Source organism: Mustelus asterias, chromosome 10 (assembly GCF_964213995.1).
Source record: "Mustelus asterias chromosome 10, sMusAst1.hap1.1, whole genome shotgun sequence".
NCBI lineage: Eukaryota > Metazoa > Chordata > Chondrichthyes > Carcharhiniformes > Triakidae > Mustelus > Mustelus asterias.
In genome coordinates this window covers 29666837-29955194 of record NC_135810.1, presented here as the reverse complement: position 1 = coordinate 29955194, position 288358 = coordinate 29666837, and the positions used below count along the sequence as shown (strand labels likewise).

At 45.5% G+C, this 288358-nt stretch overlaps 1 non-coding gene across 1 annotated transcript; it reads right to left on the bottom strand.

Annotated features, from left to right (window-relative positions):
* Positions 1-55111: 55111 nt before the first annotated feature.
* On the bottom strand, positions 55112-55310 carry LOC144500165 (U2 spliceosomal RNA). Its single transcript, XR_013498945.1, has one exon. It is a non-coding gene; the product is annotated as a U2 spliceosomal RNA (small nuclear RNA).
* Positions 55311-288358: the final 233048 nt, after the last annotated feature.

Below are 288358 nucleotides of genomic sequence, written 5' to 3'. Positions count from 1 at the left end.
AACATTCTGCAGCTACTCAGTGACATACTTGACCTCTGGTACCAGCAGGGCAACAGATCATCTTGGATTCACGTTTATAGAACCTCTTATAACTATCTTCCTCCTGCTCACCTGTACAGTTGAGCTATTCATGGTGCCGTGGATTTAGTTGTGGTTGTACTCTTCAGAGAAAACATCAACTCTCATCAATATTTAGAACTGAATATTGGCTGGATAACAACATGCACTTAAGGGACCTTCTGCACCACCTGTTTGTTCCTCACTGACTGCCTGGCAGTCACCCATTCTTTCTCTCTGCCTGCATGCCCTTAAGTTGCGAGGAAGCCACATCCAGAAATGTGCTTTCCATGTCGTTCTAACGCTCATTGATATGTCACAGTGATACAGCAGCTGCTCAAGCTTTGAAATCCCAAACTTGAGCTTCTCCAGCTAATAACATTCCCTGCACGTATGATTGTCTAGGACACTAGAAGAGTCCAGGAGTTCTCAAATGGAACAGAACGTGCACTTCACAGCATTGATGTGCCCTCTTCTGCCTCTATTTATTAGTCATGATGTGGAGATGCCGGCGTTGGACTGGGGTAAATAGTCCAAGAAGTCCAACTTTAACCTGGTGTTGTTAAACTTCTTACTCTATTAGACCAGCTAAACTGAACAGAAATAAACTAAAGAGTTATCAAAAACCTATATATAACAACTCACCAGCTAATCAGCACCTTCCCTTGTACTGATGTTTCTTTTAGCTTTAGTTTATCTTTCTTTTTGGTGATTGCATTCAATCTGATCTTCTGCTCTGTCCCCAGACTCCTTTAGGTAACATTTTTTACCTCTGGACAACCAGTCACCTTCCTGCTGTCTTATGATGTCACTCCTTGATCTTTTCTTGTGATTTGTTCTTACAATGTTTCGCTTGACACTCCACCACTGCTTATACCTGTTGGTCTCTGGTATGGTTGCCCCTCAGGGTCACTTTCTCTGACTCAGTAGACTTTGTCTCGGGGCTGACAGAAATTAGTGCTTTCGGCAAATTATTGGATGTTGGTATCTTGTTTCCAGATTAGGTGAGAGCCGAAGAGCACATTCAGGAGGCTTCTTTCTTCTGGACAGTAGCTTATCTGTAATTTCTACATAATCCACCCATATTATTTCGCATGTGGAAGGAAGAAAGCAGGATCAGACTGCAGATAAATGACTAGTACAAGCCAGGGTTCAGTGGCTGAGAGTGAAAGGCAGCTTCCATCCTGAAGATATGTATAACATCTCAGTCTTCTGGTCCTCAGGTGGCCTCTAGATGCAATTGTAAATAGCAATGGGAAATGTAGAAAAAATATAATTGTACAGTTCAAGCTTTTGGTGCATATTTTAATTTTTTTGGTAAATCTTTTGCTTCCAGTCTGAGAAAGGTGCTGAACGATAACATGCAGGTAAATAGAAACAAAGCTGAAAGAATATAATTTCATCACCTTGACTGACAGTAATCAGGACTGTTATATAAATGCTTCATAAAAAATGGCAAATTTACATGGTTAGGTTAAATAAAGTTCCAGGACTAATTTAGTTCCTTTATGTTCACTGACAAAAGGTTTTAAGTTTATGCAAATTCTAACCTCTTGAACAATGAAATGCAGGTATTTATCAGAGACCATTTTTTTGACAGATGACAGCTGTGTGAATATTTTATTGAGACATTGTGTATACATGTCCATTTGACTTCAACAAGAAAGATTTTTTGACAGTTTCATTGAAACAACCATTATAGAAAATTTTGTGTATGAAAATTGAATCTTTTGAGCTGCCTGGAAAAGATTTTTAATTGAAACTTTGGATTGGATTTGCATGTCTAGCACCACCAATAAGTCACCACTCTAAAAACACACTGAAATTATCATAGATTTATGTTGATATAATTTAAATGGTTGACTGACTTACTCACTAACTCCACATTGCTCTTCAGAATAATATCAATGGTAAATTGAAATTTATTAAGAAAGATGCTCACTTCCCATTTTTCCTATTGGTGAACCATTGACTTGTTTAAGCAAAAGCTGTCACTACCCAAGGTACAAATAGTTCATGGGATGAAGGAGGCAGCACACCATAGTTATTGATGAGGGAAAGCAATGCCAGCAACAAGTTCAGCAGGGATGGTTTCAGGCAATATATAAGTTTTGTAACAGATTTGTCCTATTTTAGTAAATACACTTGGTACAGAATCTCAACTATTGAAATAAACAATTCCCGACAATGAAATTAATTCACCCCCACAAAGCCCAACCAGATTCCCAAAATCAGAATTTACCCTCATCAGAAATTTAACCTTTCACTTAACACTCAACTTTAGCCAACCTTAATCCTCAATCTGACTTTAACAATAAAACAATAGGATTTTACTCTGGGACAGATTCTTAGTCACACCAAATAATATTGGAGGAAAGCCAACAAAGCTTTTGGAAGCAACAAAGTCAAGGAAAGTGGCAAATTGTCAATGGAGGTGGCAACAAAACATCTTTTAAGAGTTGTAATCACTTGTAATCATTGTATTCTCAGATGAGATGTGTTGACACTATAGGATTAATCAGGGATTTGCATATCTTATTGGTGAGGGTTCTGCATACTCATTGTCTACAACACTCCAACAATGCTATTAATACCATACAATGTTTGAAGATATTTCATAAATAGGTTTTTTAATTCATTCATGGGATGTGGATATCATTGAATCAATATATTGCCCATCCCTAATTGTCCTTAAGAAGGTGGTAGTAAGCTGCCTTCTTGAACTGTAGCAGTCTATATGTTGTAGAAACACCCACTTTGTTGTTAGATATTTCCAGGATGACTCGGCGACAGTGAAGGAACAATTATATAGTTGAAGTCAGGATTGTGTATGACTTGGAGGGGAACTTGAAGGAACAGTATTCCCATGCTGCCCTTGTCCTACCGGCTGCCAATCAAGCGGGCTGCTTTGTGTTGGAGCTGAACTCATTCAGGCAAGTGGAGAGTATTCCATTTAATTCCTGACTTGTGCTTTGTCTTGGTGAGTCAGGAGGTGAATTTCTTGTTGCAGAATTCCCAGCCTCTGAATGCTTTTCTAGCCACAGTATTTATATGGCTGGTTCAAATCAGTTTCTGGTCAATGGTAACCCCCAGGATGTTGATAATAGAGGATTCAGTGATGGTCATTCCCTTCAATGTCAAGGGGAGGGGGTTAGATTCTCTCTTGTCAGTGGTCAGAGATGGTCATTGCCTGGCACTTGTGTGGCAAAATTGTTACTTGCCACTTATTAGCCCAAGCTGAATATTGTCCAGGTCTTGCTGCATATTGACATGGACTGCTTCAGCAAGTGAAAAGTTGTGAATGGTAATGAACATTTTGCAATCATCAGTGAACATTCCCACTTCTGGCCTTATGATGAAGGGAAGATAATTAATGAATCAGTTGATGATGGTGGTCCAAGGTACCACCTTGAGGAGCTCAGTCCTGGGATTGAGATGATTGACCTCCCACAACCACATACATCTTCGTTTGAGCCAGGTATGACTCCAACCAGTGGCATGTTTTCTCCCCAATTTCCATTGACTTCAGTTTTGCTTGGGCTCCTCGATGCTGAGCATCTGTGGAGAGATAAACAAAGTTGAAATTCTGAGTCTAAGCTGACTCTTCTTTGGCACTTCAGAACTCTGTTTCCCTCTTTACAGATGCTTACTGAGATGCTGAGGTTTTCCAACACTTTCTCTTTTGATTTCAGATTTCAAGCCTTCGCGGTAGTTTGGCTTTATTGTAGGGCTACAATGCATGTATGTAAATGCACAAATGTGGTGAGCAAGATTGGTGAACTACAAGCACAAATACCAATGTGGAAATATGATGCAATGGCAATAAAGGAATTGATAAAAAAGGTGAGGACAGAATTCTTAATATGGGAGGATATAAAAGACAGCAATGACAGAAAAGGTAAAAGGGGAGATGGGTGGCAGTAATCATTAGAATAGAATGCATTCTTTCTGGTTGTATCACAGCTTGGTCTCGCTCCTGCTCTGTCCAAGACCACAAGAAACTACAAAGGGTCATGAATGAAGCCCAGTCCATCATGCAAACCAACCTCCTCCCCCCCAGACGTACTCTCTTTCACCCTCTTCTGTCGGGAAAAAGATACAGAAGTCTGAGATCACGTACCAACCGACACAAAAATAGCTTCTGTGCTGCCATCAGACTTTTGAACAGACCTACCTCATTGATCTTCCTCTACACCCTAGCTATGACTGCAACACTACATTCAGCACCCTCCCCTTTCCTTCTCTATATATGGTATGCTTTGTCTATACAGCGAGCAAGAAACAATACTTTTCACTGTATACTAATACATGCGACAATAATAAATCAAATCAAGTCAAATCATTAGGGAAGACATTGCTGTATTGAAAAGAAAGGATTTCCCTAAGGATGCAAGAGTCTACTTGGTGAAAGCTGAGAAGAAAAAAAAGGCAAAATCATGCAACCTGGGATTTTCTGGAAGTTTGCAAATAATGAGGGAGAGATAGAGGAACAAATCTGCAGGCAAATCACAGAGATGTGCGAACAATCTAATATAGAACTGCTAAATTGGAAAAGGGCGATCTTCAATGTGATGAGAAGGGATCTTGCCAGGAACAAGAGACTGACAGAAAAAACTGTATCAGAACAATGTGTGATCTTTAAGGAAGAGATGCTTCAAGTACGGGCTAAGTACATTCCAAAAAAAGATGAAAGGTTAGGGAGCCAAAAAACAGATCTCCTTTGATGATGGGAGAGATAGTGGTGATGATGACACAAAAAAGGAGGTTGTAAGGTGAGTTCTTCAAATGAAAACCAGGTCAACTACAATAGATTAATAGGGGAGGTGAAGAGAAAAAGAAGACTGACAGAGTATGAGAACAAATTGGCAGTTAACATAAAAGAGAACTCAAGATTCTTCTGACACATAAATAGTATGTGGTTATTAAGAGGTGAAGTGGGTTCTATTTGGGACAGAGAGGGTCATAGGTACTTAGAGATGCAAGGCAAGGCTAGAGTATGTAATGAGTTCTGTGTTTACTAAGAAAGAGAAATCTCACAAAGTATTGGTAGAAGCAGAGATAAATGGAAACAATGGATCGTGTGAACATTAATAGTGGAGAATTGGAAAGGCTGGCAATGCTTTGGGTAGATAAGTCACCTGGTCCAGATAGCTTGCATCCCAGCTGGCTGAAGGAAGTGGGGATGGAGACATCCATAGATATGGGGCAAGTGCCAGACAGTTGAAAAGTGGCAAATATGATAACCTTATTCAAGGAATCATGCAAGGACAATTCTAGCAAATATAGACAAGTTAGTTTAACATTAATGGTAGGTAAGGTTTTGAAATCCTTAATCATGGAAAAAATAAACTGGCAGTTGGAGAGGTTTCAGTTAATTAAGGAGAGCCAGCAGAGATTTTTTAAAATGGAAGATTGCGCTAATCAAATTGAATTTTTGGATGAAATAACAAAGAATGTTGATGAAGGGAATGTGGTGAATGTTGACTATATGAATTTTAAGTGACAGCGCCAGGGCCCTGGGTTTGATTCCAGATTTGGGTGACTGTGTGGAGTTCGCATATTCTCCTGTGTCAGTGTGGGTTTCCTCTAGGTGCTCCAGGTTAGGTGGATTGGCTATCCTAAATTGCCCCTTAGCGTCCAAAGATTTGTAGGCTATGCGGATTAGCCATGGTAAATGCGTGGGATTACGGGGATAGGGTGGAGGATGGGCCCAGGGTGGAGTGTTTTTTGGCACAGACTCAGTGGGCTGAATGGCTTCCTTCTGCACTGTAGGGATTCTATGGTACTATGAACAGATTATACCTGGGCAGGACCGGGACAGATATCTTAAAGGGAGTATTTGCTAGAGTGGTTCGGGAAGGTTTAAATTAAAATGGCAGGGGGGTGGAAAACTTTTCAAGAAGTTACAGGAGGGGAATCAAGGACAAGAACAAAAGATAGTAAGGGAAATAAGAAAAGTGATAGGCAGAGTGTGACGATATTGTGCCTTTAAGAAATGCATTTCAGTCATGTTTCTGTGCTGAATGTGTTTACTAGTCCTTTCCATTTTATCAGAGCCATTTTGGCGGGACCCAGAAGAACTGTATTGTTACTGCAGCAAAATAATTGATCTTAATTGCACCAATGTTTGTTTAACCTGAACTAACGCAGTGTCCTGTTGTTTTGTGTTTTCCATTGGGATATTGCAGACTAGTGCTTGATTAGGTTGATGACGGGTAAGATCATATGATTGGGTACAGCTAGGCTTTCACAGAGAACTCAAAGCAATCTGCTTTTGGGTTTTTTAGAGAGAGGTTGCTTTCTCTTGCTCTGCTTGAAGTGGAGACAGGAATCTGCCAAGAAATAAGCCTTTTTCTCTGAGGTTCGACTGGGGGTAAAGCTTTTCTGGAGGTTGCTGCGTCAGATTTGGAATATAAGTGTCTGTTTGGATCACTGTCCAGAGTATCAAAAGGCTGGAAATCTAGACCTAAATAAGCATTTATGGTTCCTGTGTTAACTGGTTCTAAAGAAGGGATTCCTGTCTGCTAAATTGGAACAATAGAAATAGCTAGCTTTTAAGAATTATACTTTGCCGTGTTTAAGTATTTTAAATGGTAAAAGTTATGCTAATTCTTTTTGTTATATTCTAACTGTGTTCTTAAATAAAGTTTGTTTTAACAAAAGCTTCCTAGTGAGTAACTTGAATCATACCTGGAGTGAACATCTTGTACTCACTCTCATGCCAAAATCAAATGTAAAAGTTAGGGTCTACGCAAACTTCATAAAGTACCCAGTTTCTGATCTGATCCTTAACAGAGAAATCAAGGGCCAGAATCAAGCAAGGCCACAGTGAAAAATAATGGGAACGGGACAAGTAATATTAAAAAGACAAACCCGAAGGCTTTGTGCCTCAACGCGGAGAGCATTTGCAATAAAGTGGATGAATTAATCACACAAATAGATGTAAACAGGTAAAATGTAGTCGGGATTATGGAGACATGGCTGCAGGGTGACCAGGGATGGGAAATGACCTACATATGCAACTTAATAACAACAGACAAAAAGGAAAAGATGGCAGAGTTGTATTGCTGGTTAAAGAGGAAATTAGCACAGTAGTGCAGAAAGGTATTAGCTCTGACAATATGGATTTTGCATGCGTAGAGCTGAGAAACACTAAGGGGAACAAAACATTAGTGGGGGTTGTATATAGATCTCAAAACTATAGTAGTGATGTTGGAAATGGCATTAAACAGGAAATTAGAGATGCATGCAATAAAGGAACATCTGAAATTATGGGTAACTTTAATCTGCATATAGATTAGGCAAATCAAATAACATAGTCACAATAGTCACAATAATAGTCACAATAACATAGAGAAGGAATTCCAGGTGTGTATATGGGATGGTTTTCTGGACCAACATGTTGAGGAAGAAACTAGTGAACAGGCCATCTTTGACTGGGTATTGTCTAATGAGAAAGGAATAAATGGCAATCTAGGGAGTGATTTGCCCAAAAGTGCTGAATTGGTGGGAAAACTGTTCTAGATCACAACTGTTTTTTCAGTGCAGTTTCACACTCGAATCTCCCCACTCTGTGCACTGCAGAGGTCACAATCGGGAATCTCATTAAAAACCTGGGGGGCGAGGCCTATTCGCACCGGAGTCTGACAGTTCTGAACTCTGCACATGTGCAGTGGCCCCGATCTGGCAGTCTCCCTGTTTGGCCAGCTCAGTTGCTGGCCAGCCCGGGACCCTTGCAGTGCTGCCCCTCCAGCCCCCCCAATGGCCCGATTGCGGCCCCCACAACAATTCCCATGCCAGCCCTGACTCCCCCGCCCCGGTGCACCCCAAAGTCCAGCCCACCCCCTCCCCAGCAGAGGCGATCCCCCCACCTCCCCTCCCCTCACTCCGGCAGATCCCCCCCCCCCCCCGATAACTCCCCCTGGGGTCAGAACCCCCGGGAGGCAGATCCCCCAGCCTGGGAGGCAGGCCCCACCCCGGCAGACCACTGCCCCCCCAGGCCGCCCCGATTGCTGGCCTCACTCCGGTCCAGGCCAATCCCCATGCAGAGTGGCAGCGGGATCCCCTACCCCCACTGATCACCCCTAGACCCTGCCCACAATCGGCCCCACCCCCTTGGCACTGTCCGATGCCTGGTGGGCAGTGCCAAAGTGCCTGCTGGACATGGGCATTTTGCCCCTTGGGCAGTGCCAGGGGATACAGGCTGGCGCTGCCAGGGTGCCCATGCCCAGGGGACACCACTCCCCTGCTGCCCAACCCCTTGGGGGGCCCCGATTGCCCCCCTCTTCTTTCCGACGGGGTCTCCTGCTAGTTCCCCAAACATGGGGAGCTACTCTAAACCCCGCCAGAATGAAGTATTCCTGGCGGGGTGGGAGATTCTATCAGGACCGGTAAGTTCCCGATAATGACATGCAAAACATATTTAAACTACAATAAAAAAGGATTCAAATGCCTTACCTGTCTTCCCGCTGGTTTCCAGTGTGGTCTGGACTCCAACTGTTGTCCGGCTCTGGGAGACGTGCACGCGTTCCCGGTGCATGGGCAAATCCCGGACAAAGGCCGACGATGCAATTCTCCTGACTGGATCCGCCAGAAAAGTTGCAGGTTGCGATGGGAGAATCGGGCCCCTAGTTCAGTGAGACCTTTTGGGGATGAGCAACCGTAGTATGATAAAACTCTTCATCAAAATGGAGAGTGACATAGCTGATTCTGAGATTACCGTCCTGAATCTCAATAAAGGAAATTTTGATGGTATGAGGTTGGCTATGATGAATTGGAAATTATTACTCAAAGGGATGATGGTGGGTAGGCAATGGCAATAATTCAAAGAACACATGGGTGATCTGCAGCAATTGTTTATTCCTGTTTGGTGCAAAACTAAAACAGGAAAGATGGCCAAACCATGGCTTACAAGGGAAATTAGAGATAGTGTTAGATCCAAGGAAGAGATACAAATTGGTCAGAAAAAAAGTCCTGAGGATTGGGAGCAGTTAAGAATTCAACAAAGAAGGACTAAGGGATTGATTAAGATGGGGAAAATAGAGTACAAGAGTAAATTGGTGGGGAACATAAAAACTGTAAAAGTTTCTATCGGTATTTGAAGAGAAAAAGATTGGTGAAGAGAAATGTCGGTCGCTTACAGTCAGAAGGAATTTATAATGGGGAACCAAAAAATGGCTGATCAACTTAGCACATAGTTTGTATCTGTCTTCACAAAAGAGAACACAAACAAAGTACCAGAAATGTTGGTGAACACAGGGTTCAGTGAGAGGGAGAATATTAGTACAGGAATAGTGTTGGGAAAATTGATGGGATTGAAGGCTGATAAAAAAATCCTGGGCCTGATAATCTACATTCCAGAATATCTAAGGCAATAGTCCTAGAAATAATGGATGCATAGGGGTTCATCTTCCAAGATTCTATAGGCTCTGGAAAAGTTTCTACAGATTGGGTGTACAAGTCCACAGATCCTTAAAGGCGGCAGCACAGGTGGAGAGGGTGGTGAAGAAGGCATATGGCATGCATGCCTTTATTGGATGGGGCATAGAATATAAAAGTTGGCATATGATGTTGCAGCTGTACAGAACATTTGGAATACTGCGTCCAGTTCTGGTCGCCACACTACCAGAAGGACGTGGAGGCTTTGGAGAGAGTACAGAGAAGGTTTACCAGGATGTTGCCTGGTATGGAGGGTCTTAGCTATGAGGAGAGATTGGGTAAACTGGGGTTGTTCTCCCTGGAAAGACGGAGGATGAGGGGCGACCTAATAGAGGTGTATAAAATTATGAAGGGCATAGATAGAGTGAACAGTGGGAAGCTTTTTCCCAGGTCGGAGGTGACGAACACAAGGGGTCACTGGTTCAAGGTGAGGGGGGCAAGGTTCAACATAGATGTCAGGGGGACGTATTTTACACAGAGGGTGGTGGGGGCCTGGAATGCACTGCCAAGCAAGGTGATTGAGGCGGACACGCTGGGATCGTTTAAGACTTATCTAGATAACCACATGAACAGACTGCGAATAGAGGGATACAAAAGAACGGTCTAGTGGGCACATGAGTGGCGCAGGCTTGGAGAGCCGAAGGGCCTGTTCCTGTGCTGTATTGTTCTTTGTTCTTTATGATATATCCATTGCAGACTCTCAAAGCAGGATTTTCAAAGGCCAATGAGGGAAGGACCGGATACAGTCCTTGGAATTTTGCACTGCTTGTTAATCTGATAGTTTGCTGGTATCATCCTGCCTCTGAAACATTTTTGAGAAGGCCAGGTAGGGGTCAGGTAATTAAGTAGCCTATTAAGATCCCTGTCCCACAACCAACTGGAAAACTCCAATCAGCAGGATATGGCAAAAGCACGGTAAATGACAGGAGGCAGCTCCAGATGGAAAATGCTAGGGGACCCTGTATTGCCCTCTGGTCATAGCTCTGCCTGCTGGCCATCCAGTGGGAGGGTTGCCTATCCAATTTTCTGGCCTGGCAGCTGTGGCTATTATAAATATTTTTTTTAAAATCTGGTCTTCCTCTCTGCCTATAGGCATCGGCAGCTTGCACCTTAGTTTTATCACTGGAGGGCAGATTGGAAGGCCTTCAGCCATGGGAACCTGCCCACCATCCTTAATAGGACTGCATCAATTGGCTCAACGTGTCCTGCTGAGAACTGAGGCTTCTTTGCCTCACATTGGCAGAAAGGTGAGAAAGTCAGACCAGTAGTACACAAAAATCTTGGGTAATGTGTGCATGAATTTCATTAATAATAATCAGGTAGCACTGATACTTTGAACCAATACATTCCTTAATAATAACTGTTCTTCATCACATTGCACTTGTCGTTATACACAATCTAATTTTCCAGCAAGACTTACCTGATGAAAGATTCCACATCATTATGCTCTCTCTGCCGTTAAGCGATGACCGCACTCAGGTTTAGTGGCATGGGGTCACCCGTTGGCAGCCATGAGGCATGTATGTAATATCAGCCAATGTACAGGACAGGCACACATTCATTAGATGACTGAGTATAATGAGAAATTTCAGTGCTAGAAGACTAAGATGAGGGATAAACGATGTGTTCACTGATTGGTGACATGCAGTAAGTAATCTGCCCACGAATATGAAGCTTCAGATTTCAGACAGACAATTTTTCCACTGCAGCTGAAGTCCTGTCATGAGGGCTAAAAGTGGAAGGTGGCCCAATTTTGGCCAGTGGCAGGGCTAGGCAAGGCATATACCCAAGGGTGTCAATGAAGTGACTGGTTCCAGGGCTGCCCACTCCCAAGATCTGCAAACACAATCAGAGGCCTGGCAGTTCAGCAATGCCACTGCTACTGCTGATCATTTCTGAGGCTGTGGCATCCTAGAAGAGAGTTAAGTGGGGTGAAGGGAAGTTGCGGCCCAGAAGGGAGGCCTGGCGAATTGGAGGGGGTGTTTTCATGGTCCACAAGTGGCACCGTAGCCGTGAAGGCGGACATTGGAAACTTAGAGAACCTCTTGTTGCCATGGAATGCCCAAAAAGGAGGGCCATACCTCAGAGCCTGCTGGTAGGCTATCAGCTTCACTGGACAATCAACTCACACAGTTGCATGCCCTTTGTGATCTTGACAAAATTCTTGTTGAGGCAAGAAGTATCCTGTAATTGGCCACTTAAGTGGCTTAATTGGGTATTGGATGAGTGGCCGATCTGCCTCTGCAATGAAGACAGGTTGTATAAATTTGGCTTGCATTCACCTGCAATTGGAAGTTTGAAGTTTTATCCAATTAAGGGTTATAAAAATATAAAGGAACTAATTTTAAAATAGTTATGGAAAGGGACAAAATTGGTGCACAGGTGCAAGTTTTAAATTGGGGCAAGGTGAATTTTGATGGAATTAGGCAGAAACTTGCAAGGGTTGACTTGAGGACAAAGGGACCTCCGGCAAGTGGGAGGCCTTAAAAGTGAAATAGCTAGAGTTCAGGCTTTACAAGTTCCTGTTAGGTTGAATGGCAAGCCTGGCAGGAGTAGGGAACCCTGGATGACAAAACGTATTGAGGTTTTGGCCAGGAAAAAGGAGGAGGCATGGCTCAGGTACAAGCAGCTGGAATGAAGGGATTCCCTGGAGGTGTACAGGTGATACAGAAGTATACTCAACAAGGAAATTAGAAGGGCAAAAAGGGGGCATGAGGTAGCTTTGGTTGAGAGGATTAAGGTGAATCCAAAGGGATTCTTTAAGTATATTAAAGGAAAAAGAGCTAGAAAGAAAATAGGACCGAAGTGGACACGCATGTGTGAAACCGCAGGAGATGGGCAAGGTTCTCAGTGAATATTTCTCTTCTGTGTTTACTGTGGAGAAAGACATGAAGACCTGGGAAAGTTAGTGGTGATATATTGGGGAAGTTCGCATTACAGTAGAGGAGGTGATGGATGTATTAAAATGTATGAAGGTGGATATATCTCCTGGCCTTGACCAGGGGGTACATCCAAGAACACTGTGAGGCTAGAGGAGAAATTGCGGGAGCCCTGGCTGAGATATTTGCATAATCGTTAGTGACGGGTGATGTACCAGATGACTGGAGGGTAGCAAATGTTGTGCCCTTATTTAAGAAGGGCTGCAAAGAAAAACCTGGGAATTATAGACTAGTAAGCCTAACATCTGGTGGTTACTAGAGAGGATTCTGAGGGGTAAGATATATAGGCATTTGGAAAGACAGAGTTTGATTAGGAGTAGTCAGCACGGCTTTGTGCATGGGAGATCATGCCTTACAAATTTGTTGGAGTTCTTTGATGAAATGACCAGGAAGGTGGTTGAGGGCAGGGTGGTAAATGTAGGCTATATGGACTTCAGTAAGGCCTTTGATAAAGTTCCACATGGTAGGCTGCTCTGGAAGGTTAGCTCACATGGAACCCAGGAGAGCTGGCAAATTGGAAATACAATTAGCTTGATGGTAGGAAGCAGAGGTTAATAGTGGAAGGATGCTTGTCAGACTGGAGGCCTGTGACTAGTGGTGTGCCTCAGGGGTCAGTGCTGCGCCCATTGCTGTGTTTTATCTATATCAATGATTTGAATGAGAATGTACAAGGCATGATCAATAAGTTTGCTGATGACATTAAAATAGGTGATATTATAGACAGTGAGGAAAGTTACCAAAAATTGCAGCAGGATTTTGATTAGCTGGGGAAGTGGGCCAAGAAATGGCAAATGGAGTTCAATACAAATAAGTGTGAGGTGTTGCATTTTGGAAAGTCAAATCAAGGTAGGACTTTCATGGTGAATGGTAGGACCATAGGGAGTATCATGGAACAGAGGGACCTTGGAGTCCAGGTACACAGTTCTCTAAAAGTGGAGTCACAGGTAGATAGGGCAGTGAAGAAGGCTTGCTGGCCTTCATCAGTCAGGGCATTGAGTAGAGAAGTTGGGAAGTTATGTTGCAGTTGTACGGTATGTTGGTGAGGCCGCATCTGGAGTATTGTGTTCATTTTTGGTTGCCTTGCTATAGGAAAGATGTTATTAAACTGGACAGAGTGCAGAAGATATTTACAAGGATGTTGCCAGGACTCAAGGGACTGAGTTTATAGGGAGAGATTGGACAGCTAGAACTTTTTCATTTGGCCCATAGGAGATTGAGGGGTGATCTTATAGAGATGTAAAAGATCATGAGAGGCATGGATAGGATGAATGCACTTGGTCTTTTTCCCAGGGTTGGGGAATTGAGAACTAGAGGGCATAGGTTTAAGTTAAGAGGGGAAAGGATTAATGGGAACCTGAGGAGCAACGTTTTTACAGAGTGGTACATATGTGGAATGAGCTGCCAGAGGAAGTGGTTGAGGTAGGGACATTGACAACATTTAAAAGGCATTTGGACAGATACATAGATTGGAAAAGTTTAGAGGGATATGAGCCAAATGCAGGCAAATGAGGTTAGCTTACGTGGGGTTTTTGGTTGGCATGGACTAGTTTGGGCCAAAGGGCCTGTCTCCGTGCCGTACACATTCTATGATTTTATGAAAAGGGTACATAATAGGATTAGATTCATAGGATATACAGCAGAGAAACAGGCCATTGGGTTGAACCAGTCTATGTCAGTGTTTATGCTCCTCATGAGCCACCTCCCATCTTTCTTCATATAAATCAATCATCGTCAACCTCTATTCCCTTCTTCGCATATGCTTGTCTACCTTCCCCTTAATGCACCCTTCTGCGCTGGCAAAATGGCATGGCAGTGGGAATATGTTGGGTGCACCACCTGCATAATTTTGCCAGCTTTCACGCTCCCACCATACACCCAAGGTTCCAGTAAAATTCCGGCTAGTGATTGAGCAAAACCGGGGCTAATGACATTCAAAGTGGGGAAATGTTAGATCAGCCACTATGGTTTTGAGAATAACAAATTAGAACAGTTTTCTGTTGTGAGAGGCCAGGAGCTGCAGAGAAGCAAAATAATTTACACAAATCATTGTGAGCTGGTGCTTGGATACAAAGAGTAACCAAACAGGTTAATAAAATGTTTTTTTTTTTATGGGAACTGAAATTTAAAAGTGAGGTAGTAATGTCGCAGTTATGCAGAACTTTGATAAGATTATATCTAGAATACTGCATTTAATTTTAGGCAGTGAACCTCAGGAAAGATTTATTGGCCTTGTAAGAAGTACATCGTTGATTCACCAGAATGATATTGGAACAAAAGAGGTGCAATTTTGAGGACAGATTATATAAACTTGGATTTGTATTCATCTGGGTGTGGAAGTTTTAAGGTTGATCTAATCGAGGTTTTTAAAAAGATAAAGGGATTCAAATACCTACATAGGGTTAGCTACATAGGATATATGGGAGAAACAAAACAGAGCAGTCGGCCGACACCCACGACGACCTTCCTAACTACCCTTTGGACTGTTCTCCCGACACCCGACTACTCACCTGGACACCCAAATACCCAATTACTCCCTACCTCTCATACTCTGCTCCCAATCCCCCGACTACCAACCCAACACTCCGACTACCAACCCAACACTCCAACTACCCACCTGACCCCCTGACTATCCCTCTGATCCCAACTACCCTCTTGCACCTCCAACTACACTCCAGAACTCCTGAATACACCCGACTACTCCCTGCCTTCTCGATACCCTTCACCTTTATTGACTACCTCCCCGACCCCCCCTGATTACCCCAATCCCCGACTTGCACCCCTTACTACTTTCCCGACATCCAACTACTCCCCCCAACACACTGACTACTGTCCTGACGACCCCCCCCCCCCGACACACCAATGCCCCCCTTGACACACTGACTAGCTTCCTAAACCCCCAGCACCCTGACTACCCTCCCACCCCCTCTAACCAACTCCTTACCCCCTCCAACCCTGATCACCCTCCAAAACCCTGGCCAGGATTTTATGCTCATGATTGAGCTAGGCGTCATTGCAGGCGCAAGAGCAAAATTTCATGAGAAGGCCTGAAATGAGATTTCCAATGACGTAAAATGAGGAAGCAATTGTGCACTTCTGCATCAATGACAGGCAGCTTTTCCTGCCACCCCACATCATGAATGTTATTACCATACATTTGCATCTCATTATGACACCTCCTCATCATCCCTCCAAATTGAATTCAAATCCCACTTCGGCGTGCAATTAGAAAAATGTGTTTCACAACAGGATTTAAACAGCAAGTAGTTGCCAATCTGCATTTCATTCAGGACTCCAAGATTAGTTTGCACACCTTGCATTATGCAAAACTTGTGGGGGTCAGTGCAAGCCTGCATAGGATGCTCCGCTTTAGATTTCGGGGGTTTTCTCAGTCAAACCTCCACAGTTACCAGACCAATGTTAAGGCAGGAGTGGATTTTATTGTGCTGCAAGACAAAAGGCTCCACTGGGGATGGGCAAGCCAGGGTTGAGTGAAGGGAAAAGGCCAAGGTACAATGGCTCCATTGGGGAAAGGGTAAACCAGGAATGAGTGAAAGGAAGGGGTTGCGAGACAAGTGCTCCATTGTGTCTGATGTATAGGAAAGGTTGCATAGAAACACATGACTAGGGGGTGATGTGGTTCTAAATGGACACCCAACTGAAAAGTGACGTCCAAAATGAGGCCACTGCCACAGCTGGGACAGGTTAGCAGCAGCTCAATTGACATGCATGGAGTCAGGCAAGTGAAGTAATTATGCCCATTCAAGCACCACTGATTCCTCAAAGTGATAATGATTGCTCCTCTAGTTTTAATCCCTTATGTACCAGTTGACTCTATGGCGTAGTTGGTTAAACTGTTTGTCTTGTAAACAGGTGTTTTCAGGTTCAAATCCCACCAGAGTTTTATTCTGTTTGATCTGCTCTGTGCAGTGTAAAATCTGTGCAAATGCATCAGTCTTATCAAACTATAGAACTATGGGGTGACTGGACAAGCTTGAGGAGCCATGAGGAAATTTGGCCATGGAACACTCACAGAAGAGAATTTTCTATTTGTAATGCAGACATTCATGATCTGTCCAAACCTGATGCAGGTGCCTGAACAGAAAGCAGAGTATCCAGTCAACTGGCTGAAGCTGTCAGCAGTCGGTCATGGAGGGGGAGTGGAGAATTGTTGTAGGGTGAAGGAGTGGGTAGTGGTGAAAGTTCACGCGTATCTCGCACTGGGCATCATTTCGGGAGCCAGGACACTCTGACATGTGTAAAGAGCCCTTGACGCCACAATCGCAATAGATTCCTTGACCAAAAGTGGACTTTTGGATACAAATGCTGAATCTTTTGTCTCCCTCATTAATACTGCAGTAAGAAGATCATTAGGAAGATGGTAGCTGGTGTTATTGCTGCCTGCATTAATGCTTATGGGCAGGAGAGAAGAAGGAGATGAAGGCACTTAGCTTGCTGAGAGAAGGAGCTGAACCTTCAAGACCAACAAGCAACAGGGCATCCTCCAGATACAGAAGATGGTGCCCTGAGAGCTGTCATTTGTGGGTATCTTGCTGGAGCAAGGGTGTACAAATGTCACATGTTCTACCTGCAGATGAGTGAGAACCAGTGTTGCCGACACCAGCTCATGCCAAGCGATCTGGTCACTCACATATGCCATCTGCTACAGAATTCTGTGTCTCGGGGACTTGGAGGGCATTTACTGCCAGTCGCAGGAAAAGTCACCATCATACTCAACAGTGACTTCTTCCAGGACTCCATTGGGGACATCTGCATCTGCAGAATTTGGCAAACCTTCACCCACAAATACATCTAGGAGATCACAGGGGCTATTTTTGCCCACAATTTTGTCAATGTCAACAGAGATCAGGCAAGCCAGGCACTGGGCTTTTTCTGAGATTTCTGGATTTCCACAGTTGCAGGGTGCCACCGACTATACCCACATGGCTCTAAAAGCTCCCCGGCAACAAACAGCTCAGTACATCAATCACAAAGACTTTCACTTGCTCAAGGTTCAGTGAGCGTCTGGCGATAACAAATGTATCATGCAGGTTTGTGCCAGATACCCCAGAAGCATCAATGACTCATACATCCTCAGTCGGTCTCAGATCCTTGACATCTTCCAGAGGCCACACAGGATGCAAGGCTGACTCCTCAGTGACAAGAGTTATCTGCAAAAAGGATTTGGCTATGGTAACATCCATGTGGTGGCCTCTGACACTTGCTGAGAGGAGGTATGACAAGGCTAATGCCACAACTCAGACACACCATAGGGATCCTGAAAATGCAATTACAATGTCTGGACAGATCTGGCGGAGCACTCCAGTACGCTCACCAGATGGTATGACCATCATTGTGGCTTGTTGCGTTCTACACAATCTGATGCTACAAAGGTGGGATGACCTGGCAGATGAGGAGTTGGGGGTGCTGCATGTCTCCTGCAAAGACTTCTTGATGGTAATGATTCCTGGAAGTCAAGAAGGCAGGTAAAGAGGCCATTACACAGTCCAGATGAAACTGGCATATTTGTGAGGCACTCATTGCCAGCAGATTCAAGGAGGAGGGTGACAAGATGCACTGAAGACCCTCCTGGACAAGTCTCCTCCATCAAGGGACAGCATGAACATGATCATTGCTACTCCTTGAATTTCTGCCATGTGCTTCCAGATGACACTGCATTATATCACAGCTCACTCATATTGCCCTGACCCTTTGAATAATGAGGATGCCTCAAGGGCATATGTCCATCCTAACATGAGGTGCTGCTACCTCAAGGAGGTCATCCCAGCATCAGACATTAGAAAGTCCTGCATCCTCACACATTCATCCAGCATCCCAGTTGCAATAGCACTCTATAACATCACCCTACAATACGCATAGCCATTTGTACAATCATGAGTGGGACATTGACTACAAGCCCTCCATCTGGAAAGACTCCTTAATGAGATCCATTGTGACCAGGCAGCCACGCACAATGTGTTACATCAATGGTGAAACTTAAACATTATACTTGGGACAAAGGAGCCAATGAAATGTTGATGTGACTGCCCTTAAATATGACTCAGTCGTCTGCGGCACACGCTATGAAATACCACTTACATCCAGCAGTTTCAGATGGGTTCTTGAAATACCTTAATCCCAACTCTACAATGGAGGTGGGACACCTAAGAATGATATGGCCAGACACTTGGATGCATGTGTCCTCTGACACACAACTAGTATGTCCTCACGGTTAGTCCTTGCCCTGTGAGCTACAAGATGATCAGACAATGTGAAGCCCTCTAGGGCATCGGTCTTTGCTAATGAGGAGCCCTATTCTGGTTCATCACATACTCGCTCCTATCATATTGCTCCATGGCGCATTGTGAAAAGACAATGTGCAATTCCAGTGCATATTTAAAGGCTGTTGTGGCCGTCAGGAATCACCATTTGGAACCTACACCACTAACCTGTTGAAGAGTCAAGGCGGTGGGAAGAACATCACTGTCCACCAAATTTAGTGAAGAGACCTTCTCCTGCAATAGTCACAACTTTAGTGTTGCAGACGCTCAAGGTTGGATGTCTCAATGCCTGCATATGAGTGTACCATTGTTTCATCAACTTGAGGTGACAAAGTGCTTCAACTTTAGCTGAGATCAGCATATGGCTCCTGTGAACGTTGGCACCTGTCTAGCTGAGGGCAGCACACACAAGTTCTTTGACAAGGCTCATATCATCGAAGCATTGCTGAGAGACAGCAGGCAGATGAGAGTACATGAGCCTTTTGCAAGCATGATCATCTCTTTCCTTAAACATTGCACCACCTCCTCTCAAAATTGCAGATATGATAGGGGGATACCTTGGCCTCAATGGCATGGGCCAATAAAGCATACAGGAATCTGTGATGCATGTGTTTGTTTCTTGCAGCAAAAACACTTCATATGAAGGAGCAGGCATTACTGAAGTGGAGAGTGACGTGGAAATGGGACATTCACTGTGGCCAGATGGTAACTCACTGCACAGAAGAGGGGCCCAGGACACAGGCAATTTCCATTAGTTTGTGTAGGTTGAAGCAAGGTTCACACCTGATTGACTTTAACACAGCTCATCATAAGAAGGAGACATAGACAAAGACACATGAAATGATTGCAAATGTATTTACATTTGTGAACAGCATATACGACCAGTTAACACCCGTACCTAGGTGTGCAACAATATCTTCTTCACTTTTACCCGGCGACTCTGTCTTGGTGCCTCCAATGCATCCACAGCAGAGGTGGAGGTAGCCTTTGGCTGCGACACTCTGTTGTCTGTGATGGCATTGACAGGCGTCCTCTGGAGGGCTGAGACCTGGAGGGCCCCGGCCTACTTTGGGTGCCCTGCTGTGGGGCTGTGGAGCTGGAACTGATGGGATCACAGGAAGAGGGGTTTGTATTGGCTGGGCACTCCCAGATCCACCGAGGTGGATGTCCTCGGGGTGTCAAGCTGCTGGTCCTCCTCCCTATGGGTGCCTGAGGATCCCTGGCTGACTGCTTGTGAAGGACGGGCAACTGGAGTGAGATCGAGATGCCTCACAGCCCTCTTGCATTGACATTTATGGATGCCAGCAAGTTCCTCAGTGAAGGAGCAGTGGAGAACCAATGTCCTGGACCAAGTTCTCCATGGCAGCACCACATGGCCAGAGTTGATCTCGGTGCAATGGCATGTTGGCATGATCACTTTGGACTGAATGCAGACAGACTCCTCCATTGTGCCTTGCAATCTGAGAAGTGCAGCTGACATCCCTTTTGGATCTTCCCGTATCTTTGGAGCTCCAACATTTAGGACCAAGTCCAGAGGTCCATTATCTGACTCGATTCAGCAGTTTCCCAACCTGCAGTAATCCTCCGAGTGCCAGCAACCTGGAATGTCCCTGTTTTCACCTGCTGTGGATCAGATTGTGTGCTGCATTCATCAGATTGTGAGCCTGGTGCCACACTATCAGTAGATCCCACCGAGGTGTGCACATCTCTGTATTGGTGGAGCATATGTTGAGTGCTGTGATGAGTCTTCAATGTTGCTTTTCTTAGAATCCTAATCTGAGGTCTTGTTGGGACTGGAGTCAATGGCCTGGCTCCTGGCTGATCTCAGAAGATTTCCTGAGGTGCCTGTGAAAGAAAGGATAGATAATTAGTGCATGGCAGGGGACTGTGAAGCAGAAGAAATCACTCACAGTTTAAGAACATAAGAACATAAGAAATAGGAGCAGGAGTAGGCCATCTAGCCCCTCAAGCCTGCTCCGCCATTCAATAGGATCATGGCTGATCTGATCGTGGGTTCAGTTCCACTTACCCGCCCGCTCCCCATAACCCTTAATTCCCTTAATGGTTAAAAATCTATCTATCTGTGACTTAAACACATTTAACGAGGTAGCCTCTACTGCTTCATTGGGCAGAGAATTCCAAAGATTCACTACCCTCTGGGGGAAGAAGTTCCTCCTCAACTCTGTTCTAAATTGACTTCCCTGTATGGAGCCTGGTGGAGTTCTTCGAAAATGTGACTAAACACATTGACGAAGGGAAAGTGGTAGATGTGGTTTATATGGATTTTAGCAAGGCGTTCGATAAGGTCCCCCATGCAAGGCTTCTAGAAAAAGTGAGAGGGCATGGGATCCAAGGGGCTGCTGCCCTGTGGATCCAGAACTGGCTTGCCCAAAGGAGGCAGAGAGTGGGTATAGATGGGTCTTTTTCTAAATGGAGGTCGGTCACCAGTGGTGTGCCCCAAGGATCTGTTCTGGGACCCTTGCTGTTTGTCATTTTCATAAATGACCTGGATGAAGAAGTGGAGGGATGGGTTGGTAAGTTTGCCGACGACACGAAGGTTGGTGGGGTTCTGGATAGTCTGGAGGGATGTTAGAAGTTACAGAGGGACATAGAAAGGATGCAAGACAGGGCGGACAAGTGGCAGATGGACTTCAACCCAGATAAGTGCGCAGTGGTCCATTTTGGCAGGTCAAATGGGATGAAGGAATACAATATAAAGGGAAAGATTCTTAGTACTGTCAAGGATCAGAAGGACCTTGGGTTCCGGATCCATAGAACTTTAAAATCGGCCCCGCAGGTGGAGGAGGTGGTTAAGAAGGCGTATGGTGTGCTGGCCTTTATCAATCGAGGGATTGAGTTTAGGAGTCCAGGGATAATGATGCAGCTATATATGTCCCTCGTCAGACCCCACTTGGAGTACTGTGCTCAGTTCTGGTCACCTCATTACAGGAAGGATGTGGAAAAGATTGAAAGGGTGCAGAGGAGATTTACAAGGATGTTGCCTGGATTGAGTGGCATGCCTTATGAGGATAGGCTGATGGAGCTCGGTCTTTTCTCCTTGGAGAGATGTAGGATGAGAGGAGACCTAATAGAGGTATATAAGATGTTGAGAGGCATAGATCGGGTGGACTCTCAGAGGCTTTTTCCCAGGGTGGAAATGGCTGCTACGAGAGGACACAGGTTTAAGGTGCTGGGGGGTAGGTACAGGGGAAATGTTAGGGGGAAGTTTTTCACACAGAGGGTGGTGGGCAAGTGGAATCGGCTGCCGTCAGTGGTGGTGGAGGCAAACTCAATAGGGTATTTTAAGAGACTCCTGGATGAGTACATGGGACTTAATAGGATGGAGGGTTATAGGTAGGCCTAAAAGGTCGGGATATGTTCGGCACAACTTGTGGGGCCGAAGGGCCTGTTTTGTGCTGTAGTTTTTCTATGTTTCTATTTTGAGGCTATGGCCCCTAGTTCTTGTTTCCATTGTAAGTGGAAACAACCTCGCTGCTTCTATCCTGTCTAGCCCCTTCGTTATCTTATATGATTCTATAAGCTCTCCCCTCAACCTTCTAAACCCCAATGAGTACAGGCCCAGTCTACTCAATCTCTCATAAGCTAACCCCCTCATCTCTGGAATCAACCTGGTGAACCTTCTCTGTACCCCCTCCAAAGCTAATATATCAGTTCTTAAATAAGGGGACCAAAATTGTACACAGTCCTCTAGCTGTGGCCTCCACAGTATCCTGTACAGTTGCAGCATGACCTCCCTGCTTTTATACTCCATCCCTCTCACGATAAAGGCCAACATTCCATTTGCCTTCTTGATTACCTGCTGCACCTGCAAACTGAGTTTTTGTGATTCATGCACAAGGACCCCCAGGTCCCTCTGCACAGTAGCATGTTGTAATTTTTCACCGTTTAAATAATAGTCCATTTTACTATTATTCCTTCCAAAGTGGATAACCTCACACTTACCAACGTTATACTCCATCTGCCAGATCCTTGCCCACTCACTTAGCCTATCCAAGTCTCTCTGCAGACTCTCTGTGTCCTCCACGCAATTTGCTTTCCCACTCATCTTTGTGTCATCCGCAAACTTTGTTACCCTACACTCGGTCCCTTCCTCCAGATCGTCTATGTATATGGTAAATAGTTGAGGCCCCAGCACCGATCCCTGCGCCACGCCACTAGTCACTGATTGCCAACTGGAAAAGCACCCATTTATTCCGACTCTCTGCTTTCTGTTAGATAGCCAATCCTCAATCCACGCTAACACTTTACCCCCAACTCCGTGTACCTTTATCTTATGCAGCAACCTTTTGTGAGACACCTTATCGAATGCCTTCTGGAAATCTAAATACACCACATCCACCGGTTCCCCTCTGTCAACCGCACTCGTTATATCCTCAAAAAATTCCAGTAAATTAGTCAAACATGACTTTCCCTTCATGAATCCATGCTGCGTCTGCTTGATCAAACCATTCTTTTCCAGGTGTCCTGCTATTTCTTCCTTAATGATAGATTCCAGCATTTTCCCAACTACGGATGTTAAGCTAACCGGCCTGTAGTTACCTGCCTTTTGTCTACCTCCTTTTTTAAACAGTGGCGTTACATTAGCTGTTTTCCAATCAGCTGGCACCTCCCCAGAGTCCAGTGAATTTTGATAAATTACAACTAATGCATTTGCTATTTCTTCTGCCGTTTCTTTTAGCACCCCGGGATGCATTCCATCTGGACCAGGGGATTTGTCTACCTTTCGTCCCATTCACCTACCCAGCACTACCTCTTTAGTAATAGTGATCGTTTTAAGGTCCTCACCCCCTACAGTCCCAGTTTGGTTGTCTGATGGATGTTGTAGTGCGTCATCGATTGTGTTTGCGTCATCGACCTGACTGTCAGCACAGGCACAGTCCATGTTCACATCCAGTAGGATGGTTCTGTTTTCAAAGTCTGACAGAACCCTGACCGAGGCAAATCCTACACCAGTATGGATCTTCTCTTTCTTATTGTGAGTCAGCTTGTCCTGCATGAAGTCAGATGGAGAGAGTGTAAGATACATGCAAATGCACAGATGTGAGTGGTGTCATCAACAGGATAAGAAGGCAAGCTGCAGAGAAGCATATGGAGATGTGAGGGAATGTGTGAGAGTGAGTGGTGATATCCCTTGAGGTGGTAGAAAGTGAGATCCTTGAGAATAGTGACTCCTGCGTGTGTGAGTTGGAAGTGCTCAGATGGTTAACTTACCCTGATGGAACAGAGATCATTCATTCTCTTCCTGCTTTGGGTGGCTGACCTTTTTTGCAGGGTGTTGGCACTGATCAGTGTTGCGACCACCTCCCAAGCTGGATTGGTGACTTTAATGGAACTCCTACAGCCAGAGCAAGGAAGAGGACATTGCAATGGGCCTCCACTGTGTCCAACAGGTGCTTCAGTGAGGTGTCGCCAAATGTAGGTGCTGCATGCCAATTTGTTACGTGGAGCTTTCTGAAGCTGAGAGAATGCTAAGAGTGTGCCTGGAGTTGAGGAGCTCTGAGATCACGGCGGGGCGGGTGAATCAGGTCACCTGCCCATAATAAGACATGAACCCCATGGATAAATAATTAATGACGTCTGAATCACATTTGGCGTTCAACCCGCCATTGAGACTGGCAGGCTGAACACCAATCTTTTACACCGATACAGCACTTTGACATTTTCAGGGAAAATTATGAACCCTCTCTACCCCCAACCTCTAATTTCCACCCTCGACCACCATCTTGATACCCGACTACTCTCTCAACACCCTGACCCCCTTCTGACACCCTGGCTACCCTCCTGACACACTAACTACCTTTCCAAAACACCAGTGACCCAACTGACACCCAGCTACACTCCCAACTCCCTGATCCTCCTCCCGACACCCTGCTTACCTTCCTAACACACAGACAACCTTCACAACACACCAACTACCTGCCTGACAACTGACTACACTCCCAACAACCTGCCTCCCCATCCAAAACCCTGACTACCCTCCTGACACATCGGCTTCCCTCCTGAACCACCTACACCCCGAATACTCTCCCACCCACTTTGAATGTCTCGCTACTCAGCGACCACCCTCCCAAACCCCCGACACCCTGACTACCCTCTGCCTGACCACCCCACCAACCTCCCCTGATCACTCGATTGCCCCTGATATCCCCTGACCACCTAACACTTACCTTCTCTCTGGCTTCTCAATGTGGCTCGGTCCTTTAAACTTACCTGGTTTACGGCTGCTAGTGCCTTAAAAAGGGGATGTGCGACTGCTGTGCACTGGAAGGACCCGGGAACCAGGTATTCTGCACATTTCTCATCAGGCTTGGATCAGATGTCTGATTGTGAAATCTGTAGCTGCAGACTGAGGTAAAAATAAAGTACCAGAGTGGCAATCTGACAGTGATTGCCAGCCCATGGAAGTTCTGGTCCAATTCTGTCTGCATCCACACTCTGAAATCCTTCAGTAATTAAAACAAAACCTCTATTAGGTTATCTCTCAGGCTTCTTCTTTCAAGAAAAAAAACTCGAGCCTGTCAACCTTTTCTTGATATGTATACCCACATATTTTACGAGCATCTTTGTAAATCTTCCCTGCATCCACTCCAGTGCCTCTAGACCCTTTTTATAATATGGGGTCCAGGATGGTATACAGTATTCTGTGTAGTCGAACAAAGGTTTAATACAGGTTAAACATCTCTATGTTTTAATTCAACTCGTTTAGAATGTAGCCTCGTTATTGGTTTGTTTTTTTGTGGCCTTGCTATGTGGGGCAACTTTTATTGACTTCTGTATTTGTATTGCGAGATCACTTTGTTCGTCAATCCCATTTAGACTTGCACTTTCCAAGTAATAAGTGACCTTCCTACCAAAATGTACTAATTCACATTTATCTGTGTTCAAATTAATTTGCCAATTACTTGCCCATTCTGTACATTTAATAACAGAACAAAGAACAGTACTGCACAGGAAACAGGCCCTTCTGCCCTCCAAGCCTGTGCCGCTCATTGGTCCAACGAGACCATTCGTTTGTATCCCTCCATTCCCAGAATGCTCATGTGACTATCCAGGTAAGTCTTAAACGATGCCAGCATGTCTGCCTCCACCACCCTACTTGGCAGCACATTCCAGGCCCCCACCACTCTCTGTGTAAAAAACGTCCCTCTGATATCTGAGTTATACCTTGCCCCTCTCACCTTGAGCCCGTGACCCCTTGTGATCGTCACCTCCAATCTGGGAAAAAGCTTCCCACTGTTCACCCTATCTATACCCTTCATAATTTTGTACACCTCTATTAGGTCTCCCCTCATTCTCCGTCTTTCCAGGGAGAACAAGCCCAGTTTACCCAATCTCTCCTCATAGCTCAGACCCTCCATACCAGGCAACATCCTGGTAAATCTTCTCTGCACTCTCTCTAAAGCCTCCACGTCCTTCTGGTAGTGCGGCAACCAGAACTGGACGCAGTACTCCAAATGTGGCCTAACCAGCGTTCTATACAGCTGCAACATCAGACTCCAGCTTTTATACTCTATACCCCATCCTATAAAAGCAAGCATACCATATGCCTTCTTCACCACCTTCTCCAGCTGTGCTGCCATCTTCAAGGATTTATGGACTTGCACTCCTAGGTCCCTCTGTGTTTCTATACTCTTGATGGCTCTGCCATTTATTGTATAACTCCTCCCTACATTAGTTCTTCCAAAATGCATCACTTCGCATTTATCTGGATTAAATTCCATCTGCCATTTCTCCGCCCAATTTTCCAGCCTATCTATATCCTGCTGTATTGTCCGACAATGTTCATCGCTATCCGCAAGTCCAGCCAACTTTGTGTCATCCGCAAACTTGCTGATAACACCAGTTACACCTTCTTCCAAATCATTTATATATATCACAAATAGCAGAGGTCCCAGTACAGAGCCCTGCGGAACACCACTGGTGTGGAGATGCCGGCGTTGGACTGGGGTGAACACAGTAAGAAGTCTCACAACACCAGGTTAAAGTCCAACAGGTTTATTTGGTAGCAATACCATAAGCTTTCGGAGCGCTGCTCCTTCGTCAGATGGAGTGGAAATGTGCTCTCAAACAGTGCACAGAGACACAACATCAAGTTACAGAATACTGATTAGAATGCGAATCCCTAAAGCCAGCCAGGTCTTAAAGGTACAGACAATGTGGGTGGAGGGAGCATTAAACACAGGTTAAAGAGATGTGTATTGTCTCCAGACAGAACAGCCTGTTTGTCTTGCCCTCAACTAGTCTCGGCTCGATTGATAGTGCATCAATTTTTCTGTCTGGAGACAATACACATCTCTTTAACCTGTGTTTAATGCTCCCTCTACCCACATTGTCTGTACCTTTAAGACCTGGCTGGCTTTAGGGATTCGCATTCTAATCAGTATTCTGTAACTTGATGTTGTGTCTCTGTGCACTGTTTGAGAGCACATTTCCACTCCATCTGACGAAGGAGCAGCGCTCCGAAAGCTTATGGTATTTGCTACCAAATAAACCTGTTGGACTTTAACCTGGTGTTGTGAGACTTCTTACTGTGAACACCACTGGTCACAGACCTCCAGCCGGAAAAAGACCCTTCGACTGCTACCCTCTGTCTCCTATGGCCAAGCCAGTTCTCTACCCATCTCGCCACCTCTCCTTGTATTCCATGAGCCTTAACCTTCTTAACCAACCTGCCATGAGGGACTTTGTCAAATGCCTTACTGAAATCCATATAGACGACATCCACGGCCCTTCCTTCTTCAACCATTTTTGTCACTTCCTCAAAAAACTCCACCAAATTTGTAAGTCATGACCTCCCTTTTACAAAACCATGCTGTCTGCCACTAATGAGATGGTTCCGTTCTAAATGCGCATACATCCTGTCTCTAAGAATCCTCTCCAACAACTTCCCTACCACGGACGTCAAGCTCACTGGCCTATAATTACCCGGGTTATCCCTGCTACCCTTCTTAAATAACGGTACCACATTCGCTATCCTCCAATCCTCAGGGACCTCACCTGTGTCCAATGAAGAGACAAAGATTTCCGTCAGAGGCCCAGCAATTACATCTCTTGTCTCCCTGAGCAGTCTAGGATAGATGCCATCAGGCCCTGGGGATTTGTCAGTTTTAATGTTACCTAAAATTCCTCACACTTTCTCCCTTGTAATGGAGATTCTCTCTAACCGGTCAACACCTCCCTCTGAGACACTCCCAGTCAACAAGTCCCTCTCCTTTGTGAATACTGATGCAAAGTATTCATTTAGGATCTCCCCTATTCCCTTGGGTTCTAAGCATAATTCCCCTCCTTTGTCCCTGAGAGGTCCGACTTTTTCCCTGACAACTCTTTTGTTCCTGACATATGAATAAAATGCCTTAGGATTCTCCTTAATCCTGTCTGCCAAGAACATTTTGTGACCTCTTTTTGCCCTTCTAACTCCCCGTTTGAGTTCTTTCCAACTCTCTCTGTATTCTTCCAGAGCTGCATCTGTTTTCAGTTGCCTGGACCTAACATATGCCTCTCTTTTCTTTTTGATCAGATCCTCAATTTCCCTGGTTATCCACGGCTCTTGAATCCTACCTTTCCTATCCTTCCTTTTTACAGGCACATGCCTGTCCTGCAGCCTTATCAACTGTTCCTTAAAAGACTCCCACATGCCAGACGTGAGCTTACCCCCGAACAGCCTCTCCCAATCAACGGCCACCAATTCCTGCCTAATTCGGTTATGGTTAGCCTTCCCCCAATTTAGCACCCTACCCTTAGGACAACACTCGTCCTTGTCCATTACTATCCTAAAGTTAACAGAGTTGTGGTTACTATTTGCCACATGTTCCCCTACCGAAACTTTGATGACCTGACCGGGCTCATTTCCCAGAACTAGATCCAGTATAGCCCCCTCTCTAGTTGGACTATCTACCTACTGTTCCAAAGAACCTTCCAGTACGCATTTTACAAATTCCTCCTCGTCCAGACCCCCAGCCCTAAGCACTTTCCAGTCTATACCAGGGAAATTGAAGTCTCCCAGTACAACAACCCTATTTTTTCTGTACATATCCAGAATCTCCTGACATATCTGTTCCTCCACTTCCCGTGGGCTGTTGGGTGGCCTGTATTATACCCTCAGCATAGTGATTGCACCTTTCCTGTTTCTGAGCTCCACCCACAGCGACTCATTACATGACCCCTCTAAATTGTCCACCCTCTGCACCACTGTAATATGCTCCCTAACTAATATCGCTACTCTCCCACCTTTTTTAGCCCCTCCTCTGTCTCGCCTAAATCACTTACACCCTGGAATATTCAGCTGCCAGTCTGTCCTTCTTTTAACCATGTCTCCGTCACTGCAACCACATCCGAATTCCACGTAAGCATTAAGGCCCTAAGTTCGTCTGTCTTACCCGTTACGCTCCTCGCATTGAAGCAGATGCACTCCAGACCTCCAGGCCCACTCAGGTCATCCTGCTCCAGAATGCTCTTCTTCTTATCTAGCCTTGCCCAGGCCCCCAGCTCGACCCCAGCCTCAGTACTTATTGACCTACTGTTTTGATCCCCACCCCCCTGCCACACTAGTTTAAACCCTGCCGAAACACTCTAGCAAAACTCCCAGCCAGGATATTTGTGCCCTTCCAGTTAAGGTGTAACCCATCCTTTCCGTACAGGTGCCATCCTCTCTTGAAGACTTCCCAATGATCTATGAATTTGAAACCCTCCCTCTTGCACCAGTCCTTTAGCCACGTGTTCAATTGTAGAATCTCCCTGTTCCTGGCCTCACTAGCACTAGGCACCGGGAGCAGTCCAGAGATTGCTACCCTAGAGGCCTTATTTTTTAGCCTAGCACCCATCTCCCTGAATTGCTCTCGTATGACCCCCCTGCTCTTTCTACCGACCTAATGTCCTCTTGTAATTTGTTGCAGTCTTTCTCATTATTGATCAGCCCCCAAGTTGGTGTCATTTGAAATCTTAGAAACTGTGTTTTTGATTCCAAAGTCCAAATTGTAAATGTAAATTGTGAACAGTTGTGATCCCATCGCTGATTCTCGTGTAACACCACTCACCACCTTCCCTTTACTCCCACTATCTACTTTCCATCTTGAAACAAGTTAGAAAACTATTCTGTGACTTGTCCCCTGACTCCACATTGTCTGAACTTGTTAATTAATCTATTAAGGGCCACCTTAATGAAAGTCTTTTTGAAAAGATAAGTTACTTCAACTGTATGACCATTGTCTGTACTCTATGACCGCCTCAAAAAACTCAAGAAGGTCGGCCAATAAGATGTTACCTTTTGAAATCCTGATTATTTATTATCATATTTTTATTTTTCAGATATACTTCTATTATTTCCTTTGGTTGGGGATTCTATTATTGAAATCACACATTTTAAAATGACTATTCTATAAATACTTGTGCATTTTCTGTCCCATTTTAAACTCCAGGAATTACATTAGCTATCCACTAGCCCTTTGGCACTACACCCTTTTCTAATGAATTATTACATATATGTAGCAATGCCTCTGCTATCTAGTTTGTTTAGGTTATTCATGGAATCATGGAATTTTACAGCACAGAAGGAAGCCATTCGGCCCATTATGTCTGCACCAGCTCCTGAAAGAGCTATCAAGCTCGTCCCATTCTCCAGCCCTATCTCCATAGCTCTCTAAATTTCAAATATGTATCCAACTCACTTTTGAAACCTCCTATGGTATCTGCCTCCACCACTCTCCCCAGCAGCGCATTCCAGATCCCAACAATTCTCTGAGTAAAGAAGTTTATCCTGATCTCATTCCTAGCTCTCCTGTTGACCATCTTGAAATTGTGAACCCCTAGTCACTGACATACCAGAATGTATTCTTTACCCTGTCAAAAATGTTTGTAATTTTGAACGCATCAAAGAGTCACCTGTTAATCTTCTCTGCATGTTTGCGTATAGTCTGTTATAGGTTGACCTGAGTGGGTTCGTGATCCAGAGTCCTTTCGGTATCTTGTCTGCTTTCTTGCATGTTTGTAGAAACTTGATGTCTATGTCGATACACGCACTTCAGCGGTCACGGGCATTCAACCTCTGATCTTCGGGTAAGCGTTCTCCAAAGCGGTCTTCATGACACACGACAGCGCAGAGTCGCTGAGCAGAAACTGATAGCCAAGTTCCGCACACATGAGGACGGCCTAAACCGGGATGTTGGGTTTATGTCACACTATCAGTAACCCCCACAGCTTGCCTCCTGGACTTGCAGAATCTCACTGGCTGTCCTGTCTGGAGACAATACACATCTCTTTAACCTGTGCTTAATGCTCCCTCCACTCACATTGTCTGTATCTTTAAGACTGGTTGGCTGTAGAGATTCGCATTCTAATCAGTATTAAAGAACAAAGAACAAAGAACAATACAGCACAGGAACAGGCCCTTCGGCCCTCCAAGCCCGCGCCGCTCCCTGGTCCAAACTAGACCATTCTTTTGTATCCCTCCATTCCCATTCCGTTCATGTGGCAATCTAGATAAGTCTTAAACGTTCCCAGTGTGTCCGCCTCCACCACCTTGCCCGGCAGCGCATTCCAGGCCCCCACCACCCTCTGTGTAAAATACGCCCTTCTGATATCCGTGTTAAACCTCCCCCTGCCCTCACCTTGAACCTATGACCCCTCGTGAACGTCACCACCGACCTGGGAAAAAGCTTCCCACCGTTCACCCTATCTATGCCTTTCATAGAACATAGAACAGTACAGCACAGAACAGGCCCTTCGGCCCACGATGTTGTGCTGAGCTTTATCTGAAACCAAGATCAAGCTATCCCACTCCCTATCATCCTGGTGTGCTCCATGTGCCTATCCAATAACCGCTTAAATGTTCCTAAAGTGTCTGACTCCACTATCGCTGCAGGCAGTCCATTCCACACCCCAACCACTCTCTGCGTAAAGAACCTTACCTCTGATATCCTTCCTATATCTCCCACCATGAACCCTATAGTTATGCCCCCTTGGAATAGCTCCATCCACCCGAGGAAATAGTCTTTGAACGTTCACTCTATCTATCCCCTTCATCATTTTATAAACCTCTATTAAGTCTCCCCTCAGCCTCCTCCGCTCCAGAGAGAACAGCCCTAGCTCCCTCAACCTTTACTCATAAGACCTACCCTCCAAACCAGGCAGCATCCTGGTAAATCTCCTCTGCACTCTTTCCAGCGCTTCCACATTCTTCTTATAGTGAGGTGACCAGAACTGAACACAATATTCCAAATGTGGTCTCACCAAGGTCCTGTACAGTTGCAGCATAACCCCACGGCTCTTAAACTCCAACCCCCTGTTAATAAAAGCTAACACACTATAGGCCTTCTTCACAGCTCTATCCACTTGAGTGGCAACCTTTAGAGATCTGTGGATATGGACCCCAAGATCTCTCTGTTCCTCCACAGTCTTCAGAATTTTATACACCTCTATTAGGTCACCCCTCATCCTCCGTCTTTCCAGTGAGAACAACCCCAGTTTACCCAATTCTGTAACTTGATTTTGTGTCTCTGTGCCCTGTTTGAGAGCGGATTTCCATTCCATCTGACGAAGGAGCAGTGCTCCGAAAGCTAATGGCATTTGCTACCAAATAAACCTGTTGGACTTTAACCTGGTGTTGTTAAAACTCTTACAATATTCTCTACTCCAGGGAGAGCAAGCCCTATTCCTCTAATCTTTCCTTGTATTTAAAATTCCTCATTCCTGATATCATTCTAATAAATCTCCTTTGCACTCTCTCTCGGGCTTTAACATCCTTCCCATAAAAGATGCCCAGAACTGAACACAATACTCCTAATGTGGTCTGACCAATAATTTGTAGAGATGTGACATCACATCCTTGCTTTTGTATTCTATGCTTCTTATTTATAAACCCAAGGATCCTATAAGCCTTCTTAACAACTGTTTCAACTTGCCTGGCCACCTTCAGAGAATTATGCACTTAAACTCCAGTGTCCCTCTGCTCTTGTACGTCCCTCAGAGTTGTACCATTGAGCCTGTATTGTCTCCCCATGTTTTGTCTGCCAAAATGCATTGTCTCACATTTCGCTGCATTGAATTTCATCTGCTAGGTATCTGCCCATTTGGCCAACTTGTCAATTTCCCTCTGAAGTCGCTGAGGATCATCTTCACAATTCACTATTCTCCCTAGCCCAGCATCATCTGTAAATTTAGAGATTTTGCCCTCAACATCCAGCTCTAAATCATTTGTATCAATCAGAAAAAACAAGGGTCCCAACACTGATCCCTGGGGAACACCACTTTCAACTTGTCTCCAGTCTGAGAAATGCCCATCTATATTTAACTTCTGTTTCCTACCTCTTAGCCAACTTTTAATCCATGCTGCCAAAGACCCATCAATCCCATACATTTTTAATTTGCTAACCAACCTGCCGTGTGGCACCATATCAAATTTTTTCTGCAAGTGCAAATATAAGGAGGCACAGGTTTAAGGGGGAAAGTTTAAGGGAGATGAATGTGGTGGGTGCCTGGAACGCGCTGCCAGAGGAGGTGGTGGAAGCAGGCACATTAGCAACATTTAAGAGGCATCTGGAAAGGTACATGAATAGTGAGAGAATAGAGGGATATGGACTGAGTAAGGGTAGAAGGTTCTTCTTAGTTTAGTTATGGCATCAATATTCACACAGTCTTGGAGGGCTGAAGTGCCTGTTCCTGTGCTGTACTTTTCTTTATTATTTGTTCTTTGCTTTCTTGGAAGGGGAATTCCACTGACTCACAACCCTCTGAGATAAAACAAAATCTCCTCATCTCTATCTTAAAAGGGAGACATCTTATTCTTGAACTTTGACCTCTCACTCCAGTCTCTTCCTCCCAAGCAAAGGGAGTCAAGGATGAGAATTTTAGAACTGAGGTGTGACTGGACAATGTAGTAGGTCATTGAGAGCACACGGGCAAATACATGAATGCAAATTTCCACGCGAGTTAACACTCAGGAAGAGATCCATTTGGAATTACCTTTATTGATTTTAGCTCCTTGGGATGTTAATTCCTGCTGTGCGTGTGAAACCTTATCTGAAACAATAGCTGAGAGATGTATAGTCAACTGCAAATGAGGTGGAAGTCCCTTGGCTTTTCTATGCTTCACTGAGAGGTTATAACAGTCTGGACTGACTGAGGGCTCTGTCGCTCTTCACACTCGACAGCAGAAAATTCAGGTGACTACCTGATAAAGATGAAGGTGTTCGATATAGTTTTTGTGGGCAAGATTTTTGATTTGATTTGATTTTTGATTTGATTTATTATTGTCACATGTATTAGAATACAGTGAAAAGTGACATTCTCTGTTCCACCTTCTTCCATCGGGAAAAAGATACACAAGTCCGAAGTCACGTACCAACTGACTCAAAAACAGCTTCTTTCCTGCTGCCATCAGACTTTTGAATGGACCTACCTTGCATTAAGTTGTTCTTTCTCTACATCCTAGCTATGACTGTAACACCACATTCTGCACCCTCTCCTTTCCGCGGCACGGTAGCACAGTGGTTAGCACTGCTGCTTCACAGCTCCAGAGACCTGGGTTCGGTTCCCGGCTTGGGTAACTGTCAAGTTTGCGCGTTCTCCTCGTGTCTGCGTGGGTTTCCTCCGGGTGCTCCGGTTTCCTCCCGCATTCCAGGGATGTGCAGGTTGGGTTGGTTGGCCATGCTTAAATTGCCCCTTAGTGTCCTGAGATGTGTAGGTTTAGAGGGATTAGTGGGTAAAATAAGTAGGGATATGGGGGTAGGGCCTGGGTGGGATTGTGGTCGGTGCAGACTCGATGGGCCGAATGGCCTCTTTCTGTACTGTAGGGATTCTATGATTCTATGATTCTATACAACATCCATGGCACTATCCTCAACCACTGCCTGAGTCACCTTGCCGAAGAACTCACTAAAATTTGTCAGACATGACCTACCATTGACAAAGCCATGTTGACTGCCTAGTATTAATTTATTTTTTTCTAAGTTTACATTTATCTTATCCCAGGTTGTGGCCTTCATCAAGCTGCCAGGTCTGTAGTTTCCTGGGTTATCCTTTGCTCCACATACTGCCGATCCGGAGATTCTGCCCAGAAAGTCTGTGATAGAGTGGAAGATTGGGTAAATTAAATAAGAAAAGAGTTGGTGCAGCAGGGCTAATGGAAGGAGTAATGGGTCAATTAACGAAACTAAATATGGGTCTAGAGATGGTATGAATAGCAGAATAATGAATTGCTGTTGTCTAAAAACAACACATGAAAAGAAGAGAAAACAAAATGGAGAAACAATGGTTTCAAATTGTTGAACTTAATGCTGGGCAGGATTTTCTGGCCATTCCTGTCAGCGAGATCTTCCGGTCCCACTGACAGTGAACCCTGCTGCGGGTTCTCTGGCGACAGAGGGTGCGAACAATGGGAAACCTCGTTGACTGTGGCAGGACTGGAAGATCCTGCCACTAGCCAATGATGGGTTACCTCACTGGAAATTTCCTCCTGTTGAGTCAAAAATGCCTAATCGAAAGAGTGATGCTGTTTCTTGAGCTCGTGTTGAGTTCCACTGAAGCACTGCAGCAAGCCAAGGACAGCGATGTTTGCTTAAGAGCAAGATGGAGAATTAAATGGCAGGCTACTGGAAGCTCAGAATCATGTGGGACATGCTTCTCACATGAATGAAAGTGTTCTGCAGAGCAGTCAACCAATCTGCTTTTGGTCTCTCCAATATAGAGGAAATTGCATTGTGACCAGTGAATATAGTATGCTAAATTCAAAATACAAGTAAATCACTGCTTCACCTGGGAGGAGGTGAAGAAGTGGCAGCTTGATGAAGGCCACAACCCGGGATAAGATAAATATAAACTTAGAAAAAAATAAATTAACACTAGGCAGTCAACATGGCTTTATCAATAGTAGGTCATGTCTGACAAATTTAACTGAGTTCTTTGACAAGGTGACTCAGGCAGTGGATGAGGGTAATGCCATGCATGTTGTATATTTGCACTTTCACAAAACATTTCATATGGTGCCACACGGCAGGTTGGTTAGCAAATTAAAAATGTATGGGATTGATGGGTCTTTGGCAACATGTATTAGAAGTTGGCTAAGAAGTAGGAAACAGAAGTTAAATGTAGATGGGCATTTCTCAGACTGGAGACAAGTTGAAAGTGGTGTTCCTCAGGGATCAGCGTTGGGACCCTTGTTTTTTCTGATTGATATAAATGATTTAGAGGTGGATGTCGAGATTGTTGAGATCAAAAAGGAGGAGGTATTGGGGTTCTTGAGAAACATGAAGGTAGACAAGTCCCCAGGGCCGGATGGGATATACCCCAGAATACTGAGAGAGGCAAGGGAGGAAAATGCTCGGGCCTTGAGAGAAATCTTTGTATCCTCACTGGCTACAGGGGAAGTTCAGTAAGAAGTCTCACAACACCAGGTTAAAGTCCAACAGGTTTATTTGGTAGCAAATACCATAAGCTTTCGGAGCACTGCTCCTTCGTCAGATGGAGTGGAAATGTGCTCTCAAACAGTGCAAACAGACAAAATCCAGTTGCAGAATACTGATTAGGATGCGAATCCTACAGCCAGCCAGGTCTTAAAGGTACAGACAATGTGGGTGGAGGGAACATTAAACACAGGTTAAAGAGATGTGTATTGTCTCCAGACAGAACAGCTAGTGAGATTCTGCAAGCCCAGGAGGCAAGCTGTGGGGGTTACTGATAATGTGACATAAATCCAACATCCCGGTTTAGGCCATCCTCATGTGTGCGGAACTTGGCTATCAGTTTCTGCTCAGCGACTCTGCGCTGTTGTGTGTCGTGAAGGCCGCCTTGGAGAACGCTTACCTGAAGATCCAAGGCTGAATGCCCCTTCTGCAGGAAAGGATGTCCCGAGGCATGGTACATTGGGGAAACCATGCAGACGCTATGACAACGGATGAATGAACACCGCTCGACAATCACCAGGCAAGACTGTTCTCTTCCTGTGGGGGAGCACTTCAGCAGTCACGGGCATTCAGCCTTGGATCTTCAGGTAAGCGTTCTCCAAGGTGGCCTTCACGACACACGACAGCGCAGAGTCGCTGAGCAGAAACTGATTGCCAAGTTCCGCACACATGAGGATGGCCTAAACCGGGATGTTGGATTTATGTCACATTATCAGTAACCCCCACAGCTTGCCTCCTGGGCTTGCAGAATCTCACTAGCTGTTCTGTCTGGAGACAATACACATCTCTTTAACCTGTGTTTAATGTTCCCTCCACCCACATTGTCTGTACCTTTAAGACCTGGCTGGCTGTAGGATTCGCATTCTAATCAGTATTCTGCAACTTGATTTTGTCTGTTTGCACTGTTTGAGAGCACATTTCCACTCCATCTGACGAAGGAGCAGTGCTCCGAAAGCTTATGGTATTTGCTACCAAATAAACCTGTTGGACTTTAACCTGGTGTTGTGAGACTTCTTACTGTGTTCACCCCAGTCCAACGCCGGCTTCTCCACATCATACAGGGGAAGTCCCAGAGGATTGGAAAATAGCCAATGTTGTTCCTTTGTTTAAGAAGGGTAGCAAGAATAATCCAGATAATTACAGGCCGGTGAGCCTTACATCAGTGGTAGGGAAATTATTGGAGAGGATTCTTCGAGACAGGATTTATTCCCACTTGGATATAAATGGACCTATTAGTGAGAGGCAACATAGTTTTGTGAAGGGGAGGTCGTGTCTTATGAATTTGATTGGGTTTTTCGAGGAAGTGACGAAGATGATTGATGAGGGTAGGGCAGTGGATGTTGTCTACATGGACTTCAGTAAGGCCTTTGACAAGGTCCCTCTTGGCAGACTGGTGCAGAAGGTGAAGTCACATAGGATCAGAGGTGAGCTGGCAAGGTGGATACAAAACTGGCTCGGTCAAAGAAGACAGACGGTAGCAGTGAAAGGGTGTGTTTCTGAATGGAGGGCGGTGACAAGTGGCGTTCCTCAGGGATCAGTGCTGGGTCCTTTGCTGTTTGTAATATATATAAATGATTTGGAGGAAAATGTAACTGGCTTGATTAGTAAGTTTGCGGATGACAAAGGTTGGTGGATTTGCGGATAGCGATGAAGAGCATCAGAGGATACAGCAGGATATAGATCAGCTGGAGACTTGGACGGAGAGATGGCAGATAGAGTTTAATCCGGACAAATATGAGGTAATGCATTTTGGAAGGTCTAATACAGATAGGAAATATACAGTAAATGGCAGAACCCTTAAGAGTATTGATAGGCAAAAGGATCTGGGTGTACAGGTACACAGGTCACTGAAAGTGGCAATGCAGGTGGAGAAGGTAGCCAAGAAGGCATACGGCATGCTTGCCTTCATCGGTCAGGGCATTGAGTTTAAAAATTGGCAAGTCATGTTGCAGCTTTATAGAACCTTAGTTAGGCCGCACTTGAAATATAGTGTTCAATTCTGGTCGCCACACTGCCAGAAGGATGTGGATGCTTTGGAGAGGGTACAGAAAAGATTTACCAGGATGTTGCCTGGTACGGAGGGCATTAGCTATGAGGAGAGGTTGGAGAAACTTGGTTTGTTCTCACTGGAACGACAGAGGTTGAGAGGCGACCTGATGGAAGTCTACAAGATTATGAGAGGCATGGACAGAGTGGATAGTCAGAAGCTTTTTCCCAGGGTGGAAGAGTCAATTACTAGGGGGCACAGGTTTAAGGTGCGAGGGGCAAGGTTTAAAGGAGATGTACGAGACCGATTTTTTACACAGATGGTGGTGGGTGCCTGGAACTCGTTGTCGGGGGAGGTAGTGGAAGCGGATACGGTAGTGAGTTTTAAGGGGCATCTTGACAAATATATGAATAGGATGGGAATAGAGGGATATGGTCCTCGGAAGGGTAGGGGATTTTAGTTAAGTTGGGCAGCATGGTCGGTGCAGGCTTGGAGGGCCGAAGGGCCTGTTCCTGTGCTGTAATTTTCTTTGTTCTCTTTGTTCTTTGAGTGTTTTTGGGCCCTTGGATGGATAGGTGAAAGGGCATCTAATACACCCCATAGAATCACAGAATCCCTACAGTGCAGAAGGAGGCCATTTGGCCCATCGAGCATGCATCAACCAATAATCCCACCCAACCCCATCCCTGAAACCCCGGCTAATCCGTTGACATGAAGGGGCAATTTAGCCTGGCCAATCCACCTAACCTGCACATCTTTGGACTGTGGGAGGAAACCCGAGTATCCGGAGGAAACCCACGTGGACATGGGGGAATGTGCAAACTCCACATAAACAGTGACCGAGGCTGGAATTGAACCCAGGTTCCTGGTGCTGTGAGGCAGCAGTGCTAACCACGGTGCCAGCGTGCCGCCTTGCATTGAAAGGTGCTGTGGGAAGGCGACAGGATATTCTGCAGGGATTCAGTGTGATCGAGTGATTCCAATGGCAGTCTCAGCTACCTATTTTCACTTTACTTTGGGAAATATCTTCTTACTTGATTAGACAAATGAAGTACTCATTTAGTACCTCAGCCATGCCCTCTGCCTGCATGCATACATCCCTTTCAGGTCCATAATAGGCCTCGCCCTTTCTTTATCACCGTTTTCCCATGTATATGACTATAAGAGACTTTTGGATTTCCTTTTATTTTAGGTGCCATTCACATCTCATATTCTCTCTGTTTTTCTTACTTGTTTTTTTCACTCCCCTGATTCAACATTATCCAACTGATATTCGTCATATGCATCCTTTTTCTGTTTCAATTTACTGTCTTTTGTCATTCATGTAGCACTGGACTTATTTTCCCTATCTTTCCCCCTCATGGAAAGGTACATTGACTGTACATGAACAATCTCCTCTTTCAAGGCTTATTGTTCAATTACAATTTTGCTTGCCAATCTTTGATTCTATTTCACCTGGACCGGATTGGTTCTCACTTCATTGAAGCTGTTCTTTCCCCAAGTTAATCCCTCTTATCCTGGTTTGCTCCTTGACATTTTCCATAACCAACCTAAACCTTATATAATGGCCATCAACTGAGACATGTTCCCTAATGGCATTTGATCCATCTTACCCACATCATTCCCTCGAACGCGATCCAGCAATGCCTCCTTCTTCATTGGACTGGAAACATACTGATGCAGAAAATTCTCCTGAATACCCTGTGGTAACTCTTGCCCCTCTCTGCCTTTTACACTATTACTATGACAGTCTATATGAGGATAATTAAAATCCTCTATTATAACTACTCAATGGCCAGAATATCAGTCTCAGAGCATGCGCGGAGTCGATCTACACGATGTTGAGTGAGCATCCCGATGTCATCATTTCATTGCGCCATATTATGTTCAGCGAGTGCACACAGGAGTTGAAAACATGCCCACTGACAATTAAAAGGGCAATTCAGCCCATTAAAAAAGGATTTGTCTTGAATTTTATATGGCTCATGTAAATTTTACATGGATTTTGCGGTTGACACATGGGACACATGGGCAGGGGGTCATCCTGTTTTTAATTCAAATTCAATCCAGGGAGGGATAAAAGTCAACCAAAGCTGTGGCATTATGGGTTGATTAGGAGTTTAGATGAGAATTGTTTGCAAGTGGTTTTCTGATAGATCACTGCATTTCCTGTTTTCAGGAAGACTCTGGCTTGCAAGCTTTCTTAGAGACTTTCTGCTAAATTCTGTGATTCTGTAAGTGCTGACAAGTGGGATTAAGTGGGCAGGACAGGACATTTTGTGCGTCGGTGCAGACTTGATGGGCTGAAGGGCCTCTTCTGCACTGTATTCCAGCAAATGGGGATTGTCTACTCTGCTGGAGGGACCTCCTCTGAAGAGGAGGCGAGGGCCAGAAGGGAGAGGAGGGATGATGTTTGCACGCAGCATCCCAGAGAGTGACGTGTGGGAAGAGAGGTGGAGCCAGGGGGCCAGCAGGAACTGCAAGGCAGAATGATCCATAGAAGATGCCATTATCCTGCAGGCATTGTTTACAAGCAGCACTCTAACTACCTCAATATGTCTGAGGTCCAGTACCGAAGGAGATACTGTCTCTCTAGTGACACTATGACCTCCATATGGCAGATGGAGGCCCAGAGATCGTCTCAAACTGTGCAGGTGGCATACAATGCCTGAGGCCCTTAAGATTACAGTGGCCCTGAACTTTTATGTCTCCGGTTATTTCCAAAGGTAAATGGGAGATCTATGTGGTGTTTCCCAGTCTACTGCCCACAGGTGCATCAAGCTGGTCACTGACACACTATTCAGAAGGGTCATGAACTTTATTCATTTCTGGCTAATGATGCCAGCAAGGCTGAACAAGCCAGAGGCTTCACTGCAATTGTTGGGTTTCCTCACATCCTGCGTGCCAGAAATGTTACACATTTGGCGCTGGTGCTGGTACACAAATGGTGCTGGCAGGTGAGCTAGGTGCTTTCGTCAACAGAAATGGGTTCCACTCCATGAATATCCAGATTGTTTGCGTATACAAAACACAGATTTTTCAGATCTGTGACAGAGATCCTGGCAGCCCTCATGATGTGTACATCCTGTGACTCTCCCAGGTGCCAAAGCTTTTAATCACTCCAGCTCAATACGATGATTGGCTCCTGGGTGACAAAGGCTACCCACTGAAAAGGTGGCTCATGACACTACTTTGGCATCCAAGGACAAAGCAGAGAAGAGGTACAATAAAAGGCATCCCTCTACAAGGGCAATAATTGAGGGGACCATTAGGCTGCTCAAGACAAGGTTCTGCTGCCTGGACCAATCAGGATCAGCACTGCAACATCCTCCAGAGAGTGTTTCACTTTTGTTGTTGTGCTTAGCACTCTGCACATTCTGGCTCTGTCAAGGGGGGGACGCATTGGAGTACGATGACAGTGAAGCAGCTCTGTAGGCCACAGAGGACGACTCAAGTGATGGGTCTGATGAGGACCCAGAGGAGCCCCAGAGTGAGGACATGGATGCAGAAGTGAGGAACCTTCTGGGTGGCAAATTAACCAGGGATTCTCCATTCCTACAGCCAAGTATCCAAGGCATGGCTTGAAGGTGAGGGCAAGGGTGATGCCTCTTTAATGATTGCTCCTGATGAGGCTACCCTGTGAGCTTATGTCAAGTTACTACCTCTGAAGTAAAATTTGCAATGTTTTCCATATGTCACAAGCCACTCCAATGCCCAGCACCTATGAAAACCATGAAGCACATTCAGGCCATGACACATGGTGGGTGGGATTTTCTGGCCGTGCTTACCCTGAAACCAGAAAATCCTGTCCAAGGTCAACGGACCTCTCCATGATCTGCCTCTTGCTCACCACGATTCCCATGACAAGTAGATCAGGACAATTCACCCCAATGTCTTTAAATGATGGTCATAACATATTTTGAATATAGAACATATCAACTAAAGTTATATCACCAGTGAAGACCACTGTGTTTACAGTGCCTACAGTTCTGCTAACGAGTGATGCGTCTTGGTGTGCCCAACGCCGCTGCCACCGCCCCCCATTCACTGGCAGAAGCATTGGAGTAATGACCTTGGTGGATGTTGTCTAGCCAGCACAGCCTGTGCAGGCACTGCCTGGTAAGGGGTGTCCAGCGCTATGGCTGGGTACCTCTCAGTCTTTGAAGCTTATCAGATGCCACGGGCACTGACAGAGTGGCAGAAGAGCTGCTGCCTTCATTTGGATCAGCATGAGTAATGTGAAGCTCATCCACCAACATTACCTACTAAGATCACTGCCAATGTGTGAACTTGCAGCTCTGAGTGCAGCTCCAGAAAGCTATGATTTTGTTCCTGGAGCTGCCTCTCCATGACAGTCTCCACTCTCTCAATGGAAGAGGTAGTGTGCTTGGAGCTCTGAGTCAAAGCAATGTTTACGCTGCGCATGGACTCCTCCAAGACAGAGACCATGACATGCAGACCCTCAGGAGTCACTGCCGATCTTCATGCACATCCCGCTGTATCTGCTGCCTGATGTACAACGCCGAGGCTTCATCGCCAGTCTTGGATTTAGCATGGTCCTGGTCTCCAGCAGTCTTCTGACTGCTGGAACCCTTGGCACTTTCTGCCTCTGTCAGCTCCTCATTTCAGTGTACTGTGCCCTTACCACTGTACACTACCAACTGAGGTGACCCGCTATTGCCCATCAATGTGCCTGTATGGTTGTTTGAAGAGAGAGGATTTGACATGGGTGTACCAGTTAGCGACTCCTTCTCAGGATCAAGAGGGATCCTCGGGTGTGTGGTGCACTGTAAGGATGGCGCATCTGAGGGAGGAATAGAATATGTCAGTTGCAAGCATCATTATCAAATGACTGTGCATACACAATGGTTGCTTATTACAAAGGACAACTGCTCTCTGATGCATTGTGATTGGACCATCAATGGGTACTTGGGATTTTAACTTCTTATTGGCGATGCCACAACCCTACATTTCTTGCACACTCCCTCAATCTCTTATCTGTCCACTGGACTCTTACCATCCTCTCGACCCCTGCTTCTCCATGACCTGTGGAATTTGCTCCTTGCTCACATTCCATGTCCTGGGCATCTATCTCAACCCTGGAGAGGATTAGGATGTTGGTGTTTGTGTGTGCGCCAACACATTATGGCTGTTCTTCTCCTGTGCATTCATTAGTCCAGCCTCTACATGCAACACCGTACCAGACTTGCCTCCCCACTGACCATTTCCTCCTTCCCCCCCCACCAAGCCACAGGTCAGCCAGCTTGAGGAGCCAGTCAAATTGGCACACCTTACCCTTCTATACACCCAAAGAAAGCGGATACATCTTCCAACCTTGGATGGCACAGGAATATGTGCCATTTGGCACACTTCATCTCACAGCCCGAGTGCCACGATGAAATGCTACCCTCCAAGGCATCTATACACAATTCCATGCAAAGTCGGTACTCACCCTTGCAGATTGCAGAAGATGATTGAACCTTTCACAGCGCTGGATCCATGTGTGATACACTGCATCATGCCCACTCACCTGGGCAGCCAGCTCAATCCAGGCTTTCTTCATCTGGTGGAGTGGCCTCCTCTTGCCATCCTGCAGGATAAGAATATCATGTTCGGACTCATGGCCTCCTCAAGAATGTGCAGGCACTCATCAGAGAATCATGGGGCAGAGTGCCCCTCCTGCTTGACCCGCCCAGCAGGTGCTGAGGCCATATCTGCTGCTAGATTTTAGACTCTCTACTGGACAGCTCCCAGAGACTTCTCAACAACTCCTGGCAGGCTTCAGGGAGCTGCCTGTGCAGTTTTTAAACCTGTCCCCTCTCCCCCTTCGGGTCCCCATTACACCCAGCATCTACCATGCTCCCACCCGCATTGGCAGTGCTGCGCCAATGCCAATGTCCAGGTGCGTTTCACGTTGACCATGCCTTAATTGGTCAGCCAACATGAAATCGCATGTCAGTTGCAATCGTGTGCGGGTCTGCCAATTGCACACACACAGCGTGTGCAAAATTCTGACCGATAATCTTTGCAACTCCCTGTAATTTCCAAGGAAATCTGTTTCTCTGTATCTTTCCCATAGGTGGTGGCCTAAAGAATACACCTGACAATGTAATAGTATGTTTATTGTTTCTTAGCTCGAACTAAATTGATTCTGTCCTTGACCTTCCTGGGACATCCTCTCTTCTTAATCAATACCACTCTTCCTCCTCCTCCTTTCTTTCCTTCCTTATATTTTATGAACAACTTAGGTGGCATCTTCTATTCTGGATATTAGGTTTGGTGGCAGAAATGAGTGAATTGCGCTGGGGGCAGGACGGTTGGCCATGCATGATCTTGTGTTGTTCATATACATTACATATGCATGCATGAGAAGCTTGGTGAATCTTGCAGTGGGGCAGGCATGAAGTTGCTGTCTCCATCTTTACCTCAGGTGGTTTAATATCCTGCCACCAAATTTAAAGGGCTATTGTACAGCCGTTCACTCACTGCAAGACAGGAGCTCTAGATTATTCATCTAGAATTCCCAGAGCAGACAACACATGGCCCCATGGTTCAGTGATGCTTCCCTGCAGATTCTCCTCCAGGCTGTCCAGGAAGATTGGGAGGTTCTGTTTCTCAGAGATGGCAGAAGGAGATCCTCCATCTGAGTATGGCAGCTTGGACTGAAATTGCAGTGCAGGTTAGCGCCCATGTGGGTCCACAAAACAACCACACAGCAGTAAGAGTATGAATGATCTGCTGCCCTCCACCATGGTAAGTGAAGTCTACTCACTTCAAAGTGATACTAATTAGGTCATCAGGCAGTGTAAATGTGCAAATACAGGGGATTGTCAGAAAGGAGTTTAGATTGCAAGACTCAGCAGCATGTGCACTGAATGTGTGGCAGCCACTTCATTCCCTCAATGTTTTATCAGTTGCAGGGCATCTGCTTGTAAATCATTTACCGGGGAGGGCTCAGGAGCTGACATTGGTATGTATGTTCCGAACTGGTCATGTACCGATTAGGTTGGCACTCAATCCTTCTGTCTGGCTGCAGGACAAGCGAATTCACAACAGCGGAGGGGCCAAGACTTCAGATTTCTCACCACGTTTGAAGAGGAAGCCGCTGGACTAGGCCGGGATGACTATGACCTTGTGGATGCTGAAGGCAAGACTGGAATCCACCCCCAAAACACCCCTCCTACCACTCCTCCCACCAGAAAGTCACTGGGGCTGCCTCCAGTCTGCAGTTGTCAGATGCGTTGGCATTGAGATATTGTTTTAATAAGGGAACCTGTTTAAGCATCCATTCATTATTTCTCTTCTCCACTCCAGGTGTATATATTACTGATTTAGATGAGGCGACTAAATGTAATACAGTGGAGCCCCGTTGTAACGCGATGGTTGGGGTCCATAAAATGTTATCGCGAATGTTATCGGGGTAGCGCTAAATTGGGGTCGCGCTAAATCACTAAACTGGAAAGAGCAAAAAAAAGGGTCCAATGATTCATCGCATCATATACGATTTCGCGCTAAATCGGATATGATGCGTTACAACCCGGCTCCACTGTATCTCCAAATTTGCAGGTGGCACAAAGTTGGGTGGGAGGGTGAGGAGGATGCAGAGATCCTTCACTGTGATTTGGACAAATTGAGTGAGTGGACAAATGATTGACAGACACAGCATAATTTGAAAAAATGTGAGGTTATCCACTTTGGTAGCAAAAATGGGAAGGCAGATTACTATCTGAATGGCCACAAATTAGGCAAGGGAAACGTGCAGTGAGACCTGGGTCATCTCGTTCATCAGTCACTGAAAGTAAGTACGCAGGTGCAGCAGGCAGTACATAGAACAGAGATAGAACATAGAACAGTACAGCACAGAACAGGCCCTTCGGCCCATGATGTTGTGCCGAGCTTTATCTGAAACCAAGATCAAGCTATCCCACTCCCTATCATCCTGGTGTGCTCCATGTGCCTATCCAATAACCGCTTAAATGTTCCTAAAGTGTCTGACTCCACTATCACTGCAGGCAGTCCATTCCACACCCCAACCACTCTCTGCGTAAAGAACCTACCTCTGATATCCTTCCTGTATCTCCCAACACGAACCCTATAGTTATGCCCCCTTGTAATAGCTCCATCCACCTGAGGAAATAGTCTTTGAACGTTCACTCTATCTATCCCCTTCATCATTTTATAAACCTCTATTAAGTCTCCCCTCAGCCTCCTCCGCTCCAGAGAGAACAGCCCTCGCTCCCGCAACCTTTCCTCATAAGACCTACCCTCCAAACCAGGCAGCATCCTGGTACATCTCCTCTGCACTCTTTCCAGCGCTTCCACATCCTTCTTATAGTGAGGTGACCAGAACTGCACACAACATTCCAAATGTGGTCTCACCAAGGTCCTGTACAGTTGCAGCATAACCCCACGGCTCTTAAACTCCAACCCCCTGTTAATAAAAGCTAACACACTATAGGCCTTCTTCACAGCTCTATCTACTTGAGTGGCAACCTTTAGTGATCTGTGGATATGAACCCCAAGATCTCTCTGTTCCTCCACAGTCTTCAGAACCCTACCTTTGACCCTGTAATCCACATTTAAATTAGTCCTACCAAAATGAATCACCTCACATTTATCAGGGTTAAACTCCATTTGCCATTTTTCAGCCCAGCTTTGCATCCTATCTCTGTCTCTTTGCAGCCTACAACAGCCCTCCACCTCATCCACTACTCCACCAATCTTGGTGTCATCAGCAAATTTACTGATACACCCTTCAGCCCCCTCCTCTAAGTCATTAATAAAAATCACAAAGAGCAGAGGACCAAGCACTGATCCCTGCGGCACTCCGCCAGCAACCTGCCTCCAATCCGAAAATTTTCCATCGACCACCACCCTCTGTCTTCGATCAGACAGCCAGTTACCTATCCGATTGGCCAACTTTCCCTCTATCCCACACCTCCTCACTTTCATCATAAGCCGACCATGGGGTACCTTATCAAACGCCTTACTAAAATCCATGTATATGACATCAACTGCCCTACCTTCATCAACACACTTAGTTACCTCCTCAAAAAATTCTATCAAATTTGTGAGGCACGACTTGCCCTTCACGAATCCGTGCTGACTATCCCGGATTAATCCGCATCTTTCTCAATGGTGGTAAATCCCATCTCTAAGGACCTTTTCCATCAATTTACCAACCACCGAAGTAAGACTAACCGGTCTATAATTACCAGGGTCATTTCTATTCCCTTTCTTAAACAGAGGAACAACATTCGCCATTCTCCAGTCCTCTGGCACCATCCCCGTGGACAGCAAGGACCCAAAGATCAAAGCCAAAGGCTCTGCAATCTCATCCCTTGCCTTCCAAAGAATCCTAGGATACATTTCATCAGGCCCAGGGGACTTATCGACCTTCAGTTTATTCAAAACTGCCAGGACATCCTCCCTCCGAACATCTATTTCCTCCAGCCTATTAGCCTGTAACACCTTCTCTTCCTCAAAAACATGGCCCCTCTCCTTGGTGAACACTGAAGAAAAGTATTCATTCATCACCTCGCCTATCTCTACTGACTCCATACACAAGTTCCCACTACTGTCCTTGAATGGCCCTAACCTCACCCTGGTCATTCTTTTATTCCTCACATAAGAGTAAAAAGCCTTGGGGTTTTCCTTGATCCGACCCGCCAAGGACTTCTCGTGTCCCCTCCTAGCTCTCCTAAGCCCCTTTTTCAGCTCATTCCTTGCTAACTTATAACCCTCAATTGAGCCATCTGAACCTTGTTTCCTCATCCCTACATAAGCTTCCCTCTTCCTTTTCACAAGACATTCCACCTCTTTCGTGAACCATGGTTCCCTCACTCGGCCATTTCCTCCCTGCCTGACAGGGACATACCTATCAAGGACATCCAGTATTTGTTCCTTGAAAAAGTTCCACTCTTCATTAGTTCCTTTCCCTGACAGTTTCTGTTCCCAACTTATGCCCCCTAATTCTTGCCTAATCGCATCATAATTACCTCTCCCCCAATTGTAAACCTTGCCCTGCCGTACGGCCCTATCCCTCTCCATTGCAATAACAAAAGACACCGAATTGTGGTCACTATCTCCAAAGTGCTCTCCCACAACCAAATCTAACACTTGGCCCGGTTCATTTCCCAGTACCAAATCCAATGTGGCCTCACCTCTTGTCGGCCTATCCACATATTGTGTCAGGAAACCCTCCTGCACACACTGCACAAAAACTGCCCCAACTGAACTATTTGACCTACAAAGGTTCCAATCAATATTTGGAAAGTTAAAGTCCCCCATGACAACTACCCTGTGACCCCTACACATATCCATAATCTGCTTAGCAATTTCTTCCTCCACATCTCTATTACTATTTGGGGGCCTATAGTAAACTCCTAACAACGTGACCGCTCCTTTCCTATTTCTAACCTCAGCCCATATTACCTCAGTGTGCAGATCCCCCTCGAAGTGCCTTTCCGCAGCCGTTAAACTATCCTTGATTAACAATGCCACTCCTCCACCTCTTTTACCAGCTTCCCTACACTTAGTGAAACATCTATACCTCGGAACGTCCAACAACCATTCCTGTCCTTGTTCTACCCACGTCTCCGTAATGGCCACAACATCGTAGTCCCAAGTACCAATCCACGCCCCAAGTTCATCTACCTTGTTCCGGATGCTCCTTGCATTGAAGTAGACACACTTCAACCCACCTTCCTGTCTACCGGTACCCACCCTTGACTCTGATACCTTCCCCAATACCTCACCACCCTCACTGACTTCTGGACTACAACTCCTTTTCCCACTCCCCTGACAAATTAGTTTAAACCCCCCTGAAGAGCCGTAACAAATTTCCCTCCTAGGATATTGGTGCCCCTCTGGTTCAGGTGCACCCCGTCCTGTTTGTACAGGTCCCACCTTCCCCAGAATGTGTTCCAATTATCCACGTATCTGAAACCCTCCCTCCTACACCATCCCTGCAACCACATGTTTAACTGCACTCTCTCCCTGTTCCTCAACTCGCTATCACGTGGCACCGGCAACGTACCAGAGATGACCACATGTTTCGTCTTGGCTCTCAGCTTCCAGCCCAGCTCCAGAAATTCCTGCTTTAAATCCCCGTCCCTTCTCTTACCTATGTCATTGGTACCAATGTGTACCACGACTTGTGACTGTTACCCCTCCCCCTTCAGAATCCGGAAAACACGGTCTGAGACGTCATGGACCTTGGCATCCGGTAGGCAACATACCATCCGTGAGTCTCTTTTGCTGCCACAGAACCTCCTATCTATCCCTCTAACTAACGAGTCCCCAATAACTATTGCCCTCCCGCGCTGCCCCTTACCCTCCCGAGCCACAGAGACGGACACAGTGCTGGAGATCCTCTCACTGCGGCTCACCACTGGTATGTCATCCCCCTCAACCATATCCAAAGCGGAATACTTGTTGCTAAGGGGAACGACCACCGGGGATCCCTGCACGGACTGCTTCCTCCCAGCCCCTCTCACCGTCACCCATCTGTTTTCATTCCTCGGAGTAACTGTATCCCTAAAGCTTCTGTCTATGGCCACCTCTGCGTCCCTAATGATCCTAAGTTCATCCAACTCCAGCTCCAGTTCCCTAACACGGTTTTGGAGGAGCTGCAGATGGGGGCACTTCCCACATATGTAATCAGCAGGGACACTGTCGTCGTCCCTCACCTCAAACATCGTGCAAGAGGAACATAGCAGTGCCTGCACACCCATCCCCTCTAGATACCTTGCCAGTACCAGGTAGAAACAGCAAGAATGAATTAAACTCACCCCTGCCTCGCCCTTTCTGCCTAAGCCCTGTGAGCCAAAGCCTTATAGCTCACACTCTGCTTCCCACACACTACACTGCCCGCTCCCAACGCTGCCCGCTGTATACTGCAGCCTACCTTTTATACTTCACGCGCTTAAAAAACCCTTCCCAGACTCCTTAGCAGCCCACTTCCAGTTTTCACTTTAAACTTAAAATACAACTGCAAAAGTAAAGGCCAAAAAAAAAACACACACTAGCTGACTAATTAAATAAATAAACAATTCAATTAATCTCTCACCAGTACTGTTGCCTCCAATCACTCCCTCTCAGCTTGCTCCAGTGGAACAATGAGTAAAAAAGTCAAATGGTATGTTGGCCTTCATAGCAAGAGGATTCAAGTACAGGGTTATGCAGGGCCTGGGTGAGGCCAGACCTGGAATATTGTGTGCAGTTTTGGTCTCCTTATCTGCGGCAGGATGTTCTTGCTCGAGAGGGATTGCACAAAAGGTTTACCAGACTGATTCCTGGGATGGCAGAACTGATGTATGACGAGAGATTGAATCAGTTACGATTGTATTCGCTGAAGTTCAGAAGAATGAGAGGGGATCTCATAGAAGCCTATAAAATTCTAACAGGACTAGACAGGGTAGATGCAAGGAGGACATTCCCGATGGTGGAGGTGTCCAGAACCAGGGGTCACAGTCTGAGGATAATGGGTAGACAGTTTAGATGTGGAGATGCCGGCGTTGGACTGGGGTAAGCACAGTAAGAAGTCTCACAACACCAGGTTAAAGTCCAACAGGTTTATTTGGTAGCAAATACCATAAGCTTTCGGAGCACAGCTCCTTCGTCAGATGGGGATATCTGTAGCACAGTGGTTAGCACTGCTGCTTCACAGCTCCAGGGTCCTGGGTTCGATTCCCGGCTCGGATCACTGTCTGTGTGGAGTTTGCACATTCTCCTCGTGTTTGCGTGGGTTTCCTCCGGGTGCTCCGGTTGGCCAGGTTAAAAATTGCCCCTTAGAGTCCTGAGATGCGTAGGTTAGAGGGATTAGCGGGTAAAATATGTGGGGGTAGGGCCAGGGTGGGATTGTGGTCGATGCAGACTCGATGGGCCGAATGGCCTCCTTCTGCACTGTAGGGATTCTATGATTCTCCCTCAAACAGTATTTAGATACCCTCCAAACCTCTTGACACTTTTGATAAACTCTGCGCTTGGTATTGGAGACGTAACATTCACCCCCTTCTCCGCCATTATTATCTATCCACGTGCCTCTAGATTCTAACTGGCACATTGGGAACATCCATCACCCGGGACCTGTGGAGCTCCACTTTCCTCTGTCACTGTGAATGTCCCTGCCTCAGTCAACAGGAGATGGCCTTCCACTCAAACTCCATCACTGCTCCAGACTTCCCTGGAATGATGCTGCAATGAGACCCATGAGTTATGGAGGAATGCAGCTGTCTTGGGGCTTTGACCATAGAGATGAGAACACACCTAAGCATGGTTCTGTACCAAGTTCACTAGTGGTTATCAGGGCGCTCCTTTAGTTGGCAGACTAAGTATACCAGTAACTCTACCCATTGCTGAAGACACTCGTCCCACTGAGTCCTGGCCCTCACCGTGGGACTGCATTGTGACATAGCAAGTAAAACAGTGATGTGCATCTTATATTGGTGAAGATCCAGCCCCTTCTACCCACCCCCTCACCCAAAAAGCTCCCATCATCTTCCTCACCAACACCTTCATATTCTCCTTTTCACCTTGCATCTTCCTCTGTTACCCTTGACCTTACATTGCTTTAATCTCTGCTCTCCCCACTGAGCCCTTAACCATCCAAGAGCAGATGCCCATTCTGACTCTGACCTCTCCTGTCCCTGAAGCCCCCGTTAATCTGACTTTCCTTGACTGACCCCATGATACCATATGGTACCTGACCATGAGCCTGCCACTGCCACCTTCCCAGATCCACCTCTCCCCCTGTCACCATCACCGTCACCTTACCCTCGGCTTCCAAGTACCCTAATCTTAACCCTCAGAACCCAAACCTCGACATTCACGGCATCATACTTTTGATGTTTTCTCTGCCTCTATCACCACCCAGGCAGTTCCTTCCACAACTAAAAGCATGACCAACACCCACTTCAGTAGATTAGCCTGCCTCTTTTGACAATAGACAGCCTGCACTATCTCTCTGCAGACAGCCTCACCAACCTTGTCTGTCTTATCCGTCCACTGCTCCACCCTTCTCTGCTATTCCTTTCACCTGGTCCGGCCACTGTTCCACCAATCCTGTTAAGTCTGCCTGCCTTCTTTCCTCCCTTGGTCATCCCCACACAATTTGTACTACCACCACCTGGTCTCAAGCATAGGCTGATATTTACAGATGCTAGCCAAAGAGGACAATGCAATGGCTACTCACCGGTAATCATGAAAAGTCTACCTCGCGCAAGTGCATACCACTTATACGTAGTCATAAATGTAAACATTTGAATTTCTTGCTGGCAGAGAACTTAGCTTGGATGTGAGCTAGCCTTTTAACGTGCATGCATAACATACAAATACATGCAGTAGGGCTTACCGACATTGGTCATTGGGAAGCTTGACCTGTTTTAAAGTCCCAAGAATGTAAGGCGCGAATTACTGGCTTGTGCGCTAGTAGATCAGCATGACATGCCTGGAAGAATGTGTGCAAGGCCAAAAGTGCAATTCACGATAGAAGCGAACCGGTTTCGCATCTTCCCAGATTGGTTTTGCCGGTGAGAATGGCTGCGTACTCAGAAAGGGTGCAAAGTCTATTCGCATCCAATTGCCTTAATATAAATGTATTTTACGCATTTGGGATGGCTGCTTCCACCCTCATGGCTGCTTTCCTCCTTGCTGGCAAGACTTTGTACCAAAGAAAATAAGTGGTGACCAGGTGCTATGGCCACACTTGGGGATCGGAGGCCATTCAAGCCCCTGGGTGATCGAGGACATGGCTGGGCAGTGCCCATCGGGCAGTCAACCTGGCAGTGCCTGGCTGGCATCCTGAAAGTGCCTGGTTGGGCATCATTAAGTGCGCTGGGGCAGTGCCAAAGGTGTGGGGCCTGGGTTGGGGTGTGGCCGGAGTGGGGATGGAGCTATGATAGTTGGGGGGGGTCTTATGCAGAAGGGAGCTCTGCAAGTGTGGGGGGGGGGGGGGGGGGCGCGGATCGGCAGGGAGGTTTGTGACGGGGGGACATATCATGGGTCTGCCAGGAGGCTCAACGGGAGGGTCCCAATATGCCGGTGCTGGCAACCAGTGGGGGTGACACTGTCACCAACGATGAGGGTGGGCAGTGGGGTCGGGGGTCTAATGTCCATGAGGGGGTGGGGACAGGTGGGACGAAGTCTTCTAGTTCACTAGTGATCAGGGCGCCTTATGCAATGGTGCCCGAGCACTCTGCTGTCGGCTTCCCTGGCGTACATATATTCCACCCACCACCTGCGGTGCATAGCTCCCAGTGTGAGATGATTGCAGTGCTGAACCTGCCCAAAAATCAGTGTGGAACAGTCCTGTTTTCAGATTTTTATGGCACTTCGAGTGTGATCGTACTGGCTCACCGCGTTGGTCGATTGACGCAGCAAGCCGGTAAGATTGCGTGAGAAGCCAAAAATTGGATTCACGCCCAATTTTCCACCTCATGCAGTTGTACTGGCTGTTTTGCCATCACTATTTAAATATTAATAGCATGTTTAGCATGTCATTAGCGAGTCCTAGACGACATCGGGAGGGAGAAGGGGGAGCTCTGCAGGGGCGGGGAGCTCTGCAGGATTGGGGGAGCTCAGCAGGTGGGAAGCAAGGGTGGGGGGGGGGCTGTGCAGGGTGGGAGGCAAGGGGGGGTGGGAGGCCAGGGAGGTAGCACTGAAAAGGTGGGGAGGGAGCTCTGCATTTGAGGGAGGCAAGGAGGGAGCGCCACAGGGGTGTGTGGGCTTTGTAAGGTGGGGGGGAGGGTGCAATGGGGGAGCTCTACAGGGGAGAGGGCAACTCTGCAGGTGGGGGAGGGAAAGGGGAGCTCTGCAGGGGGGAGGCAAGAGAGGAGTTCTGTTGTGGGAGTTCTGGAGGGGGGAGTTTTGCAAGGGTGAGAAGGAAGCTCTGCAAGTGGGGAAGAAAAGAGGGGACCACTGCAAGGGAGGTGAGCTCTGCAGAAGGGGGTGAGAGAATGGGGGTGGGCATGCACAGGGGGATGATTAGTAGGAGTCTTGGGGGGATGATCAGCAGGAGGGGAGTTAAACTGGCACAGAGAGTGATTAGCAGGGGAGACCAGCGCAAGGAGTTATCGCCATTGGAGTGGGGGAAGGAGACTGGCAGGGAGTGGGGGCCATGATGTGGAGATGCCGGCGTTGGACTGGGGTGAACACAGTAAGAAGTCTCACAACACCAGGTTAAAGTCCAACAGGTTTATTTGGTAGCAAATACCGTAAGCTTTCGGAGCGCTGCTCCTTCGTCAGATGGAGTGGAAATGTGCTCTCAAACAGTGCACAGAGACACAAAATCAAGTTACAGAATACTGATTAGAATGCGAATCCCTGCAACCAGCCAGGTCTTAAAGATACAGACAATGTGGGTGGAGGGAGCATTAAGCACAGGTTAAAGAGATGTGTATTGTCTCCAGACAGTTCAGCCTGCAAGTCCAGGAGGCAAGCTGTGGGGGTTACTGATAATGTGACATAAATCCAACATCCCAGTTTAGGCCGTCCTCATGTGTGTGGAACTTGGCTATCAGTTTCTGCTCAGCGACTCTGCATGCAGGGCGGGCTGATGAGGAGGTCGTAATGGGGTACCCATCAGCAGGGTTCCAATAACGCTCTGTTGGCGACCTATATTGCCATAGGGGGTTACACAGCTGCAAATGATGAGGTGGGGTGAAGTCCATGAGGAGGGGATGGGGTGGTTGGGAGTGGCAGTTCTCCCAGTGCAGCCAGTTTCACTGGTGGGCTAAGCTCCGCCCCCTGGTGAGAATCGCACTTTTGTCTAAAAAAGTATCAGTGTTATAAGATTACATTTTTAAACTCGCCCAAAAAACAGGTCTGAAACTCTCCCGTTTTCTCATTCATTCGGTCTTTTGTAAGATCGCACGCTTAGAATTTCTTTTTGTATTTTTATTCCAATTCAATCAAATCAGGTCCAATTCAGAGTCCCAACAAGTTGAGACATTCCCGATCCAAGCTGACAAGACAGGGCTCTCACCTCCTGTCTTGGGCTTGATCTACATGATCCAAGCTGACTGGAGTAGGAATAGCTCCTCCTCCAAGGCTTGATCTCATTTGCATCTTAGCCAAAAGGCCGAGATGCCGCTTTTAAAAATTGCTTCAAATGAAGCTAAAATGTAACCTAATGACTTCAACCAAGCACAGCATGTTGATACTACACTTGATCTTAGCCAAAAGGCCGAGAAGGAAAAATTCCTTCCTTAATTGCAAAAGCTCATCCCGCTGTTGGGAAACTGATTTTTGGCCTCCTGTTGAATTAGGTTCTCCTGCGTTCCGAGTTTCCTGCTGCAGGAGGGCCTGGAAGATTCCAGCTCTTGTCTCTTGGAATATTTGGTATCCAGTCCTGACCTTTGATGCAGGTTCCTGTTATCACTCCAATATCATATTTCCATTTGAGTATCTGCGCCTGTGGCTCACTCACCTTATTTACCACACACCATGCATAAACACACATGCACAGGAACCGTATTTTAAACCTTACAACATTCGTAATTTGAATTGTGGACAATAAGGAGGAAAGTTTAACCTGGAAAAGAGTGGGTTTTGGGAGCTGGTTGCTGGTTAAATGAGCTGGAATTGACAGCTTGTCAGGAAGCCTGCAGCAACCCATCGATGTCTACCTTTAAGGTCAGTATTTTTGGCTGTGTGTGGGAAACTCTCATGGGAGAAGCGGGTTTCTAATTGTAACATGTCAAGTGATCACAAAGGGCTGTTTTATCGGATTTGAACCTTAACTGTGTGCACACACCGATTTTCAGCCTTCATGGAACTCACCAACAAGATCAAGAAAGTGGGAATGAGGGGGCTGAACAAATGACAGGCAAAACATTATTTAAGTTATTTTTCCTTGCTCAGGTGAAAGACCTTTGCTTGAAGGATTTCTTCTGAATATGTGCTTTCTCTACTTGGAAGGTGCATGCCATTACTTTGGAGGTCATCTTTACATCTTCCGAGTTGAGTACATCTCATTTTCACTTTTTGTCAAACATCAGTTCAGCATGGGTGCTGCTTATGTCACTTTATTTTGGATTTCAGACAAGGAATAGGATTAGCAGCAACAGTAACAGTCTGCATGCAGTTCAAGATAGCAGCTCACCACCACCCCCTCAAGGTCAATCAGGAATGGGCAATTAATGCTGCCCTTGTCAGCAACGCTCACATCTCTAGAATGAATGCAAAAAATAGAAATAAATTGTGTTGGGATGCCTCGAGATGAGAGTAATTGGTGGAGGATTGGCCAGCATTTGGTTCTGGTTGTGAAAACAGTGAAATAAGACATTATTAGCAATAATTTTATCATAATAGATAGATAGGGACATAAAGTCAGATTTCTAAACAAAGATTCAAAGGTTAGGACACATTGTTGTAAACAGAGCTACTTTATTATGGAATGTTGATTAATCTGTACTAATGAATTAGACAAGTTATACTGATTGAACTAATCCCAATCCCAACTATTGCTCCATCCATTCACTTGCAGTAAAATGAAGCTGTGTAATAATTAATAACTGACCTCGTCTTATCAAATATTTTCTCAGTCTACCTTCAAGAGATTATAGAGGTGTTTATGGAACATGTAAGAAATACACAAGTATCTAACATAGATCATTGAGATATTATTACAATCCTGTGTTATGCTATTGTCTGGCTAGATATTGGTTTACATGAGCATACCCAAAAAGATGCTCAGACCTCTTACTGGAGTGTACCAGTGTACCCAAGAGAACACCTAAGGCAAGACTGTGATTATACCTGAAAAAGAATAGTAAACTTGTCGTTGTGGAATAAATTGTAAATTAAGAACAGACAGCTTGATTGGAGGATTTGAACTCAGTGTTTTAATTTCAATTACAATTGACTGTACTCCTGTGGATCCATTATTGCTTAATTTGTTTTTCATTAACAGCTGGGCACAAATGTCAGTTGGCCAAGATAGGCAGTAAAACAATAAAAATGTTTCAACTACATTCATGCATTTTCTTATGGCAGCTTTGTTTTAACACATATGTTTAATATTACTGCTGGAAATCATGGTGTCTGCAAAGTTTTGAAATACTAACCTTAAAAAGATTTTTTAAAAACGTCACAAATGAGGAATATGTGGGTGTGCATTTATGTGTAAAGATATTGGTAATGCCAAGTATAATTACTGATTATTGGTGAAAATATAATGCCATGTTCCATTTCTCCCTAACCCAGACAACATTTTCAAAAAAGAATCTTGTACAGAGAATTCTCATGGGCTTATTATCAGTTCTCACTGTGGCTGATTTCAATGGGGTAAGCATTTTACCTTTATTACTTATGTAAAATGTTGAGCAAAAAAAAGATCAAAAAGGTTCATACTGGTCTTTAAGGTCTACTTGAGCCTCCTTTCACCTCCTCCAATGTAATTAGCATTACTTTTATTTATTTCTCCCTCGTGTTTACCTAACTTCCGCTTAATGCATCTATGTTAGTCACTTTACTATTCCTTGTAGTAACATGTTCTACATTCTAATCACTCTTTAATGTAAAGACATTTCTCCTTGAATTCCCTATTGGATTTATTTGATCTTGCTTATACAGCCCCTAGTTTTGTTTGCCTTCAGAAGTGGAAACATCTCTCTTAAAGACCTTTATGAGGTCCTCCCTAAGTCTTTTTTTATATGTAGTGAATCCTTCCAACCTACACTAATGGCAGATGGTTAAGAATTGGAGACATTCCTGGTCAGCCATATGATGGATAGAAAATTGGAGCCTCTGCTATCAGTATACACAGCTCCAGTCTACAACATGAATGTAGAAATTCATGTTGCCACAACAGCTCGGGCTGCTTGGACGGCTGGTTGACTCAGTTGGCGGGACAGTTGGTGTGGATCAGATTTATGTCAACCATTAAATCCAAAGATTCCAAAGATGTGTGTATTAGGTTGATTGGCCATGCTAAATTGACCCTAATGTCAGGGGGATTAACAAAAGGTCGTGAATGTAGCCCAATCCATCACGCAAACCAGCCTCCCATCCATTGACTCTGACTAACTACACTTCCCGCTGCCTCGGCAAAGCACCCAGCATAATTGAGGACCCCATGCATCCCGGACATACTGTCTTCCACCTTCTTCTGCCGGGAGAAAGATACAAAAGTCTGAGGTCACGTACCAACCGACTCAAGAACAGCTTCTTCCCTGCTGCCATCAGACTTTTGAATGGACCTACCTCGCATTAAGTTGATCTTCTCTACATCCTAGCTATGACAGAATGTAATACTACATTCTGCACTCTCTCGTTTCCTTCTCTATGAACGGTGTACTTTGTGTAGCACGCAAGAAACAATACTTTTCACTGTATGCTAATACATGTGACAATAATAAAATCAAATGAAATCAAATCAGGGTAAATATGTGGGATTATGGGAATAGGGCCTGGGTGGGATTCTGGTCGGTGCAGACTTGATGGGCCGAATGGCTCCTTCTGCACGGCAGGGATTCTATGATTCTATAATTAGGTTCGAACCTTATTCAGATCAGGCGGCACGGTGACACAATGGTTAGCACTGCTGCCTCACAGCGTCAGGGTCCCATGTTCAATTCTGGCCTTGGGTCACTGTCTGTGTGGAGTTTGCACATTCTCCCCGTGTCTGCGTGGGTTTCCTCCAGGTGCTCCGGTTTCCTCCCACAGTCCAAAGATGTGTGGGTTAGGTTGATTGATCATGTTAAATTGATCCTAGTGTCAGGGGATTAGCAGGGTAAATATGTGGGGTCACATGAATAGGGTCTGGGTGGGACTGTGATCGGTACAGACTTGATGGACCGAATGGCCTCCTCCTGTACTGTAGGGATTCTATGATTCTGGCATGTGGTGGATTCAGATCCTGCCTCCTTGCCTGACCCATGGTGGAGGTCGTGGCACTGTAGGACACACCTGCCTTCAGCCAGAGAACTGAAGAAGGTATAACCTCTCAGTTCCAATATCATCCTTGTTGATCTTTTTTGCATTTTCCCCAATGTCGCTATTCTTTTTATAAACCAGAACTGTACATTGTACTTTAAATGCAGTCTGACCAAGGTTCAATGTAAATTTAAAATAACTTCTCTTTACAACTCTATCCCTCTAGAACTAAATCCCAGTGCTTGGTTTGCTTTAAATGGTCTTGTTGTTGTTGTTACTTTTACTGATTTGTACCCTCAGAGCCCTTTGACTCTCTATCCCATTTAGACTCTTAATTTATAAGTGATATGTTACTTCCCTATTTTATGTACCGAAATGCACCATCCCCAATTTACCTAAACAGAAATTGAACTGAAAATTACACACCTATTTTGTAAATTTATTAACATCCTCTTAAATTTTCTCACAGTCTTCATCAGTATAAACTATACCATCTATTTGGTGTTACCGCCAGAACAACAGCAATCATTGGCCGAATACAATGTGCCAGATTTCCCAATCTCTCCTTTCTTGCTTGCCTTATGTGCGGATTGTTCTGTTTTGATTGTGCATTGTGGCAGTGGGTTCTTTCTTCAGACTTGGTTGAACAACGTAAAGCACCTGCCGCATGTGTCCACAATTCACACTTGGCCAAACTTCCCAAATTCCTCTCACTTGACGGGACCCTTCCCAACCTCCTGTCACTTGATGGTGGCCATTCCTGACCTCTTCCCTTGATTTTGCTACTTGTTCCACATGCTCTAACTTTAGGTTGAAGTCTACTGTGTGGTACCTTATCAAATAACTTTTGAAAATCCGAAATATATTAGAGACAACACTTCAGTCTAATCTTTCTGTCACTTCTTCAAAAAATAAAGTTGATCAATCATGAAATTTTGAAAATATGCCGTTCTTTATTATATTTTCTCGATACTTTTTGTTATCTGTGAGTAGATCTTTTATGATCTTTCTTGCCACTGTTTGAATCATACATACTGCTGTAAAAAATGTAATCTTTGTTACTATGCAATTTGATTTTAGTTATATCTTGGGACCAAAATGGTAAATACATTTTGCTCAACTGATGTCAAAATTGAAAAAACAGTATTTTCTTATTACCTGCTGACATCAATAGTTGATAGTGTTCAACGAGTGATACTATAGATGATGAATCAAAATGCTATCTGTTTAATCTTGTCCAAAACAGGTGAATTGTTTCCCAGTTTAAATATAACTTCAGCTCAACCTAGAATCAAAATATATTGATAATAGCATCTAATTGGCAGTGGTCACCATGCACATTCAATGATTCACTGAGTATTAAAAGATGCATATTTTACATTTCATTATCATTCAATGCTGGTGCCGTATATCTAAAATACAGTATATACAGTGCCTTTTCTTTTGAAATGTGTTAAATTCTATTAATTTGCAAAGCCTTCACAAAATGTCTATTTGTACATTGATAATCCTAGAGAAATGTTAATCGTGTTCCATGAATGCAATTAATTTTACATTAAGATTGTTATTAACCAACTTGACATTTTCATTCGCTTGGTTGAAATGTACACTTTTATGTTTACGTTCCTTCAATGTTGTGGCAGTGCCTTAAAAAAAGGCGGGCACGTGTAAATGTGTTTTTTTTTGGGGGGGGGGGAGGGGGAGGGTTGAGAGCACGAGGGCAACCAGCGTTTTTTTAAAAGTTACCGCCAGTAAATTTACCCTAGTTACCCTTAAGCGCTCATGGGCGATTGTTGAACTTTTATTTGAGTTAACCGAAAATGTATCTGAGGTTAAAAGATAAAAGCGCAAACAGCCGGCAACAAGAGTTTTTGTCCCCCAATTAATCTGATCGATTTGCGATTTCTCATGGAATGGGTCCGAATCAATAAACTGGATTAATTAATGATTGTTGACCGTCGCTGCCGATTCAGAGGGAGGGAGAAATTTAAGGCAGGAATATAAATAGGTTGAAATAAATTAAAGTTAGTTTGGAGTTGGTTGGAGCTACTTGCAGGCAGGCAGATAGTTTTTTTTTGCGGGGTTGGCATAGCAGCGGCTGTGATTGACACTCGGCACATGCTAATGAGCCTGTGTGTAGTATATTTACGTTGAAGCGGGAACCGCCCTTCATTCACCCACATGGTGCTGCATTCGCGCCACTTTCGAGAAATCGCAGCAGTTTCAACCGTCTCCGCGCTCCGGCTCCCTCGAGGAGCTCACCGTGAGCAGCGGGGCCCGGGAGGGACTCACCTCTCCTCGCTACTCTCCGTGGACCAGAGACCATCCGGCTGCTTTCCTCCTCTCTCTCTCTCTCTTCCCCCTCCTCTTCTTCTTCCACCACCCCCCCCCTCCTCCCCGCCCCCGGAGCCGAGCTGCAGCGCCGGGTCGTCGGCCGCACCGAGTGTGAGTGAAGGAAGGGCTTGCGTGCGGTGGGCCCGTCCTGTCGGTTGGGGGTTCGTTTTTCTTTTTCCCCCTCCCCGTTCTAGCTGCCTCCTCTCTCTGTCTCTCTCTCGCTTTCGGCTTTCTCTCCTTTCGCGGGCTGCTGCTCCTCTCCAGGTTTTCCTTGCAGCCCGGGGCCTGCTGTTCGTCTGTGCGTCGGTTACTGGCGCGTGTGTTTTTCCGCCCCCTCCCTCAAGTTGGGTGCCGCCGTTAACTATAGTGGCGTGTCCCGCTGGCATTTAAAAAAAATATATTCGCTTGCAGTTAGGTTTCTGCCCGATTTGTGGGAGGGGAGACGGCGGTCGGTGCGGAGTTCGCGCGATGGGGGTCGGGCCGCCTCCATGAACTGGGTCACAAAAGCCTGGGAGGGGGGGAGGGGAGGGTCTCTGGACTTCTCTCTCGGAGCGGATGGCTCGGTTGCTGCATTTTCTTCACGCTGCCTCGGTCGGTGTCTCATTTCGGGCTGCCCCCTGGGTTGGGCGGTTGATTTTTAAAAAAAAATCCCAACCCTACCCTCCCCTCCTGAATTGCTCAGAACAAAAAGCCACATGTTTGAGTGGGCCTAGGCCGCGCAGCTCCGGAGGCGGAGCAGCGGGAGTGGTGTAAGTGTTCCCCTCCGTCCGGTGTACTGAGAGGGGTGCGCGCTACCTTCCCTCCCTCCCACCCCAAGTCCGCCTCGCGGGGTTCGCCTGGCTCCCGGCCGCGTGCTGGGGGTTCTAAAAATTTGAATCTGAACGGTTGGAGCGGCAGGCGCGTGTGCGGCGCGCGCAGCTCTGCAGGGGGAGGGGAGTTGAGCGGGGGTCGCTCTGTCGTGCTCTTGGGGCCGAGATAATCGGCGGTGGCCAGGTGAGCGCGGCTTGGGTTTTTGAGGGCACCCCGCCGTCTTTCAGTCCTTTATCATTTTTTTTTTAAAAAAAGGGTTTCCAGCCTCAGCGGCGCCATGTTGTGCAGGGAGGAGGGGGGGAGGGAGGGAGGAGTATATACGCATGCGCCGTGCACCATGCGTGTAGGCCTCCGGCCTTTCCGTTCGGAGCGGGGTTTTTTTTTGTCGGGCCTCGCGGGTCGGGGGTCTCCATTTTTTTTTCCCGCGGCTCTTCAAATGATTTGATGCCGCTATTCTGTTACGTTTTCTCCGGCACCAGTGGTCGTCCGGCATTTTTCATCAAGCTGCCGCGATGAAAATGTGCTCGAGGTTAGGCGAATGCGTCATTTCTGACCGACCGTTGACCCGCGACGTCGAGTGGCGGCTCCTGCGAAATGTGGCGGCAGCGTGGGGCAGCGGCGACATAGCCTCCCCTCACCTACCTCCCCCCCTCCCTCCCAGTCCAAAAGCGTGGGGCACAGCCTCCCTCTCCCCACCCTTGCTCGGCGGTGTGGGGGCAGCTGCCGCACATCCTGTCCTCTGCTGCATGGGGTACAGCCTGTTCCGTGCCCGGCAGCGTGGGGCACAGGCGGCACATCCCACCCCGGTCCGGCAGCGTGGAGCAGAGGCGGCGAGAGTAGAGGTTGTGTGTCCTCCCATGCCTGGCGGCATAGAGCAGAGACAGTACAATCTCCCCCCACAGCATGTGGTCGAGAACATGTAACTTGGTCCGTGGTGTACTTGGTTATTTGAGGTATATCGGACTGCTGTATGTCTATCTTTCACTTGCATTTGTTGCACCACTACAGTATAAACGCCACTGCTTTACTTTTGTACTGCTTACTGATGGTTTCATTCTAACCCTGTACTTAAAGGCATCTATCTATTTTACCAGCTTCACCCACTTCATTTTGTAGTTTCAAGTTCTCACCACTAAGCAAGTATTAGTGCATGGAAATTCCATGTTAAATCTAAATAACTTCAGTTTATCTGCTCTACACATAGGTTTTTTACTTGCATCAGCTAACTACATCCTGCCTGTCTTTATGTCAAACCTGTGTAGAATGAACAATCTTTCTTTCAATCCATTTATAATGGAAGAAATTGGCAGGTTTGAGTTGCCCCTTTAATTAGCCTTCTAATCATTAGATGAATTTTCTCACCATCTTGTGCTGTACTCAATTGTGTTATGGTCTTGTGTAAGGACATGATAAACTTCTGTGATTCTTTCATTTACACTTAGCCTGGTTTACTACTAGCATTTCAATAAAACATTATAAAATGCAGATGTTTCATTGGCTAAATTGTGTCCAACCAGCTTGGATGATATGGGACTTGCAAATCTAAATGCAGCAAAAATGGTGACTTATCCTGATGGTGAAACTGGTTACACTACAAGTCATGCAGTAGAATTGTGTACATCGGAGCAATTTGATTGGGGGGGGGGAATGATCTCTAACAAATTTCAGATCAAGATTCAATTTGTACTGTAATTCCCTGTTCCCCACTTAAGGATGCAAAACCTGGGCTTGACTTGATTCCCTTTGAGATTGTTTAATCTCAAAAAGCCCTCTATAAAATTTGTTTTTGTACTACATGGGTAGAATTCCAAAACGGTGTATGAATGCTTCATTCAAATTAGCTGACTCCTACCTCAGTGCCCTGTTGGTATGAATACCAGTGCAGCCCATGTATTTGAGAAAATTAAGTTAAACTTTTTGTAATGGTTTTGCAGCCAACTAACTTGTTGTTTTTTTACAGGTGTGAAATGGCTGAAAGAACCCGGAATTATTTGCTGCTGTGGCCGAGGTCAGAAGTAATGTCAAAGTGCTTACAGTGCAGGTAGTGTCTAAAATCTACTGCAGTGGAGGCACTTCAAGCATTATATTGACAGTAACCACTCCTTGAACCTGGCATTCTCAGAATATTTTTGCTTGCTACTTTGTCCTTAGTAAAGTCTCTTGTGTTAAGGTGCATCTAGTGCAGATAGTGAAGTAGAGTAGAATCTACTGCCCTAAGTGCTCCTTCTGGCATAAGTAACTCTGATCAGCTTGGGTGTACCAATTTTTTTTCTTGAATCTTTAGTATTGCAGTTCTCGACCAGTTTTGCATGGTTGCACCACAAGAAGAAATTAGTTGTGCAAATCTATGCAAAACTGATGGTGGACTGGGTTGGCTGTTAAGTGGTCTGAATCCTTGCTGTTTGAGGCTTAAAGCTTGAAGTATTAAAGTGCTTATAGTGCAGGTAGTGTTGTAGTAATCTACTGCAATAGAAGCACTTGAGTACTACTAGCTAACAGACTACAGCTATATAAATTTTAACCATGGAAAGCTTCTCTAGTTAGTTTTGCAGGTTTGCATCCAGCTGTTAATAAATATTGCTGTGCAAATCCATGCAAAACTGACTATAGAAGTAAAATACAACTAGTGTTCACATATCCTCTCTACATGCAACCCTGTCCTGCATAGGTTGGGATTTATTGCAATGCTGACAAATGCACTTGGTATTGCACTTGTCCCGGCCTGTTGAGGATGGTGGGCATAGTTGGAAGTAGCAGCAAGAATCTGGAAGCAAGAAGACCACCTAAGTACAACTTCCATGTCGAATAGCTGAATCTAAAGTGTTTGCTGTCCCATTACATCTCAATTGAAGGGCATGTAAAGGCTATTTTTCCTTGGGTAAGTTGCCCAATCTTTGATTATTTAGGGATTATAGATAGCATGTTGCCCAATGATGGGGAGCTGCTTGAATTAATGCTATTGTCTTGACGCTGCTCTCACTTCTAGATGTGACTTGTGGGTGGTCCCATTACTTTGCTGCTCTTAACCTTTAGTGGAGGTCATGGGACTTGTGTGATGTTGGAGTTTGGTGTATCATCTGGCACTACATATACTGTTTAGGAAGGGGTATTCTGATAACCAAGCAGACTGCTATCCTGGCTGATCTGATACTTGGAGCAGCAATCATCTCATCTTTCTATGCTTGTGGATGGAGGGATTTGTAGAAATTAGTTTATGATTTTGGCCTGCAGGACATAATCAGTTGCATCTCAAATATGGCATTCACACTTTAAGAGTAGAGAATCTCATTGTAAATGTGCTTTCCAATTCAATTGTTACTTGGATGCAAGCATTTGAGGTGCTAACTGGGGTGTGAAGTTGCCCTGTTCCACTGGCAAATCTGCAAAGTGAATGTTTTGGGTTGATAAGTAGTGGGAATGCATGAGTTTTCCTTCATTTGTGAGCTTTATGACCATGATTGCTGAATCTCCTACTTCCTAGTTGGCTTGTTTGAATTCCACAGGTGAATAACTACACACTACTCAATCCACGTGAATGAAACTTGACTGATGCAGTGTTGGGCCACTTTGAAGGCAACATTCTTTGCCTTTTTGCAACATTCTTTGCCTTTTCTACTCTCCTGTCTATTGCCCATGCTGGGATGAATCTCAAAGGTAATAGTTCATTCAGAATTAAAAAAATTGTAAAACTGATGTGCTTGCTGCTTTTGGCCACATTTGGTGGATGTTGTCTGAATTCGGAGCCAAAATCTTAACGGCTGGCTTTATATCCATTTAATGCAATTGTATATTTGTAGACTACTCGGGCTAAAATTTGCAGTAATGATGCTGTATATTCTAAGTTGTGTAATTTATTTAACTGACTAGGTATGGTAATTTATTTAACTGACGAGGTATGGTTGACAGCTTTTTGTACAAAAATTCTTTATCATTACTTGCTGTGATGAACATGTCTTAACACAAGGTATGGTTGGATACAATAGGTCTACATCAGTTTTTGTAGACGCCTGACTTTGAATTCAAAGTGTATTGTGTATTGAAGAAATATAAGATGCTGGGAAGGCTTAATATCAGATTATTAAAATACACCTCCCTCAACTTAATGTGAAATACCTGGGCATTCCTACTTGATCAGTGTCATTCATTTGGACTTGGTTCTCATTGACATGTATGCCCTTCTGACTAAATATAATAAAATGATGCTATCACTATCTACTTGTGTAATTGTGTATTTGTTTAGCATTAAGTGGGCAAGATTGTAATTTAATACTGCTGAAGTCCAGTAAGACCATTAGCATGCAAGTTTTGAAAAAGTCAGAAATTAAAAGACCCACCATTTACAAGACTAGTTCTAGAGAACTGGTGTCCTTCATTTATAAATGGCTCTTTCAGTCATGCAATATATTGGGAGATGCCATGCTGTTTAAAAGACACAATTATGGATTTCTGTGCAACACTTTTACTGGTGTTCATAAGTACATAAGCATTTGATTATCAATTTTAATTGTTCAAAAGTAGTTGCATTTAATGAGGTTGCTAACCGATATTTATTATGAGGTCACACATTTAAAATCCTTGTATTCATCTTTGCATTTTGACAGTTAACTCCTCTGAATGGGCTTGATTTAGGAGTTGTGCAATGCTTATGAGCTACATGTGGTTCGAGAGCTGTAGATTGGCATACAAGTTTCAAAAGAGGCTAGATCCAAAATTTAAGACAAAATAAACCTCAAGAACATTGGGAGAATGCAATTACACCATATCTTTCAATAGACTTTTAGCTGCACTCTTTATTTGGGTACATTTAAAATGCCTTTTGAACATAGTGTCTTGAGGAAAGATAAATTGGACTGGCACAAGATTTGGGCAGAGTTTAAATAAGTTTTGGGACTGCAATGCTGTAGAATAGGAAGATGTGCTCTTGATCAATTTTGCTAAATAGGAAGGACTAAATGTTTGGGCAACTTGTTTTGAGATAGCTCAGATCCAAGATTTCTAAGCAGATGTTAGTTAAATTCAACAGCATAATTTTTACTGTACAAGGCTATTGCCTTACCTGAGTCTTTTTACATTGTCCACTGCCCTTTTCTAGCTTTTGTTTCCATTCATATCTGGTGGTTTGGAGAGTTTTTGTTTTTTCAATTTGTGCCATCCAGATATTTTGCCAGGTAGTGGTGACCAAACCTGAGATTGCTAAATACATTAAAATGAGATCCTATACTGTCACTGAACTGAAAAGAACTCTAGCAAAAATGAGTTAAGAAATGTAACAACAAAAAATTATTCTGGGAAATGAGCCAAGGGAGCATCTTTGCAATAGAACAGTGTCTCTCTTTACCCTGAAGGCCAGTGATAGATTGTAAAACATTTGAAGAATGGGAAGAAATGAAAGAAAATCCAGAGGTATCACATCTTTGCACTCCATCTATGTCATGGATAAGCAAAAAGAAAGGTATACTCAGTATGTACATTTAAGGAAGCATTTATATAGAATTAAAAAATTGAGTTATCAAAAGAGCTGACATGAAGGTACTTGGGCTATTAATACAGGTGCCCAAACTGTTTTGGCTGCTCAAACTGATGTTTGGATTGATTGAGTTAGCTCCATAGGTGTCTGGAAATAGACTGGGATTTTGAGGTTGAAACTGAACAGATCTTGGATCAGTTTGTGCGGAGTGAAGCTAATGTTGCAAAAGTCTCTAGTCAATATAAATTAGATTAGAAGCTCCAATCTTTCCAACAGAAAGCAAAGGTTGTAAAGTAGCAAATAGCCAGGGAGAGGGAATGAAAGCCATTTGAAGTTTTCTGCTTGAATGAGGACGATATAACTACGAGTGAAGTAAATTTGAAAAGAAGCACTAGAAATTTCATTGCAAGTTTTTAGGTTATCTCACCTGGTAGCAGTTTGTGTTGGGCTTGGTGAGGATATGTCTGAGGAACCACTTAACTCCAGGAAGTTGCAATTTGACAAAAGTTTTTTTTTTTGAATGTGAATTTTGGGATAAGTAGCCCACTAAATTTGCATTCAGGTAGGATGTGACAGCCCAAGTGGTTATACTGGATTGCATTAATGAGCCAGATTTGTATGACCAAATTTAACATGGCACTGAAGTAAAAAATGTAGATTTGCACATTAGGTCACAGATCAACCAGGGTCTTAGTCACAGGTTCAAAGTTAAATGGCAGACTATTTGCAGCAGAAACTTCCTTTTAATGTCCTACATTTTAACTAGTGAATTGGAAGGACCAGTGACCACCAGTTGGTATATAACAAAGTAATGGTTTGCAAGCAGCGAAGACTTGCTGTGTTCACACTTCCAACTCTAGAATCTACTCTGGCTGCAAATACCAATGCTTGTTCTTAATTGGGTCACATTACTACTTGTGTATGCCCTAATATCCTCCAGTATGAAGAGACTAATTTCCATCAAAACCTGTGCTAGACAAAATCTTGGAAATATGCAGTGGATGAATTATTTCGGGGCAGGACTGTCAAATTGCAAATGCTGCAGAAGGTGTCAAGTCTTCAGTGGAGAAACAAGTTGAGGGCTGCTTTGTGTTGCCTTAGTTCAAGAAGCCACTTCAACAAAAATCCTGAACAGATCTCATTTACAAAATCTATTTAACTATGTCCCAGGGAAAAAACCCTAAAAATTACACCAAGGACAATCAACGGTATGGTATATTTTACCTTTCTGGACTCCCAACTCATTTCTATTGCACATGAGTGAATGATTACACAAGGGTAGAATTTTGTTCTTTGATTAAGTGATTAATGAATTTGGTCTGCCTGACTTAAGAGCCAGTTGAGGGTCTTGCAGCTCATAGTTTTTATTTATTGTCATGTGTATTAGCATACAGTGAAAGTATTTGTGCACTATACAAACAAAATATTCTTAGAGAATGCAGGATGTATTGTCATAGCTGGGGTATAGACAAAGATTAACATAATACAAGGTAGGTCCATCCAAAAGTGGTGGTAGTGATCTGTGATACAACCAGAGAATGCTTTCAATGGTACATCTGTAAACATTGAGTTGTAGCAGACATACTGAATTTCCTTGGCCTCCTGAGAAAGTAGAGGCATTGATGGGCTTTCTTTAACTGTAGTGTCAGCAGGGAGGGACCAGGGTAAGTTGGTGATCTGGACATCTAAACTTGAAGCTTTTGACTATTTTCTACTTGACCCTGACATTCTGATTTGGGAACAGCATAACTGAAGAAAAAAGTTAAATAGAGGCGAACAATATTGCTCCTTCTCACCTGGTCATAATAGAATTGAGTAATTTGAGGGAGGGGGTTGAGTGATGTTGGAGTTAACTTCAGGTTTTTGGAGCAGGAGGCACCAGCCACCTATATGAAAGGTACAAGTTGCACTTCAACCTGGCTGGGACTGATATTCTGCCATGGTTCACTTATCAGGATGGAAACTAAATTTGTGGTGGAGGAGGAATGGGTGACAAAATATTGTAGAAAAAAAGTAAATTTGTTTATTAGCCACATGTAGGCTTACACTAAAATTGCAATGGAGTTACTGTGAAAACTCCCTAGTTATCACCTTTCCAGTACCTGTTTGGGTATGCTGAGGGAGAATAATTCAGAGGTTTACAGCATGGAAACGGGCCTTTCGGCCCAACTTGTCCATGCTGCCCTTTTTAAACCCCTACGCTAATTCCAATTGCCTGCATTTGGCCCATATCCCTCTATACCCATGTAACTAAGCGCTGTTTTAAAAGACAAAATTTGTACCCGCCTCTACTATCTCTGGCAGCTTGTTCCAGACACCACCCTCTGTGGAAAAAGTTGCCCCTCTGGACCCTTTTGTATCTTTCCCCTCTTGTTAAACCTATGCCCTCTAGTTTTAGACTCCCCTACCTTTGGGAAAAGCTATTGACGAGCTGATCTGTGCCCTTCATTATTTTGTAGACCTCTTAAGATCACCCCTCAGCCTCCTACGCTCCAGAGAAAAAAGTCCCAGTCTATCCAGCCTCTTATAACTCAATCCATCAAGTCCCGGTAGCACCCTAGTAAATCTTTTCTGCACTCTTTCTAGTTTTATAATATCCTTTCTATAATAGGGTGACCAGAACTGTACACGGTATTCCAAGTGTGGCCTTACGAATGTCTTCAACGTCCTGTATTCAATGTTCTGACTGATGAAACCAAGCATGCTGAATGCCTTCACCACTCTGTCCACCTGTGGCTCCACTTTCAAGGAGTTATGAACCTATACCCCTAGATCTTTGTTCTGTAACTCTCCCCGACGCCCTACCATTAACTGAGTAAGTCCTGCCCTGGTTCAATCCACCAAAATGCATTACCTCACATTGATGTAAATAAAACTCCATCTGCGATTTGTCAGCTCACAGGCCCAATTGACCAAGATCCCGTTGCAATCTGAGGTGACCTTCATTGTCCACTATGCCACCAATCTTGGTGTCATCTGCAAACTTACTAACCATGCCTCCCTATATTCTCATCTAAATCGTTAATATAAATGACAAATAACAGTGGACCCAGCACCAATCCCTGAGGCACACTACTTGTCACAGGCCTCCAGTTTGAAAAACAACTCTTTACAACCACCCTCTGTCTTCTGTCATCAAGCCAATTTTGTATCCGTTTAGCTACCTCAGCCTGCGTCCCATGAGATTGAATCTTACTCAACAACCTACCATGAGGTACCTTGTCAAAGGTCTTGCTAAAGTCCATGTAGACAACATTAACTGCACTGCCCTCATCTACCTCCTTGGTTACCCTTTCAAAAAACTCAAATCAAATTTGTGAGACATGATTTTCCACTCGCAAAGCCATGCTGACTGTTCCTAATCAGTCCTTGCATGTCTAAATGCCTGTAGATCTTGTCTCTCCAAATACCTCCCAACAACTGACCCACCATAGATGTGAGGCTCTCAGGCCTGTAGCTCCCAGGCTTTTCCCTGCAGCCCTTTTTAAACAAAGGCACAACATTTGCCACCCTCCAATCTTCAGGCACCTCACGTGATTATCAATGATGCAAATATCTCTGCTAGGGGACCCACAATTTCCTCCCTAACCTCCCACATTGTCCTGCGATACACTTCATCAGGGAATTTATCTACCTTGATGCACTTAGACTTCCAGCACTACCTTCTCAGTTATATGTACACTCCTCAAGACATCACTATTTATTTCCCCAAGTTCCCTAACATCCATACTTTTCTCAACAGTGAATACTGATGAGAAATATTCATTTAGGATCTCCCCAACTCTTGTGGATCGGCACATAGATGACCTTGTTGATCCTTAAGACACAACACCTCCTAGTTACTCTTTTGTAGAAGCTTGTCAAATTTAGCATCGCCACTGCACATAACCAGCATATCTTTTGAATGGGGAGGAAACCAAACTACCCCAAGGAAACCCATGCAGGCACAGGGTGAACATGCAAACTACATGGTGACCCAAGCCAGGAATCAAACCTGGGTCCTGTGCGATGATGCAGCAGCGCTGGCCACTGCTGCCCAGGGTTAAGAAATGGTACTAAGGATTTGACAGTAGAGTAGGTGAGACTCCCAAGGAATACAGCCAGATTTAGAATGTGTCTGTAAACTATGCTGAAAAAAGGATGGTTACCTACAAGCAAAAATAGCAATGTGGCAATAATGGAAAATAACTTCATAATGGTGGTGAATTAAGTGCTTAATGTTCATGAATACAAAATTAAAAGGGAAAGAAAAATATAAGCCAGGTGCCTATGATTTAAAGGGAGTAGTTTTGTTGGAAAGGGTATTTCTGAGAAGCGATGGCACTTGTTTAGAATTAGAAAGAAGGATGTGATCATGCTACTGGAGTAATTTCTAGTGGGCAATGGAGCAAATCTGCAGGAAAATCACATGCAAGAAGAAATGGGGACGGCAGGGAGAAACTTATGTATGAGGGTAAGGAGGGGATCAATGTACTCAGCAGAACTTCCTTGACCAGTATCTTTCACAAAAATATTTGTAAAATAGCTGGAAGAACATGCAAATATTTAGTGACTCACTACAATAATCAGGTATTCTACATACAGCATGTTGCACTGCGGTTCTTCAATACAGTCAAGAGTCCACACTCTGCAGTGTGCAGATGGAGACTGGGCATGTAGGAAGGATTTGACAAGAAGTGCCTTTTTTACCAATGCCTCTACTTTCTCTGAGGAAATTTAGCATGTCAGCTATGACTCACCAACTTTTACAGATGCACCATAGAAAGCATTCTTTCTGGTTGTATCACAGCTTGGTATGGCTCCTGCTCTGCCCAAGACCGCAAGGAACTACAAAAGGTCATGAATGTGGCCCAATCCATCACGCAAACCAACCTCCCATCCATTGACTCTGTCTACACTTCCTGGTACCTTGGCAAAGCAGCCAGCATAATTAAGGACCCCATGCACCCTGGACATTCATTCTTCCATCGGGGGAAAAAAATATGATTTTTAAAATTTGATTTATAGCCACATGTATTAATATATGGTGAAAAGTATCATTTCTTGCCTGCTCTGCAGACAACGCATACCATTCATAAAGAAGGAAATGAGAGAGCAGAATGTAGTGTTACAGTCATAGCTAGGGTATAGAGAAAGATCAACTTAATACAAGGTAAGTCCATTCAAAAGTCTGAGGTCACATACCAACTGACACAAGAACAGCTTCTTCCCTGCTGCCATCAGACTTTTGAATGGACCGACCTTGCATTAAGTTGATCTTTCTCTACACCTTAGCTGTGCCTGTAACACTACATTCTGCACACTCGTTTCCTTCTCTATGAATGGTATGTTTTGTTTCTCACGCTACACAGACAATGCTTTTCACTGTATGCTAATACATGTGACTAAATCAAATCAAAATCAGCACATAGGGGCACTTGGTGTGTGTGTACTAATCTAAACATGGCTTGATGGCAGCCACACACAGTCGGCTATCTGTGTTGGGCACATTTGCCTTTATTCAAAGGTTTGTAAATCACCTTCCTTTGAACACCGCCCATTTTTGACCCCCCCAAATGGCTTAGGTGATTGCCACAGCATAACTACCATCCTCTTTGAAATTCTCCTCATTTGAAGAGTCCGAAGATGTGCAGGTTAGGTTGATTGGCCATGCTAAATCCCCCCTTTTAGTATCAGGGTACAGACATGGGGTTACGGGAATAGAGCCTGGGAGGATTGTTGTTGGTGCAGATGCAATGGGCTGAATGCCCTCTTTCTACACTGTAGGGATTCTATGTGCAGTTCCTCCATATAGTCTTCAGGCAAGTCCTGTTCTTCTCTCTTCCCCCCCCCCCCCCCCCCCCCGCCCCCCACCTTTGCCGTACCAGGTTGTGTAGCACACAGCAAACCACAATGATCCGTGGCACCCTCTGGGGAGTATTGGAGTGCTTGGCAAATTCTGTCCCGGTATTGAAATCGCATCTTCAGCATCCCTATGGTATTCTTGCTCAATACCCAGGCAGCAGCATAACCTTGTTGTACCTCCTCTCTGAGGATGTCTGAATCCACTGCAGATATTGTCAATCATGTTCTTTGCGGGTACCTTTTGCCCTTGAGGGGCCAGCCCTGGATTTTGTATGGTCCCTCAAAGATTTCCAGGATCTGTGATTTATTCAAGATATGAGTTGTGGACACTTCCTGGATATCTGGTGCAAACCTGCAGGATTTGTTTGTTTTGGTCGCACACCATTGACTAGTGTCATAAACACTCAGGAAGCCTCTCCTGTTTATGTATTGAGGGGCCTGCTCCCAGGGAGCTTTGCTAGCCACTTTGATAGTCAGTGGCACCTAGCACCTGTCGAAACCTGGAAATCTCAGCAAAGGTCAGTGCTTTGGTTTCCTGGGGTGCTTCATCTCTGTCGAAGTAGATGTAATTGTGGGCCTTGGAAAAAAGGACGTTGGTGCTTTTGCATGTGGATGCCTGAGAGATTCTGCAGACGTCCCCAGCTGAACACTGGAAGGAGCCAGTGGTATAAACGTTGAATGTGGCTGTGACTTTCACAGCCACTGCCCAAGCATGAGGTGTCCAGGCATAATGTTTCTGTCTACCTAAACCTCTATGCCTATAAGGGGCACTGCTGGGCTTCAGGGTTTTACTCCTGCCTTTGGCGAACCAGCCTCCTCCTTTGCAATTGTCTCTTTTTTCTCTCCTTTCTGTCTGCAATAATGCAGGCTCCATCTACCTGGTGGCCTCCTCTCTGTAGTAGTATAAATGATAAACACATGGGAGTCAGAACTTGCCTGCAATATTTTTGTCAATAACTCATAAACAACTGTGGATTAAATGTCCTGGTTTCCATGTTGCCAACTACTTGCCACATAAACGATCTACCTACACTGTGGCGTGCATAACCAGGTGATTTCCCCCTCCCCAAATCAAGAGCTTCTGAGATGAGGTTAATTTGGCCCATGCCTGAATGTGCTGCTTTCAGTCCAGGCGTTGGCATCCTGCCAGTGGATGGAATATACAGGAGTGTCAATTTGTACGCAATCAATGCACGATGTGAAGCATGGTCTGAGTCTTGTGTTCTTGGAACCATCTATCAAATGCCACTAATGCAATATCAAAAGCTTATGTTTCAAAACCTGCAGGAAGTGCACCCAATTCCAGTTCCTTGAAGACAGTGTTAGGGAGCTGGAACTGGATGAACTCAGGATCATTCGGGAGGCATAGACAGTTATAGTTAAAAGCTACAGGGAGGTAGTTACTCCTAGAAATGAAGATACTTGGGTGACTGTTAGAAGGGGTGAGAAGCAGCCAATGCAGCGATCCCCTGTGGCCGTTCCTCTGTATAACAAGTATACCGTTTTGGATACTTTTGGGGGGGGGGTGGGGGTGGGGGACTTACCAGGGGTAAGCCATGGGGTACAGATCTTTGGCACAGATTCTGCTCCTGTTGCTCAGAAGGGAAGGGGGGAGAGGAGTAGAGCATTAGTCATTGGGGACTCCAGAGTTAGGGGGACAGATAGGAGATTCTGTGGGAACGAGAGAGACTCGCGGTTGGTGTGTTGCCTCCCAGGTGTCGGGGTCTGTGATGTCTCGGATCATGTTTTCGGGATCCTTAAGGGGGAGGGGGACCAGCCCCAAGACGTGGTCCACATAGGCACCAAAGGCATAGGTAGGAAAAGGGATGGGGATGTAAGGCAGAAATTCAGGGAGTTAGGGTGGAAGCTTAGAGCTAGAACAAATAGAGTTATCTCTGGTTTGTTACCCGTGCCACATGCTAGCGAGGAGAGGAATAGGGAGAGAGAGCAGTTGAACACGTGGCTACAGGGATGGTGCAGGAGGGAGGGATTCAGATACCTGGATAATTGGGGCTCATTCTGGGGTAGGTGGGACCTCTACAAACGGGATGGTCTACACCTGAACCAGAGGGGTACCAATATCCTGGGGGGGGGGGGGATTTGCTAATGCTCTTCGGGAGGGTTTAAACTAATTCAGTAGGGGGATGGGAACCTGAATTGTAGCTCCAGTGTACAGGAGGTTGAGAGTAGTGAGGTCATGAATAAGGTTTCAAAGTTGCAGGAGTATACTGGCAGGCAGGAAGGTGGTTTGAAGTGTGTCTACTTCAACGCCAGGAGCATCCGGAATAAGGTGGGTGAACTTGCAGCATGGGTTGGTACCTGGGACTTCGATGTTGTGGCCATTTCGGAGACATGGATAGAGCGGGGACAGGAATGGTTGTTGCAGGTTCCGGGGTTTAGATGTTTCAGTAAGATCAGGGAAGGTGGTAAAAAAGAGGGAGGTGTGGCATTGTTAGTCAAGGACAGTATTACGGTGGCAGAAAGGACGTTTGATGAGGACTCGTCTACTGAGGTAGTATGGGCTGAGGTTAGAAACAGGAAAGGAGGTCACCCTGTTGGGAGTTTTCTATAGGCCTCTGAAAAGTTCCAGAGATGTAGAGGAAAGGATTGCAAAGATGATTCTGGATAGGAGCGAAAGTAACAGGGTAGTTGTTATGGGGGACTTTAACTTTACAAATATTGACTGGAAAAGCTACAGTTCGAGGACTTTAGATGTGTCAGTTTTTGTCCAATGTGTGCAGGAGGGTTTCCTGACAGTGTGTAGATAGGCCAACAAGAGGCGAAGCCACATTGGATTTGGTACTGGGTAATGAACCAGGCCAGGTGTTAGATTTGGAGGTAGGTGAACACTTTGGTGATAGTGACCACAATTCGGTTACGTTTACTTTAGCGATGGAAAGGGACAGGTATATACCACAGGGCAAGAGTTATAGCTCGGGGAAAGGAAATTATGATGCGATTAGACGAGATTTAGGATGCATAGGATGGGGAAGGAAACTGCAGGGGATGGACACAATTGAAATGTGGAGCTTGTTCAAGGAACAGCTACTGCGTGTCCTTGATAAGTATGTACCTGTCAGGCAGAGAGGAAGTGGTCGAGCGAGGGAACCGTGGTTTACTAAAGAAGTTGAATCTCTTGTGAAGAGGAAGAAGGAGACTTATGTAAAGATGAGATGTGAAGGCTCAGTTAGGGCACTTGAGAGTTACAAGTTAGCCAGGAAGGACCTAAAGAGAGAGCTAAGAAGAGCCAGGAGGGAGGGGACATGAGAAGTCTTTGGCAGGTAGGATCAAGGAAAACCCTAAAGCTTTCTATAGGTATGTCAGGAATAAAAGAATTACTAGGGTAAGATTAGGGCCAGTCAAGGACAGTAGTGGGAAGTTGTGTGTGAAGTCCGAAGAGAGAGGAGAGGCGCTAAATGAATATTTTTCGTCAGTATTCGCACAGGAAAAAGACAATGTTGTCGAGGAGAATACTGAGATACAGGCTATTAGACTAGATGGGATTGAGGTTCATAAGGAGGAGGTGTTAGCAATTCTGGAAAGTGTGAAAATAGATAAATCCCCTGGGCCGGATGGGATTTATCCTAGGATTCTCTGGGAGGCTAGGGAGGAGATTGCAGAGCCTTTGGCTTTGATCGTTATGTCGTCATTGTCTACAGGAATAGTGCCAGAAGACTGGAGGATAGCAAATGCTGTCCCCTTGTTCAAGAAGGGGAGTAGAGACAACCCTGGTAATTATAGACCAGTGAGCTTTACTTCAGTTGTGGGCAAAGTTTTGGAAAGGATTATAAGAGATAGGATTTATAATCATTTAGAAAGTAATAATTTGATTAGGGATAGTCAACACGGTTTTGTGAAGGGTCGGTCGTGCCTCACAAACCTTATTGAGTTCTTTGAGAAGGTGACCAAAGAGGTGGATAAGGGTAAAGCAGTTGATGTGGTATATAAGGATATCAGTAAAGCGTTTGATAAGGTTCCCCATGGTAAGCTATTGCAGAAGATACAGAGGCATGGGATTGAGGGTGATTTAGTGGTTTGGATCAGAAATTGGCTAGCTGTAAGAAGACAGAGGGTGGTGGTTGATGGGAAATGTTCATCCTGGAGTTCAATTACTAGTGGTGTACCGCAAGGATCTGTTTTGGGGCCACTGCTGTTTGTCATTTTTATAAATGACCTGGATGAGGGCGTAGAAGGATGGGTTAGTAAATTTGCGGATGACACTAAAGTCGGTGGAGTTGTGGACAGTGCGGAAGGATGTTGCAGGTTACAGAGGGACATAGATAAGCTGCAGAGCTGGGCTGAGAGGTGGCAAATGGAGTTTAATGCGGAAAAGTGTGAGGTGATTCACTTTGGAAGGTGTAACAGGAATACAGAGTACTGGGCTAATGGTAAGATACTTGGTAGTGTGGATGAGCAGAGAGATCTCGGTGTCCATGTGCATAGATCTGTGAAAGTTGGCACCCAGGTTGATAGGGTTGTTAAGAAGGCGTATGGTGTGTTAGCTTTTATTGGTAGAGGGATTGAGTTTCGGAGCCATGAGATCATGTTGCAGCTGTACAAAACTCTGGTGCGGCTGCACTTGGAGCATTGCGTACAGTTCTGGTCACCGCATTATAGGAAGGATGTGGAAGTATTGGAAAGGGTGCAGAGGAGATTTACTAGGATGTTGCCTGGTATGGTGGGAAGGTCTTATGAGGAAAGGCTGAGGGACTTGAGGCTGTTTTCGTTAGAGAGAAGGTTAAGAGGTGACTTAATAGAGGCATACAAGATGATCAGAGGATTAGATAGGGTGGACAGTGAGAGCCTTTTTCCTTGGATGGTGATGGCCAGCATGAGGGGACATAGCTTTAAATTGAGGGGTGATATAGGACAGATGTCAGAGGTAGGTTCTTTACTCAGAGAGTAGTAAGGGCGTGGAATGCCCTGCCTGCAACAGTAGTGGACTGGCCAACATTGAGGGCATTTAAATGGTCATTGGATAAGCATATGGATGATATTGGAATAGTGTAGGTTAGATGGGCTTTAGATTGGTTTCACTGGTCGGCGCAACATCGAGGGCCGAAGGGCCTGTACTGCGCTGTAATGTTCTATTACGTGGGTGCTCAATTCCACTTAACCTCCATATTGTTGTGGGAAAGTACCACGCTGTTGGCAAGGGGTTAAACTCAGGAGATCACTTAGTGCCACTTCACAGGCTCCAATCTTAATTTCCTGCAATGTCACAGAGACCAGTAACATCTCAGCTGTGCCTGTTTGCTCATGTAGGAATGCACAGTTTCGCTGGATGGCATTTTAATTGCACCTCCACCCATTCAAGTCAACTGGCATCCAAGGCACCTGCAGTGTTGCCAGCAGCATGGTTTTGGTCCCGTGATACTTCTCATGAGCACAATCACAGTCGATGGCAAAATGGTGGTGGTGGTTAGCTCTCAATGCCAGATCAGCTTGCACCCACCCAATGCGAGAATGGAACCTGACTTTGTCACCAAGGAAATGAACATTTAAGATTACCCTCTCTCATAGACCTCTCACTCCTTCTCCTGTATCCTTGATCGCATTTCTCTTGTAGTGCTTATCTGTCAGTTAGTACATAGGCATTCTGAGGTGGTGTGGCCTATCCCCTATTTCCACTTCACCCCTCAATATTGTGAGGCCGCTTAAACTGTTAAACATGTGTGCGCCCCCCCCCCCCCCCCCCATGGCACCCTAGCATTTCCCCTTCCCTTTGCCAAGCCTGTCCTCACCCTGACACCTCAGACGTTGCATGGTGGCTGAACATCAGTTGTGCATTTTTTGAGTTCCCAAGTTGATTGCTGTAAATTGGAAAAAAGCTTCTTTAATATGGTTAATATTTGGTAACAAATAATTATTTGTTGTACAAATGAAAATATTTCCTCCCTTCACCAAGCCTGTCTTCGCCCTAAAGCCTCCGAACTTGTATGAGACATCTTCTCCACTCATCAAGCCTACCCTTGTCCTGGGCTGCTGAGAAGACATCTCTGCCTTACTGCTGGCCTGGTAGGATCAGACTTTTGACATATCCTTACCAACAAAGCCTGACACTGAATTCCATGCGCGCTGCCCAAGACATGGAGGAGGGAAGTGCAGGCCGCCAGATGCACATCACTTATGTACCTTTGTGAAACACATCGGCGTGACTACACGCTGACTTGGCGTCATCCAGCATGGTGGGATGATTCCTGCAAGCAGTGATTATAATTACATGCAAATTAATGGAAATTATGATCCCGATGTTCAGGAGTGGGAAATAAGACTTGCCAACAGCAGGAGGAGCTGACGAGCGTGAACTATTTTCATGCCGATGTAAACCCGATTTTTGAGATCACTTGGAACTCTCTGCTCTCACCTGCCATGACGTCCGCCTTAAACGGGAACAGAAAATCCCTGGATAAATATTGAGGCAAACAAGGTGGGCATGGTATTAGGAGGGAACAATACATTTTAAGATAAAAGTAGGGGGTGGGGGTGTGGCGTGGATAAAGTAAGTGTACTAGTCCAGTGCCTTGCATTCTGGTGGCTTGCATTCATGTATGCCAACAGAAGCTGGGAAGATATAGTAAAGCCATTATTATTATATACTTCAAAAAATTTAAGGGAATAGAACTGGCAAGCAGCTAGCATGATTTATATATTTAATGTAACAAGTCCTGAGAGCTATCGGTCCATTTCAAGCTGTAATGAGCAAAGCTCAAAGACAAGCCAGCATGGATTACAGAGGGAAGGGCCATGCTTGATCAACCTTATTGAGTTCTTGGAAGTAATAGTAGACAAAGACAATCCAGTCTTTAGATCTTGAAGTCTTTTGATAAGGTACCACTTGATGGGGTCATGACTTCAGTCAGGTTATGGAGTCAGGGCAAGTAGCAGGATTGATGAGCTGGATACAACAACAGTTCAGAGTATTTAACTTAGACTGGCAAAAGGTAGGAAATGCTGTTCCACCGAGCTTGGTGCTGGGACCATTGTTCACCATTTACACAAATAATTTGTACTCTAATCAAACAACTGGAAAATTTGTAAGTGGTGTCAAATTCAGTGTTGTTAATACTGAGAATCACTGATCATACAGAAATAATCAACTTGGAAATGGGCACATAATTGGCAAATGGATTTCAATAGTAACAATTTGAGTCTATATACACATTGACAATAACAAAATAAAAGTTATTTTAAACTTATACCAGATCTTTGTTAGACCACACTTGGTGTATTGTGCACAATTCTGGTCTCCATATTGCAAAAAGGATATAGAGGCACTGGGGAATGTGCAAATTGAGGTTTAAAGATCTTAAGATTTGATACAGAGATGTTTCCACAAATAGAAAGTCCAAAACTAAGGATTATAAGTAATGAATCCAGTAGGAAATTAAGAAGGAATTAACCATTAAGAGTGATTAATACATCTTACTTGCTACCATGAGGAGTAGTTGAGGTGGATAGCATAAATGCATTTATGAAGAAGCTACATAATCATCAGAAAGAAAGGAATAGAAGGTTATGTTGACAAAGCTAGATAAAGAAGGTGGGAAGAGGCTTGTTGGGGCATAGTTGGATTGAATGATCTGTTTGTACTGCACATTCTCAATTGCACAACTTGATTGAGTTTGAAACTAGGATGCAAATTTTATTGTGAGGCTAACCAATGTTAGAAGATTAGACTTATTTCCAACTTTCAGATGAGCAGTCCTAACCAACACTTTTTTTGGTACAGTAAGTCCCCATTTTAAGATACCTCAGTTTAAGTTGATTTGCTATAAAGTGGTTGTTTTAGGCCCCATTTCCCCATTATAAATCTTGATTTTCGGTATAAAGTTTTTTCTCACATCATTGCTTTTCATGCATCATCGCACAGCATGTGTCATTGTCGCCCATGGTGCAATCTCATTTCACACATCATCATGTGGTGCATGTCAGCTCCCTCCATGCATCATCAGGTCCTGCTGGGTCAGTGCCATTGTTAGTAGTGTGGTATTTAAGGCAACATCAATCTACTTTTTTTAAAAAAACAGAAGCATTTGGAGCCAGACTTTATTAAATTTTAAGTCATCATCGACACTGCCTAAGAAGAATAATTAAACTTTGGAGTTTTATCATGGGTGAGACTTTTAAATCACTTTTAAACATGAGCAAGAAACACCCAGTAAGTGGTTGTAGCGTGCCTGATGCTGCAAAAAAAAAAGTAATCAGTCTACCAGTTGAAATTGAATGTTTTAAAATATCTTGAGGCTGAAGAATGAGCAGTTGATATGGCTAGAGTGCTTGGGCTACCTTCTATGGTGCAATAGCCAGGTCTTCCCCCAAGCCAACATGCAGAGCATCGAGGCTTTAAATTACTCAAAGTCACCTCTTTTGAAAATCTTTAGGGGTGTCCTCAAAGCATCTCTGAAGAAATAAAACGTCTCCCCAACACATCAAGCCAGAGTGGGAGCAAGTCACCCACAAACCCAAGGGACTTGTCTAAGAGAGAGAGAGACTGGTGTGTGTTACCTAATTTGAAATTTTACAGGATTTATTTTGTATTTAATGATTTACTTTATTTTGCAAGTTATTTCAGCTAGGAATGTGCACCACACGTATGTTATAGTATTTCAACTTTTCCAGTGTTTTTTCCAGGCAAGAAATGTCTGATGGATGGGAAACCACGATTCACATAAAGTCGATTCACTTAAAGTTGCAATTATCAGGGACACAAACACAACTTATAGTGAGAACTTACTTTATTTGTTCATGCAATACAAGTGTCGTCCTCAAGACCAGCATTTGCAGCACATCCCTAATTGCCCTTGAACATGGTGGTGAGTTGCCTTATTGAACTGTTGCAGTCTGCTTATATAGGCACACCCGAGTTCTATTAGGGAGGGAGTTCCAGGGTTTTGACCGATGAAAATGAAGTATGGCAATATATTTCCAAGTTAGGATGGTATGTTACATGGAGAGGGACTTGTAGGTGATGGTTCCTATGCATCTGCTGCCCTTTTTTTCTAGCTGGTAGAAGACATGTTGAAGTAGCCTTGGTGAGTTGCTGCAGTGCATCTTGTCGGTGGTATAGACTGCTGCTGCTATACACTGGTTTTTTTGGATGATGTTGAGTTCCTTGGGTGTTGGAGGAGCTACATTCATTCAGGTAATTGGAGTCAATAGTCCTCACTTGTGCCTTTACAGATGATGGTGGACAGGCTTTAGAGAGTTACTCACTGCAGAATTCCCGGCCTCTCTGACCTGTCCTTATAATAACAGGATTTATTTGACTGATTCAGTTTCTGGTCAAAATTAAGTCCACAAAATGTTGATGCAATGATTGTGAACCTTAGATGATTAGATTACACAAGATGGTCTTTGCCTAAAGCTTGTGTGACTTACATTACTTGTCACTTATCAGTCCAGACATGAATGGTTCCAGGAATGCAATTATTAGCAAACATCACATTATTGACCTTATGACTGAAGGAAGGTCATAGAAGCAGCTGAAGGCGGTTGTATCTGGGACATTTTCTGGAGTAACGCTTGCAGCAATGCCCTGGGACTGAAATGATTGGCCTCAACAACTACAATCACCTTCCTTTGTACTAGGTATTACTTTAACGGGTGGAGGGTCTCTCACTGATTCCCATTGATATCAATTTTACCAGAGCTCCTTGATGCCACGCTGGATCAGATACTGCCTGATGTCAAAGACAGACACTTTTGTCTCACTTCTTGAGTTCAGCTCTTTTGTCTATGTTTTGACCAAGAGGTCTGGAGCAGAGTAGCATGGTGGAAATCATGAAACATTGGTGAGCAGGTTTTTGTTTTGCAAGTGCTGATAGATAATGGTACCTCCCATCATTTTGCTGGTTGAGCGTAGACTAATTGTGATGATTATTGGCCAGATTGGATTAGAATCATAGAATCCCTACAATACAGAAGGAGGCCATTTGGTTCATCAAGTCTGTGCTGACCACAATCCCCCTGACACTAGGTTCAATTTAGCATGGCCAATCAACCTAACCTGCACATCTATGGAGTGTGGAAGGAAGCCGGAGCACCCAGAGGAAACCCACCCAGACACGGGGAGGAAGTGCAAACTCCACACAGACAGTCACCCGAGGCTGGAATCGAACCCGGGTCCCTTGCGCTGTGAGGCAGTAGTGCTAACCACTGTGCCACCGTGCTACCCTTTAGCCCTGGTTGCTCAAAGGACTGGTTAGTTCTTTTTGTGGACAGGACATACCTTGACATTTTCGACATTGGCTACAGTGCAAATATCTGGCAGACATACTGGAACAGTTTGTATGGGGGAACAACTCTTTCAGAAATGGTATTACAGCCAGGATGTTGTCAAAGCAAATAACCCTTTATCTATGCAGTGTCTTCAGTTTCTTGAAATCATGTGGAGTGAATCAAATTGGCTGAAGACTGCTTTCTGTGATGGCACCCTCGGAGGAGACTGTATTGGTTCAACAATTTGACTCTGGCTGAAGTTGGTTGCAAATGCTTCAATCTTGTATTTGGCACTGATGTGCTGCCTCATAATTATGTATGGGGATGTTTGTGGAGACTCATACTCTGGTTAGTTGTTTAATTGTTCACCATTCATGACTGTATGTGGTAGCATTACAGAACTTTAACATATGTTAGTTGTAGGATTGCTTTGCTCTATTAAATGCTGCTTCTACTGTTTAGCATGCAAATAGTTCTGCGTTGTAACTTCACCAGATTGGCATATTTTATGATCAGATGAGGAGGGGTTGAATGGCTATCCTCTTTCCCCACTCCTCATTTGACCACAACAGGTTTTGAAAAAAAGGATGTGCTTATCAATTCAGTGAGTGTTTACCCATGTCCACTCTGTGACTACAACAGACACATGCAGGTAGGTTTCCTTTGTGTTCTTAAAAAGAAAAAGAGAATAGCATTTATTGTACTTAACCCGGTTGAAGTGAAATAGAGGCACTGTGATTATCTCTCACACAAAAATATACACACAGAAATAGATTAGAGTGGGAAGATAGACTAAGTAATTTAGAGTCCAAGAGGTTATTGAAGTTTGTGACTTGTCTGGCTTCAGGCTGAACTTGGTTCTTTTGGGTCGGCGTAAAGGCAATTTAAAGATGAAGATGCATGATTTATTTATTCTTCCGAATATAAGAGTTGCAGGGCTGAGTTCTTTTTGAAAATCTCTGGAGCACATGGATAGTCAAAATTAGCAGACATGGTTCCAAACTTGCAAGTTGGCTGGAGAGAGAGGGAGGGTGAACCTGCTTGCTCCTTCAAGATCTTATGCTCACCTGCAGAAAAAACAGACACTTGAACACACAAAGGGTTTGCTTGTCATGTGACCCTCTCTCAATGACTGTCCCATGACCCAAATATGGTTATGTCTAGTGTATTCCAGTTGTAACTTGATTAAATCATGGGTGGGCATTCCCATCTTAGCTAGGGCCCATTGTCCAATTGATTTATATCTAATGGTTTGTCTTCAACCAATTGAGTAACGAGGTGATTGTAAATGGCCTCCATTTATAATCCTTCAAGGCAGTTGTTCCTAGTGAGGCTTTGCAGACAAGTTTATTCCATATAATGGCTTTGGAATGTAAAAGATAGTGATGCTATTGTGCAGTCATCATTGACTGTGATCTCAAGTACTTGAAATGTGGCTTTAGTCTTTCGAACAACTCAGGAATTTCTAGCCAGTACGTTCATAGCTGTTTTCCATTAAGCATGGTTTCACAATACATCTCATTTTTTTTCAAAAAGGCCTGGTGCTGCTTTTGATTACGATCCTACATTTCTCATTGAACCAGGATTGGTCCCCGATTAAATAGTCATGTTAGATATGAGGGATATGCTGGGCCATGAGATTAGATCTGATGGCCCACAGTGTCTCTCAGATGCCCAGTTTTTAGCTGCTAGATTGTTTGTTTGTTCTGAATCCCATTTAGCTCAGTGGTTGTGCCACGTAAGACAACAGAGAATGTTCTCAGTGTGAAGATGGGACCATTTCCACATGAACTGCATTGTGGTCACTCCTACTCATGCACAGATGCATTTGCAACGGGGAGACTGGTCAAATAAGTTTTTTTTTCTCTTGGGCCTGCTGCAGGAGAACCAATCTGGCAGATATTTATTTCATTCCTTTCCGGATTCAGCCAGATCAGTCAATAGTAGTTAGTGAACCACACCTAGTGATGGATATTGAAGTATTCTGCCCACAGTACATTCTGTGTCCTTTGTTCAACGTCAAGGAGCACTGATGCATTAGCTGAGATTGGTGTTAGGGTGGTAATCATGTTTATCATGATGCCTTGGGACTTCATGGGGTCTAGAGTCATTGTTGAGGACTTCCAATGTCACTCCCTCCCAAAGATATACCACCTGACCATTCCCTCTGGTAGGTCTGTACTGCTGGTGGTAAAGGATTTTCCATGGAGAGCGATGAATGAGTCTGAGACATTGGCTGTTAAGGTATGATTCAATGAGGATGATTACGTCTGGCTATTCATTAGCTAGTCTGTGGGACAGATGTGGGTGGCACAGTAGCACAGTGGTTAGCACTGCTGCCTTACAGCGCCTGGGACCCAGCCAGATTTGATTCCCAGCTTGGGTCACTGTCTGTGTGGAGTTTGCACGTTTTCGCCGTGTCAGCGTGGGTTTCCTCTGGGTGCTGCAGTTTCCTTCCACAGTCTGAAAGACGTGCTGGCTAGGTGCATTGACCTGAACAGGTGCCTGAGTGTGGCAACTAGGGGAATTTCACAGTAACTTCATTGCAGTGTTAATGTAAGCCTCATTTGTGACTAATAAATAAACTTTAAAGATATCCCAATTTTAGCACAAGCCCCCAGATATTAGCAAGGGTTGACCCAGTGGGGTGTGCAGTTGAAATTTCAGTGGAAATCTGCTGTCTTGTTTTAATTCTTGTTCCACTATTATGGAGCAGTTTGATATAACTGAATGGTTTGCATGGTATTTGAAATGGACAGTGAAGAGGAACCACATTGGTGTGGATCTGGAGTAACATAGACCAGGCTGAGTAAGGACATCAGATTTTCTTTTCTAAAGGATATTGTAATTCCCAGTGGTTCACTAATCAGGTAATTTTGTGATCATCACTGAGACTAGTTAATCAGCTATGGTTCTGAAGAAAAAAATGACTATTTGAATTTTAAACTACAAATAATTTATGATTTTGCTCTTGAATGACCTAGTTCTAAAGATTACAGCCACAATCAGCAATGCAATTAAGCAACAGATCAGTTTTAATATAATCGTTTGAGATGTGCATCTTGGTCACGACATGGAGAATTACTCTGCTGCTCTTCATGAGATCTTTTAATCACTTTCAAAGGCAGATGGGGCTCTTGTTTAATATTTTATCTCGAACAATGTAGCACTCCCTCAGTAATAAATTTAAGCGTCAGTTTAGACCATTTAAGGCCAGATCGCTAGAGCTGCATAGACAATCGGGGGCTGGATCAGGTGCTGTTTCAAGGAGTTAGTGCAGATTCAATGGGCTGAATGGCCTCCTTCTGCACTGTAGAGATTCTATGAATTCTTTGGTTCTTCAAAATAGTGCCAGCGAATATATTACACTCATACAAGAGGTCAGCCAAAGCCTCAGTTTAATGTCTCATTCCAAAGAATGATGTCTCTGACATTCCAGCATTCCCTCAGTGCTGCATATCCATGCCAACCTGGATTATATTTTCAGTCTCTTGAGTGGGCCTTGAACCTCTCCATTCTTCTGAAGGCAGTGCTATCACTGAACCACAGCTGGGACCTGCTCGTTATCCACTGACTTAATTTGGCTGTCTCTGCTGCATCCCCTACCTTTACTTCTTTTCTCCCAAACGCCTCCCAAAAAAGGAGTCTGTGTCGACTAATCTCTCCTCGTACCTCCTCCAAGCTCACTTCATCGCTGCGTCCACTTTCGACATCCTAATCCCCCATGCTATTGAACATTCTCAAGGACTGTCACCACCCCTCAAAAAAGCTGACCTCAACCTCTCTATTCATATAAATCACTAACTCCTTTCCCATACCAAAAATAGATCAGAGTATTTTCTAAATGGTGAAGTTAGGATCTATAAATGAGCAGCGATCTAGGGGTCCAAATGCAAATATCACCAAGAATACATACAAAAATTAATTTTAAAAGGTTAATGGATTTTTGTCTTTTAGATAGAGTCATAGAACCATGCAGCGCAGAAGAGGCCCTTCAGCCTATTCAGTACGCACTGACAATTAGAAAAACCTGAAGTCCCACCTAATCACATCTGCCAGCACTTGGTCCATAGCTCTGAATGTTATGATGTGCCAAGTGTTCATCCAGATACTTTTTAAAGGATGTGAGGCAACCTGCCTCTACCACTCTCCCAGGCAGCGCATTCCAGACCGTCATCACCCTCTGTGTAAAAAGGTTTTTCCTCGCATTCCCCCGAAACCTCCCGCCCCTCACCTTGAACCTATGTCCCCTTGTGACTAACCGTTCAACTGAGGGGAACAGCTGTTCTTTATCCACTTTGTCCATGTCTCTCATAATCTTATACACCTCAATCAGGTTGGCCCTCAGTCTTCTCTGCTCCAACGAAAACAAGATGTGGAGATGCCGGCGTTGGACTGGGGTAAACACAGTAAGAAGTTTAACAACACCAGGTTAAAGGCCAACAGGTTTATTTGGTAGCAAAAGCCACACAAGCTTTCGGAGCCCCAAGCCCCTTCTTCAGGTGAGTGGGAATCACCTGAAGAAGGGGCTTGGGGCTCCGAAAGCTTGTGTGGCTTTTGCTACCAAATAAACCTGTTGGACTTTAACCTGGTGTTGTTAAACTTCCAACGAAAACAACCCAAGCTTACGCAACCTCTCTTCACAACTTAAATTTTCCATTCCATGCAGCATCCTGGTGAATCTCCTCTGCACCCCCTCCAGTGCAATCACATCCTTCCGATAATGTGGCAACCAGAACTGCACACAGTATTCCAGCTGTGTCCTCACCAAAGTTCTGTACAACTCCAACATGACTCCCCTGCTTTTGTAATCTATGCCTCGATTGATAAAGGCAAGTGTCCCAAATGCCTTTTTCACCACCCGACTAACATTCCCTTCTACCTTCGGAGATCTGTGGACAAACACGCCAAGGTCCCTTTGTTTCACATAATTTCTTAGTGTTCTCCATTCATTGAGTACTTTCTTGTCAAATTACTCCTTCCAAAATGTATCACCTCACACTTTTCAGGGTTAAATTCCATCTGCCACTTATCTGCCCATTTGACCATTCCGTCTACATGTTCTTGTAGCCCAAGACTCACTGTTAACCACTGATAAAGGAGACTGGAAGTCGTTATCTGCTCTGATTATCTGATTAGACCCTATCTGAAGTACTGTATTTAGCTTTGAGCACTTCACCTCCGGGAAGGCTATCCGGTCTTCTCAATTCATAATGCGAGTTAGTGGAACCAGGGGGCGGATTCTCCCAACCCGACGCGCAGGTTTTTTAGGGGGAATTGTTCGTCGGCCATTTTGCTGGATTCGCACATGCGTTCCCGACACATGCGCGTCTCCCAAAGCCAGAGAACAGGCGCAGTCGGAACCACGCTGGAAACCAGTGCGAAGAGAGGTAAGTCATTTAAGTCTGTTTTTAATATATTTTAAATGTGATTATCGGGCCCGGCACGGAATTCTTCACTCTGCCGGAGTGAACGGGGGGGCAATCGGGGGCCCCACATGGGGTTGGGCAGTGGGGGAGCGGAGCTTATTGTGGGTGGGGGCAATGGGGTGAAGCCTATTGCGCGCGAGGTCCAGGGGGCGAGTGGTGGGGGGGGGGGTCCCGCTGCCACTCTGCATTGGGATTGGTCAGGGCTGGCGGGAGGCTAGTAATCAGAGCGGTCTGGGGGGCTGGTGGCCTGCCAGGGGTGGTCTTCCTCCTGTGGGGGGTCTCCTCCCGTGGGTTCTGCCGGGGATGGGGTTGGGGGCTCGCCAGTGCTGGATGGGCGGGGGGTGGATGGAGATTGGGGCGCTCCGGGACGGGCTGTCGGATATGGCCCAGGAATGCTTGTGCGGGCCACGATCAAGCCGTGGGGGGAGGTGGAGGGGCAGCACATCGGGGGTCCTGGGCTGGCCAGTGATTGGGCTGGCCAGCAAATGGGAGGGCTGACAGTTTGGGGCCACTGCGCATGTGCAGAATTCCGGAACTGTCAGACTCTGGCATGAATAGGCCCCAAGCTTTTAATGAGATTCATGATTGTGACCTCTACATTGCATTGCACAGAGTGTGGGAGATTCAGGTCTGAAGTTGAACTGAAAAGAAGTCACGAGTTCAACCAGTTTTCTCGCCAATTCAGCAATTTTGGGAGAATTGGGCCCTGGATTTCTGGTTTGGTCTCCTTGGAGAAAACACACCTGAGTTTGTATGGAATGTGCAATTTGATCTGGTTTACTGCATAACTTAAGATCTCTCCAATTTGATCCGACTCCTTTGGTAGTGCCTTGGGTACAATAATGACTTGCTTTCACTCTGATTTGTTGGGTTCTGTGATGGCTGATAGGTTGCAGCCTCTGTCTTAAACATTGCAGGTGGTGCTTGAAGGGTTGAGATGATGAGTTGTTTGCAGGTTTATGCGTACTTTCTGACAATTTGATTTTGTCTCTGTGTTCTTCAAGATAGTCTTTCCATGTTCTGTTCATTTCTAAATGAACCTTTTTCATTTTTGGTCGATCACAGACCAAGGACTCACTTGGGTTGGTAAAGATGTCTGACCTCTTCAGAGATTCTTTGAAGAAATCCCTGAAGCATTTCCACTGTCTTACTGGGACTCTTTTCCCATGACTGAGTTCTGACGAGAGCAGTTGCTTTGAGAGTCTGGTGCCCTGGTCCCAGGCGCAGTTGGAAACTGGCGGGAAGAGAGGTAAGTCATTTAAATCTGTTTTTAATATATTTTAAATGTGATTATTGACCCGGCACAGAATTTTCTGGGCCTGATAACATCTCCTACCCCGCTGGAGTGAAGGGGGGCGCAATCGGGGCGTCCCTTCAGGGGGACGGGCGTCGGGGAGTGGCGCAAATGACGGGGATGATTTTCCCCCCAAAAATCAAAGTGTTGGGTCAACTGAGATTCATGAATTTACAGCACTCTGTGATGCACGTCAATCGAGCACAAGACCCAAGGCTTCAGTAACTGAAGGCTTTTATTGCCTAACAATGGAACTATTAGAACATAAGTACACCACTCCAGACTGACGAGGTCCCGCCCGAGCAGGGGGTCTTATACCTCTCCCAGGAGGCGGGGCCCGACTGGGATGTGCCACAACAGCAACAACCACAGGTGTATTAATCCCAGAGTGTAAGCACCCTAGCCCAACAACAACATTAGAACAATCCCACAGTGTGAACACCCTAGCCCAACAACAACATTAGAACAACCCCACAGTGGGAACCAACGATGGTTCACCACATTCACCCCTCCTTTGAGAACAAAGGCCGGCGGGGTGCGAAAACAGACTATATGAAAAAAAGTCAACAATCTACAAGTCCAGACGGTCTGGAGGACCGCACCGTCGTTGTGACCTCCTCAATACCGGCGGTGACACCGGAGCAGGTGCTTGCGGTGGCGTTCTCTCCAAAACAGCGTCTGGCTGTCCTCTCGCGGACTCACGGGCCGGTTGACCCTGATGAAGCGGTAGGGGAGGGGATCCCGGTACATTCTGCGATGGCGCCGATCTCCGAGTCTCAGGCAAGCTGTACAGTGGAGTATAACTGTTATGCACTGGTCCCGGTGCTGACCGCGCCACGTCCGGGGGAGAAATAAGAGATAAGGGATTCGTGACTGGGGGTATGGGAGCGACAGGAGTTGCTACGTCCCCTGCGGGCGCCAGGTCTCGGATCGAGACTGTGTCCTCTCGCCCGTCAGGATATGCCACATAGGCATACTGAGGGTTGGCGTGGAGGAGGTGGACCGGTTCGACCAAGGGGTCGGACTTGCGGGCCCTTACATGTCGCCGCAGAAGGACGGGTCCTGGGTACGTCAACCAGGCTGGTAAAGATATCCCCGAGGACGACTTCCGAGGGAATGAGAACATCCTCTCGTGGGGAGTAGCATTGGTTGCCGTACACAGGAGGGAGCGAATGGAGTGAAGCGCATTTGGGAGGACCTCCTGCCAATGGGAGACTGGAAGGCCTTTGGACTTCAGCGCCAATAGGACAGCCTTCCAGACTGTAGCATTCTCTCTTTCCACCTGTCCATTGCCCCTAGGGTTGTAACTCGTGGTCCTACTAGAGGCAATCCCGTATGAGAGCAGGAATTGCCTCAAGTCATTACTCATGAACGACGAGCCCCTGTCGCTATGTATATAGCTGGGGTACCCGAACAGAGTAAAAAGATCACGGAATGCTTTGATCACCGTGGCAGTCGACGTGTCCGCACAGGGGACAACAAACGGGAACCGGGAGTACTCGTCTATGATGTTAAGAAAGTACACGTTCCGATCTGTTGAGGGAAGGGGGCCCTTAAAATCCACACTCAGCCTCTCGAAGGGGCGAGTGGCCTTGACCAAATGTGCCCGGTCAGGTCGGTAAAAGTGCGGTTTGCATTCCGCGCAAATCCGACAGCTCCTTGTCACTGACCTGACGTCCTCCACCGAGTAAGGCAGGTTGCGGGCTTTGATGAAGTGGTAGAGCCGAGTGACCCCAGGATGGCACAGGTCATTATGGAGGGCGTTCAAGCGGTCCTCCTGCATAGTAGCGTATGTTCCGCGCGAGAGGGCATCCGAGGGCTCATTGAGTTTCCCTGGACGATACATGATATCGTAATTATAGGTGGAGAGCTCAATTCTCCACTGCAAGATCTTGTCGTTCTTGATCTTGCCCCTCTGCGTGTTATTGAACATAAACGCCACGGACCGCTGGTCCGTGATCAGGGTGAACCGCTTCCCCGCCAGGTAATGGTGCCAGTGTCTGACGGCCTCCACAATGGCCTGGGCCTCCTTTTCCACCGCTGAATACCGAATTTCGGGACCTTGGAGGGTGCGGGAAAAAAACGCGACGGGCCTGCCTGCCTGGTTTAGTGTGGCGGCCAGGGCGAAATCAGATGCATCACTTTCCACCTGAAAAGGGATGGATTCGTCCACCGCATGCATCGTGGCTTTCGCAATGTCGTGTTTCAATGCCTTGAAGGCCAATTGGGCCTCTGGCGTGAGTGGAAAAGTCGTGGACTTAATAAGCGGACGGGCTTTGTCCGCGTAGTTGGGGACCCACTGCGCATAATAGGAGAAGAAGCCTAGGCATCTCCTCAGTGCTTTTGCGCTAGCGGGCAAAGGAAGTTCAGCAAGGGGGCGCATACGGTCGGGATCAGGGCCAATGACCCCGTTTTCCACGACGTATTTCAGGATGGCTAACCGGCGCGTACGGAATACACACTTCTCCCTGTTGTAGGTCAGATTCAGGCGAGATGCAGTGCGCAAAAAGTTCTGGAGATTTGTGTCATGGCCCTGCTGATCACGGCCGCAGATGGTGACATTATCCAGGTACGGGAAGGTAGCCCGCAGCCCGTTCTGGTCCACCATTCGGTCCATAGCATGCTGGAAGACCGAGACCCCATTGGTGACACCAAATGGAACCCTAAGAAACTGATACAGACGACCATCCGCCTCAAAAGCCGTGTAATGTCGGTCCTCTGGGCGGATGGGGAGTTGGTGGTAGGCGGACTTAAGGTCTATGGTGGAGAACACCCGGTACTGCGCAATCTGATTGACCATATCAGATATGCGCAGGAGAGGATACGCATCCAGCTGCGTATATCGATTAATGGTCTGACTGTAATCAATGACCATCCGGGGTTTGTTTCCGCTCTTAACCACCACGACCTGTGCTCTCCACGGACTAACACTGGGCTGTATGATCCCTTCTTTGAGGAGCCGCTGAACCTCAGATCTGATGAAGATCCGATCTTCAGCGCTGTAACGCCTACTTTTAGTAGCGATGGGCTTGCAGCCTGGTACCAGATTCTTAAATAAAGAGGGTGTGGTGATCTTTAATGTGGAAAGATTGCATGCGGGGCGCTTTGGACAATTTGGAGGCTGCAGCTGGTCCCCTACTGTCAGCGAAGGGAGTGGCCCACCGTACTGTAGGATCACACGCTACATGTGGACCATAAAGTTTAGTCCGAGGAGAATTGGTGCGCAAAGATGCGGCAACACAAGGAGCCTGTATCGCTCGTAAATTGTGCCCTGCACTTTCAGAGTTACCACACAACGTCCTTGAACCGGTACAGATCGGGACCGTGATGCCATAGAAATTGTCTGTTTGGCAGGTAGAACCTGGAGTCCACACCTCTTTACAGTGTCAGGGTGAATAAAGCTCTCAGTGCTCCCGCTGTCAAACAGACAATAAACGGTACGACCATTTACCTTAATGTTCATCATTGAACAGTCAAGCCTGTGGTGCTTAGCCTGGTTCAGGGTGATCGACGCCACCGTTGGCCCTTGGACGTCACTGCAGGCAGCTGAGGTCGATGCTGAGGACCCCTGCTGGTCGCTCCTGGTCGTCGTCGACCAAAATGGCCGCCCCCATGAATCGCACATGGTTGAGGGCGCCAAGCGTAGCGACTCCTGGTGGTCATCCTCCTCCGACTCCGCCGACCACAATGGCGTCGTCCTGGACTCGCACGTGGACGGACCCCGTGGGTACTTCGACGTCGATGGTGATGATCCCCTTTCTGGAGGGTCACAGGCTGCACTGCCGTTCTTGGGCTTCGATCTGCAGACCTTCGCGTAGTGCCCCTTTTTACTGCATTGATTACAGACCACCGCTTTAGCAGGACACTTTTGTCGTGGATGCTTGGCTCCTCCGCAGAAGTAGTACCGCGGGCCGCCTGGGGCTGCCGCCGTCGTCGGGTCTATATGGGAGCACGCCATAATACTGCACTTCGAGCCCGTGGGGCGAGGAGGGATTTGTGACTGCTCCTGCCACGTTGTCTCCACGTGGTCCTCCGGATACAGGACCAAGCTCTTCGAAGCCGCCTCAAGCATTTCAGCCGTCTCCATAGCTTGGGTCAGGTTGAGATTCCCCTTTTCCAGCAGCTTGAGACGGATGTACGAAGACCCTACCCCTGCCACAAACGCATCTCGGGCGAGGTCGTACATGTACTGCTCAGCCGACACAGCTTTGCAGTCGCAGCCCCTGGCAAGCTGCAAGAGCTCATTGGCGTAATCCTCCATGGTTTCGCCCGACTGCCGACGTCGTGTAGCGAGGAGGTAACGAGCGTGGATCTCGTTGGGAGGTCTCGTGTAGCGCTTTTTAAAAAGCTCGAGGGCCCTCGGGTAAGTGGTGGCCGCACGGATCGCGAGGTAGACAGTGTCGCTTACCCTCGCATGGAGGACCCGGAGTCTGTCGTCATCTGTGATGACCGCTGCAGAGGCTGCCAGGTCGTCCTCGAAACACTTCAGCCAGTGGTCGAAGGTGTTAGAGGCGCCGACCGCACGTGGATCCAGCGTCAGACGCTCTGGCTTTAGTATTTGTTCCATACTCTCCTTTCCGTCGAGAGCTTAGTGTTAGGCAATAAAATTGATGCACGTCAATCGAGCACAAGACACAAGGCTTCGGTAACTGAAGGCTTTTATTGCCTAACAATGGAACTATTAGAACATAAGTACACCACTCCAGACTGACGAGGTCCCGCCCGAGCAGGGGGTCTTATACCTCTCCCAGGAGGCGGGGCCCGATTGGGATGTGCCACAACAGCAACAACCACAGGTGTATTAATCCCACAGTGTAAACACCCTAGCCCAACAACAACATTAGAACAATCCCACAGTGTGAACACCCTAGCCCAACAACAACATTAGAACAACCCCACAGTGGGAACCAACGATGGTTCACCACACTCTGTGCAATACAGAGGCCATCAGGTGATTCACGCCAATAACAGGGGGAGGGAGGGGGGCGGGTGTGGTGGGGGGGGGCGGTTGGCAGAGCCTAAATCCCACGGAGAGGCCAGCAGCACAGTCCTCAGAGGGCCATCGGGCATACATACTGGGAGATCGGTTGACATTCCCCCCACCCCAATCGCAGGCCTCCTGTTGGCCAGCGCTAGCACCAGCCCCCACCCCGATGCAGAGTTCCCCCTTTCCCTTCCTGTCTGCCTCCGCCCCAGTGAGCCCATGTCCCATCAGGCCCTATCCTTTGGCAGTGCCAGGGTGCCCAATGGGCAATGCCAGGGACCCAGGCTGACACAGCCCAAGAGCCACTGCCATCTTGCCCCCACCTTCTCGGAGACCTCAATGGCCTCTGGCCCTATCAGCGAGGCCATCACATCTGGTCCCTATTGCTGGGGGCCAGCTGTGATCCCTGCTGGTGGGAACATTCACTGGCAAGGTGAGAGAGCCAGCTGAGGCTGGACAATGCTGTCCGAAGCTCGCTAAAATGATTTAAATTAAGGTATGAATATTTAAATCAGCCCCGTGCTATTCCCTGGCACAAGGCTGATTACACAAAAAAAAAATAGCCCGGGAGATTTGTGACCAGCTGGCTGCTGGTTGCCAGGTGAGAATTCGAGTTTTCTGACTCCTGCTTATATTTCCCGTCCTGGTACGTTGCTCAACCAGTGCAGTGGGGCAGGAAAATCACGCCCGACATGTTTTTCTCAAATGAACTGGTTTTGAGTAATTAGCACCTTGATGCTAGGCATGCTGGCTTAGGAGAAAAGGGAGCTGTTGGGCTGCCTATCTTGCTACTGGATATTGCCTCCATCTCTTCAATGGTTTTGAGATGCCTGCTGTAAGATGTCCGTGTCTCCAAAGCAGATACGAGTGCAGGGGTTACTGCTGCCTGGTAGACTATTCCTTAGTCTCAGATTTGAGATCCATGTCCTCAAAATCTCTTTGTTTTCTCAAGTTGGACGAAGGCTGAGTTGACACGTTGGAAGTGATGATGAATGCTACCAATTTCTGCTTTCATTGTGAGGAGGCTTCCACGATATGGGAAATGGTCTTCATTTTTCAGAATCTCATTTTTGACCTTATTCTTCATTGATGGTGGAAGGTATTCTGCTGTGGGAACTGGTTGAAAGAGGATCTTAGTTTTCCAGGTGTTGTGAAAAGCCCATTTTCTCATATTTCTCAATTTATTCAAAGCTGAGTTAGATAGATTTTTGATATTCAAGGAATTCAAGAATTTGAGGAGCAGACAGGAAGTGGAGTTGAGATCACAATCCGATCAATCATCTTATTGAATGGCGGAGCAGGCTTGATAGGCTGAATGGCCTACTCCTGTTGAGTCCTCTGTTCTATCTGCATATTTAAACAGTTTTCCATCTGTTCTGTAAATTATCTCCATGCCTGCAGGTAATTTGCTGGAGTGTTGCTGCAAGGAAGATGCAGAAGAGGATTGGTGTGATAATATAGCTCTGTTTGACCCCAGTCTGTGGTTCTATTAGTGAGGATCATGACTTGCATGCCATCAAGGAGTAGGCAGAAGATGGCGGCAAATTTCAAAGGATAGCAAAACTTGAGGAGGATACTCATTATGACTCTGGCTGACAGAGGCCAATGGGGCTGTTCTTTGCATTTTTCTTGGATTGGCCAAAGATTGAATAGGCGGCATGGTGGCGCAGCGGTTAATACTGCTGCCTCACAGTGGCAGGTACCCTGGTTCAATTCCAGCTTTAGGTGTCAGTCTGTGTGGAATTTGCACGTTCTCCCCATGTCTACGTCAGTTTCCTCTTATTGTCCAAAGATGTGCAGGGTAGGTGGAATGGCCATGGTAAATTGCCCCGAGGTGTTCAAGGATGTGTAGGTTAGCTGGATTAGCCATGGTAAATGTGTGAGGTTACGGGGATGGGGGGGATGGGCCTAGGTAAGATGCTCTTTCAGACAGTTGGTGCAGACGCGATGGGCAGAATAGCCTCTTTCTGCACTGCAGGGATTCTATTATTCTATGGGTGGGATTTTCCACCCTCGCTCGCCCCAAAACCGGAAAAGCCCACCTGAGGTCAATGGATCTTTGCATGATCCAGTCCTGCCCGCTACGATTCCCGTGGTAAGCAGTACAGGAAAACTTCGCCCTATGTCTCTGGTGCCTTTTGTTAGATGAAAACTGCACCGCAACTCTGGAAGGAGCTCTTCAGCTACCAGGAGGAGAAAATTGAGGAAGATCCTTTTAATAATCTTTCCTATAGCAGACTAGCTTTAGTCTGCTGCTGATAGAATATTCAGAAGAGAAGGTGATTCAGTATCAGGTTGACCAGTCTGCTGCTCTGATTCTACAGTATGCTTGAGGAAGGTGTTCTAATGGAAGATAGTTAGCTTTGAAGGTCCTTTATCTTAGGTTCTGCAATAGTAATTTGCTTTCCCTGATTACTTTATACTCTAGTGGGTTAGTTAGTTTGGAATATTATGCTTTTTGTTTCATTTGGAGGTCAAAAATTCATTTATACAGGATCAAGGACCCAAGGTCAAGGCTACAACTTTAAAGGAGAAACATTTTACTTAAACTCAACTAGTTGGCACAAATGATCTTTCTAGTCCAGCATGTGGTATGGCCTTCCATTATCTGCTGTTATAGCCTAACTTCACATCCACTTTCTTCCATTATCTGACCTGCAGGAAGGATTTGACTAAGTCAAACATCCTGTGCAAACTCCAATATGTTCACATGAAGAAGCCTTCTGCATTGTGGAATGAACATAGTTGGCTACAGACCCAGAGTCGGGTGAGAAAACAGGTTTTCTGCTGTGTAGCATAACATATCTGCTAGCTGTTCCTCTCCACTGGTTTGAACTAACAGACCTGGAGCAGGCAGCATTCAGTTCCTGGCTCAGTTGGTTTTGAAGTCTAGGTGCACGTGTGATCGATTAAGTGCATATGCATAATCCAGAAACAGCCTTCAGACTTCCTCCAGTGAGTCACAGAATTGTTACAGCATAAAAGGAGGCCATTTGGCCTGTTGTGTCTGTGCTAGCTCTCTGAATGAGCAATGCATCTAATGCCATTCCTCTACCTTCTCCTTGTAACCCTGGACATTCTTCTTTTTAGATAATAATCCAATTTCCTCTTGAATGCCTCAAATGGAATTTGCCTCCTACAAGTTCGGGCAGTGCATTCCAGATCTTAGTCACTCATGAAAAAGTTTCTCCTCTGTGTCCATTTCTTGATTTGTCAATTTGCATGATCTGAAATCCATGCCCTCTTATTCTCCATCCTTCCATTATGCTTCCATCAGTGTGAACAATTTTCCCCTATTCTGTCCACATTCCTCATGTCTGAATAATTCTATCAAATCTCTCAACCGTTTCTTCTCCAAGGAGAACAATCCCAAGTTATTCAGTTTTGACAAAGGGTCATCTGGACTCGAAACAGTTCTTTTCTCTTCTTACAGATGTTGCCAGACCTGCTTTGGTTGCAGATTCCAGCATCCGCAGTAATTTGCTTTTATCCAAGTTATTCAATCTATCTACATAACTGACGTTCATTATCCCTGGAACCATTCTTGTGAAACTTTTCTGCACCCTTTCTTTAGAATGGTACTGAAACCTGGACACAATACTCCAGTTGTGGCTGAACCAATGTTTTATACAAGTTTAACCTTACCCCCTTGCTCTATACTCCATGCTCCTATTAATAAACCTGAGGATATTATATCTTCTCTCAATCTGTTCTTCCACCTTCACTGCTTTGCATCCCCTTTAGAATTCTTTCCTTTATATTATATTGCCCCCCCATGTTCTTCCTACCGAAACAAACCACTTCACACTTTTCTGCATTGAAGTTCATCTGCTACTTGTCTACTCATTCTGCTGATTGGATATGTCCTTTGGAAATTTTACACTATCCTCCTCCCAGTTCACTGTATTTCAAAGTAGAATACATGTACATGAGGATTGATGTGCTTTGCAATAATCACTGTAGAGCATTTATATTTTTTTTAAGAAGGATTTAATCAGTTTAAATGGAGGTGCTGTTTCTATGTTCCCCTCCAGATCTTGAACAGACTTGGGGGAAGAAAACAATGTCTTCCTCCAGGGTTGGCATTAGGGTAATTGCATATCTTGGATTGACAGGGAAGAATTTCATAGTTTGCAAATAAAATAAAACTTGGAAATGTAATAAAGGGAATCATAGTAACTCACTTCAGGAACACTTAGACAGACTGGTGAAATGGACAGACACGTGTCAGATAAAATTTAATGGAGAGAACTGATTTAATGAAGCTTGAGCAGAGACAATATAAGCTAAAGAGTGCAATTTTAAAGGAGGTTCAGGAACAGCAACCTGGGGGGTTAATGTAAATGTTTTTGAAAGAAGGAGGACATGGTAATTTTTTTTTAAAAAATTGGTTCCTTTGACTTTATAAAACAAAATAAAGGCACATATACAAAAACAGAGTTGTGTGGAAACTTTTATCAAGCACTGGTTAATCTTCAGCTGGAGTATACTATCCAATTCTGTGTGCTACACTTCAGAAAAAAAGAATGTCAAGACCTTGGGTAAAGAAGAGGTTTATTAGATTGGTGCCAGAGATGAGGGACTTCAAGTTGTATGGAGAGACTGGAAAAGCTGGGATTGTTCATGGAATAGAGCACAAATTTATGAAAGGTATTTACAGATGGCGGAAACAGTTTCCTCTGACAGGAACATCAGTCACAAGAAGGTGTATTTAAGTTAATGATAACAGTAGAATCATAGAATCATAGAACTATACAGCACAGAAGAGGCCCTTCGGCCCATTGAGTCCGCACCAACACATTCGAAACACCTGAAGTCCCACCTAATCCCATCTGCCAGCACTTGACTCATAGCCTTGAATGTTATGATGTGCCAAGTGTGCATCCAGATACTTTTTAAAGAATGTGAGGCAACCTGCCTCTACCACTCTCCCAGGCAGCGCATTTCGGACCATCACCACCCTCTGGGCAAAAAGGTTTTTCCGCACATCCCCCCAAACCTCCCGCCCCTCACCTTGAACCTATGTCCCCTTGTGACTAACCGTTCAACTAAGGGAAACAGCTGTTCCTTATCCACTTTGTCCATGTCTCTCATAATCTTATACACCTCAATCAGGTTGCCCTTCTGTCTTCGCTGTTCCAATGAAAACAGTCAAGCATACGCAACTTCTCTTCATAACTTAAATTTTCCATCCCAGGCAGCATCCTAGTAATTTCCTCTGCACCCCCTCCAGTCAAATCCTTCCGATAATGTGACAACCAGAACTGCACACTGTACTCCAACTGTGTCCTCACCAAAGTTCTATACGACTCCACCATGACTTCCCTGCTTTTGTAATCTATGCCTCGATTGATAAAGGCAAGTGTCCCATATGCCTTTTTCACCGCCCTTCTACCTTCAGAGATCTGTGGACAAACATGTCAAGGTCCCTTTGTTGCACAGAATTTCCTAGTGCCCTACTGTTCATTGAGTACTTCCTTGTCAAATTACTCCTTCCAAAGTGTATCATCTCACACTTTTCAGGGTTAAATTCCATCTGCCACTTATCTGCCCATTTGACCATTCTGTCTATATCTTCTTGTGGCCCATGACGCTCTGCCTCACTGTTAGCCACCCGTCCTATCTTTGTGTCATCTGCAAACTTACTAATCCTACCCCACACATAGTCATCAATGTCATTTATATAAATGATGAATAATAGGAGGCCCAACACAAATCCCTGTGGTACACCACGGAGGGGAGTACCTGAGGGGAGATGGAGAGAATTTTTTTAATGCAAGTTGCTTTCTGGAATATACTGCTTGAATGGATGGTGATTCTTCTGAATATTATGATTGTGTTGTTATTTCACAAATCTATGCCCATTTTTCTTGCAGCTCTATGTTTATATCTCTTCAATCATGTTTCTTCCATTACCAGAGCATATGGTAATTAAAGTCACAAAATACATTTTCCATGATTATGACCTGGATACACAATTCTTCCTATTCTTTGACATCTCTGCGACCTTTGTTGCAGTTGACTGTGCCTTCCTCCTCTTACTTCAACACTTCCTTTGTCCAGCCTTGGAACATACCTCAGTTGCACCATTTTTGTCTCGGTAATGGTAAGCAGACTATCTCTAATATGACTTCTCTTCCAGTGTTTGTGTTCCCCAAGTATCTATTCTTTGCCTCCTTTTCTACTAATCACAAATCCCAATTTTTATGCTTTGAGTTAGGATGTTGAATTTTACTTGAGGTCAGAGTAATTTTTTAAAGTCATGCAAAGAGCTCTTGGGTTGTTCTAGCGGAATAGACATTTATTATAAATGATGGTTCTTTAGGACGTTGACTGAAATTACCAATCATTCATAAAGTAAACATTCTGTCCATGTTATCAATAAGTTTAATATATTTAGATATAAAGATCATGAGTCATATGGATAATTTAAATTTATATTACTCAGTAATATGTATAATGCCTTCAAAATTAAATTGATTGTGGAAGAAAGTTTCGAAAGGGGAAGCTAAATCTTAAGCACAAACTTTGGTGCTCATGAATTTATGTGCTGATTATAAGCATACAAAAATGACAGATAGGAAATGATTAACTGGACTACCAAGCAGACCTCACACATGCAATACATAACAGAAAACTTGAGTCTGCAGCAAGAGAACTTCTACTTAGTAGAGAACCACTACCTAGCAGCAATTGGGTACATCTCACAGCATTAAATAGAAATGTGTTGTCGGATTGTCCGGAATGTAGTTACCCAAAACGTGGAGTTAGACACTCTGGGCAATATACAAAGGGAGAAGTGGGTGACTATGTCCATGAGCAGTAAAGGAAGAACTTTGGCTAAAGGAATTCCTGAGTTGCTGAAATTATCCCACACATGCATTTAATGATGAACAACTGATGTAAATAACTCAGAGGAAGTTGGTCTGGATGACATGCTGGCATGACTTAAAATGATAAGAGGCAGGATTAGAAGAGTGCCAGTTGCGGGAGATTCCATATCAAGGGTATATATACCCTTTTTGCTATCTTGACTGAGTCCTAAGTGGTATGTTCTCTGCCTGAGAATTTGATAAAGTACTTCAGAGAATGGATACATAAATATATGAAAGAAACTGAGATCAGCAAAAAGACATTGTCTGTATTGGTGATATGGACAAATATAATGATTTGCAGATGGAGTTTAAGCAATTACATAAGAACATAAGAACATAAGAAATAGGAGCAGGAGTAGGCCATCTAGCCCCTCGAGCCTGCCCCGCCATTCAATAAGATCATGGCTGATCTGACGTGGATCAGAACCACTTACCCGCCTGATCCCCATAACCCTTAATTCCCTTACCGATCAGGAATCCATCCATCCGCGCTTTAAACATATTCAGCGAGGTAGCCTCCACCACCTCAGTGGGCAGAGAATTCCAGAGATTCACCACCCTCTGGGAGAAGAAGTTCCTCCTCAACTCTGTCTTAAACCGACCCCCCTTTATTTTGAGGCTGTGTCCTCTAGTTTTAACTTCCTTACTAAGTGGAAAGAATCTCTCCGCCTCCACCCTATCCAGCCCCCGCATTATCTTATAAGTCTCCATAAGATCCCCCCTCATCCTTCTAAACTCCAACGAGTACAAACCCAATCTCCTCAGCCTCTCCTCATAATCCAAACCCCTCATCTCCGGTATCAACCTGGTGAACCTTCTCTGCACTCCCTCCAATGCCAATATATCCTTCCTCATATAAGGGGACCAATACTGCACACAGTATTCCAGCTGCGGCCTCACCAATGCCCTGTACAGGTGCATCAAGACATCCCTGCTTTTATATTCTATCCCCCTCGCAATATAGGCCAACATCCCATTTGCCTTCTTGATCACCTGTTGTACCTGCAGACTGGGCTTTTGCGTCTCATGCACAAGGACCCCCAGGTCCCTTTGCACGGTAGCATGTTTTAATTTGTTTCCATTGAGATAGTAATCCCATTTGTTATTATTTCCTCCAAAGTGTATAACCTCGCATTTCTCAACGTTATACTCCATTTGCCATATACTCGCCCACTCACTCAGCCTGTCCAAATCTCTCTGCAGATCTTCTCCGTCCTCCACACGATTCACTTTTCCATTTACACACTTGTAAATGCTGGTCCAAATGCCCGGATGAAATAGTCACCAAACAAATTAAAATTCAAGCAGATTTTGGAATAGACAAACTGATTCTCACATTTAATGAAGTTTATGATATAGGAGAAATTCCAGATGACTTGAGTAAACCAATATTTATTATGCACCCTAAAATGCCAAGAGCAATTGCCTATCAGTCTGAGTCATATTGCTATGATCCTTTTTTAAGTATTGATAAATAGGGCCAGGAGCAAAATAAAGTTAGAAATTTCAGCTTTTCAGCGTTGTTTTGTAAAGATAGAGAAATGAGAAATACTATCTCTATGGAATTCATGTTATCAGAAACATAGAAACATAGAACGTACCTCAGAAAGAGCCATAAAGGTGAAAAAATATATATTCTAATGCTTTACTGGTTTATAGTAAGGCAGAACTGATGAGCATGTTAGAGCCTCTTGACATTGATAGAAACATTTTTGAATAATAAGAATCCTTTATTGGGAACAAACTGTAGCCATAAAAGTTGAATGAGCTAATAGATTTTGTGAAATTATAAGATTTATTCAATTAGTAGAGTGTTATGAATTTAATTCATTGTGTTCCTGAGTGTTAAATTAGCAGTCTGTGGAGAGAGTGGCCTTTAAGGTACAGGATGTCCCAATCTTTATTGCATTGGTTCAATCGTAGTAACAAGGGTGGGGCACTCTGGGAATGTTTTGATAGGCCCCTAGATCAGTTCAAAGCTCAGTGAACAACTCTACTTGACATAGTCAATTTGAGACAGTCTGTCAGCCAACAAGTGTCGCAAAGACAAACGGGACAGAAACAGGTCCCAGTTAGGTTGAAAGTTAAGTTACTTAAAGTCTGCTGCCAGGGCCATTGGGGCAAAGGTACTCCTTTGGAGTACTGATGTTCTACATGGCCCAGCTATAGAACTGAAAGTGTGAATGTGAGCTAGTATTTGAGTGCACTTAGGAAACCAGGGAGAAGGAATCTTAGAAGGCAAAATTGAAACGCTGTGAGGTGGGCCATTGTTAAAGCTGTCTGAGTGGGAGTGACCTTTGGAGAGAATTTCTATGGGAGATCTTTGAAGGTGAAGTTCGGAATCCCTCATGAGACTTTCAGCGAGATTGTCTTGGTATTTACTGATATCGAGGTGGGTTCTTGAGAAATCCATGGATTCTGTCATTTACTCTGTCTTGGCTGCATCAATCATTTATTGTATAATGTGGTACATTTGTCCACGTTCATAGAATCTTAGAATCCCTACAGTGCAGAAATAGACATTCGGCTCATTGAGCCTACACTGACAACAATCCCACCCACGCCCTATCCCTTTGACCCCACGTATTTATTCTGCTAATCTCTCAGTTAACGAGGTTGGAATTGAACCTGGGTCCTGGGTGCTGTGAGGCAGCAGTGTTAACCACTGTGCCCTTGTTTGTTAATTCACATGTACCTCATACCTAACCTGAATGATAGAGCATATTATAAATTGTTTTAATTTTCTGAACTTGTATAGTTAAGTTTGTTTTTGTCTGTTCAAAACCAATGGAATTTGTAGCTTTATTCCAAAAGCAGATGACTTGAATTTCAACCGTTATTGTAACATAAATTGGGAGTCTTTGCAGGATCTCAGATCCACAGACAAATATGAGTGCTGATACTTGCTGAGGTTAAAGTTTGTAAGATTTCCACAATGATTTTACTGCACTGATTGAAAAGCAGAATGGCTGTCTCACTTTCTAAGACTTTAGATTTACCCCTGAATAATTTGCAACAACTAACCAAGGCTAGGTTAATAGCATTAGAAGAAAGGTTAGAGTTAGAATTAAAGGCAATGCCTAAGAGGGCAGAAATAATTGAGGTAACAGCATAGCATTCTAAATTCCAGCGAGTACAAGCCCAAGGGCGGCACGATGGCATAGTGATTAGCAAGCACTGCTGTCTCACAGCACCAGGGACCCGGGTTTGATTCCCAGCTTGGATCACTGTCTGTGCGGAGTCTGCAAGTTCTCTCTGTGTCTGCATGGCTTTCCTCCGGGTCCTCCGGTTTCCTCCCACAATCCAAAGATGTTAGGTTAGGTGGATTGGCGATGCTAAATTGCCCTTAGTGTCAGGGGGACTAGCTAGGGTAAATACATGGGATAGGGCCTGGGTGGGATTGTGGTCTATGCAGACTCAATGGGCTGAATGGCCTCCTTCTGTACTGTAGGATTCTAGGATTCTATGAACCTGTTTAATCTCTCCTCATACATCAACCCCTTCGTTCCCGGAATCAATCTGGTGAACCTCCTCTGAACTGCCTCCAATGCCACCACAATCCTTCCTCAAGTAAGACGACCAAAACTGGACACAGTACTCCAGATGTACTCTCATCAGCGCCCTATACAATTGCAACAACATTTCACTACTTTTATACCCCAGTCCTTTTGCATAAATGCCAACATCCCATTTGCCTTTTTACTATGTGCTGCACCTACATACTGACTTTCTGCGAATCATGAACATTCTACCTGAATCTACTTTCCATTTAGGTAATAATTTGCCTTTCTATTTTTCCTACCAAAATGGATAACCTTACACTTAGCCACATATCATCGACTTCCGGAAGTGTAAAGGAGAACATGCCCCTGTCTACATCAATGGGGACGAAGTAGAAAGGGTCGAGAGCTTCAGGTTTTAGATCAGCAATAACCTGTCCTGGTCCCCTCATGCCGACATTATAGTTAAGAAAACCAACCCACCTACTTTCTCAGAAGACTAAGGAAATTTGGCATGTCAGCTACGACTCTCACCAACCTTTACAGATGCATCATAGAAAGCATTCTTTCTGGTTGTATCACAGCTCCTGCTTTGCCCAAGACCGCAAGAAACAATAAATGTAATGAATGTTGTGAATGTAGCCCAAACCAGCCTCCCATCCATTGACTGTCTGCACTTCCCACTGCCTCAGCAAAGCAGCCAGCATAATTAAGGACCCCATGCACCCCAGACATTCTCTCTTCCACCTTCTTCCTTCGGGGAAGTCTGAGGTCACGTACCAACCGACTCAAGAACAGTTTCTTCCCTGCTGCTGTCAGACTTTTGAATGGAGTTACCTTGCATTAAATTGATCTTTCTCTGCACCCTAACTATGACTGTAACACTACATTCTGCACTCTCTCATTTCCTTCTCTATGAACGGTATGTTTTCTCTGTATAGCACGCAAGAAACAATACTTTTCACTGTATGTTAATGCATGTGACAATAATAAATCAAACCAAATCAAATCAAATCAAATAAACTGCATCTGCCAAATTTTGGTCCATTCTCCTAGCCTTTCTATATCCATCTGTAGAATCTTGAGTTCCTCTTCACTGCCTGTTTTTCCATCTATTTTAGATTCGTCCGCAAATTTTGCTATGTTGCACTCTGTCCCTGTTTGCAGATCATTTAAATAGATTGTAAACTGTTGAGGTCCAAGGACTGACCCCTGCGGCACCCCGCTAGTTACATTTCACCAGGACCCATTTATCCCAACCCTCCGCTTTCTGTCAGTCAGCCAATCCTCAATCCAATCTAGTACTCTACCCTCAATCCCCTGCAATCTCACCTTCTGGATCAGTCTTTTACGCAGCACCTTGTCAAATGCCTTCTGGAAGTATAGTTAAACCTCATCCATAGGCTCCCAACTTGCTGGTTGCACCCTCAAAGAACTCAAGCAAGTTTGTCAAGCATGACTTTCCCTTCATAAAACCATACCAAAAATGGTGGATTGAGCTTTGTCTTTCCAAATGCTCAGTCATCAATGATAGATTTCAGCAACTTCCCCACCTCAGAGGTCAAGCTAACTGGCCTATAGTTACTTACTTTTTGCCTCTCTCTCTTTTTGAACAGGGGTGTCACATTAGCGAGTTTCCAATCCACAGGGACCTGATCAGGATCCAAGGAATTTTGAAATATCGCCACTAGTGTATCCACTACCTTTGTTGCTACCTTCTTTCATGCCCTCGGGCGCAGGTCATCAGGTCCCGAAGACTTATCTGCCTTTAATCCCATTAGTTAATCAAAACCCTCTCCCCAGTGATGGTTGTTGCACCAATTTGCTCTGCATTAACTACAGTTTTTGGAAAATCTTCATTATTGTCTACCATCTCTGTGTTCCCTATTAATGTAAGAAGTCTCACAACACCCGGTAAAGTCCAACAGATTTATTATGTAGCACAAGCTTTTGGAGTGTCACTCCTTCTTCAGGTGAGTGAAGAGTTGTGTTCACAAACAGGGTACATAGATACAGACTCAATTTACAAAATAACGGTTGGAATGCGAGTCTTTATAGGTAATCAAGTCTTAAAGGTACAGATAATGTGAGTGGAGAGTGGGTTAAGCACAGGTTAAAGAGGTGTGTATCATCTCCAGCCAGGACAGTTAGTGAGATTTTGCAAGCCCAGGCAAGGCGTGGGGGTTACAGATAGTGTGACATGAACCCAAGATCCCGGTTGAGGCCATCCTCATGTGTGTGGAACTTGGCTATCAGTTTTTGCTCGGCGATTCTGCGTTGTCGTGTGTCGTGAAGGCCGCCTTGGAGAATGCTTTCCCGAAGATCAGAGGCTGAATGCCCGTGACTATTGAAGTGTTCCCCGACAGGAAGAGAACACTCCTGCCTGGTGATTGTCGAGCGGTGTTCATTCATCCGTTGTCGTAGCATCTGCATGGCCTCACCAATGTACCATGCCTCGGGACATCCTTTCCTGTAGCGTATCAGATAGACAACGTTCGCTGAGTTGCAAGAGTATGTACCGTGTATCTGGTGGATGGTGTTCTCATGTGAGATGATGGCATCCGTGTCGATGATCCAGCACGTCTTACAGAGGTTGCTGTGGTGGGGTTGTGTGACGTGGTCACTGGTCACAACGGATGAATGAACACCTCTCGACAATCACCAGGCAGGAGTGTTCTCTTCCTGTTGGGGAACACTTCAGCAGTCACGAGCATTCAGCCTCTGATCTTCGGGTAAGCGTTCTCCAAGGCGGCCTTCACGACATACAACAACGCAGAATCGCCGAGCAAAAACTGATAGCCAAGTTCCGCACACATGAGGATGGCCTCAACCGGGATCTTGGGTTCATGTCACACTATCTGTAACTCCCACGACTTGCCTGGACTTGCAAAATCTCACTAACTGTCCTGGCTGGAGACGATACAGATCCCTTTAACCTGAGCTTAACCCTCTCTCCACTCACATTGTCTGTACCTTTAAGACTTGATTACCTATAAAGACTCGCATTCCAACCATTATCTTGTAAATTGAGTCTGTATCTATGTATGTCCTGTTTGTGGACAGAACCCTTCAATCACCTGAAGAAGGAGCGACACTCCGAAAGCTTGCGCTACCAAATAAACCTGTTGGACTTTAACCTGGTGTTGTGAGTCTTCTTACTGTGCTTACCCCAGTCCAACACTGGCATCTCCACATCATGGCTTCCCTGTTAATACCTCACGAGTATCATCCTCTAAAAGGCCAAATTTTGCCTTAACTATTCTCTTCCTCTTTATATACTTGTAGAAGCTTTTGGTATCTGTGTTTATGTTTTCTGCTAGTTTCTTTTCATAATTCATCTTTTGATTCTATTTTTATTTTTAATATCCTTTTGCTGAACTTTAAAGTTTTCCTAATCCTCCAGCTTGCCACTAGCTTTTGCAGTTTGGTATGCCTTAGTTTTTGCCTTTATGTCCTCTTTGACTTCCTTGTCTAGCCATGGAACGTTTTTCTTCCTTTTACAATTCCTCTTCCTCTCAGGAATATACTTGAATTGTGAGGGATTCAATATCTCCCTGAACATCCCCCATTGTTCTTCAACTGTCCTGCCCTCAATTATTTGTGCCCAGTTTATTTGGGCCAACTCTTTCCTCAGGTCTATATACTTACCTCTATCCAACGCTAAAACTCTGGTAAGGCACTCTGTCTTCTCTCCTTCAATCTGGATCTGAAATTTTAGCATGCTGTGATCACTCTTTCTAAGAGGATCTTTGACAACAAGATTATTTATCAACCCTCCTTCATTACATAGTACTAAATCTAAAATAGCTTGCTCTCAGGTTGGTTCCATAATATATTGCTCTAAGAAACAATCCCTCTAGCACAATATGAAATCTCCCTCAAGACTACCTTTGCCAATTTGACTAATGCAGTCAATTTGCATGTTAAAGTCACCCATGATTACCGATGTGCTCTTCTCTGAAGCCCTCATTATTTCTTGGTTTATACTATGTCCCACTTCGAAAGTATTGCTCGGGGACCTGTAAATTACATCTACTGAGATATTTTTTCCTTTGTTTTTTATTTCCACCCAGATTGATTCAACATGTTGGCTCTTAGTACCAATGTTATTTCTTAATGCAGCCTTGATGTCATCTTTAACCAATAAAGCAACTCCACCTCCCGTACCATCTTGTCTATTCTTTCGGAATACTGAGTGCAGGTGGACAGTGCCTGATGGGTGCCATCCAGCCATGCTCCCGACCACTCGGTGGCTTCAGTGGCCTCCAAGTGCCCCAGTATGACCGTTTGGCTGTGATTCTCACCGTTATTGTGCTGCTCCCCAAGGTCGGTGAATTCTGTGCACTGGGATTTGATGTGGAGATGCCGGCGTTGGACTGGGGTAAACACAGTAAGAAGTCTCACAACACCAGGTTAAAGTCCAACAGGTTTATTTGGTAGCAAAAGCCACTATCTTTCGGAGCGCTGCTCCTTCATCAGGTGAGTGGGATTTCAGTTCACAAACAGGGCATATAAAGACACAAACTCAATTTACAAAATAATGATTGGAATGCGAGCCTTTACAGGTAATCAAGTCTTAAAGGTACAGACAATGTGAGTGGAGAGAGCGTTAAGCACAGGTTAAAGAGATGTGTATTGTCTCCAGACAGGACAGTTAGTGGGATTTTGCAAGTCCAGGTAAGTTGTGGGGGTTACAGATAGTGTGACATGAACCCAAGATCCCAGTTGAGGCTGTCCTCATGTGACTGGGATTTGAACAGGCTATGCAGATTTAAATGCTACTTTAAGTATGCTAATAGGCCTCGTGCTCTTTCTGGGCATGATCCAGTTTGTGCCATGAGGAAGGGGCCTGTTTGGCACTGAGTGTAAAATGGACTTTCAGGCCCATACGCTATTCTCTGGAACTGGTGTGATCTACTAATGGCATGGTGAGGTTTGAGAATTGCCCCGATAGACTCCAATTGAGCAAAACATTTCATTTTTGTATTCTAGTCTTTCTGAAAAACAATTTTCAGATTATGAGATAGCTATAGCTCCAGTACTTAATGCTTATGAGTTTGTCCCTGAAGCATGCCTGTTGAAATTTTGGGCTTTCAAGAAAAGATCGAACAAAGCGCTTGCCGAATTTGCTAGAGAAAGAGAAATGTTCTGGGACTGATAATTTCAATCACTAAAGTTTGTGCAAAATTTTGAGACTGTCAGGGATCCAATGATTCTTTTAACTTTAAAATAGCATCCCAATCACTGTTCTGTCACACCTGGAATCCCGTAAGGTTTCTAAGGTTCGGCAAGAAGCATTTCTGAGAAGTGGGTATGATATATCACATAGGTGGCTAGGGGGCAGCAGATCTCCATCTGGAAACCAACAAGGAATCTGGAGGAAGATGAATGGGTCCAGCTTTATGGAAGAGACAGAATATATCCCAGTGAAGAAAATTGATAGTGGAAAGAATAAAAGGGGTGACGATGAACCAGCATGCTTCTATTGCCATAAGACAGGGCATCTCAAAGCTCATTACTGAATGCCGAAAGATAAAACCATGGCAGTGGTAAGAATGCCTTAAAAATCCTTAGAAAAGGCCTTACGAGAAGAGGAAATGGATACTAAAAATCTATGGTACAGGTGAAACGTGTTCCGTTGGAACAGACTAGAGAGGATGATATGGCCCTGTATAGTTATGAGAATTCTTCCTTGGCTACTGCCAAAGTAAGTCAGGCTATTAGTGTTCTAAATATTTTATCTCAAGGAGAGGTGTTCCCTTAGCCCTCCAAAAATATAAGTAAACCAATTAACATTTTGAGAGATCCTGGGCAGATCAGTCATTGATGGTGGCTGATGATACAATTTGTGTTCCAGGTGGTTTTATGAAGGAAAAGGTATTGATAGGAGACATTCATGGAATTTATGAACCTGTTCCCTTGTGTAAGTCATGATGTGGAGATGCCGGCGTTGGACTGGGGTGAACATAGTAAGAAGTCTCACAACACCAGGTTAAAGTCCAACAGGTTCATTTGGTAGCAAATACCATAACTTTCGGAGCACTGCTCCTTCATCAGATGGAGTGGAAATGTGGAAATTTCCACTCCATCTAACGAAGGAGCAGTGCTCCGAAAGCTTATGGTATTTGCTACCAAATAAACCTGTTCTCTTGTGTAAGCACAGTAAGAGTTTTAACAATACCAGGTTAAAGTCCAACAGATTTATTTGGTAGCAAATGCCATTAGCTTTCGGAGCCCTGTGGCATTTGCTACCAAACTCATAATGGCATTTGCTACCAAATAAACCTGTTGGACTTTAACCTGGTGTGGTTAAAACTCTTACTGTGTTCACCCCAGTCCAACACCAGCATCTCCACATCATGACTACCCTTGTGTAAGGCCAATTTGTGAAATGACCGAGTAAACAGAATTGTTATGAAGGGAATTTATCTGAGGTTATCGATAGAATTGGTAGATTTTAAATTGGTGAATGAGCTAGAGATAGAGATAGTAACGCAGCTATCACTACTGCAGCAGGCATTTGATCATGCTGATCTGACCAGCTCCTTAAAAATTACAGTGGCCAGCCACAAAAAGCTTTGTGTCGATAACAAGTATAGTAGGGCAAACCCAGGGAGTGTGGGCTGCAGCAGGCGAGGAATGAATGGAAAGAGTTAAACAGACAGCCTGACTATAGTATTCACACTCACTGTGAGCAAACATGACAAATTACCATATCCTAGACAGCACGAATCCAGTCACACCCTAGGTGAGATCTTTCCGAGGTTACAGCAACAATAAGAGAATCGATATCTTATCGAGGCTCCACAATGTCGCGAGTAGCCATTGTGCCTCTGGAAAACTAATCAAGTGTCAGGGAGATGGGATAATTAACACACCATTGAAATTGGTTTGACAAACACAACACTTTGACAGGTAGACAGGATGTCCAGAAAATGATTAAAGCTAAAGCACACACTAGGACAATTGATCCATATAATGTGATCAAAAACAAAACTGTAACCAATTCAAAGTAACAATCTGATGACCTAATTGAAATGTAGCACTTTGTAACGTGAAAACGTATAAGAATGTGTAAGAACCAATGATTAGTGGAGTAGCTTGGAAGCAAGCTGGAATTACAGCCACGAGTTCTGCTCTCCCTCCTACATGTTGAATGAAGCCATTTTTGTTGAAGTCTCTGAAGACTCAGTTTGTTCATTCCCTCCAACAACAAGCAATTGAAGGAAAAACTGCTCAGTGTACACCTCCAAATCTCATATGTCAACGATGAATTTGCTGGTGAAAAATGAAAACTGGTAGGAACATTGAAGTGTCAGTCACAGGAAATAAAACATTTGAATGAGGACTTGAAATATCTAGATGATAACCTCATTGAAGCAAATTAAACAAAGGCAGGTATTTGGTTTAAACTTGATGAATTTCAAGCATCAGAAGTCTTTCATGTCTTGAATGTAAAAAGAAATTGCTGATGAATCAGAACAGTTGGTTGAATGATAAATTAAAAACCAAAACTGATGAACCGTTAGAGCTTCGTCATGAAAAGAATAATGAGCTTAGAGCTAATGAAAAGGACAATTGTACTATAGACTGTAGCAAAACATACTTTTTTTTTATTTTTAAAAATACTTTTCCAATTCAATCAAATCAAATCCAATTCAGAGTCTCAACAAGTTGAGACATTTCAGATCCAGGCTGACAAGACAGGGCGAGCGACCAAACCACCCTGTCCTGGGCCTGATCTACATGAGCCAAGCTGATTGGAGAAGGGGGAGGTTCCTCCTCCAAGACTTGAGCTCATTTGCATCTTAGCCAAAAGGCCGAGATGCCGCTTTAAAAAATTGCTTCATATGAAACATATGAAGCCTCAGCGTAACCTAATGACCTCAACCAAGTGCGGCCGACCATGGGCTGCCGTCCATACACTTGATCTTAGCCAAAAGGCCGAGAAGCTCAGTTAAAGGCTGAGAATAAGAGGGAGATGAAACATAAGCATTGAGTTATTATAATTCTGTGATGTTTAAATCCTACCAATACTACCTGTACCTGTATTGACTTTTGCTTGGTTACATTTTTGTAACTTTATCAAATAATATGTATAGTTGTGAAACAAGATAAAAACTTTAGAGGCGATCTTACCAAAAAAATTCTAAATCCAGGCAGGGTGGAAAACGGGAGAGCTTCTCACCCGATTTTTGGGCAAGTTCAAATCCAGAATTTTATGCACTCAGTGGATGAAAAAATGGGCTAAACCATTCCTCACCTGAAGGGGAAGGGGGCGAGGCTTAATCATCAGTCAGCAAGCCTGCTGTAGCAGCAGAGGGCACTATTGCACACGTGCAGACCTCTGTGTCAGCACTATTGCTCATGTGCAGACCTCTGTGGCTGCACATGCGCAATGGCAACCAGCTGAGTCCTGACAGGGTTGAGAGACAGATCTATCAGGCCTCTGCTACTGCAGCCCTCTCCACCCGGAAATATCACCCCCGTTTCCCCCTTCCCGCTGCCCAGACCGATTGCTTGCAGAATGGCAGTGGGACCCCCCTTCTTCCCCTACCGATCACTTATGGAGTGGCAGCGGAGCCCCCCCCCTCCCTTCTCCATCAATCGCAACTGCAGTGTACAGCGGTCCCCGCACCACCTCTGACCGGCCCCCAGAAGGCCATGCCTCCAGAAGGCCCTGCTCCTCAGGCCCCGTCCCTTGGCACTGCCTGTTGCCCTGTGGGCAATGCCACTGTGCCCGGTGGGCAATGTAAAAGTGCCAGGCTGGGGCCTCCCCAAGCGCCTCAATGGCCTCTGGCTCTACTGAGAAAGTAGTGAGAGTTTTAACAACACCAGGTTAAAGTCCAACAGGTTTATTTGGTAGCAAATACCATTAGCTTTCGGAGCGCTGCTCCTTCATCAGATGGAGTGGAAATGTGCTCTCAAACAGGGCACAGAGACACAAAATCAAGTTACAGAATACAGATTAGAATGAAAATCCCTACAGCCAACCAGATCTTCAAGATACAGACAATGTGAGTGGAGGGAGCATTAAGCACAGGTTAAAGAGATGGGTATTGTCTCCAGCCAGGACAGTCAGCAAGTCCAGGAGGCAAGCTGTGGGGGTTACTGATAATGTGACATAAATCCAATATCCCGGTTTAGGCCGTCCTCATGTGTGCGGAACTTGGCTATCAGTTTCTGCTCAGCGACTCTGCGCTGTTGTGTGTCGTGAAGGCCGCCTTGGAGAACACTTACCCGAAGATCAGAGGCTGAATGCCCATGACCGCTGAAGTGCTCCCCCACAGGAAGAGAACAGTCTTGCCTGGTGATTGTCGAGCGATGTTCATTCATCCGTTGTCGTAGCGTCTGCATGGTTTCCCCAATGTACCATGCCTCAGGACATCCTTTCCTGCAGCGTATCAGGTAGACAACGTTGGCCGAGTTGCAAGAGTAGGTACCGTGTATACACTAGATACATCGATGACATTTTCTTCCTTTGGAGTCATGGTGAGCAATCACTGAAACAACTATATGATGACATCAACAAGTTCCATCCCACCATCAGACTCACCATGGACTACTCTCCGGAATCGGTTGCATTCTTGCACACACGCATCTCCATTAAGGACGGTCACCTCAGCACCTCACTGTACCGCAAGCCCACGGATAACCTCACGATGCTCTACTTCTCCAGCTTCCACCCTAAACACATTAAAGAAGCCATCCCCTACGGACAAGCCCTCCGTATATACAGGATCTGCTCAGATGAGGAGGATCGCAATAGACACCTCCAGACGCTGAAAGATGCCCTCATAAGAACAGGATATGGCACTCGACTCATCGATCAACAGTTCCGACGCGCCACAGCGAAAAACCGCACCGACCTCCTCAGAAGACAAACACGGGACACGGTGGATAGAGTACCCTTCGTCGTCCAGTACTTCCCCGGAGCGGAGAAGCTACGACATCTCCTCCGGAGCCTTCAACATGTCATTGATGAAGACGAACATCTCGCCATGGCCATCCCCACACCCCCACTTCTTGTCTTCAAACAACCGCGCAACCTCAAACAGACAATTGTCTGAAGCAAACTACCCAGCCTTCAGGAGAACAGTGACCACGACACCACATAACCCTGCCACAGCAACCACTGCAAGACGTGCTGGATCATCGACACGGATGCCATCATCCCACGTGAGAACACCATCTACCAGGTACACGGTACCTACTCTTGCAACTCGGCCAACGTTGTCTACCTGATACGCTGCAGGAAAGGATGTCCCGAGGCATGGTACATTGGGGAAACCATGCAGACGCTACGACAACGGATGAATGAACACCACTCGACAATCACCAGGCAAGACTGTTCTCTTCCTGTGGGGGAGCACTTCAGCGGTCACGGGCATTCAGCCTCTGATCTTCGGGTAAGCGTTCTCCAAGGAGGCCTTCACGACACACAACAGCGCAGAGTCGCTGAGCAGAAACTGATAGCCAAGTTCTGCACACATGAGGATGGCCTAAACCGGGATGTTGGATTTATGTCACATTATCAGTAACCTCCACAGCTTGCCTCCTGGAATTGCTGGCTGTCCTGTCTGGAGACAATACACATCTCTTTCACCTGTGCTTAATGCTCCCTCCACTCACATTGTCTGTATCTTGAAGATCTGGTTGGCTGTAGGGATTTGCATTCTAATCAGTATTCTGTAACTTGATTTTGTGTCTCTGTGCCCTGTTTGAGAGCAGATTTCCACTCCATCTGACGAAGGAGCAGCGCTCCGAAAGCGAATGGTATTTGCTACCAAATAAACCTGTTGGACTTTAACCTGGTGTTGTTAAAACTCTTACTGTGTTCACCTCAGTCCAACGCCGGCATCTCCACATCATGTCTACTGAGAAAACAATTACAACTGGTCCCCATTTGTGGGGACCAGCTGTTTTCCTCACCAGAAAGAACCTCTCCTGGTGAGGCCACAGCAGCAAGTGAGCTCAGAAAATTGAGTCCTGTGCTCGCTCATTCCATGTAAATTATATTTAAGTTCGATTTAAATAATTTACTCAGCCTCATGCCAGAAATGGGCTGGATATCCGCTACCGGCAAGATCGCAAGAGGTGGGAAAGGGGAAAGGGGTGCTTTTTCATTTTTCTCCTCGCTTTCTAACTTTTAAATCTTCAGAATGGTCTTGCTCTGCTGCAGGAGTAGAGGACACAAGGGAGAGAGCTGACTGGTAAGTAGCGCAGCTGGGAGGATATAAATAGCATGAGAAACGGGCGGCACGGTAGCACAGTGGTTAGCACTGCTGCTTCACAGCTCCAGGGACCTGGGTTCGATTCCCGGCTTGGGTCACTGTCTGTGTGGAGTTTGCACATTCCCCTCGTGTCTGCGTGGGTTTCCTCCGGGTGCTCCGGTTTCCTCCCACAGTCCAAAGATGTGCGGGTTAGGTTGATTGGCCATGCTAAAAATTGCCCTTAGTGTCCTGAGATGCGTAGGTTGGAGGGATTAGTGGGTAGATATGGAGGTAGGGCTTGGCTGGGATTGTGGTCAGTGCAGACTCGATGTGCTGAATGGCCTCTTTCTGTACTGTAGGGTTTCTATGATTTCTATGATTTCTATGAAACAGCAAGACTGAGAGCAGATAGAAGAGTGCCGTTGGTGAGAAGTCACTGAGGAGCATCTGGGAAAACCTGGCTGGGTCACCATAACCACGGAAAGGGTTGCAGAGGACCTGATGCTCAACCGGTGGAGGAGCATTAAACAAATGACAATTTAGAAAATAATGTGGAATCACCCAAAGCAGCTCATTGGTGAGTATGTCCTGGTGAGTATTTTCAACCTATTAAAGTAATTCGTTGCTAAATCATAGAATGATGCAGAAGAGATCCTTTAGTCCACTGAGTCTGCCCGACACATTAGAAACACCTGAACTCCCACCTAATCCTATCTACCTGCACTTGGCCCATAGCCCTGAATGTTATGATGTGCCAAGTGCTCATCCAGGTAACTTTTAAAGGATATGAGGCAACTCACCTCTACCACCCTCTCAAGCAGCACATTCCAGACCCTCACCATCCGCTGGGTAAAAAGGTTTTCCTCACATCCCCCCAAACCTCCTTCCCCTCACCTTGAACCTATGCCCCTCATGACTGACTCTTCAACTAAAGAGAACAGCTGCTCTTTATCGACTCTGTCCATGTCCCTCATAATCTTGTAAACCTCGATCAGGTTGCCCCCCGAGTTTTCTCTGCTCCAACGAAAATAACCCAAGCCTATCCAACCTCTTTTCATAACTTAAATGTTCCATCCCAGGCAGCATCCTGGTGAATCTCCTCTGCACTCCTTCCAGTGTAATCACATCCTCCCTATAATGTGTTGACCAGAACTGCACACAGTACTCTTGATGTGGCCTCACCAAAGTTCCTTACAACTCCAACATGACTTCCATGAGTTCAAATGCGGCTTCTAGCTAACCGGACTTCAGAGTTGGTGTTGCGTGTAGAATCACTGTAGAGAATCCGCGATGCTGAGCAAGTTGTGGATAGCACGTTTAGTATTGTGGTCACACCGCAGGTGAGGAATGCACAGGCAGAAAGAGCCTGGGTGACCATCAGGAACAGCAAAAGACCCCAGAAGATAGTGCAGGAATCCCTGTGGTCATCCCCCTCTCAAACGGATATCCATGATATGGAGATGCCAGTGTTGGATTGGGGTGGGCACAGTAAGAATTCTCAGAACGCCAGGTTAAATTCCAACAGGTTTATTTGGAATCACGAGCCTTTGGAGCACCGCTTCTTCATCAGGTGAGTGGAGGTTAGTCCACAAACATGGCATATATCAGCAAAGACACAATTGCAAGATAATTACAGATTGGAATGTGAGAAATGATTGGAATGCGAGTCTTTACAGGTAATCAAATCTTCACAGGTACGAACAATGTGCGTGGATAGAGGGATAACCACAAGTTAAAGAGATGTGAATTGTCTCAAGCCAGGACAGTTAGTAGGATTTTGCAAACCCAGGCAGTATGGTGGGGATTACAAGTAGTGTGACATGAACCCAAGATCCTGGTTGAGGCCGTCCTCAAGCTTGCAGAACTTGGTGATCAGTTTCTGCTCAGCGATTCTGCGTTGTCGTGTGTCTTGAAGGCCGCTTTGGAGAACACTTACCTGAAGATCGGGGGCTGAATGCCTTGACTGCTGAAGTTCTCCCCGACTGGACGGGAACTCTCCTGCTTGGCAATTGTTGCTCGGTGTCCGTTCATCCGTTGTCGTAGTGTCTGAATGGTCTCTGACGTATAACACCTTGGGACATCCTTTCCTGCAGCTTATGAGGTAGACAACGTTGGCCGAGTGACATGAGTATGTACCATGTACCTGATGGGTGGTGTTCTCATGTCTGATGATGATATCCATGTCGATGATACAGCACGTCTTGCAGAGGTTGCGTGGCAGGGTTGTGTGGTGTCGTGGTTCTCCTGAAGGCTGGGTAGTTTGCTGCGGACCATGGTCTGTTTGAGGTTGTACGGTTGTTTGAAGGCAAGAAGTGGGGATGTGGGGATGGCCTTGGCGACATGTTCGTCTTCATCGATGACATGTTGAAGGCTCTGAAGAAGATGTCATAGTTTCTTCACTCTGGGGAAGTACAGGACGACGAAGGGTACTTTGTTGGTCATGTCATGTGTTTGTCTTCTGAAGAGGTCAGTGCGGTTTTTCGCTGTGGCGTGTTGGAACTGTTGATCGATGAGTCGGACGCCATATCCCATTCTTACGAAGGCATCTTTCAGTCCAAATATATGCAAGTTAGGTGAATTGGTCATGCTAAATTGCCCCTTAGTGTCCCAGGATGTGTAGATTAGGGGGATTAGAAGAGTAAATAAATGGGGTTACGGGCATAGGGTGCTTGGTGAGCCTGGATAAGATCCTCTGTCAGAGAGTCAGTGCAGACTCAATGGGCCAAATGGCCTCCTTCTGTACTGTAGGGATTCTATGATTCTACTGACCCCCATGGGGGGAATTTTACCAAAAAAATTCTAAGTCCAGGATGAGCGTGAATACGGGAGAGTTTCGGACAGAAAACCAAACTGACATTTACGCTGGTGGGATTTCTCATTGAAATGATGCCTGCCCCACGCCAGGGAGGTGGTGGCGTACTGGTATTGTCACTTGACTAAATATTTTGAAGTGTTTTTTCTAAGTGTTGAAAATGCAGTGGGAAAACCCAGCAAGGCAGCTGGCAGGCTGTTCTCTGTTTCTCCTGTTACAGGCAACACTTCGAAAAAAAAACCCAAAATTCCGCTGGAATCTTGCTAATGTTTAAGTTTGTATAAGTGCCAGGTATATATTTCAACATGTGCATATGTCCATTGAAATTGTTATCTATGTAATTCATGTACTTTTGCTGCTGCATAAAAAATAAAGAAATGAACATGTCCTGTCAAATGGATTTTAATTAAGAGAATACTCCAAACACAAGGGGGGGAATTTTACCATTTTGAGTCTAAGTGCCGGATCTGGGCGTGAAATAGATCCGCGCCTGGAATCCTCGTTCCAGCGCGCCCATACGCGTTTTGCCGGCTCCGGCCCGATCCGCGCTGTGTGCGGGGCTTAGCGCTGGCAGACCGATCGGAGCTCTGAACTGCGCATGCGCAGTTTGAAAAAAATCTGACAGCGCGCCCGGGCACAAAGAAAAAGTAGAAACCTGAGAGAGCGGCTCGCTGACGTTCGTCCTCTGGTCGTGGGAAGGGGGGGGGGGGGGGGGTGGGGGACTTGGGAGGGGGTGTGACCGATCATCCCCTGGGGGTTGGGGGGGGGGAGGAGAGTGAGTGTGACGTATCATCCCCTGCGGGGGGAGGAGAGGGAATGTGACGTCTCATCCTTTTGGGGGGGGGGCGGGGTGGGTGGGGGGGGGGGTGGGGAGAGGGGGTGTGATGTCTTATCCTCTGCCTGTCTGTGGCCGATCCCTCCTGGTACCATCACTGGTACACTATACCAGCCACAGCCATCTCTCCCGCTCTCTCGCACCTGAAGGGATGAGTAATCTGTGGCTGGTAGTGTACCAGTGATGGTGCCAGGAGGGATCAGCCGCAGACAGGCAGCGCGGAACCCCCCCGACCAGAGGGTGAGACGTCACACCCCCTCTCCGCCCCCCCCCCCCCCCCCCCCCCCCCCCCAGGGGATGATCGGTCATTGCCCCTCCCCTCCCACCTCCCCACCCAGGGGATGAGACGTCACACCCTCTCCTCCTCCCACCCCCCTCCCCCACCGACCAGAGGATGAGCTGGGTCAGAGAGCTGTTGCAGTCTCTGACCCCGCTCTTCGGAGGCTGCAGCGGCGACTTCAGACTTTTATTTTGCAGGTCGGTAACAGCGCGGACGCAGATCGGGCCGGAAGACGGTAAAGTGGGATTTGGCGGTAGAGTTGGGCGCGCAAAAGTGCATTAATTGTTCATTAAGTCGATTTAAATGTGTGCAAATGCATTTAAGTCATCGGGCCGCCCGATTCGGGCACGGGCCGGACCCACGCCCGAATCGGGTGTCAATAAAGCCGCAATCTGCTCAGAATCGGGTGCAGGTCGCGCTATAGGCCCGACGCCCAACTTTACCGCAATTTAGGCGCGAAGGTTTGGTAAAATCAGGCCCAAGGAGTGACAATATAAAATAAAGTTGAGGGGGAGATAGAGGGGGGTGACTGAGGGAGAGAGTGAGATGACGGTGGGGGAGGGGTTGTTGGGTGGTTGGTGAAAGAGAGAGAGAGCTGGAAGGACAAGAGCGAGAGAACTTTTCATGGGCGAACTTAGTAAAATGGAGAACAGGTGAACTGGTTCAAAATAAAGTTGACTGAAAAGTAACTGGGAGTCCCAACTGGATTTCTGATCATTCCAGTAGACTTACCAGTTACGTGGACACCTCCAGTAGAATCCAGCTGAGACTTAACCAAAACAAATTTCTTCCAGTTCAGGCCAGTTCGATGGTGAACGGAGCATTGAACTGGTCTGAACAGATTTTTTTCTTCTGGCGGTAAAATAAACAAGGCCACGATTCTCCCATCCCACTATGGGGATATGGGAGAACCCCATGTCGGCTGATTCGCGGGGTTTGTGTGCACGTTCACACCCTGCCCCAGAAATTGTTTGGGATAATCGGAAAAGATTTAAATATTATATCCATGTAATTTAGGTGAGATTAGCGGGCTAAGGACTGGAGTCTACCGGCCCGATAGAATCTCCAGCCCCACCAGAGTGTTTCACTTCAGCAAGGATTACACTAGTTCCCCACTCAGGACCTCCAGGGGGTTGGGCGGCAGGGCGTTGGTGCCCCCAGGGCATGGGCACCTTGGCAGTGCTGGCCTGTGCCCCTGACACTGTCCAAAGGGCACCTTGGCACTGCTCATTGGGCATGGGTCAGTGCCAAGGGGGTGGGTCTGTGAGCGGTGGACCTTGGGGGCAGAGCCTAGGAGGCGATTGGTGGGTTGGCGGGGGTCCCGCTGCCACTCTGCCAAGGGATCGGTAGAGGAAGAAGAGAGACCAGCGATTGGGACAGGCTGGGGGTGGGGTAAGCTGGGGGAATGGGACAACCTGCTGGGGAGGTCAGCACTGCAGGGAGGGGTTGGGACTGCAGGTGGGATTACAGTTACTGTTGGGTGGAGGGGCTGCAGATTGCAGTGGGGAGGGGAGGGTCAGTGTTGGGCCCGGGAATGATTGGGCGGCCAGCGATTGGGCTGTGGGGGTGGAGAGCCACCGTTGTGGGGCCGTGGGACTGGCTGGTGGTCGAGCTGGCCGGCAATCGGCGAAGCTGTGTGGGGCTCCTGCGCATGCGCCGATCTCGGCACTGGCAGATTGGCGCATGCGCAGTGGCCCACTCATCATGCTGATGTCAGCTGGAATAGGCCCCCTGAAATTTAATGATATTCAGGCTGGTGGCCTCTGCAGTGCACAGGGTGTGGGACGTTCTTGTCTGAACTCCCAGTGAAAAAAAAACAGCGTGAATTACTCCAGTTTTTACATGAATTCGACACTTAGAATTTTTTGGGGAGAATTCTGCTCCAAGATTTTGCTTTTGTGAAAGCAATAATGGAGAAATGCCTCTCAAACAGCAATTTAGGATATTTGAGTTTAACAGCACACCTGTCCCTCACCTGAAATTTTGGTGCCATTTACTCATAATTAATGGCAAGTGCCATTAGCCTCACTGCTATTTTGACAGCAATAGAATAGAATCCCTACAGTGCAGAAGGAGGCCATTCAGCCCATTGAGTCTGCACTGACCACAATCCCACCTCTATTCCCATAACCACACATATTTACCCTGCTAATCCCCTGACACTAGGGTCAATTTAGCATGGCCAGTCAAACTAACCTGCACATCTTTAGAGTGTGGGAGGAAACTGGAGCACCCGGTGGAAACCCACGCAGACACGAGGAAAATATGCAAACTCCACATAGAGAGTGACCCGAGGCCAGAATTGAACCTGGGTCCCTGGCGCTGCGAGGCAGCAGCGCTAACCACTGTGCCACTGTGCTACCTGATGTTCTGGTCCATCATAAATACAGACATTGGAATTTGACAGAGAATAAGAAATGTAACAATAAGATGTCTTCAAACGTGGAGCGTGCACAGTGATGATAAGATGAATAGTATTATTTGGTCTCTGATATTGCGAAACGGGTGATCAGAACCAACTTGATTTCTTTTCAAGTCAAGCAAGATTAGAATGTGGAAACTAATGGTGACAAAGTGGAGGGGATGCAGGAATTGATGGCAGTCCTGGGACAGAGGGAGTAGGGTGAAGAGATGGAATGAAGCATTGAAGGGATAGTAAGGGTGAGGGACAAAGGGAGAGCCCGAAGAGAAATTTGAATTGAAGCATGGACAGCTGGTGGGGCTTTGTGGGAAAGGATTGGCATTCAATAGATGCATTAAAACTGAATCAGCAGCCATTAGGGAAGGTGTGATTGTTGGCCCAAAACTTCTTTCATGGGGAGAGGCTTAGAGGGATGCCGGGTAGTGGGAACATGAAATTGCACAGACGAGATTTACACCGCACCCGGGTATCCGGTTTCCAAGATTAGGCTCTGGCAACTGCGGGCAGTGTCTCTTCTAACCAATCTTATTGTTCGATAGCTCTCCAGAGAGGGACATCCTCCCAACCAAGGGGCGTAAGTGCTGCCTTATGCCAACCAGTGCACGTTAGAATGTAAAATGCCAGTGAGACTCTCAGAGTCTGATTCTTCTGATGGCTAAGCTCCCGCCATCTAAAACGCCTTGGTCATCATAATGAGGGAGAAGGAAGTTAGGGTTAAAATAATACTAATTAGGAGTTGATTGATCACTGAAAATTAACTTGTTGGGGTGGAGGAGTTAGGCCTGAAATATTTCAGGTGGATTGAGGATTTATGTACAGAAATCTTTCTTAGAGACACGTTTGGATTTTGTGTGAAAAAAAAATAGACATGCAGTTTAATCCAGTATTGTGAGACATTATTAGGCATACCAACAATATATAAACTGTTTAGTAGTGTATTCATCCATGCAATATAAAGGAAGAGGTTTTCATCCTCAATTCAGCAGATGGTGAGATTGTCAACCCTGCTAGGTTGTCTGTGACTGGCTAAAAAGCATTTTTTTATCAGTTAAAAGGATAACCAATATCTTTACATTACGACACAAAAGAATTAACCGAAGGTGCTTCGTGTCTCTATGCATATCACTCATCAACAGATGGAAACCTGAGCCTGTTTTATTTCTGGTTCCCTGTTATAGAGAGGGATGAGAAAGAATTGAAACCCCTGTTCCCTTAATGTTGTAATCAGTGTCATTTTTGAAAAAGAGGGGGTGCGTGTTTTTTAACCCCTGAGCATGTGGACAATTTGAATAACCACAGCAAGCTTTTCTGGGGTTTATTTATTCATGTGTTCTTCCTAAAATCTAAAACCACATCACTCACGCACTCATTCATAGGAATAATGCATTTTAAAACTTATAAGCAAAGAATAGTTTGCAATTCAAATGATCCTCTTCACTTGAAAAGCATTTGTTACTGGTCCAAGGAGTAAGACATTTTCATTCCTGAAAATAGGCTGTAATACTCTGGAATAAAAACAGAAGACTTGCTGCCAGTTGGAAACCCGGAGTCTTTCCCGCTGATGCTGGCAGTGCTGCAGAAGCCCAATTCAACATATTTAAATAGGCCATCCCTCTCCATGTGAATCACACTGTTCCCGACTTCTCGGGCAAGTGATTCGCTGAAATCGGGAGTCAACTGTGAGCCCCTAACAAGCAGGAGCACCCTTTAAATGCTCCCCACAGCACTGTCTTGTCACTGCAGGCAACAAGATGGCAGCAAGGAAGTCAGCCTCTAGTTCTCTGGAAGATGAATGACCTCCTTAGAGCTGCAAGGGTGAGTATCCACATGTCTGTTCCTGGCATCACTTCTGGCCCTGAACCCTAGCGTCTCATTAACCTCTTCCATGCCATCTAACAGCTATCCCACATTCCCACCAACCAGCTCAGAACCCACCTCAGAACCACCATTCCCCACCCACCACACCCCCTCATAACACCTCTTTGCTGGGCACCAAGCCCACACAAGTACCACCTGATGTTAACATCCCCCCCACCCCTCTGTCGTGGGAAAAGTACCACTAGGTCAGGCTTGAAGGTTTCAAGAATACAGTTTTATTTTAACGAAGCTTCGTGGAGAAAAGGCACTAACAAGCAGCAAAACCTTCTCTCAATGAGACAATGGGAGCGGTCCATCTTTATACCCTTTACACAATAGATGGACCGGACATCTCGTCATTATCACATCGTTGTAATCAAGTAGGTGATCGATCATTAACACATCGTTATAGACAAATACAGACAGATACAGACATGAACATGTTAACATCGCATTGTCTTAGGAATGGATACATTTCCTACATCAGTGGCTATCAATGGTTTTTAGTTTCGGCCTATTCATATAGTAATTTACAGTAATTGGTTTTCCTGCAGTTATGTATTCTCGATCCCACCTGTAGTTAATCTCATTATCTATCCCTATTGTCCTTATCTTTAAGTCCTGGCTGGCTTCCTGTAGGATTTGATTCCTGCATGTTTAACTTTGGATAGCTGTCTGTCTTTTATGTTTTAATCTCAGGTGGCTGTCTGTACTGAAAGTCAGTGTCCGTTTAATGTCTCTTTCCCAGGTGACTGTTTGTGTGCCAGGCAACCATCTTATGTGTACTCATCTGTATATTTTTCCTCCTTCACCTCCATACCTGCTAGACGAACGCCTCACAATGTCCTCTTAATGTCTCTGCAGGTGAAGATCACCCACGACAGGAGGGAGTGGGAGAAGAGAGGCCAGGATGCCACAAATCAGAGTACTGATTCCCTTTGAAGAGAGGATGAGGGACCTCATGAGGGACCCCTTGGAGCAAGCTGGGACCTGTTTCAAGTGAGTTGCTGTTCTCCCACTCCCTTGTCTTAGCCAGAAGCTGATCCCATATGCTGTCTTTCAGGATCTGCATCAGATGAGGCCAGCCCATTTGCATTTGCATCACCCCTCCCCCCAACATCCCCTGACCAGCCCCTCACAGCTCCGGGAAGGACGCTAAAATCTTGTCACTTCTTTCACCAGCACCACCCACCAGAGCAGAGAAACACACCTCAGAGCACAGGCTTCTGGGTTGCTATCTGGTGGGCACTACACAGCTGCTGAAACATATTAGGTGGAGGCGGGAATTTCAAAGGGAGTGAGCAATCGGAGGTCTCCCCATTCCTGGGAACCAAATGACACCAAGGCAGATGTCAGTCCACTGGAAAAGGTTATCCCATCACTGGTAGAGATGCAAATGTAGAGCCAAATTTTGTGACTTTCCAACAGATGCAAGGCCAGCTGAAGGAATCCAAAGCCTTCTATTGCAGGAGATGGTGCTGGCATTGCTTAGAAACTAGGCCAACACTGCAAGGGTGGTTATCACAGTGGAAAGCCTTGGGCAAGATATCTGTGCCATGTCTGACGATGTTCAAGGCTTGGCCCACTTTATGATGTCTATAGCTGATATGCAAGACCGCAGGTTCCAGTAACATAAGGCTATCTCCCAGGGACTGGTGGACATTTATGTGGTGCTCCAGAGCTTGGCCCAGTCACACAGGACCATGGCCCAGCAACTGAGGATCATGGCTGAGGGCATCAGGAGCATGGCCCAGTCGTAGAAGACCATGTATGAGGGTTTCATCGCCATGTTTCAGAAATTGGTGGATCTCCTTGACGGGCAGTGTCAGATGACAAAGAGGCTTCTGGAGCACACTCCAGTTGTCTCTCCAAAACCATGTGCAGCTCAAGGACCAGCGAGAGAGAAGAAGCACTGGAACTATTCCGAGACTTTCTGCCAAGAAGGCCCCAGAAGTCTCTAGCCTTTTTAGGTCGACGCCCCACCCCCCAACACCAGCGCATTTGCTGGGCAGTGGGCAGGACAGGGTGACCCGGCCACGCCTTTGACACTTGAGAGTCGGCCGGGGCCCTCCAGGTCCAGGCCCTCCAGAGGATGCCCACCTAGGACATCACAGGCCAGATGGCGCAGAAAGCAGCAGGTCCCCTCCACCTCTAATGTGCTTTCTGGGAATGTACCTCGAAAGAGTGAGAGGTCATGGAAAATGAAGAAAATAGAGGACCACTGAGTTGGCATGTGTAAAGGCACACAGGTGTAGTTAGGGAGATGAGGGAACTGATTGTTAATAAGTGGGGCGGGGGGGGGGGGAGGGTGGGGGGAGGGCAGTTTTCTCCTTTTCACCTCTGAACCTCCCAAACATCCTATTATTTGACTTTTAATTTAAACACTTTCCAAGCTTTCCAGTTTAATGAGATAACAAGAACATTAGTCATCTCTTTAGTTAATTCAGCAGTTTCTTTATTCATTTAACACTTCCGGTACCAGCTCAAACATAAACAATTGTAACTCATTAACTCTTTTACTGAACTTTAACTCTTAACTGCACATTAACTTTAACTGAACATTAACTTTAATTATTTAACTGAAAATAGATACTACTGAGTTTAGGAACAAACCTTGGCCAATAAATATCTCCGATATAGAATCTATCTTCTTCTCTGAAGCATCCTTCAGGGCGCATATCTTGCGATGTTTAGTCTCTTTGGAGTTTTCACTGGCAAACAAAGGACTGCAATGACTTTAATCCACAAATTCTCCATTCTCTCTCATCCAGCCAACTGTGTAACCAGAAACTGATCACATGGCTCGAACATCCAGTGAAATTATTTGTGAACGATGCTATTATGCTTACTTCACATGACATGTACCACACATAACGGCAATAAAAGTCAAGGCTACGATGTGTTCGAATGTAAACAACTTCCCTTATTTGACCAACAAAGCAAGCTTCAGATCACATCTCCCAGACCAGAGTAACTTTATGACTTGCATCTGGTTTTAATTATAAGTTGACCAAAAATCCTAGCATATATAACTCTCAGCCAGAATAGCCATTTTCAAGCCACTATTGCCAATATTGTTGTTAAATCATTGTTGTGGCCATTCTTTCTCCATCTACAATCCTCACCCAGAAGTGAGAGGTCATGATACAACCAGTCTCAGACATCTTGCAGATCAGCCTTGCCAGTCCATGAACCCAGATAGCGTTACCTGAACCTCTCCCCCTCTTTCACTGTAGCCCAGATAAATGTGCCCCCATCCCATTGTCAGGTATGAGCCAGGAAGTCAGTGGGTTGCCAAGACAAAGACAGGAAAAAGATTTCAGCAGAATCTGAGGAGCTCCACAGTTGTCCTCACAGTGAGTCATTATCACCCTTTTGTCTTGAGAAGAGACCCAGGCCCATCATCCTGCTGTAAATTTAATTGGACCCTTGGAGGGGAGAGGGGGAGCACTGGTTGTGGGAAGGGGGAAAAGGATCAAGGAAAGGGGTGGCAAGGTTCAGAGGGTGGGGGGAGAGTACATCTTTGGAAAGCGGGAGCAAGGAATCAGGCAAGGCAGAGTTTGAGCTGCAGATAAAATGCCTTTTAGGTGGTGAATCAGGAGGCTATGAAGGCTACCCTGGTCCTCTGGCCCTGCTGGATTGTGGCCACCACCTTCAGGTCTTCCTTAGGCTCTTCTTTCACCCCATCCTGGTCCTCTTTCTTATCCTCCTCCTCCTCCCACGAGGGCACATGTTCCTCCTCCTCCTCCATAATGTTGCCCCACTGCTATGCCAGGTTATGTAGAACAAAATATGTGACCATTATCCACGAGACCCTTTGGGGGCTGTATTAGAGTGCTCTGCAGAGCAGTCTAGACAGCAGTGCATCGTGAGAAGCCCTATGCACTGCTTGATGATATTTCTTGTGGCAAATTAGCCTTATTGTGTCAGGTTTCCCCCTCGGCCTCAGGCCTCCACACTAATCTCATTGGCCATGACATTAGTGGGTAACCCTTGTACCCCATTGGATAACCATTTAGCCGAGGGTGACAGTCAAAGATGCCGAGTATCTTTGAGTGTTCCAGGATGTAGAGATTGTGCACGCTCCCAAGATATCATGCACAGATGTTCATGTTGCTAAGCTGCTGGTCATACATTATCTGAATGTTAAGGGAGAGAAACTCCTTTGTGTTAATGAAGGGTACCCATTTTAAAATACTGCTCTCTGTTGAGATGATGCTCTCAGGGTGATATGGATGCCATCAATTGCCCCCTGGACCTGGAGTATCCCGGTGATGTCAGAAAATCCTGCTGCCCAAGCATTCTGATGGGCCTGGTCCAGGTGAAATGTAGTGCAGTCTAATGCCCGGGCATTCAGGGCATCCATCTTGCAGATGCACGTGTCGGATGATGTCTGTGAAATACCACACGGGTCCTTGCTTGAGCCCTGGAAAGATCCAGATGCGAAGAAATTCAGGGCAGCCGTGACCTTAATGGCCACCAAGAGCGGGTGTCCTCCTCGTCCTCTTGGTGCTAGATGTGCGACTACCTGGTACAGGTGTCACAAGTATCCCCGTGAAATGAGAGTCCACGGCGGCACAGGTTGTCCGACAGCTTGTTAAAATCCTAGCACCTTCTCTAGACCTGTGTCATTCATTAGTGCTGTCTTCTTACCCTCTCCTTGGCCTGATGAACGGCTGGCTCTTGAGCCTCAGTGGTAGCCCCCTGTTGTTTGGGCAGGGTCAAGCCTGGGTTGGCCCTGGCAGTCTCACCACCGTCATTTTGCCTCTGCAGCAGTCACAAGAAATAAAGCTAGCTGGCCTGGCTGCAAACTGAAATTCATCTTTAATCTGTGAGGAGGTGGAAAAGGAGAGAGAGAGACAGTCAGTAAAGTCATCCCCCCCCTAGATCCTCAAGTCCTCCCAACTCCCATAGTCATCCTGTATCTGAACGCTGACCAACCCTCACCATTCCCAATGGCCAGTGCAGCCTTGAGGAGCTACTGCCCAAAACAATGAGCTTCCACGGTCACGGACACTGTCCCATGGTTCCTCATTATCGCCAATGACCTCACACCTGGGTGATCCCTCCCTTCACATCATCAATACTGGTGCCCTTCATTTCCTGGAGAAAGTAGATGCATTTCTGTAGCCCCATGCCTCCTAGATGCACCAGTACATTTGTGTGGGCAAAGGTACAATGCACACTGCGAGCCCGCACTGTGCCTGGAATGTGAGCCTCAGGCCATGCCTATGACTGCCTCTTACCCTGAGCCTTACTTGGTAAGGCTGGTGAAGATTGCTGAATTATCAGTGATGATGGACAGTTGATAGGAAGCTCAAGGCTAGCATAAATGCGAGTGGGCACAGGTGCTCTCAGAGGCAAAGATGGATGTCTGGTGGATGGTCAGGAATGAACATCACGTTACCTTCTTCCTGGCAAGTCCTCACACTCCATACAGCACGATAGCCATTGAAGGATGTGACATTTTAACAATGAATGGCAGACTACTATGTCCATTGGCCTCCAACTCCCCCTGCAAACCCTTACTCCCTGGCCCCTTCCAGGACATGGGCTTGATCTACAGCCCTGTCCCTGACAGTAACTCGCCTCCAGCCCCTTGTTTGGAAAATCTTCAATCCTCACTATCCCTCCTGCCCAAATCTGGAGCCACTATCCTCCAGGACCAGTGGCTACATCAGCGAAGTATTTCATAAAGGCTCTGTGGCCCTTATCCTAGGTTTCCCAGGGAGTGAAAGGGAGGGCCGGAAGGGAGGGGGCTAAATGAGGGACCCTTGTCACTTCTCATGTGAGCTATGGCAGATTCTTGTGTGGTGGAGGTGTTAATACTGTGTAGGCATGCAACTCTGTTGTCAAATTCTTAAGCAAAGACACAGCCTAAAGATGAATGTGACTAAAAGATGTGACCTATGCTGGAAGCTTCGTGGAGCTGAAGAAAAACATGTGGAGAGAAATGCAGTGAAGAAATGGCCTCTGGGTCTGCTGGAAGCTCAGTGACCAAGAAAAAAGCTGCCATTGTTTAAATTAAAAATAGTATTAGAAAACAGTTCTGCTCTCCAAGAAAGATCAGAGTGCAAAAATAAATGGTTTCCTCAAAAAGTGGGGCTAGACTGACCAGCTGCAGTGAAGAGAGAAATCACTTCAGGTTTGATGGAGCATGGACTAATCGTTTCAACAATGAGGTGCTTGTTCTGACATGGGCTGTCCGGCAAAATGCTTTCTGCAGCTACTGGGCCATCTGCTCCTTGTGTTAACAAGATTCATCTAATCCCCTCTTTCATCTGCTCTGGAGCTGTCATTCAAAAGAGTTCAAAGTGATCAGGGAACACCTGGGGCTCCTGAAATCAAGCAAGGAATATCCCACATTTGGAATGGAGTGCTGGGACTACAAAGGATGTCAAGGTACAAAGAAAGATTCCAGATTTGCATGGGACATGGACTTCTGAGTGAACAGGGGACCTCAAAGATCTTACATGAAACAGATGGCATCAACACTATTACTGGTAAGGTGGCTGAAAGTAAGAAGCATGATCTGCTTCTCTTTCACATCAACATGAGAAGGTCCAACCAAGGGACCTCCATCGTGGGAAGATCTCCTGAGGTCAAGCCCTCCCTCCCAGCACAAGCCCCTTCATCCCCAATCCCAGGTCACTTGAGTTACCCTCTTCTACACTCCAGTAGAAAGTTAATAAGGATACTTACACCCTTGCTCCCCCTTACAGTCCAAGGCACCTGTCTGTATTTCAAGACCTATGCTAATTGCTGCCCATGTGACTTCCAGCTGGGGGGTGGGAACATCCCAGGAAAACAGTGAATCAGATTTCTAGTCCATTAATTACATGGAAATTAATATTAATGAGTATTCATCAGGTTCCCGCTCAATCTGGACGAGAACCTCATCAGGGCAGGCACAGCGGACTGGGAAACTCGCAAAGGGTTTGATACACGATGCGAATCCATTTTGGCCCTTACAACTGATTCAACAGGCCATTGGGAATCTCAGCTGTTGCTGAGATTCCCCAACAGTCTAGGTGAATTCGATATCCAAAGTCATATATTAGAGCTTTTGCAGGATTCTCTTGGTTTGCTGTTGGGGGTTTATTACATGTTTCCCAACAGCCAGTAGGAGATAGGGGAGCAGATATGCAGACAGATTTTGGAAAGATGCAAAAACAACAGGATTGTTGTGGTGGGTGATTTTAACTTTCCCTATATTGACTGGCACTCACTTACTGCTAGGGGCTTGGATGAGGCAGAATTTGTAAGAAGCATCCAGGAGGGTTTCTTGAAACAGTATGTAAATAGCCCCACTCAAGAAGGAGCCATATTAGACCTGATATTCGGGAATGAGCCCAGCCAGGTGATCGAGGTTTCAGTAGGAGAACATTTCGGGAACAGTGATCATAATTCCATATGTATGAAGGTGCAGTGGATAAGGACAAGAGTGGTTCTCGGGCGAAGGTGTGAAATTAGGGGAAGACTAACTACAACAACATTAGGCAGGATCTGGAGAATTTAGATTGGGGGAGGCTGTTTGAGGGTAAATCAACATCCGACATATGGGAGTCTTTCAAATGTCAGTTGATTGGAATTCAGGACTGGCATGTACCTGTGAGGATGAAGGATAAGTGTGGCAAGTATTGGGAACCCCGGATAAAAAGGGATATTATGAGCCTTGTCAAAAAGAAAAAGGAAGCGCGTGTAAGATCCAAAGGCTGAGGACAGATGAAGCCCTTGAAGAATATAAAGAAAATAGGAAGGAACTTAAGGAAGTAGTTGGGGGGGCTAAAAGGGGTCATGAAAAGTCCTTGGCAAACAGGATTAAGGAAGGTCCTATGGCATTTTATACATATATAAAGAGCAAGAGGGTAGGCAGGGAAAGGTTTGGTCCACTCAAGGATAGTGGAGGGGATCTATGCATGGAACCAGAGGAAATGGGCGAGATACTAAATTAACACTTTACCTCATTCACCAAAGAGAAGGACTTGGTGGATGACGAGCCTGGGGTAGGGTGTTTAGGTATTCTGGGTCATGTTGATATCAAAAGGGAGTGTTGGTTGTCTTAAAAAACATTAAAGTAGATAAGTCCCCAGGGCCTGATGGGATCTACCCCAGAATACTGAGGGAGGCAAGGGAGGACATTGCTGAGGCCTTGACAGAAATTTTTGTATCCTCATTTGCTACAGGTGAAGTTCCAGAGGGCTGGAGAATAGCCAACATTGTTCCATTATTTAAAAAGGGCAGCAGGGATAATCCAGGAAATTATAAGTCGGTGAGCCTTATGTCAGTTGTAGGGAAATTATTGGAAAAAATTCTTCGGGACAGGATTTACTCACATTTGGAAACAAGTGGACTTATTAGTTTTGTGAAGGGGAGGTCATGCCTCACGAACTTGATTGCGTTTTTCGAGTAAGTGACAAAGATGATAGATGAGGGAAAGACAGTGGACTTCAGAAAAGCCCTTGACAAGGTTCCTGATGGTAGACTGGTACGAAAGGTGAAGTCACACAGGATCAGAGAAGAGCTGGCATGGTGGATACAGAACTGACGAGGGCATAGAAGACAGAGGGTAGCAATAGAGGGGTGCTTTTCTGGTGCGAGGGGCAAGGTTTAAAGGAGATGTACGAGGCAGATTTTTTACACAGAGAGTAGTGGGTGCCTGGAACTCGTTGCTAGGGGAGATAGTGGAAGTGGATACGGTAGTGACTTTTAAGGGGCGTCTTGACAAGTACATGAATAGGATGGGAATAGAGGGATATGATCCCCGGAAGGGTAGGAAGTTTTAGTTAAGTCGGGCAGCATGGTCGGTGCAGGCTTGGAGGGCAGAAGGGCCTGTTCCTGTGCTGTAATTTTCTTTGTTCTTTGACTAGCAGTGTTTCATGGAATCCCTAGAACAGAAGGAGGCCATTCGGCTCATCGAGCCTGCCCTGACAACAATTTCACAATCCCTATCCCCACAACTCCTCTAACCCCCTGACACTAAGGGGCAATTTAGTGTGGCCAATCCACCAAATCTGCACACCTTTGGATTGTGGGAGGAAACCCACGCAAACACAGGGAGAATGTGCAAACTCTGCACAAACATGACCCCCAAACCGGGAATTGAACCTGAGTCTCTGGCACTGTGAGGCAGCAGTGCTAACCACTGTGCCACCTTGTTGCACCATGTTCCACAGGGATCAGTTCTGGGACCTTCGTTGTTCGTAGCATATATGTAAGTGATTTGGGGGAAAATGTAGCTGGTCTGATTAGTAAGTTCGCAGGCGACACAAAAATTGGTGGGGTTGCAGATAGTGAAGAAAATTATCAGAGGATACAGCGAGATATAGAGCGGTTAGAGACTTGGAAATGACAGATGGAGTTTAATCCGGACAAATCTGAGGTAATGCATTTTGGAAGGTCCAATGCTTGTCGGAATTATACAGTAAATGGTAGAACCCTAAGGAGTATTAACAGAGAGATCTGGGCGTACATGTCCACCGAACATTGAAAGTGGCAATGCAGGTGGATAAGGTAGTCAAGAAGGCATACGGCATGCTTGCCTTCATCAGTCGGGGCATTGAGGATAAAATATTGGCTGATCATGCTCTAGCTGTACAGAACCTTAGTTAGGCTTCATTTGGAATATTGTGTACAATTCTGATCGCCACACTATGAGAAGGATGTGGATGCTTTGGAGAGGGTACAGAAGAGGTTTACCAGGATGTTGCCTGGTCTGGAGAGTATTAGCTATGATGAGAGGTTGGATAAACTTGGTTTGTTCTCACGACGGAGGGTGACCTGATAAGAGGTTTACAAGATTATGAGTGGCATGGACAGAGAGGATAGTCAAGCGCTCTTTCTTAGGGTAGAAAAGTCAAGTACTAGGGGACATAGGTTTAAGGTGCATGGGGAAAAGTTTAGAGGAGATGTACGAGGTAAGTTTTTTTACACAGAAGGTGGTGAATGCTGGATGCGATGCCTGGGGAGGTGGTGGGAACAGGTACGATAGCAGCATTTAAGGGGCTTCCAGAGGAATACATGAATAGGACGGGAATGGAAGGATATGGACTCCGTAAATGCATACGGTTTTAGTTTAGGCAGGCATCATTGGCGCAGGTTTGGAGGACTGAAGGGCCTATTCCTGTGCTGTGCTGTTCTTTGTTCTTTTTTTCTTTGTTCTTTCAGTCACAAAGTTAGTTACTTGTCCGCCAGAATTCTACCGCCTCGCCCACCACGGAATCAGAGCGGGCGAGTGGCAGACAACGGAAATGTCCGTTGAACTCGGACATGAATTTCCAGTCTCGCTTGAGCAAGGCTGTAAAATCCCACCTGTCATCTCAATGCCAAGAAATTACTTTTCTGTATTGGTGGGCTTGAAAATGATCAGGCTTAGAGACCTTACAGTGTTGCAGTCTCCAGCTCTTAAGGTGTAGACGTTGCTTCCCTTTTTACTGCTATTACTGTACCTCTTACATACAGCATTTAAAGATTCAAAAAGGGAGATAAACATGGTTTTTTATGTGGTTTCTTATGGTCTCCATTTCCAGCTTTGGTATTATTTCAGTTGATTACTCACAACCTGAGCTATTGTCTTTAGGCATTCACCCTGGGGTTTGAGACAATCACTGTTTTAGTTTCAGAATGACTCATTCAAGTCATGAGTGCAGTTTGGATGGTCTCAGGATATGGATATTGACACTTCTCAGTCTGCAGTGTGTCCTTTTGTCCTTTTCAGACTGTGCAGCAGTTTTTGAACCCACAGACTAAGGTTGGTGACCCTCAGTGGCTATCTTTTAGAAACATAGAAGATAGGAGCAGGAGGAGGCCATTTGATCCTCCGAGCCTGCTCCATCATTCATTACGATTATGGCTGATCATCCAACTCAATAACCTAATGCTGCTTCTTCCCCATTACATTTGGTCCCATTCGCTCCAAGTGCTATATCCAGCCGTCTCTTGAATACATTCAATATTGAATTTTTACAGCATTTATCGCAATATAGAATTTTGCAGCATTTTATTGATCTATTTTAGAAGAAAAGTCAGTTTCAGATAATTGCAAACTGAGTAGTTTATGCTTTAAAGTTACGAATATGACATTCCCTCATTGGACATGGCAGACACGATCATACCAGCTCGCCGTGCCAGTTGATCAGTGTGGCGAGCCAGGAAGGTAGGCCAATCCTGGTCTCATTTTACCGGCAAGAACAGCTTCATGCCCAGAAAGGGCGCAAACTCTATTTAAATTTAAATCTACTGGGTTCGACACGGCTGCTTCCGCCCTTACGATTCTTCCCCCCTCGCTGACGAGATGTCAGGCTGGCGAGAATCACTACTGCTCGGCAGTAGCGGTGACCAAGCACCATAGTCATGCTGGGGGGATTGGAGGCCATTGAAACCCCTGGATGGTCAGGGGCATGGCCAGGCAGTGCCCATCAGGCATTGCCAGCCAGGCAGTGCCCACCTGAAACCTTGCCATTGCCCAGTTGGGTACCATAAGTGTGTCGGGGCAGTGCCAAGGGGGTGGGACCTGAGTTTGGGTGGGACAATGATGGGGACACTATGCACAATGTCAGGGGGCTTATGCAATGGGGAGCTCTGCAAGGGGGGTTGTCATGCTGAGTGATTATGCAGGGGGGACATATAGGGGAGGGGTCATTCAAGGTGAGTCATGCAGATGTGGGCCATGGATGGGCTCATGACGGGGGGGTGGGGTTCATGTCTGGGGTCAGCCAGGGGCCACATCAGGAGAGTCTATGTGCCTTGCAACCCGTGTTGGTGTGAAGGCGGGGGGGGGGGGGGGGGGGGGGGGCTGATAATGCTGCCTATGATGGGGTGGATGGGTGGGAGGAGGCCTCCTGGTTCTATGGGAGACTGAGACACCCTGCATAATAACACCTGGGAGCCCTGAAACCTGTTTTACTGGTGTACTTAGGTTTTGTGCCCCCCTGCCGGTAGTATGCGCCCAACTGTCAAAGAAATAGACAGAGTGCCAAGCTCGCCCAAAAGACCAGCACAGAGAACTTCCATTTTCACACTGTTATGACATATAGGGCGTAATCTTATTGGCTCACTGCACTAATTGATGGACACGGAGAGCCAGTAAGATTGCATGAGAGGCCAAAAATCGGGTTTGCGCCCAGTTTCTCGCCTCATGCAATCTGACTTGCCCTGTTTTGCCAGTGAGATTGGCTTTGCATCCTTTCATATTAATGACATGAATAGCATGTCGTTAGCGAATCCCAGACAGCATTGTCCAGGCTCACTTGTACTTACCTCCATGTTGATTGGTTCTCATGCTGGCGGGAATCACAGCTGGTCCCCACCAGCAGAGATCAAATGTGATGGCCTAGCTGGGGGGATCCGAGGCCATTGAAGCCCGAGGGTGGTCGGGGGCATGGCTGGGCAGTGCCCACAGGGCACCCTGGCATTGCCCACCAGGAACCGTAACTGTGCCAGGGGCAGCGCCTAGGGGGTGGCACTTGAGTGGGGGTGGAGCCTGAGTGGGTTGGGGCTTTGACAGCAGTGGGCCGTGGAGAGGGTCATGATGGGGGACCCATCAGGAGGGTCCTGATACCCTGATGCTCATGACCTGTCTTGCCATAAAGGGGTTAAACTGCCAGCGATGATGGGGGGGCTCGGGTGATGTCTTGTTGGGAGGGGGGTGTCGGGGAATGGCAGGAAGTCTCCCAGTTCTCTGGGAGTTTGGGGCACCTGCGCAATGGCACCTCAAGCAGTCTGCAGCTGGCTTCACCAGTGAGCTTCAGCTCCACCCCCCAAAGCTGGTGAGAATTGCACATAAAAGTGACAGTGTCATAAGACTGCATTTTCAAACTTGCCCAAAAAACAGGTCTAAAGCTCTCCCGTTTTCTCACTTGTTCAGCACTAAGATCGCATTCTTTTTGGGAAAATTCAGCCAGACAGTTCCCATTAGGGTTTAAGTGGAGAACTTGAATGGGGGACAAATTTAATATGAACAGCATTTTGTAATTTGATTACCTTGTTTATTCATAGAAACATTTGTCCTTTTACAAATAAAGTTATGATTTTATGATCTGGATAGAATTGAATGCCAACAGGCAGCGAGAGTGTTGTGTTTTCTGGAGGACCATTTTCTATATGTAATTTTTTCTAAATTTATAATAGAACATATAGAACAATACAGCACAGGAATAGGCCCTTTGGTTCACAATGTTGTGCGGAACATGACGCCAAATTAAACTAATCCCTTCTGCCTGCCCTTGGTCCATATCCCTCTATTCCTTACATATTCATGTGCTTATCTAAAAGCCCCTTAAACACCCCTATTGTATCTGTCTCCACCATCACCGCTGGCAGCGCGTTCCAGACACCTACCACCCTCTGTGTAAAAAACCTGCCCCTCACATCTCCTTTGAACTTTCCCCCTCTCACCTTAAGTGCATGCCCCCTAGTATTAGACATTTTAATTCTGGGGAAAAAAATTCTGACTGTCAACCCTATCTACGCCTCTCATAATTTTATAAACTTCGATCAGGTCTCCCCTCAGCCTCCACCACTCCAAAGGAAACAACCCTAGTTTGTCCAGCCTCTCCTTATCGCTCATACCCTCTAGTCCAGGCAGCATCCTGGTAAACCTCTTCTGCACCCTCTCCAAAGCCTCCACATCGTTCCTGTAATGTGGCAATCAGAACTGAACTCTAAGTGTGGCCTAACCAAAGTTTTATAAAGCTGCAATGTGACATCCTGACTCTTGTACTCAATGTCATAGAATCATAGAATCCTACAGTGCAGAAGAAGGCCATTCGGCCCAACAAGTCTGCAATGACCACAATCTCACCCAGGCCCTATCTCCACAACCCCATGCATTTACTCTAGCTAGCCCACCTGACACTAAGGGACAATTTAGCATTGTCAATCCATCTAACCCGCACATCTTTGGACTGCAGGAGGAAACCGGAGCACCTGGAGGAAACCCATGCAGACACAGGGAGAATGTGCAAACTCCACACAGACAGTGTTCCAAGCCGGGGGGCTTCGAACCTGGGACCTTGTGAGTCAGCAGTGCTAACCACTGCGTCATCGTGCCGCTCTAAGAAAGCCAGCAGGTGAGCTCATGCCAAAACCCGGCATCCCGACCAATAAAGGCAAGCATGCCATATGTCTTTTACCAGCTTATCTACTTATGTGGCCACTTTCAGGGAGCTATGAACTTGAACACCAAGATCCCTCTGTACATCAATGCTGTTCAGGTTCCTGCTATTAACTGTATACTTACCCTTAACATTTGATCTCCTAAAGTGCAACACTTCACACTTGCCCGGATTAAACCCCATTTGCCATTTCTCCACTCTTATCTGCAATTGATCTATATCCCACAGTATCCTTTGACAACTTTCTACATTATCCATAGCTCCACCTATCTTTGTGTCATCTGCAAACCGATGTGAGACTCTCCGGTCTATAATTTCTTGGATTATCCCTTTTTCCTTTCTTGAACAGAGGAACATTAGCTACTCTCCAGTCCTCCAGGACATCTCCAGTGGCTAGCGAGGATACAAAGATCTTTGTCAGGGCTCCAGCAATCTAGATATTCTAGAAATTCGAGACAAACTTTTAACAAAATTAAGAGGGTACTTGACTGTACAGTACACAAAAATGAGATGCCAATAGAAATAATGCTCCTCTGTCCCCAGTAAGCAGGAGACAGTCGGGGACAGGTCCATTGGATCGGTTAATCCATTGGAATCAAGTAATCTGATCCCTGTAATATTTGCACATTGAGACCCTGCATGGGTTTCCTACCATTAGCAGATGGGGGCCTATCTAATATGCAAAAGTGTGGCCCAATGATGTCATGAGTGCTGCCACTTATTGTTAATATCAACATGGGAAGCCCCACACTGTCAGCAGTCTGGTAATTGCAAAATGTAGAACCAACGATGGCAATTAGAAGGCCCAGACCTGGCTTGAAGATTTTTGTGGGACAGAAGAATCATTAGTGCTCTCCCCAAGGCCTTACAAGGAAGTCTTTGACCTCTACATATCCTGCCTCTGAGAGATCCACCCACATCCCCAGACTGAGGCCTCATTCTTCTTCCTCCTCATTGCTGATCACAGCCTGTCCTCTGCATTCCTGATCACAGCCTGAGGCTCTTCTTCCACTTCCACTGACTGCGGGGAAGTTCCCATTAGTTAGAAACTAATGCTTCCAGTCACAAGTGTCTGCTCCCATCCACCAGCTGCTAGCAGTCAGTTTGTGTGGCTTTTGAGTTGCACTCTGCCCATAATGATTTAAATAAGGCCCCATGTTCAGATCGGTAGGCCCTTCACATCCCTGGCCTTGTCGAGTTCTCTTGCATCCTTTCCAGCTTGCCATTAGTATTGGGACCAATGTTACTTTTCTTGAATATAATCTAGGGTAGGGTTTCCCAAACCTTTTGAGCCGTGGAACTGCTCTTGACCTCCCAAGTGCATCAGAGAATCCCAAGCATCCTCATAATGTCAACACCCCTTTTTTGCTGTGAAATAGGAGTGATCACAGTAATCAAATGTCAACAAGTCTTTACCAGCAAAATCTATGTAGCATTAGGAATTAGAAAGGGGCACACAGTCACAAATACATTCACCAACTGCATGGCACCCTCACATTAACCCCTGGCTTAACCACCTTCCCATGGCCCCTGATATGACGAGCACTTCTGTAGCATTTTTCAAATTTTAAAAATGTGCCTGTCTTGCCATGGACCTCCTGGGAGACCCCACATTCCAGTTTGGGAAACCCTGACCGAGGGAATGATGGTCCAAGAGCTCTCTTAGTTATTTCATTAGCTGTTAAATATTTGAGGACAACATCACTTTGCTTCCTGTGCCAACAGGTAATCAATAATCCATGAACTAAAGGAACTTCATTTTCTCTTTTCAAATATATCTGCTTCACTTGAAATGATCCAATGCTCTGAAAACTGAATATATGAAATACATTTTGATTCCCCTTACCACTCGGTTGCTAATATTTATCTATTGCAGCATTGCAGCAGAATAAGAACATTGGAAATTGCCAACAAAATCCAGTTTCCATGGTTACATACTGATAAGATGTCCAATCTCTTGGTGATGTGTGCACTCTAATAAGTAGATGCATTGACAAATTCACATCATTATGGTAATGTCGGTATATTTTTGATAGCCCCTTCTGTAATTGCATATTACTGAGTTTAAATCGATAGTGTTTAGATTATGATGCAATTAGTGTTTGGCACACATGGCAAAATTATTAAACATTGGTCATGGTCAGGTATAATTTTCAGATGAGGAGAAAATGCGACAATTATTTCAATAGTACCTTTACCAGAAGTGAAATGCACAGAACTTTCAAATTGAGTAGTTATAGAATGATTTTCAAATTGATAAAAGACCAAGGAGCCTTCGATTCTGGATTGCTAAGTAATTCTGAGCACAGATGAATGCCGCTAAGGATCAGATTGGAACAGAATTTACCTCAATATAAATTTGTTACTAAAATTTAACAGTACAGCAGTGGTCTAAAGCTGCCATTTTATAAGCCTGCCCTTTTCCAGTAACAGGTGACACAACATATTGACATGAATTGTTATTCGCATAAAAATTAGATTCTGTCAGCAGTTGCTGATAGCTCCTAAGTGAGGGCAGTTTGAGCACTTGATTAGCTGTTATGGACTCATGAGAAAAGGTTACTGGCCTATTCCTGTAGCACCGAAGTTTCTACACTATTTTCTTGTTGAGCCTTTAAGTTAAAAGCATTTTTATCCAATATTGACTTTCAATATTACTTTATCTGACATATTTTGAATGAATATCCAGGGTTTAATCCCCTCTCTGTAATATTTTATATACTTGAGTGATATTCCTGCTCTTCTCAACCAGCTCCCACTAAATTGTATTCTTAACAAACTATGGGGCAGAATTTTACACTCCTCCACCACTGGGTTTGTAGGTAGGGGGTGAGCGTAAAATACCTAATCAGTTTCCTGCTGAGTTCCCCCCCACCCAGACCTCTCTGCAATTTTACTGTGGGACATATGTATGAATTAGGAACATATGCATGAATTAGAAAGGCCCCTCGAGCCTTTCAGCCATTCAATATGATTAAGGATGACCTGATTGTAACCTCCCACCTACCCCTGAAAACCTTTCACCCCGAGCCCTTTGGTTGTCCTGTCCACCCATGCCCCAAATGAGGCCGAAAGCAGCCAATAACTGAGTTGTTTCTTCTCAGTCTCAATTTGTAGGCTGGCAGTAGGAGTTCCGAGGTATGGGGGTTGTCCACAAAATCGGGTTCAGGCCTCAGGTGGCAAGGGACGGGGGTGCCTCCTTCAGAAGCCCCCTTTTAAAATTGGGTGCCCCTTGCCCAACAGGGCCTCCTGCACCCACCACTCCTACGATCCCCCCCCCTGCATGACATCCCTGTCAGACCTACCCCCCCACCACGACATCTCCACCGGTATCTCCACTGACACCCCTATCCCCCACTGTCCAGCTACCACCCCCAGGCTTCTCCTACCTTCCCCACCCTCAAAAATTAACTCTTCCTGGAATCCTGGGACTGAGACACTGGGGACTGCATGCAGTCCCAGTCCTGACCACTGTAGCTTCTGGCGCTGCAGGGATGAGAGATCTACCAGCCAATCAGATTGGTCAGTATCTCTGTGAGGCGGAACTTCCTCCTGAGCGAATCATAGAATCATAGAAACCCTACAGTGCAGAAGGAGGCCATTCGGCCCATCGAGTCTGCACCGACCACAATCCCACCCAGGCCCTACCCCCACATGTTTTACCCGCTAATCCCTCTAACCTACGCATCCCAGGACTCTAAGGGGCAATTTTTTTTAACCTGGCCAATCAACCTAACCCGCACATCTTTGGACTGTGGGAGGAAACCGGAGCACCCGGAGGAAACCCACGCAGACACGAGGAGAATGTGCAAACTCCACACAGACAGTGACCCGAGCCAGGAATCGAACCCGGGACCCTGGAGCTGTGAAGCAGCAGTGCTAATCACTTTGCTACCGTGCCGCAGAAGTTCCGCCTCCAACCAATTAATGCTCACTGGAGCGCAAAATCATTGTGGTCAGACATTGTGGGCAGGGATGTATCTGACTCTTTCTATGAAGGGAACCCCACCATCCTAAAAATCCTGGCCCATGTTTCCTAGTGTCAATTCAATTCCATTCATTGTTGTCTTTTGATCCAAGCTGCTATAGTGCTTTAAATGTGAAATTTTACTTTTAAGGTGATTGCTCAATGCCATTGACACTAAACCCCTTTGCTACATCTTCTGTCTATCCTCCTCAACTATTTTTGTATTGTTGTCAAGTTTGATTTACATACAGATCGTTTCAGTATTTGCAGCATTTAAGTTAATCAAATATTTATGGGACCAAGCACTGCAGATTGTGGGACTCAGTTCAACAATTTCCATACTACTTGCAATCCCAAGCTTTGCCATTATATCTCACACAATATTGGTGGTAGTTCTTAACCAATGCAGTATTTGTCTTAAATTCAATAATGAATTTTTACTTCTTCTAGGTTAGTCATAAGCTTCGTCACAGAGCTTTGCACAAATGTCTATATGAACAGTTGTAATTTGAATGACTTTACAATCTGTGAGGTGTAATATCTCTCACCCACATTTCTGTTGCTTAAATTTTATAAATCAGTGTTTAGGTCTCAGCTGGAATATTGACCTCAACCATAATACTCAACAGGTTTTACAGCATCTGTGGTGAAAGAAAAGTAGAGTTACTTGGGGGGGATTCTCCAACCTTGTTGTGCTATTTGTTGATCACGCCAGTCCTGGAGAATAGTGTGTGAGCCCAAAAATCAGTTTTGCACCTGGCGCCAAGCAGTTTGCGATTCTCCAAGCCCCTTCCTAACAGCGCAAAATGGATTGAGCCCAGAAAGGGCGTGAGTCCATTTAACATATTTAAAGTAGTATTTAAATATAGATAGCCTGTTCAAATCCTCGTGCAAGGAATTCACCGGCCTTTGGGCATGGCACGAAAACAATGAGAATCATTACTGTTCTCCGCTAACAATGGCTTGGAGGCCACTGAATCATAGCCAGGCAGTGCCCATCAGGCAGTGCCTGCCTTGCATGGCCCACCTAACACACTGGCAGTGCCCAACTGGCACACCAGCGGTGTCTGACAGTGGCGACTGGACACCCTGGCAGTGGCCACTGGATAGCCCGGCAGTGTCAGTTGGGCATTGCCAGTGTGCCAGTTGGGCACTGCCAGTATGCTAGGGCAGTGCTGAGGGGGTGACAGGAGGCTATGTGGTGTGGGATGGGTCTGACAAGGGTGTCATGCAGGGGTGGATTCTTGATGGAGGGCAGGTCTTGGGTCTTGATTCGGGTTGCATGTCAATGGTCTTGATGGGGGCCATACTGCGGGTCAGCAAGAGGGATTCATTGGGAGTGCTCCAATACCCCGATGCCGACGACCCATGTCAGAGAGGGGATGGGCAAAATGCCACCGCTTGAGGGGGGATCCTGATGTTTGTGAGGAGAGAGGGTCTCCCAGTGCACTTCTAGATCTCCACCCTTGTGAAAAGGTGCCTGGGTGCTCCGAAGCTGGGTTTACCAGTGTGTTTAGGCCATGCACCTTCCAGTACTGGCAGGAAACTCCCAAACCTCCAAAAATGTGACTGAGTGTGGGCGGAATCCGGTGCAGAGCGCACCAGAGAGACTGGCGTGGATCACTCCATTTTTCTCACCATTATGACACTTCGGGTGTGAGGTTACCATCTCGTCCTGCCTGTCATTCAGCATGGCGAGGTGGTAAGATTGTATACGGAACAGAAAATCAAAAGTGTTCCCGGTTTCATGCCAGTTTCGATCTTACCAGCATCGTTTTCGGGCTTGAACAGCTTCGTACCCAAAATGGGTGTGACCCAATGAGTATGCATCTGAATGCGTTTCAATATAATTAGTGAGTTTGGCATGCAATCATTCCCCCCTTACTTACGCTAACTATCTTGTCAGTCAGATGTCACAACGACGAGAATTGTGGGGTTTCATGCTGGTCTGGGGGTCTATGGTTGGGGGTTATCTCTGGTTTGGGGTTCGTGTTGCATGCATTCCCTCTGCCCATTGAATGATCCCTGAGGGGTTATATATGAGGTCAATCCCCAACCCCACTGATGTTGCCATGGTTACCCTGCCATCTGTCTGCTGGCTCTCTGGTTGACTGTTGACATACCATCCCAGACCTCACTGACAGAAACAAACAGAAACTCTGTCAACTGCTGCTCCAATCAAGGGAGCTCAACAGGTGTTAACACGGCTCCTTACACTGCATGGACTGTGCTGTGCTACCTTCAATAGGAACCCATCTCATGCTAGTCATGAGGCTGCTTCTCCACCATCTCCCTGAATTGTTAGCCATTCCTGGAAGTCACTGCAGCAGACATCCAGGTGGGTGCACCCGTGCCTATGCTTCAAGTGTTCCCAAAAGCCCCCCCCCCCAACACAGCCAGCCCTATGCTCTCCGTGCCCCCCAGAGCGAGGGTGAAGTGACGGTCATCAACCTGTCCAGGAACCAAGTGGTTCGAGCACAAACATTCATGCTGATGCTCCAGTGCAGTGATAATGGAGTTCTCCACTGACCACTTTCAGATGAGATATTAAATCAAGTTCTCATCTGCCTGCTCAGGTGTATGTGAAAGATCCCAAGGCACTATTTTGAAGAAGAGCGAGGGAGTTATGCCCAGTGTCCTGGCCATTATTTATCCAGTAAGAGTTTTAACAACACCAGGTTAAAGTCCAACAGGTTTATTTGGTAGCAAATGCCATTAGCTTTCGGAGCCCTGCTCCTTCGTCAGATGGAGTGGATATCTGATATCCACTCCATCTGACGAAGAGGCAGCGCTCCGAAAGCTAATGGCATTTGCTACCAAATAAACCTGTTGGACTTTAACCTGGTGTTGTTAAAACTCTTACTGTGTTTACCCCAGTCCAACGCCGGCATCTCCACATCATTATTTATCCCTCAGCCAACACCACAAAAACAGAGTATCTAGTCATTATCACATTGCTGTTTGTGAGGGTTTGCTGTGCGCAAATTGGCTGCTTCATTTCAAAAGTACTTCATTGGCATTGAAGCACTTTGGGATGTCCTGAAATCATGAAGTGTGCACTATACTTACAAGTCTTCCTTTGAATTCAGCTGAGACAACAAGAGGGCTTGTGAAAAGGGCCCCACAAAAAATGAATGTTGCAGGTTTTGATCCACTTCAAAGTGGCCTGCAGTGATCCCTTTGAGGACACCTATTTAAACCACCATACATCTGGAACCACTATGTACCTGAAAATTGTGTTGGGGTCCTACAACTGACTGAACTCAATTTAAGTATATAGATAAGGAATACCACTGTGAGTGATAATTCTGCTTCGCTATTCAAAAGCCTCTTTGAAAATTTTGCTGTTGTGAATGGATGGTAGGAATGTCAAAAAAAAATGTCCACTGCCCCATTTTTCAGTGGGAAACACAAAAACCACAACATTGTCTCTGGTACAAAATCATAACTGACAATTCCATCAGTTTCCATTTTTAATGAACAGAAACTGATCAACACTGAAAATATATTTTCTCTCTCAAAGCTCAAGAATTGCTTCAAATAATGGTGATATTGTCCAGCTCCTCAAGAAATGGCTTCCCTGCATGACAGTCACTATTTGTTACTGGAAAAAAATCAAAAATTAGAATTTGTGGTCACTGCACAACACTTGGAAAGATGCAAGTCGTTGGACCCATTATGTGTTCCATTTCTGAAATCAGTTCAGTTTGTTTCGGACCACCTGATTCAGTTTCCTATGTAATTCTAGTAGGGGCCTGTCTTTCCTGCTGACACTCTATTTGGGTGCATGACGGATTAATTGATGTTTAAACTGGTTCATTAATTAAGTGTTTTATTGGATTCAGACAATTCTGCATGTTGTGGGCGTCAAAAGATGAACACCTTGAATGGTAGCTCACTTAAGGGCTAGTTGCTATTTCCTGCGTGGGAAACATAGAAACATAGAAAATAGAAGTAGGAGTAGGCCATTCATTTTGATCATGGCTAACCATCAAATACAATATCCTGATGCTGCCTTCCTCCCCCATATCCCTTGATCCCTTTAGCCCCAAGGTCTATATCTAATTTCTTCTAGAAATCACACAACGTTTTGGCTTCAACTCCTTTCTGTGGAAGTGAATTCCACAGATTCACCACTCTCTGGCTGAAGCAATTTCTCCTCACCTCAGTCTGAAAAGATCTACTCCTTATCCTCAAACTATGATCCCCAGTTCTGGATTCCCCCACCATCGGGAACATTCTTTCTGAATCCAACCTGTCTAATCCTGTCAGAACTTTATAGTTTCTACAAGATCCTCTCTCACTCTTTTAAACTCCAATGAATATAATCCTAACCGACTTAAGTCCAAAGATGTGCGGGTTAGGTTGATTGGCTAGGTTAAAAAAAAAAATTGCCCCTTAGAGTCCTGGGATGCGTAGGTTAGAGGGATTAGCGGGTAAAATATGTGGGGGTAGGGCCTGGGTGGGATTGTGGTTGGTGCAGACTCGATGGGCCGAATGGCCTCCTTCTGCACTGTAGGGTTTCTATGATTCTTTCTATTCTATGAATCTCTCCTATGTCAGACCTGCCATCCCAGGAATCAGCCTGGTAAACCTTTGCTGTACCCCCTCTATTGCAAGGATATCCTTTCTCAGAAAAGGACACCAAAACTGCACACAATACTCCAGGTATGGCCTCACCAATGCCCTTTACAATTGGAGTAAAACATCTCCATTCCTTTCCTCAAATCCTCTTGCTATGAAGGCCAACATTCCATTTGCCTTCTTGACTGTCTGCTGTACCTGCAACTTTCAGTGATTGATGTATGAGGACACCAAAGTCTCACTGAGTATCCACCATTCTCTATTTCTACCCATTCAAATAATAATTGACCTTCCTATTATTGGTACCGAAGTGGATAACCTCACATTTATCCACATTATACTGCATCTTCCATGCACATGCCCACTCACTTAGCCAGTCCAAATCACACTGAAGCATCTCTGCATCCTCCTCACAGCTCACCCTCACACCCAACTTTGTATCACCTTGGAGATAATACATATATTTCCCTCTTCCAAATCATGAATATAAAATGTGAACAGTTGGGGTCTGATCGCAGATACCTGCAGTACCCCACCAGTCACTGCCTGCCAATCAGAAAGAGATGCATTTATGCCAACTCTTTGCTTCCTGTCTGCTATCTATCCATCTCAAGACACTACCCGCATTCCCATGCGCTTTAACATTACATAGTAGTCTACTATGTGAGACCTTGTTGAAAGACTTCTGAAAGTCTAAATAGACCATATCCACCAGTTCTCCTGGGTCAACTAATTACATCCTCAAAGAATTCCAATAGATTCATCAAGCATGATACCCCTTTGTAAATCCATGCTGACTTTGTCTGATTATACCACTGCTTTTCAAATGATGAGCTATAAAGTCCTTGATAGTGGACTCTAGCGACTTCCCCATTACTGATGTTAGGCTCACTGGCCTATAGTTCCCTGTTTTCTGTCTACCTCCATTTTTGAATAGCAGGCTTCCATTTGCTACCCTCCAACCTGTAGGAACCAGTCCAGAGTCCAGAGAAGTTTGGGAAAATGACCACCAATGGATCTACAATTTCCAGAGTCACTTCCTTAAGTACTCTGGGATGAAGATTATAAAGCCCTGGAGATTTATTCACCTTCTCTCAGAACCTCTGGCTTATTATTTATGTCTTCCTTTGTGAAACAGAAGCAAGTACAAATTTAGTTACACAGTCATTTATTTGTCCCTGTTATGAATTCTCCCGTTTCTGACTGTGAGGGGCTACATTCGGTTTTGTCAATCTTTTTCTGTTTACGTATCTATAGAAACTTTTACAGTCGTTTTTTATGTTCCCTGCTATCTTACTTTCACAGTCTATTTTCCTTTTCTGAATCAATTCCTTGGTCCTCCTTTGCTGAATTTTAAACTGCTAATTCTTTCGTGCAGCGGGCCGGGAGAATCAGGCAGGGGGCAATTCATGGAGTTCCCGCGAGTGTTTATGCCCCGCAAGCGTCTCCCAATGACGGATCTTCGGCGCGGTCTTCAATTAGTGGGCCTGGGACTGAATTCGCTGGGCCTGCTAACCTCTCTCAACCCGACAAAGTGTTTCACTCTAATGGAGTTTTGACTAGCTCCCCACTTTCGGGGACCCAGGGAACAGACCCTGCTAGAGTGAAGGGGGGGCAATTGGGGCCACCCAGGGGGGCAGGTGGCGGGGGAGTGTTGCCCCTAGGCACGGTCACAACGGCAGTACCAGCCTGTGCCTCTGACACTGCCCAAGGGGCAAAGTGCCCATACCTGGGGGCACCTTGGCACTGCCCACCGGGCATTGGAAAGTGCCAAGGGAGTGGGGCCTAGGGGGCGGGACCTAGAAGGCGATCGTTGGGGTGGGGGGGTCCCAGTGCCACTCTGCATGAGATCGATGGGGGGTGCAGGAGGGAGGCCAGCGATCAGGGTGGGCTCGGGGGGAATGCCCAGGGAAGTGTCTGCATTGCGGGGGTGGGGGATGTGGGGAGATTGGCGTTGTGGAGGGGTGGGGCTGGAGATCGAGACGATCCGGGACGGTGGGGGGGGGGGGCGGCGGGAATGGTTGGGGGGCCATGATCGTTCTGTGGGGGGGGTTGGGGGACGCACTGCGAGGGTCCTGGGCTTCCCTGCGATTGATTGTGCCAGCAAATGGGAGGCTGACAGTTTGGGGTCACTGCGCATGCGCAGAGGTCCGCTGGTTTTAGTCTCCCAGTCAGGAATAAGTCTCGCCCCTGAAATCTAATGATATTCACACTGGTGGCCTCTTCATTACACAGACTGTGGGAGATTCTTGTGTGAACTCCGACTGAAAAAAACAGTGTGAATTACTCCAGTTTTCCCCCAAATTCAACCCTTTAGAATTTTTTTGGGTGAATTCCGCCCGTCCATTTGAAAATCTAAACTTAGCACTTGATTTGTGGGCTATAATTGAAGATTATATCTACCAGTCAGTAATGTGTGTGCGTGACTTTTAGAGGAACTTGCAAGTGATGCTGTTCCCACATTCCTTCTGCCTTTGTCCTTCTAGGTGGTGAAGTTTCTTTTTCTGAAGTGCTGTTGAAGAAGTCTTGGTGAGTTGCTGCAATGCATCTCATACATGGTACAAACTGCTGCTAATGTGCACTGGTGATGGAGGGAGTGAATATTTAAGGTGGTGGATGGAGTACCAGTCAAGTGAACTGCTTTGTCATGGTTGATGTCAAACTCCTTGGGTGGAATTTTACGACCTCATCACACGTGTTTTGCGGTGGGAAAAAGTTGTATAATCAGGCCTGATGCAACTCGTGGGAATGGCACCCATTTTCGTGCCATTCCCATTTTACCAAGAAAAAAAATTGGCACGATCGGGACTCCACCTAAAACAGGCAAAACATCAATTTCCATTTTTTTTGCATTTATCACAATGTAATTAGTGAGCTTCACTCCCAATCATCCCAGCTCACCTGCCTTAATGATCTCATTCACTGCAGCCAGATCGGTCAGCAAAACACCTCAAGTATAAAAGTCACATTCAGGCGCTTGAGCAGAGAGGGTGAGCGAGGAAATAAGTCTCTGCTTTTAAACTGCTCTGTGCCTTACCACTCGCAGCAGTAGAGGGAGATGGCCACTGGAGACAGGATGTGGTCGCCATTCAACCTACAGGAGAAGGAGGGATTGGAGACCCCGGCAGTTCCGCACGCGAGTGTCCTTTGAGCAACTGTCGGACATCACGTGCTCCTGGCGGCTCTGGCTTGGAAAGGAGACAGTGCACCACCTTTGCCACTTGTTGCAGGATCCGGCACCTTAGGACATGGGGGGAACCCACTCTAGATGGCTGTGAAAGTGACAGCCGCCTTAAACTTTTACACCACCGGATTCTTCCAGACCGCCAGTGGAGACCTTTGTGGCATTTCCCAATCATCCACCCACAAGTGTGTCAAGGAGGTCCCTATATGCCTGGGCTGGTCAATATATTAAATTTGACCTGGACTAGGCCCAGCAGGAATCCCGGGCTGCAGCATTTGCAGCCATCGCGGGGATGCCAAATGTGCAGGCGGCTATAGACTGCACCCACATCACCCTGAAGGCCCTGTTGAAGAATCCAGGAAGATTCATGAACAGAAAGGGTTCCCATTCAATAAATGTGCAGTTGGTGTGTGACCATCAGCTGAACATCATGCATGTCTGCACCAGACAACCCGGCAGCATGCATGACAGTTTTATATTGAGGAACTCCAATGTCCCGGAGGTCTTTGAGAAGGAGCCCAGGGTGCAGTGATGGCTCATGGGGGGCATAGAGTACCAGCTTCAGACTTGGCTGATGACCCCTGTGTAGAGGACTGAGACTGAGGCGGAGACCTGATATAATGAGGCCCACATTGCCACTCGTTCAATAGTGGAGCGGTGCATAGGGCTCCTCAAAATGCAGTTCAGGTGGTTGGACTGTTTTAGCGGGGCCCTCCAAAATAGCCCCCTGACATTGTCCCGCATTGTGGTGTTGTGCTGTGCCCTACACAACCTGGTGCAGCAGCGAGGAGATCTTTTGGGGGAGGAGGAGGATGTGGAGGCTGACCAGCCGGGTGTCACTCGGGAGGAGGCCACTCAGCAGGAGGATGAAGTGGAGGAGGAGGAGGATGATGATAAGCAACACCACCCAGGCGCGGTGGGCTGGGGGCAGCAAGGGTCAGGCATGTGAGGGCGGTGAGGGGGGCCCTGATCACCATGCACTTTGGTCACTACTAAACTGTGTTGCCGCACATGGGTTCCATTTCCACCACCCCCTGCCCCCCCCAAACCCCCCCCCCCCCGCCCCCCCCAAGCCTGTCCCTTGGAGTCCAACAATCTCCTGCAACATTGTAACACCAGAGTAGCCTGGGTATGCTGTGTTAGCGAGTTTCTGTGGCAGGCAGGAAGGTGATAACGACTCACTATGTACCATTGTGATGATGCCCTGGTGCAAACTAGTCTGACTCCTACCTGAGAGCTTCACATGCACACTGGCACCTGAGCACACATCTAGGTGGTGGGTAACGGAGCATTAAACCCACATGCAGGGCCCCGCGGAAGATGGGGTTGGGGGAGGAGGGAATAATCTCTCATGGGTTCTGGGGATGCCATGGAAGATGCTGTAAATTGCTGCCAATGCACGCAGTGAATTATTTGAGCACCTTGATTTTCTCAAGAGTAGCGCATTGAGGGGCCTCCCCCACTAACATCAACATGCAGGGCACCTCCGGTGACCGTCGGGGTAAATACATTCTAGTTAGAGGCTAATCTGAGACAAATTAGTCACAGGTGTGGGGTGAAATAACATGTATTGGTGCCAATAAAAGTGACTTCAAAATAAGTCCTAATATAAAAACATGTGAACGTGAGACTTTAAAGTGCCTAAATATTCTATCTAACTAGTGCTGCCCTTCACCCATGCCATCTTAGTGCCACTACAACTTCTACGACTATCACTAAGTCTCGGTGTCTCCCCAGGATGTACTTCGGAGGTGGGGGTGGCCAGCTGCCTACCATGTCCCGTGGCCCTTGGCGATCATCCTCTGGAGGGCCTGGATCTTGAGGGCCCTGCCAGCTTCCAGATATCAGGGACGTATCTATGATACCTTCTTCATCCCGCTACCACTGAGATACCCCGGTGTCAGGAAGGGGGGAGTCAGAAGGTGTAGCCACAGCTGTGAGCTCCAGAAGCTCTGGCATCACCTGGCTGCTGCCATGGTGGCCAAGCCCTCTGGATTGGTCCTTTGAGTTGGGGGTCACCTGTCAATGGCAGCAGCAAGTGCCCTCTGAGACTGGACCATGCTCTGCAGCCCCTCAGCCACGACCCTCTGTGACTGGGCCACATTCTCAAAGGCTGCTGCTGTAGCTGCTGTGTCTCAACGCTGTCCTGCTGGGTCTCCTGCAAATAATGCAGCCTCTCAGCCATGACCTTCTGTGACTGGGCCACGTTCTCAAAGGCTGCAGCCATAGCCCGCTGTGTTTCAGCACTGTCCTGCTGGGTCTCCTGAAAGCTCTTGAGCCTCTCAGCCGTGGGCTGCAGAATCTCGAGAAGCCTGTTGACGCCCTCAGCTATGGCCTGCTGTGACTCGGCTGTGGCCCTCTGGGACTCCGCTGTGGCCTGCTGTGACTCGGCCAATGCCCTGTCACTCATGGTGAGGATTTCCTGTGCCAGGCTTTCCAACGCGGATGCCACCATTGCAGAGTTAACCTGGGAACCATGCAAGACAGACCTGAAAGCTCTGAGACTTCTCCCAACAGCCTTGCAGTCGGTTCAGTGTTGTCAGCCCCTCCTGCATTCCCTGGCTCTGTTGCTGCATCCCCAGCAGCTGAGGGAGAAGTGATCACAAAGGCCCAGCATGTAGCCTGGGGCCAGCTGAGTCCTCGCCTCTAGCAGGCGCCAAAGGCCTCGGATGTTCCCTCCTCCACCTGATGTACATCAGCAGATGTCCCATACACACCAGAGAGTGATCCAGATGCCTTGTCACTAACTTGACCCACCGATGTGAGAGTCTCTGGGATGGTGAATTGCGAGGTGGAAGCTGACGCAAAACAAATGCCGGCATCGGACATCCCTTCATCCGTTTCCTCCGAGGAATCTTCTGAGCTGTCAGGGGCAAGATACATGGGAGCAGCAGTGGGGGCCATGATGCCAGATGGCCCTTTCCTGCAATATAGGACACAAGGTTAAGTGCAAGGGAGGGAGAGGAAGCTAGGCTGCATGCAACTTACTTAAGGTATCTCCAATAAGTGGAGGATTGGCAGGTACTCACTTCTATGCTCCAGCCCAACCATGCTGTCAATAATGGTGCCCATCCCCTCCTCTCCCACAAGCTCCAGTGTCCGTTCCTCAAAGGGGACAAGAAACCAAATCTTGGGCACACCACCCCATGTCTTCACCCTCTCCCAGCAATTATGGGCATTCTTCTTCTGTGGGGACAGAAAAAGCCTTGTAAAATCTGATGGCATGAATCCTGAAGGGTATCAGGGGTGGCCCTCAGAGGGCAAGGGTTGTGATACTTTCATGGGGAAGGAGGGAGATGCTTGGAGGTCAAGGGCTGGAAGCAAGCAGGATGCTGGGGTCATTTAGGAGGAAGATGCTAGATGAGGTTCAACACTCACCCTTGCTGCCTGGATTAGGTCATTCAGTTTTTTTGTGGTACTGCTTCCTGGTTCTCCTGGCCAGTGCCCTGGCACTAACATATGCTGCCACTACCTCCCAGGTTGAATTTCTATCCCTTCCCCTGTGACGACATCCTGCTGGGGGGAAGAGGGTGTCTCGCCTTGCCTCCACTGCCTCCAGCAACCTGGCCAGGTCAGCATCAGAAAAACAAGGACTTGTCTTCCTGGAGGCCATCTCTTCCTGCACTGCCATCCTTGGGGTATTTATGGAGCTTTCCTTTGTTAGAGCAGATCGGCTGCAGGCAGTTTGGATGAGTCACATGCCCGTTAGAACATTCCAGTGAGTTTAATGCAGTTTGCCTTGTTACTATGGAGGGGAAGCTAAGTCAGCACTTGCAGGTATGCTGATGGAGTGGAGGGAGGGATTTATGCCTCTCTCTGATGATCGAGGGCAAGGGAGAGAGAGGGTCATGTCAGTCAGCCATCGAGGCCAGAGGGTTTGATGAGGGGCCATGTGCAAGGGGGTCTGAGGTGGATGGGGGGTAAGGGGGTCAGTAATGGGGGGGGGGGGTCCCCAATGTCCGTGGGGGGGAGGGGAGGCTGTATCTGGCCTGAGGATGTTCTGTCAGCAGAGCTGCTTTTTTTGTGCTTGTTTTGTATTTGTGGCTCCAATCTGAGCTGCTGGTTGTCTGGCGAATTAAGCCCCACGCACTGCCTCTACTGGCTAGTACCAGTCTAGCCTACTTTTTGAAAGAGCATAAGATTCGGCGTGAAAGCTTGCTCGAAAAATGGATCAGGAACTCTCCCATTTTCACACGAGCTGGACACTTAGAAACAATGTCCAAAATCTCATCCCTTGAGTGTTTCTGGAGGTCTGCTCATCCAGTCAGGTGGAATGCATTCCATCATAGTCATGACTAATGCTTTGTACAGGGTGGAAAGGCTTTGGATAGTCAGTGAGTGTGTTGTCTGCCACAGAATATCCAGCCTCTCACCTTCTCTTATAGCCCCAAATGTCTGAGGCTGTAATGTTTCTGTTCAACAGTGATCCTCAGAATGTTAATGGTGGAAATTAAGTGATGGTGATGCCCTTGAATGTGAAGTGATTAGTTTCTCCACTTTTGGAAATAGTTATTGCTTGATACTTAAACGGAAAGCAATATTCGCACCACACATTACCCCAAACCTGAATGTTTCCATGTTTTGCTGGAGCGGGCATGAACTGCTTTAGTATCTAAGAAGTTGTGAATGTAACTGAACGCTGTGAACATCAGTCAATGTCCCCATTTCAGATCTGATGATGGCGGAAAAGTTATTGATGAAGCAGCTGAAGATGGTTGAGCCTAGGACATTACCCTGAGGAATTCCAGTCTGATAGGGCAGTAAATTACTGGATTGGACTTGTTGTATTTTTTGAGGACAGAATATACTTGAGCAATTTTTCACTTTGTTGGGTAGATGCCATGGATGTAGCTGTACTGGAACAATTTGGCTAGAGACACAGTTCCGGAGCGTAGGACTTCAACACCATAGCTAGGCTGTTGTAGACCCTTGGGATTTGCTATACCTAATGTGCTCAGCATTTCTTAATATCACATGGAGTTGATCACATTGACTGAGGACTGGCTTTTATGGTGGTAGGAACCTCAGGTGGAGGCAAATGGTTCATTCACTTTGCACTTCTGGTTGAAGGTTGTTGCATGTGCTTCAGGCTTGTCTTTTGCGCTTACGTGCTTGTCTCCACCATCAGACACAGTGGGACCTTTATAGAACTCCCTCTTCTTGTTAATGTACACCATTATTCATGACTGGAAGTGGCAGGACTACAGAGCTTTGACCTGATCTATTTGTTGTGGAATAGCTTAGTTCTGTCGACAGCATGCTGCTTCCACTGCTTCGCATGCATGGACTCCTGTGTTGGAGCTTCACTGGGTTGGCATCTCATTTTCAGGTATGCATGCTGCTGCTCCTGGCATGCTGTTCTATAGTCTTCATTGAACCAGGCTTGATCTGCAAGCTTGATAGGAATGGCAGTGAGGGATATGCCAGGCTATCATGTCAGATTATGGTGCACTACACCTCTCCTGCTGATGGCCCATAGCATCGCAAGGATTTTCACTTTTGAGCTGTTCAATCTATTCTGAACTATTACCATTTAGTGTGGTGGTAGTGCCATACAATGTGATGGAAGATGTCCTCAGAGTGTTGACAGGACTTCCTCTCCATAAGGATTGTGCACTGGTCACCAATACTGTCATGAACAGACCATAAGACATAGAAGCAGAAGTAGGTCATTTGGCCCATTGAGTCTGCCCCGCCATTCAATGAGATCATGACAGATCCTCAACTCCACCTTTCCGCCTTATCTCCATAACCCATGATTCCCTTACTGATTAAAAATTAAACAGATGAGTGGGCAATGGATAGATTGGTAAGGACAAGCGCAAGTAGGCTTTTTGTTGGTGCTAATTCTTTCAATCCTGTATGGTCTGTCTGGTTTTATTTTTATTCCTGTTTTGTGCAGCAGGTTGAATCACTGAAGGCGTGGAGTGTGATGCAGTGGAAGGATGCCTAAGAGCAAGTAGGCCCTGCTTTTCAGAGGCAGCACTGGAAATCATTGTGGAAGAGCTTCAGAAGGATGGAAAACTGCTCATAGCAGGAGAAGGAGACCATAGTGACAGCTAATGTGGTGCCTGTGGGAGGACAATGTCTATGAGATATCAACAAGGAGACCTGGCCTCAGGCCATGGTTCCAGTGCTGCAAGAACTTTAATGATTTGTTGTGAGAGCTCAAGGTAAAAATACAAACACACAACTTACTGCATCATCATCACCAGCATCATAACATCAACACACTTATCCATCATCTAACAACATACTGACAATCTTACAACCCACACTTGCATCCTTCACAGACAGTACTCACACCTCTGACACATCTCACAGCTCTTCAATATGTGAGGCATCGCACAAACACATCTGCCATTACATCATTCACCATCAACAATGTTGTCCATCAGTATCTGACAGTAAAACCAATGGCAATGGTGTAGTGGTGGGGGAGGGAGTAGAACTGTGAGACTCTACTTCTAAGCTAGCCTCTATGCTTTGTATTTTACTGGTCTCGGGAACTGGCTCCTGTGATAGTGGTACCCATTGGTACAATTTACTAGGATGCTACCGGGACTTGATGGTTTGAGTTATAAGGAAAGGCTGGATAGACTGGGACTTTTTACTCTGGAGCCTGGAAGGCTGAGTGGTGATCTTATAGAATTCCCATAAAATAATGAGGGGCATAGATTAGCTAGATAGTCAATATCTTTCCCAAAGGTAGGGGAGTCTAAAACTAGAGGGCATAGGTTTAAGGTGAGAGAGGAGAGATACAAAAGTGTCCAGAGGGGCTATTGTTTCACACAGAGCGTGGTGAGTGTCTGGAACAAGCTGCCAGAGGTAGTAGTAGAGGCGGGTACAATTTTGTCTTTTAAAAAGCATTTAGACAGTTACATGGGTAAATTGGGTATAAAGGGATATGGGCCAAATGCGGGCAATTAGGACTAGCTTTGGGATTTAAAAAAAAGGGCGGCATGGACAAGTTGGGCCGAAGGGCCTGTTTCCATGCTCTAAACCTCTATGATTCTCTGACTCAAATGCATTCATCAGGGATTGAGGTGACTGTTGATCTCCCTGAACCTGCACTATTGGGACTGCAACAATAATAACTTATATTTACATAGTGCCCATGAAGTTATGAGGCATCCCATGCACCTCAAAGGAGCATTATAGAACAAAGTTTGACACTTAGCCAGATAAGCAGATAAGCAGATGAACAAAAGCTTGATTAAAGAGTTATCTTTTTAAGGAATGTCTCAAGGAAAGAAAGTGGGATAAAGATGTAGAGAGGTGTTGGTAAGGAATTCCAGAGCTTGAGGTCTAGGACAGAAGGTATAGGCACCAATATTGGAGCAATATGTAATTGGGAATGCACAAAAGGCCAGAATTACAAGAGTGCAGATATCTCAAGAGGGTTTTAGGTTGGAGGAGATAGGAAAGGGCAAGGCCATGGAGGGATTTAAAAATCAGGATGAAAAGTTTAAAATCCAGAAGCTCGTTGATTGTGAGCCAAAATATAAGTCAGTGAGCACAGGGGTGATAGGAGAACGGGACTTGTTCAGTTCAAATATGGGCGGCAAAGTTTTTATTGACCTCAAATTTACAGTACTTGTGAAAACAAACATTTGCCTTCAGATGATATCGCCAAGGGGTAGCATGTAACATAGAAACATAGAAACATAGAAAACTACAGCACAAAACAGACCCTTCAGCCCCACATGTTGTGCCGAACATATCCCTACCTTTTAGGCCTACCTATAACCCTCCATCCTATTAAGTCCCATGTACTCATCCAGGAGTCTCTTAAAAGACCCTATTGAGTTTGCATCCACCACCACTGACGGCAGCCGATTCCACTCGCCCACCACCCTCTGTGTGAAAAACTTCCCCCTAACATTTCCCCTGTACCTACACCCCAGCATCTTAAACCTGTGTCCTCTCGTAGCAGCCATTTCCACCCTGGGAAACAGCTTCTGAGAGTCCATCCTATGGGATGCCTTACGAAAATACATGGAGACAACATCTTATATACCTCTATTAGGTCTCCTCTCATCCTACGTCTCTCCAAGGAGAAAAGACCGAGCTCCCTCAGCCTATCCTTATAAGGCATGCCACTCAATCCAGGCAACATCCTTGTAAATCGCCTCTGCACCCTTTCAATCTTTTCCACATCCTTCCTGTAATGAGGCGACCAGAACTGAGCACAGTACTCCAAGTGGGGTCTGACGAGGGTCTTATATAGCTGCATCATTATCCCCGGACTCCTAAACTCAATCCCTCGATTGATAAAGGCCAGCACACCATATGCCTTCTTAACTACCTCCTCCACCTGCGGGGCCGATTTTAGAGTCCTATGGACCCGGACCCCAAGGTCCTTCTGATCCTCTACAGTACTAAGAGTCTTTCCCTTTATATTGTACTCCTTCATCCCATTGTAGTTGAGGAAGAGAAAAGGGCCAAGGATAAATCACTGGGGAACATCAGAGATAATGGTAATATGATAGGACATAATAGGTAGGAGCAGGATTTACCAGAGAAGGAGAAGCACAACTTTATATTGTTCTCCTTGAGGAGGCATGCTGTCTGTGAACTATGGAGAATGGTAAATCCTATGATCAGAAGCAGAGCAGGGAGCATCTCATTTAGTGGTGCAAAGCCACTGCAGTTTCTTTGAACCATAGAACAGTTACGGCATAGAAAGAGGCCATTCAGCCCATCATGTATGTGCTGTCATAAACAACTGGTTCTGCATTCTAATCTCACCTTCTGGTTCATAGCCTGCAGGTTATAGCATTTCAGGTGCAGATCCAGATACCTTTTAAATGAGTTGTAGGTTGATGCCTTAAGGACATAGTCATCAACTTCAGGAAGCATAGTGGAGAATATACCACTGTCGACATCAATGGGGATGAAGTTGAAATGGTCGAGAGCTTCAAGTTTTCATGTGTCCAGATCATCAATAACCTGTCCTGGAATGGGTTAGGCAGACATGGGATGCCTTACGAAAATACATGGAGACAACATCTGCTGCACCAACCTCATCAATCCTTCTTGTTACTTCCTCAAAAAATTCAATTCAGTTCGTAAGTTGTGACTTTCCCCTAACAAAATCACGTTGACTCTTGATTTTTCTGTGCTTTACTTAGTGACAGTTTATCCTTGCTCTCAGAATTGATTTTAATATCTAATGATGATTGAAAAATGGTCCTCGGGCATCTGCCAGGAAAACCTGTCAGGAAAACCTAAAAAAAATTATTTTTCTGTTGGTCATATTCTTGGCATATTTTTAAACCGTTGGCGTATGTGAGTGGTAATTAAAACAAGGGTCAGAGTGAATGTGTGAATCTCAACTTTGATTTTAATATGGTAATGAGCCTAGGAATACTTCAAACAGATGCTTACCTAAGGTAACTTAGTAAGGATGCTTACAGAACAGGAATAGATTTGAATGGGTTGTTGTGATTCAAAGGAGAAAGAAAGGTATCATAAGTAAAATATGGACAGAGTACTGATGCGCGTTATTACTCACGAGGCTTGAGATGCTCAAGGAAATATAGGCTTTTATTTCCTATTACAACGAAGCTACCATATATAGTACACGATCCCAGACTGAGGGGTCCCAGACAGAACAGTGACCTTTATACCTCTCCCAGGAGGCGGAGCCCGACTGGGATGTACCATAATAACTATAATACAGGTATAACAGCCCAACCCTAACCCCAACAGTAACAAGTAGAACAACCCATCCCTAACCCCAACAGCAACATATATACAGACTCGTAGTACTGGCCAGACCCTGGCTCAGTACTACCTAGTGGGAACCAACGATGGTTCACCACATTCACCCCTCCTTTGAAGACAAAGGCCGGCGGGGTACAAAAAAAACACAGAATAATTTGTCATCAGTCTATAAGTTCAGACGGTCAGGGAGACCGCACCGTGGTTGTGACCTCCTCAACACCGGTGATGACACCGGAGTAGGCACTCGCGGTGGCGTTCTCCCCAAGGCGATGTCCAACGGTTCCTCCACCGTCTCACGGGCCGGTTGACCCCGAGGTGATGATAATCCATTGAGTTCCGACACGCCCTGAAGTGGTGACCACCTCCTGGACTCAGGCAAGCTGTACACGGGAGTAAAAGGGTTAAGTAATGGTCCCGATGCTGCCCGCGCCGTGTCAGGAGGGGAAACAATAGTTGGGTGGTCTCTAACAGGAGGTATGGGAGCGACAGGGGTTTCTACGTCCCCTGCTGGCGCCAGGTCTCGAATCGAGACCGTGTCCTCTCGCCCGTCAGGGTATGCCACATAGGCATACTGAGAGTTGGCGTGGAGGAGATGGACCTGTTCGACCAAAGGGTCGGACTTGCGGGCCCTAACATGTCGCCGCAGGAGGACAGGTCCTGAGTACGTCAACCAAGACGGTAATGAGGTCCCAGAGGAAGACTTCCGAGGGAATGAAAACAGCCTCTCATGGGGAGTAGCGTTGGTTGCCGTACACAGGAGTGAACGGATGGAGTGGAGCGCATCAGGGAGCACCTCTTGCCAACGGGAGACTGGAAGGCTTTTTGACTTCAACGCCAGTAAGACAGCCTTCCAGACTGTAGCATTCTCACGTTCCACCTGTCCGTTACCCCTAGGGTTGTAGCTCGTGGTTCTACTCGAGGCAATCCCGTATGAGAGCAGGTATTGCCTCAAGCCATCGCTCATGAACGACGAGCCCCTATCGCTGTGAATGTAGCAGGGGTACCCGAACAGGGTGAAAAGATCACGGAATGCTTTGATAACCGTTGCAGCGGATGTATCAGAGCAGGGAATAACAAAAGGGAATCTCGAGTACTCATCAATGATGTTGAGGAAGTACACATTCCGATCTGTTGGGGGAAGGGGGCCCTTAAAGTCGACACTCAGACTTTCGAAGGGACGAGTGGCCTTGACTAGTTGTGCCCGGTCAGGTCGATAAAAGTGCGGTTTGCATTCCGCGCATAACCGACAGCTTCTCGTTATGGACCTGACATCCTCCACCGAGTAGGGTAGATTGCGGGCTTTTACGAAGTGGTAGAGCCGAGTGACCCCTGGATGGCAGAGGTCATTGTGGAGAGCCTGCAAACGGTCCTCCTGTATACTGGCGCATGTTCCACGCGACAGGGCATCCGAGGGCTCGTTGAGTTTCCCTGGACGATACATGATGTCGTAATTATAGGTGGAGAGTTCGATTCTCCACCTCAAGATCTTGTCGTTCTGGATCTTGCCCCGCAGCGTGTTATTGAACATGAACGCCACGGACCGCTGGTCTGTGATCAGGGTGAACCGTTTTCCCGCCACATAATGGCATCAGTGCCTGACGGCCTCCACAATGGCCTGGGCCTCCTTTTCCACCGCTGAATGTCGAATTTCGGGGCCTTGGAGAGTGCGGGAAAAAAAGGCGACGGGCCTGCCCGCCTGGTTAAGTGTGGCGGCCAGGGCAAAATCAGATGCATCGCTCTCCACCTGAAAGGGGATGGACTCATCAACAGCGTGCTTCGTGGCTTTCGCGATGTCGGCTTTTAGTTTATCAAAAGCCAATCGAGCCTCTGGTGCTAGGGGAAAAGAGATAGACTTGATGAGCGGACGGGCTTTGTCCGCGTAATTGGGAACCCACTGTGCGTAGTAAGAGAAGAAGCCTAAGCATCTTCTCAGTGCTTTTGCGCTAGTGGGCAGGGGAAGTTCGAGGAGGGGACGCATACGGTCTGGATCAGGGCCAATGACCCCGTTTTCCACCACGTAACCGAGGATAGCTAGGCGGCGCGTACGAAATACACACTTCTCCCTGTTGTAGGTCAGATTCAGGCGAGATGCAGTGCGTAGGAACTTAAGGAGATTGGTGTCGTGGTCCTGCTGGTCATGGCCGCAGATGGTGACGTTATCCAGGTACGGGAAGGTAGCGCGCAGTCCGTTATGGTCCACCATTCGGTCCATAGCACGCTGGAAGACCGAGACCCCATTGGTGACACCAAAAGGAACCCTGAGAAAGTGATACAAGCGACCATCCGCCTCAAAAGCCGTGTATTGTCGGTCCTCTGGGCGAATGGGGAGTTGGTGGTAGGCAGACTTGAGGTCTATGGTGGAGAACACCCGGTACTGCGCAATCTGGTTGACCATGTCAGATATGCGCGGGAGGGGATACGCATCCAGCTGCGTGTATCTATTAATGGTCTGACTATAGTCAATGACCATCCGGGGTTTGTTCCCACTCTTGACCACCACGACCTGCGCTCTCCATGGACTAGTGCTAGATTGTATGATCCCTTCCTTGAGGAGCCGCGGAACTTCAGATCGAATGAAGATCCGATCCTCAGCGCTGTAACGCCTACTCTTAGTCGCGATGGGCATGCAGCCTGGCACAAGATTCTGGAACAGGGAGGGTGTGGTAATCTTCAGCGTCGAGAGGCTACAGGCAATTTGGAGGCTGCTGTTCTCCCACTGAAAGCGGAGGGAGTGGCCCACCGTACTGTAGGGTTACACTCTTCAAGTGGACCATGAAATTTAGTCCAAGGAGTATTGGCGCGCAAAGGTGCGGTAATACCAGGAGCTTGAAACTCTCGTAAACCGTGCCCTGCACCGTTAAATTTACCACGCAACTCCCTAGCACGGTGACAGACCGGGACCTTGATGCCATCGAAATCGTCTGCTTGACAGGTTGGATCTGGAGGCCACACCGCTTCACAGCGTCTGGGTGAATAAAACTCTCCGTGCTCCCGCTGTCAAACAGACAATAAATCAAGCGTTTGTTTACCTGTATGTCCATCATAGACTTGTCGAGTCTGTGAGGCTTGGCCTGGTCCAGGATGATCGACGCCACCGTTGGTTCGTGAGCGCCACTGCAGGCAGCTGAGATGGATGAAGATGACCCCTGCTGGTTGTTCGCAGTCGGTGCCGACCAAAATGGCTGCTCCCATAGGTCGCACGTGGGCGATGGCGCCAAAATCAGCGACCCCTGGTGGTCGCGCATCTCTTGCGACTCCGTCGTCTGTAATGGCTGCGTCCTGGCCTCGCACGTGGACGAAAACCTCGACGATGCCGACGACGAAGAACCGAGCTCCGGGGAGTCGCAGGCCGCACTGCTGTTCCTGGAAGTAAGTTTGGATTGACATACCTTCGAATAGTGTCCCTTCTTACCGCAGGTGGAGCACAACACCGCTTTAGCGGGACATCGCTGCCGAGTGTGCTTCACTCCCCCACAGAAGTAACACCGCGGGCCGCCTGGAGCTGCTGCCGTCGTCAGGCCCGAGTGAGGGCACGCTATCACACAGCTTTTCGGACCCGAGGGACGATGTGGGATCTGCGACTGCTCCTGCCACGCTGTCTCCACGTGGTCTTCGGGATACAACGCTAAGCTTTTGGAGGCCGTCTCCAACGTATCCGCTAGTTCTATCGACTTAGTGAGATCAAGATTACCTTGCTCCAACAGTCTGAGTCGGATATAAGATGATCCGATTCCCGCCACAAACGCATCTCGAGCGAGGTCATTCATGTTCTGATCTGCCGACACTTCTTTGCAGTTACAGCCCCTGGGTAGCTGTAGGAGCTCGCACGCATACTGTTCCGTCATTTCGCCGGGCTCCCGTCGTCGAGTGGCTAAGAGATATCGAGCATGCATCGCGTTTGGTGGTTTAATGTAGCGCTTCTTAAGAAGCTCGAGGGCCCCTTTGTAGTCGGTGGCCGCACGGATCGCGAGATATACGGCGTCGCTTACCCTCGCGTGGAGGACCCGGAGTCTGTCGTCGTCTGTGGTGACCGCTGCGGAGGCTGCAAGGTAGTCCTCAAAACATTTCAACCAGTGGTCGAAGGTGTTAGAGGCGCCCACCGCACGTGGGTCCAGTGTAAGACGTTCGGGTTTTAACATTTGCTCCATACTCTCTGTATCGTTTTCCTTTTTTTTTAACGATGAGAGTTTAATTAATAGTAAATAAAATTGATGCGCGTTATTACTCACGAGGTTTGAGATGCTCAAGGAAATATAGGCTTTTATTTCCTATTACAACGAAGCTACCATATATAGTACACGATCCCAGACTGAGGGGTCCCAGGCAGAGCAGTGACCTTTATACCTCTCCCAGGAGGCGGAGCCCGACTGGGATGTACCATAATAACTATAATACAGGTATAACAGCCCAACCCTAACCCCAACAGTAACAAGTAGAACAACCCATCCCTAACCCCAACAGCAACATATATACAGACTCGTAGTACTGGCCAGACCCTGGCTCAGTACTACCTAATGGGAACCAACGATGGTTCACTACAAGTACGTTTACTCTTCTTTTAAATTCTAAAAGCTAAAGTAAAGAACAAAGAACAGTACACTACAGGAACAGGCCTTCGGCCCTCCAACAAGCCTGCACTGATCATGATGCCTGCCTAAACTAAAATCGTATGCACTTACAGAGGCCGTATCCTCCCATTCCCATTCTATTCATGTATTCGTCTAGATGCCCCTGAAATGCCACTGACATACCTGTTCCCACCACTTTTCTATTATTAAAGAGATGAAGTTAATCAATTCTGGAAGCAACCAGAGCTAAAGAGACTGGGTGAGACAATTGAAAAGAGATCAAAGGGAAAGAACATATTTAACGAGATACTGAAACCTATGAAGGAGTTGTGTTAGATCTCAGCAGATTGCAGGAAACATTGGTAAAACTCTCAGCAAGCAGTGTGAACAAAGCCAGATCTGAAAAGTCAACTGCTGGGAACCTCAGAGGGAACCCCAAAAGAGAATTAAAGGCACTGTGTGGTAAAAGTTACTGGACTTTTATAGATCTTAAAATCTATAAGGAATCATTGAACAGATGGGAACGATTAAGTCTGAAGATAGTTAAATTAGGATTGTAAAGTACTGGTCCTCTGTGAAGCCAATGTCTTATTTAAGTGTAATTCTATTTTTTCCCCACTTCTCAATAAATTTTTACTTTACTATAAAATCATCACATATGGTCAAGGACAAAATTTGTGAATTTCAGAAACTCTCCTCATACAATACAAATTGCAAACAAAAACATGAGGGCAGTTGTTTCCTTTCTGGGATTTGAACAGCTCATCAATTACCATCAGCCATGCCCTTAACACACCGTTATTTCTCCCTTGGTTTTGCTCTAACATCCTGGGATACAATCCACCTGACCTTGGTGATTTATCTGCCTACAACAATGTTAATTCTTCCAATACATTCTCTCTCTTTATGCTTATTATATCTAATATTTCACATTCCTCCTCATTAACTAGAATCCTTACAGTGCAGAAGGTGCCATTTGTCCCATTAAGTCTGCATCGATTCTCCGAAAGAGCATCTCACCAAGGCCCAACCCCCCATCCTATCCCCATAACCCCATGCATTTAGAATGAGATATTGGAACTGTGGGAAGAAACCAGAGGGCTCGGAGGAAACCCGTAGAGACACAGGGAGAATGGGCAAACTCCACAGTCACCCAAGGTCAGAATCAAACCGAGGTCCTTGGCACTGTGATACAGCAATGCTAACCATTGTGCCACCATGCCACTCACTCTCTCATCTCTCTTTTGAAGTACTCATTAAGAATGCTACCCACATCTTCTGCGTCAATGCATCCGACCATAAGAATTAGGAACAGGAGTTGGTCATTCGGCCCCTCGAGCCTGTTCCACAGTTCAATAAGATCATGGCTGATCCAACATTCCTCACATCCACTTTTCTGCCCTTTCCCTGTATCTCTTGATTTCCTTACTGATCAAAAATCTATCTATCCCAGCATTAAATATACAGAATGACTCTGCCCCCACAGCTCTCTGTGGCAAGGAGTTCCAAAGACTCACAACCCTCTCAGAGAAGAAATTCCTCCTCATCTCAGTCTTAAATTGGTGCCCCTTTATTCTGAGACCGTGTCCACTGATCCTAGACTCTCCGATGAGGGGAAACATCTGCTTAGTACTTACTCTGTCAAGCCCCTTAAAATCCTATATGGTTCAATGAGATCACCTCTCACTCTTCTAATTTCCAATGAATAGAGTCCCAACTGGTTCAACTCCCAGCACCCCAGCACTGACACCCTGGTCTGGCGCCTTGGGCCCCGTTGGTGCTCGAGGAAGTAGGTCCAGTGGCCATTTGTCCCTCTGCTGCTGCCAGGCTGCAGAGGAAGTATCCCTCAATGGCCCTGGTGGTTCGGTGGGCTCGGGCTGGGGAAAGGAATTGACCTCACCACTCTCTGCTGGGAGGGGGTGTTGTGGCTGGACTGCTCCTTCTAGCCCTGGCACACCTGAATATCATCCCTGATATGGTGATTTCCAGCAGATCCTGTGAACAATATCTGCATTCCTGCCTGTCAGCAGTGCAAATTCTGAAGTGGTCAGGTCACTTTAGACTCCATGTCCCTGGTCACCTGGCAGGATTTTAAATCATTGCAGCACTCCATTCTGCAGCAAAGATTTTTCTTTAAGCTGTCAGAAGCTGCAGGTGAGATCAGATGGCTTTGAAGTCCTCTGACAGAGAGGAGATGTCAATTTCACTTGTGGGATGTGAGATGGGGGTTCCTGTCTGCCCAACTTTGCACTCAGCCCCAATGTATGCACTCAGCTTTGATTTGAAGTTGCTGAATCTTCCCAGCAAGCTGAAATCCTTGAAACTCTCTCCATTGCATTTGAAGCCTTTGATCTCTAACAAGTTTAATGTGCAGTACTTCATAAAAGATTCAACTCTTCAACCAATGGATTTTTATCATCCTCCACCCACCTATGCTTATTTCTCTTCATAGTTGCCTGCACTTCAAGTATCCCATTGATCCTCACTGCAATGTAGACAGGGTGTAATCCTGATTGAAAGACTGTGGTTTCCATCTCTGTTTGAAGTTGTGTACAGAATGAGGCTCTGAGCCTCTCTGGGTATGTTTGGAGAATAGAACCCCCATGGGAAACACATCACAACAGAGGAGTCATAGCTGTGGGGTGCAAGAACATTTAATAGTGATTATTTACAGTGCATGCTAAACTATCCCAAACTACTTTGGAGCGGCACGGTAGCACAGTGGTTAGCACTGCTGCTTCACAGCTCCAGGGACCTGGGTTCGATTCCCGACTTGGGTCAGTGTCTGTGTGGAGTTTGCACATTCTCCCCGTGTCTGCGTGGGTTTCCTCCAAGTGCTCCGGTTTCCTCCCACAGTCCAAAGATGTGCGGGCTAGGTTGATTGGCCATGCTAAAAAATTGCCCCTCAGTGTCCTGGGATGCATAGATTAGAGGGATTGGCGGGTAAAATATGTAGGGATATGGGGGTAGGGCCTGGATGGGATTGTGGTCGGTGCAGACTTGATGGGCCAAATGGCCTCTTTCTGTACTGTAGGGTTTCTATGATTTACACTGACTGTTTTCATCCATGCCCTCTTGGTGACCGGACAACTTTTTAATCTTACGTGGCATACCGTGACACCCAGGATGCACATCAGAGGTGGAGGCGGTCAGCTGCCTCCCCATGGCTTGTGATGCTCCTGACCGGCATCCCCTGGGGGGCCAGGACCACTGATGTTTTTTGATATGTTTTGATTTATTATTGTCACATGTATTAACTTACAGTGAAAAGTATTGTTTCGTGCACGCTATACAGACAAAACATACCATTCGTAGAGAAGGAAACGAGAGAGTGCAGAATGTACTATTACAGTCATAGCTAGGGTGTCGAGGAAGATCAACTTAATGCAAGATTAGTCCATTCAAAAGTCTGACAGCAGCAGGGAAGAAGCTGTGCTTGAGTCGGTTGGTACATGACCTTAGACTTTTGTATCTTTTCCTCCAAGGAAGAAGGTGGAAGAGAGAATGTCCAGGGTGTGAGGGGTCCTTAATTATGCTGGTTGCTTTGCTGAGGCAGCGGGAAGTGTAGACAGAGTCAATGGATGAGAGCCTGGTTTGCGTGATTGGGATTGGGCTACATTCACAACCTTTTGTAGTTCCTTGCGGTCTTGGGCAGAGCAGGAGCCATACCAAGCTGTGATGCAACCAGAAAGAATGCTTTCTATGGTGCATCTGTAAAAGTTGGTGAGAGTCGTAGCTGACATGCCAAATTTCCTTAGTCTTCTGAGAAAGTAGAGGTATTGGTGGACTTTCTTAACTATGGTGTCGGCATGGGGGGGGGGGGGGGGGGGGGGGGGGGCGGAGACCAGGATAGGTTGTTGGTGATCTGCACACCTAAAATCTTGAAGCTCTCGACCCTTTCTACTTCATCCCCGTTGATGTAGACAGGGACATGTTCTCCTTTAGCCATGCCACTCTGTTCAGCCCACTGCCTGTGAGATGCACCAGTGTAGGGGAGATTCGGAAGGGCTGAGATGGCTGGGCTATCCCAGGTGGAAGGCTCCGGCATGGGTTACAGCACTTTATCCTCCCTTGGGGTGCCAGTGGGCCTGGGGATACTCCATAGGACGGAGGGGCAGCTGGAGTGAGCTCCAGAAGCCTCTGCATCACCTGGCTCTGCCAGTCCTAGAGATCCAACTGCATCTGCACCATGGTGTGCGAGCCCTCCGTGATGTCTCTGTGAATCTGGCCAAAGCTCTGGAGCCTCAGTGATGGCCTGCTGTGACTGGGCCATGCTCTTGAAGCCTGCAATCATGGCCTGCTATGTCTCGAGCATGCTCCTGAGGCCCTCCGCCATGGTCTTCTGTGACTTGGCCATAGTCATGCTCTGGACCCTGCCACCCATGGCTATTATTTCCTGCTGTGGAGATACCAGCATTGGACTGGGGTAAACACAGTAAGAAGTCTAACAACACCAGGTTAAAGTCCAACAGGTTTATTTGGTAGCAAATGCCACTAGCTTTCGGAGCACTGCCCCTTCGTCAGGTGGAGTGGGAGATATGCTCACAAACACCTGTTTGTGAGCACATCTCCCACTCCACCTGACGAAGGGGCAGTGCTCCGAAAGCCAGTGGCATTTGCTACCAAATAAACCTGTTGGACTTCAACCTGGTGTTGTTAGACGTCTTACTATTTCCTACCTCAGGCTTTCCATTGTGACGCCATCTTTGCAGTGTTGGGCTCGGTGCCACGAAATGCTAGCACTATCTCCTGCACTTGAAGGCTGTGGTACTCTTCCAAACCGCCTTGCTATTGCAGGAATGTCGCTGACACCCCCTTCTGCAATCCTTTGCTCTGCCTCTGCATCTCCAGCAGCTTTTGGAGAACTGATCCCTGCATCTCAGAAACTGGCTGGAGGCCTAGCTGTTTCCTTGGCTTCAACAGACCTTCGGCTGCCCAAGCCCTCGGACATTCTTGCTTCCATCTGATGTGCATGTATGGCTGTGTGGTGTGCACCAGGAAGTGACCCAGAAGCCTCATTGCAAACATATCCCACCATGCTGACCGTATCTGCGCTGGTGGATGGTGCATGTGATGCCTGTGTCAATTGGTAGGAGCTTTCCTTGGAAGTTTCCTCCAAGGTATCAATGGAGTCGGAGGGGTGGGGTGGGGGGGGGGGGGGGGGGTGGAGAGTGGAACGACACCTGACGCCTCGGCCTCATCGGGGTCATCTCCTTCAAAAGAAGATACATGGTTCAGTGCAAGGGAAAGGCAATTATCTGAGCAACTTCCCTTGAGATAGGTCATATGAATGAAGGTTTTGTGGCTCCTCACTTCTGTGGTGCACGCCAACCTGGCTGTTGGTCATGGCTGTCCCCTCAGCCTCCTCTGACAGCTCCACGGCACGCTCCTCAAAGGGAGTCAGGAGGAACAGCTTGAGGACCCCACCTCCAGTGATCTCCTCCTTCCTCCTGTTTTGGGCCATTTGCTCCTGCGGGGACAGAATGGGGGACTGAAAGCCTGGTGTTTGGAAGGGTGCAGGGTGGCGGAGGTGTTAGCGGTGGGTGTAATATGATGGCGTAAGCCTCAGCAGGGGAGTGGTTACGACGGGGGATGCCAGATGGGTTGGAGGAAGATGCTGGAGGCCGGCTGCTGGAAGGCCGTGGGGTGTCAGGGAGTGGATCGATGTAGACATTCCAGGTGCAACAGACAGGACTGATGCCAGGATAGGATGAACATTCATCCTTGCTGCTCCTTCATGTCAGTGTGCAGGCACTGACTACCACTGCCATCGCTTCCCTGGCCGCATTGATGGCCCGATCCATGGGTCATCGATTGTCTCAGGGGAGTAAGATGCCCCTCCTATCCTCTACAGTGTCTAGCAGGCGTTCTAACTCTCCTTCCATAAAGTGTGGGGCTGCTCTGTGCAGTGCTATCTTCCTGGCATGACTGACTGTGGGTGTAGTGAGAGCATTTAATTGCCGCTTCCCCTGCCTAACAATGTACAGTTGCGGCCACTTTGGGTGAGTCATGCGCCTGGAGCCTCCATAACAGCGTGATTCGCATGGAGGCTCTTTCATTGCATTGAATATCAAAAGATTGTGATGTGGAGTGTACCTGAGAAACCAACGTGGTCACCCCATGTTTCTTGATATTATGACACTTAGATATTTTGGGGGGAAAATTTTGCCCACTATCTCTGTAGCTACTTCTTTTAGGATCCTAGGATGCAAGCTATCAGGCCCTAGGAGCTTATCTGCCCTTAGCCTCATTAGTTTGTCCAATACTATTTTTCTAGTGATGGTGATGGTACTTAATTCCTCTATATTCTTTAGTAATGATAGGAAGTTTGAAATATCTTCCACCCTAAAGGCTGATGCAAAATACTTATTTTACCCCTATGCCATTTCCTTGTTCCCCATAACTATCTCCTCAGATTCATTTTCTGAGGGGCCTATGGTCACTTTGACCTCTCCCTTCCTTTTTATATAATTAAATAAGCTCTTATTGTCAGTTTTTATATTATCTACGAGTTTGCCATCATAGATCATTTTCACTCTCAGCTTCTTAGTTCTCCTACGCTGGATTTTTAATTTATCCCAGTCTTCGGGGCTATTACTGACTTTTGCCTTTTTAGATGCTTTTTCTTTCAACTTCCCGCGTATATCCCTGATAGGCCCTACCCTTTCCTTAGTTATTAACTTGCTCTTAATGTCCTGATAAAACAAATTAGGGTTTTCCTGATTTTACCTGCCAATATTTTTTCATTTCCTCTCTTTGCTTTCCTGATTTTTTTTGTTTATTTCACCCCTGTATGTTCTTTACTCCTCTCAGCTTTTGAACAAAGAACAAAGAAAATTACAGCACAGGAATAGGCCCTTCGGCCCTCCAAGCCTGCACTGACCATGCTGCCCGACTTAACTAAAACCCCCTAGCCTTACGGCGACCATATCCCTCTATTCCTATCCTATTCATGCATTTGTCAAGACGCCCCTTGTAAGTCACTACCGTATCCACTTCCACTACCTTCCCCAGCAGCGAGTTCCAGGCACTCACCACCCTTTCTAACATCTTATTTTTTTGTCACTATTAAAAGATTTTTTTTTTTCTGCTTTGCCTTACTCTGCATGCTTCTGGATAACCAGGGACTCTATATTTGGCAGACCCACCCATTTCTTTATGAGGATATGTCTATGTTATGCTTGTAGAATCTTGCCTTCGAATGCCTCTCACTGGTCTGTCATCGATTTCCCTTCCACTCCACTTTCATCAAATCACACTACAGCTTTGCACAATTTGCCTTTCCCCAATTCAGAACATTTACTCCTGCTCTATCTTTATCCTTTTCCATAATTATGCTGAGTCTAACCATATCATGGTCACTATCTCTAAAATGGTCACCCATTACTATTTCATCCACTTGCCCAGCTTCATTTCCGAAGACGAAATCTAGAATTTCATTCCCTTTCATTGAGCTTTTTACGTGCTGACTATAATAGTTCGTTTGAATGCAGTTTCTGAATTTTGTGCTCTCTGTGCCCTTCAAATTGTTTTATCCCTGTGGTGGCTGAAGTTGCTAACTATTACTGCCCTTTTGTTTTTGTACTCAAACATTTGCCTACATATTTGCTCTTCTATCACCTCTGAATATTTGGGAATCTATATATTCTCAGCTGGAGATAGAGGCCCCAGAGAATTGCTCCCTCTGTCATAAAGACTGAACAGCAACAGAGAGAGAGAAAAAGAGAATGAAAGTCAAGGAAAAGCAGCTGTTGCAGTCTGCAAAGGGAAAATGCTGTTTTCTCTGTTAACTACCAGGCAGAATGCTGAGACAGCTTGTCCACTGATCAAGTTCACAGTGACTTAAGAACGCTGAAAGCATCTCCCTCATGAGGTTAGGGGAATAACTCACCAGATTGGGCTTTACTGCTAAAAGCTGGTTTGGAAATCCTTCGAGGACTGAAGGAGAAGATGTTTGATGTTCCCTCGATGTTATGCCACAGTGAAGTCGGGAGAAATGAATCTGTTGGAAGCTGGAAGTAACTTCAGACTGTTTCCTGAAAAGACTGCAATTTCATGGAATGCATTAAATATGTGGTGTGGGGTTATCGGTCATGTTAATTTATTAAAAAGGCCTGTCTTTTCTTTAGTTTAGTATTTTAGTTGCTTAACTACTTCCCATTTAGTGCAGTTGCTTTTAGTTTATTTATTACAGTAAAAGTCTGACAGCAACACATTCTGAAAACTGTCAGGGACAGATGGACCTGCTGGTATGTAATGACAGTAAGAAGTCTCACAACACCAGGTTAAAGTCCAACAGGTTTATTTGGTAGCAATTACCAAAGCTTTCGGAGCTTGCTGCTCCTTCGTCAGATGGAGCAAGCTCCGAAAGCTTTGGTATTTGCTACCAAATAAACCTGTTGGACTTTAGCCTGGTGTTGTGAGACTTCTTACTGTGCTTACCCCAGTCCAACGCCGGCATCTCCACGGTATGTAATGAGGCAGAATTAATTAAGGACCTCATAGTAAACAATTATCTCGGCATGAGTGATCATAACAGAATAAAAATTCACATTCAGTTTGAGAGTGAGAAAATGAGTCCATATTGTCTTAAACTTAAATAAAAGCAATTACAAGGGTATGAAGACAGAGTTGGCTAAAATGAACTGGAAAAATAGGTTAAAACATATAGTAGTGGAGATGCAGTGCAGGCATTAAAGAAAATATGACTATTAGCAAAGATATAAAGAAGATGTATTAATGGTAAGATCCTGGCATGGATAGAGGATTGGCTGACTAACAGAAGGCAGAGAATGGGATAAAGGGGTATTTTTGGGATGGCAGCCAGTGACTAGTGGTGTACCTCAGGAGTCAGTGCTGGGACCACAACTTTTCACAATATACATTAACGATTTGGAAGAAGGAACTGAAGGCACTGTTGCTAAGTTTGCAGATGATACAAAGATATGTAGAGGGACAGGTAGTATTGAGGAAGCAAAGGGGCTGCAGGAGGACTTGGGCAGGTTAGGAGAGTGGGCAAAGAAGTGGTAGATGGAATACAATGTGGAAAAGTGTGAGGTTATGCACTTTGGAAGGAGAAATGAGGGCATAGACTATTTCCTAAATGGGAAAATGCTTCGGAAATCAGAAACACAAAGGGACTTATAAGAACATAAGAAATAGGAGCAGGAGTAGGCCATCTAGCCCCTCAAGCCTGCTCCGCCATTCAATAAGATCATGGCTGATCTGGTAGTGGGTTCAGTTCCACTTACCCACCCGCTCCCCATAACCCTTAACTCCCTTAATGGTTAAAAATCTATCTGTGACTTAAACACATTTAACGAGGTAGCCTCTACTGCTTCATTGGGCAGAGAATTCCAAAGATTCACTACCCTCTGGGAGAAGAAGTTCCTCCTCAACTCTGTTCTAACTTGACTCCCCCGTATTTTGAGGCTATGCCCCCTAGTTCTTGTTTCCATTGTAAGTGGAAATAACCTCACTGCTTCTACCCTGTCTCGCCCCTTCATTATTTTATATGTCTCTATAAGATCTCCCCTCAACCTTCTAAACTCCAATGAGTACAGGCCCAGTCTACTCAATCTCTCCTCATAAGCTAACCCGCTCATCTCTGGAATCAACCTGGTGAACCTTCTCTGTACTCCCTCCAAAGCTAATATATCCTTTCTTAAATAAGGGGACCAAAATTGTACACAGTACTCTAGGTGTGGCCTCACCAGTACCCTGTACAGTTGCAGCTTGACCTCCCTGCTTCTATACTCCATCCCTCTCGCGATAAAGGCCAACATTCCATTTGCCTTCTTGATTACCTGCTGCACCTGCAAACTGAGATTTTGTGATTCATGCACAAGAACCCCCAGGTCCCTCTGCACAGTAGCATGTTGTAATTTTTCACCGTTTAAATAATAGTCCACTTGGGAGTCCTTGTTCAAGATTCTCTTAAGGTTAACGTGCAGGTTCAGTTGGCAGTTAGGAAGGCAAATGCAATGTTAGCATTCATGTCGAGAGGGCTAGAATACAAGAGCAGGGATGTACTTCTGAGGCTCTATAAGGCTCTGGTCAGACTTGATTTAGAGTATTGTGAGCAGTTTTGGGCCCCGTATCTAAGGAAGGATGTACTGGCTTTGGAAAGGGTCCAGAGGAGGTTCACAAGAATGATCTCTAGAATGAAGAGTTTGTCGTATGAGGAATGGTTGAGGACTCTGGGTCTGTATTCGTTGGAGTTTAGAAGGATGAGGGGGGATCTTATTGAAACTTACAGGATACTGTGAGGCCTGGATAGAGTGGACGTGGAGAGGATGTTTCCACTGGTAGGAAAACGTAGCACCGGAGGGCACAACCTCAGACTAAAGGGACAATCCTTTAAAACAGAGCTGAGGAGGAATTTCTTCAGCCAGAGAGTGATGAATCTCTTTGCTGCAGAAGGCTGTGGAGGCCAAGTCATTGAGTGTCTTTAAGACAGAGATAGATAGGTTCTTGATTAATAAGGGGATCAGGGGTTATGGGAAAAAGGCAGGGGAATGGGAATGGGAAAAATATCAGCCATGATTGAATGGCGGAGCAGACTCGATGGGCCGAATAGCTGAATTCTGCTCCTATGTCTTATGGTCTTACGGTCTAAGAAGGACTCTATCTGAAAGTGGTTCATGAAAGAAGTATCACACTGAAAGAAAAGATGTATAATGCTGTGAAGATTAGTTTTAGGGCAGAAGATTTGGAAAGTTTTAGAAACCAGCAAAGAATGACTGAAAATGAAAAGGGAGAATTGGAATATAAGAAAGAACAGCAATAATGATAAAAACAGACAGTAAAAGCTTCTGCAATTGTATAAAAAATGAAAAGTATAACTTAATTAATAATGTGAAATGGGCTTTGAACAAACAGTAGAAGACACAAAATGCATCCCAAGAACAGTTAAAAAACAAGAGGGATGGATAAATTTGAAACAATCACTGTCACTAGAGGAAACGTAATGGAAATACTAACTAACATCTGTCATTGGAAAAAACTAGAATCCATTAAAAAAGAGGTAGTAAGTAGCAGGGTATATCGGAAGAAAATATACAATCAGGCAGAGTCAACATGGTTTTATAAAGGGTAGATAAAAGGAAAAGCGATAGGTAGAATATATTTGGATTTCAAAAAAGCATTCGATAAGCTTCCACAAAAGAAGTTACGACACAAGATAAGAGCTCATGGTGCTGGGGGAGGGGTTGATATATTAGTATATTAGAGGACTGGCTAACTAACACGAAATAGAAAATAGAGTCAGGATAAATGGGTCATTTCAGGTTGGCAAAACGTGGAGTGCCACAGGGACCCGGGTTTGATTCCCGGCTTGGATCACTGTCTGTGTGGAGTCTATGTGTTCTCCCCTTGTTTGTGTGGGTTTCCTCCCACAGTCCAAAAAAAAGACGTGCTGGTTTGGTGCATTGGCTATGCTAAATTCTCCCTCAGTGTACCCGAACAGGAGTGTGGTGATTAGGAGAATTTCATTGCAGTGTTAATGTAACCCTACTTGTGACACTAATAAATAAACAAAAAGCAACAATGCTGGGGCTTCAACTATTTACCATTTATATCAATGACATGGATGAATGGGACCAACTGTATTGTAGCCAAATTTGCTGACTATACAAATGTAGGTAGGAAAGCAAGCTCTGAGGAGGATCCATAGATGGAATTTTCAAAAAATAAAATGAGTTTACAACCTCGTTCTGCCCATAGGTCGGTGAGGTGAGGTTGTAAGATCACTTGAGAAGCCAAAAACGAGAATCATGTCTAATTTCCTGCCAGTTCCCAACATACAAAACACTTCTTCCGGGCGTGAGGCGGATTGCACCCAAAATGGGTGTAATCTGCATGCATCTCAATGGTCCACATGCAATCGTCCCCCCCTCACTTACCTTAACAACCTCATTGGCAAGATGTCACGCTGGTGAGAAAAATACCTGCTCTATAAAAGTCAGTTTCAGGCACAGCAGTAACAAAGGGGAGCAAGGAGATCTGTATCTCTTGACTGCTAGCCTTTTGGTGCAGGGGGGTGATCTGAGCTGCAGCCATGGTGCATGGTGGGGTGGATAGGTGGGTTTGCGTGTGTTTGTTTGTGGAAGGGGGCTCATGTCATTCTGGGGGCCCAGAGCTTGGGGGCTGGCGCTGGCTGGAGCCTGATGTTGCGCGCATCCCCCCTGGTGCTGAGTGAGCCCACGAGGGATCATTGATGAGTGTGGCCATCAACCCCAGTGTTGTCACCCTTCCATCTGTCAGCTGCACAGGCTCTCTGGCTGATCGCTGATATTCCATCCCAGTAACCCCACTAACAAAACAAGCACCAGATCTCTCAGCTACTGCTCCAAGCAAGAGAGCTGGGCAGGTTTTCAAATGGACTCTGCAGTGCTGCCCTTAATGGGAACCCATCCTGTGATAGTCAAGAGGGTACCCCTCTCCCATCTGTATGAACTGTTAGCCATTCCTGGAAACCACTGAACCAGACATCCAGGTGGGTACACTCATGTCTATGCTTCAAGGCTCCCCAATGGGAACCCCCGTACAGCCACCCGTATGCTTTCTGTGTTCCCATGGCGAGGGTGCAGTGACACTTGCCAATCTGTCAAGGTAGTTCATGGCACCGGGCATGGAGTCGGATTACTATCGTTTGCACTCAGTTGGGACATGGATTGCTGTGGGGGAGTCGGGTCCCTGAATGGAGAACATCACAGAATTTCTTTCACTCTTCTGTGCCACTGTGGCTCAGCCATGCCTTGGTCCCTGTCAGCCATGGCAACTATTTCCTGTCCCAGGCTTTCCCGCTGCGGATGCCACCCTTGCAGCCTTGGTCTGGGTACCATGCTGTGCTGGCACCATCTTCTACACTTGAAGGATGTGAGACTCCTCCCCCACAGCTTGGCAGTTGCTACAGTGTAGCTGACAACCCCTCCTACATACCCCAGCTTTGCTGCTGTATCTCCAGCAGCTAAGGGAGAACTAATCACAGCGGCATCTGCAAGTTATTCGGAAGTCAAATGGAATGTTATCCTTTATTGCAAGGGGAATGGGGTACAAGAATAAAGAAGTCTGGCTACAGTTGTACAGTCTTTAGGGGGACCACCCTTGGAATACTGTGGCAGTTTTGGTCTTCATATTCAAGAAAAAATATACTTGCATTGGAGGCAGTACAACAAAGGTTCACTATATTTATCTGTGGGATGAGAAGGTTAGGGTTAGAGTCATGAGTGCTTGAGTAAATTGGATCTTTATGCTCTGCAGGTTAGAATAATGGGAGGTGATCTCATTTAAGTGTACAAGATTCTGAAGGAACTTTAAAGGATAGATGCTGAGAGGTTGTTTCATTTGGCTAGGGAGTCTCGAACATGGGTACAGTCTCAAGATAGGGGACAGATCATTTAGGAGAAATGTGTTCTCTGAAACGGTCATGGATCCTTCTAATTCTTTACCCCAGATGATTGCGGTTGATGCATCACCGAATGTATTTAAGGCTAAGATAGACAAGAGATTTGGTCTCTCAGAGAATCAAAGGATCTGAGGAGTGGGCAGGAAAGTGGAGTTGAAACCAAGGATTCTGATTTGTGGAGCAGGCCTATTGGGCTATATGGTCTACACCTGCTCCTATTTATTAGGTCCTTATGTTCTAGATAATGCATTCCTGCCTGTGCTGTGAGGTTTAAGTCTTCTTTCTATATTGACACAAATCCCCCTAATGACCTCCTTGATAAAGCAAATCCTTCTCACGCCCTGGTTTTGCTTAATAGAATGTAGGAGCAGTGCCCTCTGAAGGCTCTAGGTGAGATGCTCTGCCCAAAGGCAGGTCCTTGGCTCATAGTAGTCTTTCCAGTTCCCATATCTTGTGCCATTGTTTTACATATGCCAGTAACTTTCTCATTTATTATCTAATTTCCTCCATGAGGCATTATCCACCACAATCGCAAACAACCTCTTTGTTGAGCACTAGCCAGCAATTTAATTGTCAATCAGCCCTTTAAAGATCCATCGGGCTTAATTGCACTGGTATCGACTCCTTTATCAGGATGGTGCTTGTATTAATAATGGAGTAAACTAACATTGCAGTTTAAGACCTCCGCCTTGACATTCTCAGGGATTCTTTAGTGTTTAATATATCCAACAAATCATCCTCTTTCGGTTTGTGTAATACCTAAATTGTTCCCATATTATTTAATAAAAGTCAAAGTTAATAATTCCTGCTACTAATAAAAACAAGTAGAATTGGTGGTTTTAGCTTTTCACGACCTTATGCATCTTTCCCACAACTCTGCTTTTCAAGTTCTTGAATCAACTTCCTAGTCATATCATGGACAAATCATCAGGACTAATGGTGCCTGGTGCTGCCAAGGACATTGCAAATGATGGTAAGTTGCGGCCTTATGCACCTTCTTCAGTCACTCCTCACCCTCTTCCTGAAAGATGTTATGAAATAGTAACTTCAGATGGTGTGATCATGGAACTCTCCCTTGCCTCCCAACCCCTATCCTACACTTTCTTTGAGTATGGTTTGCCATTATCTTTCCTACCACTGATGTTAAATTGTCCGGATTATAATTTGTCCTTCTATCTCCCTTCTTAAATATAGAATCATAGAATCCCTACAGTGCAGAAGGAGGCCATTCGGCCCATCGAGTCTACACCGACCATAATCCCACCTCGGCCCTATTTCCATAACGCCAAATATTTACCATGCTAATCCCCCTGACACTAGGGTCAATTTATCTCGGCCAATCAACCTAACCCGAATATAGGAATAATATAATAATATAGGAATTACATTAACTATGCACCAGTCTTCTGGCACTATCCGGGGTGGGGGTGGGGGGCGGATTCTCCCAAAAAAATTCTAAGTGTCGAATTTGCATAAAAACTGGAGTAAATCCCACTGGTTTTTTCAGTGGGATTTTCAAAGTGAACCTCTCTCACTCTGTGCACTGCAGAGTGAATCTCACAAAATATCAGTGGATATTCTCGCCGGAGAGGCCGGCGCCACTGCGCATGTGCCGATCTGTCAGCGGAGATCGGCCCATGCACAGTAGCCCCGCACTGCTGGTTCCCCCGATCGCTGATCAACCCGATCGCTGGCCAGCCTCACGACACCACATTGCTGCCCTACCAACCCCCTCCCCTCAATCCTGATTTTCCCTTCCCCACTGGCAGTTTCGACACCACCCCCCCTCACCCCATCACCCCCGCCCCCCCCCCCCACAGCCCTGGTCCCCTCAGCAGGCCATCCCCCCCACCCGATGTCTAGCCTCAATCACTATCCTCCCTCCCTCTGTCACCACCGACTGCAGAGTGGCAGCGGGACCTCCACCCCCACTGAAGTCCCCTGTGAGGCCCCGCTCCCTATTGGCCCCTTCTTGCCCCACATTGTTGACATTGCCCACTGGCCATTGGGCAGTGCCACGGTGCCCCCTGGGCATTGCCACTTTGCCCCTTGGGCAGTGCCAAGGAGCCAATCTGGCACTGCCAAATTGGCATTGCCCGAGGGGTAGACCCTCCCCCTCACCCCTGACCACCTGGGGAGCCTATATGACTCCCCTTCACTCCAGTGGGGTTGGGCTGCCCGTAAGTGGGGAGCTATTGCAAACCCCGCTGTAGTGTTTCCCTGGCGGGGGAGTGGGAGAGGCTAGCAGGCCTGGAGACTTCAGTCCTGGCTCGTTAATCATATGCTAATTCTACTCTACATAATTTATACAGTTCCATGTCGATTTCTGGCGTGGAGCTGATGGCGCTGGAAATCCGGTGGTCGGAGACTCTCAGAGGCCGTGGCACACAGCGGGAAGCCTGCTCAATGGCCTCCGCTTGAGTCCCCCGGCCCACTGCGCTGGCTGGGAGAATTGTCCCCTACCTTTAATTAACAAATTATTAAATATGTATCGTAATGCCTCTGTCATCTCTTCTTTATTCTTGTTTTTGTAATATGTGGATGCAATCCATCCAGACCAGGAACTATACCCTCTCTGAGTCTTGTTCAAAACATCCACGTTTTATTTTAAATGCACTTGTGCAGGTGCATTCATTCAATTTCACCACTTGTGTGGGGTTATTAAACTTTCTAACTGTATTCCTGCCACGTCCAATGGACATTAACTGTCCTTGCCACCTGTTCCAATTTCCTTCTTACATTCTGCCTCAAAGTCTACCAAACCTCAACAGAACCATAGCACCTCTCCAGGCTGCCACTTCTCAGCAGTGTACAATGGTCCAAATCAAAGTCACAAATTACATTCTCTTTGACTGTACCCATGGTGATTTATTTATCTTCATTGTTCATGATTTATCTATAGTTTCTTGATAGTTGGTCACACCATTCACTTCCATTGCCTCCCCACTGTTTTCTAACTGAGTGGGATAGCTGTCACTTTGTTCCACTATTAGCTTTTCCCCCTGACCCTGTACCGTAGCCCGAAATTTTTTTTCCATTAACCCCCTTACTCATTCCTTCTTCATTCTCATCTATGTGCTGCCCCTCAACAAGATCAACAAGACAGGATTGGATTTTCCCACATGCTTTGGGCACCTATTACCATGTCCTTCTTGGCCATGGATACACACGGAACTATCTGTGCATTTTTTTCGATCCTGAGCTGAGCTTCTGATCCTATATCTCCTCTATCACAAAGACTGCTTACCTCCAGATCCATAATATTGGCTGGAATTCTCCGACCTCGCCTGTGGACAGGATTATCTGGCCCCGCTGCTGTGAATGGAGATTGGCTGAGTGCCAAATTTTCTATTTTCACTGGCAGCAGTGATAGAGTGTGCGAGTTCTGGCCAATGAGAATTCTGGCCAATGCATATCTCTCCCCCTGCCTCAACCTGTCTGTTGCTAAAACCCTAATTTATGCTTTAGTTACCTCCAGACTTGATGATTCCATTGCTCTCTTCACCAGAGTCCCTTCTTTCATCCGTGATAAGCTACACTTCATCCAAAACAGCTGCCTGTATCATAACTCACATTATGGTCAGTTCACTTGGCATTTCACTGCTTACTGAATTATATTGGCTCCTAGTCCACTTCCATCTTGATTTTTAAGTTCTCATCTCAGGTTCAAGCCTCTCCATAACCTTGCTCCTCTGTAACCTCCTCAATGCTACAATCATCCAAGAACAGTGTTCCTCCGATGCCGGACCCCTGTGCATCCCTCACTTCATTTTCTCCACCATTGGTGCCTTTGTCTCTTGGTATATGGGTCCTAAGCTCTGAAAGTCAATCTGTAAACAATTCTGTCTTTCCACCTCTCTCTTTCTTTAGGATATTCTTTAAACTCTATTGCTGTGACCAAGCATTTGTTTTTTTCCCTCATGTATCCTTCTCGGCTCATTATCTAATTTTGCCTGATTCGGCTCCTGTGAAGCACCTTGAGATGTTTTACTATATCTGAGGCACTTTATAAGTGCAGGTTTGTTGAACTGCATATTAAATGGTCCAAACTTAGCCTATAGATTTAGTAGCTGCTATTATAAAGTTTCATTTCTGCAGGCAGATGGCAGTAAAATACAATAGAATAACATGACAGAAGTTAAGCACCATGTCCTCAAGTTATATGCTTTACTGAATGTTTTTCCGTGACTGCTCCTTTTCATCATACGACTTGTTTGTGATACCCAGTCTATAAATTGAGTAACTGCTGACTATTTTGGAGGTTCACCTTTATAGGAAGATAATAATAAAACACATTAGGCTAAAACAGCAGATGTTAATCACCGTCACCTCAAGCTATATACTTTACTGAATATTAAATGTGGTCACTTCATTTTCATTATAAGGCTTGTTTGCAATATCCAGCTTTTGGCAGTCAAGCTTTGTTAAAATGTTATTGTGGAAGAAATATTTCCTTGTTCTGAATTTTCAACATACACACGTGAGCCATGACATGCATATATTTACAAGTGACAAGGGAGACCTTTTATAAAGAATGGATATAAGACATCTACAGTTACAAGAAACTGAAATCACACCATGGCATTCATACACACAAGACCCTCAGTATTAAAGTTGAACAGATTGGCCCTTTCTCTGTGAAAACAAACTGAACTCATAAATAGATCCAGCTCATTTAGATGGATTGAAAGTTCTCCCTGACTTGTTCGACACTAACTTCTTAATTTCTATGATTTAAAATATGAAAACTATCAGTCTAATGGCTGCGTCTCTGGGCATGTTGAATATTACAATCCATCTTTAATCAATTTGTCTTAAAAATATTTATTTAAATGAGCTATAACTGCTCACTGAATCAACTGCAGTGAAACTCAGGACTTGGAAAATACACGGGGAAAGACCCAGAAGAAAGAAATAAGCTTTGGCGAAGGAGCAAAGTTCACATTCTCAGAGTGGATTTTCAACTTGACATAGCAAACGTCATAGGTAGGTTTAATTTTTACATAGAACATAGAACATAGAACAGTACAGCACAGAACAGGCCCTTCGGCCCACAATGTTGTGCCGAGCTTTATCTGAAACCAAGATCAAGCTATCCCACTCCCTATCATCCTGGTGTGCTCCATGTGCCTATCCAATAACCGCTTAAATGTTCCTAAAGTGTCTGACTCCACTATCACTGCAGGCAGTCCATTCCACACCCCAACCATTCTCTGCGTAAAGAACCTACCTTTGATATCCTTCCTATATCTCCCACCACGAACCCTATAGTTATGCCCCCTTGTAATAGCTCCATCCACCCGAGGAAATAGTCTTTGACTATTTTATCTTCCTTGCCATATGAATTTTATTTTTAGGTGGAGTGGGAGTTTCTGGAAACCATGAATGTCCAGGCTAACCATGGCTGGAAGAAGTGTCTCCAAATTGGATTTTCATTACATTGAGGTTACAGAAGTAAGGTAAATATTATACAAGGTAGCTACAGCTACAGAGGAATAATAATGAAGAAAAAGGATTGCTGTTGACTATTTGTCCTGGGAGTAGTGAAAGGAGAACTGAAATAGAGACAGTGTAGGAAAGTCCTGAGGTTCTGAAGTTGTCTGACTGATGCAGAATACATGTGACTCAGGCGAATGTAGTGATTTTGTAGGAAAGTCACAAATCATTCCATGGAGCAAGTATATATCTGGGAGAAGTGATACAATCCCTTATTTCTTAGTTTTTAAAATTATTTAATGGGATGTGAGTGTCGCTGGTTAGGCCAGCATTTATTGCCCAAACTTAATTGTCCTTGAGAAGGTGATGGTGAGCTGCGTTTTTGAACTGCTGTGGTCCATGTGGTGTTGGTACACCCACAGTGCTGTCCAGGAATTTGACCCAGTGACAGTGAAGGAATGGCAATATATTTCCGAGTCAGGGTGGTGTGCGGCTTGAAGGGGAACCTGCAAGTGGAGGTGTTCCCATGCATCTGCTGCCCTTGTCCTATGTGGTGAGGTTGCAGGTTTGAAATGGGGCCTTGGTGAACTGCTGCAGTCAGCTGCCAAAGTGATTCAGGGGTGGAGGGAGAGAGTGTTGAAGGTGTTGAATAGGATGCCAATAAACAGGTTGAACTTCTTGAGTATTGTTAGAGCGCAAGGCAAATGGGGAGTATTCCATCACACTTCTGACGTATGCCTTGTGGATAGATGGTGGACAGGCTTTGGAGAGACAAGAGGTGAGTTACGCACTGCAGAATTCCCAGCCTCTGACCTGCTGTTATAGAACATAGAAAAAATACAGCACAAACAGGCCCTTCGGCCCACAAGTTGCGCCGGTCATGTCCATACCTACCTAGGCTTATATATAGGCTTACCTATAACCCTCAATCCTATTAAGTCCCATGTACACATCCAGAAGTCTCTTAAAAGACCATATCAAGTTTGCCTCCACCACCATTGACGGCAGCCATTTCCACTCACCCACCACCCTCTGAGTGAAAAACTTACCCCTGACATCTCCTCTGTACCTACTCCCCAGCACTGAAACCTGTGTCCTCTCGTAGCAGCCATTTCAGCCCTGGGAATAAGCCTCCGAGAATCCACCCGATCTACACCTCTCAACATCTTGTATGCCTCTATCAGGTCACCTCCCATCCTTCGTCTCTCCAAGGAGAAAAGTCCGAGCTCCCTCAGCCTATCCTCATAAGGCATGTCAACCAATCCAGGCAACATCCTTGTAAATCTTCTCTGCAACCTTTCAATCATTTCCACATCCCTCCTGTAATGAGGCAACCAGAACTGAGCACAGTACTCCAAGTGGGGTCTGACAAGGGTCTTATAAAGCTGCATCATTATCTCCCGACTCCTAAACTCAATCCCTCGATTGATGAAGGCCAGCACACCATACCTTAGGGATGGGATTTACGACCATTTAGAAAGATGCGGATTAATCCGGGATAGTCAGCACGGAATCGTGAAGGGCAAGTCGTGCCTCACAAATTTGATAGAATTTTTTGAGGAGGTAACTAAGTGTGTTGATGAAGGTAGGGCAGTTGATGTCACATACATGGATTTTAGTAAGGCATTTGATAAGGTCCCTCATGGTCGGCTTATGATGAAGGTAAGGAGGTGTGGGATAGAGGGAAAGTTGGCAGATTGGATAGGTAACTGGCTATCTGATCGAAGACAGAGGGTGGTGGTGGATGGAAAATTTTCGGACTGGAGGCAGGTTGCTAGCGGAGTGCCACAGGGATCAGTGCTTGGTCCTCTGCTATTTGTGATTTTTATTAATGACCTAGAGGAGGGGGCTGAAGGGTGGATCAGTAAATTTGCTGATGACACCAAGATTGGTGGAGTAGTGGATGAGGTGGAGGGCTGTTGTAGACTGCAAAGAGACATAGATAGGATGCAAAGCTGGGCTGAAAAATGGCAGATGGAGTTTAACCCTGATAAATGTGAGGTGATTCATTTTGGTAGGACTAATTTAAATGTGGATTACAGGGTCAAAGGTAGGGTTCTGAAGACTGTGGAGGAACAGAGAGATCTTGGGGTCCATATCCACAGATCTCTGAAGGTTGCCACTCAAGTGGATAGAGCTGTGAAGAAGGCCTATAGTGTGTTAGCTTTTATTAACAGTGGGTTTGAGTTTAAGAGCCGTGGGGTTATGCTGCAGCTGTACAGGACCTTGGTGAGACCGCATTTGGAATATTGTGTGCAGTTCTGGTCACCTCACTATAAGAAGGATGTGGAAGTGCTGGAAAGAGTGCAAAGAAGATTTACCAGAATGCTGCCTGGTTTGGAGGATAGGTCTTATGAGGAAAGGTTGAGGGAGCTAGGGCTGTTCTCTCTGGAGTGGAGGAGGTTAAGGGGAGACTTAATAGAGGTTTATAAAATGATGAAGGGGATAGATAGAGTGAACGTACAAAGACTATTTCCTCGGGTGGATGGAGCTATTACAAGGGGGCATAACTATAGGGTTCATGATGGGAGATATAGGAAGGATGTCCGAGGTAGGTTCTTTACTCAGAGAGTGGTTGGGGTGTGGAATGGACTGCCCGCAGTGATAGTGGAGTCAGACACTTTCGGAACATTTAAGCGGTTATTGGATAGGCACATAGAGCACACCAGGATGATAGGGAGTGATCTTGGTTTCAGATAAAGCTTGGCACAACATCGTGGGCCGAAGGGCCTGTTCTGTGCTGTACTGTTCTATGTTCTATGTTCATATGCCTTCTTAACCACCTCCTCTATGTGCGAGACCGATTTAAGAGTCCTATGGACCCAGACCCCAAGGTCCTTCTGATCCTCTACACTGCTAAGAGTCTTACTCTTGATATTATACTCCTTCATCCCATTTGACCTGCCAAAATGGACCACTACACATTTATCCAGGTTGAATTCCATCTGCCGCTTCTCCGCCCAGTCTTGCATCCTATCTATGTCAGGCTGCAGCTTCTGACATCCCTCCAACCTGTCCACAACACCACCAACCTTTGTGTCGTCGGCAAACTTACCAACCCATCCCTCCACTTCCTCATCCAGGTCATTTATGAAAATGACAAACAGCAAGGGTCCCAGAACAGATCCCTGGGGCACTCCACTGGTGACCGACCTTCATTCAGAAAAGACCCATCTACAACCACTCTCTGCCTTCTGCAGGCAAGCCAGTTCTGAATCCACAAGGCAATATCCCCTTGGATTCCATGCCCTCTCACTTTCTCGAGAAGTCTTGCATGGGGGACCTTATCGAATGCCTTGCTGAAGTCCATGTAAACCACATCTACCGCTTTTCCTTCGTCAATGTGTTTAGTCACATTTTCAAAGAACTCCACCAGGCTCGTAAGGCACGATTTGTCTTTGACAAAGCCATGCTGACGACTTTTGAGCATACTAAACTTCTCTAAATGTTCATAAATCCTGTCCCTCAGGATCTTCTCCATCAACTTACCAACCACTGAGGTTAGACTCACCGGTTGGTAATTTCCTGGGCCATTCCTATTCCCTTTCTTGAATATAGGAACCACATCTGCAATCCTCCAATCCTCCGGAACCTCTCCCATCTTCATCGACGACACAAAGGTCATCGCCATATGATTACAGAATCATAGAATCCCTACAGCATAAAGAGAGGCCATTTGCCCCATCAAGTCTGCACTAACTCTCTGATAGAGCATCCTACCCAGGCCCACCCTTCCACCTTATCCTCACAATCCCATACATTTACCCTGCTACTCCCCCTAACCTACACATCTTGGGAAACTAACGGGCACTTTAACATGGCCAATCCACCTAACCTGCACTTCTTTGGACTGTTGGAGGAAACTGGAGCACCTGAAAAAGCCCAAGCGGACACGAGGAGAACATACAAACTCCACACAGTCACCCAAGATCAGAACTGAACCTGGGACCCTGGTGCCACGGTGTTGTCCCTTGTAACCACAGTATTTATATGGCTAGTTTAGTTCATGCTAACTCCCAAGAACTTGATGGCAGGGTTTTCTGAGATGGTAATGCTATTGAAAGAGGCACTAGTTAGATTTTCTCTTGTTGGAGATGGTCATTGTCTGGCACTTGGACAACACAAATGTACTCATCACTTATCAGTCCAAATTTCAATGTTGTCCAGGTCTTGCTGCATATGAACATGGACTGCTTCAGTATCTATGGAGTTGTGAATGATGCTGAACATTGACACAGGACTATCACAAGCACCTAACCTGGTAATACAAAAGGCCCAGAAGTTGAGATTTTGGTTCCATCAGGGCAGCTGAATTAGAAATTGGGCCTGCCACCCCCAGAATGAGTGCGGAGACTGCCGGGTGCAGAGGCGTGCTGGCCAGATGGCCAAACCATCCTCAGCTGCTTCATCAATGACCTTCCCTCTATCATAAGTTCAGAAGTGGGAATGTTCGCTGATGATTGCACAATGTTCAGCATTATTCGCGACTCCTCAGATACTGAAGCAGTCCATGTTCAAAAGCAACAAGATCTGGACGATATCCAGGCTTGGGCTGATAAGTGGCAAGTAACATTTGCACCATACAAATGCCAAGCAATGACCATCACCAATAAGACACACTCTAACCACCGCCCCTTGACATTCAATGGTGTGACCATCATTGAATCCCCCACTGTCAACATTCTTGGGGTTACCAATGACCAGAAACTCAACTGGACTCGCCACATAAACACTTTGGCTGCAAGAGCAGGTCTGAGGTTAGGAAGACTGTGGTGAGTAGCTCACTTGCTGACTCCCCAAACCCTGTCCAACCAACTACAAGGCACAAGTCAGAAGTGTGATGGAATACTCCCCACTTGCCTGGATGGGTTCAGCTCCAATAACACTCAAGAAGCTTAACAAAATCCACGACAAAGCAGCTCGCTTGACTGGCACCACATCCATAAACATCCACTTCCTCCACCACCAACGTCAGTTGCAGCAATGTGCACTATCTACAAGATCCACAGCAGAAATTCACCAAAGATTCTTACACAGCATCTTCCAAACCCACAATCACTTCCATTTAGAGGGACAAGGGCAGCAGATACATGGGAACACCATCACCTGCAAGTTCCTCTCCAAGCCACTCATCATTCCGACTTGGAAATATATCACCATTCCTTCACAGTCGCTGGGTCAAAATCCTGGAATTGCCTCCCTGAGGGCATTATGGGTCAACCCACAGCACGTGCAGCATTTCAAGAAGGCAACTCACCACCACCATCTCAAGGCCAATCAGGGATGGACAATAATTGCTGACTCATGCCCCACAAATGAATACAAAAAAAAATCCCTCTGTGAAATGGCACTGTGTAAATGATTGAAAAACACAAAATATCCCTCCAGTCCTCACCCATTAACCTCTCACACACTCCTCATGCCCCATCTATGTCAACCCATGCCATCACATGTGTCTGCACTTATCACCATAACCCCCATACCAATCATGCCAACTTATGCCCCTGTACACATCACAATTTTTTTTTAACACAACAGGCATTTTTGCAAAAATTTAAAGGCCAGTTCTTTTAAACGTCTCAATATCTTGACCGCTCCCTTTGACAGTTGCTTTTGTCATGTTATATTAATAGTTCTGACAGATCCCCTTGACAGTCTTGTCAAAATCCTCTTGACAGTTTTGACAGTTGGTTTCAATATGTTTGTTGATAGTTTCCAATGAGCTTGGAAATAATGGGTTTATGCACCTTTTACAAACATTCGTGCATAGTTTTAACAATTTCAAAGGGCACCAGACCTATACCAAAGGGCACTTGACCTCCACCAGATGTGTCCAAGGTGTGGGAGGGGGAGGTGGGGGGGTTGTACCTACTATTGAAATCAATCCACAAAGTTCAGACCTACTGGTCCCTGACCTAAATAGTATACTTAGGGTTTCACTTGCCTGGTTTTACCAGAATCCCACTGCAGTGAACAAAACAAAGAACAGGACAGCACAGGAAACAGGCCCTTCGGCCCTCCAAGCCTGTGCCGCTCCTTGGTCCAACTAGACCAATCGTTTGTATCCCTCCATTCTCAGGCTGCTCACGTGACTATCCAGGTAAGTCTTAAACGATGTCAGCGTGTCTGCCTCCACCACCCTACTTGGCAGCGCATTCCAGGCCTCCACCACCCTCTGTGTAAAAAACATCCCTCTAATATCTGAGTTTTACTTCGCCCCTCTCACCTTGAGCCCGTGATTCCTCGTGATCGTCACTTCTGATCTGGGAAAAAGCTTCCCACCGTTCACCCTATCTATCCCCTTCATAATCTTGTACACCTCTATTAGATCTCCCCTCATTCTCCGTCTTTCCAGGGAGAACAACCCCAGTTTACCCAATCTCTACTCAAAGCTAAGACCCTCCATACCAGGCAACATCCTGGTAAACCTTCTCTGCACTCTCTCTAACGCCTCCACGTCCTTCTGGTAGTGCGGCGACCAGAACTGGACGCAGTACTCCAAATGTTGCCGAACCAGCGTTCTATACAGCTGCATCATCAGACTCCAGCTTTTATACTCTATACCCCGTCCTATAAAGGCAAGCATACCATATGCCTTCTTCACCACCTTCTCCACCTGTGTTGCCACCTTCAAGGATTTGTGGACTTGCACACCAAGGTCCCTCTGTGTTTCTATACTCTTGATGGCTCTGCCATTTATTGTATAACTCCTCCCTACATTATTTCTTCCAAAATGCATCACTTCGCATTTTTCTGGATTAAATTCCACCTGCCACCTCTCCGCCCAATTTTCCAGCCTATCTATATCATGCTGTATTGCCCGACAATGCTCATCGCTATCCGCAAGTCCAGCCATCTTTGTGTCATCCGCAATCATTTATATATATCACAAATAGCAGAGGTCCCAGTACAGAGCCCTGCGGAACACCACTGGTCACAGACCTCCAGCCGGAAAAAGACCCTTCAACCGCTACCCTCTGTCTCCTATGGCCAAGCCAGTTCTCCACCCATCTAGCCACTTTTCCTTGTATCCCATGAGCCTTAACCTTTTTAACCAGGTTTTTAACCAACCTGCCATGTGGGACTTTGTCAAATGCCTTATTGAAATCCATATAGACGACATCCATGGCCCTGCCTTCGTCAACCGTTTTTGTCACTTCCTCAAAAAACTCCACCAAATTTGTAAGGCACGACCTCCCTCTTACAAAACCAAGCTGTCTGTCACTAATGAGATTGTTCCGTTCTAAATGCACATACATCCTGTCTCTAAGAATCCTCTCCAACAACTTCCCTACCACGGACATCAAGCTCACTGGCCTATAATTACCCGGGTTATCCCTGCTACCCTTCAACGGGACCACATTCGCTATCCTCCAATCCTCAGGGACCTCACCTGTGTCCAAAGAAGCGACAAAGATTTCCGTCAGAGGCCCAGCAATTTCATCTCTCGTCTCCCTGAGCAGTCTAGGATAGATACCATCAGTCCCTGGGGCTTTGTCAGTTTTAATGTTATCTAAAAAACCTTACACTTCCTCCTTTGTAATGGAGATTTTCTCTAATGGGTCAACACCTCCCTCCAAGACACTCCCGGTTAACACGTCTCTCTCCTTTGTGAATACCGATGCAAAGTATTCATTTAGGATCTCCTCTATTCCCTTGGGTTCCAAGCATAATTCCCCTCCTTTGTCCCTGAGAGGTCCGATTTTCTCCCTGACAACTCTTTTGTTCCTAACGTATGAATAGAATGCCTTAGGATTCTCCTTAATCCTGCCTGCCAAGAACATCTCGTGACCTCTTTTTGCCCTTCTAACTCCCCGTTTGAGTTCCTTCCTACTCTCCCTGTATTCCTCCAGAGCTCCATCTGTTTTCAGTTGCCTGGACTTAACGTACGCCTCCCTTTTCATTTTAATCAGATCATCAATTTCCCTGGTTATCCACAGCTCTCGAATCCTACCTTTCCTATCTTTCCTTTTTACAGGCACATGCCTATCCTGCAGCCTTATCAATTGATCGTTAAAAGACTCCCACATGCCAGACGTGGACTTACCCTCGAACATCCTCTCCCAATCAACGTCCACCAATTCCTGCCTAATCCGGCTATAGTTAGCCTTCCCCCAATTTAGCACCCCGCCCATAGGACAGTACTCATCCTTGTCCATTACTATCCTAAAGTTAACAGAGTTGTGGTCACTATTTGCCACATGTTCCCCTTGGCTCATTTCCCAGAACTAGGTCCAGTATAGCCCCCTCTCTAGTCAGGCCATCTACATCCTGTTCCAAAGAACCCTCCAGTATGCATTTTACAAATTCCTCCCCGTCTGGAACCTTAGCTCTAAACACTTTCCAGTCTATACCAGGGAAATTAAAGTCCCCCACTACAACAGTCCTATTTTTTCTGCACATATCCAGAATCTCCTGATATATCCTTTCCTCCACTTCCCGTGGGCTGCTGGGTGGTCTGTAGTACACCCCCAGCATGGTGACTGCACCCTTCCTGTTTCTGAGCTCCACCCACAATGACTCAGTACATGACCCCTCTAAGTTGTCTACTCTCTGCACCGCGGTAATATGCTCCCGAACTAATATTGCTACTCCCCCACCTTTTTTAGCCCCTCCTCTGTCTCGCCTAAAACACTTATACCCCGGAATATTCAGCTGCCAGTCTTGTCCTTTTAACCATGTCTCCGTCACCGCAACCACATCCAAATTCTGCGTAAGCATTAAGGCCCTAAGTTCGTCTGTCTTACCCGTTACGCTCCTCGCATTGAAGCAGATGGCTGTGGATATGGCTGATGATTTAAATGCCCAGCTGCCTCCATAAACCTCGTATATATGAACTCTAGCCCAGCTCCATTCCTGCCCCATTCTGCATTCTCCACGGAAATACCTTTACCAATCAACTTCCACTTGCCAATCAATCCACACTCTCTTCTCATACAATATTAATTGTTCCTTTTACTATTATTTTCCTGCAAAGCTGCCCTCGTGAGTGCAAAACAAAAAGCTTCGATAGCATGTCTGTTTTTCAGCAATGCTAAGAAAATTATGATACTATAACATAATAATGAGTAAATTAAATCAATTAAATTTATAACTTGAATTATAATTTATTTGAAGCAAAAATATAGAAGTACTCAATGACTGCAGTGTCAATAACTTTACATTTTCATAGAATCATAGAAACCCTACAGTGCAGAAAGAGGCCATCTGGCCCATCGAGTCTGCACCGACCACAATCCCACCCAGGCCCTACCCCCTTATCCCTACCCATTTACCCGCTAATCTCTCTAACCTACGCATCTCAGGACACTAAGGGGCAATTATTTTTAGCATGGCCAGTCAACCTAACCCACACATCTTTGGACTGTGGGAGGAAACCGGAGCACCCGGAGGAAACCCACGCAGACACGAGGAAAGTGTGCAAACTCCACACAGACAGTGACCCAAGCCGGGAATCGAACCCAGATGCCTGGAGCTGTGAAGCAGCAGTGCTAACCACTGTGCTACCGTGCCGCCCTATATTTTGGCTAAATTCTGGCTAAAAGGCTATATTTTGGCTAAATACTCAGGACATTCCTATAATCAGCCCATATCATCGATATTAAAAATATTGGGGGCGATTCTTCCAGCCCGCTGTGCTACTCGAGCAGTGCAGCAGGCTGGGTGACATCAACGCGGGCTGTTTTGCAGGATTCTCACTGGGCATCACGGCCCCTACGCATCTCCGGAGCCAAGATTTATCACGTAATCAGCTGTGCACCAGATGTTGGCGTGGAGTTGATTATAATATGGAAATTGTGATTTTCAAATGATTAGTGGGCCCAGGACTGAATTCTCCAGGCCTACTGCCACCTCACCGCCACCCGCCCCCGCCCCCACCCCCCCCCACCCCCACCCACCCCCGTTCCCCCGCCGGGAGTGGTTCACTCCAGCGGGACTTACTCCTGCTCCCCACTAACGGGGAACATGCGGCCCAACCCCACTGGAGGAAAGAAAGCCCATTGAGGCCCTCTCCAGGAGGTTGGGCATAAGTAGGGGGCCTGTTGTCACTGCCCACTGGGCATTGCCAAGGGATGGAGCCAATGGGGGCAGGGCCTATTGGGAGCAGAGCATATTGGGGGTGATCGATGGTGGGGGGGGGAAAGGACCCGTTTCCATTCTGCAATTGTAGCACTGAAAGAGGGAGGGAAGAGGGTAACTGGGGCTGGCCATCTGGGTGAGGGGGTTGGGGCTGTGGGGGGGTGGGAGATTGGGGCTGGCTGGGGGTACGGGGGGAACATCAGGTCTGGTTAGCGGGGTTGGGACAGTGGGGAGGGTTGGGATGGTCGGAAGGGGGGTCGGGGAGACCTGGGCTGGCCAGGGCGGGGGGAACATCGGGACTGGCTCGGGGAGGTCCGGGAGGCCAGCGATCGGGGCTAAGGAGATCTGCAAGGCCATCGATGGAGGGTTGCAGGCTGGCCAGTCATTGGGAGGCCGGCAATGGGGGCCAGTGCGCATGTGCCGATCTGTCACAACCGAAATCGGCTCATGCACAGTGGCGCACTCAGTGCTATGCTGCCGGTCTCTTGGGTGAGAATAGGACCTGCCCCCTGATTTTCAGAGTAAATCCCATTAGGGCACTTGGTGATGCAAGAAGAGTGTTGGAGATTCATTCTGGAAATCACGCTAAAAAAACGGCAGGATTTACTCCTATTTTCCAGCATGTTGGGAACTTAGAATTTGTTTGGGAGAATCCCGGCCATTATATCTGTGCACACATCCTTTCTATGTTATCTTCCTTCTTCTTGTCATGTTTGTGACACAATTTTGTCAAATTTTCCTGCTGTAAAATTGTGTACCCATTTTTATAATGGAAACTGCTAATTATAAACTTGTAATTAGACTGTTACACAGCGGTGGCGCTGTTGCATTTCAGTTTGATGTCTCCATGCTCCTCAGTATGGACTACAAAGAAATATTTTATTAAAATGCACCAAATGTTAACTGTCCTTTACCTTAGTCTTAAGACCCCAATTCTCTATGCATGTTCACAGGAGTTGGATTTGCCCATAAATAATGTGAGCTGATTTATCTTTATTTAAAATGCAAGCTGCACTCAGATTGGCTACATTGGACAGAACTTTACCAAAATTTGTCAGAATATCAGGTTCTGACCGAAAACTGGTGTGGATCTCGCCCAATCAACATCAGATTTCCAGCAGATTTCGTATGTAGGTACAGTGCTCAAAAACTCACAGGGCAGGCAGGAGTGTTCTGTACATCGATGTAACAGTGGAATCTTGTTTTAGGAGTTAGCCTCTGTGGAGTCCCACTCTTTGTTGCACAAAGGTCACTGTTTCAAGACCGGGGTATGAGCTTCATCAAATTAGGTAAAATAGGAATAAGAAGAATATTCCTCAAATATGATCTTAATTAAAGTGTGGAAGGTAATTCAAATATTTTGGAGTACCTTGAAGTAGCAAGAAAATGCAAGGTAAAATTGCCTGCAAATATTGTTAAAATGGCAGTAGTTAATATCTGAAGATAAATATGGTAACATTATCAAAATACATCAAGGATGAAATTAGATTTTTGAAAAAGGCAAATGATGAAAAAGCACACAGTTGGTTAGCATCGAATATGGTTCAACTTAAAAATATTTGAATTGCCAAATGGCACAATGACAACTAGAAATTCAACCTGACAGTGGTAACAGTATACTTCTCACAGTGCTATATTCAGTCTGAAGCAAGGACCAGTTGGATTCATCTGACATCTTAAATATTAATTACTCTGAATTATATACTTACTGGTGAATCTAGCATTATTTATTATAGGCTCAGGGTTGAAAATGATGGATTTCTAGCACAGTGAATACAGCGAAACTAAATGAGCAAACAATCTTTAACCGCTTGGTGGCTTGAATGTGAAAATATTTGCACAGTAATATCTGCAATAAAATGGTAGTGCTACTTCAGAAGCAAAGATAAAATGAGCTTACCTCTGATCAAACTGGCAACATTATTTTCAGCTTGCTGTGGCAATTAGAAATTTTCTTTTAAGCATGTTTAAATGCATGTAGTATCATGCAGTGCATCTCATGTCACAATGGGAAAGGAACTCATCTATTTATAACTGTGCTAAGAAATACACTCAGGTATTAATTCTTCTGTGAAAACAATCCATTATTTGAGTGAGTTTCGATTAACAGGATCTGAATTAACAAGATCAATCCAAAAAGTACATAGTCAAGCATATCTGGTATGCATTGGTTTAGTTATCGATTATTAGAGTTAGTTAGATCACATAAGCATTATCAGGCCTCACTCTCTCTGCCAAATTTGCTCCTAATTCCAGGATCATCTTGGGAAGCAAATGTAACACCTGGCTTATTTTCCCCAATGTCTAACATCTATTTGAACTCTTTTCCCCTGTCTCATCTCCAACAACAAATGCAAAGAACTTGGACCTCTTTGCCAACAAGGTGGAGACCAGCCACTCAGCTGCCTCCACTGTTGGAGGGCCAAAGGGCCTGTTTCCTGTGCTGTACTGTTCTTTGTTCACTGCGGTTGCCTCTTCCCCTTGTCTGTCAAGACAAATATCCTTTGAGGCTCATCCTGCCCAAGTCCTGTCCTAGCCTACTCCTAGCCCTGATCAAGTTTCTCCTCTATCTTCATCCACGCCTCTCTGATCCCAACTTGTCCATGAGATCCATTTCTTGCTCTCTTGTCGCACCCTCATAAAACTGCTGACTAGCCAACCTCACCTCCTGACCCCAAGCTAGCTGACATTGGAAATGTTATTGTCCCCCTCCTTTTCAAAACCACTGTTATCAAGCCTTCCTCTAAAACTCATTCTTGATTATATGACCTTGTAAACTACCTTTCCAACCTCAATTTCTCTTTCCATGTATTATTGCTACATCCCAAATCCTTGTCCATCTTCCCTGCAGTTCCACCTTTGAATCTCTCTCATTCTTCTTCAAAGCACTGAATTTGCTCTAATCAAAGTTATAAACTTACATCATGTGGTCTGCAGTGGTTCAAGAATGTAGCCTCCAATCACGTTTTCAAGAAGAATTAAAAGTGGGCAATAAATACCAGCCTTGTTAGTGATGCTTGTATTGCTATAACAAAACAAAAACTGTGACTGTGACCAGAGTGCATTATCTCTCCTCATCTTGCTGAACCTCACTGCAGCCCGGTCCTTCTACAAGGTCCTTCCTCTCGTTGGTGTTGTTCAGTTCATTCTTACTTATCCAGATAATGTATCTCCACCAAAGTTTCTCCTTGCATCGCCTCTTTCCCCATATCATTTCTTCTAAAGTCTCCGAGGGGCGGCACAGTGGCACAGTAGTTAGCACTATTGCCTCACAGCACCAGGGACCTGGGTTCAATTCTGGCTCTGACAAAGGGTCATCTAGACTCAAAAACATTTGCTCTATTCTCTCCCCACAGATGCTGTCAGACCTGCTGAGATTTTCCAGCATTTTCTGTTTTTGTTTCAGATTCTAGCATCTGTAGTATTTTGCTTTTACATTTTAATACGGTTTTACAACCACTGAAGTAAAAGAGGTGTGTTAAAAGGGTTGAAAATTCAGTACTAAAGAGGAAAATAAGAAAGCCTTGCCGAGTGCCTAGCTCTTGCCTAGTGACAGTAATGCAATGACGTAGACATATTAAAACAGGAGTAGAAAGGGAGTGTTCAGTATGTGTCAAAGATAAGACAGGGGTTTTTTAAGCTCCCTGAGAAGAAAAACTGCAAGGCTAGTGGGACACTAATTAATCATTTTGGATAATCATTTATGGAACTCAGTAAAGTGATCAGTTTAGCAGAGGTACGAATGGAAGACTGATTAGCGGGAACTCATTTGTTTGTGTCCTCTGTTTGAACAGAGGGAAGTACGATAGGATGAGGGCTGAATTGGCTAAGGTGGACTGGGAGAGCAGACTGGTAGGTAGGACAGCTGAGGAACAGTGGAGGATTTTTAAGGAGATCCTTTTCAGTACTCAGCAGCAATATATTCCGGTGATAAAGAAGGACTGTAAGAAAAGCGATAACCAGCCGTGGGTAACGAAGGAAATTAAGGAGAATATTATATTGAAGACCGATGCGTACAGAGTGGCCAAAAATAGTGGAGAATCGGAAGATTGGGAAAACTTTAAGAAACAACAAAGAACGACTAAGAAAGCAATAAAGAAAGGAAAGATAGGTTATGAAGCTAGGCTAGCTCTAAATATAAAAAATGATAGTAAAAGCTTTTACAAATATAGAAAAAGGAATAGAGTGGCTAGAGTGAATGTTGGACCCTTGGAGGACGAGAGGGGGGATTTAATAGTGGGAAATGAGGAAATGGCTGAAACTTTAAATAAGTTTTTTATGTCGGTCTTCACGGTGGAAGACACAAATAGTTTACCAAATATTAACGATAGAGAGTTGGTAGAAGGAGAGGTACTCAATACAATTAATGTTACCAGGGAGGCAGTGCTTGGTAGGGACTGAAGGTGGACAAGTCCCCGGGCCCGGATGGAATGCATCCCAGGGTACTGAAAGAAATGTCAGAGGTAATAGCGGATGCGTTAGTGGTTATTTATCAAAATTCGTTGGATTCTGGGGTAGTGCCGGTGGATTGGAAAACGGCTAATGTTATGCCGCTGTTTAAAAAAGGAAATAGACAAAAGGCGGGTAACTACAGGCCGGTTAGCTTAACGTCTGTAGTTGGGAAAATGCTGGAATCCATCATTAAAGAAGAAATAGCAGGCCATCTGGATAAGAATGGCTCGATTAAGCAGACGCAGCATGGATTCATGAGGGGAAGTCGTGCTTGACGAACTTGTTGGATTTTTATGAAGGTGTGACTAGTGCGGTTGACGGCGGGGAACCGGTGGATACGGTGTTTTTGGATTTCCAAAAGGCGTTTGATAAAGTGCCTCACAAAAGGTTGCTGAAGAAGATTGGGTCACACGGAGTTGGGGGTAGGGTGTTAGCGCGGATTGGGGATTGGCTATCCGCCAGGAAGCAGAGAGTCGGAATAAATGGGTGCTTTTCTGGTTGGCAGATGGTAACTAGTGGCGTGCCGCAGGGATCGGTACTGGGGCCTCAACTATTTACCATTTATATAGACGATCTGGAGGAGGGAACTGAGTGTAGGGTAACAAAGTTTGCAGACGACACAAAGATAAGTGGAAAAGTGAATCTTGTGGAGGGTGTAGAAGCTCTGCAGAGAGATTTGGACAGGCTGAGTGAGTGGGCGAGGATCTGGCAGATGGAGTATAACGTTAACAAATGCGAGGTTATTCACTTTGGAGGAAATAATAGCAAATTGGATTATTATCTAAATGGAAAAAAATTACAACATGCTACTGTGCAAAGGGACCTGGGGGTCCTTGTGCATGAGACGCAAAAACCCAGTCTGCAGGTGCAACAGGTGATCAAGAAGGCAAATGGGATGTTGGCCTATATCGCAAGGGGGATAGAATATAAAAGCAGAGATGTCTTGCTGCATCTGTACAGGGCATTGGTGAGGCCGCAGCTGGAATACTGTGTGCAGTATTGGTCCCCTTATTTGCGGAAGGATGTATTGGCCTTGGAGGGAGTGCAGAGAAGGTTCATCAGGTTGATACCGGAGATGAGGGGTGTTGATTATGAGGAGAGACTGAGCAGATTGGGTTTGTACTCATTGGAATTTAGAAGGCTGAGGGGGGTTCTTATAGAGACCGATAAGATAATGAAGGGGCTGGATAGGTTAGAGGTGGAGAGATTCTTTCCACTTAGAAAGGAAGCTAGAACTAGAGGGCACAGCCTCAAAATAAAGGGGGGTCAGTTTAGGACAGAGTTGAGGAGGAACTTCTTCTCTCAGAGGGTGGTGAATCTCTGGAATTCTCTGCCCACTGAAGTGGTGGAGGCTACCTCATTGAATATGTTTAAATCACGGATAGATGGATTCCTGATCGGTAAGGAAATTAGGGGTTATAGGGATCAGGTGGGTAAGTGGAACTGATCCACTTCAGATCAGCCATGATCTTATTGAATGGCGGGGCAGGCTCGAGGGACGAGATGTCCGACTCCTGCTCCTATTTCTTATGTTCTTATGTTCTTATGTTCTACATTTGAAGGAATCCTGGATTTAGACTGCAGTTTTTGGGTGTCTTGGAGGGCGATTCGAGTTTGTTGAAAATCATCGAGTGTGACATTAGTGTACCTTTAAGAAATGTTTTTTAAAAAATCATGTTCTCTGCAGGCCTTTTGGTTTCAATGTTGCCAGGTTGCCTGGTTAGAAGTCCTTTTATTGTTGCTTCAATGGTTTAAATGGGGTTTTATTTATTTTTACTCTCAGCATCAGATACTTTCTGGGATCTTTTATGACCCCAGAGGGAGAAGATTGATTGACAAGTCAAAGTTAGTCGGTTCCTGTCCAGAAGAATTCAAGGACTTACTTCCAAACAAAGAACAAAGAACAAAGAACAAAGAAAATTACAGCACAGGAACAGGCCCTTTGGCCCTCCAAGCCTGCACCGATCATGCTGCCCGACTGAACCAAAACCCCCTACCCTTCTGGGGACCATATCCCTCTATTCCCATCCTCTTCATGTATTTGTCAAGACTCCCCTTAAAAGTCACTACCGTATCCGATTCCACTACCTCCCCCGGCAACGAGTTCCAGGCACCCACTACTCTGTGTAAAAAATCTGCCTCGTACATCTCATTTAAACCTTGCCCCTCGCACCTTAAACCTGTGTCCCCTAGTAATTGACTCTTCCACCCTGGGAAAAAGCTTCTGACTATCCACTCTGTCCATGCCTCTCATAATCTTGTAGACTACTATCAGGTTGCCCCTCAACCTCCGTCGTTCCCGTGAGAACAAACCAAGTTTCTCCAACCTCTCCTCGTAGCTAATGTCCTCCATACCAGGCAGCATCCTGGTAAATCTTTTCTGTATCCTCTCCAAAGCCATCACATCCTTCTGGTAGTGTGGCGACCAGAATTGAACACTATATTCCAAGTGCAGCCTAACTAAGGTTCTATAAAGCTGCAACATGACTTGCCAATTTTTAAACTCAGTGCCCCGGCCGATGAAGGCAAGCATGGCGTATGCCTTTTTGACTACCTTCTCAACCTGCGTTGCCACTTTCAGTGACCTGTGTACCCGTACACCCAGATCCCTTTGCCTATCAATACTCTTAAGAGTTCTACCATTTACTGTATATTTCCTATCTGTATTAGACCTTCCAAAATGCATTACCTCACATTTGTCCGGATTTGGTTTTAGAGTCAGTTTTGGTTTTAGAGTCAGAAAGTGTCCTGGTTGTCAAGTGGCAGGCAGTTTTTCTCCCTCTCTCTCCCTGGTATTATAGGTTATGCTGACTAGCTGGAAGAAGGTCTCCTGACCTTGGTGGTTGGCTTGTCTAGAATCTCTCTCTCTCTCCCTGTTATTTTGGGAAGCTGTTCTGATTTCAAGCTGGTGTGTGTGTATATATCAAGATGGCTGCTAGAAGTTACAGGGCTGGGAAGTGAGAGTTTCAATTCTCCATCTAAAGGACTAAGTTCCAGCATCATGTGAGCATTCGTATTTTCTGTGCTAAACCTGTGGCAAGGGTTTTGTTTAGGGAAGTTTGTTTGATTGGAACATTTTAGATATATTTGTTAAGGGTTACAAAATATCACGGTTTTTCTGTTTGTAATTGGTATAGTTAATGCTAATTTTCTTTCTTTGTTAACTGTATTCTTAAATAAACTTTGTTTGATAAAAGTTTCTTAGTGGGTCAGTTGAATCATACCTGAAGTGAAGCATCTCATGCTTACCCTAACCAAATTCAAAGTGCAAAACTTGTGATCCAGGCAGACTTCATAAAACACTTTGGAGTTTCTGCCCTGAATCATAACAACTGGGGGCTGGGATTAAAATCTATATTTCTTGATTGGTTTGGGATTATTGAACTCAAAGACAGTGAGTAGTGGGCATATTTGAGTTTTCTTTTCAGGTGTTGTATTCAGGTTTAAATAGGTAGTGCCTTGTGGAATAATGGTTCTTTCAGAGGCTAAGAAGTTCCTGGGAGTGGAAGAAGTCACGCAGGGTGGTTTACAAAAGATGACTAAAACAAAGCTTTTGGAATTGGTAAAAATGCAGTTGACATTACCTGACGGTGTAAGGAAGGAGATAATTGTGGTGAAAGCTCAGCATTTAAAATAGCCAGAAACACAGTCAGAATAATTGGAAATGGCTAGAATTTGATTACAAATGAAGCAGCTTGAACATGAAAAAGAATTAAAGCAGCTTGAAGTCGAGATAAAAGAAAGGGAGACCATTGCTGCAGAAAAAAACAAGAGAAAGGGAGGAACAATTAGCAGAAGAAATGAAACTGCTTGATTTGCAGTCAAGGGAAAAAGGAAAGAAAGAGAGAATTTGAACTTCGGAAACTGGCAATAAAAAGTGAATACCAGTTAAAATTGACGGAATTAAAGGAAAAAGTACAGGTTGAATATAGTGATGAGTTCAGTGAGAAAGAGCAAGAGTGTCGTCGTCAAAGGCTTGTGGGAATTTATTTAAATATATCCAAGCATTGCTCAGGTTTGAGGAGAAGGCCTTTTTCATTTCATTTGTGAAAGTGGCTAAACAAATGAAATAGCCACAGACCGTGTGGGTATTACTGATTCAAACAAAGTTGGTAGGTGAGCTAGTGGTGTGTTTGCATCACTATCAGAGGAGGTATCTGGGAATTATGATGAAGTGAAAATGTCCATCTTAGGTGCATATAAACTGGTGCCAGAAGCCTACAGACAACGGTTTGGAAACTTAAAGAAAGAACCTGGTCAAATGTACATGGAATTTGAAAGGATTAAACAGAGTAATTTTGAAAGGTGGATAAGGGCTTTGAAAATAGAAAATAGTATGAAGCTCTGAGAGAAATTATTATTTTGGAGGCGCTTAAAAATTAACTTCTTGATGTAGTGAGAACTCATGTGGAAGAGCAGAGGGTTGAAACTACAAGGTTAGCAGCAGAAATGGCAAATGATTATGAATTAATTCATAAATCAATGTTTGGTTTCCAACATCAGTTTTAGCCTGTGAGGGATAGAAACTGGGGAAAAGAGAAATCCTCGGGTGGTAAAGGTAAAGGAGATCTTGTGGGAGATAATAAAGTCAGAGTACCTCAGGTTAAAAAGAAAATACAGGAGAGTGGAAGAGAAATGAAAAGCCTCAGATGTTTTAACTGTAATAAAGTAGGCCATGCAAATTCAGTGTTGGTGGTTTAAGAAAAGTACGAGGAAGACTGATGTGGTAAAACAGGATAAGCCAGTGGAGTTTGTTAAAGTGGTAAAGGAAAGCCCAGTTGAAGTGAAAGAGATGCAAAAGATTGTACAGCCTGGTCAGGAGTTGATTGATAAGAAGATGCCAGATCTCTTTAAAAAATGTACTTTTGTGGGTAAAGTTTACTCATGTGTACCAGGAGGAGTAGGTAAAGAAGTTACAATTTTATGAGATACTGGCGTAAGACAATCTTTGATGATAAGAGATGAGGAGTTATGTAGTTTGGAAGGAGTATTACCAGAAAATGTGATAATATGTGGAATTCAGGGTGAGAGGAATAGTATTCCATTATATAAGATGAGAGTCCAGTGAAGTGGTGGTAGGCGTAATAGAGAAACTATCTTTTCCAGGAATGCAGTTTATCTTAGGTAATGATATAACTGGATCACAGGTGGGAGTGATGCATACTGTGGTTGAAAATCCAGTGGAAAATCAAACAACTGAGTTGTTGTAGGATGTATTTCCTGGGTTTTTTCTGATTGTGTAGTAACAAGGTCCCAAGGTCACAGGTTAAGAAAACCGGAGAAATCAAAGAGTGAAGATAAGAAAGTTGAAGTTCAATTATTAGAAAAGATTTTTGATCAGATTGGAAAAGAACAAAAACAGGTGGAGGATGAGATGGATATTTTTAGTTCGGGAAAGTTTGCAGAGTTAAAACAGATGGATCTCCAAATCAAATAGTTGTATCAGGAAGCAGACAGGGAAGAGGAATCTGAGTGTATATCGGAATGTTATTACCTTAAAAATGATGTCTTAATGAGGAAATGGAGATCTTTACATATTCAGGTGGAAGAAAAATGGGCAGACGTTCATCATGTGGTATTGCTGGTAGGGTATAGAAAGGAGGTTTTGCGAGTAGCACATAAAGTATTAGTAGGAGGTCATTTGGGAGTAAGCAAAACTCAAGCTAAAATACAAAAATATTTTTATTAGCCTGGAGTCAGAAGAGATAGGAGAGGTGATGAATGAATACTTTTCTTCAGTGTTCACCAAGGAGAGGGGCCATGTTTTTGAGGAAGAGAGGGTGTCACAGGCTGATAGGCTGGAGGAAGTAGATGTTCGGATGGAAGATGTACTAGCAATTTTGAATAAACTGAAGGTTGATAAGTCCCCAGGGCCTGATGAAATATACCCTAGGATTCTTTGGGAGGCAAGGAATGAGATAGCAGAGCCTTTGGCATTGATCTTTGGGTCCTCACTGTCCACGGGGATGGTGCCAGAGGACTGGAGAGTGGCGAATGTTGTTCCTCTGTTTAAGAAAGGGAATAGAAATGACCCTGCTCAAGGAGAGCAGATTTCCACTCCATCTGACGAAGGAGCAGCGCTCCGAAAGCTAATGGTATTTGCTACCAAATAAACCTGTTGTATCTAACAGAAGACAGAGGGTGGTGGTGGATGGAAAATTTTCAGACTGGAAACCGGTTACCAGCGGAGTGCCACAGGGATCAGTGCTTGGTCCTCTGCTATTTGTAATTTTTATAAATGACTTGGAGGAGGGGGCTGAAGGGTGGATCAGTAAATTTGCTGATGACACCAAAATTGGAGGAGTAGTGAATGAGGTGGAGGGCTGTTGTAGGCTGCAAAGAGGTATAGATAGGAGCAGAGCTGGGCTGAAAAATGGCAAATGGAGTTTAACCCTGATAAATGCGAGATGATTCATTTTAGTAGGACAAATTTGAATGTGGATTACAGGGTCAAAGGTAGAGGAACAGAGAGTTGCCACTCAAGTGGATAGAGCTGTGAAGAAGGCCTATAGTGTGTTGGCGTTCATTAACAGGGGGTTTGAGTTTAAGAGCCGTGGGGTTATGCTGCAACTGTATAGGACCTTGGTGAGACCACATTTGGAATATTGCGTGCAGTTCTGATCACCTCACTATAAGAAGGATGTGGAGACACTGGAAAGAGTGCAAAGGAGATTTACCAGGATGCTGCCTGGTTTGGAGGGTAGGTCTTATGAGGAAAGGTTGAGGGAACTTGGGCTTTTCTCTTTGGAGCGGAGGAGGTTGAGAGGAGACTTGATAGAGGTTTATAAGATGATGAGGGGGATAGATAGAGTGAACGTTCAAAGACTATTTCCTTGGGTGAATGGAGCGGTAACTAGGGGGCATAACTATAGGGTTCATGGTGGGAGATATAGGAAGGAAGTCTGAGGTAGGTTTTTTACTCAGAGAGTGGTTGGGGTGTGGAATGGACTGCCTGCAGGGATAGTGGAGTCAGAAACTTTAGGAACATTTAAGAAGCTATTGGAGCACTTCGGGATGATAGGGAGGAAATAGCTTGATCTGGGTTTCAGACAAAGCTCGGCACAACATTGTGGGTCGAAGGGCCTGTTCTGTGCTATACTGTTCTATGTTCTATGTTCTATGGACTGCATAAAGATGTGGTTAAATTTTGCCAGTCATGTCACACATGTTAGGTCATAAGGAAACCTCAAATGGTGATAAAACCAGCACCCTTAATATCCATTCCAGCATTTGAGGAACCTTTTACAAGGGTCTTAATTGATTGTGTAGGATCCCTCCCTAAAACAAAAAGTGGAATTCAATATCTATTGACTATAATGGCTGTGTCAGCTAGGTTTCCAGAGGCCATTCCATTATGCAACATTACAGCAAACAGGATTGTAGAGGAGTTACTTAAATTTTTTACTAGATATGGATTACCAACAGAAATACAATCAGATCAAGGATCAAATTTTACATCAAAGTTATTCATGGAGGTTATGGATTGCTTGGGAGTAAAACAATTTAAATCAACTGCGTACCAACCAGAATCCAAGGGAGCGTGAGAACAGTGGCATCAAACCTTAAAGGCAATGTTGAGGGCTTATTGTCAAGATTATCTGGAGGATCGGGATAAAAGAATTCCATTTTACTCTTTGCAATTAGGGATGTACCTAATGAGTCAACCACATTCAGTCCATTTGAATTGATTTTTGGTCATGAGGTAAGGGGACCACTTAAATTGATTAAGGAGAAATTGGTGAGTCAACGTTTTGAGGCTACATTAGTGGACTGTGTGTCAAATTTTAGAGAAAGGTTGAATAGAGCTGGTGAATTGGCTAGACAACATTTAAAAGTGGCACAGCATGTGATGAAACAGAAAGCGGATAAGAAATTTAAAAATTGTAGTTTTACTAATGGAGATAAAGTATTACTACCAGTGCTAGGTGAACCTTTAAAAGCAAGGTTTGGTGTGCCTTATCAAATTGAAAGGAAATTGAGTGAGGTGAATTATTTGACAAGTACGCCAGATAGAAGGAAAACACACAGCGTGTGTCATGTGAATATGCTTAAGAAGTATTTTGATAGGGAAGAAAAGCAGAAGGAGGATGTTTTAATGGTTATAACTCAGAGTGAGGAACCAAATCCAGATGACTCTGAATTTGACATTCCTCAAATTAAATTGAATAATGAGGGAGTTATTAGAAATTGGAATAAATTATTGAGTTGTCTTCCAGAGTAAAATTGAACTGGCCTGAAAGGGTTATTAATATCACATAGACAAGTATGTGGGAATATGTTGGGTTGTACTAGAATGGTTATGCATGATGTGAATGTGGGAAATGCTGTTCCAATTAAACAGCACCCTTGTAAACATAATCTTTTCAAGTTGGCACAGGTTCAGAAAGCTATTTACTCAGTCTGAGATGTAGTCTTGATCAATCACACAAAACTGGTGAAGCTGGAGGAGGAGAACCAGTTGCTGGACAAGAATGTGAACAAAGAAATTGAGCAGGTGTGGAGACAGATCATAGAAATCATAGAAACCCTACAGTGCAGAAGGAGGCCATTCGGCCCATCGAATCTGCACCGACCACAATCCCACCCTACCCCACCCCCACATATTTACCCGCTAATCCCTCTAATCTACACATTTTAGAATTCTAAGGGGCAATTTTTAACCGGGCCAATCAACCTAACCCGCACATCTTTGGACTGATACAAGATACAAGACAAGTTGACTGTTTCAGTACATGTTCCTGAGCTGTTCAAAAAAGTAGTTTATTTATTAATCACAAGTAAGGCTTACATTAACACTGCAATAAAGTTACTGTGGAATTTCCCTGGCCTGAAGATAAATTGCAGGACTGTCAAAACAGCTCATCACCTATGTGAAGAAAAGTATGGATGAATCAACAGTCATATGTGATCTTAAAAAGATTGAGGAGTAGAAGTATTGTACCAATATTGATCAAAGGAAAGGACAACAATGTGAAATCAGACTGTTTGCTGAAATGGTACCATCATTTGAAATTAACTGCTGGCATAATGATTCTGTACAGCGTGCGCAGACGTGGATATCCAGTGAAATAGTACTGCACACAACTGATGTTCAAGTAAATTATGGTGGTTTTTACAGTAGCATAACTGCCAAAGTGATCTCTGGAACCATGGTTGAAATGTGTTCTGAGACCAAGGAAGACAATCGGCTGTGTGTCTTTGCCCATGAGTATGAGGAATTTGATGGTGCGGATCCAGAGCAAACAGAGGAATCAAATTACTTGGCAGAGGAGGATCTAAGGCCAATTAACAAGAAACGGGACTGAGATAAAATGACCTTTCTGAATGGCCCTGACTACACATGTGTAATGTGTTATCCTGCTGATCCTGCCTAGTCCTCTGAGGACTAGAATCCTAAAATGTGTAGGTTAGAGGGATTAGCGGGTAAATATGTGGGGGTAGGGCCTGGGTGGGATTGTGGTCGGTGCAGACTCGATGGGCCGAATGGCCTCCTTCTGCACTGTAGGGTTTCTATGATTCTATGATTCTATGATTCTATGACATTACCAGAGCTAATTTATCATCATAATGACAAAAGTGAGTTTGGATTGGGAATCAAAACAGGATTAAGGACTGAAGGAGAATTTTGGAGAGGAAACAGTTTGTCATGAATATGACACAAGAAGAAGGAGTATTCGATGGAGGAAGACAAGGACTGAAATGGACCATATTGTGTTATGTATGCATGTTTTAATTTCATAAAATGTATGTATATCTATTGTAGATTGCTTGTAGAGTGAAACTGAAAGGGTTTGAAAAATGAAACCATCATTGAATGTTGATAGTTCATTTTTTAAAGGGGGAGGTGTGATGTTCGTGTACCTTTAAGAAATCTTTGTTTAAAATTAAGTTCTCTGCAGTTGTAAGTCGATCCTATGGTTTCATTGTTGCCAGGTTGGTTGGTTAGAAGTACTTTTAATGTTGCTTCAATGGTTTGAATGGGTTTTGTTTATTGTTACCCTGCGCCTCAGATACTTTCTGGGATCTTTATGACCCTGCATTGTGAGGGGGAAGATTGATTGACAAGTCAAAGTCAGAGGGTTCCTCCCCAAAATAATTCAAGGACTTACTTTCAGTTTTGGTTTTAGAGTCAGAAGCTGCCCTGGTTGTCAAGTGGCAGGCAGTTTTTCTCCCTCTCTCTCCCTGGTATTATAAATGCTGCTGGCTAGTTGGAAGAAAGTCTCCTAGCCTTTCTGGAGTTAAAAGTCTGCTATTGGTGAATTATAATAATAAGTGAATGCTCAAGAATCAAGAAAACTGTTGGCAACTGTGTCAGTCCTAAGCAAGAAAACTTTGTGTCAAGCTAATAGCAAATCTTGGGTTTATGTGCTGTAAAGATATTGCCGAGGTAAAAAAATAGCCTGAATTTATATTGTCTTCTTATCTTTGTAGTGAGGTCTTTCCAACCTTCATGCCTGGTGTAATATGGTTCATTTTCCTTGTTCAATAAATACTTTAATCATTGGGGTAACAGTTCATCAGTAGATTCCTGTGAATTTGTTCAGTAATTTCCCATAGTGGTTTCTGAGCATAAAGTTAGAGATTTCCAGCCTTATCTGTGGCTGGGATTCTCCGGTCATAGAATCATAGAAACCCTACAGTGCAGAAAGAGGCCATCTGGCGCATCGAGTCTGCACCGACCACAATCCCACCCAGGCCCTACCCCCATATCCCTACACATTTACCCGCTAATCCCTCTAACCTACGCATCTCAGGACACTAAGGGGAAATTTTAGCATGGCCAATCAACCTAACCCGCACATCTTTGGACTGTGGGAGGAAACCGGAGCACCGGGAGGAAACCCACGCAGACACGAGGAGAATGTGCAAACTCCACACAGACAGTGACCCAAGCCGGGAATTGAACCCAGGTCCCTGGAGCTGTGAAGCAGAGAGCTAACCACTGTGCTACCGTGCCGGTCCTGCTGCTGTGAATGGAGATTTGACTGAGCGCCAAATTCTCCATTCTCTCTAGCAGTGGTGGCGGAGCATGCAAAACCAGAAAATTCTGGTCAGGATCTATCAAACTAGGTTTCACACTGGAATCTGAGCTGCTGAGATCATAACATCCATAAACCTCCATGATTTGGGTCACTTTAATTTAGCTATGCAAACTACACATATCATAGGCGAGAGGAGAGAAAAACATAATAATTTAACACTTCCTTATGTCTTGTTTAAAAGGGCTTGCTGCAGGTCCTCTGTCTCTGTCCCTCTCAGTTGAGGTTGGATAACTTGGCATATCTAAATAAATCTTTACGACTGATATTATATGTGAACATTAGATGGCACTCTTTGCCAAGAAAAAACAGTGGACTTTTCATAAAAAAATAGTCCCTCAAAGACAGTCACTGCAAATAATTCTTTTTAGACCAGGAGGACTATTTTAGTGTCTAACACAATGTCTGTGATACTCTCATTATGAAGTTTTACTCATGAATGACTGATTGTTGACTATTACACAAATAATTAATAATACAGATCTAATTATGAAAGCAATCCCCTCAGTTTTTGAATTAATGGCACTTCTGTAGATATCTGCTTGTCAATATGTAAAGAAAAATAAATCTGATGTTGCAATACATGTAAAAAAGTTATTTTAATTTCTGCAAAGATATTTACTATCCCTTTCCATTTGGATACATTTTGCAGCCACATTAATCTTTCTAAATCCAATAGAATCCCTCCATTATATAACATTATTTGATAACTGTGTCTAGTAATAGTAATAATAAATTGTTGAACGTGGTACACAACAGTTCATAGCCCTTACTATTTGCATCCAAAACTTATGTGACTGAACATTATAATAAAATATATACCTGTTATATTTCTATAAATCTATCAGGTTCCTCTTCAACAACAACTTGCCTTGCCTGAACAAGATGTTAGCCATTTTGTGTTAAATGGTGAGTAAAATAACCAGCGTTTTATGCCTGTTTATCTCTTAAATTTGAAGCAGGCTTGTTACCCTTTCTCCTTTCTCCCTGCCAGATGTATATGGAATTGAATTTCCACAGGGGTTTGTTCTGCTAATCCACAAGCGCTTCATGTCATGGAAACCCTGAGAAAATGGCAGAAACATCATTGATGTCATTTTGCCAGGTTACCATTGTCTAATGAAACATAACAGACAAACTTGAGAATCCCAGTTGTAATTTACTGCACAGCAACATCCCCTTCCTCCTCTTCCCATATGTCTCTCTTACTTTGAGATACACTTTGGAGTATAAAGGGTTAAATAGGTAGCCTTTTTAAAAATTAAATTCACTTTTTCATTATCTATTCTGGTGCTACATGACAGATAATAACAGGAAATTATTGCTTCTATCATAATGTACACGGTACATGTCAGAGCTATTCATTACAGGCTGTTCTTTAATGTAATTATAATTACTAACAATGCATTATTCCAGTGCATCACAATCAGTCACCGAACTAGGTGTAATATATTATGTTTTAATAAATTATTTTTACATAAGATTTAGGGTTTGTGAGTTTAGGTTTTACGGTAGTCCATTGACCTGATTGTAGAAGATCTTGCAACAGAATATAGCGATGTGTACATTTATTGTGCTGAAGACTAGCTGCAGAGAAATGTCTGGAGGCCATCACAGTTGTCATAGATATTGCGATTTTCATAAAGCACGTCATGGGATTCATTAGAAAACAACAAAGAGGGATGATACTTCATTACAGATCCAGAACATCATGGAACATTTGTACTGATAACCTTGATATTGAAATCCAATTCCCTCCACCGCCCCCACCACCCTCTACCCACACTCATTATTCATATTCTTTTAATGATAAACCTTACTGGCTCGGATAATGAGCTGAATAAAGAAAATTTATCCCTTCTGTCAGTCTAACCAAAAATGTAAATAATTGAAAAACTTGTAATACTTAAAGCTTACTTGACAATTTCATTGAGGAAAGATTAAAAACGGTCTTGTAAATTTTTGCACAAATAACCATATACAGAATTAATCATCCCTTTATAGTTCATAATGTAACTTGACTACGGATTATGGAACCATATCAGAGGCTTGGCTGACAATGTTTGATCTCAGATAAATTAATGACTGTGCATTTTACTAATATACCTTAATTTCAGCTGTGCTGTGGTTGTATTAACATATTGCTTTGTTCTGGAATGGTAAATTTACAAAGCACTTGCAAAAGCACAAAATGCTGAAGTATTCATTACAAGCATTTGTAGTCAGGAGAAAAGCAAATGCAAACCAAACCAGCACGTCTTTTGGACTGTGGGAAGAAACTGGAGGAAACTCACACAGACACAGAGAGAACATGCAGATTCTGCACAGCCAGTGACCCAAGCCAGGATTCGAACCCAGGTCCTTGGTGCTGTGTGGCAGCAGTGCAAACCACTGTGCCACTGTGCCAAGTGTTTGTATGTAAATGCTGAATTGCGCAACAAAATAAAAATAAATTCCACGTGGGGTTTCCTAATCTACTCACTGAGATTACACTATGGTCAGTTTGCCTATATGAAATGTATGACAAAAGCATTGGTATTCTGGCCTTTCAGTGACTGAATATTTAATGCAGTATTTTTCAATAGCATTGGTGAAGATTTAATCTAGGAATTGCAATGAATGTTTTACTGTGTTTGAACTTCTGCATTTTAAATATTCAGCCACTCCATCACTGAGCACCATTGTTAAAATAGGCATTATCTGCAGGATGCACTGCAGGAACTCATCAATCATCTTTGACTTCACCTCCCAAACTTGTAAACTTTACCAGCTAGAAGGGCAAGGGCAGCAGGTGTACAGGAATATTACAACCTCCAAATCCTCTTCCTAGTTATATACTAAACTGACTTGGAAATGATATATTGGTGATACATGATGGAATTGGAGGAGATTGTGGCATAATTATAATGTAATTGGACTAATAATCTAGAGCCCTAGGCTAATGCTCCGGGAATCAACGCAAAATACTGCAGATGCTGGAATCTGAAACAAAAACAGAAAAATGCTGGAAAATCTCAGTCGGTCTGACAGCATCTGTGGAGAGACAGTAGAGCCAATGTTTCGAGTCTAATTGACCCTTCATCATTTTCCCAGTGACGCAGCATTTAGGGGCCTCCCCAACTGACATCAACATGAAGCATCTCTCCGGCAACCGTCAATGGAAGAGGATTATTGTTCGAGACAAATCTGAGACAAATTAGTCACAGGTGGGTGGTGAAAAAACATTTAATGATTACAATAAAGGTGTTTAAATAATAAGTTCTAACATAAAAATGTGTGAATGGAAAACATTAAGGTGCTTAAAGATCTATCTAACTAGTGCAGCCCTTCACCCATGCCATCTTAGTGCAACTATTACTTCCTAACCTCATGTGGCCTACCACCACGTCTATGTGTCTCCGCAGAATGTACATCAGAGGTGGAGGGGGCCAGCTGCCTACCTCGCCCCATTGCCTGTGATGCGCTTGGTGGGTGTCCTCAGGAAGCCCTGGACCTTGAGGATCCCGGCCGGCTTCCAGGTGTCTGGGACATTTCCATGACACCCTCTGCATCCTGCTGCCCCAAAGATGACCTCGTGTCAGGAAGGGGGAGTTAGAAGGTCTCCTGGCTGGAAGGCCCGAGCACAAGCTTGAGCCCTTCCTCCTCCCTTGGGGTTCCTGTGGGCCCATGCCATGGGTCACTCCATGGCATGGTGGTGCTTTGCAGTGAGTTCCAGAAGCTCCAGCGTCACCTGGCCCTGCCAGTCCTGGGGGAGCACCTGCTTCCTACCCATGGTGGTGAAGCCCTCAACAATGACCATCTGAGCCGGGGGCCACCTGTCAATGGCCGCAGCAAGTTCCCTTAGAGACTGGGCCCCACTCTGCAGCCCCTCAGCCATAGCCCTCTGTGACTGGGCCACATTCTCAAGAGCTGTTGCCATAGCCCGCTGTGTCTCAGCGGTGTCCCACTGGGTCTCGTGCAAGCAATGCAGTCTCTCAGCCATCTCTGGAGCTTGTTGAGTCCCTCAGCTGTGGCCTGCTGTGACAGCCGTGGCCTTTTGGGGCTCAGTTGTGGCTTGCTCTGACTTGGCCATTGCTTGGAGCCTGCCACTCATGGTGAGGATTCCCGACCCCAGGCTTTCCACCATGGACGCCACCCTTCCAGTGTTGGCCTGGGAAGCATGAAAGACAGGCAACAGCTGGTCCGCCTGAAAGTTTTGGGATTGCTCCCAACAGCCTCACAGTTGGTCCAGTGTGGCCGTCAGCCCCTCCTGCATTCCCTGCAGCTGAGAGAGAAGTGATCTCAGAGACCCAGTGATGCACTATCAATCAAGCAAAGACTAGTTTGTATGCAAGAACAAATAGGCTTTTATTCGCAAAAGACTTGGAACACACCCATGCTGATGAACTGGTCCAGAGACTGAGGCAGGGGGGTTGGGAGCAGTCACCTTTATACCTGGACCGGGGGGGGAGGAGTCTCAGGCAGGGGCATGTCCAGGCATGTCACACACACATACAGGCAATAAGCAGTGGTTTATCACATTCATCCCCTGCTTTTAAAAAAGAGTCCGGCGGGGGTGAGGTGGGTGGAACGATATTTACAGAATTACAAATTTACAAATTCAGTCTCTCTGGGGGCTTGATCTGCCGCTGCGACCGCCGTAGTGCCGGTTGTGGTGTCGGTTCCGGTGGCCGCGGTGTTGGTTCAGGCGCCAGGCCGTAGTCGCTTGAGTCGTCTGTCGTCCCTTCCAATTGTCGGGTGTGTGGTGGCGGCTCCTGGGGCTCAGGCGTGCTGTATACGGGGGTTGGGGGTGTGGGGTTGTGGGTCATCGTGGTCCCTGGGGCACCTGCGGGTGCCAGGTCTCGAATGGAGACCGTGTCCTCCCGCCCGTCGGGGTATGCCACGTAGGCGTATTGGGGGTTGGCGTGGAGGAGCTGGACGCTTTCGACCAGGGGGTCCGACATATGGGTCCTCACGTGCTTCCGGAGCAGGACAGGGCCTGGGGACGTCAGCCACGATGGTAGTGAGGTTCCCGAGGAGGACTTCCTGGGGAAAACAAACATTCTTTCGTGAGGGGTAGCATTGGTAGCTGTGCAAAGAAGTGATCAATTCAAGTGTAGTGCATCAGGGAGGACCTCTTGCCAGCGGGTGACTGGAAGACCTTTAGACCTCAGAGCGAGTAAAACGGCCTTCCAGACTGTCGCGTTCTCCCTCTCTACCTGTCTGTTCCCCCTGGGGTTGTAGCTGGTGGTCCTACTCGAGGCTATGCCTTTGGAGAGCAGGTACTATCGCAGCTCATCACTCATAAAGGAGGATCCCCGGTCGCTATGGATATAGCTAGGGAAACCGAACAGGGTGAAGAGGCTGTGCAGGGCCCTGACGACCGTGGCTGAGGTCATATCTGGGCAGGGAATAGCGAAGGGGAAACGCCAATATTCATCAATGACGTTGAGGAAGTAGATGTTGCGGTCAGAAGAGGGGAGGGGGCCTTTGAAGTCGACGCTTAGGTGTTCGAAAGGGTGGGTGGCCTTTATGAGGTGTGCTCTGTCTGGCCGATAGAAGTGCGGCTTGCACTCTGTGCAGACCTGGCAGTGTCTGGTTATGGACCTGACTTCCTCAATGGAGTAGGGTAGGTTACGGGCTTTAATGAAGTGAAAAAACCTGGTGACCCCCGGGTGACAGAGGTCGATGTGGAGAGTCTGCTATTGGTCTATTTGTGCGCTGGCACATATTCCCCGGGACAGGGCATCTGGGGGCTCATTGAGCTTCCCGGGCTGGTATAAGATGTCGTAATTGTAGGTGGAAAGCTCAATTCTCCACCTCAATATTTTATCATTTTTGATCTTGCCCTGCTACGTGTTGTTAAACGTGAATGCAACTGACCATTGGTCCGTGAGTAGGGTGAATCGTTTACCAGCTAAGTAGTGGCGCCAGTGCCGTACAGCTTCCACTATGGCTTGGGCCTCCTTCGCGACAGAGGAGTGTCGAATTTCAGGACCTTGGAGGGTTCGTGAGAAGAAGGCCACGGGTCTGCCCGCCTGGTTAAGAGTTGCGGCTAGGGCGAAGTCAGACGCATCGCTCTCCACCTGGAACGGGATGGATTCGTCTACAGCGTGCATCGTGGCCATCGCGATGTCTGCTTTGATGCGGTCGAAGGCCAGGCGGGCCTCTGCCGTCAGGGAAAAAGAGGTGGATTTGATGAGCGGACGGGCTTTATCCGCATAATTGGGGACCCACTGGATGTAATACAAGAAGAAGCCCAGGCATCTCCTCAGTGCTTTGAGGCTGGTGGGGAGGGGAAGTTCCAGGAGGGGACGCATGCGGTCGGGATTGGGACCGTTTTCCACAACACAACCAAGGATGGCGAGGCGGTGTGTGCAGAATACGCACTTCTCATTATAGGTCAGATTTAGGAGTGTGGCAGTGTGGATGAATTTGTGGAGGCTGGCGTCGTGGTCCTGCTGATCATGGCCACAGATGGTGACGCTATCCAGGTACGGAAAGGTGGCCCGCAGCCCGTTCTGGACTACCATTCGGTCCATCTCATGCTGGAAAACCGAGACCCCGTTGGTGACGCCGAAGGGGACCCTAAGGAAGTGATAGAGGCGGCCATCCGCCTCAAAGGCAGTATATTGGCGGTCTTCCAGGTGGATAGGGAGCTGGTGGTATGCAGATTTTAAGTCGATGGTGGAGAACACTTGATATTGTGCAATCTGATTAACCATGTCAGATATGCGGGGAAGGGGGTACGCGTCCAGCTGCGTGTAGCGGTTGATGGTCTGACTGTAGTCAATGACCATACGATGTTTCTCCCCAGTTTTAACAACTACTACTTGGGCTCTCCAGGGGCTGGCACTGGCCTCGATGATCCCCTCCCCTAGGAGCCATTGTACTTCGGACCTGATAAAGGCCCCGTCTCCAGCACTGTACCGTCTGCTCTTGGTGGCGATGGGCTTGCAGTCGGGGGTGAGATTTTCAAACAGTGAGGGAGAGGCGACTTTAAGGGTCGAGAGGCTGCAGGTGGTGCGCGGTGGGCGATCTAAGAACTGGTGATTGCAAACAGAGAGCGGGGGAAAAGGCCCATTATACTCCATGGTGCCACTCTTAAGTGACACAGGAAATCTAGCCCCAGGAGTACGGCAGTGCAGAGTTGTGGCAGCACGAGGAGCCTGAAATTTTTGTACACTGTGCCCCGTACAGTCAGTACCCGAGGACATCCACCGAGTGGGACTTTGAAGCCATGGAGTTCGTTTGCTTCACTGGCAGTACTGAAAGGGCGTAGCGACTCACTGTGTTAGGGTGAATAAAGCTCTCCGTACTCCTACAGTCAAATAAACAGTTTGTAGTGTGACCGTTTACCTCGATGTCCATCATGGACCTGGCGAGTTGGTGAGGCCTGGATTGGTCCAGCGTAACCGAAGCCACTGTTGGATTTTGCGACGCGGCTGATGGCATCCAAGATGGCGGCCCGCACGGCTCACACGCGGCTGAAGGGGTTCAAGATGGCGGCCTGCATGGCTCACACGCGGCCGAAGGTGTCCAAGATGGCGGTCTGCACGGCTCACACGCGGCTACCAGCGCCCAAGATGGTGGCCCCCGCAGGTCGCATGCGGCGCTACTGGGCTTGGAGGTCGACTTCACCCTGCATACCTTCGCGTAATGGCCCTTCTTTCCACACCCGGAGCAGATCGCATCCTTCGCCAGGCAGCGTTGTCGGGGGTGCTTCCCCAGGCCGCAGAAGTAGCACTTCGGGCCTCCAGAGACTGCCGCAGCGGTCGGGTCATTGGTGGGACGTGGCGTGGCATAGGCCTGCGGCCCTCCCGAGTACAGAGGTGGCGGCGACTGCGGCGTCCACGATGCGCCCCCGTGGTCGGGGGTGTAGGCCTCGAGATTACGGAAGGCCACCTCTAACGAGTCGGTAAGCGCCACAGTCTTTTGTAGATCCAGCCCACCCTGTTCCAGCAGTCGTTGTCAGATATAGTTTGACCTGATACCCGTGACATAGGCATCTCTGATTAAGTCCTCAGTGTTTTGGGCGGCTGTTACGGCCTTGCAGTTGCAGGCCCTGCCAAGTGCTCGCAACGCATGCAGGAATTGGTCGCCCGATTCTCCTGGCTGTTGTCTGCGAGTAGCCAGAAGATGTCTGGCGTAGATTACATTCGTCTGTTTGTTGTACTGGCCTTTTAAAACTTCGATTGCATCCTCGTAAGTTTCAGCATCTCTAATCATCGGGAATACTTGATCGCTTACCCGGGCATGAAGCACGTGTAGCTTGTCAGTTTCGGTCCGGACGACGGAGACGGAGGTGGTGAGGAAAGTTTTGAAACATCGCAGCCAGTGATCAAAGCTGTTAGAGGCTCCTATGGCTTGAGGATCCAATTCTAATCTATCGGGTTTTAGTATCTGCTCCATCCCAAAACTTTTTGCGAATAAAATTGATGCACTATCAATCAAGCAAAGACTAGTTTGTATGCAAGAACAAATAGGCTTTTATTCACAAAAGACTTGGAGCACACCCATGCTGATGAACTGTTCCAGAGACTGAGGCAGGGGGGGTTGGGAGCAGTCACCTTTATACCTGGACCAGGGGGGGAGGAGTCTCAGGCAGGGCCGGCAGGGGCATGCCCAGGCATGTCACACACACGCACAGGCAATAAGCTTAACAGTGGTTTACCACACCCAGCATGTAGCCTGGGGCCAGCTGAGTCATCACCTCCAGCAGGCCTCTGTGTGCCAGAGGCCTTGGATGTTCCCTCCTCCACCCAATGTCCATCAGCAGATGTGTCATGCTTACCAGAGAGTGGCCCAGAAGCCTCACCACTAACTGGACCCTCTGATGTGTCAACATCTGGAATGGTGAACTGTGAGGTGGAAGCTAATGCCAAAACGATGCCAGCCTTGGAGGCCTCTTGGAATCCGATGCAAAAAACGTGATTCACATTTCTCATTGAACATTGAACAAAGCATAAAGAAGATTACATCACAGGAACAGGCCTTTGGCCCTCCAAGCCTGCAGCGACCAGATGCCCATCTGATTTTAACTCCCTAACCTTCCGGGGACTATATGTCTCTATTCCCATCCCATTCACGTATCTGTAAAGATGCCCCTTAAAGGTCACTCTCGTATCTGCCGGTAGCGAGTTCCAGGTACCTACCACCCTCTCTGTGTAAACAAACATCGTACATCCCCTTTAAACCTTGTCCCTCGCACCCAAAACCTATGTCCCCTAGAAATTGCCTCAAATTGAGTGGGTGATTGACAGGTGCTCACTTCTTGGCTCCAGCCCGACCATGCTGTCGCTGACAGCCCTTCATGGATAGCTCCAGTGCCCACTCTTCAAAAGGGGTGAGGACCCGGAGGTCTGGCTCACCACTCCCTGTCTTCGCCCTCTCTCAGGCATTATGGTTGGTCTTCTGTGGGGACAGAAGGAGCCATGAAAGGAATGATGGCGTTACTCCTGCAGAGTTTCAGGGGATGGCCATCAGAGGGCAAGCGCAGCGCTACTCTTGTGGGGGGGGGGTAACACTCCCAGTTTCAAGTCCATCCAGCACTTCGAATGAAAATGGTAAAATCACCCTCTCTGTCTTGAGCTGTACTCAGTCAGTCATGTGCTGTTACCTTTATCCTTGCTTATTGTATTATGTGTTAGTATTTTTTGGGGTGTACGGCCAAGAGGTTTGGCCAAGAGAGCACAAACATGGTCCATTAAAATGAGATAGACTGGTGGGGAATTGTAGAGCAGTGCTGTGGGAATAATGTTTGGGGAACTGGAGTCTGATTGATTACTCATGAATCACTTGTCCAGAGCAATGCTGTCTCTCCCTCCCTCCTCCTCCTCTTCTTCCTGTTACTGACGTCCTTGCAGAAGACCTCACTGTACGCTTATGTAAACCAGGTTGTGTAATATGTCGCAGACCACCATGTATTTGGAGACATGTTTCACCCATTTTCACTCTTAAGTTCCCCTGACTGCGGGAAAATTGAAGTGTTTGCCACTGGTGCTGGCAGCAGCTGTGAGGTGGGATTTACAAACCTTAAATCCATGCAGTGTGAAACACCCCTGCCAGCCTGGCCATTTAGAGATTGTGGTGCCCTTTTTAATGGTCCCAGGACCATGGGGGACACTCCCTCTGCAGCAGTAGCAGAAGGGCACATGGGCACTGGACTTACCTCCTTGCCGCCCACCAGCCCACTTTTCAAGACAAGCACCAAAGCCTGCCTGGTGCAATCCCTGCTGGGGAGCCAAGTGAGTGGCAAAAGGGCTTTGAATTGAGCTTCAAGCCTGTTGATCACATTTAAAATGGGTGTTTTGAATAATTATCGGATTCCTGTCCATGATCAAGGCCGGTGGGAGGCTGAGTGAATGGGAAATGTTTTGATGCCAGGCAGCAATCCTGTCTTAGCCCGATTTTCCTATTAAGTGGGCATCAGGATTCTTGTTAGCAGTGAACAAACCTGATGTAGCATTTCTTACAGTTTATTATTGGTGTCCAGTAGGTTATTTTCGACTGTGATAGTTTTAAGCTGCATCCGCTGTTCATTAATTTCTCGGTAAGAAATCTCACAACACCAAGTTAAAGTCCAACAGGTTTATTTGGTAGCAAATACCATAAGCTTTCGGAGCAATGCTCCTTCGTCAGATGGAGTGGTCTCCACATCATTAATTTCTCAGCATTGAACTCAGCATTGTCTTTCTTTTCATTTTCATGTTCTTTTATTTGAAGAATGTGCTGTTATGTTTTTATCTGCGGTTCAGAATTTCCCTCGTGGATGCTTTCTCTGCTAACTGTGAAATACAGTAAGAAGTTTAACAATACCAGGTTAAAGTTTAACCTGGTGTTGTTAAACTTCTTACTGTGTTTACCCCAGTCCAATGCCGGCATCTCCACGACTGTGAAATACGCAGTTTCTCTTCCAAAAGCTCATTTCATTTTCCCGGTCTAGTGCTGTAGGTTTCTGAAAATTTCCTTTAGATGAATGAGATTTCTGAATTATCTCTCTTTCCTTTTCTATATGGATTGGCCGTGGAAATTGCAACATCTGACTGCAACCCATTGAAAGAAAATTACAGCACAGGAACAGGCCCTTGGGCCCTCCAATTCATTTGGCTTTTTGTGTTATCTTTCCTAACGATGGTGCTTACCCAATCTGCAGGGTCCGTGACTTTGGCAATCATTAAATTCTCTTCCACTTCTCACAGTTCTCTTTCAAGTTTTACTTTTAGTTCTATTGGTAATGTATGTGGGGGATGAATCATTGTTTCTCCTCTGGAATAATAGTGATGTGATATTCAGTCTTCAAAGGATCCAACTTTCACTCCGGTTTCTTTCAGTGAGTGACCCAATGCAATTTTCCCACACCTTTTTTGGAAGTCTGGAGTTTCACACCACTGGAGGGTGGTGGGGTGGGGGGGGTGGGGGTGGGGGGAGGGTGCAGAGCCTAAGCTTGCTGTGAGGCTGACTGCAGACTGCTAGGCATACGCCTAATCTCCCATATACAATGTACATTTGTACACAGTATTTGGGAAATCTGTCAACTCCCCTCCCCCCATTGACATCGCACCCCCCTTCCACGTCCCCAACAGACTCCACCCCGATTGCCACCCCCCAACAAACCCCCCAGGATCACCAATCTCCCCACAGACCACCTGATTACAACACCCTCCACAGACCCCACCCCCCGATCACTGGCCTCCTGATCGCTGCCCACTGCCCTGATTGTTTGCCCCTGATTGCTGGCCTCCTGATTGCTGGCCTTGACCCCTGATCGCCGGTTCCAATCCCCAATTGGTGGCCCCGAGCCCCGATCACTGACCACACCACCACCCCCACTCCCCGATGCAGAGTTCCCCCTTCCCTACCCTCCTATCGACCTCCTTCCCCCCACCCCCCCATCTAGCTCTTCCCATGTCTGGCTCTGCCACCCATGAAGCCCCACCCCCTCAGTCTCCGCTCCCTTCGCACTGCCTGGTGCCTGGTGGGCAATCCAGGGTACCTGGTAGGCTATGCCAGGGTGCCAGGCTGGCACTGCCCAAGGTGCACTGCCCTTTCTTCTCCCAACCACCTCAGGGTCCTCCATGGCCTCCTGTCCCTCCTTTCCGTGGAAAGATCGTTCCCTTCATTTTTCTTATCAGAAGATACTTTTCAATGGTTATGCTACCTTCAACCTTCAGTGATGTCTCTTTCATCTCATGCATTACTGAGATCAGCTATTGCTCTGTGCAACTGTTCAACCCTAGCAAGTTCCTTCTTTTTCCCTTTGAAGCTCCCTCATTCTTTCCTAGTCCCTTTCCTCCCTTCCGAATCCTTCTGTTTGGAATACAATTTCAAGCTTTCAATTCTCCATTCTTATCTTTGCCCTTCTTTTTCTTTTCTTCCCTCTGGAGTTATAATTCAGGTTTATTCATTAGCAACTGAATCCAAGCCGTTTTTCTTCCTTAACTGGTTAATTGGTTCAAATGTTGAACCAATATCTCAACTATTTCTGCTTTTCTAATGCCTCTTTTCAACTCTATCTCCAGCTATTTTGTTATTACTTTTAAATTAACTTTTGTTAATTGTTGTAAAGCACTCAGGGATAAATCTTAGCCGTTACGAAAAGCCTCAACAATTGACAAAGCCATTTCAACTTTTCAATATAGTAAGTAACCGTGAGATCTTGTTTGCAGATCCCAGTGTACCTATTTCAGTCTGTGGATTTGAAATCCTGGAAAAACCACCAATTTGTTTTAATCTCAGTGGAGACCAATAGCTTTTTTAAAAAAGTTCAAACTCCATGTTAACTGTAAGAATTATGGCACAAGATGTCACATTTAAGCAAAAGATCTTTACTGTACAAGAGTTAAGCAAAGTAACTGCTATTAACATCACATTATATTTCGTAAACATTGATTCATTTGCACATTGTCAAATGACCTATGCACAGGTAGTGATATGCAGTGTGGGGGAGGGCAGTGGAAGTAACTCTCACATGGCTACAGACACAGCATGTAATAGTCGAGGACCTCTGTAATAAACTGTTCAAATTATCGCCTGTTTCCTCATTCCTGCACAACCCGCAATTAAACATGGTGCAAGGAACTGGCTGAGATGGCACAAGGACTCTGGCACATGCTTATTTTTGACGAGAACATCGCCAACAACTGGAAAAAGTTGGGGAAGGAATGGACAAGTCAAAGAAAGTCCAAGCCTACAAGCTGAACGTGGTGAGTCCAGACGATGTGGGGAATTTGGAATATTTTGTATTTCAGCAGGGGGAAGACCAAGATGACCCTGAGGTCCCACTAAAGATATTTGAACAATTCTGCACACCTGAAAAAATGTAATCATGGATAGACACACTTTCAACGCCACTAGTCGGAAACCGAACAAGTCGATACTGTTGGACGTCTCAACGCTGAAACTTAAAATTATACAGTGACAGTGTGTGCAAGCAGCTGTTCAGTGAAAATCATTTTATAATTAAGTTCTTGGAAAAATTCGGTATAGCTACTTTATTAGGAGTTGGATACCTATATTAACATGAGTAGCAGCAGGCAAAAGAAGACAGATTTCTTTCCCTAAAGGATACCAGTGAGTGAGGTGGGTTTTTACATCAATCGAGTACAGTATCATGGTTACCATTATTGAGGCCAGCTTTATATTCCAGATTTATTAAGTGAAAGCATATTCTCAAAGCATTAGCCTTTACCTCAGGATTACTAGTCCAATGACACTGCACCACAGCTTCCCCAAAAAGTACAGCAAACGTTCCATTGACAGACCTTCAAACTCCACTGAATTCCTCGGAGATGTTCAGCAACACTCCGTTCTGACTCCAACTTTTCACAACTCCTCTAATAACACGGTACTTTCACTTCACCTGAAAGTTCCATGCTGAACATTTTAAATAGCACTAGTTGGACAGTCCTTAATGCAACTGAACAAGCTGTTTTAAGAGAGGATGTTAACAGGACTCATGAGGTCCAAAATAGTGGGTTGGGCCCCAAATCAGCTGAGTGGCATCCTGATCTGCCTATTCTGTATGTTTCCATTGCATGCACAGTACACCTACACTAACATGGAGTGCCACGTGCCACATGGGCCATGCCAAAAATGACTAGAAGCAGAGTGGCTGCCATTTTCTAGACTCTGGGCAGCTGAACCACTGAAACAATTGGTGTGCTATGAGTCAAATTTTGAAGATGGCATTTCTGATAATGCAAAACCTCTTCAGTACTGAATGGAACTGCCATCCTAATATGTGCTTAAATTCTGAAGTGGGATTTCAATTCTGAACTTCTGACCCATGGATCTTGAGATTGAAGTAGAGGGAAATATGACTGTGACTGTGTTTGAAGGTATGGGAATAACGTTTTTGAAGTTTATTTGGAAGACAATGTGGCAATGACGAATCATGTAAGGACCGGGGTGAAAAAACATTGAGGCTTTTATGTGATTAAACAGTGGAAACAGCATTTTGAATGAGTTACAGTTTGTAGAAAGTGAAAGTGGGAAGAACACTTAGGAGTGCAGTAGAGTAATTGAGTCTCAGGATGATGTAAGCACAGGGAAACAATATGGGCTGTTGTGGGTTTGGTGGTAGAATGACAGTGTTAACCATCCCTGCTGCTACCCATGCTAGTATAGGTCCATAATTCCTAATAAATTATCAGTACAAGATTTTTCCAAGAACTTAATTATGAAATGACTGCAAAAGGTTAAACATATGGCACACTTTACATCTCTGTGTGAACAATTATCGACTGAAACCCTAAAGCCTCTTTAGCAGAGCAGCTATTACTATTTGCTTAATGAGACTTTCACCTCAATTATGCTATATAATGGTGTTTGGAAGCAATAGTTGCAGTTTCTACAAAATTAAATAGATTACTTTTGGCTTTGGAGGTAAACATTTTTATTGATTCAATGTCTCATGTGAAAGATGAAGCACAGTAGCACAGTTTTGGGAAACATTCAATTTTATTGTTATTGATTTTGTAAATCTTTGCTGCGTGAGCCATTGGATGTAATATTTACTTTTTCCAGTTATGAAGTTATCAACATCCATGCTCCTCATTTATACCGTATTCATAACTGCACACCTGTATATCCATTTACATACCTATATACCTGTACATCCATATGCATACCTGTATCTCAAAATCCAAAAAGTTTGTTTTTGCTTATGGCAAGTCATCACGGATGGTTCTGTTATGAGTGCTTATTAGATTTCAGCTAGTGAAGATATAATTTCACTTATATCAGGTTATCGAGGCTGTTAACCTGAGCCTCGTCTCGGGAAAAAGACCCAAAGCTGCAAACACGGGACCTGCGGATTCCTATTAGGAATCCTGGGGCCAGTTTGCATGCTCTAAAACAGATGGCAAAGGGGTAATAGTGTGATTTTAAACATAGCACATAAATTACTGCCTTGTCAATCCGACATGAAAGAAATACAAAATTGTGTGTATCAGGATTTATTTATTTTTTGCTATTTTTAAAATGGACTTTTTGCTGAACCAAACAAGATGGCTGCTACAAGCCACATGACCACAGGATTAGCACTTGTTCTGTATGTTTCCAAACAGGAGTTACAAGAACAAAAGAATCCTCCTCTCATCATGTGGAATCTCACACTCAATTATAAGAGCATTATAATCACAGGACTCACACACTTGTCATTCCTGCGGAGTTGTTAACAAACTATCTCACATCTGGAACCACCAAGGTACATTTCAAAAAGGGACCAGTGAGTGGACAATGGATTTCATTTGCATCATGATAAGCATACCCCTTTAGCTGAGTCAGAGGTTCTGAAGCTGATGATGGGGCATTATCAGTCCTGAAGCTAAAATCAGTCCCTTTTGAACTCATTGTGGAGAAAGAAGGTCACATGACTCAAGGGACCATTTTAAAATCTATATTCCTTTAAGAGCTGAGAAACCCTCGGTCTGTTAAATGACCAATTAATCAAACAGACCAGCTGACCAAACAGATGGTCACTGTGTCTCAACTGCTTGACACCTGTTTTATTTTAAAAGTCCCTGATCATCACCTGCCAAGCGATCTAAGCACAGAAATCCCATCACTGTCAGTCGCTTCAAGGATTTTTGTGTTGCTTTCTTCAAGCAAATGCTCATCTGGTCTGAATTCTGCCACAAAAGAAACACCCTCTGGACTTTTCCAGACTCTGGAAATCATGCGAGCTAATATTAATTTTGTTAATTAATTAATTTTGTCTTTTGCTGTTGTTATTCAATAGTTACAAAAGCTTTCTCTTTTCTATCCCTCCTTCCTGTATATGTGTGTTTGTGTGTGTGTATGCATGCATGTGAGGTTGCCAACGATTCTCTCTCCCTGAGTTTGAATGTGAAATAAACTAACTTTCTGAGTTAATTATAAAGGAAGTTTGTTGTATGTTACCTATAAAATTAAATTATACAAACTGAGGATTTGGGTAAACATGCCACATCCTACTTTAAACTAATTCCAAAACACCTCTGGTTATGGAGACGGGAGAGAATAAAAAAGTTCAGTTTGTCTTTCCTTATAAAATTCTAACAGGGTTAGACAGGGTGGATTCAGAAAGAATGTTCCCAATGACGGGGAAGCCCAGGAACTAGGGATCATAATTTGAGGATAAGGGGTAAACCTTTTAGAACTGAAGTGAGGAGAAATTTCTTCACCCAGAGGGTAGTGAATATGTGGAATTCACTACCACAGAATGCAGTTGAGGCCAAAACTTTGTCTGATTTCAAGAAGAAATTAGATATAGCTCTTGGGGCTAAAGGGATCAAGGGATAAGTGGGAAAGAGGGGATCAAGATATTGAATTCGATGATCAGTCATGATCAAAATGAATGGTGGAGCAGGCTCAAAGGGCTGAATGGCCGACTCCTGTTCTTGTTTCTATGTTTCCTGTCTGAAACATTACCATCTCATTCCTGCAGACATTTGTAGTTTCATTGCTTCGGTTGGCACCTTGAAATTATGGCCTGGATGTCTGTCAGAAGCAAATGGGAGTCACTTTAGTCCAGGCAAATTGGAGTTCTATGACACTAATGAAATTTTGAAGCACTAATGAGTAGAGTGCTACGACACAGAGGTGATGTTTCCATCTGCGTGATTTCGGAACCCCCCAAAGGGATATACCTCGCCTCGTAATCTTAAGTAAGTGTGCATGAGATAGTAGGAAGCTTTTGGTTTTGGTAGATTAAAGCAGGAAATGTCACTCTGTATCATGAATAATTGTTAGAAGTCTCACAACACCAGGTTAAAGTCCAACAGGTCCAAACCTGTTGGACTTTAACCTGGTGTTGTGAGACTTCTTACTGTGCTTACCCCAGTCCAACGCCGGCATCTCCACATCATGAACAATTAACAGGTTTCTATTTTTAGAACTGGTGACAACCTTATTAAAACAATTAACAAACTGAATAAACTCCCCAATAGAATGTTGCTCCAATTACAAGACTCTTTCAGGAATAATGAAATAAATCATTACAGAATATAGTCATTCTGAAATAATATAATACCAGGCATCTGTTGGATGTATGAACTTTCTTATGATGCTTCGGTCTGGAATACTTTCCGAGTTAGTTTCTACTTCTATTTAGATGGTGATTTGATGAAGACATACATTAAAACTGCAGTATTTCTTATGAGAGCCTCGCCTACCCTCTTTCTCCCAAGAGGTAGCAAGTGTACCAGTGGCACAGTGGTTAGCACTGCTGTCTCACAGCACCAGGGACCAGGGTTCACTTCTGGCCTCGGGTCACTGTCTGTGTGGAGTTTGTACATTCTCCCTGTGTCTGCGTGAGTTTCCTCCGGGTGCTCTGGTTTCCTCCCACAGTCCAAAGATGTGTGGATTGGCCTGTGGGCATTAATTTTTGTTTCTCATCTCAAAAGGGCACTCCGATCCGTGTATAAAATATAGTTCCCCAACCATCCCACGGGCACAGAGAACCACCCGCACAAGCTTCAGGACGAACGGCCAACATGGGGGTATCCCTTCTCATCATCCCTTTCGCTTCCCCACCATGGGCGTATTGAGGGGCACTGTCCCCTACCTCCCCCACACCACCATATAAGTATCCGGGCACTCTTCCCCCTCTACTCCCCCAACCGTTCTGTCATCAGTGCGCACTGCTCTCCACCCGATCACACTTAAAGGGAACCCCCTCTTCTGCCCAATGGAGGAGGGTAACCCTCTTGGCAGTGCACAACTCACTGCCCACCACAGTGAGTAAGAAGTTTAACAACACCAGGTTAAAGTCCAACAGGTTTATTTGGTAGCAAAAGCCACACAAGCTTTCGTGTGGCTTTTGCTACCAAATAAACCTGTTGGACTTTAACCTGGTGTTGTTAAACTTCTTACTGCGTTTACCCCAGTCCAACGCCGGCATCTCCACATCATGACCACAGTGAGTGCCAGGGTTCCAGGGGTCAATGTTCAGCCTTGGCCTTCAACTCCAGGGGTCTCCAGGCACCTCCGCTTCCCTGGCCTGGTCAACACGACTGGTTTTCAATTTCAAAAACCAGTAATGATTTGCACCAGTGTGACGTCACACTATCAGGGGGATAGCATTCCATGGGGCAGGACACCAGATTGTAAAGCCATTAAATTATATTTAAATTAATTTAAATCCATGAAAATCAGGTTAATTGTGGCAAAATAAGTCGCATTGCAAAAGCTTGTTGGGCTAGACCAGCTTCCCCTGAGAAAAATATTCAAAAGGGGCAGCATGGTGGCACAGTGGTTATAACAACTGCCTCACAGTGCCAAGGACGACCTTGGGTGACTGTGTGGAGTTTGCACGTTCTCCTTGTGTCTGCGTGGGTTTCCTCCAGGTGCTCCAGTTTCATCCCACAGTCCAAAGATGTACAGGTTAGGTGGATTGGCCATGCTAAATTACCCCGAAGTATCCCAAGATGTGTCGGCGAGGGGGATTAGTGGGGTAAATACATGGGGTTGTGGGGATAGAGCCTGGATGGAATGCTCTATTGGAGAGTTGGTGCAGAGTTGATGAGTCAAATGGCCTCCTTCTGCACTGTCGGGCTTCTATGATTCTAAAAAGAATTTGGGTACCTTCAAGAAGAACAAGTTGCAGTCTGCAAAAATAATTCACAATATGGAACAAAAGAATTATGACTGTGAAGAAGAGAATGTCCAGAACCATGATGAAGAGCTCCAACTGAACGTCTTATCCATACAGAGTTAATCACACAGATTTTGGGTGATTCTGAAGTTAAACAGGCAACCTATTAAGATGGAGATTGAGACTGGTGTTGCTGTATTTTTAATTTCTGAGACTACATACCAACAAAAATTGAAACACCTTCCTTTAAAAACCAACTGATGTGATTTTAAGGACAAATATGGAAGAGATCATGCCGTTAAAAGGTTATATCATGGTCAACATAGAATTGAATGGACAAACAGTGGAGTTGCCTCTCCATGTGGTCCATGGTAATTTTCCAGCTCTATTTGGGAGATCATTGTTGGAAAAGATAAAGCTTGACTGGAGTGCTGTCAACAGACTAGTCAATGCCAAAACAGACCTACAGCACCACTGAAAAACATTCTGAAAATGCACAGCCCCAAACATGATTAGGACATGACAGGCCCAGTTAACGGTTTAGGCAACAAATAACTCTTGTGAGACAGGTTATCCAGATGGAGATGCAGTGGTTCCTCATCTTTCTGTCGCAGGTTAACCTCATTCCCAGTGCAGGCCTGCTTCTATTCCTCAACTGTGAGCTTCATGGCCCTCTTCTTGACCATGTCAGGATCCACATTTTGGGTATCTCATCTCCAGTTTTTGTGTGTTATCTTCTCTTGCAGGGATACAAAAGGGGATAATGTGAGCTGGACACCTGGCAGATCAGAGGTCCATGACAACTGGCATGTGTGGGCACTGTTCATAAGTAGCAAGGGGTTCCGATGAGGATTGCTGGGGGGAATGGTGGGAGGGGTGGGGGGCGGGTACGGTGTTGAGGATGATGCTGGAAGGATGTGATGATACTGTGCCTTTAAGAAATGTAATGATATCATGTTTCTTGGAAGGGGTATGTTAAAAATTCAGTTCTGGTTTTCCTCTTGCTGATTTGTTTGCAAACCAGGCAGCTCCGTGCTGAGAATGCAACAGAGTAATTGTTTTTAGATAACAGGATATCTATTTTAATCTGAGTTAATGCGTTTTTGTTTATTTTGGTTTTTCCCCGGGGTTTCAAAGTGATGCTTTGATTAGGTTGATAACAGAGGCAGAGTCATGTGAATGGGCGGGGCTAAGTTTGCAGGGAAAACACAGATCTTTTTGATCTTTAAACAGGCAGTTTCTGCCTAGTACTGAAAGAAGCATTTTTTCTGAAGGCTGCAGCTTGAGTGTCAGAAGACTGGTGTCTCTCTGTCTCTCTCTCTCTCCAGAAGGTGTTCAAAAGCTCTAAGACTGTTAAAAAGTAAAAACATGTATGCCTGTGTTGTTTGTTAACTGGTTTTGAAGAGGAGTTTAATTCTATCAGGGGGATATTGCTCAAATTGGAACTAATAGAGATTGCTAAGCAGTTAAACATTTAATCTTGTCATGTTTGAGTGCTTCAATGAATAAAAGTTAAGCTAATTCATTCATTATAGTTAAACTGTAATGTTAAATAAAGTTTGTTTTGATAAAAGCTTCCTAGTGTGTTAATACAATCACACCTGGAGTGAAACACCTTATCCTCACACTAATGCCAAAATAGAAAAACTATTGGACTCTAGTCAGACTTCATAACATACTTTGCGGCTTCTGCTCTGGTACCTTAACAAAGGTCAGATGCTGGGGATCCACGAACTAGTGGTATGTGGGTTCCAGATGACATTCTGGGGCTGACGGAAAGGTAGAATGCCAAGAGGAGACAGGGAGCACTTACCCTTGCTGATCATAGCAGGCCATTCATTTTCTTCCTACATTGCACTCCTATCCTCCTGGCCAGGCTGCTGGCAATGACCAATGCTGCCACCATGGAGCCATTGAAGTGCTCAGATCACCTCCATGGCAGGTGAATCAGATGCTTCGCACCTTAGGTGCGCAGGGATTGAGGGTGATTTTGCAGTTGCATCAGAAATTGGCTAGCTGTAAGAAGACAGAGGGTGGTGGTTGATGGGAAATGTTTATCCTGGAGTTCAGTTACTAGTGGTGTACCGCAAGGATCTGTTTTGGGGCCACTGCTGTTTGTCATTTTTATAAATGACCTGGATGAGGGCGTAGAAGGATGGGTTAGTAAATTTGCGGATGACACTAAATTCGGTGGAGTTGTGGACAGTGCGGAAGGATGTTGCAGGTTACAGAGGGACATAGATAAGCTGCAGAGCTGGGCTGAGAGGTGGCAAATGGAGTTTAATGCGGAAAAGTGTGAGGTGATTCACTTTGGAAGGAGTAACAGGAATACAGAGTACTGGGCTAATGGTAAAATACTTGGTAATGTAGATGAGCAGAGAGATCTGGGTGTCCATGTGCATAGATCCCTGAAAGTTGGCACCCAGGTTGATAGGGTTGTAAAGAAGGCATATGGTGTGTTAGCTTTTATTGGTAGAGGGATTGAGTTTCGGAGCCATGATGTCATGTTGCAGCTGTACAAAACTCTGGTGCGGCCGCACTTGGAGTACTGCGTACAGTTCTGGTCGCTGCATTATAGGAAGGACGTGGAAGCATTGGAAAGGGTGCAGAGGAGATTTACCAGGATGTTGCCTGGTATGGTGGGAAGGTCTTATGAGGAAAGGCTGAGTGACTTGAGGCTGTTTTCGTTAGAGAGAAGCAGGTTAAGAGGTGACTTAATAGAGGCATACAAGATGATCAGAGGATTAGATAGGGTGGACAGTGTGAGCTTTTTTCCTCGGGAGGTGATGGCTAGCACGAGAGGACATAGCTTTAAATTGAGGGGTGATAGATATAGGACAGATGTCAGAGGTAAGTTCCTAACTCAGAGAGTAGTAAGGGCGTGGAATGCCCTGCCTGCAGCAGTCGTGGACTCGTCAACATTAAGGGCATTTAAAGGGTCTTTGGATAAGCATATGGATGATATTGGAATAGTGTAGGTTAGTTGGGCTTTAGATTTGTTACACAGGTCGGCGCAACATCGAGGGCCGAAGGGCCTGTACTGCGCTGTAAGGTTCTATGTTCTATGTTTTAGGCGCAGAGTTCTTGAAAAAACATTTTCAAAATGTCTGAAGATTGGGATCCAGATCACTGCAGAGGCCGCCAGGAATCACTGAAAATTACACTTTGGGCAGCATTTTCCCAAACAATGACGAAATATCATTTCTGGGTCATCACCATATGTTGGATGCTGTAGAGCAGAGTCAGGCAACAATATACACTTGGGTTCGCAGGAGGGTCTCCATCAAGATAACAATTCCCGCCTGGAAGCTGGTGGCAGCACTTGTCAGTGCTCGCAGCCTGACCAAGAGGAAGGAAGTGCAATGTCGCAAGATGATGAATGAATTGCTATGATCAGCAAAGATAAGTGTTCCCTGTCTCCTCTTAACACTTCAAGCTTCTATCACGTGGAACCCCTACGCCACGACCTTGCAGTTTGCCTGCACCAGATAATGTTGAGGCTTCTGGAGCTCACACCAGCTGCCACTCAATCCCATGGAGTAGCCCAGGGGCCCAGGAGCATTTGGAGGGAGGTGGAACTGCTGGCGTACATCCAGGGCCCTTCCACCCAGGAGAGCCTGGTAGTGACCAGCCCTTCTGAATCTCCCCTTCCTGATAGCAGCATAGTTTAAGGGCAGCGGGCAGAATTGGTGACGCAGCAAAACCAGTGCCACCCAAGAGTAGGCTGGACGCTTCAGGTCTCAGCCTTTCAGAGGATGTCCGCCAAGGGCATCTCAGGCAACAGGGCATGGAAGGCAGCAAGCCACCTCAACTTCTGATGTGCATCCTAGAAATACACCTAGACTTCATAGGACAGCTCACTAGGCTAAAGATCTGTCGGGGCACAGCGTGGCTACGGGTGAACATAGGCACAGATAGTTGGGGGTCTTTATCAAATGTCACTAATGCACATGTCACTATATTAAAAACTCTTGTTGTTCACAACCTTAAGGTTTCACACTCATTAACCTTCCTCACAGTGGGATACTACTTCACCCTATCTGGACACAGCTCTTCTCACAGGCCCTCAAATTCAGGCAAACAGTTGGGCCCACTCAAAGTGAAGATAACATATCCATCAGACATGTTGAGACAGTGGAGTTGCATCTTAAGGAACCTGATGCACCACTTAATCACATGCCTAGTGGCATTGTGAGCCTCGTTGTATTGGGCCTCAGGCTTCCACACTGGCAAGACCTCAGAGGGTATCCTTTATCCTCAACAAGCTATTCTTGCAGCCTTCCGGGGGTGGGCGTGAGGTGGGGCAGGTGGTGGTGGTGGTGGGTGGGGACCCTTGAAAATTCCAGGGACTTGCAATTACCCAAGGATGTAGCTGTCATGCACAATCCGTAGAAAACATGCACATATGTGCACACACCAGCTGTGACCTTCACGGCCACAGGGAATGGGTGCCCTCTGCCTTCACGTGTCACCACGCGGGACAGAATACGGTACAGAAACTGCACTGTCTCCCTGGTGAGAACATGTTGCCCCACAGTTCCAACGGATCCTGTATATCTTTGGTCTCCTTTTTCACCTTTGAGTCCCTAGTTCGGTTGGTTCTGCCTCCGGTCTGGAGCCTGCCCTGTGGCCTTCTGGCACTGGGTGTTTTCTTGATGCTGCTGCTTATTGCTGCTGGAGTCTGTGCTCCTCCAGCTCTGTAATAAGCAGAACTGCCAACTCCACTGGCTCCATACCGGTAAATTGTGAAGGATGAGAGAGATAGAGAGTCAGTTGGGTTGGTGTCCCAGTTGTTTAATTTAAGAACCTCCTCTCAACCACTGGGCTCCAGATCCTGGAAGCAACCAGTCCTACACCTTGTCCGGTGGCTGCAGCTCACTCAGGTGCCCTTCTACCATTGCATGACCAGCCCTGATTAATGCCTTCACCTGTCAGAGTCGCCTCTGACCTTCTGTCTAATTGTTCCTTCCCTTAATGGCTACATCACTTGGGATTCTGATAGAAAGGTCACCATTCCTCATGGACAGGGTTACTTTGGCACTAATGAATCATCGATGGCAGGCACTGGTTTCTGGCACATATGTTGACACAGTCCATCTCCATCTCATGTATGCAAGCGTTTATCCTTGAACTCTGAGTTTTCACTTCTACCCTTGACCTTGAGGCTCTGTGGTGCTGACATTGTTAAGGATTAAGTTTTGATGGTCAATTAGTTTGACAAGCATGAGTTTCAAGAATGTTCAATTCAATTCAAACTTCAAGAATCTTCAAGAGGGCACAATTACTTTCTGCATCAGGGATATGCAAGACTATTAGGCACCCTTCATACTCAGATTTCAATGTTCTGAGATCTCATTGCTCTCAAGCCTTTACACTTAATATTCCTGAACAGCAACTCCATTAATTTTTTATGCATGCCCCTCAGACTAGGCACCGTGCTGCCTTCTCTTTCGGGGTGTCATCCACCAAGCCAGTTACGCCCACCTCCTTCACTCTCATTGCACTCTTCCCTCCACGTCATGTGCCCTGGACCCACAGCTGCCCATACCTCCCATGCCACAATCAGCTGACTAACACAGTGCTCTAAGGGCTTTTGAAATAACACAAGCAGCAGACTTCAAGACAACACACACCAGCTGTGACATCAATTCCAGAAGCACCTGAGCTGCCCTCCCCCACCCCCAACTCCCCTCACCCCCGACTACCCCTACATCCGTGAACCACCCCTCTCTCCTCACCCACTGGAACTGGCCAGTGGGCTCTGTCCCTTGGACTCTCTGGTACTAGGTGGAGAGGGATACGCACTTCCATCTTCATTCTTGGAGGTCATGATGCCCGGTTCCCATTTTTAAAAAGCAGTAGTAATTTGCACCCGAGTAATATCAAGCATGGTGGGTGGGAAAATTGAATGAGATCTGAAGATTCAACTTTAATCTCGTGAAGTACATTATAATGTATTCAAAGTGATGCAAATCAGGTTGGCGCCCTTCCTGGATGTGAACTTGATCATGTCATTGGGGAGGGGCCAGGATAATCGTGTTCTGAAATCTCACTGGCACAAATCCTGTTTTTGCCTTCTTGGGATATTTTGCAGCCATTACAGGATTTGAGCCCACAGCTTTTGGGGCCACTAAATCCCGCCCTATCTATCCTCTCTTGGACATTGGGTTTTTTTTGTCTCCCATTATCTTTTGGTTGTCTGATTTTTTTTTGTAATTTCTTCTTTCCTCCCAAATTAAATGCTGTATTTTTATTTCTTTGGTTAGCTGTTTCTGATTGTTAAACTTTTTTAAAGCTGTCAAATGTTTTGTTTGGAGTTTCTGTTTCTTTCCTTTAAAACATCTTTCTCTGCTAACCTTTTCTGAAGGTTCTGTTTCACATATGTTTTTAAGAAAACGTTTTCCCCTGCAGTCTTCATTTCTGAAAGCCTAGATTTCAAAAATTTTGATTTTTAATATCTGATCTTCAGAAACCTTTAAAAATCCTGTAACCAACAATATATTTTTAAAACAGTCAGCCTTCTACCTTTGCTCACATTATGAAGGCCCTTTTATGTTTTTGAATTCTTTCAACATATTTTTCTTTTTTAATCTCAACTGCTTTTCCCTGCCATTGGACAAAATGTTTTTGTCAAAATAATGGTTAAGGCTAAAGGTGTTCACCACTATTTATGTGTAAATAGTCTAGAAACTTCAGACAAAGAGTAAATGCACTGTTAAATATGAATAACCAAAGGTTGCTGTCCAAGTTGTACTGACTCACCGTTAGTTTTCATAGAATGACCTGTTGCTGCCTGTCTTACCACTGAACTACAATCAAACATTTGAAGTTGCTGTTATCACAGTTGGCATAAAATAACCCCACCAAAGAAAGTTAATTCTTGTCAGTTCAAGGGCAGGCACCCCCTTTTAACAATGTGCTAAGTATTAATTACTGCCAGTCAACTTCTCTGGCAACAATTACAATTGTGAGTTTAATTTCTTTAGATACTAATTGATGTTGGGGATTTTAAAAATGTTAAATTAAAAATATATATTCCCAACTGTGCTCCCAAGTGTGCTTATGACAGATGGTAACTGGATAATACAATTGAGAACTAGGCCGAATATGGAAGGCTCACAGGGGAAATGACAAAGCAAATAAGAAGCAAGGATTTAGTAAGAGAAGAGACTGGCAGTGAACATAAACAGAATCCAAAAGTCTTCCACAGGCATATAAATAGTAAAAACATGATAAGAATGGAGGGGGCTGATTAGGGATTTATGCCTGGAGCTAAGGGATATAGCTGAGGTAGAAAATAAATATTTTGTACTTGCCTTTGCCAAGGAAGAAGATGCTGCCAAGGTCATGGTGAAATGGAAGGTAGATCAGACACTTGAAGGGTTTAAAATTGATAAGAAGGAGACTGATGCGCATCAATTGGACACGAGGCTCGAAGCTTCAGTAAAAGAAGGCTTTTATTAACTAACAATGGAGCTATCCGAACTTTAACACGCTATCCCAGACTGAAGGGGTCCCGTCCAAGCAGGAAGTCTTATACCTCTCCCAGGAGGCGGAGCCCGACTGGGCTGTGCCACAACAGTAACAAACACAGGTGTAACAATCCCACCCTAACCCAACAGCAACATTAGTACAATCCCACAGTAACCTATATACATTCCTGTAGTACTGGCCAGCCCTGGCTCAGTACTTTCCAGTGGGAACCAACGATGGTTCACCACAGAGACATAGGCTGTCTATACTCTGATAAGGCTCCAGGACCTGGTAAGGATACTGAAGGAAGTGAAAATTGAAATTGTGGAGTCACTAGCTATAATTTTCCAATTTTCTTTAAACTTGGGGATTGTGCCAGAGGACAGGAAAATTACAAATGTTGTACCCTTGTTCAAAAAGAAGATGTAGAGTTAAGCCAAGCAACTATAGCCAGTTAATCTCAATGGAAACTTTTAGAACAGATAATTTAGGATAAAATTAACAGTGGTTTTGGCAAATACAGATTAATTAAGGAAAACCAGCATGAATTTGTTGAAGGAAAATCATGTTTAACTGTTTTTATTTAGTTTTTTGCTCAGATAATAGAAAGATTGATGAGGGTCTGAAAATAGATAAATCCCCTGGTCCGGATGGGATTTATCCAAGGATTCTCTGGGAGGCAAGAGAAGTGATTGCAGAGCCTCTGGCTCTGATCTTCAGGTCGTCGTTGGCCTCTGGTATAGTACCAGAAGATTGGAGGTTAGCGAATGTTGTCCCATTGTTTAAGAAGGGGAACAGAGACTTCCCCGGGAATTATAGACCGGTGAGTCTCACTTCTGTTGTCGGCAAGATGTTGGAAAAAATTATAAGGGATAGGATTTATAGTTATTTGGAGAGTAATGAATTGATAGGTGATAGTCAGCATGGTTTTGTGGCAGGTAGGTCGTGCCTTACTAACCTTATTGAGTTTTTTGAGAAAGTGACCAAGGAGGTGGATGGGGGCAAGGCAGTGGACGTGGTATATATGGATTTTAGTAAGGCGTTTGATAAGGTTCACCATGGTAGGCTTCTGCAGAAAATGCAGATGTATGGGATTGGGGGTGATCTAGGAAATTGGATCAGGAATTGGCTAGCGGATAGGAAACAGAGGGTGGTGGTTGATAGTAAATATTCATCATGGAGTGCGGTTACAAGTGGTGTACCTCAGGGATCTGTTTTGGGGCCACTGCTGTTTGTAATATTTATTAATGATCTGGATGAGGGTATAGTTGGGTGGATTAGCAAATTTGCTGATGACACCAAAGTCGGTGGTGTGGTAGACAGTGAGGAAGGGTGTCGTAGTTTGCAGGAAGACTTAGACAGGTTGCAAAGTTGGGCCGAGAGGTGGCGGATGGAGTTTAATGCGGAGAAGTGTGAGGTAATTCACTTTGGTAGGAATAACAGATGTGTTGAGTATAGGGCTAACGGGAGGACTTTGAATAGTGTGGAGGAGCAGAGGGATCTAGGTGTATGTGTGCATAGATCCCTGAAAGTTGGGAATCAAGTAGATAAGGTTGTTAAGAAGGCATATGGTGTCTTGGCGTTTATTGGTAGGGGGATTGAATTTAGGAGTCGTAGCGTTATGTTGCAACTGTACACAACTCTGGTGCGGCCGCACTTGGAGTACTGTGTGCAGTTCTGGTCCCCACATTACAGGAAGGATGTGGAGGCTTTGGAGAGGGTGCAGAGGAGGTTTACCAGGATGTTGCCTGGTATGGAGGGGAGATCCTATGAGGAGAGGCTGAGGGATTTGGGATTGTTTTCGCTGGAAAGGCGGCGGCTAAGAGGGGATCTTATTGAAACATATAAGATGATTAGAGGTTTAGATAGGGTGGATAGTGATAGCCTTTTTCCTCTGATGGAGAAATCCAGCACGAGGGGGCATGGCTTTAAATTGAGGGGGGGTAGTTATAGAACCGATGTCAGGGGTAGGTTCTTTACCCAGAGGGTGGTGAGGGATTGGAATGCCCTGCCAGCATCAGTAGTAAATGCGCCTAGTTTGGGGGCGTTTAAGAGATCCGTAGATAGGTTCATGGACGAAAAGAAATTGGTTTAGGTTGGAGGGTCACAGTTTTTTTTTTTAACTGGTCGGTGCAACATCGTGGGCCGAAGGGCCTGTTCTGCGCTGTAATGTTCTATGTTCTATGTTCAATGCTGTTGATGTGTTGTACGTGGATTTCCAAAAGGCATTTGTTAAAGTGCAACATTCTAACTTATGAGCAAAGTTAGATCCTTGGAATGAAAGGGAGAGGAGCAACAATAATTTGAATAAAAAGCAAAGACTCCATTATTTTGTGGTGTGTTCCCACCACATTTCATCTACGTGGGCGGAGCTTCAGAAAAACATGCAAAAATAGCTATAGTAACACTTATCACAGATAGTACAGAAGAATGAAGATCAAAGGAGTATTGTCAGAATGTCTACAAAATTACCCAGTTTGAATTGGACTGAAGCTGACCTACGATATAAATTTAAAATGTTTAAATAGTGCACAGAGATAATGGACAGAATTCTCTGGCCTTCCTGCGATGTGTTTCTTGTGGTTGGAGGTGGCACCCTGTTGGTTGGTGATGGGATCCTCTGATCCTGCCCATATCAATGGGATTTCCCATTGATTCCGCCCCAAGCCGCCGGGAAATCCGCGGCAGGGGTGTGCAGTTTGCGGGACCAGAAGATCCCACCAACATGAAGAGCCAGAAGATCTCACCCATGGTTTCTGAAGCAAACAAACAAGCCAGAAGAACTCTCCTAGCAATTGGGAATGAAGATCTACATAGCCTGGATCTGCCAGGATTAGCAAAAGAGCTAAAGGATTCTAAAGGCACGTGGAAGAAATGGCCATTGGCAGCAGCAGTGCCCTCGAACAAAGGCCAAAACAGCTACAAAGAGCTGTTGCTATACTTTCTTTTGGAAAGGGAAATATAAAGAAGAATACAGAGTTCACTAAATAAGATTTGCCATCAAGAATGAACTTGTATACCAGCTTCGTGAGTTCTCTTTTGGAAGAAATGAACACTTCATGACGCTTCATCTCAAACTGGCAAGCTACCAAGTACAGTAAGGAGTCTAACAACACCAGGTTAAAGTCCAACAGGTTTATTTGGTAGCAAATGCCACTAGCCTTTGGAGCGCTGCTCCTTCGTCAGATGGAGTGGAAATCTGCTCTCAAACAGGGCACAGAGACACAATCAAGTTACAGAATACTGATTAGAATGCGAATCTCTACAGCCAACCAGGTCTTAAAGATACAGACAATGTGAGTGGACGGTCACCTCAGCACCTCACTATACCACCAGCCCACGGATAACCTCATGATGCTCCACTTCTCCAGCTTCCACCCTAAACACGTTAAAGAAGCCATCCCCTACGGACAAGCCCTCCGTATACACAGGATTTGCTCGGATGAGGAGGATCGCAACAGACATCTCCAGACGCTGAAAGATGCCCTCATAAGAACAGGATACGGCGCTCGACTCATCAATCGACAGTCCCGACGTGCCACAGCGAAAAACCGCACCAACCTCCTCAGAAGACAAACACGGGACACGGTGGACAGAGTACCCTTCGTCGACCAGTACTTCCCCAGAGCAGAGAAGCTACGGCATCTCCTCCGGAGCCTTCAACACAGCCTTACTGTGTTTACCCCAGTCCAACGCTGGCATTTCCACATCAAGCTACCAATTAGCCATTGTGTAAAGTGCAAATGCCTCAACTCTGGACACCTATGACAAAACCAAGAAGATTTCTATGCCAAACCTGATCAAGTTCTCTGTGGCATTTTGAAGGAGGACAGGCTTATTCTTCCCAGAGACTTCAATGCCAGCGTTGGAAGAGATTCCAATCTTTGGAATAGAGGGGAAAGATTTGGAAGCGTCAACTCCACTGATATTTTTATCTTTACTAAATGTGCAGGACATGAGTTTATCATCGCCAATATCCTGTTCCACCAGAAGAACAAATACAAAATGTCATGGCAACATTTAGAGTCCAAGCACAACAGACCTCTTCTTTCTAAAAGAGCACATCTTCCGTGAGCAACTCCACTTGAAATAATCTAATTTGCATAAAATGCTTTGACTTGATTGGCCTTCAAAAGATCACAAAGTAATTGACCATGAGGGAGGCCATTTTATTCACTCAGAAAGATCTCTTAAAGCAGAATCAAAAGTTACTTAAATGATTCGAGGGTTTTTGCTTCCATTACTCCACTCAATGGCCAAATTTTTAGATCAAGGCAATGGTCCTGCGCCCCCAGCTGAAACATTGGGTGCGAGCCCGCCTCGGCATGGTCGAGGAGCCCTGACCTAATTTTATGGTGTGTTAAAATTTCTACCTTCAAGAGCTGCTGACCATCCAGATGGCAACCAGATCTCGAATGGATGATCACAGGTGTTGGACACTAAGGTACATTGGGTGTTTCACCTGGGCCAGTCAGGAAGACCAAGGTGAGGGGAGTTGGAGGCAGTGGATGTGATTGGAAGGACAGGAGTGGACAAGCAAGGTGGTGAGTAATAGGTCAGCATGTATCAGGAATATTGTTCCCAAACATGAGACACCCTCAAGTCTACTGTCAGATCACCAGGATTTATGTGGCAACTTTGCCACATGGTGTGGGTACCACTTACCACTGGTAAAATGCCAGCAGTGACATGATAAGGTTCTTAACAGGCTATTAATAGCCACTTACAGGCTTTATTGGGTCTAAAGACGATGGGGCCACATGACGGCTACTAAAATTCTAAAATGCTAAAATTCCAACAGCGGCTGGTAGGCAACAGCACAGCAACTCTCACATGTCACCCAATTTTACACTTATCATGCCTGCCAATATGTTGCAACATTGTATGCTAACAATATTGCAATGTTGCAACATATCTTTTATTTACCGTGAAGGTAAATTACCTTGATAGTAATGAAGAAATATTGCAGCTGACTAAAATGGTAACATTCAGTTTTCAAATAGTGTGGCTTATTTTATCCATAATATGTACACCTGAATGATTCATTGTCATAAAACAGTTTTGTTCAAATGAAGGCCCAAACAATGTTGAACAAATTGAACATTGAACACATGTCCTAATGGCTTAATTTGTGAATGCGACTTGTGGTATTATACTGATTATTATCAGTTAGTATGATTTTGGTTCATTCGTTGGTCTGTGCTCTGTTAATTAATTACATTCAGATTAGCAAATAAAGGGAAGAATTTTAATTTGACCTGCCCAGCAGGAAACTGACTGGATGGATCACCTGCTTTATATTCCACCCAAGGATGTAAAATACATGGTTGATCTTATCCCCTCATTTGTTTAGGATAAAATTGCCCTCCATTCTTGTTGTCATGGCCATATACTAAATATTGCACAATAATTATGGTAACTGTTTGTATAGGACTGAGACTGAGATGGTCTAGAACATAGAACATAGAAAAGCTACAGCACAAACAGGCCCTTCGGCCCACAAGTTGCGCCGAACATGTCCTAGGCTTACCTATAACCCTCTATCTTACTAACTTCCATGAACTTATCCAAAAGTCTCTTAAAAGACCCTATCGAATCCGCCTCCACCACCACTACTGGCAGCCGATTCCACACACCCACCACCCTCTGAGTGAAAAACTTACCCCGAACATCTCCTCTGTACCTACTCCCCGGCACCCTAAACCTGTGACCTCTTGTGGCAACCACTCCAGCCCTGGTTAAAAGCCTCTGAGAATCCACTCTATCAATACCTCTCAACATCTTATACACCTTTATCAGGTCACCTCTCATCCTTCGCCTCTCCAAGGAGAAAAGACCTAGCTCTCTCAACCTATCCTCATAAGGCATGCCACCTAATCCAGGCAACATCCTTGAAAATCTCCTCTGCACCCTTTCTATGGCTTCCACGTCCTTTCTGTAATGAGGCGACCAGAACTGGGCACAGTACTCCAGGTGGGGTCTGACCAGGGTCCTATACAACTGCAGCATTATCTCCCGATTTTCGAAACTCAATTCCTCTATTGATGAAGGCCAGTATTCCATACGCCTTCTTAACCACAGCCTCTACCTGCGACGCTGCTTTGAGTGTCCTATGAACTCGGACCCCAAGATCCTTCTGATCTTCCACACTGCCAAGCATCTCACCCTCAATATTATATTCTTTCATCCTATTCGACCTGCCAAAACGAACCACCACACACTTATCTGTGTTGACGTCCATCTGCCACTTCTCCGCCCAGTCTTGCATCTTATCTATGTCTTGTTGCAACTGCTGACATCCCTCTACACTATCCACAACACCACCAACCTTTGTGTCATCAGCAAACTTGCCAACCCATCCTTCCACTTCCTCATCCAGGTCATTTATAAAAATCACAAAGAGCAAGGGTCCCAGAACAGATCCCTGGGGCACTCCACTGGTGACCGACCTCCATGCTGAAAAAGACCCATCTACAACCACTCTTTGCCTTCTGTGGGCAAGCCAGTTCTGAATCCACAAAGCAATGTCCCCTTGTATCCCATGCCCCTTCACTTTCTCAATAAGCCTTGCATGGGGCACCTTATCAAACGCCTTGCTGAAATCTATACAAACTTCACCTACCACTCTTCCCTCATCTATGTGTCTAGCTACATCTTCAAAAAATTCAAGTAGGCTCGTAAGGCATGATCTGCCTTGGACAAAGCCATGCTGGCTATTTCTGATCATACTATTCCTCTCCAGATGTTCATAAATCCTGCCTCTCAGGATCTTCTCCATCAACTTACCAACCACTGAGGTTAGACTCACCGGTCTATAATTTCCTGGGCTATCTCTTCTCCCTTTCTTCAATAATGGAACCCTCCAATCCTCCGGAACCTCTCCCGTCTCCATTGATGATGCAAAGATCATCGCCAGAGGCTCAGCAATCTTTTCCCTCGCCTCTAAACCTGGGGTACATCCCATCCAGTCCTGGCGATTTATCCAACTTGATGCTTTTCAAAAGCTCCAACACATCCTCTCCCCTAATGTCCACATGCTCAATCTTCTCAGTCCACTGCAAGTCTGTACTGCAACTACCAAGATCCTTTTCCACTGTGAATACTGAAGCAAAGTATTCATTGAGTACCTCTGCTATTTCTATCGGTTCTATACAGACTTTCCCACTGTCACATTTGATAGGTCCTACTCCTTCAGATCTTATCTTCTTGCTCTTAACATACTTGTAGAATGCCTTGGGGTTTTCCTTTATCCTGTCTGCCAAGGCCTTCTCATGACCCCTTCTTGCTCTTCTAATTTCCCTCTTAAGTTCCTTCCTACTAGTCGTATACTCTTCGAGATTTCTAACATTACCTAGCTCCCTGAACCTTTTGTAGGCTTTTCTTTTCTTCTTGACTAAATTCGTTACAGCTTTCGTGCGCCATGGTGCCTGGAACCTACCATAACTCCCCTGTCTCATTGGAATGTTGCTGTGCAGAGCTCCAGACAAATTTTCCTTGAAAATTTGCCACATTTCTTCTGTACATTTCCCTGAGAAAACCTCCTTCCAATTTATGCCTCTAATTTCCTGCCTGATAGCCTCATAATTGCCCTTACTCCAAATAAACACTTCCCTAGCTTGACTGATCCTATCTCTCTCCAATGCTAATGTAAAGGAGATAGAGTTATGATCACTATCCCCAAAATGCTCTCCCACTGAGAGATCTGACACCTGCCCAGGTTCATTCCCTAATACCAAATCAAGTACAGCCTCTCCTCTTATAGGCTTATCCAAATACTGTGTCAGGAAGCCCTCCTGAACACACCTAACAAACTCCTCCCCATCTAAACCCCTTACCCTAGGGATATTCCAATCGATATTTGGGAAATTAAAATCTCCCATCACGACCACTCTGTTATTATCACATCTCTCCAGGATCTGCTTCCCAATCTGCTCCTCCACATCCCTGCTACTATTGGGCGGCCTATAGAAATCACCCAGTAAAGTTATTGACCCCTTCTTGTTGCGAACCTCCACCCACAGAGATTCCGTATGGCATCCATCTTTTCTACAGCCGTGACACTACCCCTGATCAACAGTGCCACTCCCCCACCCCTTTTGCCTCCTTCCCTGTCCCTCCTGAAACATCTGAAACCCGGCACTTGAAGTATCCAGTCCTGTCCCGGAGAGTCAGTGCAGACTTGATGGACGGATGGCCTCCTCCAGCACTGTAGGAATTCTATGATTCTAAGAGACAACACTAAACTGTCAGAAAGGAGGCATTGAATGATTTTATTAATTTGTCTCAGAACTGCATAAGAAACCAGAATTTGATCATATTTCCATGAGAGGAAAGGATGTTTCCCAGTTCTATGGCATACCGAAGCAGAATGACAAATTTCAAGGCCTGCAATTTTCATTTTCCAGCTGAATTATTCTTGAGGTTGATCTTTCTTAAAAGTGTTTCTTCTGAGGTCACCTGATTAGATTTTGTGAATTAAAAATCAAATAAACAACTTCAGAACTCCATATCTACTTGATGTAGTTTTAATAATGAAAGTCTGCTGGATCCAGTATGGAATGATTAGTATTGCGGCTGAGATATTCAGTACTGCATTAAAATTTCCTTCTCAATGGTAAAGCACAGGAAGCTCACTGAATGATCTTTTTGAACTGGAAATTGCTGGTATGATTGGCAGATGCAATATTACTATGTTTTTTATGAACAAGTAATAACAAACCAGGCAGAACTGAGGGTAGATCTTCCTCTCCATCCAGTGGGTGGTTGAAAAATGTAGCATACCTGTGTGGACCTACCTGCAAAGGAAGGATTTTTTTCCCTCTCTCTTTACCTTCAGCTCAAACAGGGCAGTAGCGATATTAAATCTGTGAAAATAAACTCACTCTGACCCTTTGCCTTCCCATTGTGATTTAGGCAGTTAGCTGACTTGCCCGATATGAGCGTAAACTTAATTAATACAATTAAATCAGTATTTTGTAATGTTTTAGGACCTCACTGTTATTTTGGACCGTGTGAGTGAAGTTGGTGCTTGGTGTTAAACCCCACTCATTGATTATGGGTGACAAAGGATTCAGTACAACAACTTGTGATAACCCCCATGACTTACATGGGGAGTCACTGATTGACCTCCCTGTAGGACTCATTGAATATGAGCTCCCTGGGAATTGGTAATTAACTAAACAGGTGGAGCTCGTACACTGAGCCCTATATAAATCAGGCTCCTGAGTATTCCATTGTCCTGGTTGGGATCTGTTTGTGTTCACCACAGGCTTGTGGTTTAACTTTGCTTTCCTTTATTTTGTACAATAAAGCACTGTTCTTTTACAGTTGATTCCTGGAGTTATTATACTGGTAATGAGATATAAGGAATGTTTTGGTAACCCTGCTCATCAAATCCTGGTAAGTCGTTCAGTTTTTGCAATGTCATTTTTTTGAGAAATTGGAGCCATACAATGTGAGTATTGAGGACGGGCCACAAGATGCTGAGAAAATGAAGTACTTCTTTTGAGCTAATGAAATAGAAGGAAATAACCAGCAAAAGGTCATCCTGATAACTGCAGGTGGGGCTGCAACATTCAGTATTACAAAGTCTGACGTGTCTGGCAACACCCGATCCTCTGAGACTGAACTGAAGTGATTAGAAGACCTGGGGAAAATTCAACCCGTGCAATTTTCCGAGTGGGCGGCACTAGTGGTGCCGTTGTTAAAGCTGGACAAAGCAATCTGCCTCTGTGGTGATTACAAAATGACGGTGAATGGAGCATCTTGTTTGGACAAATCTCTGATGCCGCAAATAGATGACCTCTTTGCAAAATTATCCAGAGGCTGGATTTTCACAAAGCTGGATATGAGTCACGGGTACCTCCAGTTAGAACTAGAAGCATCATCAAGAAAATATATAATGGGAAACACGCACAAGAATTTGTACGAATATACTTGTCTACCTTTTTAGAATACCACCAACGTGTGCCATATTCCAAAGAATAATGAAAGACCTATTGCAGGGAATACCCAGAGTGGCCGTTTACTTGGACAATGTTCTAATCACAGGAGCCATGATCAAGGAACACCATGAAAATTTAGCAGAAGTCTTGCAATGGTTTTCAGAAGCCGGGGTCAGACTAAAAAGAGAAAAATCTGTTTTGCAAGCAGGTGAGGTAACATATCTTGGATACAGAGTTGATAAAGAAGGCCTACACCTATGCGAGGAAAAGGTAAGAGACTCCAACACCAAGCAATACGATGGAATTAAAATTGTTTCTTGCCTCAAAGTTATTATGGGAAATTCATTCCAAACTTGGCAACCTTACTGGCACCCTTACATACTTTGTTGAAAAAGCATCAGAAGTGGATATTGAAAGAGTCACAGGAGGACACTTTTGTGAATTGCTGTCAGACAACGTGCTGACCCCAGAAAGACCATTGGTCATAACATGCGATGCCTCTCCTTACGGAATATTGTCACATTAATGGAGCGCCGATTGCATATGCCCTGGACATTAGCTGATGCGGAGAGAAAGTACACACCGATCGAAAAGATGGGTTTGGCAATGGTCTTCACAGTGAAGAAATTCCATCAAAATGTTTATGGTCAACAACTCACCATAACAGGCCACAAACCTCTGGGTCTTTTTCCCAAGCACAAAATGATTCCTCCTACAGCATCAGTATGAATACAGTGAGAGGCACTATTATTTAGGCGCCTATGAATACCATAGACCAGGGACACAAGTCGCCGATGCAGACACCGAGTCACCTATCTTTGCCCACAAGCTTACCATCACCACCAAAAATGGATGAGGTTGTAATGGCATTAAATTTTATGGATGCCTTACCAATTTCAGCAAAACAAATTTAAGACTTGGACTCGGAATGATCCCACATTGGCAAAATTAAGCCACGTAATATTAAATGGAGGAATGCAAAAAAGTCCGGCACAAGACTTGAAGCTGTATGCAACAAAGGACCTGGAATTAAGCATAGAAGGCAACATTATCCAATGGGGAACCTGGGTAGTTATCCCACATCCCGCCCAAAGGCCTGTCCTCCGAGAACTTCATAATGGCCATCTGGGCGTATCAAAAATGAAGGTGTTAGCGAGAAGCTACATCTGGTGGCCCAGAATCAATGGGGACATAGAGAAAATGGTTAAAAACATGTCGAATGTGCCAAAAAAACCAGAAGACACACCTGTAGCTTCCCTACAACCCTGGGAATGGCCAGGAAAGCCATGGGTTCGGGTGCATGCGGATTTCACAAGAACACCTGGGCTCAATGTTTTTCTACTAATCGATGCCCACTCTAATTGGATGGAGGTGCACTGGGTAACGTCCACCACATTGCAGAAAATGATAGAGAGACTTAGACAATCTTTTAGTAGTCATGGAGTCCCAGAAACTTTTGTGACTGACCATGGAATCCCATTTACCAGTAGGGGATTTCGGACATTTATGGAAACAAACCGAATATGAAATGTCTGCACAGCTCCTTATCACCTATCATCAAACGGATTAGCAGAACAGTCCAAGTTTTAAAAAAAAAGAAAAAACAGACCGGGGTTCTGCAGGCATTAAACTGGCACATTTAAAAAAAATTATAGAACGATGCCTCATATAACAAGAGGTTTAGTCCCGGCTGAGTTATTGATGGGCAGGTGCCTATGAGCCAGGCAAAGCCTTGCCTTCCTGACCCTAAATGGAATAGTTGAAAAACAGCAAGAAGCCCAAAAAAGACCCATGATGGACTAAAAGCTGAGTTTTTTTTCACCAGGAATCTTGGTCCAAGTGCAAAATTATGGAGACCAGAAACAATTCTTTCTAGAACGGGGCCAGTGTCCTATATGGTAAAGGTTGGAGACAAGATAATAAAACATGGACTGAATGGCCTCCTTCTGCACTGTAGGGATTCTATGATTCAATGTCGACTACCTATATCATTGGGAGCTGTTAACTGAAACCACCAACTCAACGAGCATGCCATCTGAGACTTGAAGTACATTGAGGAACGGCAAGGCAACTCAACAAACAGGAGGCTCAAAAACAGCATGAGATTTCTGACTCAGAAATGGAAACAGAAGCAGTGGACTCTCAGCCAGAAGTCATCGTTGAGGAAGAGCCACCTCCAGTGATACTTCGATGGTCATCCAGAGACATTTGCCGATATGGTATACCCCACCCGGCCATGCTCAGTATGAAATCGAGAAAAGGCCCCGGGCTAAAAGATGGCCCAGGCACCCAAAGAGCGAGGGAGAGCTTGAGGCCTGTCCACCCGAGTGAGAGTTGAGCAGTCTGGATTGGGAGGTACGAGGGCCAGGCAAGTGCCAATGTGATTTTTGGGGAACAGTTGGCTGATTCGACCAGAGGCCAGGGCTGAGTGTGGTGGCTGGGTAGCCACTGGACTGGCAAGGGAGAGAGCAGAGGCCAAGCCAGATAACCAGTGAACCACCAGTACATTTGTGAGCTTAGGTCATTGAGGGGAGCAGCTGCAGCAGGGGCAACTGGACCCCGAGGCCAGGGCTGAGGAGAGCAAAGAAGCCACATTACCGGGGGCGAGGACATGACATCAGAGACCCCCGGCAAGGCATGTCCCCTAAAAGTAAAGTCCGCCTCTGGTTTCACACAATTAGCTGTTGTGGAAAATCTTCTGGGTATCAGAAAACTGGGAACAGGTGAAGAGAGGAAATGGAGAGCAGGGAAAAGGGAACTCCAAAGGTATGGTGGAGCCATTTATTGAATAGTAATAATAGTTACTGTTAATAAAATTGTAATATTGGTAGAACTTTTGTTTCCCTCCTAGGCAACACAAATAGGCTATATATCATTCCAGGAATAGAGTGGAAACATTTGGGGATGTACTCAAAAGATTCTGAGATCAAATATTCCCACTGACTCATAGGAATCTGTAACTTGTGAATGACCAAACTGGAAGTGTATTCCAAAAGGCACTGAACACATCAAGAGCATGCAGAGGTGAAGTTGAGGCATTGGAGATACCATTCTGTAATAACTCTGGAAGACCGACTGGAAAGGAACAGCATTTATTGTTAAACACAAATTAAGTCACTGCTCCATGGTGTACATACACAAATCCCAGCTTGCTTTTTATTGAAAACAATTCATCCAAATACATTAAATCCTAATTCATTACTGATGCGCGTTATCACACACGAGGCTTGAGATGCTCAGGAAATAAAGGCTTTTATTTGCTGTAACAACGAAGCTACTAATTATATACACGATCCCAGACTGAGGGGTCCCAGACAGAGCAGAGACCTTTATACCTCTCCCAGGAGGCGGAGCCCGACTGGGATGTATAACAATAACTATAATACAAGGTGTAACAGCCCAACCCTAACCCCAACAGCAACAAGTAGAACAACCCATCCCTAACCCCAACAGCAACATATATACATACTTGTAGTACTGGCCAGACCCTGGCTCAGTACTATCTAGTGGGAACCAACGATGGTTCACCACATTCACCCCTCCTTTGAAGACAAAGGCCGGCGGGGTACAAAAAAACAGAATAATTTGTCATCAGTCTATAAGTTCAGATGGTCAGGGGGACCGCACCGTCGTTGTGACCTCCTCAATACCGGCGATGACACCGGAGTAGGCACTCGTGGTGGCGTTCTCCCCAAGGCGATGTCCAACTGTTCCTCCAGAGTCTCACGGGCCGGTTGACCCTGAGGTGATGGTAATCCATGGAGTTCCGACATGCCCTGAAGTGGCGACCATCCTCTGGACTAAGGCAAGCTGTACACGGGAGTAAAAGGGTTAAGTAATGGTCCCGATGCTGCCCGCGCCGTGTCCGGAGGGGAAACAAGAGTTATGGGGTTTGTAACAGGGGGTATGGGAGCGACAGGGGTTTCTACGTCCCCTGCTGGTGCCAGGTCTCGGATCGAGACTGTGTCCTCTCGCCCGTCAGGGTATGCCACATAGGCATACTGAGGGTTGGCGTGGAGGAGATGGACCTGTTCGACCAACGGGTCGGACTTGCGGGCCCTTACATGTCGCCGCAGGAGGACAGGTCCTGAGTACGTCAACCAAGACGGTAATGAGGTCCCAGAGGAAGACTTCCGAGGGAATGAAAACAGCCTCTCATGGGGAGTAGCGTTGGTTGCCGTACACAGGAGTGAGCGTATGGAATGGAGCGCATCAGGGAGCACCTCTTGCCAACGGGAGACTGGAAAGCTTTTTGACTTCAACGCCAGTAAGACAGCCTTCCAGACTGTAGCATTCTCACGTTCCACCTGTCCGTTACCCCTAGGGTTGTAGCTCGTGGTTCTACTCGAGGCAATCCCGTATGAGAGCAGGTATTGCTTCAAGTCATCGCTCATGAACGACGAGCCCCTGTCGCTGTGAATGTAGCTGGGGTACCCGAACAGAGTAAAAAGATCACGGAATGCCTTGATAATCGTGGCAGCGGATGTATCAGAGCAGGGAATAACAAAAGGGAATCTCGAGTACTCATCAATGATGTTGAGGAAGTACACATTCCGATCTGTTGAGGGAAGGGGGCCCTTAAAATCAACACTCAGTCTTTCGAAGGGACGAGTGGCCTTGACTAATTGTGCCTGGTCAGGTCGGTAAAAGTGCGGTTTGCATTCCGCGCATACCCGACAGCTTCTTGTTATGGACCTGACATCCTCCACCGAGTAGGGCAGATTGCGGGCTTTTATAAAGTGGTAGAGCCGAGTGACCCCAGGATGGCATAGGTCATTATGGAGAGCCTGCAAACGGTCCTCCAGTATACTGGCGCATGTTCCACGCGAGAGGGCATCCGAGGGCTCATTGAGTTTCCCTGGACGATACATGATGTCATAGTTATAGGTGGAGAGTTCAGTTCTCCACCGCAAGATCTTGTCGTTCTTGATCTTGCCCCTCAGCGTGTTATTAAACATGAACGCCACGGACCGCTGGTCCGTGATCAGGGTGAACCGTTTTCCCGCCAAGTAATGGCGCCAGTGCCTGACGGCCTCCACAATGGCCTGGGCCTCCTTTTCCACCGCTGAATGTCGAATTTCGGGGCCTTGGAGGGTGCGGGAAAAAAAGGCGACGGGCCTGCCCGCCTGGTTAAGTGTGGCGGCCAGGGCGAAATCAGATGCATCGCTCTCCACCTGAAAGGGGATGGACTCATCAACAGCGTGCATCGTAGCTTTTGCGATGTCGGCTTTTAGTTTATCAAAGGCCAATCGGGCCTCTGGTGTTAGGGGAAAAGAAGTGGACTTGATGAGCGGACGGGCTTTGTCCGCGTAATTGGGAACCCACTGTGCATAATAAGAGAAGAAGCCTAAGTATCTTCTCAGTCCTTTTGCACTAGTGGGCAGGGGAAGTTCAGAGAGGGGGCGCATACGGTCTGGATCAGGGCCAATGACCCCGTTTTCCACCACGTATCCGAGGGTGGCTAAACAGCGCATACGAAACACACACTTCTCCCTGTTGTAGGTCAGGTTCAGGCGAGATGCAGTGCGTAGGAAATTCAGGAGATTTGTGTCGTGGTCCTGCTGGTCATGGCTGCAGATGGTGACGTTATCCAGGTACGGGAAGGTAGCCCGCAGCCCGTTCTGGTCCACCATTCGGTCCATAGCACGCTGGAAGACCGAGACCCCATTGGTGACACCAAAGGGAACCCTGAGAAAATGATACAAGCGACCATCCGCCTCAAAAGCCGTGTATTGTCGGTCCTCTGGGCGAATGGGGAGTTGGTGGTAGGCAGACTTGAGGTCTATGGTGGAGAACACCCGGTACTGCCCAATCTGATTGACCATGTCAGATATGCGCGGGAGGGGATACGCATCCAGCTGCGTGTATCTATTAATGGTCTGACTATAGTCAATGACCATCCGGGGTTTGTTCCCACTCTTGACCACCACGACCTGCGCTCTCCACGGACTAGCTCTAGGTTGTATGATCCTTTCCTTGAGGAGCCGCTGAACTTCAGATCGAATGAAGATCCGATCCTCAGCGCTGTAACGCCTACTCTTAGTCGCAATGGGCTTGCAGCCTGGCACAAGATTCTGGAACAGGGAGGGTGTAGTAATCTTCAGCATCGAGAGGCTACAGGCGGGGCGCGTTGGGAAATTTGGAGGCTGCTGTTCTCCCACTGAAAGCGAAGGGAGTGGCCCACCATACTGTAGGGTTACGCTCCTCAAGTGGACCATGAAGTTTAGTCCGAGAAGTATTGGCGCGCAAAGGTGCGGCAACACCAGAAGCTTGAAACGCTCGTAAACTGTGCCTTGCACCGTTAAAGTTACCACGCAACTCCCTAGCATGGTGACAGACCGGGACCTTGATGCCATAGAAATTGTCTGTTTGACAGGTTGAATCTGGAGTCCACACCGCTTCACAGCGTCTGGGTGGATAAAACTCTCAGTGCTCCCGCTGTCAAACAGACAATAAATCAAGTGGTCGTTTACCTGAATGTCCATCATAGACTTGTCAAGTCTCTGAGGCTTGGCCTGGTCCAGGATGATTGACGCCACCGTTGGTTCATGAGCGCCACTGCAGGTGGCTGAGATTGACGAGGATGACCCCTGCTGGTCGTTCGCGGTCAGTGCTGACAAACATGGCTGCTCCCATAGGTCGCACGTGGGTGATGGCGCCAAACTCAGCGACCCCTGGTGGTCAAACCTCTCCGACTCCGTCGACCGTAATGGCGTCGTCCTGGCCTCGCACGTGGACAAAACCCTCGACGATGCCAACGACGAAGAACCGGGTTCCAAGGAATCGCAGGCCGCACTGCTGTTCTGAGAAGCAGATTTAGATTGGCACACTTTCGAATAGTGCCCCTTCTTACCGCAGGCGGAGCACAACACAGCTTTAGCGGGACACCGTTGCCGAGTATGCTTCGCTCCCCCACAGAAGTAACACCGCGGGCCGCCTGGAGCTGCTGCCGTCATCTGGCCCGAGTGTGAGCACGCCATCACGCAGCATTTCGAACCCGAGGGACGCGGAGGGATTGGTGACTGCTCCTGCCACGTTGTCTCCACGTGGTCTTCAGGTTACAATACTAGGCTTTTGGAGGCCGTCTCCAGCATCTCCGCTAGTTCTATTGCCTGGGTGAGGACAAGATTACCTTTCTCCAGTAGTTTGAGTCGAATGTAAGATGATCCAACTCCCGCCACAAACGCATCTCGAGCGAGGTCACTCATATTCTGCTCTGCCGACACTGCTTTGCAGTTACAGCCCCTGGCTAGCTGTAGGAGCTCGTTCCCGTATTCCTCCGTCGTTTCACCGGACTGCCGTCGTCGAGTGGCTAAGAGGTAACGAGCATGTATTTCGTTGGGCGGTTTAATATAACGCTTCTTAAGAAGCTCGAGGGCCTTTGTGTAGTCGGTGGCCGCACGGATCGCGAGGTAGACAGTGTCGCTTCCCCTCGCATGGAGGACCCGGAGTCTGTCATCATCTGTGGTGACCGCTGCGGAGGCTGCCAGGTAGTCGTCAAAACATTTCAACCAGTGGTCGAAGGTGTTAGAGGCACCCGCCGCATGTGGATCCAGTGTAAGGCGTTCAGGCTTCAGTATCTGCTCCATACTCTCTATATCGTTTTATTTTTCGACGAGAGTTTATTTACAGCAAATAAAATTGATGCGCGTTATCACACACGAGGCTTGAGATGCTGAGGAAATAAAGGCTTTTATTTGCTGTAACAACGAAGCTACTAATTATATACATGATCCCAGACTGAGGGGTCCCAGACAGAGCAGAGACCTTTATACCTCTCCCAGGAGGTGGAGCCCGACTGGGATGTACCACAATAACTATAATACAAGGTGTAACAGCCCAACCCTAACCCCAACAGCAACAAGTAGAACAACCCATCCCTAACCCCAACAGCAACATATATACATACTTGTAGTACTGGCCAGACCCTGGCTCAGTACTATCTAGTGGGAACCAACGATGGTTCACCACAATTACAAATTACAATCCAAATACAAAATAAGTTCACAATGATAAATTATTAAAACAAGAAGCTGATGCCAACAGCAAATATACTGCCCTTAATACAGCAGCAAACTACTGCCCTTCTAATGAAAATCGAGTCCATTAATAATTATCCGTCATCTTTTGGGGTTATGCCATCTGGGGTTTTGTCATCCAGGGTTTCGCCTTCCAGGGCACACAATCCCAACCAGAACAACAGTTTTCACACAAGTCCCAACCTTTTTTTGGGTAAATCAAATGAACTAAATCAAACAAACTGAGGGACAAAGCAAGAAGGGCAGCCCCAAAAAGAAGGGAACCGCCCAAAGCAGAAAGGAAACTTAAAACATTAAATCAAAATGTGGTTTAAGGGATCGATAATACACCTCAATCCCTGCAGTGCCAAATGAGCACAGAAGACCTCGATGGTGCTCTTGGACACAGCATAGTCCCTCTGCAGGGACACCTGGCCACGAAAAAACTGCTGTAAAGGGGCAGACGCCCTCGGTCGCACACTCCCTGGATCTGTTAATAGCAGCTTTGGCTAGGCCCAGGAGCAGGTTCACAAGGAGGTCCTCTGCCTTCCCTGCTCCCATCTGCACCGGGTGCCTGTAAATCAGGAGCATGGGATTGAAGTGCAAATAATATATCAGTAAAAGGTTTTTGAGAACCAAAAAGGGATTTCATCCTATAAAATTGAACATAGACATAGTCCACAGACTCCACAAGATTGCAAACGGGGCAAGTTTGATGGGAGCCCATGAACCAATGCAAATGGCAGTTGTATGGAATTGCCGCATGAACTAGCCTCCACCCCAGGTCCCAGATGTAGTGAGAGGTGGACCTCCATTGGGGACCTCCGCCACTGGACAACAACAAGGCATGCGAAGGTGTGTGTGGGTGACGAGTGAGGGCATGGTAGTGGAAGGTGTGCAGCACCAGCCCATACAGAAAATCCTTCCATGCAATAGCAAAGGGCATGGAGGGCATTTCTGTGAGGCAGCTCAAACTGTGGTGCTCCATCCCTGTGGGAGCAGGTCTGGGCATGGGCCAATTTGGAATTCCTTCCAAGCAGGGGTGTGCTCAGCTAGGATTCTACCACGCAGTTGTGCCTCCTCAAGTCTACATGTGATGGCAGGTCTGAGCATGACCCTGAGGTCATCAGTTGTGAGCTGAATGCCCACCACCACGTACTCAGCCAGCTTGTGGGGTGTCCTCCAGCCATCGGAAATGGAGTTAGTGGAGGAGCGTATTCCTGAGCAGTGGCCCCCAGACGGTAGCCACTGCTTTAGATGGGAGAGAGCTGAGGCGATGGGTGAGGATGGGTGAGTTGCGCAAAATGTCGTAGACATCGGTAAGACTGGTCTAGTGCACCCTATTTAACTGTTCAGATGAAATCCAATATTCTTCAAGTAGACTTTCAGGGTATCTCTGAAATGTTTCCACTAGCCACCCTGTGATCTTTGGCCTGGGAGTAGAGAGCGCATGTTGGAAGAGGAGAGCAGATAGTACCTCAACTGATACAATTAATTTGCATTATTGCTTCCAGTTTATCTGGGTCAGTCCCATCCTAACCCCATTAAAGTTGCTTCACTCCCAATATCTTGTTCTTTACCAATATTGCTTATTGCCTTTTGCTATAGCTAATTTAAACCTTATGATACAATGGTCACTGTCTCCTAAATGTTCCCCAAGTGACACTTGATGTGCAAGGTGATATGTTTTGGTAGATCCAATTCAGGTGGGAGCTATAAACTAAATGGCAAAACCATCAGGAACATAGACACACAGAGAGATCTGGGAGTACAAGTCCACAGATCCCTAAAAGTGGCAGCACAGGTGGAAGAGGTGGTGAAGAAACCATACGGCATGCTTGCCTCCATCGGATGGGGCACTGAGTATAAAAGTTCGCAAATTATTTTACAGTTGTGTAAACATTGGTTAGGCCACATTTGGAATACTGTGTCCAATTAGAATTATAGAAACCCTACAGTACAGAAAGAGGCCATTCGGCCCATCAAGTCTGCACCGACCACAATCCCTACCCCCATATCCCTACATATTTTACACGCTAATCCCTCTAATCTACGCATCCCAGGACACTCGGGCAATTTTAGCATGGCCAATCAACATAACCCGCACATCTTTGGACTGTGGGAGGAAACCGGAGCACCCGGAGAAAACCCATGCAGACACGAAGAGAATGTGCAAACTCCACACAGACAGTGACCCAAGCCGGGAATCGAACCCAGGTCCCTGGAGCTGTGAAGCAGCAGTGCTAACCACTGTGCTACCATGCCGCCTCTGGTCACCACACGACCAGAAGGACGTGGAGGCTTTGGAGAGAGTAAAGAAAAGATTTACCAGAATGATGCCTGGTATGGAGGGTATTAGCTATGAGGAGAGATTGAATAAACTAGGATTGTTCTTCCTGGAAAGACGGAGGCTGAGAGGCGACCTGGTAGAAGTTAATAAAATTATGAGAGGTATAGATAGGGTGAACAGTTGGAAGCTTTTTCCCAGGACAGAAATGACAACTACAAGGGGCACAAGTTCAAGGTAAGGGATGAAAGGTTCAGTCGAGATGTGCGGGGGAAGTTTTTTACACAGAGGATGGTGGGGGCCTGGAATGCATTGCCAAGTGAGTTGTTTGAGCCAGTTACATTGGCCACACTTAAGACTTATCTTGATAGGCATGTGAACAAACGGGGAATAGAGGGATATGAGCGGTTGGTCTAAATAGGACAATGTGATCGACACGGGCTTGGAGGGCTGAAGGGCCTGTTCCTGTATTGTAGTGTTTTTTATTTTTTGTTCTTGACACTTGATCCAATTGTATTCATTCCCAAGAACCAGAATCAATGCCTTATTTCCTGTTGGACTGGAAACATATTGGTGTAAAAAAGTCTCCTGAACACACTCTAGGAACTCTCACCCTTCTCTTCCCTTTACATAACTATTATTGCAGTCTATCTTCAGATAATTAAAGTCCCTCATTATAACTACTCTATCATCAATGCACTTCTCTGTAATTTCCTTTAATTTGTTCCACTAGGCACCCAGGTTGATAGGGTTGTTAAGAAGGCATACGGAGTGTTAGCTTTTATTGGTAGAGGGATTGAGTTTCGGAGCCAGGTGGTCATGCTGCAGCTGTACAAAACTCTGGTGTGGCCGCACTTGGAGTATTGCGTACAGTTCTGGTTGCCACATTATAGGAAGGATGTGGAAGCATCGGAAAGGGCGCAGAGGAGATTTACTAGGATGTTGCCTGGTATGGAGGGAAGGTCTTATGAGGAAAGGCTGAGGGACTTGAGGTTGTTTTCGTTAGAGAGAAGAAGGTTAAGAGGTGACTTAATAGAGGCATACAAGATGATCAGAGGATTAGATAGGGTTGATAGTGAGAGCCTTTTTCCTCGGATGGTGATGGCTCGCATGAGGGGACATAGCTTTAAATTGAGGGGTGATAGATTTAGGACAGATGTCAGAGGTAGGTTCTTTACTCAGAGAGTAGTAAGGGTGTGGAATGCCCTGCCTGCAGCAGTCGTGGACTCGCCAACATTAGGAGCATTTAAATGGTCATTGGATAAACATATGGATGATATTGGAATAGTGTAGGTTAGATGGGCTTTAGATTGGTTTCACTGGTCGGCGCAACATCGAGGGCCGAAGGGCCTGTACTGCGCTGTAATGTTCTATGTTCCACTACATTTTCCCCACTTGTTGCTGTCATATAGTCTACACTATTGTGTCTTTTTTGTTCCTAGCTCTAGTCAAATAAGTGGGGAGGCGGTAGCATAGTGATATTGCCACCAGACTGGTAATCCAGAGACCCAGGGTTATGTTCAAGTATGGCAGATGGTGAAATTTGAATTCGATTAAAAAAAAACCTGGAATTAAAAAGTCTAATGATGACCATGAAACCATTGTCGATTGTTGTAAAAACCCATCTGGTTCACTAATGTCCTTTGCTGAAGGAAATCTGCCATCCTTGCCTGGCCTACATGTGACTCCAGACCCACACTAATGTGGTTGACTCTTAAGTGTCCTCTGGAGGGCAATTAAGGATGGGCAATAAATGAAGGCCCAGCCACTGATGCCCACATACCATGAATGAATTAAAAACAAAACAACAAATATTTATTCATTTGTTTATTCCTCCATCCTCATTGAACATTTCTCAGTATTTTCAATAGGAGATAGAGTTTGTTTTCCTTCCTCTCCTCCTACCAACAGTGCATTTATAATATTTGCGAAACTGTCATTGTTATAGTATTGTGTTATAGAGGATGCCCATGATTAACTGTCCAGTGACTAAAACTGTGAACAGGTCATCATCAGAGTTTGGTCCTCCCTGCTTGACTCTGGCCATGAACGTCAAATGATCCATTAAATACATTAAAAATGCACCATAAACTTTTAGCTTCATGTAAATGATGATTGGTTGAAAAAAACCAAACAACTTTAATTTCTACCTGGGTTCACCTTATCATTTCCCATCCTTTGGATGGAGAAAATTCATTTGCAGAAACCATGATTTAACGCATATGTTATGGTGGATGGTCAGAGAACCCCAATGGAAATTCATTCCAAAAACTTCTTATTCATTGCTTTTCACTTCTTGTTTGCTGTTTGCTATTTGCACATTTTGTGTTTGGCTATGAGGTGAAATGTGCTTCAGTATTGCAGGGGCAGAATGAAAGCTCTGACACTCACAGGATGAGCATTGATTTTTTTTCTGATATATGTTAAGATTATTTTTCTTAGTCGAACCTGTGAGCACTGGTTCTCTTCTTGCAGTCTAATTTAAAGCAACATTTGAGTTAGCTTTATCTATGCCATTAACAATTGTCTATACCCATATAACTTTGAATGTTGCATCAAAAAGTCCGAGCAAAACAGAAGTCAATGAGAATCCAGGGAAAACTTCCTACTGCTGGAGTCACATCCAGCACAAAGGAAGATGGTTGTGGTTGTTGGAGGTCAATCATCTTAGTCCCGGGATGCTGTTGCAGAAGTTCCTCAGAGTAGTGACTGAGGCTCAATCATTTTCAGCTGCTTCATCAACGATCTTCCCTCCATTATAAGGTCAGAAGTGAGGATGTTGCTGTTGATTGTGCAATGTTCAGCACCATTCGCAATGACTCAGATACTGAAGCAGTCCATCTCCATATGCATCAAGACCTGAACAATATTCAGGCTTGAACTGATAAGTGGCAAGTGCATTTGTGCTACCCAAGTGCCAGGCAATGACCATCTCCAACAAGAGAATCTAACCATCTCTCCTTTCATTGGTATTGCCATTTCTGAAACCCCTGACATCACCATCTTGAGAGTTAGCGTTGATCAGAAACTAAACTGAACCAGCCATATAAATTCTGTGGCTAAAAGATCACGAGAAATGCTGAGAAACTCACCTCCTGACTCCCCAAAAGCCTGACTACATTCTACAAAGCAGAAATCAGGAGTGTGATGGAATAATCTCCACATCCCTGGATGAGTGTGGCTCGAACAACACTCAAGGATCATGGCACCATCCAGGAGAAAGCAGCCCACTTGATGAGCACCCTATCCACCACCTTAAACGTTTATTCCATCCACCACTTATGCACCATGGCAACAGTGTGTACCATTTACAAGATGCACTTCAAGAACTCACCAACACTTCTACAGAACCTTTCAAACACACAACCTCTACCATTTGAAGAATAAGGGCAGCAGATGCATGGGAACACCACCTAAAAATTTCCCTCAAAGTCACAATATTCTTACTTCAAAATATATCTCTGTTCCTTCACTGACACTGAGTCAAAATTGTGGAACTCCCTACCCAACCATACTGTTGGTGTAGTTGCACCACATGGACCACAGCACTCAAGGCAGTGGTTCACCATCACCTTCTCAAAGCAATCAGAGATGGGCAATAAATGCTGGTCTGGCCAATGTCATCCACATCTTGTGAAAGAAGAAAATAAACTATAATTATTTTTCAGATACAATCTTTAGAACACTGACAAGGCCAAATTTCTCCAATCTTTTCTCTTCATTCAGAGCCCTGATCCCGGATCGGGCTGAGGTCAAGGGGTTGACCTCAACACTCTCTGTCAGGATGGATATGTCATGGCTGGACTCCCATTCTTGCCATGGCAGACCTGAAAATCACCCCTTCCACTGCGATTTCAGGCAGCCTTGTAATCAATATCTGCATTCCCGCCAGTCTGGCTGTGCAAATTCTGAAATGGCCAGGTCACTTTAACCTCCATGAACTCTGGTCACCTGGGGGGTTCCAATCCCCACAGGTGAAACTGACATCTCCTCTCTTGTCAGAAGACTTCAAAGTGATCTGCACTCACCTGCAGCCTCTGACAGGGAAAAATGAAAATCTCTGCTAAAGAATGGAGTGCTGCTATGATTTAAAGTCCTGCCAGGTTTTTCTTAGTCTTTGCACTATTATTCATACCAACCATTCTGATTCCACACTTCTCTATTAGGTTTGACCGATGTACAGTACAAACTGTCTCGATGCTCCTCCCCAATCCCCTTATGTGTCAGTGTCTCCAACTCAATGACTCTGAATCAGACTTGAGAGAGAAAAATATATTGCAGATGTGTTCTCACTATCTACAATCTTTTACCAACTGCAGTCCAGACACACTGCCTTATCCAATCTTCATCTTGGTATTTCGATTTGTTAGATCAACAACGTATATTTATATCTAGATTTTAGTTTGTTCTCAGTTTTTGTCCTTTACCTACACATTAATTGCACTCAGCACTGGACACATTTTAAAATATGTCCTCAAGCTTACACTGCTACAAATATTGGAGTAAAAAGAAATCTCTCTCTTCTGCAGTAAATTCCCAACTTTTACACTCTGTTCATGCTGCACTTGTGCAACCACTCTGGCACAATGGGGAGGTGTCATTGAAATAACTCACTCATTCTTTCATCAGAGCCTCGGCAGAAGCGATTCTTATTTAATTTGTTCGTCCACTTTCTCCTTCTCCTGCTCCTACTTGTAGCCTGACAGGCGATGGCATGTTTGTTCACAATAGCCAGGTTGTGCACTATATAGCCTGACATCACAAATCTTGATATTTCCTCAGTTCTTCATCAGAACAAACAAGGTTGTGAGACATTGTTTGAGGATGCTGATGCTGATGATATGCTCTATAATGTCCCCTGAGACAACATAATTCTCATTGTGTGTCATGCACATGTGCATGGGTTCCAGATCATCAGTAGATGATGCCATCCAATAGCCAGCCTTGGATTTACTGTGCTGGGTGAAATGCAGCTGGCAGAGTAAATTGCTACAAAATGAAGGAATTATGACTCCTGTCAGGATAATGGGCATTCACCAGTACACCTGTTGTAAATTGAGCAATTGGAATCCCTTTCGGTTCATGAAAATTACTGAATTGCAAAACCATATGCTCAGTGTGGTTTTGCAATTCGGGGGGGAACAGGATATTGAATTCAATGATCAGCCATGATCAAGATGAATGGTGGAGCAGGCTCGAAGGGTCGAATGGCCTACTCCTGCTTGTCCCTTGAGATGAAACAGATGAAATAGGAGAAGACATCTGTGGGGCGGCATGGTAGCACAGTGGTTAGCACTGCTGCTTCACAGCTCCAGGGTCCCGGGTTCGATTCCTGGCTTGGGTCACTGACTGTGTGGAGTTTGCACATTCTCCTTTTGTCTGCGTGGGTTTCCTCTGGGTGCTCTGGTTTCCTCCCACAGTCCAAAGATGTGCGGGTTAGGTTGATTGGTCAGGTTAAAAATTGCCCCTTAGAGTCCTGAGATGCGTAGGTTAGAGGGATTAGCGGGTAAATATGTGGGGGTGGGGCCTGGGTGGGATTATGGTCGGTGCAGACTTGATAGGCCCAATGGCCTCCTTCTGCACTGTAGGGTTTCTATGATTCTATGAGTGTGTCATGAATAGGACAGTGGTCAATTTAAATTGTCCTGATTTCTCTGCTCATTACCCATCTATAAACTGAAGTTTTTAAAATTCTGATTTCTCTCTTTATAAAATGGTGGCATATTTTCCCCAATCCTTAAATTTGGAGTATTCCAATCCGCTATGAATAACCTGCACAGTAAACTCCAGGTAAAATAAGCAGAGGATATGCATAACCACAAAGCAATACAATTAGGGTTTTACATGTGTCCAAAGTCCAGCATCAGAAGTCTAATGGAAGGTTTTGTTTCCGAGGGGAGGCTGACTGATTTTAGGATGATCTGTCTTTCTAGAGCAAGACTTCCACAATGGGAGAAGGCAAATGGAGTGATTTGAGGCCAGCATAGATCAGCCATGATCGTACTGAATGGTGGGTTTGAAGGGCCTAGTGGCCTAGTCCTGCTTCTATTTCTTGTGTCTTGTGTTGTGTTCAGTTAGTTTTGAAGGCGCACGTTCTAAGGTTGAAGCAGTTGAAGTCCAGAGTTATTTCTGCTACCACATGCTTGACAATGGACAGCACAATGTTGTCTGGAGTTCTGTTCATGTTGGTGATCAAACAGTAACTGCCTGAGGTCAGTTCGACAGGACAATATTACAATGCAGCTTGGGGGAGGTCATGTGACATACCTCCCTCACTGCTCCTTGCTGTTGGACAAAGTGTGCATATTGCTATGGCTGGAATCTTGAAATATTTAATCAGAGTCAGGATTCCTTTTGTTCTTGGAGACACTGGTTTCAGGTTGACTAAATAAAACCTTCTTGTTGAGACCATTCTGTTAATTCTTAGGCCATTAGCACCATTATTGGAGGAATAGGACTTGCACAATGCTTTTGTAACTGGTTGGAACAGACTGCTTGGCTGTTTGGGCATTGTGTTGGCTTGGCTGGAATGCTTATACTCTTCAAGGAGTGTTACATTCCATGGGTGGAAATTTCCTATAAAATGACTAAGTGTTATTTCGGGTGAGATTTTTGCACATTTACTTATTTTTTGGGAAAGTGGTAAATTTTGCACCGGTTCTGAGAGAGACAGAGCCTAAACACACCAGTAAGCCCGGCTTCTGTTTTTAAAGGGAACCTCGATCTCAAATTTAAATTGAGGGATCCCTCCCTCCCCCCCATGGATATCGAGGACTCCCCTCCCCTCATTGAAATGATGTTTACCTACCCCCCCTCCCCAACAAAGATTGCCGGCATTGGGGATCTCCCAATGCGTTCCTTTGTGACTTTCTTCATGACCTCCCCCACTTCATGCCCCCTTCATGACCTCCCATCAGATTTAGCCTCCTTGGGTCCAGCCTCTCAGGCTCGAACCCCTCCTCCATGCCCCAGCCCCCTTGGCACTGCCCCCGGCTCCAAGCACACCCGACAACTCCCCTCCATTTGTGAACCATTAGTGATTCTCGCTGGTCTTCCGCTGTGACCGAAGGTCGGAAAATCCAGGAGCAGGGAACATCCAGCCTTGAACCGACTCAGCATATTTCAATGGCCATTGAAATATGCTGATCTGGTTTCTGCCCAGTAGATTATGTCAGGGAGCGGTGGGTGGGAGGATACTGATGAGGTTTGGCACCACGCAGAATGTGCTAAACCACTCACCCATGATTTTCCAGCCCCACTCCGCTCCAATGGGTTCTGCTTTGGGCATGAGGCAGCCATAAAATCGCGGCCAGATGTTTGAGATGTTAGTCTTTGTTAACTTTGAAACTGCTCAGAAACCTCCGAAAGCCAGCCTGTGACCAGCTTTTAGCTGGGTTATTGTGCATTTTGAAAAGCATTAAAAAATGACTTTATAAATTTGTCCAACTGACAAAGCTATATATATTATATATACTTCATGTCTTAAGCATGAAAAGTATAGATTTCTCTTCCATGTTGTTAAAAATTAACCACTCACTCACCTCACCCACTTCTCTTCCACTTCACCCACCTGCCTACCTACCCATCTCACCCACCTATTCACCTCATCCACATACCCACTCACTCATTCACTCATCCATGCAATAACCTACACTCATATTTATCATACCATACAGAGTATGACAGCTAGTATTGTAACAGAGGGGCAACTGTCATCCCTCAACTCTACCCCACTCCAATGTATATTGTGCTGTGCATTTCTTTGACAGGCAGGATCAGGGAAGTGATGGCCGAGTGGTATTATCACTAAACTATTAATCCAGAAACTCAGCTAATGTTCGAATCTCACCATGGCGGAATTTGAATTCAATAAAAAAATCTGGAATTGAGAATCTACTGATGACCATTGTCGATTGTTGGAAAAATCCATCTGGTTCCTTTAGGGAAGGAAATCTGCCATCCTTACCTGGTCTGGCCAACATGTGATTCCAGATCCACAGCTTTGTGGTTGACACTCAACTGTCCTCAGGCAACTAGGGATAAGCAGCCAGCAACACCCATGTCCCATGAATGAATAAGAACAAGCTATTTGAAGCAGCATCAAATCGGGAGAATCTTAGCACAAGTCGCCATTGCACGGAAACTTTAGATTATTATTTACATTTCATGGAATATCAAGACCTGCATTTTCAGGCATTGTCCCATATTTTTCAGCTCCAGACATTATGAGCAGCTTCAAGTATTTATAAAGTCATGGCAAAATGAAAAAGTAGTACAGACTATAAAGAATCTGCTTAACAGTTCAACAATTCCATATTAATGGCAACAAATAGCCCTCAGAACTATGCATAGTCTATATTCTAGAAAACATCAATATCAAGTGGTTACCATGGTTCATTTCACAGGAAAGGAAGAAGCATGCAAGAAATACCAACTGAATGACTTCAAGTACGAAGGCACTAACAAGACTGAACACTGGAGAGTGTGCATAATGGACTAAAGAAACAAAGTAATTGTGATTATTGAGGCATCAATTATTTGTTGCTTAGATATCAATTGATGTGATTGCATTCTTGTGTCAGACAAACAGAGACTGATGCATTTTGAGAATTTCATTCTATTGTTCTAGGTACCAAGGCTACAAAGTTTGGTTGTTCAGTGCCTGTTTTTCAGCACTACAAGTGTCATTTGTCTCCATAATTTGTCTATGCCATGTGCACATACTAATGCTGTGGGCCGTGCTAAACTTCAGTTTGGTCGGTCGGTAACATAGGTGTCTGCAGAGCATCTGGCTTTGGACTGCAGCACTTTGGCATCTAGAGCAACAGTCTGGGTGCCTGGCTGACACGCAACAGAGGACATTGACAGAGTGGCAGTGGTGGGAGGATGAATGTTATCTTAAAAGAGGATAGCTGATTTGTCCTTCATGGACCCATTGGCATTCCCAAGGAGCTTCAGCACTCTAAACAGTGTGTTGGAGGACATATTATTTGACTGTTATGACAGCATACAAGTGCCTTTGAACACTGATACCTACAGTCATAATAGCAGCTGCCTGAATTTGCCAATAAGCAAGGCAAAAAGCTGATGATTTTAATCTGAGCTTCCATTGCAACACTCTCAGGGAGGCTTCTGTTTCTGTTGAAATGGAAGCTGATACTTCATCATCAGATGCTTCACAATGGTTGAATCCACAAGTAAGCAATGGAGTTGGTCACCACTTCAATGCTGGAAAGGATGGACTCCAAGTTCTGCACTATGTTCTGTGTAGGATTGATGCCGGACTTCTCCAAGTTCCTTGGCAGTGACAAGAGGCTCTGTGGTAGGCCTGCCAAATCATCAAGCACTTGCATGCATACCACACAGTTAGGAAACTGTATACGCATTTGTGACTGCTACAAGTTGCTACTGTAGAATGAGTTCAGAGTCCTGGGATGGCTGCATCACATCCTGTCTCAGTAGTAGTGAAGGAGCTTAAGATATGTTCCGTTAAGGTACATGTAGCTCCTATCACAACAACTATCTGCTTCCACTTCTTTACAGAGTCTCTCTGAAGGACATTCTACTGCACTGTCGGTTGAGGATCTCTCTTCTCCTGTCCACTTTCTGCATCAAGATGCCCAGTAAGAGAATCTTGGGAGTAGATATTTTCCATGTTGAGCCATTCTTGTGTCTTTACCAGGTCAAACTCACTCTGAGAGTGACTTGCAGCACCTGCTCCAGTTCAAATGCATCTCCCCTTTAAAAGAGATGAAGTTTGGCTTTAAATAGTACAAGCTAGCTTGAACTCATGCTCACCTCTTACAATTTTGTGCCCTGTTTATGCATGCAGCCTCTCAACAATGAATATAATGCTGACTACATCAGAGGGAATGGATTAATTAATTCACCCATTTCCAGGAGCTATCTTATTTTGTCCTCAAACGTATTTGTTAATAGGGCAGAGAAGTCAACAAAGGTCTCCCGGATTGTTCACCCAAAGTACAAGAGGAAGTTTCAATATATGACACATTATTTTCCATTAAGACTTTGAGTGTTGTTTACTTTGTATTATGTTCAGAGTGCTTGCTCGGTAGAATCACTTTTATTTTTTATGTACCCAAGAGGGAACATAAAAGCATAAAAATGTTTACTTTAGAAAGAAGAAAATCTTGGGAGGACTGTGCCATTATTAAAGTAAAATGCCCTAAATTGAGATTTCATTTAATCCAAAAGGACTAATGTTAAATATAGATATTTGATGATAGTAGAAAAATGCAAGTAAGTTTCATGTCTTCTTCAGCTTTGGAGTTTGGTGTTCAAGAAACCATTAAGCACAATGAGCAATTGGCTTATTTATTATCAGCAGGTATTCAATTTTCTTCCCTGTTAAACCTTAAAGCATTTAACGATCTTTTTTTCTCAGAATATTTCAATAATGGAGGCTTGGAAAGAAATATTATTTTAAATTGGATTGAGAACTGAAAAGAAAACATGAATTATGGAGGCAGCTGTAATTTGGTCATACAATCTAGTTTGTGTAATAATGATCATGTTAATGTAAATTTTCATATCATATAGTTATGATTTGTGGCTTCGAACTTAAAAATAGGAGTAGGCCCTTTCATATCATCAAGTCTGTTTTGCCATTTAATAGATTATAACTAATCTGTGCCTCATCTTAATTATCCACTTTTGATCTATGGTCCTTTATACACATTCCTAATAAAATTTGGCAATCTTAATCTTGAAAATTTCAACTGACCCAGTACCCACAGCTTTCAGGGGACATATTTCCTCATTTTCACTAAAAAGTTTCCAGATTTCACTCCTGAACATCCTGACTCTAATTTTAACATTTTCACCCTTGTTCTGGATTTTCCCATCAGAGAAGATATCACCTTCATGGGACACTTCTCTTCCATTCGAGGTAGGGATTAGGTTGGGAAACCTGAAAATATACTATTTTTTGGCTACTAAAGCAAATTTCCTCTGCCTTCCTGACCCCCTTGCTCTTTTTGTCTGACCTTCCCGCCAAGAAGATCTTTGATGCGAAATGGACATGCATCTTTTCTGAAGTTGGCGCCATCATCGTGGGGACTGTAGGAAATTTGTATTTCCTTCTCCATGCTATTTTTATGTGTTGATACAGGTTTTGGAAGCCCAAAAATGTGTGCTGCCTTGCAGAAATTGTGACCACCGGGGGAAGCCTGATGATGATGATTTGGGAACACTCTGACATTTTAACTGCTAAATATTTTAACACCTTCAAATGTCACTCGTTGATGCTGTATTGTAATGTAGATGTGTTTTTAATGCAGTAATTGATCATATGATTCTGTCTTGCAAAGGTAAGTTAACCATTACTTTGACCAGTAGTGTGTAAGTGTTGGAATGCATTACAGTACTTTTCCATTGTCGAAAGTGCCACAATGCATTGTAAACTGTAGAAGAGTTGGGTGTTGGTAAACTCTCCTGTTATGTTATGGACAGAGATTTAAATGTCCAGATATCCTTTCCTTTGAAAAAAATGCCCTGCTATTGAACATTTCTTTAAAAATCAAATGAACTGAAGCACACTCGTTGATTTACAGGCAATCTTATTTGAAATGGAAATGTTCTTTCAGTTTCAGGAATCTGGAGCTAAAATCCAATATTTTGATAACTGTGGCAATTGTGAATACTTGGTTGAGTTCCAAAAGCTAAGCAAATACCCAACTCTAATGACACAAGTTCTCAGAGGAGTGATTGACAGTTTTAATAAGTTGTAGTCACATGATCTGCCTTTCTTATGGTTCCTGACTATATGCTTGTATGTTTACACAACTTACAATATTGTGTACAGTTTTGGTCCCCTTCCTTGAAAAGGGATATAGTTGCATTGGAGGTGGTTCAGAGGAGGTTCACTCAATTGATTCCAGAGATGAGGGGTTTGAGTTATGAAGAGAGATTAGGCAGTTTAGACCTATACTCCCTGGAGTTTAAAAGAATGAGAAGAGATCTAATTGAGGTGTACAAGATGATAAGGGGATTGATAAAGTAGATGTGGAAAGGCTGTTTCCTTTTGTAGAGCAATCTAGAATAGGAGGTCATTGTTTTAGGATAAGGGGTAGCTGCTTAAAACAGAGATTAGGAGAAATTGCTTTTCTCAAAGGGTTGTGAATCACTACTAGGTAGATACTAGGACTTTGAGTAAATTTAAGGAAGCAGTGGACAGATTTTTAATTAATAAGGATTTGAAGGGCTATGGTGAACGGGCAGGAAAGTGGAGTTGAGGCCGAGATGTGATCAGCCATGATTGTATTAAATAGTGGAACAGGCTTGCGTGGCTGAATTGCCTACTCCTGCCCGTAGTTCTTATGATTCTTATGATTATTGGCCACTTATAGAATAATGACCCATTAATTGATTAAACTTCATATCCATTAGACTAGAGTTATTTTTGCAATATCACTGATGAGGTTTGAATGAAAGTTTTGTTAAATCGTTCCGGTTTATTTTTTTGTCATATGGCTCCTGAGGACTGTACATTGTTGATACTGGAGTATGAAGGATACATGGGTGTTATGTAGATGGCATGGAGTAACATGGGGGATATCAGCGAGCATGGAGAGGGCATAGGGAATATGGAGGCATGAGGTCTATAAGGGGTATGGGGGGGTGGGTGGGTGTGAGGGGAAAGGTTTGGTGAGCACAAAAATAACATTGTGAGCTGGGTTGCTACTCTCATGAACCAAGAAGGACCTTATGACTAATGCTCCTCTGAAACTCCTTCTGCACTGTTTTGTGGCTCACAAACTACATGTGGGACCAGCCCCTTACTTGAAAAAAACAAAAATAAAACACAGGCAAAGTCAGTCATGAGTCATTTTGAAAGCTGTAAAAGGCAAATATATTGCTGTCCCTGCATTATTACTGGGTACAGCTCAGCTTTCAACACCATTATCCTAACAAAACTCCAAACTTTTGTGGCCTAGGATTCAGCTTTTCCCTCTGCAACTGGACTTCCTAATCCATGGAGCACAATCAATAAGGAAAGGCAACGACATCTCCTCCATGATTATCTTCAACTCCGGTGCCCTGCACCCAACCAGGAAACTAAGCATCTATTTTTAAACGAGCCCATCTTTCCTAGCAGGTAGGGCTTGATTTATGTGACTGCCCACCAAGCTGTCTCCTAGTAATCCACAAACTTCCCCTTTTGTTGTAAACCGTGACCTTTAAGTCCTCGGCCCCTTACTATACTCCTTATACAGTTATGACTATATGACCAAATTCCGCTCCAACTCCATTTTCAAGATTGTTGATGACACCACCGCAGTGGGTCGGATCTCAAACAATGACAACATGGAATATAGGAAAGAGATAGAGAATCTGATGAAATGCTGCAATGACAATAGTCTCTCCCTCAATATCCGTAAAATGAAAGAGATAGTCTTCAACTTCAGGAAGCGTAGCGGAGGACATGCCCCAGTCTACATCAATTGTGATGATATGGAAATGGCTGAGAGCTTCAAGTTTCTAGGTGTCCAGGTCACCAACAACCTGCCTTGGTCCCTTCACACTGATGCTATAGTTACAAAAGCCGACCAACGCCTCTACTTTCTCAGGAGCCCAAGCAAATTTGGCATATCTGCTATGACCCTCACCAATTTTTACAGATGCATCATAGAAAGCACCATTTCTGGATGTATCACAGTCTCCTGCTCTGATCAAGACCTCAAGAAACTACAAAGGGTTGTGAACGTAGCCCAGTCCACCATGTAAACCAGTCTCCCATCCATTGGACAGGATTTTACAGCCTCACTCGTCCCAAAACCGTAAAATCCCTCCCGAGGTCAACAGATCTTTCCATGGTTCACCCCTCGCCCGCTCCGATTCTCTTGGTGGATGGGACGGTAAAATTCTGGCCTTTGACTCCATCTACACTTCCTGCTGCCTCAGGAAAGCAGCCAGCATAATCAAGGACCTCATGCACCCTGGACATAGTCAGGAAAGAGATACAAACGTCTGTGATCACATTCCAACTAATTCAAGACCAGCTTCTTCCCTGCTGCCATCAGACTTTTGAAAGGACCTACCACATATTAAGCTGATCTTTCTCTACACCCTAGCTATGACTGTAACACTATGTTCTGCACCCTCTCTTTTCCTTCTCCCCTACATACTCTATGAATAGTAGGTTTTGTCTGTATAACGCACAAGAAACAATACTTTATACTGTATCTCAATACATGTGACAATAATAAATCAAACAAGGCTGACTGTGGCTCCTTGACCCAAATTAAGGCCCTTGTTATGAATGCAGTCATGTCTGAGGGGAAAGTTCAGTCACATGTCGTCCTCCAGGATGACACCATCCTGCAACGGATGTCCTTGGTATGTAATGTACAGACTAAGGGAAAATCAAGGGCCAGAGGCAGCATACCTACCTTGCATATGGAGGGAGATCATTCAAGAGGATGTATCGTTGATTGCTCATTAATACCAATCACACATACAAGGAGAAGTGGAGAATCCAGGTTGTAGGCAACACTGCCTTCTTGATAGCTTTGTGTAGAATGGGGAGAAGGGCCTATCAGCAATTGGCACAGTTCAGGAAAGAGAAACAAGAGCGAGTTTGACCTGAGAAACTCTCAAACGTCAATGAGGAGGGTGCAGGTCTATGAAGATCTTCTGTAGACTGAGGGTCTATAGAAGACGCAATTGATTTTGTTACAATTACAATTGGATTGAACCACTTTGTCAATTCTTCAATTTTCTTGATGTTGTTAAGTTTCTCCATTCTATCCAACTTTGTTTTCAGTCGGTTTCTCAGCATTACTGGTACTTTCCAGGGTGGCTGTATTTTGGGTCATAGTTTTGTCAGTAATGATGGTGTGTTCTCTCTTTAGGCAACCAATCCTCTGGAACCCATCTTTGTAATCACTCAGGATGTCATCGGAGGTTAAAATAATTATTCTCTTGATTAGCTTCAGATTTTCACAAGCTTTGATTCCAGGAATGGGTATAAAAGGAAGTGCTTGAGACTTGTTTTTTGTAGTTCACTTTAATTGTGCATTGGCCTTCTATAGCAATTTCTTCACCTGTGTAAGTAGACCTCTTCACTTTTGTTTTAGTGATTTTCCTTTACTTACCTTACAATAGAGGCTTATGGGAATGATATTAGCTTGTGAACCTGTATTAAGCTTGAAATTCACCATTATGTTGCCAATTTTTAAACCGAGCTCTATTTGCCATGCTGTCGCTGTGAGGTACAATTTGAAGCACTGCTGAAATCTCCTCCAGTTTTTTACAAGGTTGCCTTTCAAACTGAACTTTGGTGGTTTCAGAACCTCCATTGTTGCATTTAGTTCGCTTCCAACACCGTGTCTTGTTTTTGTTGCAAGGTGACCGACACCATTGCTGTGAACTAACTTTGTTACTCACAGAACTTCAAGGCATCCTCTCTTACATATACTATCTGACCTCCAACTTCCATATCAGGTGACCACATGTAGTACAGAATGTACCATATTATATCTAATATTGAAGACACTACCATAATCACGCTATTATTATGACATCCAGTTGCTTGCTCACATGAAGAGTTATATGTAGGCCAGACCAGGTAAGGTAAGGATGGGAGATTTCCTTCCTTCAAGGATATTAGTGAACCATATGGTTTTATGACAATCAATTCATGGTCATCACTTTTAATTAGAATTTTAATCCCAGATTTTTGATTGAATTCACATTTCAATTTCTGCCATGGTAGGATTCAAACCCAGGTTGCAAGAACATTATGCTGGATCTCTGGATTACTAGTCCAGTAATAATACCACTACGCCACCACCTCTATCTTCATCAGATGCTTCCTCTGCTTCTTCATCTGAGATGCACTGGAGGCTGGAGCTGAGGCGCTTGCTGGAACTCTTTCTCTAGCTTTTCTTGCTGGTGGCTGGTATAGAGAAAAGAGTTAATTAGTGATTGATGAGGCAGGCTTTTACTCTATAAGTTACTGACAGTCATTGTCCCATGTTGTCTATTTATATGAATGAATCCTCTCTGTCTTAATGGGGTAGGCCGATCTTGCCTTCCATGCAGGAGCAATCCATATCCTGTCCAGTGAGCTCTGCTGCTTGGCTCTCCCCTATTGATTGTGGGCAATCTTGTCTTGAATAAAGACAGATGGATTGACTGTGAGCACTATGAACAAAAGAGCATTTCAGAAGCTTGTATGGCTGTTGTATGTGCTTAATCCCCAGTAAGGGATTAAGATGCCTTTGTGTTGAATCTTACATGAGATTGTGACCTTAAAGTGGCTGGCGGACATTCAGTTGGTCACATGTGACATCCCTGTGCACTCTAACCTGAAGAATGCCTGATGCCCTTCTAAGAATGTGAGCTTGGAGTGAGCAGAAGTTTCATTTACTCTGGCAGAGTGGAGAAGATTATTCTTTTCTTTCCTACACTGTGGGGCAGACCTTTTATGAGTGCCATGGACACTGGCCTCCCTCGTGACATCCTCCCAGACTGGTGGCCAGGTGGAAGGATGTCCTGAACCCAACCATCAAATAGAGGTCTTTGCTGGATGGCTTGGAGAAGAATCCCTGGAGGGAGTCTCAATGAACTGTGGAGCCAATGGTTTACTGCATCCAGTTGGCACGGTAATGGAAATATTCGGCCCACACCTGGCCTGTATGCAGCCCACACCTGTATGCGAATGTCTGTGCGGGTACCTTTTAACTAATGCATTAGGACCTTTGACATCATTAAGTGGGATTAGTGTGGTCAGATCATTGTTGACTGACATGGACATGATGGGCCGAATGGCTTCCTTCTGTGCCTCAAATGCCCATGAACCTATGAAAAAACATGACAGGGCAGACGAATCACTGCCCTCTCCACCATGAAATTTGACGAGTTTGTCATTGATACATAATTAATAAAGTGAACAGCAGGAGATGAGACAGGAAAATCTGCCCTGCCACCCAGCAGGAATCATACCGACTCACGTCTGCCACTGCACTATGACTCCAGAATGGAAAATTTCACTCATTATGTAATTCTACGGTTAACAAAAGAAATAAAGAATGCCTCTTTTCGACAGCATGAAATTTAGAAAAACCAGCAAAGGAGTAGAAAACATTAAAAGTGCAAGATTTTCATGAGTAAAATATAGTTGTTTATTTTATGGCTCAGTTTGATCAAAAGAATCCCCAACATCATTCCTTTCAGGAAAATGTGTTGTGACATCATAAAGTTTGATTAGCTGAGCTTTTGGAACAGGTCAATAGTTTGTTCCGACAGGTCTAATAATAACACCTGATATTGCCTGCTGCAGGCATGGCAGGGAGTTCACCGGACCTGTCCGCCGCTGCAGGGCATCTCGACGTCCCACTGAATCGGGCTCCAGGTCTAAAACGGGATTTCCACTGGGCGGTAAACACATCAGTATTCACCCAGCCCACCCCATCCCACAAAATCAATCAGGCCCAGAGGCCTCCTGCGATACAGTCACAGGCAGGGACATGAGGCTCGCGGCCATGGGGGCCACTGAGGGGCATCCATTATCACAAGAACATGATGCTTACCATAACTAATGGAGTGAAGGGAGGGATGACGCAGTCCAGAGTCCATGTAGCTGGATGAGGTGGCCCGGGGTAGTGTCCGTGAGTGTGCAAGCTCACTGTTGTGTTACAGCGCTTGGCGGCAGGAATGGTGAGGGTTGGTCAGCCTTCAAAAGCTGGATCACATTGTGGCACGGTGACACAGTGGTTAGCCATATTGTCTCATAGTGCCAGGGACCCGGGTTCGATTCCAGCCTTGGGTCACTGTCTTTGTGGAGTTTGCATGTTCTCCCGGTTTGTGAGTGGGTTTGCGCCAGGTGCTCCGGTTTCCTCTCACACTCCAAAGATGTGCAGGTCATGTGGATTGGCCATGCTAAATTGTTCCTTAATCTCCCAAGATGTGAAGGTTGGGGCATTAGCGGGCTAAATATGTGGAGTTACAAGGATAGGGCAGGGGGATAGGCCTAGGTAAGATACTCTGTCAGAGAGTTGGTGCAGACTCGATGGGCTGAATTGCCTCCTTTTGCACTGTAGGGATTCAAAGATTCTATGAATAGGCATAGGGAGGATGCAAATGTCAAATGATGGATGACCGTCTCTCTCTCTCTCCCTGTTCCACCTCCTCACAGAATCAAGATAAATATTGGTTTGGAGCTGTACCAGCTAGCTGCCATCGAAGCACAGAGGAGGTGGTGAGAGTGTCACAGCCATCCCAAGTCTGACCCAGCACCACAGGAGCTGGCCCCACAACATCAGGGGGCTGCTGCAGAGGCTCAAATGCTGGCTTCCCATCAGGCCAAGGAGGGGGTAAGAAGACAGAGTACTGTAGGCCACATGTCCACTTGAGGTGCTGGTCTTACCATGACAGCATGTGCCACCAACAACTCCGCCTTCGAAGGGAGACAGTGAGGCACATGCGCCAGGTACTCACATAGCTGGCACCGATAGGCAGAGGAGGGCACCTGCTTCCGATGGCTGCTAAAGTCACGCTGCCCTGAACTTTATTGCCACTGGTCCATTCCAGGGCTCAAGAGGGAACCATGTGGAATCTCATGACCTTCCATGCACAGATGCCCTGTATGCCCAAGCATCGCACTATATCGCCTTCAACTTGAATCAGGCCCACCAGGATGCCCAGGCTGTAGGATCCAGTGCCATTGCCATGATGCCCCAGTCCTGGGGGTGATTGAAGGCACATATGTCGCCATGCAAACTCCTTCTCAACAGGGAGTGCCCTTTATCAACAAGAAGGGGTTATACACCCTGAACATCCAGCTGTTGTGTGCCACCAGCTGAATATCATACACGTCTGTGCACATTATCCTGGGAGTGCACATTCAGGGGTCCCAGTACCTTTGAGGGTCAGTGTCCAGCATCTGCCCCATGTCAGCATCCAGAAATCTTAGGGCAGCTCTTGCAGCCATGGTGCTGGTTGAAATGTCAGTGGATGCTGAAGCGAGCGATTAAATGCTGCTCCTGCTTGTCAGGGCTAACAGCTGATTCCAGCGAATCTGGCAGAATTGGAAGATCACAGTGACTCCTGTGGGGGGTGGTGGGCACGCCCATTAGAATAGGCTGAAGGGGGACTGCTGAGCACTGCCAATGCCAACGGGAAATACTCCAGTTTTCCCGCTGGCATGGGCACTGAGAGCTGATTCGGGTGAATTATGCCCATTCTCTCTGCTTCAGCATTTACATAAAATGGGTGCAACCTTTCCAAGCAAAAATCTAAATGTGGAACGAGCGCGAGTTAGTTGTATCGATTTTATCGGCGAGCCATGGACCATAATTTTTCGACACTTAGCGCAATAAAAGAGCCACCGAATCGATTCTCGCTGGAAGGGCTGTCAGCAACACTGCAGCAACTGTGAAGCTGTTTGGAGAAATCAAGAAGCAGCGTGGTACCCAGGCCAACACTGCTCGGGTGGCATCTGCAGTGGAAATCCTGGGGCAGGAAATGGTCTCCATGGGTGACAGGGTCCAGGGCATCCTGGAGACACAGCAGGCCAAGACCGAGTGTGGTGCTGGCATTCTGGAGGCATAGTGGGGCATGGCCATGTGTCTCAGGGGCAGTCTGAAGACACAGCTGACCATGGCTGGGGCTGTCACAGGCATTTGGAAACACAGCAAACTTTGGCTGTGGGCCTTGAGAGCTTAGCCCAATCTCAGAGGGCAACGCTGAGGGCTCCAGAGCTTTACCCAATCTCAGAGGGCCATGGCAGAGGGCTCACAAGGTGTATATGCAGTTGGGCTTCCAGGACTGGCAGAGCCAGGTGGTGATGCTGAGGCCTTGGAGCTCACTCCAGCTGCCCTGCCATCCCATGGAGTGTCCCAGGGGCCAATGGGCACCCTAAGGGAGGGCGAAGAGCTGGAGCCCATGCGGGGGCCTTCCAGCCAGGAGACCCTGGATGTTCCCAGACCTTCTAAATCACCCCATCCGACTACCAGACTATCTCATGGGCAACGGGATGAACAGGGTGGCACCACTGCACCAGTGTCATCCGAAAGGCGGCCAGGGCCCCCCAAGTCTCGGACCCACAGGGGATGCCTTCCAAGGCATCACAGGCCATGGTGCTTTGAAAACAACTGAGTGCCTCCTGGTTGGACACCTAGATGTCGCAATAGGCATCATAAGATTAAGAAGTTGTAGAATCACCAAGGGGGCACGGGTGAAGGACTGCATCAGTTAGGTTTAAGGAAATAGGCACCGTTTAGGGCCGCACACTCCTGCTTTATTGCACTGTTAAATGTCACCATTTAATGTTATTGCACTGTTAGTTTCAACAATAAATGTTATTGCATCCCACAGCTGTGACTAATCCGTATGTGATTCTCCTCCCACAGGGATGACCGTACTCCGATTGTATGCATAGAGGTGCAGAGCATTGTGCTGCGTGATTGAAGCCCTTTGCCCCACCGAGCATGCACACCCCAGTTCTCAGCACCTGTGCCAGACCCCTGCCTGCCGTGGAACACCAAATGCTTATCCCAGGCAGTCCGAGCAGTCCCGCCATCCCCCCACCCCCTCTCAACCCCAGGGCATTGCACTGCATCCTTGTGACCCTGACCCTCACTCGGATGTGGGCCCAGGCATCAGTGTGCAGTCAAAGAACAGGAAGGAGTCAGACTTGTGCTGCACCTGCATCACAGTTTGCCGCATGGTGAGTTGCCACCACCCTCCTGCCTGGACCAATAACTCGCTAACACAGCGAACCCAGGCCCACCACCCTGGTGTGATGTCAATTGAGAGGGGAGGGGGGTGGTGTGGACAAGACTCCATCCCAGTGCCATACGTCACCTCAGTGGTTTGCCTATTGTTGGCACATCCTCACCACAGCAGGCATGGAGAGCAATATGGGTGGCTGTGCAGGGGTCCCCATTGTGAACCCTTGAAGCATAAACATGGATGCACCCATCTGAATGCCTGATGCATTGACTTCCAGGAATGGCTTGCAGTTCAGCCAGATGGTGGAGAAGCACCCTTATGACTACCATAGGACGTGTTCTCATTGAAGGCAGCATTGCAGAGTCCATGCAGTGTGAGGAGCCGTGTTAACACTTGCTGGGGCAACAGCCGACATAGTTGCTGCTTGTCACTGTTAATGGGACATGGGATGGAATATCTGCTGTCCATGCAAGTCCCCCAGTCCACAATATGGCAGTGGTTGTGAACCCCCCCACCTGCACTCCTGATGTTGGTGCTCAGTGGTACTCACCTCCACGCTCCCCTTCGTTGCTGCTGTGCCTGGCCCAGACTTTTATAGACCATCTGTGATTTGCGCTGGCGTGATGTCACGCCAGAGAGGGGGGAAAGGTACGAGAGGGGGGAAACGGCTGTGCCAATCTTGCTAATTATATTGAAATCCATTCAAATGCTTGCAAATTGATGTCTCGCCCATTTTGGGCGTGAATCTGTTCGCGTCAGGAAAATGTGGCTGGGAAGATACGAAACTGCTTCATGCCGCACGCGAATCTGACTTTTTGGCTTTTTTCTGACCTTGCCACACTAATCGACCAGCGCAGTGGGACGGAAAGATCACATTCAATACATTTCATATATTTCTCAGTTATTGTTAAAATTTTAAACTAAGTTAAAACTAATTTTGGTGCGCGAAAAGTTAGTGATTGTATGCTGTAGGCATCCAGACTAGCAAAATCCTATAAGTCTACCTCATGAAGGCCATAAACTCATTTCTATTTGCATTTATAATTCTTTTCTTTCTGGTTTGTCCTGTTGAATTTTGTGGTCATGGAGGTTTTACAAGGCCCGTTTTTAAGGTTTCGGACTCATTAACTAATAAATTCTGAATCAGGACTTGAAGATTCACTATATATGCACAGATTTAGATATATGACAGTTATTTGAACATTGATTTTAAATTTTATATGCGGCACATGTGGCTCCAGATAATACATCCCTGCTGTCACATCGACAAAAAGTTTTGCCTCTCCTGGAAAGGGATCATTACCTTGATAATGGCATGATTTGCAGTCTTCTATTCATAAGCTTAGTGAACGGTTTTGCAAGGGTACTTTATATAAGTTAACACTGCTCCTGCATGAAAGTGGTTCATTTAAATGTTAATTTGAATCCTTTGCACAATTTCTGTCACAATGACTGAAAGAAGTTGCGTTACTCCACCTGTAGATGGTGGCCCCTCATCCTCTTCTTTTGGCAATTAACTGCTCAGGGAAAGAATAAAGAAAAAGAATTTCCAAAATGACTGCAAAGACTGGATTAGAAAAAATACAGACACTTTTAAGACAGCGTATTTGATAACGAATTGTTATTATCAGTCAACTTTGCTGCAACATCTTTCTGTGAATTGCATTGTTGAGATGCCTGTTTAAAAAGTAAATTTTACAGTTCACTCAGTCATTCCATTAACCTGGGAAATATTTTATAGGTATTGCAAAAATAAAATATATATGATTTCCATAACATTCAACTGTGCTTTTCAAGTAACAAGTTTAAATATATATATTTATATTATTTTTCCCAGCATGAGGTCCTTCTATTTCGCACCTTCTTTTGCTGGCAACATAACAAGTACTGGCATTGTTTTGAAGAATATCACAAGGGGGGACTATAGATTGTACAGCTCCCCACAGTCTCATAAGTCATTACAGTACTGTAACTACCAGTATGTACCAAAGAAACATAACACTAGATACTGCAGTGAATCCTTGATTACATGGGTCTGGAGGGACTTTTCACTGTTCCATAATCCAGCATGTCAGTAAAAGATTGAAAAGCTCTTCAAGAGAGAATTGCAAGTCAATAACTGTTCTCTCAATAAACATGGGGCAGAATTCTCCTGTTTTCAGGCTAAGTGCCCATGCCGGTGGGAAAACAAGCGTATCTGCCATTGGCGTTGGCAGTGTCTGTCAGGTGGGATTCACCTGAAAGATACAAATGAGTTCATCACAGGGAACATGCTGGCCAGCCCCACTGTTCCGAGATCATGATGCCGTTTTTAAAGGGTGCACTAATCTCTACACTCGGAAACAGGCCCCCTACCTCCAAAAAATGAAATGGTGCCGCTCCACCCCACAAACCAGGGGAGCATCATCAACCCCTCACCAAAGTGGGCATCCTCCCCCCACCATTGACCAGAAACTGAACTGGACCAATTGTAGAAATACTGTGGCTACAAGACCAGGTCAAAGGTTAGGAATCCTGAAGTGAGTTAACTCACCTCCTGATTCCCCAAATCCTGTCCACCATCTACAAGGCACAAGTCAGGAGTGTGATGGAATACTCCCCACTTGCCTGGATAAATGCAGCTTCAACAACACTCAAGAAGCTCAACATCAACCAAGACAAAGCAATCTGCTTGATTGGTTCCCCATCCACAAACATTCACTCCCTCCACCACTGACACACAATGGCAGCAGTGTGTGTACCATCTATAAGATGCACTAAAGCTCACTAAGACTCTTTACACAACCACTGTGATTTAGAAGGACATGGGCAGCAGACATTAGTGGACACCACCTCTATTAGTGGAAGTTCCTCTCCAAGCTACACATCATCCTGACTTGGAAATAGATTGCTGTTCCTTCACTGTGACTGGGTCATAATTCAGGAACTCTCTCCCGAACGGCTCTGTGGGTATACCTACACCACATGGACTGTAGCGACTCAAGAAGTTAGCGCACCTTCTCAAGGGCAATTAAGGACGGGCAATAAGTGCCTTGCTAGCTACACTCACATCCCAAGAATTAAAAAAAATACTTTGTAAAGGGATGTAATAAAAATACAAAGGTCATTAATTTACAATTTTCATGGAATAATGGATGGAGTTGTGAATCTTCAAAGTGGCAGTAGATTTCACAGTAAACTAGAGGTTTTGAAGAAAGGTGAATGAGCTGAAACATCAACTCAGTTTCTCCTTCCACCATTGCCGCTGGAACTGTGAAGTATTTTCACCGTTTTTCTTTTCATTTCTGATTTCCAACATCTGAGGTATTTTGATTATGCTTTACTGTCCTCATAGACTTGACAAACCTGATAGAAATGTTTGATAAATTGACAGATTTTTGTGGGAGAGGGTCATATAATCGATATAATGTTGATGGACTTTCAGAAAATATTTTGGCCTGATAGTGCCCAGGAGACTACTGAAGAAAATTAAGGAGTATGAAACTAGGGAACGGTCAGTAAATTGAACTAAAAGCAAGTTAGAAGGGGGAAAATAGAGAATAGAAATTAAGGATTGTTTCTCAAAGTGAAGTGAGTAGGGGTACAGGATCTGTTCTGTCATCGCGTGTCTTCATTGTCCCCAGCAATAACTTGATTTTGGGTTAGAGGGAGTGGTATCTATGTTGGCAGACAATGGTAAATAGGATGCATAATAAATTATTCTGAGAACCAATGGAAGTAACAAGAAATTACAGATAGGATAATAGAATAGGCCAAAATGTGCTTGATGTATGTAAAGAAATATAGGGGGCGATTCTCCCATCGCGACGCGCAAATTTTCGGGTGAGTCGGGTTGGGAGATGTGCGTAGCAGCCATTTCGTAGGATTTTCGCATGCTTTCCCGAAGCATGCGTGTCTCCCAGAGCCGGAGAACAGTCGCAGTTGGGACAGTGTTGGAAACCGTCAGGAAGAGAGGTAAGTGGTTTAAATCTTTTTAAAATGTATTTTAAATCTATTTTCAATGTGATTATTGGGCCCGGCACAGAACGTGCCGGGCCCGATAGCATCTCCCACCCCGCCAGGAGTAATTCATTCCAGCGGGGTTTAGAGTAGCTGCCCATGTTTGGGAAATTAGCGGGAGACCCTGCTGGAGTGAAGGGGGGGGGGTTAATCGGGGGCCCCCAGGGGGTCGGGCAGTGGGGAGGGTGATACCCCCAGGGCATGGACACCCTGGCAGTGCCAGCCTGTGCTCTGGCACTGCCCAAGGGGCAAAGTGCCCATGCCCAGGGGGCACCTTGGCACTGCCTATTGGGCATTGGGCAGTGCCAAGGAGGTGAGGCCTAGGGCTGATCGGTGGGAGTGGGGGGTCCCGCTGCCACTCTGGGGATTGGTCTGGGCTGGAGGGAGGCCAACGATCGGGGCAGGCTGGGGAGGTGCTGATCTGCTGGGGGGGCTGCTTCCTGGTGGGGGGGGTCAGCCTCTCAGCAGGGGGGTGGAGTCTGCCGGGGTGAGGGGGGTGGGGGGATCGCCACTGCTGGGTGCACGGGGGCTGGACATCAGTGCGCTCCGGGATGGGGAGGGGGTCGGGGCTGACCTGGGAATTTTCGTGGGGGCCGCAATTGGGCTGTGGGGTGGGGTGGGCTGGAGCGGCTGCACTGTGCGGGACCTGGGCTGGCTAGCAATCGAGTTGGCCGGCAAACGAGGAGACTGACAGATCGGGGCCACTGCACATGCGCAGAAGTCTGGAGCTGCCAGCCTCTGGCATGAATAGGCGCCGTTCCCCCGTCCCCCTCGGGTTTTTAATGATATTCACGATCGGGACCTCTGCATTGCACAGAGTGGGGCGATTCGGTCTGAAGTTGCACTGAAAAAACAGTCGTGATCTGGATCAGTTTTCCTGCCAATTCAGCACTTTTGGGAGAATCGCCCCCATCGTGTGGTACATTTTGTCAAAGAAATTAAAGTATTAAAATGCTGGCAGTCTCGGTGACATGTACAAGCACTGGAATTTGGAAGTTTCACATTCACAAGACATTAAAAGGAGCATCTGAAGTGGATAGGGCTGTAATAAAAAAAACTAATGGGGTACCAGGTCATTATGGCAATAAGTTTAGGCCAGGATTCTGCCAAAAAAATTCTAAGTTTCTAACATGCGGGAAAATGGGAGTAAACCCCACCAGTTTTTTTAACGTGATCTCTGGAATGATTCTCCGACACTGTGCTGGAAATCTGGGGACGGGGCCTATTCCCACCTGTGAGGCCGACAGCATTGCGCTGAGCTGGCCACTGCCTGATCATCATGCCCCATTGCTGGCCAGCTGCACAACACCCTTTCACTGGATCTCCGACCCCTCCTACCCCCACTCGATGGCCTCCTGGATCTCCCTGGGCCAGCCCTGATGTGTGTCCCACCCCCCTGAGCACTGTTCAATGCCCCGTGGCAGTGCCAGGGTGCCAGGCTTGCACAGCCACCGGGGAGCAGGAGTAAACCCTGCTGGACAAAAATCAAGTGCAGGACCAAGCGTGAGATCAAGTGTAATGTCTGTTCTTGTCAGCTTGGATCTAGTATATCGCTTTTTGGGGACCATGAATTAGATTAAATTTGAATTGGTTTTCGGAGCAAGCAAAGAGATGGATCAATGGCTTGCTCGGTCTACTCTGTTCATTGACTTTGGACTGGAATTGTGGGCCTGGATTTTACGGATGGCGCACCCACCTTCGGAAAAAGTGCCTCTTGGAGTGTGAATTTCACTAATTGGTGGGTGGATGGGGGTGATGGAGATGCAGGGACAGATACTAGCAGCATTTGGGGCAGCTGATCCTGCAAACATTTCTTTCACTAATTAGGCCCTGTTTAAAGGCTGTCCTGGAAGTCAGTCACTTTGAGAGGAAGGAAGTTGTCATGGGTTCCCAGGGCTTTCAAAAGCTCTCAGGTATGTGAAAGTTAAAAATATTGGTCAACAGGTTTTTAACACTGTAGGAGATGAGCTATCATGAGCCTTCTATAAGAAACTTTAGATTGTGAAGTATGGCGTTTGAAATTTGTAAAGAGTGTCCACACAGCAGTCATTCACTGTTCCACCACACACAGCCATCTGGATGCCTGTACCTTTGCAGCTACAACAGGTCATGACATTGTGCAGCAAGTGAAATGAGCATAATAACTTAAAGTCTGGTCTCAGAATTCCACTTGCAGATCCATTGTGTTCTGCCACATGCACACATACATGTCACACTTTCAAGTGTGGGTACCCAAAGGTGTCTGAACCCTAACCATGACATCAGCATACTGTCTTCACTGACCCTTGGAGTGCTTACACATAAGTGCAGTGCATGCAATGAGGGTTCTCAACTACACAAGATCAGTCTGGATTCTCCAGCAAAGGATGGACGCTCTTTGGACACAGGAGTTCATATAATGGAACCTCCAGGAATAGGTCTTCCTGAAGCTGGCAACTTATGAACAGACACCCCCATAACATCAATCTGTGTACACGCTGGACACCCAGGTCTAGGTCAATATTATACAAAAGTCTGAAAACATACTAACTGACTCAAAACAGCTTCCTCCATTCTGCAACAGATTTTTGAACGGTCCTATGATGTATTAAGCTGATCTTTCTGTTCACCCTATCAGTAACTGCAACACTACATTCTTCCCCATATCCTTCCTTTCCTTCTCCCCTATGTACTCTATGAATGGTATGTTTTGTCTGTATAGCTCGTGAGAAACAATACTTTTCACTGTGTCCCAATACATGTGACAACAATAAATCAATTCAATTCAATTATTATCTATCAGGAAAGACAGGTCTCCTTCTCCTGGGGAGCCCCATTATATATCTTCCACTGTATATCATTCAATAAACAATTGTTCATCATTTGCTATCACTGAGCCAATTCTGTATCCATGCTGCTCCTGTCCCTTTTATCCATGGCCTTGTTGCGCTTTATAAATGTCTTCTGGAAATGTATGCACACCTCATCAACCACATTATCCTTATCAATGACTCTCTGTTACCTCATCAAAAAACTCAGGCAAGTTTTCCCTTCCATAATTCTGAATGTGAATCACTGAGCCATCTCTGTTGCTCACCTCTGCACCATTTCGAGGGCTGCTCTTTGACATTGCTGACAGAATTAGAAAACTAAGGGTTCAAGTTTCTAGCTCTTGGTTGTTCAAACTTTAAAAGGAATTATTCATGCAAGATTTACTGTTTATGAATTATGAAACTCCAGGAGCACAATGAAGCAGGTGTGCTGTCCGCAACTGTGTACAAATTTATTACAGAATTGTTTTCACAGTAGTAGCGTTGGATTTTGAATGTCACTGATACATTTTCATTTTTCAAAGAGGTCAAACATGGAGTAATGTTTACAAGGTTGAATTCTCTTTATATATCCCAGGGAAGCATAGCTGGATGGGAGGGAGTAATAGCCAAGTTGGCTAAGAGTATTCAAAATTCTAATTTCTAGTTACACTAATGCAGCAATTTCCTGTCCATGTGAATTTGTGAATGAATGCTTAACACAGTTTTGTGTCATAAGAAGCAGGGAACTAGATTCTTGATCCCATCAGTGAAGAACTGATTACAAGCAATGCCCACTGAAAGCAAACATCCCAAATAAGGTTTGAAAATAAACATCTAAAAATGGACATGTCAATCATTGTAACAGAAACATTGGCCAGAAAAGTAAAAGTATTCAGTTCAGTTCAAAATCCCCACACCATACAAATACCAGAAAACAAATATAGGTGGACAAAATAATTAATGCTGTATCTGCTCGCTATCAAATATGATGTGGAGATGCCAGCATTGGACTGGGGTAGTGATGCACCATTGATTCACACAAAGACTAGATGTTGCAAAAGAACAGGCTTTTATTAACAAGAACAGAAGCAGTCCCAAACCGATGGCTAACCCGAACTGAGGCAAAAGAGGTGGAGAGCAGCCACCTTTATACCCCGAGGAGGGCGGAGCCCCGGATTGAGGCAGCAGGGGCGTGCCCAGGCATATCCCATATATGGGCAGTATTACAGTGATTCACCACAGGTAGGCACAGTAAGAAGTTTAACAACACCAGGTTAAAGTCCAACAGGTTTATTTGGTAGCAAATACCACTAGCTTTCGGAGCGCTGCCCCTTCGTCAGGTGGAGTGGAGAAGTGTTTGTGAGCATTTCTCCACTCCACCTGATGAAGGGGCAGCGCTCTGAAAGCTAGTGGCATTTGCTACCAAATAAACCTGTTGGACTTTAACCTGGTGTTGTTAAACTTCGTACTACGCTATCAAATATGCCAGGCCAGGAAATCATTCTCTAATTTGAAAAGAACAAAGCAAAAATCTCCTGCAACTGTCAAATAGGACCACAATCACTCAAATGTTTTAATGCTAACTGAACAATCCTCGGTGGAACAGCTTGATCCTGAACATTTAAAGAGAATTGCTGGGACTGGTGAGTTTATCAACCAATGAATCTTCTTTCGAGCGTTATATTGTCCATTCTTCTTTCATATAGCTGGGCATAGAGCAACGTCTATAATTTTACATCAGTGATCACGTCAGCATTTTGCACCAGGAGTGGCAGTGTGTAATACCTTCTTCATATGTTTTAGTTGGGCATTGAGTCCCTATGTGTCCAGTGATCTGTTTTGGGTGACCACAGTCACACACAGAAGAGTTGTTAATTTTCTATCTGCCATGGTTTGAACCTTATCCATTGTATAGTAGTGATAGGAAGTGTAGACTGTGTCAAAAGTTAGAAAAAATGCTCTCCCCCATGATTAATTGCATAATGGACACTGGATGCACAAGATCATGCAATTACCATAAACTACCGAGACTAACAATGCTGCTATTTAAGGAACAAACAAATCCAGATATGGAGTTGTCTGTTGTTTTATGCCATAAGTACTATCAGATCACAGAGGATGAAGTACCTCATGACATATCAGAAAAAACATAATGGGGGAATCTTATCAAACAATGGCAAAGCCTCAATGCGCCGGCAAAGCCCGGCTGCACTGAGGTCAGGATGCTATGTTAAAACGGTGCCCTGATCAAAGCAAAAAGCAACCTTCCCTCTATCCCACCCTGGAGGTTTCAGAGCTTCCCCACCAACCCCCCGCTCTGTGATTAGAGCTGGCATTTCTTCCCCCCAACCCACCCCAAACAATCAGTGCCAGAACCCTTCCCTGGCCTTCCCCCCAACACTGGATCCCTTCCCCTCCTCCAGCAGTCAGTGCTGGCACTCCCCTTCCCTCCGACATTGGACCGCTTCCCCCCAAACCCCACACACACAGCCATCACCAGCACTTTTCCCGCCCCCAAATGGCCATTACTGGCATCCCCAGCTCCCATGTCTGCTTCTGTCCACCACCAAAATAAATGAATCACACCTCCTCAACCCCCCACGAGGTTCCAACTGGAGTCCACCTTGGGGCAGCCCCCGGCATAGATTGGCACTGCTAAATTGGCATTGTCAGGCTGGCATCGGCATGGTGCCAACCTGTTCCAGGGACACTGCCAGGGCACTGCCTGGCATGTCCCTCTCCCTTGGGGGCTCTACTCATCTTTACACCCCAGGGGATTCCCATGGCAGATTCATGTCTGAGTGAATCTTTTGTAAACTGATGTGATGTCACGTTGGTGCAGCTTGCAAATATGGCGGGATGTTTAAAAATATGTAAATATATTAAAATGACTGTAAATCAGGTTCACACCCGTTATGGGCACAAAACCGATTATGTTGCTGCTGAGGAGAGGCGAAAATCCAAAATCATGATTTCGCTGGCAAGATTTGTGATTTCTGGATTTAGCTGGAAATTCAGTCCCTGGCAGCATTCCCGTGGATGGCAAATGTGGGCTCAAAATGCCGCCCATATAATTGTAGATGCAAGCCTAAATGGAGTGAATGTTAAGTACAAAGTTCAGTGGGTTAATTTTCAAAGTTAGAAAATTGAAGCACCAACGACATAAACACAAATCTGTGGTCAAAGTGCATGCTACAGGAACCAAAAGGATTTAGAAATCTTCCTTCGAGACATCTTTAATGCCCTGGATAGATCATCAGCTGTATATCAACCCATTGTACCATCACTAACATCGTGACTGTAATATGGCTATTGTTATTTACAGTGTATGCAAATAACTTCTCAAGTGTTCTTGATGCGACACACTGGAAGGCAAGGCGGAGATTTCTTCTCAAGTGAAATGAGTTTAGAAGATGAAACAAAACTTGCAAATGTAATTGTAGTAAGGTCCCACCCCCCCATGAAAAATCATTCAGCATAACTATGATTATTAAGAATGTAAAAGCAGTCAGTGCTTTGAATTCTATGAAATGTAACAGTAACATGCCCATTCCCAAGTAGAAACAACCATTGACCCTGCCAATATAAAAGACATTTTACTTTATTGCAGTTCCTTTCTGATAAGATCTTTCCACAAATTGTCAGTTAACTGTAATTCTTCTGTATTTAACAGAAAACTTGCATTCATTTTGCTTCATCAGAACTAAAGGTTCTAATGCAATATCTTGCTTGGAAAAGATGTTTTACAAATCTGCAAAAGCAGACAAGAAAGAAAGGGACTAAATATTCTAGCTGTCCAGAATGCATTAAAACACAAGAAAATCATTTTGCTCCATATAGGTTGCCTTTTATAGAGGAGTTATGATTATCATTAGTTTTTATGGAAGTGGTGTAATCAAACATGAGTCTGTGGAGCTGTTAGCCTTGGTGTTCAAACATTCCACAACAAATTGAAAACCAGCTTCCTGTAATTCTCACATCTGCACAATGATAGTGAAAGTGCAAGAGCCAGTAATGTCATGAAAGAAATGTATGTGGTCTACAGTTTGCAGCATCATGCTCCTACTTTTCAGGATGTGGCTGGACACTCTTCCTTTCTATTCAAGATTGTTTGAAGTGTTGGGTATTGTATAATGAGAGAAAATACCTGCACTGTCAGAGGCACCAACTTCTGGATGAAATATTAAACCATAGCTCCATCTGTTCTCGCAGATAGTATCTTAAAATCTTAGTACATTGCAGAGGGACATCATTCAGCCTACTGAGTCTGCAACAGCTCTTTCAAAGAGAAATCCAGTGAGGCTAATTCCTCTGCTCTTTCCATGCAGCCCTGCAAGAATTTGTTTTCTTCAAGAATAGGTGT